A 242479-nucleotide genomic window follows, 5' to 3' on the forward strand; every position below is an offset into this window, starting at 1 on the left:
AGGAGAGGGGGAGGGGTGAACTGGAGGGGGATGGGGAGGTTAGAGGCCTTGGGCAGGGGCCAGCATGCTAGCTGGGTGAGCTAGTTAATGGAAGTGAAGTGGGGGGCATCAAGAGGAAAGTGTGGGTGTATGGGGTTGGTTCTTTGTTTGGGGGTGGAGGGGAGAGGTCCCTGACGGGGAGTGATGGGTGTGATGCAGTTGGGAAGGGAGAGATGGTGGTGGACATCCGAGGGCATCCTGGAGGGGCGCGTGACGCGGGCAGGGGGCTAGTCCAATAAGGGGTATGGCTGATCGGCAGGGGGGAACGGACAGGGAGCCCCCTGACCAGGATGGTCACGTGGGGTCACTGCTGGTGAGGATGTGTAATGAGATGTGGGAAAGGGGGGAATCCTCCCTTCGTTCTCTCAGGCTTCCATCTCCCTGATTCTAAAAAAGGATAAGGACCCGGAGCAGTGTGGGACATACCACCCGATAACGTTGCTGAATGTCGGCACCAAGCTTTGCCGAAGGTGCTTGCATCGCAGATTGAGGACTATGTGCCGGGACTGATTGTGGAGGATCAGACGGGTATTGTGGAAGGAAGACAGTTGTTGGCGAATGTGCAGAGGTTACGTAAGGTAATTATGATGCTCTGGGTGGAGAGGCATGGGGGGGGGGGGGGGGGGGGGGCAGCAGGAGACTGAGGTTGTGGTGGTGATGGACGCGGAGCAGGCTTTTCATTGGGTGAAGTGGGCGTATTTGTTTGAGGTGCTGCGATGGTTTGGGTTCGGGCGGGGATTTGTGGATTGGGTTTAGCTGCTGTATAAGGTGCCGGTGGCGAGTGTGCGGACGAACCGAGTGAGTTTGCAGTACCTTGGGCTTCGCAGCGGAACGAGGCAGGGGTGCCCGCTCTCCGCGATGCTGTTCACCTTGGTGATAGAGCCGTTGGCAAAGGCGTTTAGGGCATCGAAGGATTGGAGAGGGATTGAGCTGGGCGGGGGCGCCGAACATAGGGTTTTGGTGGACGTGGATGACCTGTTATTATATATTTCAGACCCGTTGGGCAGCATTGAGGGATTATGGAGATTTTAAGGGAATCCGGCCGGTTTTTGGGATATAAATTGAAAATGGGAAAGAGTGAGGTCTTCCCAATCAATGCCAGAAGGTAGGAAAGGAGTTGAGGGGAGTTGCCGTTCAGGGTGGTGGAGGGGATGAAGGCGGAGTTTAAGAGGTGGAACATTTTGCCGCTGTCACTGGCAGGGTGGGTGCAGACAGTGAAAACAACAGTGCTGCCCAGGTTCCTGTTCGTGTTTCAGAGCCTCTCTATATTTGTCCCTAAGTCATTTTTCACTGAAGTCAATGGGCTGATCTCGGGGTTTATGTGGGCGGGGCAGGCCCTGCGGGTGCAGCAGGCTTTTTTGGAATTTTGGAACGGGGGCGTGTCCAAGATTGAGAGGGTTCTGGCAGGGATTCTCAGATGTTATGTCCGAGGTGTGAGGGTGGCCCTGGTGATATTTGGTACGTCAGAAGACCTGGGAGGTCAAGGGGGGGGAGAGAGGCTGATATATTGGCCTTTGCCTCTCTGATAGCCTGGAGGTGGATTTGTTGTGTTGGCAGCACTCAAGCTGCCAAAGGCCAGAGTGTGGGTGAGCAACCTGACAGAATTCCTGAGGGTGGAGAAGAGTACGTTCCCTCTGCGGTAGTCAGGAGAAGGCTTCACCCGGAGGTGGAAACCGTTTATTGATTTCTTCAAGGAAGATTAAGGGGTCAGGGAGGGGGAGGGGAGGGAGGTAGGGGGGTTAAAATGGGGAAGGCAGAGCGTGTCTGGGGATCGGTGTCGGATGGGGAGGGGGGGTACTGGAGGGCTGTGGTTTGTTGTGTTGAAGTGTTGTTCTTCTGATATTTTGTATATTGATATTTTTGTTGAATAGCCTTGAATAAAAATATGTTTTTAAAAACTTCTGTTGGGTTGCCACATTACTCATGCAACAAACCAAACCGTCCAACCACTTCGCGGGAAGGGAAGGACCACAATCGCAAAATTCAGCCAGTTTCCTCAAACACATTCCCAACTCGGTAACAGACACCCCTGGGATTGTCTCAGTTGTGTGAAACTGGTAACATTGCACAAAGACCAACGGCTTGGGGGCATAATGCTTTGCCACTATTACAACCAGCTCTTCAAAGGCCTTGGAGTCTGGGGCTGCGGGTACGTGAGGCTTTTTATCACGCTGAGGGAGGGGGTCCCGCAGGCAGTCAAGAGTACTGTCTGTCACCCGTTACATCGTTAACCCTGAAAAGATAGTACTGCATCCAAACCTGCATGCTAGCATCTAACACATCAAGCCTCCCAAATAGCGGCCTTTTAAAATCAGCAAACCTTATTCTGGTAGTGTGATCGGAGATGACCGCCTTCCAACCGTTAGCAGAGGCAACGGCAACTCCAATTTTACCCTCGTCGCCAATTTAATGGCCACAGAGGAGTCCAAAACGAGAAACTTAAAGAAACTTATTTTATTACAAAGTAAACTAGATAGACAGTACACTTCACGTCCCAGCTGGGACTCGACTCTCATCTGGGACAGCTTTTATGCTCGAGCCCATTTACTCCGCTGATGGACCCAGCCCCTGAGCGGGGATGCTCGTATTCTACGAGGCTCGCAGGGAGGCTAATTGGTCTTTCCCTGTAGGTCTCATGCGGGTTATAACAGATGCCATTCGACCCATCATGTGTGCACCGGCTCTTCAAATAAGCAATGCACCTGGTGCCATTCTCCCGCCTTCTCCGGTTTCCCCTCGACCTTGCACATTCTTCCTTTTCAGATAACAGTCTATAATTCCCTTTTGAATGATTTGGTTGGACCTGCCTCCATCCCACTCTGAGGCAATGCATTGTAGATGGCAACCCTGCTACTGCGTGAAGAAAAAAATTCTCTTGTTGCTTTTACTCCTTTTGCCAATTATTTTAAATTTGCGTTCTCTCATTCTCGTACCTTTAATGAGTGAAAACAGGTTCTACCTGTCTACCTCTACCAGGTCTCTTCTCCACCTTCTTTTCTCCAAGGAAAACAGACCCAACTTCTCGAGTCTATCTTTAAAACTGAAGTTCCTCATTCCGGGTCCATTCTTGTGCATTCTGTTCAATGACTCCACATCCTTCCTAAAGTGCAGTGCCCATAACTGCATGCAGTATGCCATTTGAGACATAACTGGTGTCTTGTACAGGTTAAGCATAACCTCCTGACTCTTGTACTCTATGTCCCTGTTAATGAAGCTGAGAATACTGTATGTTTTATTAATAGCTCTCTCAACCAGTCCTGCCACCTTCAATGATTTAAGCACACTTACTGCCAGGTCTCTCTGCTCCTGCACCACCTTTAGAATTGTACCTTTTATTTTATTATTGTCTTTCCGTGTTCTTCCTATCAAAATGAATCAGTTCACAATTCTCTGCTTTGAACCTCAGCTGCCACCTTCCGCACATTTCACTAACTTTTCTAAGTTGTTTTGAAGTTCTGTACGACCCTCTTCACGTTCACAATGCTTCCACGTTTCACAACCATGCACAAATTTAGAAATTGTGCTCTGTACACTCAGGTCTATGCCATGTGTATATATATCCCAAAAAACGATCCCAACACCGACTCCACTGCAAGCCTTCCACCAGCCGGAAAAATATCCATTAACCAGTATTCTCTGTTTCCTGTCATTCTGCCAATTCCGCATCCATGTTACGATTGTCCCTCTTATTCCATGAGCTATAACGTTGCTCATAAGTCTGTTGTGTGGCACTGTATCAAATGTCTTTTGGAAATCCATGTACACCACATCAACAGCATTGCCCTTATCAGCCCTCCCCATTACCTCTTCAGAAAACATCAGTAAGTTTTGTTATGGGCCAGGTTTAGAGAGCCCCAAAGTGTATCATGGAGTTCACCTGACCCAAAACTTTGAATAAATTGTGGTATGGGGAGCACACGGCCCACTCTACAGGTGTGGTACAACAGAAATGGAAAAGCATTTTTTAAAGCAAAACAATGTTTATTCTATGAACTCAAGTTAACCTTTTTAAAACATACAGTGAACATCTTAGCAACCATTAATTCAAATACAAACCCCAAAGAATACAACACTAAGTAATTCTTAAGCTGTCCTTTTAACTTCCAGAAGACTTTAAAAAAACCTTTCAGCAGAAGCACATCAGCTTAAAGTCACTACTAAGAGCAGTTATTATTTTTAAATCACTAAAGGATCGATGTACATTCTTTAGATTACATAGAGAGACACTAATACACCTTCTGGCTGTAACTGCAGCTACCCAGCTCTGAAAACAGAACTAAAACACACCCTGCAGCAAACAGCCTAAAACGAAAGCAAAAAACTGACAGACAGCCCAGCTCCACCCACTCTGACATCACTGCAGTAGTAAACACCCATTTCTTAAAGGTACTCTCACCACAGGTATTTATATACACACCCATTTATAAACACCCATTTCTTAAAGGTCCTCTCACATGACAGTTACTCAAATATTATTTTCTCTTTAGAAATCCTTTTTGGCTTTCCTTAATTAGCAGTGTCTGTCCATGTGACTATTACTTTTATTTGAGTTATTATTGTTGCTGTTTCCAGAAGTTTCCCCATCATTGAAGTTAAACTAAGTGGCATGTAATTGCTGGGTTTATCTTTCCACTAGTTTTTGAACAAGAGCATGACCTAATCCTTCTTCTCACACCCTCTTCCTTCTCAGCACACAAACTCTTCTTAATTACAGGTTGCAGATTTGTAAGAGTGCACCTCTCATTTCACACACACGACCACCCCCCTCCCCCCTCCTCTGCCTCCCTGGCTCCAACGTCACCGCATCCCGACCCTCCATCTTTCTACTGACAGATATCCAAGAACTGCAACCCGGCCTGGCAGTGGGAAAAGAGCGAGAGGGATAGGAAAAGCAGGAAGACTGAAACGAAGAATAAAAACTGTGACTTGGCCAGGGACCCAAGGAGCTTAGATACAGGATGTGGACATGGTGAGGCCTTGGGCTTGAGTGGCCTACAGCCAGAGTGGTGGTGCACATACCAACTCATTGGAGTTCTGCTGCAGAGGACTCAGATGAGCAACTTGAAGGGGCAGCTTTCAGACGAAGGCTGGTGAAAATGCATAATAAGGTACTTGGTGTCCACGTGGTGGAGGAGTCGAGAACCAACTTGACCCAGAGCTTGGAGCCCACCCTTTCCATCAGAGAAGTTGTGGAAAATTCCAGACGAGATGCCCTGGGCGGGATTCTCCCACCCGACGCCGGGTCAGAGAATCGCCGGGGGGAGGGGGCACAAACCACACGACGCTGGTACAGCGCCGTTTCGCAATTCTCTGAGGAAGCAACAACGCCGTGGTCATGAACGGCACCGCGTGGCCTGGAGAATCGCCTGAGGGGGTCCACTGAGCGATTGTCCGGGCTCCCGGTGATTCTGCGGCCCGCATGGGCCGAAGTCCCGACGGCATGACCTCGGGTCACACCAGCGCGGTTCTAACCTGTTTTTTAAAAGTCGTCAGCCAGTCGTGCCGGCTGATGATGCGGCAGCAGGAGGTGACGGGTTGGCATGGGGGGAACTAAGGCTGGTGGGACGGGCACGGCCATGGCTGGGGGGCGGGGGGAGGCCCTCCATGTTGGGGGGGGGGGGGGTGCGTGGGGAGGACAACCCCGCCGGCTGGGAACGGCTTTACATGGCAGGGCAGTGCCAAAGCCACGGGCACCATTACGGCGGCCAGGCTGATGGGCACCGATCCCGGGCACTGGCTGAGCACAAGCCCCCGGCCGTGCAGTTGGGTGCCTCAGGGGGAGGCCCTCGCTGCAGTGGCACCAACCGGCAGGTAGGTCCAGGGCTGCACCCACGTCAGCCCCCAGTGAGGGCAGTGCCATCCAATGGTGGCGCATGCAGGAGGGACGGGCTTCAGGAGTCGGGGCACCTAAGGTGCGGCAGTGGTGGGGGGCATGCATGGCTGGGACGCAAGCTGGCAACCAGGGTGGCCATGTAGCCCACGGCACCTGGTTGTGGAGGGGGTCATGCGCCATGGTTAAACCTGTAGTCTACCGCACCCCCCCCCCCCCCCCCCCCCATAATGTTTGGGCACCAGCCAGCGATGTTGGCTGCCGTGGCGGGGGCTGCTTCCCTGCACGCAGCCCTATGGCAACGTCGTCACAGGCGGCTCAGAGAGGTGACGGCAGCGGCAGCTGCAGCAGAGGGACGGGCTGCAGAGGGCCAGGTGGCACCAGCTCAGGCTGCAGGGCTGCCCACCCAACAGGCGCAGGAGAAGGACGAGGGAGAGGCACAGGATGACGTTACCGATGAGGATGAGGAGGAAGAACATAGAACATAGAACAGTGCAGCACAGAACAGGCCCTTCGGCCCTCAGTGTTGTGCCGAGCATTGTCCGAAACCAAGATCAAGCAATCCCACTCCCTGTCATTCTGTTGTGCTCCATGTGCCTATCCAATAACCGCTTGAAAGTTCCTAAAGTGTCCGACTCCACCATCACAGCAGGCGGAGGAGGAGGGTGAGGGGGAGGAGGAGGAGGTGGTGGTGGTGCCACGGCACTGGAAGCGCCCGATGAGGCATTGTGCCTACTGGCGCAACATGTCCTTCCAGGGCCCCCCGGACAGGATATACAGGACGAGACTCCGGAGGAGCCGGCAAACCATCGCCCATATCTGCCACCTGATGGCACACCTGGCACCACGTGGAACTGGGGGAGGACATGCTCTCCCGGTGGCCGTCAAGGTGATGGTGGCCTTTAACCTTTTTACCACGGGATCATTCCAGTCGCCGAGTGGGGACCTGTCCGGCATCTCCCAGCCATCGGCGCACCGGTGCATCCGTGCAGTGACAGACGCCCTGTACGTCATCACGGAGCACTGCACCCAGTTCCCTGTGGACCGGGCACACCAGAATGCCCAGGCAGCGGGCTTCACTGCCATGGCCAGGATACCCATGGTACAGGGGTGATCGATGGGGTGCACATCGCCCTGCGGCCACCAGCGGATAACAGGGCCATGTTCATGAACAGGAAGGGGACCTACTCCATGAACATTCAGGTGGTCTGTGACCACCGCATGAGGATCCTGCACGTCTGCGCCCGGTACCCGGGTAGTGTGCATGATTCATTTATCTTGGCACAATCATTCATTCCTGCCATGGTTGAGGGACAAACCCCCCCCCCGGCTGAGGGGCTGATTGCTGGGAAACAGGGGTTATCCATTGCGGTCATGGCTGATGACGCCTATACGGAGGACACAGACCGATGCAGAGAACCGCTACAATGATGCCCGCGGAGACCCGCTACAATGATGCCCGCGGAGACCCGCTACAATGATGCCCGCGGAGACCCGCTACAATGATGCCCGCGGAGACCCGCTACAATGATGCCCGCGGAGACCCGCTACAATGATGCCCATGCAGCGACCAGGGGTGTGGTCGAGAGGTGCTTTGGGGTACTGAAGATGTGCTTCAGGTGCCTGGACTGCTCTGGAGGGGTCAGTACCCGTCGGAGAGGGTCGGCCGCATCGTTGTGGTCTGCTGCGTCTTGCACAGTATAACCCAGCAGAGGGGCGATGTGCTGGAGGCAGAGGAGGAGGAGGAGGCAGAGGGGCAGGAGGAGCATGAGGAAGGGCACGCTTCTCCAGATGAGGAGGATGGGGGGGGGGGCAATCGACGGGACATGGGGGCTGGATATGGACGGGAGGCTGACGGCACCACCGGCAGGGCCAGCGGGCAGGGGAGGAGTTGATCGCCGCACGTTTCACCAACTAGGGGGTAGGAGTTCGCTGAGCAGGAGCACAGACACCACTGTACGGCACCAACTCACCACCTCACCACCCAGTACCCCCACCTCACACAACACCCATGAGACACATCTCACCCACCACCCTTAGCTCCCACACACCGCATGCACAACACTCCTCCTTACACATCCACCTGCAGCACAACGGGCTGGGCTCACACAGTTGCTTTGGAAGCGGGTGTGGAAGATGCCATGGAGGATGATGGCAACCCGCTCTGCGATGAGCTCTGAGCTCCAAATCGTTAGACAATGTCTGACTCATGGCCACAGTTACACCCTCCACAAACCCCGAGGCACCACCGACACCTGGCGCTGCATGTCCTGGAGGCCCACTGTGGTATCGACCAGGGTCTGAACGTCAGCAGTGATGGAGCTCAGGGAGTGGGCCATCCCCGTCTGGGACTGCGCCACCTCCCTCTGGGCCTGTGTGACGCCATCCAGCACCTGGGCAATGCCACCAATGCTCTCAACGATGGCCTGTTGAGACTGGGCCATCACCTGGGCAATGCCGCCGATGCTCTCAGCGATGGCCTGCTGAGACTGGGCCATCACCTGGGCAATGTTGCCAATGCTCTCAGCGATGGCCTGCTGAGACTGGGCCATCACCTGGGCAATGCCGCCGATGCTCTCAGCGATGGCCTGTGGAGACTGGGCCATCACCTGGGCAATGCCACCAATGCTCTCAGTGATGGCCTGCTTAGACTGGGCCGTCGCCTGGGCAATGCCGCCGATGCTCTCAGTGATGGCCTGCTGAGACTGGGCCATCACCTGGGCCATGCCGCCGATGCTCTCAGTGATGGCCTGCTGAGACTTGGCCAGACTGCGGAGCGCCGCTGAAATCTCCAGCTGGCTCTGGCGCATGGCTGCCTGTGAGAGGGCAGCCCTGTCCTGGGCCACGGATGACGCATACACATGAAGCGCCATGCCTTGCATGATCTGACCCATGGCTGACACCATTGCCCCCACTTGCCTCCACCGCGGACGCCATCTGTGCGGTGTCAGCCTGGGTGGTAGCCATGACCGGCATCACTCCGTGCTCCTGGATACGGATGGACTCCTCCACCTGCGTCTGCAGCTGCTGGTAGCTGGCCGTCATCCCGTTGTCTAGTCCCTGGGTTTCTGACTGTATCGGGTCTCTGGGTGGGTCTTCTAAGTCCAGGAACGCGGGAACTATCTGGATGGAAACTAGTTGCTGGGGACGGTCTGCCCTCCGACTCTCCAGCCCCTCGGATGCTCCAAATTTCACCTGCTGTATCGGAACAGCTGTGTGGTGCGCACCAGTGAGTGTCCCAGGAGCCTCATCACTAAAGTGCCCAACCGAGGTGAGAGTCTCTGGGATGGTGGAGGGTGTAGGAGATAGCAATGACAAGAAGTCAAGTTCATCATCGGAGCCAAAGTCCGTGATCTCCTCCATCGACCCGTGGCCCGATGGTCCCCGTGTCCCCCCTGATGTGTTATCTGTGTTGGTCTAACATCAACTGCAACTGGATGCAGTAAAAGGAGAAACAGGCTTCCGACACAGGAGATGGTCCAACACTGTTTTATTGAACCTGTTGATTGCTGTACATAATCTGCTGTGGGTTGACACTCTATTAACCTAACTGATAACCTCCTACTGGCTTGACCAGACTAGCTCTAACATCGAACATCGAACACAGAAAATACAGCACAGAACAGCCCCTTCGGCCCACGATGTTGTGCCGAACTTTTGTCCTAGATTAAGAACAAATCAATCTACACCCCAGCATTCTACCGTAATCCATGTACCTATCCAATAGCCGCTAGACGGTCCCTAATGTTTCCGACTCAACTACTTCCACAGGCAGTGCATTCCATGCCCCTGGCACTTTCTTCCGCTGTGCGGGCCAAGCACCAATCCCATGCCCCATCTCCCCGGACACGGAGGTCCTGGACTCTTAACTCCCCTCGCCCCCGTGCCCCAGGGCACACCGCATACAGGTGATGGGTGTGAACGAGCACACAGCAGACAGGTAGGGGTCAGACTATATTAACAGGTAGGGGTCAGACTATGCCATTGAATGAGGAGTACCAGCGCTCAGCTCTCTGCAGGTTATCATCAACCCCCCTGCCCTCGACAGTGACCCGCTGACGATGCCGACACAGTCTCAGCGCCCTGAAGAGATGTAACACATACCCTGGGAGGGAATTAGGGATGCAGGGTGGTGAAGGGGGGAGGGGGAAAGCAGAAGAATGGAGGGAGCGGGTAAGAATGAAGGTCTCACTGGCCCTCTGGGCTTACCAGACCCTCACCAGTGCAGCCTCTATTCCGTCTTCTGGCTGTTCCTGCAGGTCCTCCCCAGGCTCTTCCTCCAGCCCCTCCGATGCTTCCTCATCCTCCTCTTGAAGGTGGCCACATGTTCCTCTCCCTCCACCACATCGCCCCGCAGCTGTGCCAGGTACTGGAGGACACAGCAGACCACCACCGCATTTTGGGAAGTCCGATGCACCGCGCAATGACAGACTGGGTTGCCGCATAGACCTTGTTGTATCAGGTCTCCGCATCGGTCACCGGTCTCTGTACTGGCCTCATTAGCCAGGTCCTCAGCACGAGGTCGCCCAAAAGCCAACCGGCCACCCTGGGGTGGTCCTCGAAGAAGTCAGGGATGTCCGACTGCCGCAGGGTGTAGCTGTCATGCATACTCTCTGGGAAGCGTGCACACAGGTACAGGATCTTCACCTGGTGGGCGCACGCTAGCTGATGGGAGTGGAACCCCTTATTGTAGATATAGGGCACTCCCTGACGGCCCGGTGAGCAAAAGATGACCTGCATGACATCTATTACCTCTGGACCTGGGGCATCCCGTTGATGGTGGAGAAACCTGCTGCCCAGGCATCTGGTTGGGCCTGGTCCATATCAAAGTTTATATCATTTTCTGCCCGAGCAAACAGGGTATCCATGACGTCACTGATGCACCTGTGGGCTGCAGCTTTTGAGCTGCACCCAATTCCCTGCTCAAGCCCTGAAATTATCCTGAGGTGTCAAATTTCAGGGCTGCGGTGATCTTGACAGCTTCTGGGAGCGGGTATCCTCCTCCTCTACATGGTGCCAAGTCCTCAAGTGCATGGCACAGATGCCCTACCATCCCCATGTTGAAGCAAAGCCTCCTGTGACACATGTTGTCTGTCATCTGTTCAAAAGACCAGCGATGCCTGTACACCTTGGGCCGTCGTGGGTCTCCCCCTCTGGCCTGATGGTGTTCTAATCGGCGCCCACGTGACCACTTGCTGGGGAGACCGTTTTATCATGGTAGGCCATTGGACAGGGTGTCGTTCCCATTAATTGCTTGGAAATTGGGCTTAAGTGGTGATCATTGGTTTCTCGCCATGCTGCGGCAAGATTCTGATTTCATCAAAGCCCGTTTAGATCACAAACAGATCGGCGCCTGGCGCGGTCATCATTTCTGGCATCTTCACGATTTAATGGCCTTGTCACGCTCTTGCTAAAGTGCGACACGGCCATAAAATCATACCCTATATTCCATCTGCCATGTTCTTGCCCATTCACTTAGCCTGTCCAGGTCCTCTTGAACCTCCTTACATCCTCCTCACAACTCGCATTTCCACCCAGTTTGGTGTCATCATCAAATTTGGAAACATTGCGTTAGCCCCCCCCCCCCCCCCCCCACATACACACACAGACACACACAAAAATTATTTATCGAGATTGCAAACAGCAATGGGCCCAGCACTGATCTTTGCAGTAACCCACTAGCAATAGCCTGCCATTCGGAGAGCGGTCCATTTATTCCTTCTCTCTGCTTTCTGTCTGTTAACCAATTCTAAATCCATGATGATATGTACTCTAATTTTATTTACAAAATTATTTTTCAGACCTTATAAAAACCTTCTGAAAATCCAAATACATCATATCCACTGGTTCTCCTTTATCAACGCTACAAGAAATAACCTTAAAAATCTCCAACAAGTTTGTCAAATATGATTTCCCTTTCATAAATCCATTTTGACTGCCCAATTTTGACATTATTTTCCAAATGTCCAGCTGTCACATCTTTTACAATAGATTCTGACATTCTCCTCACTAATGGTCAAACTAACAGGTCTGCAGTTCTCCATTCTTTCTCTTTCTCCTTCTTAAATAGTGGGGTTACATTTGCTACTTTACAGTCTGCAGGGACCTTTCCACAAACTATATTATTTTGAAAAATATCCACCTATTCATCTCTAGCCAGCTCTCTCAACCCTCTGGGGTGAAGCTCACCTGGTTCAGATGATCTATCAAGTTTAGTTTTCAAGTGCTACCACTTTACTAATACTAATTTATTTTAGTTCCTCAGTTTCACGTGTCCCTTGGTTGCCTGCTATTTCTGGGAGATTTTCTGTATCTTCATACATGGGACAGACACAAAGTAACTATTTAGTTTTGTCAGCATTTCGATTTTCTCCATTATAAATTCCCCTGTCTTGCTTGTAATGGATCCACATTTATCCTTGCTAATCTTTTCCTTTTCAAATACCTAAACTGCTTTTACAGTCCACACTTCTGCTCCTCGCTAGTTTGAATCATATTCTCTTTTCCCTTTCTGAATCAGTTTCTCGGTCCTCCTTAGCTGGATTCCAAATTTCGCCCAGTCCTCAAACTTACCACTTTTTCTGACATCCTGAAAAGCCACTTCCAATGAAATAATGCAATCCTTAATTTATTTTGTCAACCACAGTTAATTTATCTTTCCCTGTGGGTGTGTGTGTCTGAATGTTGTAATATATCTTTAAATGCCAGCAATTGTCCAGCTACTGCCAAATCTTTCAGTGTATTTTCCCAATCCACCTTGGCCAACCTGTCGCTCAAACCTTCATAATGCCCTTTCTTCAGATATAAAACCCTCGCTTCAGAATGAACTACATCGCATTCAAACCCAATGCAAAAAACTCCATCATGTTATGGTCACTATTTCCCACTGGTTCCTTTACAGCAAGGTTATTAATTTGCCCTTTCTAATTAAACAACACTAAATCCAAAATAGCCTAAACCCTAGCTAGCTCAACGTACTTCTCCAGAAACCTAACACGTACACATTCCAGGAATTCCTTCGGAGCATTAATGTTGATTTGGTTACCCAGTCTATGGGTAAATTGAAGTTCCCCATTATTGCTTGCATCTCTAATTTCCTGATTTATACCATACCCAACATTATCACTACATCTTTCTGCCCCATTGCTGTTTTTTAGCTCCACTCAAACTGATTCAACATCTTGATCCTTCAATCTAACATCCCCTCCTGCCAATGTACTGATCTTGTCCCTTATTAAGAGTGCTACCCCAACTCCTTTTCCTTCTCGTCTAGCCCTCCTAAATGCAGGATATCCTTGGATATTCAGTGGCCATGTCACTGTAATGCCAATTATATCATACCTATTTACCGCAGTTTGTGCATTCAAAGCATCCAACTTTTTTGCGACTGCTACATGCATTCAGATAGAGTGCCTTTAATTCTGCTTTTCTAATATTATTCTCTACTCTGTTCATATTTTAATCCTGCCTGTGCTTCAGCTGTCTTCTATTTTTGGATTATACTTTTCCGCTTTCTTTTATCAATTTTGCTCCCCTTAAATCCGAGTTCCTTCTAGGATTTCACAGTAACTTCATTGCATGTTAATATAAGCCTACTTGTGGTATTAAAGATTTTTTAAAAAATGTTTCCAGCCGCCTGCCAATTTAATTTAAACCCTCTCCAACAGCACAGGTGAATCTCCCTGTGAAGATATTAGTCCCAGTCCTGCTAAGATGCAGCCTGACCACCGTGTTCCACCTGCCCCAGAACTGGCCCCAATGCCTCTGAAATCTGATACTCTTTTTCCCACTCCAGTTCTCCAGCCACCTGTTCAGTCAGTCAATTTTCCTATTTCTGGCATGTGGGACTGGAAGTAATCCTGACATTACTACTTCGGAGGTCCTGTTTTTCAATCTCCTTCCTATTTTCCTGCAATCTGATTTCAGGACCTCAGTCCTCTTCCTACCTAAGTCATTTTGTCAATGTCGACCATGACCACTGGCTGCTCCCCCACCCCCGGAAGGATGCCTCGCAGCCGTTCCGTAATATTCTCGACTCTGGCACCTGTGTTATGGGCCAGGGTTTAGAGAACCCCAAAGTGTATCAAAGAGTTCACCTGACCCACAACTTTTAATAGATTTGGTATGGGGAGCACACGGCTCACTCTACAGGTGTGGTACAGCAGAAAATGGGCCAGTGTTTTTTTTAAAACAAACAGTGAATATCTTAGCAACCAGTAAATCAAATACATTCCCTAAAGAATACAACACTAAGTAGCCTGTATGCTGTCCTTTTACACCCAAAAGACTTAACAAACCTTCAAACAGGAGCACATTAGGTTTACATTTAATACTGAGTCGTTTTTACAATTCTGAGTTCGCCAAATGATCCATAGATAGCCTTTTGCTGGCAGAGATCAAGAGCAGTGCAGCTCACTTTTAACTTCAGATTCAGCTCACTGAAAAACACAGACACACCCAGCTCTTTCGCAAACTGAAACTAAAAAGCAGAAGCAGAGCTCAGCTCCACCCACACTCTGACATCACTCCAGTAACATGAGCAGCTCTATTTCTTAAAGGTACATTTCTTAAACACCCATTTCTTAAAGGGTACTCTCCCGTGACACCAGGGAGGCAAGATACCATCCTGGAGTCATGTCTATGGTGACAGAAATTTCTGTCTGTTCCTCTAACTGATGAATGTTCTATCACTTTTGCTCTTCCCCTCCTCCCCCCACCCCCACCCCTCCTGTACAACTGAGCTGCCCTTGGCACCATGAACGTGGCTCTGACTGCACTCCTCTAAGGAACTAACCCCCTTACCAGTATTCACAATAGAAAACCGATTAGCCAGCAGGACCTGGGACTGCTTTGCTGCCTGCCTGGTTCTGTTGGATAGCTTGGTCCTCACCCATTCCATTTCAGCCTCCATGCTCCTGGCCTACAGTGTGACCACCTCTCTAAACATGCTGTCCATGTAACTCTCAGGCTCATGGATGCACCACCGTGACTTCAGCCACCTGAGTTCTGAAACTCGGAGCTCAGGTTCCTGCAGCTGGCGACACTTGCTGCACATATGGTTTTCCAGGCCATCGGTAGCATCCACAACTTCCCACATGCTACAGGATGCACATTCCACATGATCAAGTAGCCTTGCCATGTTTTAGCTTTACTTCACTTACATGAACTTTATTTTACTTTGGTTTACTTATATTAACTTTATTTTCCTTGACCTTAATTTAATAAACCTTCTAACTATTAAGAACATCACTAGTACTTATAAATCTGACTAATGCATAACACACTTTGCTGGTTGAAATGAACCTTATTGAAAGCATCTCTAACCCCCATGAACCGGTAATTCCCTGTTTAACAAGGTAGTCTAACTTACTTGAAGGTTGTTAGTTCTATATTATAGCTTAACTCAATCTATTTGCAAACCTGAAAAACATTCAACAAAAGTTACCAAGTGATCCCAATTCGCTACTCACTCAATCTCCATCTCACTCAGGCATAGTCTCCCTGACCATGCAGTTTACTGACCAAACTGATTGAATTTTTTGAGGAGGTAAAATAAAGAGTAGATAATCATGTGCAGGTGTAATCTACCTGGATTTGCAAAAGGCCTTCAATAAGGTGCCCCATAAAAGATTAACAAAGAAGGTCAGAGAAAGTAGAGTCAGGGGACAATTGCAGAATAGATGGGCAGCCGGCTTTAAGCCAGAAAGCAGAGAGTAGGAGCAAAGGGCAGTGACGGAAGGTGGGAAGTGATGGTCCATCAGGGCCAGTGCTGGGACTGCTGCTGATCACAATTTACATCAATGATTTGGACTTTGGAATCAAAAGCACAATTTCTAAATTTGTGGGAGACACAAAACTGGAGGAGACTCGTCAATACTGAGGAGGACCATAAGAAGTTATAGGAGGACATTGATAAAATTTCAGAACCGGAAAACAATTGGCAAATGAAGTTGAAAACAGATCAATGTGAAGCAATGCATTTTGGTCAGAGGAACAGGGAGGTCATTTATTATTTAGAAGATGTTTATTATTTGGAAGGGAGCACCCGGAGGAAACCCACGCATACACGGGGAGAACTTGCAGACTCCGCAGTGACCCAACCCGGGTCCCTGACACTGTGAAGCAACAGTGCTAACCACAATAACATCAATCAGTAAAAGTTGCACCATCGGTTACCCGGACCATAAGAAAAGTAAACAACACACTAGCTTTGGTTTTTAGAGGGATACAATCGAAGAAGGGAAGCCTTAATTAGAACACATTTAAAATATTGCAAGCAGTTCTGGTCGCCATCTTATCAAAAGAATAAAGAGGCATTGGACAAGGTGCAGGGAAGATTTACAAGAACGATACCAGAAATGTGTGGGTTATACATATCAGGAAAGAGCTGACTGACTGGATCACTTCTCTCTTGGAAAAGGAAGACTCCCTGAGTCTGGAGGCACACGAGGCAGACAAAGCTCATGCTGACAATTGTTTTCACTGTTTAATTTTCCATGAAACAGGCTGCTAGCCTGGAACCAGAGGGGCAGCACTCTGCATCCAGCTTGGCTGACCATGACCCTCTCCCATTCTTACCACCTGCCATTGGTATCTTGAAAGAATTTGCAGGTTGCCAACCAACCTGTTTGGTCTCATTCTGATCGCACCTTCTGAGGCAATCATGTCCTGGAGTGGAATCGAAGCTCCTGGTTCGAACCCACTGTGCCACAATAATAATAATCATCATTATTATTGTCACAAGAAGGCTTACATTAACACTGCAATTACGTTACTGCGGAAAGCCCTTAGCCGCCACACCCCGGCACCTGTTCGGGTACACTGAGGGAGAATTCAGAATGTCCAATTCACCTAACAGCACGTCTTTCGGGACTTGTGGGAGGAAAGCGGAGCACCCGGAGGAAACCCACCAGCGCCGGCCCTAGGATTGCTGGCGCCCCGGGCAAGCTGAACTTCGGCGCCCTTGGGGGGGGCGGGGCCTGGGGGGGCCTGGGGGGGGGGGGGGGGGGGGGCCTGGGGGGGCCGGGGCGGGCGGACCCACGGGGGGGGGCGGACCCGAGGGGAGGGCGGGGGGGGGGGGACCCGAGGGGAGGGCGGGGGGGGGGGGCGGACCCGAGGGGAGGGCGGGGGGGTTGGACCCGAGGGGAGGGCGGGGGGGGGCGGACCCGAGGGGGAGCGGACCGAGGGGGGGGGGGGGCGCTCTGGGGGAGGGCGGCCACCGCGGGGGAGGGCGGCCACCGCGCATGCGCTGGTTGGCACCGGCCCAACTGCGCATGCGCGGGACCCGAGTCTGGCGCCCCCTAGCACATGGCGCCCCGGGCGACTGCCCGAGTTGCCGGTGCCTTGAGCCGGCCCTGAAACCCACGCAGACACGGGGAGAACATGCAGACTCCGCACAGACGGTGATCCAAGCCGGGAATCGAACCTGGGACCCTGGCGCTGTGAAGCAACAGTGCTAACCACTGTGCAGACTTCCCATTGACTGAATATTAATCTTTAAAATTATCAAAGATTTGATGATGGCATGGCTACAGAGGGAATGTTTCCTCTTTTGAAGAAAACATGTACTAGAAGCTATCAAAGTAAGATAACCACCAAGAAATCCAGTAAGGAATTCAGAAGAACCCTCTTCACTCAAAGTGTTGTGAAACTGTGAAAGTGGCCAGAAAAAGGAATGGTTGATGCAAATCACATCAATGCTTGTCAAATTAGACAAGCGCATGAGGTACAGGTAATAGAGGATTATGATGGTAGATTTAGATACAAAACGATTGGAATAATCTCGAGTTGAGCATAAACAAGACTGTTTCCGTCAAATGATCTGTTTCTCTGCTGTATATCTCATGCATGTAATTCTATATATATAATCCAAATTTTGCACCCGAATCAAGACCCCTCCACAAACACAAACCTGTCCATCTCATAGAACTGAAGTGATGTGCTTTTTCATCTTTGGTGATCTCTGACAGAGATACAATCAAAGATTCCATTGAACACCGGTGCCAGTCCTCAGGGACAACGCATCAAGAGTGAATAATGTATGTTGGCAATACCATATAATGAGGTTTTGTTCAATAGGTCAGTGAAACATTTCACAGCCTTGTGTTGTTAAAATTTTAGATGGTGATAATTTATCTTTCAAGTGAAGTGAATAGGTTGTGGCGAACCCAACAGAAATTGATCTATAGCGGGATTAGGGGCAGTAGGTGTAAGGTATTGTGGAATTGGAAGAGCTTCCATTAGGCGTTGGATTGTAGGCAGTGTAATGAGTGTCCCTGTCTTAACTATCGATTTAATAATCTAGATCTTGGTGTCTGTCCATCACCTGAAAACAATGCTTGATATTGTCAACAAACGTTATTTAACAATGAGTACTGTTCTTGATATAATTAATGGATAGTCTGAGAAACAGAAGTTCAAAGAAAGATCACTGTGGAACTTAATCATTTGTACCAGATTAGAGTTTTATCCATTCACTGTCACTTTCTGCTCCCTATTCCTTTGTGAGTTTTTAAGGCAATTCTAATGAATATGGCAATCTGCTCTATAAATCTCAACGCAAAAAGTTTGATGCTTTTAAACCCTACACTGTGACATTTGGAAAGGTACTAGTTGACCAGGCTCAGTGTGGCCTTTCACTGAAGGTAGTGCCAAAAGAACAGTCAAATGATATCAGCTTTCTAGATCTAAAGTCTGTGTGCAATGTCTAATCCAGTGGCTGGAATTTTCCAGCCACACCACAATGGGACCCATCGCAGGGGATGAGGCAACTCAGCTAAAAGTGCAGCGACTTTCGGCGGGGCCGAACGGTCCCAGTGGTGGGCAAGGCCAGAACATCCCAGGCAATGTACTTTACAACGGGCAGAAACTTGAATCCACCAAGAGATATGAAGGTCCTTGAAAGGATGCAGATATTTATCAGAACGGTTCCAGCAATGAAGGATTTAAGCTACAAGATGGAGCAAAGAAGATTGAGGGAGATTCGATTGAATCATAGAATTTACAGTGCAGAAGGAGGCCATTGGGCCCATCGAGTCTGCACCGGAACTTGGAAAGAGCACCTTACTTAAGCCCATACCTCCACCCTTTTCCGTAACTCAGTAACCCCACTGTACCTTTTTGGACACTAAGGGCAATTTAGGCCAATCCACCTAACCTGCACATCTTTGGATTGTGTGAGGAAACCTGAGCACCCGGAGGAAACCCACGCAGACACGGGGAGAACGTGCAGACTCTGCACAGGCAGTGACCCAAGGCCGGAATTGAACCGAGGACCCTGGAGCTGTGAGGCAGCAAGGCTAACCACTGTGCCCCCGTGCCGTGAGATGTACAAGATTATGACAGGTTTGGATAAGGTAGACAAGGAAAAACCTTTCCCCAATAGCTGGTGGCACAAAGGCAAGGGGACACAGATTTTAGATTTTCGGTAAGAGGTGGAGGGGGGATATGCAGAAGAACCTTTCTATAGAGTGAGTCATCATGAGCTGGGACCCACTGCCAACCAGGATGGTGGAAGCTGAGACAATCTATGATTTCAAAAAGAAATTGGATGAAACAAACCTGCAGAGTTCAGGGAATGGAAGAGAGGAATGATTGCTCTACCCAGAGCCAGCATGGAATTGATGGGCTGAATGGCCTCCTTCTAGGCTGTATATGGTTCTAAGAGTGGGATTTTATTTCCCCCAGCCAGTGGGTTTGAAGGCGGGGAGTTCATAAAATGCAACGGGTGCTCTGTCTGCTGTTTACCCCCCTGCGGTCTGTCTCCCATTTTACAGGGGGGGGGGGGGTCAGATGGCCCTTAAGCACCTCATCCCATCACCGCCTCTATTTTACCCCTGACAGGGGGGGTTCCATACCAGGCGGGCAGCCCAGCTTCTTCAGTGCTGTGCAGGCTGTGTTAGGCAAGAAGAAGGTCCCTCTTCTGAGGAGGGGTTCCCATCTGAGGCACCACCCCAAACCTATACCCCTGCTTTAACCTTCCTCTCGGGCCTCTCAAACCCAGCCTCCCAGCCCCCTCTCAACTCGCCTGGGTCTTTTAGCCAGTGCCTGCCAATACCGCAGATTTATGTTCAGTCCGGTCTCCATGAACTCCTCTTCATCAAAGACTGACTGCAGTCCCAGCAGTGGCCACCGTTCAAACCTGGCACTGCTGGAAGCTCAAGAGCTCTACCGGTCATCTGATTGGCCAGCAGCTCTCGAAGGGGGCAGAAGTCCCACCCTTGGCCAATTAACATCCATTCAATCACAAAATGGCTGCAGGACAGCCAGTATCAGCAGGGTTACATTCCCCACTGGTCGAGTGGCAGGGTGGTAAACCCCATTGAAACCTGCCCTATGACCAGCCATGTGGAAAGGTTTGCATCTCTTTATGTTACGAATTGTGATCTTGTCAAGACATGCTCATGGGCGAGTTAGGCAACATTTTGAAAACAACTTGTTCTGTTTGCTAAATGATTCCTTTATTTGGAGACTTGTTGGCCTCGAATAAAGTTTCTTCCTTTTTCTTGTCTCTTTTTTTTTTGCAGATGCAATAACTTTTTATTGAAATATTTGTAAAATTTTATAACAAAAACAGAAAAAGAACAACAGGTGTCAAACATTAACATAGTGCAAAAATAGATATTTTCCTGAATGGCCCTGTCTTCACAGACCACCGAAAATAACAAAAAACAAACAAACACTAACCCCCCCCTCCCCCTCCCCCCCCCCCCCCCCCCCCCCCCCACCCCCCTCGGAAAGCTACTACTGCCGACATTTTTATTAAATTTCCCCAAGAACGTCGACGAACAACCGCTACCTCCGGGAGAACCCTAACATTGATCCTCTTAAGGTGAACTTTATTTTCTCGAGGCTGAGAAACCCAGCCATGTCACTAACCCAGGTATCTACACCCGGGGGCTTCGAGTCCCTCCACATTAATAAGATCCGTCTCCGGGCTACCAGGGAGGCAAAGGCCAGAACGTTGGCCTCTTTCACTCTCTGAACTCTCGGGTCTTCCGACACTCCAAAGATTGCCACCTCTGGACTCGGCACCACCGTGTTCCTCGCACCTTGGACATTGCCCTGGCAAACCCCTGAGGTTTGCTGGGCTCCCCGCACACCTCACACATCTGTCTTCTACCCCGAAAAACCTGCTCATCCTCGCCGCCGTCATGTGTGCCCGGTGAACCACTTTAAACTGTACGAGACTGAGCCTGGCACATGATGAGGAGGAATTGACCCTACTTAGGGCTTCTGTCCATAGTCCCGGCTCTAACTCCCCATCTAACTCCTCCTCCCACTTGCCTTTAAGCTCCTCGGTTTCTTCCGCCTCCAACAGCTCCTGGTAGATATCCGAAACCTCCCCCCCCCCCCCCAGGTACCTGACACTACTCTCTCCTGTATCCACCGTGGCGGTAGCAGCAGGAAGCCACCAACTGCTTCCTCAGGAAGGTTCGCACTTGTTGTAAATACCTAAAGCGGTTCCCTGGCGGTAATTTAAACTTGTCCTCTAGCGCCTACAGGCTGGGAATGTTCCCATCTATAAACAGGTCACCCAGTCTTCTAATACCCACCCTCTGCCAGCTCTGGAACCCGCCGTACATCCTACCCGGCAGTAACCTGTGGATATTACATACCGAGGTCCAGACCGACACTCCTTCCACCCTCTTGTGTCTCCTCCACTGTCCCCAGTGTGGTGATATGCATCCCTGTAAATACACAAGGGGTTAATGTATATACACTACACCTAGCCAGCCACTAGAGGGAGCACCAGAGACATGACACACAGACATTCAACCAATAGGTCAGTAAGATAGGACACGACCAATGGGCAGTAACGACAACACACAGAGGTGACATTATCACAGGAGGGCATTACACCAACCCATATAAAAGGACACAGCACACATGCTCAGTCTCTTTCCAGTGGAGACTCTCAGTGAGTACACAGGGTTTATTTGAAACACATCACACCCACCACATGGATTGTAGCAGACTGGTTCATCAACCTGAGTAGCTATAGCAGGATTAACAGGAGAGTCGAATCCAAGTAGGAGAATTGTTTACAGTTTAATAAATGTGCTAAAGCTATCTCCAAGTCTGAACCTTCCTTTGTCAGAGTGCACATCAAGGAAGCAGCTTATGCTACATCAAGAGCAAAACAAAACACCCAGATCTTCAGTATTGCCACCACCAGCGGACTATTGGAGTTGTGGGCTGGCGAGAAAGGCAGAGATGCCGTTACCAGCGCTCCCAAACTGGTGCCTTTGCATGACGCCGCCTCCAACCGTTCCCATGCCGACCCCTCCCCCAATATCCACTTCCTAATCATGGCAATGCGGCCGCCCAGTAGTAGTTGCAAAAGTTCGGCAGCGCCAGCCCACTCTCCGCCCGACTGCGTTCCAGCAGCACCCTCTTCACTCGCGGGGTCTTGTTTGCCCACACAAATCCTGAGATGATCTTATTAACCCGCTTGAAAAAGGCCTTAGGGATGAAGATGAGAAGGCACTGGAATATAAATAAGAAGCTGGGGAGGACCGTCATTTTCATGGTCTGTATCCACCCCGCCAGAGACAGCGGGAGCATGTCCCATCTTTTAAAGTCCCCTTCCACTTGTTCCCCCAGCCGGATCAGATTGAGTTTATGCAACAAATTCCACTTCCGGGCCACCGGTATACCCAGGAAACGAAAGCTCTTCTTTACCCTCCTCAGCGGCAGCTCCCTCAGTCTCTTCTCCTGTCCTTTAGCCTGGATCACAGCTCTCTCTTCCCCACGTTCAATTTATACCCCGTGAAACTGCCAAATTCTCTTAAGGTCCGCATGACCTCCCCCATCCCCTCCAGTGGGTCCGAAATATACAGGAGGAGATCATCCGCGTAGAGCGAGACCCGATGCTCCACCCCACCCCCACCCCCACCCCAGGACCAGCCCCTTTTCTTGTGTCTTGACGGTGATGACTCCCTGTGATGTTCCATTCCAAGGCTGGCTGCAGCCGTACTGCCTAATCAATGAGGATGGTTCTCCTGCATGAATAAAACAATGAATGTCAGTGGATTTTCTGACTGTCAGGAGGTTGTGACGAGAGCAAATGCAGTATTTTCAATTCCCAAGGTCCTTGACACATTCTTTTTTCCAACAGGGGTCACTAGGCCCGGAACACTGAAGCATATTGTAGTGTTTCTAATGCGACCCCTGGCTTGGATCAGCAAACTCAATACAGAAACAGCAGCAGAATTTCCATGGGCTGTATCCTCAATTTCCACACTGAGGTAACAGTTACTCATTGAATCACTGACTGAACTTAACATGGTATTAACATGGTATTAACATGGTATTTCTCAGCGCCTAGTCCATGATAGAAACCAATAATGCAAAATGAGAAACAAAAGATGCTTCACAGGGGTTATTGGACTTTTTAATTGCTCTTTAAAAGGATCCATAACTCATTTAAACAATTGAGCTTTTTAAATTGCATTCTGGCAAACACAAACCATTAAACCCCTTATGGCCATTTGTAATTGATCTCGACGTGTGACACGTTTAACAGTCCTTTTAAGATTTCAGCAAACTGTCAAGTGTCAACTTTACTGGTTGAGAATCTGTTCCCATTGGCTGCATTTTCTGACTTTCAACAATACAAAGAGCAAGTATGCCCATCTCTGAATTCTGCTGGCTGCAACAAAGTCTATTTTTCCTGAGGCTGTGGGCAACATTGGCACAGCTGTACCATTGTTCACCCCCACATGTGCCAGTGTCCGGGACTGGAGCCGCAATGAGCTAAACCAGGTAAACTTTACAAGTATATTCTATGTATTTTAAAAAGCTAGATTTTGTGAATCAATAAATTCCCTTTGCCTCCCCTTTTCTTTTTTTAAAAATTTAGAGTACCCAATTCATTTTTTCCAATTAAGGGGCAATTTAGCGTGTTCAATCTAACTAACCTGCACATCTTTGGGTTGTGGGGGTGAAACCCACGCAAACACAGGGAGAATGTGCAAACTCCACACGGACAGTGACCCAGAGCCAGGATCGAACCTGGGACCTCGGCGCCGTGAGGCAGCAGTGCTAACCACTGCGCCACCGTGCTTCCCATTGCCTTCCCTTTTCAACATTTTGGTGCACTAGATCGAACATTTCAGAGCTGCAAGCTCCCTAGCTTACCGAAAGCAAATCTGAATGAGCACCAAGAAAGTTAGAATACAGATCCTGCTGAACAATCAGAAAATCCAGCTTCTTGCCAGACCCACTCCCAACATCAGGTAAGTAAGGATTCTGCCAATAGACTTTGATTTTAATGATTTGTTTGTTTTTTAAGCACCTGGAGGAACAGTAGTTCTCTCCACCAGCATCAGATGGAAATCATTGATGGGTACAGTCTAATTTCTCCCCCAGATGCCCTGTAAGGCATTGGCAACATTGCGATTCCTGGTTTAAAAATGAACAACTTTCCTTTCAGTTTGGGTTTCTGGATAGTCAGAGTCCGGTTGTAGCCCAGATGATGGGCTATGTGACCCTTTGAAGTCCCAATACAGGGTCTCTGTAGAAATTACCAAGGCCCCATTCCCACTATTCTCCGAAAAAGTCTCCAACTCTGAGTTAGACTCAGACTTCAGATAGTTCCGACTTACTTACTGACCTGGATAGTTAGCCAGGAAATGTTAGACTGAAAAGAAACCTAGATTAAACCTGGGCAACTAGACCTCCCGGCTGCACCATTGAGCCCTAATAATCCTCCCTGACCCTCACCCCATGAACTCCCAACTCCCCTTAAAGAAAGATATATATTTTGTTTAAACTTTGGTTTTTCATGAGGCCGTTAATTACATTAAAGGGACTCTCATGGATAGAGTGGGTTTGGAGTGTTTGCAATAAACATCAACTAAAGTACATTTCGATTTTGCAATCTGTATTGTTTAACAGTCTCTCTGATGCAATGTTGATCATTACAAGTCTCAGTGATTACTTTAAATGTTTGATGAACGTTCAATGCCTTAGTTGGAGTATGCAAGCCCCCTGTAAGCTAATGTGAACTATCTCTCTGACAGGTATTTTATTTTTTCTTGCTGGCTTTATTGTCCATCGCTGAGGGCATTTAAGAGTTAATCACATTGCTGTGGATCTGGAGTCACACGTAGGCCAGAGCAGGTAAGAATGACAGATTTCCTTCCCTAAAGGGCATTAATGAACCAGTTGAGTTTTTACGACAACGGTTTCATGGTCACCTTGAGACATTTAGTTCCATTTTTTTATTGAAATCAAATGTCACCATTTACTGTGGTGGGATTCGAACCCTTGTCCCAATGATTCAGGGTCCCTGGATTACCAATCCAGCGACAGTACCACAATACCACTGCCTCTGCCTTGCAGAACCCAGTGCAGATTCAAAATCTGGAGTCATGTTCCTCCACCATTGGTGCATCTTTTAGATTGGCTCCTTAAAATCATTGAAGTTCTTTTGAAGCTTTGACATAGGTGCAGCGATCCTGAGAGAAGTCAGACAGAATCTCCACCTGGCGAGGAAGCGAATCAATTACCCAGCCCTAAGAGTGTACAGGCAAAGGGCATGATATGAAATGATGTCAGAAGATCTGTGCCAGGAGACTGCACTACAGTAAGGAAGCAATGGGACATCTTTGTGAAATGTTGAAGGAAGACTGAAGCTCACTAACTGCCTTAACCGTGGAAATGAAACTCAGGACAGCGCTGAATTTTTTCGAGACTGGTTCTTTTCAACATGGCATTAGTGACCTTTGTAACATTTCACAGAATGCTGCGAGGACCTACATTCACCAGGTAAATAATGCAATTGTTTGGAAGGCTCCGGAACTTATTCAGCGGGATTCTCCGCAATCAGCGCGATGGCCCGACACCGCCGTCAAAAACGGGGCGAACCACTCTGATGTCGGGCCGACCGGAAGTGGCGGAATTCTCCGCACTTTCGGGGGCTAGGTGTACGGCTGAGGGTTTGGCACCGCGTCAGCCGGCACCGAAGGGACTGCGCGAGTCCGCGCATGCGGCAAAGGGCCGGCGTGATCCTGCTCATGCGGGAAACGCTGGCGTATTCTGGCACATGCGCAGCGGGGTGTCTTCTCCTTGCCAGCCATGTCGGAGCCCGGCAGGGGCCGGCGCGGAAGGAAGAAGTGCCCCACAGCACAGGCCCACCCACAGATCAGTGGTCCTCAATCGGGGGCCAGGCCACCGTGGTGGGCCCCCCTCCTCCCCGGGGTCGGATTCCCCCGCGCCCTCCCGAGGACTGCCTGGTCCCGCTGTGTGGAACCATATCTAACCCACGCCGGTGGGACTGGCCAGAAATCGACAGCCGTTTGGCCCATCGGGCCCCAGAGAATTGCCGGGGGCCACCGCCCCAGCCCGAAAACCGGCGCCGGAGAATACGGCACACGGCGTTGGGCCGAGATTCGTGCTGCCCCCTCTCCCCCGGGGATTCTCCAACCCGGCGGGGGGGTCGGAGAATCCAACCAATTATTTTTGACGCATCCCTCCTGAAGATAAAGGAGTGATCCATCACATTCTACAGGATAGCGCAGCACGGTAGCATTGTGGTTCGCACTATGGCTTCAAAGCACCAGGGTCTCAGGTTCGATTCCAGCTTTGGTCACTGTCTGTGTGGAGTCTTCACGTTCTCCCCGTGTCTGCGTGGGTTTCCTCCGGATGCTCCGGTTTCCTCCCACAAGTCCTGAAAGATGTGCTACTAGGTAATTTGGACATTCTGAATTTTCCCTCCGTGTACCCAAACAGGTGCCGGAATGTGGCGACTAGGGGCTTTTCACAGTAACTTCATTGCAGTGTTAATGTAAGCCTACTTGTGATAATAAAGGTTATTATTATATTATTATGCTGGTTTCCCAAAAGTAATCAGGGCTGCCGATTGAACAAAATTGCATTGAAGTCGCCAAGAAATGACAGTCTTTCATAGAATCATAGAATTTACAGTGCAGAAGGAGACCATTCAGCCCATCGAGTCTGTACCGGCCCTTGGAAAGAGCACCCCACTTAAGGCCATGCCTACCCTCTCCCCATAACCCAGTAACCCCACCTAACCTTTTGGACACTAAGGGACAATTTAGCATGGCCAACCCACCTAACCTGCGCATCTTTGGACTGTGGGAGGAAACCGGAGCACCCGGAGGAACCCCACGCAGACACGGGGAGAACGTGCAGAATTGACCCTGGGAACCTGGAGCTGTGATGCAGCAGTACTAACAACTGTGCCACCTGTACTTTCGTTTGTCAACAAGAAGGCGTTCCATCCATTAAATGCAATGATAGTGTGTGATGCACAAATGTGAAAATGCAGTCGTGGAAGTGCCCATGACTCATTCAAGCATGAAAACCCAATGTTACACCTGGCCATGCCAACACCACCAGGAATTACAGGATGGTTACTGGGTGATAAGGGATACGCACTGAGAACATGGCTTATGACACCATTCCCGTGGACCATCAATGAAGCTCAGGAACGATACAGTCGTGCGCATGTAGCAACAAGTCAGATAGTGGAGAGGACAATTGATGTTTTGAAATCACGTTTTCAATGTCTGGACAGGTCAGAGGGCACAGTTGTGCATGCACCAGAGATAGTCACAAAGATTGTTACAGGGTGTTGTGCCTTGCACAACTTTACCCTTCAGCATGGACTGAGCATTCACCTTGAAGATGACTTTCCACCAGAAATGGAGGAGCTGGGGGAGGCCAATATGGAGGCTGATGCAGACATCCCTCCTGGTGTAGGCGTGCAAGCCCCAGGCCAGACTTCAGGTGACACAAGGACAGCTCGGGTTCGCCAAGCAGCTGCTGCTTATGGACACTGAACCCCCCCTCTTCCCCCCCGCCCCCCCTTCTTACAGAAAGACAACAGAACCATTGTGTTTGCATTAAAAAATATCTATTTTATTGATTGTTGTGTTAAAGTGAAACAATTTGGAAAGGCTAAGGTAGTTATTAAACATTCTCCGTTCCACACTCTAACTCTTGGCATTAACGGAAAATCGGGACATTTTCACGTTGCTGCGAGGAACGCCAGTGATTCATGGTGTGGTAATGGGCCAGTCCACTGCTCACGTGCCGCCCACCCAAGGCCCATTCCCCAGGCGTGTGATTCGCTGGGAATCCCATTGTTCACCTGACATTTTGGAGCAGCTTTTAAACGCTCCACTCTCATTCCAGATTCTCATTCCAGCTGAGAGGATGGCTGCGAAAGGACCTGCTCCCGGGTATCTGGATGCGGATACCCACAGGATGCTGCACTCCGTCGAGATGAGGAGGAACACCCTTTTCCCCAGGGTGGGGTGAAGACAGCAGCCTGCGATCATGAACAAATGGCTGGGATGAGGTGGCAGAGGCAGTGAGGGCTGGCAGCTTTTCCAAGAGAACTGGCATGCAAAGCGGGAAAAAAATGAAGGTCCTCCTTCGAGCATCTTGGGTGAGTAACCACCTGCGTGACCCTGACATCACTTCCATCTTTGACCCTTGGCATCTGCCCCAAAACCCTTGTATGTCAGTAACACTCCACCTACCAGCATGTCCCCCAGAACCCACCCTCCAGGAACCCCAAACATGTGTATTCCCTCTATGGTCAGACCCTTGCCAACATATGCCACCAGCTAGAACACCCCCCCCCCCCCCCAATAAAACAGGCGTTTTGCCGTCTCATTGTACCATTACTGTGTCCCCAAGGATACAACTGACCATAATCTGAGGGAGAACAAAGAACAAAGAAAAAGTACAGCACAGGAACAGGCCCTTCGGCCCTCCAAGCCTGCGCCGACCATACTGCCCGTCTAAACTAAAATCTGCTACACTTCCGGGGTCCGTATCCCTCTATTCCCATCCTATTCATATATTTGTCAAGATGCCCCTTAAACGTCACTATCGTCCCTGCTCCACCACCTCCTCCGGCAGCGAGTTCCAGGCACCCACTACCCTCTGTGTAAAAAACTTGCCTTGTACATCTCCTCTAAACCTTAGAACATAGAACATAGAACACTACAGCGCAGTACGGGCCCTTCGGCCCTCGATGTTGCGCCGACCTGTGAAACCATCTGAAGCCTATCTGACCTACACTATTCCATTTTCATCCATATGTCTATCCAGTGACCACTTAAATGCCCTTAAAGTTGGCGAGTCTACTACTGTTGCAGGCAGGGCGTTCCACACCCCTACTACTCTCCGAGTAAAGAAACTGCCTCTGACATCTGTCCTATATCTCTCACTCCTCAATTTAAAGCTATGTCCCCTCGTGTTGGTCATCACCATCCGAGGAAAAAGACTCTCACTGTCCACCCTATCTAACCCACTGACTATCTTATATGTCTCTATTAAGTCACCTCTCAGCCTTCTCCTCTCTAACGAAAACAACCTCAATTCCCTGAGCCTTTCCTCGTAAGACCTTCCCTCCATACCAGGCAACATCCTAGTAAATCTCCTCTGAACCCTTTCCAAAGCTTCCGCATCCTTCCTATAATGTGGTGACCAGAACTGCACGCAGTACTCCAGGTGCGGCCGCACCAGAGTTATGTACAGCTGCAGCATGACCTTGTGGTTCCGAAACTCAATCCCCCTGCTTATAAAGGCTAGCACACCATATGCCTTCTTAACAGCCCTATTAACCTGGGTGGCAACTTTCAGGGATTTATGTATCTGTATGCCGAGATCTCTCTGTTCATCTACACTACCAAGAATCTTGCCATTAGCCCAGTACTCTGCATTCCTGTTACTCCTTCCAAAGTGAACCACCTCACACTTTTCCGCGTTAAACTCCATCTGCCACTTCTCAGCCCAGCTCTGCAGCTTACCTATGTCCCTCTGTATCCTATAACATCCTTCAGCACTATCCACAACTCCACCGACCTTCGTGTCATCTGCAAATTTACTAACCCATCCTTCTACACCCTCTTCCAGGTCATTTATAAAAAAATGACAAACAGCAGTGGCCCCAAAACAGATCCTTGCGGTACACCACTAGTAACTGAACTCCAGGATGAACATTTGCCATCAACCACCACCCTCTGTCTTCTTTCAGCTAGCCAATTACTGAACCAAACCGCTAAATCACCTTCAATTCCATACTTCCTTATTTTCTGCAATAGCCTACCGTGGGGAACCTTATCAAACGCCTTACTGAAATCCATATACACATCAACAGCTTTACCCTGATCCACCTGTTTGGTCACCTTCTCAAAAAACTCAATAAGGTTTGTGAGGCATGACCTACCCTTCACAAAACCGTGTTGACTATCGCTAATCAACTTGTTCTTTTCAAGATGATTATAAACCCTATCTCTTATAACCTTTTCCAACATTTTACCCACAACCGAAGTAAGGCTCACAGGTCTATAATTACCAGGGTTGTCTCTACTCCCCTTCTTGAACAAGGGGACAACATTTGCTATCCTCCAGTCTTCCGGCACTATTCCTGTCGACAAAGATGACATAAAGATCAAGGACAAAGGCTCTGCAATCTCCTCCCTGGCTTCCCAGAGAATCCTAGGATAAATCCCATCTGGCCCAGGGGACTTATCTATTTTGACATTTTCCAAAATTGCTAACACCTCCTCCTTTTGAACCTCAATTCCATCTAGCCTGGTCGACTGAACCTGAGTGTTCTCCTCGACAACATTGTCTTTCTCCAGTGTAAACACTGACGAAAAATATCCATTTAACGCTTCCCCTATCTCCTCTGATTCCACACACAACTTTCCACTACTATCCTTGATTGGCCCTAATCTTACTCTAGTCATTCTTTTGTTCCTGATATACCTATAGAAAGCCTTAGGGTTTTCCTTGATCCTATCCGCCGACTTTTCGTGTCCTCTCCTCGCTCTTCTTAACTCTCCTTTTAGGTCCTTCCTGGCTAACTTGTAACTCTCAAGTGCCCTAACTGAGCCTTCATGTCTCATCCTAACATAAGCCTTCTTCTTCCTCTTGACAAGTGCTTCAACTTCCTTAGTAAACCACGGTCCCCTTGCTCGACAACTTCCTCCCTGCCTGACAGGTACATACTTATCAAGGACACGCAGTAGCTGTTCCTTGAAAAAGCTCCACATTTCGATTGTACCCATCCCCTGCAGTTTCCTTCCCCATCCTATACATCCTAAATCTTGCCGAATAGCATCATAATTGCCTTTCCCCCAGCTATAATTCTTGCCTTGCGGTATATACCTATCCCTGCCCATTGCTAAAGTAAACATAACCGAATTGTGATCACTATCACCGAAGTGCTCACCTACATCTAAATCTAACACCTGGCCGGGTTCATTACCCAGTACCAAATCTAATGTGGCCTCGCCCCTTGTTGGCCTGTCTACATACTGTGTCAGAAAACCCTCCTGCACACACTGCACATAAACTGACCCATCTATAGTACTCGAACTATAGTATTTCCAGTCAATATTTGGAAAGTTGAAGTCCCCCATAACAACTTCCCTGTTACTCTCGCTCCTGTCGAGAATCATCTTTGCAATCCTTTCCTCTACATCTCTGGAACTATTCGGAGGTCTATAGACAACTCCCAACAGGGTGACCTCTCCTCTACTGTTCCTAACCTCGGCCCATACTACCTCAGTAGACGAGTCCTCAAGCGTCCTTTCTACCGCCGTAATACTTTCCTTGATTAACAATGCCACACCCCCCCTCTTTTACCATCTCTGCTCTTACAGAAACATCTAAATCCTGGAACCTGCAACAACCATTCCTGTCCCTGCTCTATCCATGTCTCCGAAATCGGCACAACATCGAGATCCCAGGTACCAACCTATGCTGCAAGCTCACCCACCTTATTCCGGATGCTCCTGGCGTTGAAGTAGACACACTTCAAACCAGCGTCCTGCTTGCCGGTGCCCTCTTTCGAACTTTTAACCCTATCCCTGACCTCACTACTCTCAACATCCTGTACACTGGGACTACAATTTAGGTTCCCATCCCCCTGCTGAATTAGTTTAAACCCCCCCGAAGAGCACTAGCAAATCTTCCCCCCAGGATATTGGTACCCCTCTGGTTCAGGTAAAGACCATCCTGTTTGTATCCTGCCCCTCGCACCTTAAACCTCTGCCCCCTAGTAATTGACCCCTCTACCCTGGGAAAAAGTCTCTGACTATCCACTCTGTCTATGCCCCTCACAATTTTATAGATCTCTATCAGGTCGCCCCTCAACCTCCATCGTTCCAGTGAGAACAAACCAAGTTTATTCAACCTCTCCTCATATCTAATGCCCTCCATACCAGGGAACATCCTGGTAAATCTCTTCTGCAACCTCTCTAAAGCCTCCGCATCCTTCTGGTAGTGTGGCGACCAGAATTGAACACTATACTCCAAGTGTAGCCTAACTAAGGTTCTATACAGCTGCAACATGACTTGCCAATTTTTATACTCAGTGCCCCGGCCAATAAAGGCAAGCATGCCATGTGCCTTCTTGACTACCTTCTCCACCTGTGTTGCCCCTTTCAGTGACCTGTGGAGCATCAGAAGATGACAGGGGCAATGGCAGAGGCGGTATTTCCCCCATTTGTGGGGGCCCCACATCACAATCCACCCCCAGTGATGTGGTGGCCCACTTCCAATGATGTCTAGCCCCACCCCAAACAATGTCAATGCCCTCCTGACCCTACCCACCCATGACAACTGCATGTGCTCATGGCTGCTGCTGCTGGATATCTGGCCTGGCCTCTGCTCTCTCTCTCACCCTCACTGCCCACTCCAGTTGCTGCCCACTCCAGCCCTCTCACTCTCAGCCCTGTCTGGGTGGCCCCTGACTGAGTCTCCCCGCTCCCACTGGCCAATGCTCGCCAATTCCCCAGGGCACAACCCTGGCACTTACCTGCCCTTCTTCGCAATTCCCGACTGCCGCTCTGCTCACCTCTCGGCTCTTACTAGGGTGGCCAGGCCTTGAGCCTCAACGACCACGTGCGCTCCTGGCTACCTGCCTGCCTATCGGGCCTAGCCTCTGTTCTTGTTGGTTGCCCGCATCAACATCCAGGCCAGGGCTGTCACCCCAGTGCTCCCTTCGACAGCCACTAGCTAGCGTCTCCTCCTCACCTCACTGAATGTTTTGCAGGCTCACATGCCTCTGTTAGATCGGCCACCTCACTTTTACCTCAGGCTACTCGACAGAGCGAATGGCAGAAACATGGCTGCTGCTTTTCACCTTTACTTGCTGAAAGTTCAGAAACTTCACACCAATTCAGGAGGGACGTATTTGAACTGCTGGAAGCCTCCACCACTTCTCAACGTTTGGCAAACCGTTTCCCCGCTCTGAAGGGGAGTTAGCCAATCAGAGCCTGATGTTGTTTTGTATTGCCTGCTGATATTTGAATGAGCCTATCAGCCAATTTAGAGCTGCCAAGGCTCTGATTGATGTTCCCGTGCCATTCCCACCACAAGTCATCTCATGGTATGGGACCCCAGATACTCTGTGCAGATGTCCCTGTCTCAAGTAATGTTTTTGTCTCCCAGGAACTGACCCCATGTCCTTTGTCTTCCAAGACCTCCAACAGACGAGGCCGGGCTGTCCCGGGTCACAGCCCCCATCCAAACCCTCAGAACAACCCAAAGCACCACTTCGGGAAAGACACTCATACCTCGCCACTACTTTCACCTGAACCATCCACCCTCACCTCCGAGGCAAATGTTGGTGATCAGGCTACTAGGTAACCTTCTGGTGAGCACCCCACATATGCTGCAGCACATCAGGTGGAGGCAGGGACTCCCAGGGGAGCGCTTCAGGGCACATCAGATACATGACTGTCCCACGAGAAGCACCAGAGCTCACCCCACAGCGAGTCGTCATCATCCTCCGTCCTGCAGGTAAGATCCACTGATACTGCGAACCCAGGCCTAACACCCTGTTGTGATGCAGCGATGACCCTTGGAGGGGGAGCTGTGCTGTGGGAAAGGTGGGTGAAATGCTAAACATCAGTATGGGTGAAAGGCTGAGGGGAAATATTGGTGGAAGGCTGAGGGGTTGGTGGGGTAAATAATAACAATCTTTATCATTGTCACAGGGGGATGTGGCTTCATTCAAACTGCCCCGCACTGGGGCCTGCGCAGAACGTCCCGTCACAAGCCCGAGGTTGCTGCTAGAGTCGGAAAGTTCGCCACCATCTTTGATATCTGGTAAGTGCGCACTTTTCCCGCTCAGTATCGGTGGGCTAAGACTTCCCGCCAAGTGTTTAAAATGAAGCCATTTTGTAAATAATTTTGCCAGGTGTACAGAGTTGCTGCTGTTGAGCTGGTGCACAATACCCTACCAGTTATTCTATTTTTTTTTTATTGTATTTTTTTTACTATTTACTATTTTCTTTTCTTTGGTATGTTTGGGTATGTCCTTCTCTTCTATATATGTGTATATATATATATGTTTCTTATCCTGTGTACATAACGGTAAATATACTTTGTTCAAAACCCAATAAAAAACATTTATAAAAAAAATTGAAGTCATTAATGTATAACCATTCAGACATCCCCTTGCAACTCTCTAATTTAATATGCCATCACTCTTATGCAGTGAGTGAAAACAATTTGCAAGTAAAAAGCACCACAATGATGTACATAGAACATACAGTGCAGAAGGAGGCCATTTAAGCCCTCACTTCCACCCTATCCCCGTAACCCAAGATCCCCTCCTAACCTTTTGGACACTAAGGGCAATTTAACCTGCACATCTTTGGACTGTGGGAGGAAACCGGAGCACCTGGAGGAAACCCACTCAGACACGTGGAGAACGTGCAGACTCCGCACAGTGACCCAGCGGGGAATCGAACCTCGGACCATGGCGCTGTGAAGCCACAGTGCTGGCCACTTGTGCTACCATTAGAACCATTCTAGAAGCTGAATACTGTGCGTGGCCCATAGTTGTCTGCCTATGCAATAAATACCCAATGATCAGACAAGCTAATTGTTATGAAAGGTTGTTTATTGAATGTACATTGAAACATTTCACCTTCAGCAACACAATGTTAATGGTATTACTATACAGTATTAGTGATTAGAATAACACAGAATTGTACCCATTTAATTGACATGTACTACATGGGACCAGCCCAATCTAAAAAATAACACATATTTTAATTGAAAATGCATTAAAATAGTTACACTTGGCTGACAGAATACCCAAATTGGTGCCAACGAGTCTGATCATGAAAAGCCCTGTGATTATGATGGAGCAGTTACACAAGTCCTTCAACTTGTGTACTAATAGATTTCTTCGGAACTGCAGCCAAGTTTCCCTTTCGACAGCCAACGTCATTCCAAAAAAAACAACACATTTGTGCAACTTTTCCATAATTCCGATTGAACCAAAAACAAAATCTAGTTGGGATGTCGTTACACAGCAAGTTACAACAAAGAATCAAAAGGTGCGATTATTCAGCAATTCTGCACAATCGACGATCGCAGGGCTATTAACCTGAAATAATTAAAGATAATAATGGCAGCAGATGCTCAATTATTCTGAAACAAAGCAGTCCAATAATTGTATAAGTTGTTGGTTCATATCAATAATCTGGATTCCACAAACCGGTGAACCGCTCTCGTTTCCACATCTTGGTGGAATACAGAGCTCTCGTTATTTTGCCGCATTGTGGAGGGAGGAAATGTTTGTGCCAAGTCCACCTGTATGACCAGTTGTCAATCTGAGCCAGCTTTCACAGGAAGGTGCTGAGCAGGAGCCACGTGATTCTCCACAAAGACTTGAAGAGTGGCAATGAAGGTACAGTTCTTCCTGTGCTACCTTTGTATTCTCCCTAATGGCCAACAACAGAAGGCTTTCACAGAAACCTAGAAGTATGGTACTCACCTGCCTCTTGTGCAGGGTGGCGCATCGCCCATTGGATTAAAATAAATGCGAGCAAGAGACCAAAAACCTAAATGTCATACAAAATATGACAAAGCCTTTGATTTGTATCATGCGTTCATTTGAATACTGCACTGGAATAAAACCAATTTACTATTCCAGGTTGTACCCTTCTCAAGGATGGGTAATAAAGGCTGGCCTTGTCTGCAATGCTCACACCCCAGGGGATGATTTTTTAAAAATCAATTTAGTGATGCATTGTTACAGAAAGTTTTACTGTTGCAAACCGATTACCGATCAGGACAGCATGGTGGCGCGGCAGTTAGCACTGCTGCCTCACAGCGCCAGGTTCGATTCCGGCTCTGGGTCACTATCCGTGTGGAGTTTGCACATTCTCCCCGTGGGTTTCGCCCCCACAGCCCAAAAGATGTGCAGGGTAGGTGGGTGGGACACGCTAAGTTGCCCCTTAATTGGAAAAAATGAATTGGGTACTCTAAAAAATTTTTTTTAAAGATTACCAATCAATTAATTCAATTGATTTCTGATAAACCTTTGTGACCCTGGAACTAAATCTGTGCAACATGAAGCAAAATAATTCACGCAGCACTGGAATGTCATGATTGTCTCTGCATCCCTGCTCATGTAATGGAACCAAACTCTTTTTAAAAATTTGGAAATGTCTCTGCTACTGGCAACTTACAATTATTCTGCATGTTTCCACTTGAAAATAGTTTAAAGAAGTATTGAGGGGTCGGCGCCATTGATATCGAGCACCAAATGATGCTGCAGGCATTTTAAACATTGGAAACACACCAAGAGCTACATTAATACAGTACCCATCCCCTTCATAGCAATGTGCTAGAAGCAAGAAACACAGTTGGAATGAATTTATATTTTAAAAAATGGAGCCCTGTACTAAATTCCGGCCCATAATGGTTAAAAGTAAATGGTCGGAGCTTGGAATAAAACAATTTGTTGTCAACACCAAGGACTAAACAAGAACAACGGGTGGAATTTTATGATCCTACCGAAGTCGATGGGCTTTTGAACAGCTCGCCACATTTTACAGCCAATGGGGTGTAAAATTCTGCTCAGTGGGGGAAATCCCTCCACAGAGCCCCAAGCACTGCTGAGTTACCATTGAGCGTCACACCATTGCTTCATTATGCTAACGTGATCGCTTCTCAAATACTGTCAACCCAATATAAGATTTTGCTACTATCAAAAAAAGAAAATGGGCTGCTGGAAGTGGATGGTACGTTATCTCATTGCCATGCCAACTGATGGGATAAAGTCCTTTCTAATAGAGACGGGGAGAAATAAACCTGCCCTCCCACATTAACAACTCTTCAACATGATTGGCTAAGGAGATACACAGTTATTTGCCCTATTCGCACAGATCCCAGATTCCCTGTCGATCCCAGATTCCCTGTACAATCTTCCACTTGCAGCAACTTGCCATGCAAAGGTTCCGCTCCTGTACCTCCCAGTGGGAGTCACTGGTTAGTGTGCAGAAATGAGAATCTTGACTGATATTCTCCTCCTGATTCCAAAGCTGATGGAAGCCAGCTGCGTCTCCCCCCTCCCCCTCACGGAGACCAGCTAACAGTGCAGGTCAAGGGTCAATCAGGGATCTTCTGGCTCTTCAGAGCCCACTGGCACACAAGGCAATTCATTTTCCCAGCAAGCTCATATGATTATCCAAGCAGTAATTTTCATCTTTGGATGGCCATCTGTATTCACACTTTTAAACATGGGGCGTGGAGGAAGCAGCAAAGAGTTGTTAGCCAGAATTTAATTTTGACCGTGCTTCACAGCCATTTTGTCAGGTTTTGTTTTGTTATTATTAATCAGCTCGGAATAAATAAAGAGACCATTTAGTCATGTGCAACGGGGACGACCCGAGGGCTGCGCACATAAATTAGTTTTTCCCCTGAGGAGGTTCAATTAGCTTCTGGCCGCTTACAAATGAGAGTGGGCACAAAAAGCGGAACGGACCTCAGTCACCTGGCTCGGAAAGGCAAGAGGAGGGGGCCAGGAAAAAAAGTCAGAAGGAAGGAGAACAACAAAAAGAACAACTGGCATTTCAACATTTTCATTCATAGTGCAGGTATCCCCTCTGAAAATTCTTACAGTAACGTCATGAAATCAGGACAACAGTGTGTCGGAATGAAAGCATCAGCAGCCCCAAGCACCGATAAATAACCTCAAGACTGCTAAATAATTCAAACAATAACACACAAATAAATGTTTCTTTTCTCGGTTTTCCCCCCCCCTGTACGGCTGCTTCGTTATGACGATGTTGACTCAACGTTACTTGGGGTTTGCTCGCCCAACACAGTCGGCTGCTCAGCAGCAACGCTTGGTCGGTCGTACCTGGTGTCTTCCAACTTTGAAAGCTCCATTGCTATTAATCTGTGAAGGATCCAAAGGCGGGATTTGTTCACCTGAAAAAGAACAATAGGAACATTCATGATCACTGGGATTGTCCATGGGGACAATCAGTTTTGAAAATTCCCAGATTTTGGGTTCACTGAAATGACACGAGTGTCCCCACAGATGGCATGCAATTAACGTTATAAATGTGGTGTTCTTTGTGTTGCTAAATTCAGGATGGTTGGCGTAGTGTTCACAAAGACCACAAAATAGCTTGAACTTGAACAAATCTATAAATTTCTTAACACTACTAATTTGGATTCGACACTTACCGCTTCCTATATAATACAGTTGATAATTAACATATAATCTACACTCATTTATTACAAATGGCTACACTATAATAAACTATGATCTGCTCTCACTCACACTGTCTTCTCTTCAGTCTGTACTCCAGCTATGTCCTTCACTTCTCTCCCCACATGGCTTAGCATCAATGTCTTATATACTTGTAACTCTAGCTCCCTCTAGTGGCTGATCTAGACATTTCCTTAACCCTTGCAGTTCTTACATTTATGATAATACCACAATAAACTTGTCGTTCCCCCCCCCCCTCCCCCCCCCCCCCCCCCCCCGCCCCCCCCCTATCTCTTCACAAGTGTTTCAGGTGCAACTAAACTGGGCCTTAGTTTAACATCTGAAAGACACCAATGCGCTCAAATTTTCCTCCACGTGGTCTGGAATTCACAGCAAGGCCAGAGCTCTGCCACTGAGCTAAACCGACACGCGGGTTAGCTAACCTCATCTGGCTCTGCAGTTGGTATTCTGAACCATGTCACCCTCTCCTCCTCATCACCTCATCCAAGAACTCTGCAGAAGAAAATGGGCTCAATTTTTTTTTTTAATTTAGAGTACCCGATTCATCTTTTCCAATTAAGGGGCAATTTAGTGTGGCCAATCCACCTACCCTGCACATCTCCCCGAACAGGAGCCAGAATGGGACTTTGCACAGTAACTTCATTTGAAGCCTACTTGTGACAATGAGCGATTTCCATTTCATCTTTGGGTTGTTGGGGTGAAACCACGCAAACACGGGGAGAATGTGCAAACTCCACACGGCCAGTGACCCAGAGCTGAGGCAGCAGTGCTAACCACTGCGCCGCCGTGCTGCCAAAATGGGCTCAAAATTGACGTTGAGTCAGAATGGTTTAGCTCACTCAGCTAAATCGCTGGCTTTTAAAGCAGACCAAGCAGGCCAGCAGCACGGTTCGATTCCAGTACCAGCCTCCCTGGACAGGCGCCAGAATGTGGCAACTAGGGGCTTTTCACAGTAGGCGTGACAATAAGCGATTTTCATTTCATTTCATTTTCAATAACATTGGGCGTGGCCTGATCTGCCTGATCAAACAGCTTGCTGAAAATGACCCGATTCCTCACATTACAGCGTCTTGGGATCTTGGCCAGGAGAGTCCCCAGCAGCACAATGCCGAACTGCGACCTCAGTATTTAATTGTCTCTTGAGAGAAATAAACTCTCCATTATGTGCAAGCTTATACTCCATGGAGTGAAAATACGCAGCTGGCCTGCAATGCAGAGAAGTCTGCAGCATGTTACACTGCCAGGTGATTTCCCCGCGACTGCATCTATTCTCTTCGCAATTCAGCAAACAGCTAGAGGTTTCCAGGAATGAGAGAGCAATTTAAAACAGAGCTAAAGAGCAGACTGACAAACACTTTGCTGCGATGATTTGGTACCTGCCCCAGAAGGAAAACAAATGTTTTGTGTTCAAAAACATCTCACAAGAAAGACAAGATGCCATTGCTTCCCTTATTACTGAAATCATGACGTTCAAAAAAACTGAAAGACATCTTTTCAATCAAATTCCAGCCGGTGGCAGGGGGGGGGGGGGGGGGTGTTGATTTTCTGCATAATATATGATGCAGACTTGTTCTGTTTGGTTTCCACATCTGCATTCATTTCTGAGGCACAAGCAATAGCTTTGATTAATCACCGGAGTCATGAACGGACATCAACGATCATCGGCCATTCTTAAAACATGTTCCCATATTTAAAAAAATAAAGCATTCAAACAAATGCTCATGATTCCCCAGTTAAACTTTAAAAAAAAAAATAATGAACAAGCGGATATAATTACTGGGAACAAGCCAGCCAGCCAATCTCACCTCGGATTAAAAGCACAGTTTTATTATGAGCGAAGATTGGCTTACCCTGCCATATTATACAGAATCGGAAATATCTGACCAGTTATTCCACAGAACATATTAAATTGAAATAAGATGGGTGGCGCAGTGGTTAGCAGTGCTGTCTCACGGTGCCGAGGACACAGGTTCGACCCGGCCCCAGACCAGTGTCCGTATGAAGTTTGCACATTCTCCCCGTGTTTGTGTGGGTCTCGCCCCCACAACCCAAAGATTTAAAAAAATCTTTTTTACATAAATTTAGTGTACCCAATTCATTTTTTCAAATTAAGGGGCAATTTAGTGTGCCCAATCCACCTAGCCTGCACATTTTTGGGTTGTGGGGGCGAAACCCACAGAAACACGGGGAGAATGTGCAAACTTCATACGGACAGTGGCCCAGAGCCGGGATTGAACCTGGGACCTCGGCGCCGTGAGGCTGCAGGGCTAACCCACTGCGCCACTGTGCTGCCCTTCCCACAATCCAAAGATGTGCAGGGTGGGTGGATTGGCCACGCTAAATTGCCCCTTAATTGGAAATTTTAAAACATTTGAAATAAGATGCATTTATCCCATTGACCTCAAGTTTGGGATTCCTGAGAGACCGGGTTCTGTTCCTCTTCATGAGGCATGTTTGTACCCTATTTTCTGGTGCATAAGACAAGATTTTCTTTCCCCCAGATCAGGCCTCATCTTCAATCCCACTTTATCTACCGTTTAAGTTAATCTTTATTGTCACAAGTAGGCTTGCATTAACACTGCTATGAAGTTACTGTGAAAATCCCCTAGTCACCACACCCCGGCACCTGTTCGGGTACACAGAGGGAGAATTCAGAAAATTCACCTAACAAGCACGTCTTTCGGGATTTGATGGAGGAAACAGAAGCAGCCAGACAAAACCCACGCAGACACGGAGAGAACGTGCAGACTCCACACAGTGACCCAAGCCGGGAATCGAACCTGGGACTCTGGCGCTGTGAAGCCACAGTGCTAACCACTGTGCCACCGTGCTGCCCATTGTATGTACCGGCGCCTGATTAAGAAGTCCAGGCAAACCCCCATGCCTCATACCAAAATGCCTCCTGACAGTTCATGGCAATCTTGTACGATAATATTCAAGCTAGAAGTCGTGAAATATGCTGAATAAAATGGCGGGAACATGGTTGCGCACCATCAATACGGAGTGAGCGATGAAAAATGTTCGGTGCAAGGTGAAGGTTGTGTTGCTGATCAAAAAAACAAACGGTGGATCTAAAACCAGGTGGACTAACATCAAACAGAAATTGGAAGAATACGTATTAACAAAACGAGCTGCCTGCTGTGGGTTAAATACAGTTCAGCTCCGTTTGAAGGCCGGACAGGTTGCTGCAGACTTTGGAATTACAGTTTGTGGTGGCCACCTGTCGTGGTGTTTCCACTTTATGGAACATATGGGACAATATGCATGAAGAGGTGATTATGAACTGATTAATCAAAGCTGGGATTATCAACAGAGCAGAGAAAATTGAGGCTCAGCCAGAGGGAGGCTATGACATGGTGGTGAAAGAGAACATTACACCTTCCCTCAGTCCCGATCGAGGGGCAAATCTTCACTCAGAAATAAGTCAAAGAATTCAAAGGCTGCACAGTAAAGTGTGAAAGTATTTCTAGTCAGTGATTCATGTGCTCATATACAGTTTCGCAATTGTCTTGGGAGCCACAACTGATATAAATTTATCATTGACCTAGCAGTGTCAGGTGAGATTTGGTGTGTGTGTATGTTTGCGTGGGGTGTGTGTGCATGGGGTGTGTGTGTATGGGGTGTGTGTGCATGGGGTGTGTGTGTATGGGGTGTGTGTGTATGGGGTGTGTGTGCATGGGGTGTGTGTGCATGGGGTGTGTGTGTATGGGGTGTGTGTGCATGGGGTGTGTGTGTATGGGGTGTGTGTGCATGGGGTGTGTGTGTATGTTTGCGTGGGGTGTGTGTGCATGGGGTGTGTGTGTATGTTTGCGTGGGGTGTGTGTGCATGGGGTGTGTGTGTGTATGTATGTGTGGGGTGTGTGTGGGGTGTGTGTATGTGTGGAGTGTGTATATGTGTGTGGGGTGTGTGTATGTGTGGAGTGTGTATATGTGTGTGAGGTGTGTGTGTGGAGTGTGTGTATGTGTGTGGGGTGTGTGTGTGTGTGTGGGGGGTGTGTGGGGTGTGTGTGTGTGTGTGTGGGGGGTGTGTGTGTGTGGAGTGTGTATATGTGTGTGGGGTATGTGTGTATGAAGGGTGTGTGGTTGTGGGGTGTGGGGCTGGTGTGCGTGTGCATTCCCTCCCGAAGGAGGTATTCCCCTTCCTTCCTATCTTTTCATTAACTTTGGTGAAAAAACAGCATTCGGTCTCTTGCCCACTTTCCAATGTCAGGGTAGTATGACGGTGAGGTGGATTGATGCCCTTAACTGCTGCTTATTTGAGGATAGGCCTAGGGGTGCACATCCCTCTGGGCTCCTTACTCACTGCCTGTATTGTTGGGAATGGGGAGAGTTGGGTAGGAACTTTGGGCGAATCCGACATCTATTATAACCCACCCCTCCCCATCCCAACCAAAAACACACCGGCTGGGAGGGGCAGGAGGGGGAATCATAAAGTCCACCCCAGGATTGTGGCCCAGCAACAGAACAGCAAAGTACTTCCAAGTCAGGTTAGTGTGTGGCTCGGCAAAAAACTTGCAGGTGATGGTTTACCCATTCATGTATCTGGTGCCCCAGTCCTCGGTAGGGTCACAGGTTTGCAAGGTGCAGTTGGAGGTGCCTTGCTAAGTTGCTGCAGTGCATCCTGCTGATGGTTCACACTGTTGTCACTGTGCATCGATGGTGAGGGGAGATAAGGGGCTGAATTCTACGTTTCTGAGACAAAGTGTTGATGCCAACACAGAATTCCAGGACTTTTATGACAGAACAACTGGTGCCACACTGGGACCGATTCCGCTACCTTTGAGGGGCTAGCATTGGTGCCGCGTGGAACACAGTCGATTCCAAAGAATAACGGTGTGGGATTCGCCAGGTCCGTGATTGACACTCGGGAGGCTGACAAGCTGCAGGCGCACATACAGATTACAATCCCCATACACTTATCCCAGCCAAAAAGATGGAACTGGTTGCGCTGGAGGGTGCCCATTCAGCTGATGGGTTATCTGGGGCTACAGGGCACTCAGGGGTTGGCACTCGGTTCAAAGTGGGCTGTTAACAGTGTGCGCAGCTGCATATCTGCCTTTCCTCACCGCAGAATTCCCAGCCTCTGACCTGCTCTTGGTACCATAGTATTTAGGTGGCCGATCCAGCTCAGTTTGTGGTCAACGGTAAATCCCAGAAAGTTGATAGTGGAGGATTCAGCACAGGCAATGTCAAAGGCAATTTTCTCCATTGCCAAGTCAGCATGGCTTTATAAAGGGGAAATCATGTTTGACAAATTTACTGGAATTCTTTGAGGATGTAACTGGGAGAGTTGCTGAAGGAGAGCCAATGGCTGTTGTTTATTTGGACTCCCATTTTCGACAAAGTCCCAAATAAGAGATTAGCATGTAAATTCTCCGCTGCCCACGACGGGTCAGAGAATAGCGGGAGGGCCTTCCCGACAATTTTCACGCCCTCCCGCTATTCTCCCCCCCCCCCCCCCCCCCCCCCCACGACACGAATCGCTGCTCGCCGTTTGTTACGGCGAACAGCAATTCTCCTCAGGCCGATAGGCCGAGTTCCCAGGCCTTTACGGCCGTTTTCACGAACGCGATCACACCTGCTCTCACCATTCGTGAAAACGGCCGCAAAGTGCCCGTCCCAGACATCCATGGCACCGATTGGCACGGCCGCACCACGGCCGTGCCAAGGGTGGCACGGGCCTGCGATCGGTGGGCACCGATCGCGGGCAGCGGTTCCGATACCCACGCACTATTTGTTCTTCCGCCGCCCCGCAGGATCAGTCCGCGGGGCGGCTGAGGGGCATGACGGCCCGCGCATGATATGTCTGCGTGATGATGTCATCCGCGCATGCGCGGGTTGGAGCAGTCCAACCCGTGCATGCGTGGCTGACGTCATCGTGCGCGTCAGCTGGCGTGACGCTTGCCGCGCGGACTTAGCGACGGTCACTAAGCCCACGATGCCGTGCTTCATGGGGCCCCGCTGCTAGCCGCGCCCGGGGGGGGGAGAATCGGGTCCTGGGAGGGGGCGCGGAGGCTGCCGCGAAACACGGCCAGTTTCACGGCAGCCTTTACGACTCGCCGCATTTGCGGAGAATCGCGTCCAAAGTGCATGGGATTAGGGGGGGGTGTATTGAGGTGGACAGAACTAGTTGGCAGACAGGAAACAAAGAGGAGGAATAAATGGGTCTTTTTCCAAATAGCAGGCTGTGACTAGTGGGGTAACCACAGGGATCTGCGCTATTCACAATATATTCATGATTTAGATGAGGGAACTAAATGTAATAACTCCACATTTGCTGATGACACAATGCTGGGTGGGATGGTGAGCTATGAGGAGGATGCAATAAAGAAGACAAATGGGATGTTGGCCTTCACATTGAGAGGATTTGAGTACAGGAGCTGGGATGTCTTGCTTTAATTATACAGGGCCTTGGTGAGGCCACGCCTGGAATACTGTGTGCAGTATTAGTCTCCTTGGAAGGATGTTCTAGCTATAGAGGGAGTGCAGCAAAGGTTTACCAGACTGATTCCTGGGAAGGCAGGACTGATGTAGAAGGAGAGATTGAGTCAGTTAGGATTGCATTTGCGGGAGATCACACAGCAACCTATAAAATTCTAACAGGACTGGACAGGGTGGATGCAAGAAGGATGTTCCCGATGGCAGCAAGGTAGCACAGTGGTTAGCACTGTTGCTTCACAGCTCCAGGGTCCCAGGTTCGATTCCCGGCTTGGGCCACTCTCTGTGAGGAGTGTCTGCATGTTCTCCCCGCGTCTGCGTGGGTTTCCTCCGGATCTCCGGTTTCCGCACACAGTCCAAGGATGTGCAGGTTAGATGGATTGGCCATGCTAAATTGCCCTTAGTGTCCAAAAGGGTTGGGTTGGGTGGGGTTATTGGGATAGGGTGGAGGTGTGGGCTTGGGTAAGGTGCTCTTTCCAAGGGCCAGTGTAGACTTGATGAGCCGAATGGCCTCCTTCTGCACTGTAAATTATATGATGCTATGATGGTGGGGAGTTCAGAACCAGGGAGTCACAGTCTGAGGATACAAGGTGGACCATTTAGGACAGAGATGAGGAGAAATGTCTTCACCCAGAGAGTGGTGAGCCCATGGAGTTCGCTACCCTATGTTTTCAAGAAGCAGTTAGATATAGCACTTGGGGCTAAGGGGATCAAAGGATATAGGAGGGCGGGTGGGATCAGGCTATTGAGTTGAATGATCAGCCTTGATCATAATGAATGGCGGAGCAGGCTCGAAGGGCCCAATGGCCTCCATCTGCACCTATTTTCTATGTTTTTAGATGTCACTGTTGTAACTGTACTGGAACAGCTCGACTGGGAGCACGAGACTTCTGGATTGCTGCCAGAATGTTGTCAGGACCCATAGCCTTTGCAGCATCCAGTGCTATTTGTGGAGACTCCTCCTCCAGTTTGTTGTTTAATTGCCCACCACCAGATAGTAATGTAGCAATTATTTCACTGGAAAAATAATCCAAAGACCCAGGTTAACAAGGTTAACTGTAACATCCTTTCATGCTGTGTGGATGGGATTAGCTCCCTTAGCAGATACAGTGGTGCACAGTCGTCCAATGTACAGTCCTCTCATTCTACTCTAAGCTGCAGATAATGGGACCAAATATTTAACTCCTCTCAGAAGTCCCAAAAAAATCAGCCTCTGATTATACCAATAATTTGAAGTGTACGATGTTTGGGATATCCTGGGACAGTCAAGGCTATTTCTGTGTATTTGAATTATTCCACCTATGCCATACCTGTATCTATGACAGGCCAACATAATGACATCGTCTTCAGTGATATCATTTGACAGACCATTTTAAGGTGATCTTTATTCATACTTAGGACTAAATCAATTTGTAACTAAATAAACACAGACAACATGGAGTAAAGCTGGCAGGATAACTGCCATACAATCTCATCCACCGGCAGCACGTATCGGATAGTTGCAAACAACGTATATCAACTTTCCGATGTGTGTAGTTGGTAAGATTGCGGTCAGCAAAGTTTAAACGAAGGTCAAAAGGTGCAAACTCACACAAACAATCTTCACCAAGCTGATAACAGCAAGGCAAATTCAACAATAACGGTGAAATTATGATGTCACCACTGAACAAATATTAAAATCATTAAAACAGGTCAAAATACCAGGCAAGACGACAATGACACAACAGGCTTTTCAATCCTATCTGAATTTCTCAGGGGATTACCTCCTTCAAGATCAATTCCCATGAGTCTATGTTCCACTAGATGTCTGAATCAACACAGAGTTCGTTATATTGCCTTATTGTGGTCACTGATGATGAACATACTGTTATTTTGTCTGCTTCAGTGCTATTTCCATTTAATAACAATATTGTCACAAGTAGGCTTCAATGAAGTTACTGTGAAAAGCCCCAAGTTGCCACATTCCGCCGCCTGTTCGGGGAGGCTGGTACGGGGAAGCTGGCATTGTTCTGCACTGCAAGCCAGCTATTTAGCCCACTGTGCTAAACCAGCCCCTAGTCACCCCCTCCATTGGCAGTTGCTTATAGCCAGAGATGTACAAGGTGTGCGGGATAGCAGGCCATACTGGAATCACACTGTAACCATCAAAAACAAACTCTGACAGACTCCAATAAACAGGAACTTTGTTCATTCATGACCAGAAATGTTGTGGCACTTGGAACTGTATCATGCCAAGGTAAGATAATGTAAATAATGCATTTAAAGTGCATTGGGCTTGCATTTCCAGAGGGTTTTGGGACCCTGATGGGGAACGAATGGGGGTCCCGAGCCCACGCTTGTGCATTGACAAGACCTGCAGTACAATCATCGGAGGTGTCACTGCCTCCGAGTCTGCCGCCTCTGCGTTTGCCATCCTAATAAGATGGGTGGGCTCCCAATGCTGTAGGCCCATTCAAAAGACCAGCAGCTCCACCAGGAGGGGGTGCCGCTGAGGGAGGTCATGACTGCGAGGGGACTTCAGCACGGAGGTGCCATTGCAGGCATGGATCCAACTGAAGAATAATTGGGCCAAAGCCCGTAAAAGCCCCTTTGGACTGGAGTGATTTGGACCACTGATGTGACCTTTCCTACCCATTCCCCTATCATTAGATAAATTGGGTCCACTGACCTGATGCAGAGAGACCAACTCAATTGAATTAGAAACATACATAGAAAATAGATACTGGACGAGGCCATTCAGCCCTTCGAGCCTGCTCCACCTTTCATAACGAGCATGGTTGATCATCAAGTTCAATACCCTGATCCTGCCTTCTCTTCATATCCCTTGATCCCTTCAGCCCCAAGAGCTATATCGAACTCCTTCTTTAAATTACACAAAGTTTTCATCTCAACTGCTTTCTGTGGTAGTGAATTCCACAGGTTCACCACCTCTGGGTGAAGAAACGTCTCCTTGGGGTACGGGCCTCTGGCACGGAGTCTGTCCCTGTTGCTCAGAAGGGAAGGGGGGAAAGGAGTAGAACATTAGTAATTGGGAACTCAATAGTCAGGGGCACAGATAGGAGATTTTGTGGGAGCGAGAGAGACTCACGTTTGGTATGTTGCCTCCCAGGTGCAAGGGTACGTGATGTCTCGGATCGTGTTTTCCGGGTCCTTAAGTGGGAGGGGGAGCAGCCCCAAGTCGTAGTCCACATTGGCACTAATGACATAGGTAGGAAAGGGGACAAGGATGTCAGGCAGGCCTTTAGGGAGCTAGGATGGAAGCTCAGAGCGAGAACAAACAGAGTTGTTATCTCTGGGTTGTTGCCCGTGCCACGTGATAGTGAGTTGAGGAATAGGGAGAGAGAGCAATTAAACACGTGGCTACAGGGATGGTGCAGGCGGGAGGGATTCAGATTTCTGGATAACTGGGACTCTTTCTGGGGAAGGTGGGACCTCTATGGACAGGATTGTCTACATCTGAACCTGAGGGGCACCAATATCCTGGGGGGGAGATTTGTTAGTGCTCTTTGGGGGGGTTTAAACTAATTCAGCAGGGGCATGGGAACCTGGATTGTAGTTTTGGGGTACGGGAGATTGAGAGTACAGAGGTCAGGAGCACAGATTTGACTTCGCAGGAGGGAGCCAGTGTTCAGGTAGGTGGTTTGAAGTGTGTCTACTTCAATGCCAGGAGTATACGAAATAAGGTAGGGGAACTGGCAGCATGGGTTGGTACCTGGGACTTCGATGTTGTGGCCATTTCAAAGACATGGATAGAGCAGGGACAGGAATGTTTGTTGCAGGTTCCGGAGTTTAGGTGTTTTAGTAAGCTCAGAAAAGGGGGCAAAAGAGGGGGAGGTGTGGCGCTGCTAGTCAAGGACAGTATTACGGTGGCGGAAAGGATGCTAGATGGGGACTCTTCTTCCAAGGTAGTATGGGCTGAGGTTAGAAACAGGAAAGGAGAGGTCACCCTGTTGGGAATTTTCTATAGGCCACCTAATAGTTCGAGGGATGCAGAGGAAAGGATGGCGAAGATGATTCTGGAAAAGAGCGAAAGTAACAGGGTAGTTGTTATGGGAGACTTTAACTTTCCAAATATTGACTGGAAAAGATATAGTTCGAGTACATTAGATGGGTCGTTCTTTGTACAATGTGTGCAGGAGGGTTTCCTGACACAATATGTTGACAGGCCAACAAGAGGCGAGGCCACATTGGATTTGGTTTTGGGTAATGAACCAGGTCAGGTGTTAGATCTGGAGGTAGGTGAGCACTTTGGAAACAGTGACCACAATTCGGTGACCTTTATGTTAGTGATGGAACGGGATAAGTATACCCCGCAGGGCAAGAGTTATAGCTGGGGGAAGGGCAATTATGATGCCATTAGACATGACTTAGGATGTGTTGGTTGGAGAAGTAGGCTGCAAGGGTTGGGCACACTGGATATGTGGAGCTTGTTCAAGGAACAGCTATTGCATGTTCTTGATAAGTACGTACCAGTCAGGCAGGGAGGAAGGGGTCGAGCGAGGGAACCGTGGTTTACCAAAGAAGTGGAATCTCTTGTTAAGAGGAAGAAGGAGGCCTATGTGAAGATGAGGCGTGAAGTTTCAGTTGGGGCGCTTGATAGTTACAAAGAAGCGAGGAAGGATCTAAAGAGAGAGCTAAGACGAGCAAGGAGGGGACATGATAAGTCTTTGGCAGGTAGGATCAAGGAAAACCCAAAAGCTTTCTATAGGTATGTCAGGAATAAAAGAATGACTAGGGTAAGAGTAGGGCCAGTCAAGGACAGTGGTGGGAAGTTGTGTGTGGAGGCTGAGGAGATAAGCGAGATACTAAATGAATACTTTTCGTCAGTATTCACTCAAGAAAAAGATAATATTGTGGAGGAGAATGCTGAGACCCAGGCTATTAGAATAGATGGCATTGAGGTGCGTAGGGAAGAAGTGTTGGCAATTCTGGACAAGGTGAAAATAGATAAGTCCCCGGGGCCTGATGGGATTTATCCTAGGATTCTCTGGGAAGCCAGGGAAGAGATTGCTGAGCCTTTGGCTTTGATTTTTAGGTCATCATTGGCTACAGGAATAGTGCCAGAGGACTGGAGGATAGCAAATGTGGTCCCTTTGTTCAAGAAGGGGAGTAGAGATAACCCGGGTAACTGTAGGCCGGTGAGCCTAACGTCTGTGGTGGGTAAAGTCTTGGAGAGGATTATAAAAGATACGATTTATAATCATCTAGATAGGAATAATATGATTAGGGATAGTCAGCATGGTTTTGTGAAGGGTAGGTCATGCCTCACAAACCTTATCGAGTTCTTTGAGAAGGTGACTGAACAGGTAGATGAGGGTAGAGCAGTTGATGTGGTGTATATGGATTTCAGTAAAGCGTTTGATAAGGTTCCCCAAGGTCGGCTATTGCAGAAAATACGGAGGCTGGGGATTGAGGGTGATTTAGAGATGTGGATCAGAAATTGGCTAGTTGAAAGAAGACAGAGGGTGGTAGTTGATGGGAAATGTTCAGAATGGAGTTCAGTTACGAGTGGCGTACCACAAGGATCTGTTCTGGGGCCGTTGCGGTTTGTCATTTTTATAAATGACCTAGAGGAGGGCGCAGAAGGATGGGTGAGTAAATTTGCAGACGACACTAAAGTCGGTGGAGTTGTAGACAGTGCGGAAGGATGTTGCAGGTTACAGAGGGACATAGATAAGCTGCAGAGCTGGGCTGAGAGGTGGCAAATGGAGTTTAATGTGGAGAAGTGTGAGGTGATTCACTTTGGAAAGAATAACAGGAATGCGGAATATTTGGCTAATGGTAAAATTCTTGGTAGTGTGGATGAGCAGAGGGATCTCGGTGTCCATGTACATAGATCCCTGAAAGTTACCACCCAGGTTGATAGGGTTGTGAAGAAGCCCTATGGTGTGTTGGCCTTTATTGGTAGAGGGATTGAGTTCCGGAGCCATGAGGTCATGTTGCAGTTGTACAAAACTCTAGTAAGGCCGCATTTGGAGTATTGCGTACAGTTCTGGTCACCTCATTATAGGAAGGACGTGGAAGCTTTGGAACGGGTGCAGAGGAGATTTACCAGGATGTTGCCTGGTATGGAGGGAAAATCTTATGAGGAAAGGCTGATGGACTTGAGGTTGTTTTCGTTAGAGAGAAGGTTAAGAGGTGACTTAATAGAGGCATACAAAATGATCAGAGGGTTAGATAGGGCGGACAGCGAGAGCCTTCTCCCGCGGATGGAGGTGGCTAGCACGAGGGGACATAGCCTTAAATTGAGGGGTAATAGATATAGGACAGAGGTCAGAGGTAGGTTTTTTACGCAAAGAGTGGTGAGGCCGTGGAATGCCCTACCTGCAACAGTAGTGAATTCGCCAACATTAAGGGCATTTAAAAGTTTATTGGATAAGCATATGGATGATAAGGGCATAGTGTAGGTTAGATGGCCTTTAGTTTTTTTCCATGTCGGTGCAACATCGAGGGCCGAACGGCCTGTACTGCGGTGTATCATTCTATGTTCTATGTTACCTTAGTCCTAAAAGGTTTACCCCTTATCCTCAATCTATGACCCCTAGTTCTGGACTCCGCCAACATTGGGAACATTCTTCCTGAATCTACCCAGTCTAATCCTGTTAGAATTTTGTAAGTTTCTATGAGATTCCCTCTCACTCTTCTAAACTCCAATGAATATAATCCTGACCACAGGGGCTTCTTCAGCACAGTGGGCTAAACAGCTGGCTTGTAATGCAGAATAAGGCCAGCAGCGCGGGTTCAATTCACATACCGGCCTCCCCGAACAGGCGCCGGAATGTGGCGACTAGGGGCTTTTCACAATAACTTCATTGAAGCCTACTCGTGACAAAAGGGCAGTACGGTAGCCTTGTGGATAGCACAATTGCTTCACAGCTCCAGGGTCCCAGGTTCGATTCCGGCTTGGGTCACTGTCTGTGCGGAGTCTGCACATCCTCCCCGTGTGTGCATGGGTTTCCTCCGGGTGCTCCGGTTTCCTCCCACAGTCCAAAGATGTGCAGGCTAGGTGGATTGGCCATGATAAATTGCCCTTAGTGTCCAAAATTGCCCTTAGTGTTGGGTGGGGTTACTGGGTTATGGGGATAAGGTGGAGGTGATGACCTTGGGTAGGGTGCTCTTTCCAAGAGCCGGTGCAGACTCGATGGGCCGAATGGCCTCCTTCTACACTGTAAATTCTATGATATCAATGATAATAAGCGATTATTATTAACCAACTTAGTTTCTCCTTATGTGTCACTCCCTCCATCGTAAGAACATCCTTCCTCAGATAAGGACACTAAAACTGTACACAATACTTCAAGCGTGGCCTCGCCAATGCCTTATACAATTTACAATTGCAGTAAAATATATTTATTCCTCTACTCAAATCCTCTCGCTATGAAGGCCAACATACCATTTGCCTTTTTTACTGCTTGCTGCACCTGCTCACTTACCTTCAGCGACTGATGCACAAAGGCACCAAGGTCTCACTGAGTATCCACCTCTCTCAATTTACACCCATTCAAATAATAATTTACCATCCTATTTTTGCTACTGAAGCAGATAACCTCACATTTATCCACATTATACTGCATCTACTTTGCACATACCTACTCACTCAGCCTGTCCAAATGTTCCCCTATTTTCTCAGCATTCCACCCACCACCATCTCCTAGCCTGCCACCAGGCACCAGGAACAGTCTGCACACTGAACTGGATCTTGAAAACCACACAATAATTAATGAAAATACCATTCATTTTTTTCCACATGTTACAGTAACCTCAATAATCTATCACTGCCATGCACCCACTGAACTAATATCAACACAGATCCAGATGAACAGTGCAACATCTTAAATCCTTATCCCTTTCAAAAATAAATCTTCCATTTTTCACATGCAAAACAGAAACTGGCTGCCAACAACAAAGGTCAGCTGACATCTGCATATCAGTTGCCCTTTACAATCCTGAACAACAACTGGTATATATACTCAATCGAGCACGGAACATGGCTCATTTACACTTACTTGGTGCAACATAAACTCATACGCAAGCAAACAAAAGGAATAAGTTCAAGCTTTATGCCTTTTTTGGACTAGCCAGGTCATGAGTCTATAGCTCCCCATTGCTTTCTCCATAGCAACATCTCGGCCAATCAGTGGGAGGCGGGGGTAATGTCAATCCAGACACCCAGGCTTGTGCTCTGGGAACGTGGGTTCAAATCCTACCACGGCAGTGGTGGAATTTGAATTTGATTGACCAAACTAAAATTGCAATTGAAAGAAGATCTGGTCTTGGTAAAAGTGACTGTGAATCCGTTGTCGATTGTGGTAAAAGCCCATCTGGTTCACTTTCGCAAAGGAAATTTATTATCCTCACCTGGTCTGGCCTGCATGTGACTCCAGATCCACAGCAACATGCTTGACTCTTAACTGCTTTCTGAAATGGCCGAGCAAACCATTCAGCTCAAGGGAAATTAAGGATGGGCAACAAATACTGCCTTGCCAGCAATTCCCACATCTCATGAAAGAATTTGTTAAAAAGTCGAATTACCAACCAATCAGCACCCTCTGTAGTCTAAATTATTGAGATAGAAATTTGGCATTCTTGTGTTTGTCCTGACGAGTGCAATATGAAAAGCTTCAGCAATATGTCCCTCTTTTCGGAAAAATCCTGAACCGCTTGGATTGATTTTTAAGTCCCTGCTTTCTCAGGAAAATGACTATTTTTGTATTCCAATGTCACTAATATACATATTCTTGGTTAGTTGATCAATTTGCAAACTCCCTGCCTTGTCACCTTCAATGTAGAATTAGAAATTCTAATAGTCATGTAACATTGACGCAGAAATTCAAACCTTCGTCCCTTGTTCCCATTCATTATATATGTCGCACACTAAAGGCAAGCTTGCAATGCACTAAGATTGTTTACTTAAAAACTAGCATTCGGGAGATGATAAAGCCCCAGAATAATTTGGGTCTTGATTCTATTTAGATTTTAAGACGATCTGCATCAATCATATTTTCCGCTCCAATGTGATGGGCTGAGAGTTTCCAGCGACCAGTTGCCATGACCACAGCAAAAGGTAAAATACAATTTTGGCTCACTGCTCATGGATGATTACGTTCCTAGCCGAAGCAAATTAGGGATTATTTTTGCACATTGAGCTTTGCGATCTGGAGTGTGCTGCCTCGAAAAGGGGGGTGGAAGCAGATTCACTGCTAACTTTACGAAGGGGAATTGGATAGAGAGTTGAAGGGGAAGGATTTTCAGGGCCACGGGGAAAGAGCAGGGGGAAGAGTGGAACTAATTAGTTCGCTCCTTCAAAGGGCAGGGTCAAATGGCCACCTTCTGTGCTGTATGATTCTATGATACAAGGCCACAATTATACATACATTATGACAAAATATTCAATGGCTCTGTGCCAATTTTTCCCATTGGAACTTACTCCCAAATTTCTCACTGAACTATGGGTGGCATGGTGGCACAGTGGTTAGCACTCCTGCCTCACGACGCCGAGGACCTCAGTTTGCTCCCGGCCCCGGGTCACTGTCCATGTGGAGTTTGCACATTCTCCCCGTGTCCGCCTGGGCCTCACCCCCACAATCCAAAAGATGTAGGGTAGCATGGTAGCATGGTGGTTAGCATAAATGCTTCACAGCTCCAGGGTCCCAGGTTCGATTCCCAGCTGGGTCACTGTCTGTGTGGAGTCTGCACGTCCTCCCCCTGTGTGCGTGGGTTTCCTCCGGGTGCTCCGGTTTCCTCCCACAGTCCAAAGATGTGCGGGTTAGGTGGATTGGCCATGCTAAATTGCCCGTAGTGTCCTAATAAAAGTAAGGTTAAGGGGGGGGTTGTTGGGTTACGGGTATAGGGTGGATATGTGGGTTTGAGTAGGGTGATCATGGCTCGGCACAACATTGAGGGCCGAAGGGCCTGTTCTGTGCTGTACTGTTCTATGTTCTATGTTCTATGTGCAGAGTAGCTTGATTGGCCACACTAAACTGCCCCTTAATTGGGAAAAAGAAATTGGGTATTCTAAATTTATTTTTTTTAAATGTTTTCAATTTCCCACCGAGCTGCCTAGAACATAAAAACCAGAATTAAGCAAGTGCAAATTCAATGATAATATCGGACATTCTAATTTTGATATTTTAATTCATTCCTGGATGCCAGCACTGCTCGCTAAGCCACTGTTTGTTGCCCTCCACAAATGCCCTGAGAAGGTGGCATTGAGCTGCCTTCTTGAACCACCGCAGTCCATGTGGTGTAGGTTCACCCACCGTGCTGTTAGGCAGGGAGTTCCAACATTTTGACCCAGCGACAGTGCAGGAACTGTGATATATTTCCAAGTCAGGATGGTGAGTGACTAGAAGGGAAAATTGCAGGTGGTGGTGTTCCCAGGCACCTGCTGCCCTTGTCCTTCCCGGTGGTAGAGGTCGTGCCTTTGGAAGGGTCAGTCGAAGGAGCCCTGGCGAGTTCCTGTGGTGCATCTTGCAGAAGGTACAGACTGCTAAACGTGGTGCACCGGTCATGCAGAGAGTGATGTTTATTGTGGTTGATGGAATGCCAATGAATGCCTGAATGGTGTTGAGCTACTTGAGTACTGTTGGCACTGCCGTTGTCTAGGCAAGTGAACAATATTCCACCACACTCCTGACCTGTGCCTTGTAGATGGTGGACAGGCTTTGGGAGTCAGAAGGCAGTTACTCACTGCAGAATTCTCAAACTTTGACCGGCTCCTGCAGCCGCAGTATTTATAGGGTTGGTCCAGTTAAATTACCGATCAATGATAACCCCCAAGATATAATGGCTGGCCAGAGCCCTAAATTATAGAATCATAGAATCCTGACAGTGCAGGAGAAGACCATTTGGCCCATCGAGTCTGCATTGACCCTTCGAAAGAGGACTGTACACATGTCCACTCACCCATCCACCCCGCCCTAGCCCCAGAACCTAATAACCTAACCGGCACTGGACTCTAAGGGGCAATGTATCATGGCCATTCCACCTAACCCGCATGTCTTTGGACTGTGGGAGGAAACCGGAGCACCCGGAGGAAACCCACGCAGACATGGAGAGAATGTGCAGACCACGCGCAGACAGTGACCCAAGCCGGGAATTGAACCTGGGCCCCTGGCACTCTGCGGCAACAATACTAACCACTGTGCCACCTGAACAGCCGCAATTACTATTATTTTAGTCATTTTCTAATAATAAGGGCTGTTCACGCCAGTGGGATCTTCCAGCCCTGCCCATGGCACAGCCCCGCTGGGGGTTTCCCAATGGCATGGGGTGGATTTGATGCAAAATCTCATGGACAGCAGTGGGATCAGAATAGCCCACCGGCCGCCAACAACAAACTGCCTCCCGCCACAGAGAAGCCAGAGGATCTCGCCCAAAATATGTTTTTTTTTAATGTCCTTGGTAATTTTGGCAGGTTGCTGTATTAAAATGTGCAACAATAGTTGCTAAGCTTGCAACAACTATTATACCTTAAAAAGGTATTTCATTGGTTGAAAAGCTCTTCGCTACATTCTGAAAGTGCTTTACAAGTGAAAGGTTTTAAATGATTTTCTTTTTCCGTAATTCCCAGTCACCAAATCCAATTGTAAAGTCCAGCTGCCACCTCATCTAAGTCAGCATGGGACCTGGATTAGACGCAAGACTCCCTCCTCATCAATTCTAAAACAGGTAATTCACTTAGTGAGGAAACCATCAAGGGAGCAGCTCATCTACATCTTACAAATGATAAACAAATGGCAAATCTCTGGTTCGCTCATTAAGTATTTTTGGTCAAGAAAAAGTCACATGCTCGGATGCAGGCTAACACCTGACTTGATTTAAATCCTGATTAATCAATGCTGTATTCAAATTGTGACTTATTGTCAGTGCCCCCAGCCTCAACAGATCTGTCTAATTATTTTCATGAAAGAAAGGATAAGTAGAGGCACTAATCATCAGGGATGGGATTGGGTTCGTGAAGGTAGGGAGGAGGGTTGAGAAACAGTGGCAGATTAACACGTGGGCCTATCAAATCACGCCAGGGACCTTCAGTAAAACTAGTAACCTCTGGCTCAAAATGTCTTGGCATTTGGATTTTTAAAAACTCATTCATTGGATGCAAAGCCAACATTTTTATTGTCCATCCCTAATTATCCTCAAGAAGGTGAGCTGCTTTCTTGAAACACTGCAGTCTTTGTGGTAAAGCTACTCCTTACCTCAGAATTTGAGCATAACAATCTAGGCAGCGGTGTACTGTTGAATGAACGTTGCACGCTTCAAGGTGCTCTTTTTCAGATGAAGTGTTAAGTCAATCCCTGTCTGTCTTCTTATGTGGATGCAAAAAATCTCACGGCACTATTTTAAATCGCAGCCCCCAAATTTATGTGTTTGCAGGTAGCCGGCGTATAAATCGATCCTCCTGTTCAGCAATGATATACTATATAGCCTCAATGTCTCATTCTCCAAATGCATGTTTTGATAATCAGTACCTTATAACCAGGCACAATTGGAATCAAGCAGGCAATACAGGTTGCGTTGCTAAGATGTATGGGAGTTTAAGAAACTGCTTGTGTTGGACGGTGGTGACGTTTCAAAATGGCGACCATCCAGGCCAACAGTTCACTTTTATACTCGACATAGAAATACATCCCTGTTCTTGGAGAGATTTTGAGGCTTCGAAAGTCGCCTTTTGCAGCAACATCGTTGCACCAAAGATGGCGCTGGTGCGAGGCGACTCTCTGCAAGCTCTCCCCAACAGATCCACTTTTAACTTAACTTATACTCGTTCTAACCTTTTAAAAATTAATTCTAAAGCTCTCATGTATATCTCATGTATTTTCTTGAATTTTGTTTAATTCCCTTTTCTTCCATGTACTGAATGATCTGTTGAGCTGCTTGCAGAAAAATACTTTTCACTGTACCTCGGTACACATGACAATAAACAAATCCAATCCAATCCAAGCGGCACCGCGTAAATTACGCAGCCGGCGCCACGTAAATGACGTCACCCGCGCATGCGCAGTTGCCATCCTCCCCGCGGGCGCCCCGCAAGAAATGGAGGAGTGATCTTGCGGGGCAGCGGAGGAAAGGAGTGCATCTCTCAGAGAGGCCGGCCCGCCGATCGGTGGCCACCGATCGTGGGCCAGACCTCTTTTGAGCGCCCCCCCCGGTGCTCGATCCTCCCCCCCCCCCCCCCCACAGGCCGCCCTGCAGCGTTCGCGCGCTGTTCACGCTGGCAGCGATCAGGTGTGGTTGGCGCCGGTGGGAACACGTCGTATTGGGCAGGTCGCTTGGCCCATCCGGGCTGGAGAATCACCGCTCGCCTGTTGCAAACGGCGAGCGACGATTCTCCGAGCGGTCTGCCGTAAATCTCGCCGCGCCGTTTCGGGGGGGTGGGAGAATCGCGCGCGGGTGCTGGTGCGGCATGGCGGGACTCGCCCGGCGCCCCCACGATTCTCCCACCCGGCGTTGGGGGGGGGGGGGGGGGGAGAGAATTGCGCCCATGGTCTCTACACTTGCCATGTCTCGTCCTGGAGGATTTCAAAAGTACTTAATTGGCTGTGAAACACTTTGGGACATACTAAGGGCATGAAAGGTGCTCTGGAAGTGCAAATCTTTCTTTCACACAGTTATTTGAGGATGTTTACTCAGCGCTGATGAAGGACTTGCTTTACATTTCCAAGTCACAATCATGTATGACTCAAAGGGAACTTGCAGGTGGTGGTGTTCTGTGCTCAGAATCTTAGAATCCCATAGAATCTTAGAATCCCTAGGGTGCAGAAGAAGGCCATTCAGCCCATCGAGTCTGCACCAGCCCTTGGAAAGAACACCCTACTTAAGCCCACGCTTCCACCCTATCCCTATAATCCAGTAATCCTAGCTAACCTTTTTGGACACTAGGGGGTAATTTAGCACAGCCAATCCACCTAACCCGCACATCTTTGGAGTGTGAGAGGAAACCGGAGCACCTGGAGGAAACCCACGCAGACATGGGGGAGAACATGCAGACTCCACACATCCAAGGTCAAAATCGAACCCAGGTCCCTGGCGCTGCGAGGCAGCAGTGCTAACCACTGTGCAATCGTGCTGACAGTAAAGATACTGCTCGAAACTCAGTTTTAACATCAGGTTTATCATTCCTGTCATTTTATGTCAGCTTCCTACAAACTTCTCCGTGCTTTTAGAAACAAAATCTAGAAAACCCTGTGCCTGGCAGAGGATAAACTTGGCTGATTGTAGGGCAGCACGGTGGCCTAGTGGTTAGCATAACCGCCTCACGGCGCTGAGGTCCCAGGTTCGATCCCGGCTCTGGGTCACTGTCCGTGTGGAGTTTGCACTTTCTCCCCGTGTCTGCGTGGGTTTCGCCCCCACAACCCAAAAATGTGCAGAGTAGGTGGATTGGCCAGGCTAAATTGCCCCTTAATTAGAAAAAATAATTGGCTAATCTAAATTTATAAAAAAAAAAAAACTTGGCTGATTGTAATACACTTCAGCAGCTCGTCATTCACCATTTTCTTGGCCCACCTAACCAGTGGAAATAAAAACGATGAAAGACTGGATGCCTGAGAGCATCCTCAATTTATATTCCAACCGTTCCAGAGAGCTAACCAAACTGGCTGCCAGCTTGGCCAGCATCCCAGGATTCATTTGCAGATGTGACTGGACGGAACATTACTCCATTGCTCTGCTTCATCCCAATCTTTTTGTTTGCAAACCCATCCATCTTTCCTGTAGGTCACCATCTCCAGTCCTTCAATAGAATGTTTAACGGCATTTTGATCTGTTGAAAGTAATGCAGTCTTTCTCTTGTCGGACTGTAGCTCTAGTTACATCAATCACCTGCTGGGTGCACAATCCGTGTCAGGAAAATGAGTGCTCCGTCAACTTACCCAATAAAACCAGGCAAATCCAGTCCAGCCATCCCAAAAGGGCAAGCGGATAAATACCACATGCATATATCTGCATCCGGGCATTTGTCACGTTTGCTGCATGTTTACTAAGTAGACAGTGCCCACGATGCACCATATGGACTGCCAGGAAACTCAACAAACTGCACAAGGCAGGGATGCCCGCTCTCCCCTCTCCTATTTGCACGAGCAGTCAAACGCTTGGCAGGATGCGAAACTCTGCTGGGGCATCCAAAGAGTTGACAGAGAACAATGGGCGAGATTCTCCGCAAATGCGGAGAGTCGTAAAGGCTGCCGTGAAACTGGCCGTGTTTCACGGCAGCCTTCACGCCCGTTCCCGGGAGCCGATTCCCCCCCCCCATCGGGGCTAGGAGCGGGACCCCGGGAATCACGGTGTCGCGGCCTTAACGACCGTTGTTAAGGCCGCGCGCCAAGATGACGCGCGGCTGGCGTCTGTATGACATCAGCCACGCATGCGTAGGTTGGAGCCGGCTTCAACCCGCGCATGCGCGGGTAACATCATCACGCCATTGACGGAACCCGAGCATGCGCAGTTCCGCATTTCTCCACCGCCGCCCGACAAGATGTGGCGGCTTGATCCTGTCGGGCGGCGGAGGGGAAATAGTGCATCCCTTTTGGACGCAGGCCTGACGATCGATCGCGGGCCTGTCCCCTCCCGAGCACAACGGTGGTGCTTCCGGCCCTAACGGGCCTCTGGATGCCCCAAACGGGCACCCAGCGCCCGTTTTTATGACAGCAGCAAGCAGGTGTGTTTGCTGCCGTGAAAAAATGTGCGTAAAGGCCAGGCCGCTCGGCCCATCGGCCGCGGAGAATCGCCGCTCGTCGTAAAAAACGGCGAGCAGCTATCGTGACGTGGGTCGGGCGAGAGGGGGCGAGAATAGCAGGAGGGCGCAAAAAATGTCGGGAGGCCCTCCCGCTATTCTCTCAACTGGCGTGGGCAGCGGAGAATCGTGCCCATAGAGTCTCACTCTATGCGGATGACCTGCTCCTGTACATCTCAAAGCCACAGGAAGGACTGAAAGCAATCATGCAGATCCTGAAAGAGTTCAGAACCTTCTCGGGTTACAAACGCAACCTCGGCAAGAGTGAGGCTTTCCCAGTGAACCCAAACAAGGAGAGGGACAGAGCTGGAGGGGCCAAAATAAATTCCAATACCTGGGGATCCAAATAGCCAGAGACTGGACACAGATCCACAAATGGAACCTGACCAGCCTGGTGGAGGAAGTCAAAAAGGACCGACAGAGGTATGGCTCACTCCCATTCTCCATGGCGGGGAGAGTGCCGACGATCAACATGAATGTGCTGCCAAGGTTCCATTTCTATTCAGATCCACACCGATCTTCATCCCAAAGGTTTTCTTCCAAAACGTAGGCAGCTTAATTATGCCGTTTATGTGTGTGTGTGTGTGCAGGGTGGGGGGGGGGGGGCTGAAATGAAGGGAGGCCTGACACTGCCAATACTACCACTGGGCAGCAACGGCAGAAAGAGTGAGAGGATGGGTATACGAATCCAACTCGGAGGGGTGCGAATGAGCAGGTTCTTCCCGGAGGTGGAGGATAAATGTGAGTGATGCCAGAGGGGCCCGGCCAACCACCCACATTTCCTGGGCTTGTCCCAAACTTGCCGGGTTCTGGACAGCCTTCTCTGAGGCAATGTCCAGGATTGTGGGGGTGAGGGTGAAGCCATGTCCAAAATGTGGCAACCGTTGGGGTATCAGAGGAGCCAGAGCTACACATGGGGAAGCCCTAGCTTTCGCAGCACGGTAGCACAGTGGTCAGCACAATTGCTTCACAGCTCCAGGGTCCCAGGTTCGATTCCCGGCTGGGTCACTGTCTGTGTGGAGTCTGCACGTCCTCCCCGTGTGTGCGTGGGTTTCCTCCGGGTGCTCCGGTTTCCTCCCACAGTCCAAAGATGTGCAGGTTAGGTGGATTGGCCATGATAAATTGCCCTCAGTGTCCAAAATTGCCCTTAGTGTTGGGTTTGGTTACTGGCTAATGGGAATAAGGTGGAGGTGTGGGCTTGGGTAAATTCTACGAAATTCCCTAATCGCACGCCGGAGAATCCTGCTCGGCTGGCGATCGGCAGCACCACCCACAGCTGAAGACTGGCTCGCTGACCTTTCGGAATTTCTCCACCTGGAGAAGATAAAATACACCATCCGGGGGTCGAAGGAAGGTTCCTTACTGCATGGGGGCCATTTGTCAGCCTGTTCCAAAACCTGTTTGTGGCCAGCAACAGCCAGTCGAGAGGGAAACTGGAAAGTTTTAAAAAAAGACTAGGAGGAACGTCAGGGACCAACCCCGTTTGGGGGGGGGGGGGGGGGGGGGGGGTGGAGAAAAGAGAGAGCCTGAGAGGGACAAAAGAAACAACGAGGAGGGAGGGGGGAGGCGGCAAACAACCCTCATCCACAAGATGGACGTGGCCAAAACCAATGGGGGAAAATAGACATGGGGGGGGGGGGGTAAAGGGGGGAAACAAGGAGATCCTCCAGATCAAGCAGGGAGGGCATCAGGGGACGGGACGAGGGAGAGGGTGGGTAAGGAAATCGGAGGCCGTGTGTGTGTGGGGGGAGGGGGGGAGGATTGTACACCGAGTCAGACAGCAACAGACTGTAAACTTAAGGAAAAGCCTTTTGTACTGTAAATGGACAGCAATGTATATAATATTGAAACTGACAACACAAAGGTTTTTTAAAAAAAGGAAACACAACAAACTGTCAACCAGACTTCACCCACATTGTTCTGCAATGTGCTGGAACTGATACAACTAAAACTTAAAATTAACAATCAGCTCCAGAATATGTTTGCTGTTAAATTGGCACCGATTGAAGTTTAACCGTGTCTAGTCAACGATGTTCTGGCCATCCTGAGGTGGTTTACAGTTGTTTGGAGCAGCCAGCCTTTTCCTGCTCATCCTTCACGTAAATCTAGAAACCTATCAAAGGGAATGTCGCTGCTCCTTTACGGCATTGTTACCACCTTGGAAAGATCTTGCACATTCACTAACTGTCGGGTGGCCTGATCTTCGGCTGTAACTTCAGGTGGAAGATCAGTAGAAACCTCAATGAAGTGGCATGTAGCCATTAACACCATTTCTCTAAGGCTTCTCCCAAACCTCCCCGTCAAAGTTACAATGGGAGATCCATGGGATCATCTCTGTGGGAATTACAAGCAAATTGATTAAGATGGAACATAAATGTAACATCTAGTTATCAGTACATTACTGAAGTTTTGCACGGAATGACACACTTGCTGCCCATAAAACTTACTTCCCTTTTTCATGAATTTTGATCGCATTTTTGAATCTATATTTATCAATTTTAAATTGCTATGTTAATATTTCCCATTCAATCTTGCTTTGTCATCCCATGTAATTGCAGACTTTGCCACTAGATGTCTCCAGGCAAAAAGCTTCTGAAGTCTGTGAACAATGTTGCCATCTTATACATGTTAGGATCCCAGACAAGAACCTGACTATTTGTAATTTGTAAAACTATGAAGAAATGTTACTGCATCACAGGATTTATAACACTGACCCATAGGTATCTTTTATGTTAAAACAAACTTTAAACATAGAACCACATTAACAACAGAGAACTAACTTTGCGGTTAACAGTTCCAACAGTTAAGGAGAAACTTTAGCTTACTTCCTAAACCTGCCTCTGTATTCCAATTAAGCAAACCAATATAGTCCAAATACCACTCATGAACAAAGTTAACCACCAGGTTTCTACTTGCTTTTCTCTGTGCAGAATCTTTGGGGAAGACCAAAACTGAAACACCCATGTTCAGATTAAAATCCTAGGAAGAACTAACTTTTCAGACAGATCTGGCTCCTCTCCTTAATTATATAATCTGTACCCAAAGCATAAGATATTCTTCTGTCTCCTCCCACAAGATGTCCCATGACCTGTTTAGCTAGGACTAAACACAATACCCTTCATAAATCATCTACACTCTAGTTGTCCTTTAAACGTACATAATATTCTATTAGAGCACCTCACCTGCAAAATCAATGATTACCTTAATTTTATGACCCCTTAATCACAGCTTTAGCAGACATACTGTCTGTATGCATCTTAAACCCAGGTTTTAATAACATTATGGCAAATAAATATAAACTCTGACAATTTCTTACATTTATCACAAATATTTGGGCGTCACGGTGGCACAGTGGTTAGCACTCCTGTCTCACAACAGCAAGTAGCCGGGTTCAATTCCGGCCTTGCATGACTGTGTGGAGTTTGTATGTTCTCCCCGTGTCTATCCTTCCTCCCACAGTCCAAAGATGTGCAGGTTAGGTGGATTGGCCACGCTAAATTGCCCCTTATTGTCCAAGGATGTGCAGGTTTGGCTACGGGGTTTGGGCGGGATGGGTGAATGGGGAGTGAACCTAGGCGGGATGGCCCTTTGGAGGGACTGTGCAGACTCGATAGTCTGGGTAGCCTCCTTCTGCACTGTAGGGATTCTATGATATGATTTTAATTAATGTATTTTCATCAACTAACTGTGGATAGTGAGGCCGACACGGTGGCGCAGTGGTTAACACTGCTACCTACGTCGCTGAGGACTTGGGTTCGATCCTGCTCCCGGATCAGTGTCTGTGTGGAGTTTGCACATTCTCCCCGTATCTGCGTGGGTTTCACCCCCACAACTCAAAGGTGTGCAGGTTAGGTGGATTGGCCACGTTAAATTGCCCCTTAATTGGAAAAAAATAATTGGATACTCCAAATTAATTTTTTTGAAACTATAGATAGTACCACAGGCACTAGTGAATCGTTAGATCTTTCCAGGACATTTTACGGCCACTATTGTTGTTTAATAAAATAGCTTTGCAGTTTCAGTGCTCCCAAATCAATGGCCATATTACATTTTGCTTTGTAAAACAATGGTAACCCTGGTGAGACCACACGGCATACGGCATGCCATTCTGGTCACCAGATTATTAAAATAATATAGAGGCCCTGGAGAGGGTGCAGAGAATAATAATAAGGTTGCATGAGTATATATATATCAGGAAGAGATTATCAAAATGGGTCTCTTTTCTCTTGAGAAATAAAATGCTTAACAATGCATCAGAGCAAAAGATCAATCAATATCTGTAAGGTTCTTGAAAACAAATTAAAATCAACCAGGGAATATTGTTCCCCGTTAAGAGTGGGGACAGGCGTGTGTGATCGGAGAAGCTAATGCACTGCAGCAGTGTGGAGATCATCAAGTGGAAGGAAGATGGAACAGTGGATCTGTGGCATGCCGCGCCCCACATCAATGTTTTGTGCAAAAGTGAAGCTGCGCTATTGATGTGCGCGGGTCTCCAAGTGCCAACACTTATTTAAACAGCGTAATTATTTAAGCGTGATCCCTTGTGGGACTTGTTGCATAGTTCTTACATCAGCTGGATAGGGCAGAGTTCAGTAGAGGTGTTACAGATAACAATCTATGGAGGCATCAGCACAGGTTTACAGCACAGAAAGAGGCCCTTTGACCCACCATGTCTGTGCTGGCCATCAAGCACCTATCTATTCTAATCCCATTTTCTAACACTTGGTCCGTAGCTTTGTATGCTTGGCATTTCAAATACTCGTCTAAATGCCTTTTAAATGTTGTAACGGTTCCCACCTCTACCACCCTTTCAGACAGAGTTCCAGATTCCCAGCACCCTCTGGGAGAAGAAGCTTTTCCTTACGTCACCTTAAATCTATGCTCACCCGACACTCACCCCACCCCACCCACCCTGCCCCACTAAGGGGAAATGTTTCTTCCTATCTGAAATGAAATGAAAATGAAAATCGCTTATTGTCACAAGTAGGCTTCAAATGAAGTTACTGTGAAAAGCCCCTAGTCGCCACATTCCGGCGCCTGTTCGGGGAGGCTGTTACGGGAATCAAACCGTGCTGCTGGCTTGCTTTGGTCTGCTTTCAAAGCCAGCGATTAGCCCTGTGAGCTAAACAGCCCCTGGTACTTCCTACTTCATTGCCAACATGCAAATGAAAGTCCTATACTGAACTAAATGGTAGCTGGACACTGAAATACTGTGCATAATATTCTGATCAGTCAGCAGCCATGATGCCATGAGTAAGGGCACGGTAGCACGGTAGCAGAAAGGGCAGCACTGTGGCTTCACAGCGCCAGGGTCCCGGGTTGGATTCCCCGCTGGGTCACTGTCTGTGCGGAGTCTGCACGTTCTCCCCGTGTCTGTGTGGGTTTCCTCCGAGTGCTCCGGTTTCCTCCCACAGTCCAAAGACTTGTAGGTTAGGTGGATTGGCCATGATAAATTGCCCTCAGTGACCACAAATGGTAGGAGGGGTTATTGGGTTATGAGGATAAGGTGGAAGTACCAGCCTCCCCGGACAGGCGCCGGAATGTGGCGACTAGGGGCTTTTCACAGTAACTTCATTGAAGCCTACTCGTGACAATAAGCGATTTTCATTTCATTTTCATTTCAAGTGAGGGCTTCGATGGGCCGAATGGCCTCCTTCTGCACTGTATGTTCTAAGTGAGTGGCAGTCCACAGTGGTTGCAATTCTACGAGGAAACATTGGATGGGAGCAGTAGCGCTTTGGGGGCTATTGGTAATGTTTGCACCCATGATTGTCTCCATTGAGAAACATCCGAACAGCAAAGTTGTGTGTTGACTGGAAGCTGGAACATTCGCCACCTCTTTCTGCGCGATAGGTGTCTTCCAACCTTGGCAAAATGGGTACGTTGTTCAGCAAAGGAAACATCATTTACTCGGTCTGTCTGACATATAACTCTTTCCCTGCACCAACATGGTTGACTTTTAACAACCTGGAGTATCACCACTCAGTTTTATCAATGAATGACAAGAGCAAACTCGGATTGACCAATCAGCTGCAACCTAGCTTCAAGACATGATGAAGGCATGCTGATGAAATAGACCGTGTCTTGTGGCGCTACCACTGTGCTAACTGGGATAGATCACAACCAGAACTAGCAGCTCAAATCTATACGTATACGAAATGCTGTTAGCCAACAGAAGCATCAGAATTGCAGAATAAAAGGGCAGCACGGTGGCACAGTGGTTAGTATTGCTGCCCACGGCGCTGAGGACCTGGGTTCGAATCCCGGCCCTGGGTCACTGACCGTGTGTAGTTTGCACGTTGTCCCCGTGTCTGCGTGGGTTTCACCCCCACAACCCAAAGATGTGCAGGATAGGTGGATTGGCCACTCTAAATTGCCCCTTAATTGGAAAAAATAATTGGGTACTCTAAATTAAAAAAAAAAAGAATTGCAGAATAACAAACTTTAACCTCGTGGCCTTACGTATTTCTCACTCCTCAACCCACAACAAGCCGGATGAGGAGCATAAGTAGCTCGTCAGAAGTAGTATCAGATGTATGGTACGTGTAAGTGAGATGCCAATTTGGTGAAGTTACAATACAGAATTACATTGTGCTAAACAGCGAGAGAAGCACCTTGTAGACAAGCTAGGCAATCGTACAACCAATGGATTGGGTCAAGGGCACGATTGATCGGCCCAGTCGCGACCAACTCCCTGAGCGCTGAGGGCAGTAAATCCTGCGGGATTTGCAATGCTCGGAATGCCTTGTGAGATCTCACGAGATCTCGCAATATGGCGCAATCTTTATCTTGGCCTCGCTATTTAAATGAGCCAATAGGCTGCACCAGATTATCCCAGCGCCCAGGAACTAATGGCCTCCCCAGTGAGGCCTCGACTGAGCGTCTTTCCGCACTGGTCCACTGGCCTATCGCAGTCTGCGGAAGTTTCATTGACAACACCTCCAAAGGCAGGGACAGCTTTTGCGTGGGAATGCTATTAGTTCCACGTTCCCATCCTCCTTCGGAACTACAATGGGCAATAATGTCTGCTCTGACAGCGGCGACTCACCTCGGAGAACAATTTTAAAAATACATAAGCCTGTTTTGTCAGCAACCTCCCTCAGTGCAGCTTACACCTCGAATTGTAATGGCAGAATGAGGCCACCTTACCATAAAGAACCTCCTGCCTGAAAGGCAGCAGTGTCACACATCCCTGTCACTGTGACCAAAACTACATTGTTCTGTGCTGACCACTATAAGGGCTGCTGTCTCACTGCATTTTTCCATTCTTCAGTCAAGTCTGTAATTGGTCAAGCTTTTGCTGCATCCCCAGTTTATGCAAATTAGGAGAGGGGGAGGGGGAATCCAAAAAGATGAATCCAATGCCTGGAGTGCTGAAGGCGTCGATCGATAAGCCTGCACATTAGGCCAACTCCATCCCATCAACAGAAAATTGGTGACAATGAGTCAGTTCAGGAACAACACAGGCAGATTGGCCTGAACCTCACAGGTTCATTGAATCCTGAAGAGGAGCAAACGAAATAAATGAGAAGAAATTTGAAATAAAAAGGAGATCGAAGATGATTTTCATTGACCTTTACCTGGGTGCAAGAATGCTTGGTTCAGCGGGATCACAGACATAACAAACACATCAGGCAGATTCAAAATATAGACGGTGAGACCGTGCATGACCAATAGATGGCGGTGTAGCATAGTTCTAGCTCACACACATGACCAGCAGCAACAATCTGGCTTTAAAGATAAACAACGATAGCAAAATAAGGATATTTCTCCGATCCAAGAATATCAGGCTTTGGGAAGCGCAACCACACATGGTGAACAGCCGCTCAAGATGAGTTTCACCCCCTGTCTTTCATGTCAAGATTGCTCACTCAAGATTTTGGAGCCAGACAGAAGCACCGAACTCCCAGCGAGGTAAGCAGCAGTTGAGTTGACACCCCACCCGAGTGAGCTCGTGCAAGGGCAGTGCGTAAAATGGGTGAATGACCTGATCCCATCAAGTTCCAGGTGGGATAGGTTGGTTAAAATGAGCATGTAATGAACTCCAATTGGCTTTATTGGTTGGCCAATTGGAGTATAAGCTCCCTCAATGATAGCTCATTGAAGGGGCCCATATAATCACCTGTGTAGGCTTGTGAGCCAGTCTTAAGTTGACTGGACTGCTAGCAGCACTGTTTGTAGCTGCTCCTGTAATATCGTTATTGTAAATAAATATTGGTGTGGTGACGGAACTCCTGCCTCACGTGGATTACTACAGTGGCGACGAGGTAAACTACGAATTTTGCGGAGACCAGCTGCCGCACTCGGAGGGTAAGCCTTGCCATTTTAAAAATGCCGTTTTTTGGGAGGTTAGAGGCATTCGACCCGGCTATTGAGGACTGGTCCCAGTATGTGGAGAGAATGTGTTCCTTCTTCCGGGCAAATGATATACTGACGGACGAAAGGAGACGGCTTATCCTGCTGTCGGCGTGCGTACCCTCCGCTTTCGCCATTATACGTAGTCTGACTTATCCCGATGCGCCGGACACGAAAACTTTCCAAGAAGTAACGGAATTGGTGAAAGACCACTATGACCCAAATCCACCCCTCATTTTGCATAGGTACAGATTCTACACAGCGAAGCGGGAAGACAGGGAGTCAGTCACAAATTTCTTGACCCGCCTGAGAAGGCTGGCGGAAAAATGTGAGTTCGGCCCGACGCTAAATGAAATGCTTCGGGACCGGTTAGTGTGTGGTATAAACGACCTCAATACAGAAGCGCCTGTTGGCGGAAACGCAGCTAGACTGCAGGCAGGCGTTACAGCTCGCACTGTCCCTAGAAAAGGCAGCAAGTGGGGGGCAGGAACTACAGGGCATGCCAATGGAGGTAGATACCTGTGAGAGGGACTACCACAACGGGTCCTGCTACCAGATAGCCGCTCTCAGGAAAAACCTGAGGAATAGAGGGAAAAAGGAAAACTCCAGAACTGCCCCCAAGTCTGCCAGGACTAATTGGAGACAGAGGGAAGTATCGGCTGAGGCTCCCCCAACAGAGAAGGACTGTTTCTGGCACCAGACAGAGTGGGGTAACAACGACAGAAACCCTAGAAGGAGGTGGCAAAAGAGGAATAGCAGATGGGGACGCAGGGAAGTACACAACCTAGACGCCCCATCCTCCTCCGAAGGGGGACATTTATATAATATTACAACGAAGAAAGCAGAACCCATTAGGATTACCCCACGGGTGAACGGGCGGCCGACAATAATGGAAATAGACACGGGTGCGGCCGTATCAGTAATGGGAGTGGCAGCATTTAGAAAAATCAAAGATGGACTCCAGCCACTAACCCTAACAAAAACATTGCGAAACTTAAAACCTACACGGGGGAACCCATGGAAGTTCTAGGCGCGACTCATGTACCTGTGGAATATGAGAAACAATTGCTCAGATTACCGTTGACGATAGTAGAGGGCTCCGGACCGAGCTTAATTGGACGGAACTGGCTGAAAGACCTAAAATTAGATTGGATGAAAATTTTCCAGAGTGGAAGCGGACAGTTGAGTGGAGTTCTCCAAAAATACCCGGAGGTCTTCCAGGAAGGTTTGGGGGAAATCATAGGCGCCAAAGCAACTTTGCACGTGGACCGAGAAGCCCTTCCGAAATTTTGTAAGGCCAGGCCGGTACCTTTTGCATTAAGGAAGAAAGTAGATGACAAAATAGAAAGGTTACGGCGCGACGGCATTATCAGACCAGTACAATTCTCGGAATGGGCAGCGCCGGTGGTACCAATTTTGAAGCCAGACGGCTCGATACGTCTCTGTGGAGATTTCAACAGACAGTAAACAAATACGCACTGCTGGACAAATACCCAATCCCAAAAATAGACGACCTATATGCCAAATTGGCAGGTGGGCTTTTGTTCACGAAACTAGACATGAGCCACGCCTACCTGCAGTTAAAACTGGACAAGAGCTCCCAGAAGTTCGCTACGATCAACACCCTGAAGGGCCTTTTTCGTTATACTAGGCTACCTTTTGGAGTGTCATCAGCCTGCGCTATATTCCAGCGGACGATGGAAAATATTCTGCAGGGACTACCGCAGGTGGCGATTTATTTGGACGATGTCTTAATCGCGGGTAGGACAAACAGGGAACACTTAAGGAACCTGGAGGAAGTGCTCAGGCGTTTCGCAAAGGCAGGTGTACGGCTAAAATGGGAAAAATGTGTTTTTCTGGCCCCACAAGTGACGTACCTGGGATATAAAGTAGACGAGTCAGGCTTACATCCATTAGAAGACAGGGTAAGGGCAATAAAAGAAGCCCCAGCTCCCACCACAGTCCAGGAGTTACGATCATTTCTAGGGTTGGTAACCTATTATGGAAAATTTATTGAAAATAGGGCGTCCATCCTAGAACCCCTCCACCAGCTACTAAAAAAGGGGTAAGAATGGAAATGGTCCACCCGCCAAAACCGAGCATTTAGGGACATTAAGGAACAGCTGTCATCCGAAAATGTCCTAGAGCATTATGATCCAAGGAAGGAGTTGGTGGTCGCTTGTGATGCATCCCCCTATGGGGTAGGAGCCGTCTTAGCCCATAGAGGAAGGAATGGGGTAGAACGGCCAATAGCCTATGCTTTGAGGACCTTGGCGATGGCTGAGAGGAAGTACGCCCAAATCGAGAAGGAAGGACTGGCAGTGATATTCGCAGTAAAAATAATTTCACCAGTATCTGTACGGGCGGAAAGTCACCATAGTGACGGACCATAAGCCGTTATTAGGGTTATTAAAAGAAGACAAGTCAATACCCCCGATTGCATCAGCTAGAATCCAACGCTGGGCGTTGCTACTGGCGGCATATAGATGCGTTCTGGAGCACAGACCGGGAACGCGAGTAGCACATGCAGATGCTTTGAGCAGACTTCCCCTCCCGGAATCCTAAGATTCTCTGGGAAGCCAGGGAAGAGATTGCTGAGCCTTTGGCTTTGATTTTTATGTCATCATTGGCTACAGGAATAGTGCCAGAGGACTGGTGGATAGCAAATGTGGTCCCTTTGTTCAAGAAGGGGAATAGAGATAACCCCAGTAACTATAGGCCGGTGAGCCTCACGTCTGTTGTGGGTAAAGTCTTGGAGAGGATTATAAGAGATACGATTTATAATCATCTAGATAGGAATAATATGATTAGGGACAGTCAGCATGGTTTTGTGAAGGGTAGGTCATGCCTCACAAACCTTATCGAGTTCTTTGAGAAGGTGACTGAACAGGTAGACGAGGGTAGAGCAGTTGATGTGGTATATATGGATTTCAGTAAAGCGTTTGATAAGGTTCCCCACGGTCGGCTATTGCAGAAAATATGGAGGCTGGGGATTGAGGGTGATTTAGAGATGTGGATCAGAAATTGGCTAGTTGAAAGAAGACAGAGAGTGGTAGTTGATGGGAAATGTTCAGAATGGAGTTCAGTTACGAGTGGCGTAAAACAAGGATCTGTTCTGGGGCCGTTGCTGTTTGTCATTTTTATAAATGACCTAGAGGAGGGCACAGAAGCTTGGGTGAGTAAATTTGCAGACGACACTAAAGTCGGTGGAGTTGTAGACAGTGCGGAAGGATGTTGCAGGTTACAGTGGGACATAGATAAGCTGCAGAGCTGGGCTGAGAGGTGGCAAATGGAGTTTAATGTGGAGAAGTGTGAGGTGATTCACTTTGGAAAGAATAACAGGAATGCGGAATATTTGGCTAATGGTAAAATTCTTGGTAGTGTGGATGAGCAGAGGGATCTCGGTGTCCATGTACATAGATCCTGAAAGTTGTCACCCAGGTTGATAGGGTTGTGAAGAAGGCCTATGGTGTGTTGGCCTTTATTGGTAGAGGGATTGAGTTCCAGAGCCATGAGGTCATGTTGCCAGCTGTACAAAACTCTGGTACGGCCGCATTTGGAGTATTGCGTACAGTTCTGGTCGCCTCATTATAGGAAGGACGTGGAAGCTTTGGAACGGGTGCAGAGGAGATTTACCAGGATGTTGCCTGGTATGGAAGGAAAATCTTATGAGGAAAGGCTGATGGACTTGAGGTTGTTTTCGTTAGAGAGAAGAAGGTTAAGAGGTGACTTAATAGAGGCATACAAAATGATCAGAGGGTTAGATAGGGTGGACAGTGAGAGCCTTCTCCCGCGGATGGAGGTGGCTAGCACGAGGGGACATAGCCTTAAATTGAGGGGAGATAGATATAGGTCAGAGGTGGGTTTTTTACGCAAAGAGTGGTGAGGCCGTGGAATGCCCTACCTGCAACAGTAGTGAACTCGCCAACATTGAGGGCATTTAAAAGTTTATTGGATAAGTATATGGATGATAATGGCATAGTGTAGGTTAGATGGCCTTTAGTTTTTGACTTCCTATGTCGGTGCAACATCGTGGGCCGAAGGGCCTGTACTGCGCTGTATCGTTCTAAGACCCATGGGGATGACCCGATGAATCACCCCGTGAGCCTCATGGATAACAAGCTCCCCCTCTGTGGGGCGGAGGCCGAGCTGCGGGATAGTTTTTTTTTAAAATTCCAATTAAGGGGCAATTTAGCATGGCCCATCCAGCTACCCTGCACATGGGTTTGGGTTGTGGGGGTGAGACTCACACAGACATGGGGAAAATGTGAAAATGCCACACAGACAGTGACCCAGATCCAGAATCGAACCTGGGACATGGTGCCATAAGACAGCAGTGCTAACCACTGCGCCACCATGCCACCCTATGGGGATAGTTGACTCAGGACATCAAAAGCTGGCCCAGGTAGGAACTGAGTTGCAGAGTAATCCCAACTGGGACTGGGACAGTTACTTAGAAATATTTTACTTTTGGTAATAAACCATTTGTTTTAACTCTCGTTTCCAGACCCCCCCTGTGACTACTAAAGATAGCAATCCCAGTGTTTATTTTGCGATACTGCTACCCTGTGTAAATATGTTCACATAGAACCCTTCACCTTTTAGTACATTCATGCTCCAAAACTCAGGAGAACCCACAGTGCTCACTATTGTTGGAATCCATTATTAAGGAAGTAGTGGTAACAGGACATTTGGAAAGTCAAAACACAATCCATCAGAGTCAGCATGGTTTTATGAAGGGTAAATCGTGTTTGACGCATTGGTAGAATTCTTTGAAGGTGTAGCAAGCAAACAGATAATGGGGATGCTGTAGATATAATATACCTGAACTTCCAGAGAGCATTTGATAAAGCGCCACTCAAAAGGTTAATACACAAAGTCACGATCACGTGGGGTTGGGGGTAATATATTAGCTTGAGCAGAGGATTGGCTAGCCAACAGAAAGCAAAGTGTGGGGATAAATGGGTCTTTTTCTGGTTGCCAGGATGTAGCTAGTTGTGTGTCAGGGTTTGGTCCTCAGGCTCCAACTATTTACAATATATATTAATGACTTGGATGCAGGGTTAAAAGTAGCCAAATTTACAGCTGACATGAAAATAGGTGCGGTACTAAATTACAATGAGAACATAAGAAATTTACAAATGGATGTAGATAGGTTAGGTGATTGTATGAAAGTTGGGAAGTGCTGTTGCAGCTGTATAGGGCATTGGTGAGACCACAAGTGGAGTACTGTGCACAGTTTTGATCCCCTTACTTGGGGAAGGATGTAAACACATTAGAGGCGGTTCAGAGAATGGTCACTAGATTGAGTCCAGGGATGAAGTACTTGTCTAATGAAGAAAGATTGAGCCGTTTAAACTTCTACTCACTAGAGTTGAGAAGAGTGAGGGGAGAACTAATTGAGGTAAATAAGATGCTAAAGGGGATTGACAGGATAGATGTAGAGCGGATGTTTCCCCTTTTGGACATTCAAACTGATGTGTTATATATGTTGGATTAACACGGACTGCAACTCGAAGCAGTATCACTTAAAAACAGGCTTCCAATGCTGTAGATGGTTCAACATTGCTTTATTGAACTTGCCGAGTAATGTACACAGTTGGCTGTGGGTCGACACTCTATTCATCTAAACTTGCTAACCTTGGTCTGGCTTGCCCAGACTTGCTCTGTGCCATGTGTAGTAGGTGCTGACTGTACATTGCACCCTGACTGTTGCTACAGCAATCACCAGTACGAAGAGGCCGAGCCTTCCTGCTTTGTGTGTTTTATATTGGTAATGTACCCTGCAGTGTCCTGCCTGGTGATTGGTTGATCTGTATTCTGTGTGGTGATTGGTTCCTGTGTGTGTCCATCACTGCCTGTCTGTATCTCATTACGAACATGAGTGCATATTATGACATGCACGGCCGTAGTTTTAGGCTTAGGGGTGGCAGATTTAAAACAGAAATGAGGAGGAATTACTTCACTCAAAGGGTTGTGAATCTGTGGAATTCTCCACCCCAGATTGCAGTGGATGGCGGAACACTAAACAAATCTAAGGAGATCGATCGTTTTTTAATTAGTAGTGGGGTGAAGGGTTATGGGGAACAGGCAGGAAGGTGGAGAGGAGGCTGAGATGAGATCAGCTATGATCGTATTGAATGGTGGAGCAGGCTCGAAGGGCTGAATTGCAACTCCCGCTCCTCGTTCTTATGTTCTTATGTATCCAGGTCCACTGTAATCCTGTCAGTGCAATGGAGCACTGTATAAAAAGAAACGTGATCCTCAGGAGCAGAAACAGTCAATTTAACTGAAACATACTCCTCGCTCAAGGATTTTAAGAAAACATTTCTTCAACAAAATTGAATAATCTTCATAGCTTTCCTGGTCTGAATTGCAAACTTATTGAAGTGAGGAATGTTTGTAGTGGGGAACGGAGTACTTTTCACTTCAGGTAACCAAGTATCAGCACTATTCACTTCCAAATGAGGGGAAAGTATGCTAAAGCTCCCTCAGCTAACAATATATTCCTGCTCCATTCACAGCAAAGAAAGAAACCAGATCTCAGCCAAACCAAATTTAAAATATCCCTGGCCCAATGCATCGGATCTGATCTCTTTCTCTCTGTTTGATCTAAAAACTTGATTTTGTGACAACCTTCACAACTTTCAACCCCCCTGAAACACTAGGATTGTGTGTTCTCCCTTCAAATCACTTCTGGTGTTCGTGCAGGATGGCTCCCGACATGAAAACGTGCTGCAGCCGAAGAAAGAATTCATTGTGTGAAACTCTTTTGAGATAGATGAGTCATATTAAAGTAGTCCATAAATGCAGGCATTCAGTACTGATCTCCAAACCCTGGCACCAACAGTGCATTAACAACCTATTCATCCAATTTGACGGTCGAAGACCCATCCATAGGAGCTGCAGTAGAACTGCTCAGGGAAATTGTGGCACTGTGACCTGGATTTTCAGGATCGCAAGTGCTCGGTGCCCGTCATCTGGAGGGTCGTCGAGGAACGCCTCCCCGACGACTCCAAGAGGCCCACTGCCATTTCACACTCAAATGAGAGCTGATTGGCAGCAGGCGGACTTCAGTCTGCACTTGGGGCAAAAGTCCCACCTTGGAAAGCTGTTGTCCAATCAGATTGGCCGACAGCTCACTCACCCACTCCAGGCATTGTGCTGCAGTGGTCAGAAGAGGTACTGTAGCGGTATGCTGGAGTCCCAGGAACCACGGGCGGCTTCGCCGATCATCCGTGCTGGAATCGCGGCCGTCGCGGGACGGAGAATAGCCGTTCACGTCAGAAATCCGGCGAGCCGGCACTTCCGCGATTCTGTGCGGATCCGCCCGTCGGCCCCCGCGGAAATTCTCCGCGCTCGACGGGCCGAGTGCCCACCGAGTCCCGCCGGCGTGATTCACATGTGGTCCCACACGACTCCTATTCTATGGAATTTTGCTCGAAAAATAATCGCAAAAGAAGGAATCAAAAGTTGGTTGGAAGCGAGGATCTGAGCTTGTTGGCTGCAATGGCAGAGAAGCGAGGTCCAGCCCCACAGGCCCAATGGGCGATGGATCAGTTGGTTACATACCTGGATGAGAAGTTCGCCCGGCACCGTAAGGAGTGTGCGGAGGACATGACCAAGGTGGTAGCCTCGATTAAGGAGGCTGTCGACCGGATGGAGATGACAGTGAAGGCCCAGGGACAGTCGATCCAAAAGCTACTGGAGCAAGCGACGGAACAAGAGGAGCAGTCCACTGGGATGGCACTGCAAATTGGTATTTTACAGGATTGACAAAAGCAGCTGCTGGAAAAGGTGGAGGACCTGGAGAATCATTCCCACAGGCAGAACGTTCGGATCGTTGGTCTCCCAGAGGGAAAGGAAGGATCGGATGCCTGTGCGTATGTTGTGAAGATGTTTGAGAAAATGATGGGGGCAGAGGCGATCGACAAGCCGTTGGAGGTGGACCAGGCTCACAGGGCACTTATGCACAAGTCCCAGGGTCGTGAGCCCCCGAAGGCGATGGTGGTGAGGCGATTCCTGGACAAGGAACGCATCATGAGATGGGCTAGGGAGACAAAACGGTTCGTATGGGAAGAAACTAAGATCTGGGTTTACCAAGACTTGGGAGCGGAACTTGCTCAGAGGAGGGCAAATTTTAATAAAGTTAAAGCGGCTCTGTATGCAAAGGGAATAAAATTTGGACTACTCTACCGGCTCGTCTTTGGGTAACCTACGAGGAATGGGAACTATATTTTGGCTCGCTGGAAGAAGTGGCGGGCTTTATGAAAGACAACAATCTGGGGGACCCGTAAGGACTTAATTAAAAAAAGAAAACTGGTCGGTAACGATTTAAATCAAAATGTTCTGTGGTGCACTGTAACCTGAGTTGCGATGACTGGGAAGAGACGGGTTTTTTTTAGTTATCTAACTTTGACCTTTCAGTGTATGTACTAGGGTACAGTTTCTTACTTTTTGTTTGTGATTGTAAAAAAAGGGAAAATAAAAAAAAGAATGGAGGGGGTTGAAGAAAAGCTTTCAAATTAAGATGGTCTAGGAGGGAAAGACATCTGTTTGAGTTTTTACATGCATAATTTTTTCTGTTTCTCCATTTATCTTGTTTGTTTACACTTCCATTGTTTGGGGCTCTGTTTGAAGGTGATGGGATTGATGAAATGTTGCAAAGGGGGAGGGGTGGGCCGTTGAGCGCTTGGACCTTAAGTGGATGGTGTGTTTGCTTTTTGCGCTTGGTGCTATTGTTTTGAAAACTCATGTTAAGAGCTGGGGTGTAAAGATCCAGCAGCCAGTAGACATTTAGGCATCAGGGGTGGAGCTGCTGGGCTAGCTGGTAAGGCTGGCTCATAGAAGCAAAGTGGGGGGTGAGCTGAAAAGTGGCGAGGTGGGGGGCGGGGGTAACCAGACTGGGGGTGGCCATCCTGATTAACAAAACGGTGGCGTTTGAGGTGGGGAAAATGGAGACAGACCCAGGAGGCAGATTTATCATGGCGAGTGGGAAACTGGAGGGAATGGCAGTGGTGCTGGTGAATATATATGCCCTAAACTGGGACAACATCACGTTTGTTAGGAAGATGCTGGGAAAATTCAGGACCTCGACTCGCACTGGTTGATCATGGGGGGTGATTTTAACGCAGTCTTGGATCCTCGGATGGACCGGTCGAGTTCTAAGTCGGGAAAGGTAACAGCAATGGCGAAAGAGCTGCGGAGTTCATGGAGCACATGGGAGGTGTTGATCCGTGAAGATTTGAGAAGCCAAGGAGCAAGGAATATTCATTCTACTTTCATGTACACAAGGTGCACTCCAGGATCGATTTTTTTTTAAATGGACAAAACATTGTTAGCGAGGGTGGTGGACACAGAGTATTCAGTAATTGTAATGTCGGACCTTGCGCCACATTGGCTAGACCTACAGGTGAACACAGGAAACTCTCAGCGCCCACAGTGGAGGCTAGATGCAGGGCTGTTAGCAGACGATAAGATATGTGAGTGAGTGGGGGAGGCCATTCGGGGGTATATTAAAACCAACGATACTGGAGAGACCGCGACTGGGGTTGTGTGGGAGGCACTGAAAGCGCAGGGGAATATATTTTGATTCGGGCCCATAGGGAGAGGGCTGAATGGGCGGGCTAGGAGGAGAAATCTTGCATGTGGATAGGAGATATGCGGATGAGTGTCCGAATGAGGAGCTCCTGAAGTAGCATCAGAGACTTCAAATGGAAGTTGGGCTCCTTTCCATAGATAAGGCGGAGGGACAGCTGAGGAGCATAAAAGTGGCACTGTACGAATATGGGGAGAAAGCTAGCAGGATGTTCGTGCATCAGCTGAGGATGCAGGAGGCGACGAGAGAGATAGGGAAAATTAAGGATGTGAGGGGGAAAGTAGTGAGGGACCCGGGGGCGGTTAATTACGTGTTCCGTGAATTTTAAAGCTGTTAATACGAGTCGGAACCCCCTGCAGGGAGGAGGGAATGAACCAATTCCTGGAGAGGCTAGAGTTTCAGAAGGTAAATGAGGAGCTGATGGAAGTTTTGGGGGCCCAATTGGGCTCCGTGAAGTGATAGACGGATTGGGGACGGTGCAATCAGGTAAGGACCGGGACCTGACGGATTCCCAGTGGAATTTAATAAAAAGTTTTCGGGGCTAGTGGGACCGCTGTTAGTCAAGGCTTTCAATGAATCCAAGGAGTTGGGAGTGCTTTCCCCAACGCTATCATAGCCATCAATCTCTCTCATCCTGAAGTGAGACAAGGACCCGGAGAGCTGTGGAACCGTACAGACCTATTTCCCTTTTAAATGTAGATGCTAAATTACTGGCAAAGGTCTTGGCCACCAGAATAGAGGATTGGGTCCCGGAGGTAATAGGTGAGGATCAGACGGGGTTTGTGAAGGGCAGGCACCTGATGTCTAATATTAGGCGGCTTCTCAATGTTATAATGATGCCAGCCGAAGGGAGTGAGGCTGAGGTGGAAGTAGCCATGAACGCGGAGAAGGCTTTCGACCGGGTGGAGTGGAAGTACCTATGGGATATCTTAGGCAGGTTTGGGGTTGGGCAGGGATTTATGGACTGGGTCCGGCTGTTGTACGAGGCCCCGGTGGCAAATGTGAGAACCAACCAAATCCAATGGGAATATTTTAATCTCGGGAGAGGGACAAGGTAGGGACACCCGCTCTCCCCATTATTGTTTACCCTGGCCATAGAGCCTTTAACAATGGCCCTTAGAGCATCGAGTGTGTGGCGGGGAATAGTGAGGGGAAAGGGGGGGTTGGAGCACAGGGTTTCTCTTTATGCGGATGAATTGCTGCTTTATGTTACAGACCCGGTTGGGGGTGGGTGGGTGGAGGGGGGTTCCCCCAAGACTGCTTTACTTTTTTCAATGCCTTCCAATTTTTATCCCAAAGGCTTTTTTAAGAAAAATAAATGTGGCGATTACAGGTTTTGTGCAGAGGACTCGCTGCCCATTGGCCCAGGTATGTCATGTGCCTCTCAGCCGATTGGCCGAGAGGTAGGTAGCTCTGCCTACGAGGCGGGGTATAAGAACCCGTGTTCTCCGGCAGTCTGCTATTCTTCTGTACGTCTGCTTCCGGGTCCACTTCTTGTGTATTAAAGCCTACGTTTAGTGTCCATTGATGGTGCATCAATTTAATACACAATATTTTAAAGGATGGAGCTTCGTATCAAGCCGGAGTGTCTTCGACTCAGCCCGCACGCAGTGAATGCAACAGCAGCATTTAAACACTGGCTGGCTTGCTTCAATAGCTACCCGAGTACAGCCGAAAACGTCCCGACGAGGGAACAGAAATTGTACATCCTGCACTCGTGCGTTGGCACCACCGTGTACACGCTCATAGAGGACACGCCAGACTACAACGCGGTCATGGACTTACTTAAAGGACATTTCATACGGCCGGTGAACCAAGTCTACGCTCAGCACTTACTGGCCATGAGGCAGTAACTACCTGGTGAGTCTCTGGACGAATTTTACCGGGCCCTCCTCATGCTGGGGAGGAACTGCGGCTGCCCACAGGTTTCTGCTGCCAAGCATATCGAACTTCTGATCAGAGACGCCTTCGTTGCAGGTATGCAGTCCTCGCAGATCCGCCAAAGACTTTTAGAGAGAGAGACTTTAAGCCTCACGGAGGCACGGGCCCTCACCTCTTCCCTAGACATTGCTAATCGGAATGCCCGTGTACACCCCCGATCGCGCAGCGGCCCCCTGGGCAGCGTGGAACGCAACCTCCCTCACCCACACGGCCTGCACCGCAGGGCGCCCCGATAAACCCACAGGGCCCCGCTGCTACTTCTGCGGCCAGGCAAAGCACCCCCGCCAACGCTGCTCGGCCCGCACCACAACCTGCAAGGGCTGCGGCATAAAGGGCCACTTTGTGGCCATTTGCCAATCCAAAGCGGTCGCTGCGGTCCCAAGCAGCGGGTCCTCCGCCCCGCTCTCTTCAGGGGCCCCGTGTGGCCCGCGGACCTCGCTGCCTCAACCTCCCACCGCCACGTGCGATCCCCGGGTGCCACCATTTTGGTGGGGGTGCGGGGAACGGGCGCTGCCATTTTGTCCACCCCCCACCATGTGCGACCGACGGGCGCCGCCATCGTGGACCGGCACCGAGGACCCCGCAGGTGACTACTCTCTGCCTGATGATGACTCAGAGTTTCTGCCACGACTCGCCTCAGTCACATTGGACCAGTCGCGGCCTCGCACTCTATCCACAGCAACCACGAAGATCCTCCTCAACGGCCACAAGACAAGCTGCCTGCTGGACTCCAGGAGCATAGAGAGTTTTGTCCACCCCGCCACGGTAAGACGCTGCGCACTTCCCGTTTACCCAGTCAAACAAAAAATCGCTCTGGCCTCCGGTTTGCACTCGGTCCAGATCACAGGGTGCTGCATAGCAGACTTCATGCTCCAGGGGAGGGAGTTTAAAAATTACAAGCTCTTCGTCCTTCCCCACCTCTGCGCGGCAGCACTCCTGGGGTTAGATTTCCAGTGCAACCTCCAGAGCTTAACATTCAAATTCAGCGGCCCTATGCCCCCCCTTACTGTCTGCAGCCTAGTGTCCCTCAAGGTCGATCCCCCATCCTTGTTTGGAAACCTCACCCTGGATTGCAAACCAGTCGCCACCAGGAGCAGACGGTACAGTGCCCAGGACCGGACCTTCATCAGGTCCGAAGTCCAAAGGCTTCTGAAGGAAGGGGTTATTGAGGCTAGCAACAGCCCCTGGCGAGCACAAGTGCTGGTGGTCAAGACCAGGGAGAAAAATACGATGATCATAGACTACAGTCAGATCATCAACAGGTTTACGCAGCTGGACGCATATCCTCTCCCATGTATCTCCGACCTGGTCAACAGGATCGCGCAGTACAAGGTCTTCTCCATGGTGGACCTCAGGTCCGCCTACCATCAGCTCCCCATCCGCACGAGTGACCTAAAGTACACTGCGTTCGAAGCGGACGGGCGACTCTATCACTTTTTAAGGGTTCCCTTCGGTGTCACAAACGGGGTCTCGGTCTTCCAAAGGGAGATGGGCCGAATGGTCGACCAATACGGTTTACGGGCAACCTTCCCGTGTCTCGATGACGTCACCATCTGCGGCCACGATCAGCAGGACCATGACACCAACCTCCAAAAATTCCTCTGAACCGCAAAACTCCTGAATCTGCCCTACAACAAGGACAAATGCATGTTTAGCACCGACCGTCTAGCCATCCTCGGCTACGTAGTGCGTAACGGAGTACTGGGCCCCGGCCCTGAACGCATGCGCCCCCTGATGGAGTTCCCCCTCCCACACTCCCTGAAAGCCCTCAAGTGCTATTTGGACTTCTTTTCATATTACACCCAGTGGGTCCCCAACTACGCCGACAAAGCCCGTCCCCTCATCCAGTCAGCCACTTTTCCCCTGTCGGTGGAGGCCCGCCAGGCCTTTAGCCGCATCAAAGCAGACATTGCAAAGGCCACGATGCGCGCTATCGACTAGTCCCTCCCCTTCCAGGTCGAGAGTGACGCGTCCGATGTAGCTCTGGCAGCCACCCTCAATCAAGCGGGCAAACCCGTGGTCTTCTTCTCCCGTACCCTCTACGCTTCCGTAATCTGCCACTCCTCGGTCGAGAAGGAAGCACAGGCCATAGTCGAAGCTGTGCAACATTGGAGGCACTATCTGGCCGGCAGGAGATTCACCCCCCTCACAGACCAATGGTCAGTGGCCTTCACGTTCAACAACACAGAGGGGCAAGATAAAGAACGACAAGATCTTGCGGTGGAGGATCGAACTGTCCACCTACAGCTACGACATCTTGTATCGTCCTGGGAAGCTAAATGAGCCTCCCGATGCCCTGTCCCGCGGCACCTGTGCCAACGTACAAGTGGACCGCCTCCGAACCCTCCACGCGGACCTCTGCCACCCAGGGGTCACCCGCATTTTCCACTTTATAAAGACCCGCAACCTGCTCTACTCCATCGAGGAGGTCAGGACAGTGACTAGGGAATGCCACATCTGCGCGGAGTGCAAACCGCACTTCTACCGCCCTGAACGAGCGCATATGAAGGCTTCCCGCCCCTTCGAACATCTCAGCATGGACTTCGCCTCCAGCAGGACGACCAGTTACAACCCCTGGGGTAACGGACAGGATCATCGCTCCCGGAGTTCACGGACAACCACCGCTCCAACGTTGCCGGCACAGCTACGCAGGTCACACAGGACATCCAAGGCACCTGATTGGCTGATCGAATCCATGTGAACTGCTGATGGACTCTTGTTTTTGCTTTGTTTTTTTTCTCTCCCCATTTTTCCCAAACTGTACATAGTTACTGTTCTGTATTTTGTAAATAGTTGCGGGCCAGTGGGCAGCCATCAATGCAATGGTACGATCTAACATCTCTAGTCATACTACCAGTCTCTCACGTACTCACGGGACACGCACCCCCCCCCCCCCCTCCCCACCTCCATGTTCCCCGTACCCCCCCCCCCCCGGTTCCTTTCTCAACAGGGGGTGAATGTGGTAGTATGACTAGGGGTATTACGGTACCTGGGAGTGTGAGCTGCCATTGGTGCAGAGGACTCGCTGTCCATTGGCCCAGGTATGTCATGTGCCTCCGCCTACGAGGCGGGGTATAAGAACCCGTGTTCCCCGGCAGTCTGTCATTCTTCGGTACGTCTGCTGCTGGGTCCACTTCTTGTGTATTAAAGCCTATCGTTCGGACTTTATCTACGTTTCGTGTCCATTGATTGTGCATCACAAACCCTGTGGTGGTGGCAGCCCTAAGGGTGTGGGGGCAATGGAGGCAGCACATGGGATTGGAGGTATCATCAGTGTGGTCTCCGATCTGTAACAATCACCGGTTTATCCCGGGGAGACTGGATGGGGGCTTCAGGAGGTGGCAGTAGGCAGGGATCAAGAGATTTGGGGATTTATTTATCCAGGAGGGCTTTCCGACCTTGAAGGCACCAGAGAAGGAGTTTGAGCTACCGGGCAGGAAGGGGTTTCGATATCTTCAGGTCCGGGACTTTGTCAGGAGGCAGATTCCAAGCTTCCCTCGTCTCCCCCTGAGGGGGCTACAGGATAAGGTTATGTCAAAAACGGGGCTTGGAGAGGGGAGGATTTCAGGAGATATACAAAGGAATTGATGGAGTGGGAGCGGGCCCCGATTAGGGAAGTGAAGCAGAAGTGGAAAGAGGAGCTGGGAAGAAAGCTGGAAATGGAAAAGTGGGAAAAAGTCTTGAAAGAGTTAATTCATCTTTGTCCTGTGTCAGCTTAGACTGAGCCAGTTCAAAGTGGTCCACAGGGCCCACATGATGGTAGCCCGAATGAGCAGGTTCTTTGAGGAGGTGGAGGATAGATGTGGGCGGTGTGAGGATAGCCCGGCTAACCATGTGCATATGTTCTGGGTACGTCCGAAGTTGAGGGGATTCTGGCAGGGATTTGCGGATGTTATGGAGTCCTGGAAGGGAGGGTAACCCCAAGTCCAGAACTGGCAATATTTGGGTTATCGGATGATCCGGGGGCCGAGGGAGGGAAGGGAGCTGATAGAACATAGAACATAGAACGATACAGCGCAGTACAGGCCCTTCGGCCCTCGATGTTGCACCGACATGGAAAAAAACTAAAGGCCATCTAACCTACACTATGCCCTTATCATCCATATGCTTATCCAATAAACTTTTAAATGCCCTCAATGTTGGCGAGTTCACTACTGTTGCAGGTAGGGCATTCCACGGCCTCACCACTCTTTGCGTAAAAAACCCACCTCTGACCTCTGTCCTATATCTATTACCCCTCAGTTTAAGGCTATGTCCCCTCGTGCTAGCCACCTCCATCCGCGGGAGAAGGCTCTCGCTGTCCACTCTATCTAACCCTCTGATCATTTTGTATGCCTCTATTAAGTCACCTCTTAACCTTCTTCTCTCTAACGAAAACAACCTCAAGTCCATCAGCCTTTCTTCATAAGATTTTCCCTCCAGACCAGGCAACATCCTGGTAAATCTCCTCTGCACCCGTTCCAAAGCTTCCACGTCCTTCCAATAATGAGGCGACCAGAACTGTACGCAATACTCCAAATGTGGCCGTACTAGAGTTTTGTACAACTGCAACATGACCTCATGGCTCCGGAACTCAATCCCTCTACCAATAAAGGCCAACACACCATAGGCCTTCTTCACAACCCTATCAACCTGGGTGGCAACTTTCAGGGATCTATGTACATGGACACCGAGATCCCTCTGCTCATCCACACTACCAAGAATTTTACCATTAGCCAAATATTCCTTATTCCTGTTATTCTTTCCAAAGTGAATCACCTCACACTTCTCCACATTAAACTCAATTTGCCACCTCTCAGCCCAGCTCTGCAGCTTATCTATGTCCTTCTGTAACCTGCAACATCCTTCCGCACTGTCTACAACTCCACCGACTTTAGTGTCGTCTGCAAATTTACTCACCCATCCTTCTGCGCCCTCCTCTAGGTCATTTATAAAAATGACAAACAGCAACGGCCCCAGAACAGATCCTTGTGGTACGCCACTCGTAACTGAACTCCATTCTGAACATTTCCCATCAACTACCACTCTCTGTCTTCTTTCAACTAGCCAATTTCTGATCCACATCTCTAAATCACCCTCAATTCCCAGCCTCCGTATTTTCTGCAATAGCCGACCGTGGGGAACCTTATCAAACGCTTTACTGAAATCCATATACACCACATCAACTGCTCTACCCTCGTCTACCTGTTCAGTCACCTTCTCAAAGAACTCGATAAGGTTTGTGAGGCATGACCTACCCTTCACAAAACCATGCTGACTATCCCTAATCATATTATTCCTATCTAGATCCTCTCCAAGACTTTACCCACCACAGACGTTAGGCTCACCGGCCTATAGTTACCGGGGTTATCTCTACTCCCCTTCTTGAACAAAGGGACCACATTTGCTATCCTCCAGTCCTCTGGCACTATTCCTGTAGCCAATGATGACCTAAAAATCAAAGCCAAAGGCTCAGCAATCTCTTCCCTGGCTTCCCAGAGAATCCTAGGATAAATCCCATCAGGCCCCGGGGACTTATCTATTTTCACCTTGTCCAGAATTGCCAACACTTCTTCCCTACGCACCTCAATGCCATCTATTCTATAGATGTCCTGGCCTTCGCCGCCTTGGTGGCCCGGAGACGGATTTTGCTGGGATGGAGGGACTCGGAGCCCCCGAAGTCGGGTATGTGGGTCAGCGACATGGCAGGGTTTCTCAGTCTGGCTGGGATGGAGGGACGCGGAGCCCCCGGAGTCGGGTGTGTGGGTCAGCGACATGGCAGGGTTTCTCAGTCTGGCTGGGATGGAGGGACGCGGAGCCCCCGAAGTCGGGTGTGTGGGTCAGCGACATGGCAGGGTTTCTCAGTCTGGCTGGGATGGAGGGACTCGGAGCCCCCGGAGTCGGGTGTGTGGGTCAGCGACATGGCAGGGTTTCTCAGTCTGGCTGGGATGGAGGGACTCGGAGCCCCCGGAGTCGGGTATGTGGGTCAGCGACATGGCAGGGTTTCTCAGTCTGGCTGGGATGGAGGGACGCGGAGCCCCCGAAGTCGGGTGTGTGGGTCAGCGACATGGCAGGGTTTCTCAGTCTGGCTGGGATGGAGGGACTCGGAGCCCCCGGAGTCGGGTATGTGGGTCAGCGACATGGCAGGGTTTCTCAGTCTGGCTGGGATGGAGGGACTCGGAGCCCCCGAAGTCGGGTGTGTGGGTCAGCGACATGGCAGGGTTTCTCAGTCTGGCTGGGATGGAGGGACTCGGAGCCCCCGGAGTCGGGTGTGTGGGTCAGCGACATGGCAGGGTTTCTCAGTCTGGCTGGGATGGAGGGGCTCGGAGCCCCCGAAGTCGGGTATGTGGGTCAGCGACATGGCAGGGTTTCTCAGTCTGGCTGGGATGGAGGGGCTCGGAGCCCCCGAAGTCGGGTATGTGGGTCAGCGACATGGCAGGGTTTCTCAGTCTGGCTGGGATGGAGGGGCTCGGAGCCCCCGGAGTCGGGTATGTGGGTCAGCGACATGGCAGGGTTTCTCAGTCTGGCTGGGATGGAGGGACGCGGAGCCCCCGAAGTCGGGTGTGTGGGTCAGCGACATGGCAGGGTTTCTCAGTCTGGCTGGGATGGAGGGACTCGGAGCCCCCGAAGTCGGGTGTGTGGGTCAGCGACATGGCAGGGTTTCTCAGTCTGGCTGGGATGGAGGGGCTCGGAGCCCCCGGAGTCGGGTGTGTGGGTCAGCGACATGGCAGGGTTTCTCAGTCTGGAAAAAAATCAAGTTTGCCTTGAGAGGATCAACTCAGGGGCTCGCCTGGAGATAGCAGCCGTTCATCGACTTCTTCAAAGAAAATTTGGCTGACTTTGCTCCGCACTCAAAAACATATGGCAATCTGGAATAGGGACCCTCTTCCCTTTCCTAACGCATAAAGATCAGAACCATTTTAGTGCCCCTTACAGCCATCTCAGTTCAGAACAGATAACTTAGTACGGGGTCGATCGTGTGTGCGTTTTGTTGTTAAAGGAATTGCCAAGAATCAAGGCAACTCTTTTTCAGCAGGTGTTTGAAATAATCAGTAAATTCATTGCGTTTTTTTCTTCAACAACATAGGAGCCCGAGCAGATCTGCCCCAGAGGACACCTGCTGTTACATATTGTCTGCAATACATATTTCTTTCTCTACCTGCATTTTCCTATGTGTCTAGTTGAGAGATTTCAAGGTTGCAGTATTAACCAACTGATTTGTATTTCCTTTGCCCTCGAGTGACCATACTCAGCATGGGCAAGCTCAGTAGGCAGGTTGGTGCAACCAATGACCCTAGCCTCCAAGAGCACCCTCATTCTAAAAACGTGCGACTTTTCCATTTCCTGCATCATCTGGATTACTGAGCTCAGCGAAAGTTTATCATTTTCTGACCCGCCGGGAATCTGCATTGAGAAAGTATTGCAATACCAAATTCCACAGCACACAATCATTACAAGTTAACGGGAAAATTTGCTGAAGACAGTGACACGTTTCACAGTTTGCCCAGCCGCTGTTGAAATGGCAAAGCAAGTTCTCTGTTCTGGTGTAGCTTTCTGCCAAATTCCCCCACCAGCTGACTACATATAAGTGAATGTGGCTGGGAATGTAGGAGGGCACAGAAAGAGAGAGCCCTCTCCTTCAGACAGATCAGTCACAATTTACATCTCCATGGTCTCCTGAACCTGCGTACTTTGCAGTGAACCCGTGTCCAAAGTGAGGGAAATTAATGCAAGGAACAGAACAGGTTCCTATCTCTTATACCCCAGTAGCAGCATGACAAGGCAGGTAATACCACTGCACAAAAACACCTGCCACATTGTTCTGCATCTTCCCGTCGCTCATACCAGCCACTGCTATGGCTTTCCAAGATTTCTGTCCAGGGATTTGGCAATACTCCCAGTTACCAGGTTGTTTTGTGTCTCCTGCCAGCCCGCCACTTCTGACAGCCACTGAATTCAGGAGCTGTCAGCCCCGTGCTGCTTTCTACCGTCACTGCCCTGATCTCAAATCAGTTGTGATCTTGCTTCACCAAAACAGAGCAGAGGCTCAAAAGGAAGCACAGGGGAGTTGCTGTAAACTTACTATTGACCTGATTACCGAGTCGGTGACTGCCCTGGCTCAATACAAGTGCAAGTCCAGATCATTAACACTGAGAAATGGCAACTGCCACACATACAGAATTAGGGAATGTTTCAAAGAAGCTCCCTTGGCTTACATCAATTCATTTAAAATATACTTGTGTCTGCATTTAATTCTGTTATTAACACAGCACTAATCTAACGATAGCTCTTGTGTTCAGCATTGTTTTAATGTTGAGGCAGATGCCTGGTAGCTTCTGTACCCTTGATAAACTTTTTGTTCTGGTCCTCCTTCACACTGGACCTCCCAAAAGTTTGAATAATAAATGGCCTCCATTTCCCCAGGCAAGCTATTCAACCTCAAGAGCTTTTCACATTGTTCATATCACAAAGGCTGCCTGCTTCCAGCTCTGTATTACTCATCTCCGGTCCAACTTCAACCCATTTACTGTTCAAACCCTCAACTAGAATCATGATGATGGCATCCATCCATCTCATATAGAAGGAGGCCCCTCAGTCTGTCTTGTCTGTGCTGACTCATTCCAAGAGCAATTCACCACGTCTCACTCCCCCACCTCTTCCCTGTAACCTTGCAAATTCTTTTCTCTTCAAATAATTATCTAATTCTTTGATGAAAGGAATGATTGTATCTGCTTCCACCGCATCACAGGAAATGCATTCCAGATCCTAACCACTACAAGAGAAAGGTTCCCCTCATGTTGCTGTTTTTTATTTTGTCAATCACCCCAAAGCCTGTAATTTTTAGCTCTTCTACCAATGAGAACAGTCTCTCCCTATCCACCCTGCCTAGACACCTCATCATCTTGAGCATCTATATTAAATCCCCTCACAACTCTTCTTCAAGAAGAACAGCCCCTGCTTCGCACAACAACAGCCGACTATGGTCACTTCCAGGCTTGACATTTCCCAACTTTCGTCAACTCCAGGTTAACTAAAATTCCGTTAGTCCCGTTCATCCATCGTGTCTTTGTTTGCCAACATACATTGATTCCCAGGTCACCAATGGCTAATTTTTAAAAAATCTAACTTTTGTCTTTAAATTCCTTCATGTCCTCGTCTTTTCCTGCCTCTGTAACCTCCTCCAATTATGCAACTGACCCAAGCTCTCCATTCCTCTAACTCTGACCCATTTTGCAAACCCATCCCCCTTCTGCCTGACCATTAAAGGATGTGCCTTCATCGCTATGCTGCTGAACTCTATCACTAAACCCAGCCCTGCCACTTCAGACCCCTCTTCCTTTGGGACCCTCCTTAACCAAGCCCTTGATCTCTTTTCCCAATATCACTTCCTTCAGCTCGTCATCCATTTTTGTCCAATGCCACTTCTGTACCTGAAAAGGTGCTTGATAAACTGGACGTGATGTCACTGGACAGAAATAGTCCCGTTTGGGTATGTTTAGTGGGGTGTTTGGCCCTGAGAATGACACCGCTATTTAATGGCACTTTGCCGATTTTGGCCTTAGTGAGGAATGCCAAGGCCACATTTACATTCATTTCCTGCACTGACAAGCTCAGAAGAGTATTGTGGTGCCCCAATATTTTGACCCCCCTCAGCCATCTCACCGCAGACTCCAGACTCCCCACTGCACCCAATCTACCTCTTATGGGGGCCTTCAGCCCCCCACCCGCACCATGACCCCAGCTCAAAAGGACAAAGCCACCCCAGACCCAATCCGTGGCATAGGAAACCTGGCACTTGGGCATCTCGGCACTGCCATCCTGGTACCATGGCAGTGCTTCTGCCATCCTGGCAGTGTGCGTCGGCTGGGAATTTGCCTGGGTGGCAATGTCAAGGTGCCCAGGTGGCAGAGCCAAGGTTCCCAGATGCTAGCGGAAGTGCCAGGGTACCAACATGTCCAGAGCCTGACCACCCGGGGAACTCCAATGGATTGGAGACCCTCCCGGGTATTCTTCCGACTAGTCCACATTGGTGTGGACTTGTACCAAACAGCACCTTGGCCAGGTCTCCCAGGTGAAGCCACTAGTCCACGGGCCCCAGGATAATATGGTGCAGACATATTTAAATGTATTTCTGGATCTTTCCCAGCAAGGAAGCCCATACATCAGTCATTCCGCAATTGCAGAATTGTTACAGTGCATAAGAAAGCCACTCAGCCGATCGTGTCTATAACAGCTCTCCGAATGAGCCTTATAACTTAGTGCCATTTACTTGCCTTTTCCCCCTCCCCTGCACATAATCATCTAATGCCCTCTTGAATGCTTTGATTAAACCTGCCTCTGCCACACTTCCACGCAGTGCATTCCAGACCCAAACCATTCGCTGTGTGGAAAGGTTTTTATTCTAACGTTACATTTACTTTTTTTGCAAATCGTTTTAAATCTGTGCCTTGGGGTTTCTCCCTATGCACTCTGTCCAGCCTTTCAGAATTGTGAACACCCCAGCCCAGTCTCCTCTTAGCCTCCAATGTCTCTTCCTAACTGAAGTTTCTCATGCCTGGAACTCACTTGTAAACCTCTTCTGCACCCTCGCCGATGTGTTCACATCCTTCCTAGTACACAGTATTCAGCGGAGATCTAACTAGTGTCTTAAGAACACATAACATAGAACAGTACAGCACAGAACAGGCCCTTCAGCCCTCGATGTTGTGCCGAGCATTGTCCAAAACCAAGATCAAGCTATCCCACTCCCTGTCATTCTGGTGTGCTCCATGTGCCTATCCAATAACTATCCAATAAGTGTCCGACTCCACTATCACAGCAGGCAGTCCATTCCACACCCTAACCACTCTCTGAGTAAAGAACCTACCTTGGACATCCCTGCTATATCTCCCACCCTGAACTTTATAGTTATGCCCCCTTGTAACAGCTACATCCACTCGAGGAACCTTCCACCTTCCAGCTCACACTCATGCCGTCTTGTATAAGTTCAGCGTAACCTCCTTGCTCTTGTACTCTGTGTTCCTATTAATAAAGCCCAGAATACTATCTGCTTTATTAACTGCTCTCTCCACCTGTCCTGCCTCCTTCAAAGACTTATGCACATATACACCCAGGTCCCTCTGCTCTTGCATGGATTTTAGAGTTATATCTTTTATTTTGTAAGTCCAGGGACACCACATCAACAGCATTACCCTCATCAACCCTCTCGGTTTCCAACTTAGTGAAACATGACTTTCCCTTAAGAAATCAGTGCTGCTCTTCCTAATTAACAGGCGTTTTTTTCATCTGACTATTAATTCTATCCCGAATGATTATTTCTAGAAACTTCCCCACCACCAAAGTCAAACTGACTGGTCTATAATGACCGGGCGTATCGTATAACGTTTTTTGAACAAGAGCGTAACATTTTCAATTCTCCAGTCCTCTGGCACCTTCCCTGAGTCGAGGGAAGACCGGAAGATGATGGCCAGTGCCCCTGAAATTTCAACTCTCACTTCCTTCACTAACCACGAAGTTAGTACAGGCAAATAAACGAGCGCCACCTCTGCATAAAAGCAAATTACTGCAGAAGCTGGAATCTGAAACCTAAAAAGAGAAAATGCTGGAAAATCTCAGCAGGTCTGGCAGCATCAGTAGGAAGAGAAAAGAGCGAACGTTTCGAGTCCAGATGAGCTTTACACAGAACATACAGTGCAGAAGGAGGCCATTCGGCCCATCGAGTCTGCACCGACCCATTTAAGCCCCCACCTCCACCCTATCCCCGTAACCCAATAACCCCACATAACCTTTTTTGGTCACTAAGAGCAATTTTTCATGGCCAATCCACCTAATCTGCACGTCTTTGGACTGTGGGAGGAAACCGGAGCACCCGGAGGAAACCCACGCAGACACGGGGAGAAAGTGCAGACTCCATCCAGACAGTGACCCAGCGGTGAATCGAACCTGGGACCCTGGCACTGTGAAGCCACGGTGCTATCCACTTGTGCTACCGTGCTGACAAAGGGTGATCTGGACTCGAAACGTTAGCTCTTTTCTCTCCCTACAGATGCTGCCTGACCTGCTGAGATTTTCCAGCGTTTTCTCTTTTGGCCGCCTTTGCATAGATCGGAGATATAAAATATACAACCTCAGCAATTCCAGAATTTCATCCACCTTTTCTGTGAGATGGCACCTCTCAAACTGTGCGGAGTCTGCACATCCTCCCCGTGTGTGCGTGGGTTTCCTCCGGGTGCTCCGGTTTCCTCCCACAGTCCAAAGATGTGCAGGTTAGGTGGATTGGCCATAATAAATTTCCCTTAGTGTCCAAAATTGCCCTTAGTGTTGGGTGGGGTTACTGGGTTATGGGGAAAGGGTGGAGGTGTTGACCTTGGGTAGGGTGCTCTTTCCAAGAGCCGGTGCAGACTCGATGGGCTGAATGGCCTCCTTCTGCACTGTAAATTCTATGAAAAATGGTCTCTATTTTATATTTGTTCTCAATTGCTACGATTAACTTTCCTAAATTCCTCTTTCTAAACCTCAAAGATGTTTTTCTGTGAGCTCCCGACAACCCCACTGCGTTGGAAGTTAGAAATCAAATTAATTCCTTCCAAGGACCTCAAAACTCCTTAACTCCTTCAATATTCCCATGCTCCCACATTTCTGAAACTTTTATAACGCCAGGTTGGCATCACCTGATCACTATCATGATTCACCTTGTATTATATTATTTTTAAGAAGAGGAAGTGCCCCCCTTGGATTCTCAACAGTTTAATGTACAAAGTTTGGTGCTCGGGCAGCATTCCCGGTCATTAATTTTCGAAGGCGCAGCATTACTTACTGATTCTCTCAAAGAGCTCTCCGACGTTAGTGGCATTTTTTGCACTTGTTTCAACAAAGATGGCATTGATGAACTTCACATATTCCTGGGCATCCTTCACTGTAACCTCTCTGGAACAGCAAAAAAAGGTTGATTAACTAAAGCTGAGTCAATCAGGGATAGAGAGATTATCGAAAACATCTTCAGCTTTTAAGGTTTGTGTATGTGTAAGTGGCTCATCCAATTAGCAGTGGGGCATCAGTAAAATTAGAATCTTTTCTAATGAGCTATTATTCATTCACATGTACTGCCCCCCCCCCCCAACCCCCAACCCACCCTGAGATTGTCCAATCTCGCGAAAATCAAAGGATTTCTGCCTGGGTCGCTGGATCTCCCACGGTGGGTGGGTCCCGCTACGACCGTTCGTCTTTTTAAAAACAAATTGTGAGCAATAAATGATGTTGCATTTACCTTATGTCAACCGGTAAAACTTTTTTTTTCCAATTTGAATCACCCAATTTGTTTTTCCAATTAAGGGGTAATTTAGCGTGGCCAATCCACCTACCCTGCACATCTTTGGGATGAGGCGGTGTGACCCACACAGCCACGGGGAGAATATGCAAACTCCACACGGACAGCGACCCGATTAAATGATAATATTTAACAATGTAAGCTGTTTATGAGCCAAACTCATCAGATCAGTAATCAAATGAAATGGATTGAATTTTGTGCGAAAACGATGAAGATACTTTGCAGCGCAACACAGTAGTTAGTGACGGTAGGCACGGTGGGTGGCATGGTGGCACAGTGATTGGCACTGTTGTCTCACAGCGCAAGGAACCCGGGTTCAATTCCGGCCTCGGGTGACGGTCTGTGTGTAGTTTGTACTTCCTCCCCGTGTGTGCATGGGTTTCCTCCCACAGTCCAAAGATGTGCAGGTTGGGTGGATTGGCCATGCTAAATTTCCTCTTCATGTTCCCCTCAGTGACCCTCTTTTGGAGGGTCAGTGTAGACCCGACGGGCCGAATGGCCTCCTTCTGCACTGTCGGGATTCTATGAACACGGTTTTGAGGGAAGTGGCAAAAACCTTTAATATAGATGCAATCCTGAATTGCTGAAAGGGCAGAGACGACTTGCTGCTTCTGCACAAACCAAGATAGATTGTGCTGTGTAAATACCAACCTCATATCAGAAAGGTCACATTTGTTGCCAGCAATTGCGACCACAATATTTTCAGGCCCATGCTCTTTCAATTCCTTTACCCATTTCTTCAAAGTGTAGAAGGATTCCTGAGGGGAAACGCACAGTAAACATGATCACAGCACAAAATAAAACAGGCGTTGTTTTCTCGCAGTTCAAAAGTTTAGCCTTCATGGTAAATCTGTTTAGATAAGTGCCTATTTAGTTATTTTATTTTCTCTTTCAGTTTTCATTTACCCTGCGTCATCGCATCGTGAGGCAGTGCTGTTGATAGTTCCAGCGTTGAATGCTCACTGTGCAACCTTTCATCCTCCAGATCACTGTAAACAACATTTTTTTTTCTTTAAATCCTGGAACTTGTATAAGTGATGTGTTTCCAAAACTCCTTCAGTCAGCTTATTATCGGTGATCCTCCACAATTGCTGAACATTTGGTTTTCATGCACCAGAGTGAATCACCTCTTTAGTTCCCAACATTTCCTCTCTGTTGAAACCTCCCAACATAGCTGCCTCAGATCTGGAGTTGACACATTACCAAACAGCGACACACAGCCCTTTCATGTCATGGTGGCCATGGGACTGGAAGAGATCTGATGATATGTTTTGAGTGCCTGGAGCCGTGCTTCTGGATCATCTCAACCTCAGGAATGTCGCATGCAAAAACTTGGGCAAATAAATGTTTTCTTTGACCTGTGGAAAGTGCAGCCAGTAATGGAAACTGAAAAGATTGCTGTTGAGACGTTTTAGTTTAGCTTGTTCCTGCAAATACTATCACGGGATGCTGACTAATATTTCTTCATCAGACATGTCTGAGGATTATCTGGGGACTTGTTTGTTTTCAAAGTCAGGTTTTGCTGCTAGTCTAATGGAACCAACCTTTGACTGTGTTCAAGAAACACATCCCAAAACACTCTTTCGAAACCCTTCTTTTCAAGAATGTCTTTCAACCCTAAACCTCTCCAGTTTCCCTTTTCACCTCCTGTTAAATGCCCATTTGGGGGGGGGGTTACTGGTATAGGGTGGATACGTTGGCTTGAGTAGGGGAGTGGGGTGTTCATTGCTCGGCACAACATCGAGGGCCAAAGGGCCTGTTCTGTGCTGTACTGTTCTATGTTCTATGTTCTATTTTGTTTAATGGTATCGTACTTTATGACTATCATCGAAGCTGGGTTTCCTGCAACTCTGATACAGCACAGAAGGAGGCCATTCAGCCCATAGTGATTGACTCAGCTTTCCGAATGAACCTTGATGCGACCATCAATTCACACGAGACAGAGAATAAATGTCAACAGTGGCTTTAATCAACTAGAACAGTGCCTGCCTGCGACTGCTCTGCAATGAGAGACGCCTACAGGGCTACTGCTCTTTTTACCTCCCCTCAAGGGGACGGAGCCAGGGGCGGAGCCCACAACGGCACCAACATGATACAATCAGTGTAGTACAGTACAATGGTCCATAGGTGGAGCCCACATGGGCAACAGTGTGGTACAATGTAGTACAGTGGTGAATGGTTACCATAATACGTTCACCACAAACCTCACCTCTCTTTTCAGGAGACTTATAGCTATATAAGTTAGGGCATAGGAAGATAGTAAGAATCGGCCATTCAGCCCCCCCCGAGCCTGTCCTGCCATTTAATTAGATCATGGATGATTTGTGACCTAACCTGCCTTTAGCCCAGATTCCGTAATCTAGAATCACTACAGTGCGGGATACACCCAAGACCCGCGAGGCATTGGGATTGGAACTCTGCCCAAAAGGGGCGGGACCAAACAATGCTCACTAAAGTAGGTCCTAAACCTACCTAAGACCTACCTACCCAGGATTTACCGGCCTCCTTCGAGCTACCAGCATCCCCAGGGAGATTGCAGCCAGGCGCCTATCAGTCTGATCCACGAGGACCCGAGGGGAGGTCTCTTGGAGGCCCCTGGGTGGCCAGGGATAGTGCAGGGTGGCCCCCTGGCCCTCCCCCTGGAACATGGGCACCTTGACATTACCCAGATGGCACGGTCATAAAAGCCCAGTGGCAGTGCTAAAGATGGCAGGAACACTGCCTGGGTGCCAGGGTGGCACTGTCAAACGTCAGGGCCCGAGGGAGGCCATGTCGATAAAAGGAGGGTGGAGGGATGGGTTTGAAAGGTGGGGATGTGCAGGGCAGGTAAGTAGGGTCCCTCTTAGAGGGGGGGGGGGGGGGGGGGGGGCTTGAGGGCCTAAAGAGGGCGGGGGCTATCCAAAGACACGTAGTCACTTTTTGGGCCTGGGCAGTTTCTCTGGGGTCTAGCCCACACTTAGAATTTTTTTTCAACTCTTGAGAACTGAACTCTGAGATTGGGCCGCCATTTTGAAAGAGTCCCCCACACCCCACACTCATGGGCAATGTCACCCCCCACACATATGGGCACTACCCCCAAGTGGGGAGATCTGGGATAGAGGGGGAGATAATGATGTAGTCGTAATGTCACCTGATTTTTTAATTCGAAGCTTGGGCCCGAGGGAAACAGGTTCAACTCCCACCATGGAAGCTGATGTCATTCACATTTAATCGATTAATATTTTAAAAATCAAGAATTAAAAACTAGTCTCTGTAATGCCGTCTGTGAAACTATCATCGATGATCATAAAAGCCCTTGTGGTGGGGCAGCATGATGGCTCAGTGGTTAGCACTACTGCCTCACGCGCTGATGACCCGGGTTTGAAACCCAGCTCTCGGTTACTGTCTGTGTGGAGTTTGCACCTTCTCCTGGTGTCTGCGTGGGTCTCACCCCCACCACCCAAAGATGTGCAGGGTAGGTGGATTGGTCACAATAAATTGCCCCTTAATTAAGTAAATAAATAAAAAATAAAACCCCTCATGGTTCACTAATGTCCTTTAGGGAAGGTAAATCTGCCATCCGTATCTGGTCTGGACCATATGTGACTCCAGACCCACAGCAATGTGGATAACTCTCAACTGCTCTCATCTCAAGGACAATTAGGAATGGGCAACATAAGGCCCTGTTCTCATTGCAGCTTTGGTCCAAATATGGACAGAAGGGCTGGAACTCAAAAAGGGAGGCGAGAGTCACTGCCCTTGATATCAAGGCAGCACCTGGGCCAAGTGTGACAAGAAGCAGCCCTAGCAAACCTGGAGTCAAGGGAATCAAGTTGGTGTCATTCCTGGCACAAAGGAAGATGGTTATGGTTGTTGGAGATCAATCACCTCAGTATTTGGACATCACTGCAGCAGTTCCTCAGGGCAGAGATCTAGGCTCAACGATTTTCAATTTGTTGATCAATGACCTTCCCTCCACCATTAGGGGAGAAGTGGGGATGTTTGCTGATGATTGCACAATGTTCAGCATGATTTGTGACTCCCCAGATATCGAAGCACCCATATGCACCAAGACTTGGATAACATTCAGGCTTCGGCTAAGTAGGAAGTAATGTTTGTGCTACACAAATGCCAGGCAATGACCATCTCCAACAGGAGAAAATCCAACCATCTCCCTGGATATTCAATAGCATTATCATTACTGAATCCTAATCCTGAAGATTACCATTGACCAGAAACTGAACTGGACCAGCCATATTAATACTGTGGCTACAAGAGCTGATCGGAGACTGGGAATTCTATCCCACTGACTCTGAAGCCATTTTCAGTGCCATCCCTATCCCAACTTAATCAATATCAAATAGATCAGGGAGACCACTCAGCCCTTCTACTTCCCCCATTCATAGTCTTTTTGAAGGCAAATACATTGCAACTCTCCTTCCTGTTCTCATATGACAGATTCTGGAGAACAAATGGTTTGATGGAGCCTGGCAGTCCACTGCACTGAGCATTAATACTACCACCTGCAGTTGTGTGAGTTTGATAGGTAAGTGCAATAGCAGAAAAGGAAGCAGATAGATAGGGCAAGGCTGCAGTAGTTGCTATAAGAAAAGAAACACTATTGATATGGTGCCTTCCACACTTCAATACATCCCAAAGTACCTCCCAGCCTATAATAATCCCCATTCGGACTACAGGGAAATCGCTGATTGATCACTCCATGGGCTTTGTAGAATAGATGTTTCCATAGTGAGCGGGCTGAGGCCCATCCAGCTGTGGTTCATTAGCAGGATCTTTAAATGTAGCTCCCAGACCGGCAGTTCCCGACAGTCCTGGGCTGGCACGTTGGTTTTGTGTGCCGCGATTGCAGCTTTATTTTCATTTTAAAAGAAACCAGTTTGGCCTTTGATGCAACCATCAATTCACTCGAGACATGAGTAGAAGTAAACCGTGGCTTTAATCAACTTAGAACAGTGCCTGCCTGCGACTGAACCAATACTGAGAACCGCCTACAGGTCGACTGCTATACCTCCCTTCAAGGGGAGGAGCCATGGGCGGAGCCCATACATGCCCCAACATGTTCCCCTATGGATAATGCCATACAATAGCCCACAGGAGAAGCCCACAAGGGCAACAGCACAGATACAAATACACTGGTGGATTATTGGTATAATACATTCACTGCAGCCTTTTCATTCCGAGCTTCCTGAAATTATTACATAGCCGTTGAAGTTTTTATTGTGTTCATTCTTAAGATGTGACCACCACTGGTAAGGCCAGGATTTATTGCTCATCCCGAATTGCATTGAAACTGCAGTGGTGAGCTGCCTTTAGGAACTGAGTGACTGACTAGGACATTTCTGAGGGCAGTTAAGAGTGAACTACGGCAGCACGGTGGCGCAGTGGGTTAGCCCTGCTGCCTCAGGACGCCAAGGTCACAAGTTCGATCCCGGCTCTAGGTCACTGTCCGTGTGGAGTTTGGACATTCTCCCCGTGTTTGTGTGGGTTTCACCCCCACAACGCAAAGATGTGCAGGCTAGGTGGATTGGCCATGCTAAATTGCCCCTTAATAGGAAAAAAGGAATTGGGTACTCTAAATTTATATTGAAAAAAAAGAGTGAACTACATTTTTGTGGGTCTGGCTGGATCATGCAAGGACAACAGATTTAAAAACAAAAAAATGCTGTAAATGCCCAGCAGGTCTGGTTGCATCTGGGGAGAGAAACATTTATGGTCAAGGGCTCTGAAGAAGTGTCCAAACACAGATTCGGCGGCCATTTTGCGAACAGTTGCACTCAGTCCAGAAGCATGACTCCGCCCTTCCGGTTGTTTACTACATAATATTGTTCTCATGTTTTCTGTCCTCAGCTTGCAGCAGGGGAGCCGAGCACAAACGTGAGGAACAGCACCTCACTTCCAGTTCGGCACTTCATAGCCTTCTGGACACAGTTCAGACCGTGAACTCGGTCCTCCATTTTGATTCTTTTGTTTTTTTGCTCCGTGCAAGTCAGTATCGTGTTTTTGCTTCCAGAGCTTTACTCTGCCACGAACGCTGACTCTGGACCAACGGTTCATTACTTTACTCCTCCCATTAACACTCGCTTTGCCATTTATTTCATGACATCTTTGTAATTTAATCTCTCCTGCCCTCTAACCTATCCTTGACCTTCCCTATTTGGATCAGCCAGAATCGATACAAGACGAACCAACCCAGTTCAGTTCCTGGATCGAACTGGCAAACCTCCGTGGGCTGTATGGCTCAAACTCTCTGCCGAACTGTGCACTTAGTAACTTGAGTATTCCGGGAGCTTTGGGATTACTCACTACATCTTGGGAGACACATCTGCAATTCATGAAAATCTTGTGTCTCTCGCACTCCATTAGGAGTACCGGAGACAGCAGATAGCCTGAAATATGGTACAAGTCGCCACGAACCAATCAATGCAAATGGATGAATATTGACTGCTGGATGCTGGAAATTTTCCAGTGCAGGTTTGTGTTATATGAGAATCATATCCCATCCATTTGCATTTACTAATGACTTGCGGCCTGTAATCCAATCGTTTCAAGAAGGTCCTGTATGTGTTTCCAAAATTTTATTTGCTGTGAATTGATTGGGCATGATCAATGGCTCTAAAGTTACCCCACAGAAACATCCAACCCGCGTCTGGGACTACCCGAGGCTCCGAATATTCTGCCACTGATAGGTAAAATTTTAAAATAGAAAAATACTGTTAAACGTCTTCACTCTGCTGACACTATTTAAAAATAAAAGTTACAACATTTGCCTCATCATCCTGCACAGCAACAGAATGGAGACAGTGGCAGAACAGCGGCAAATGGAGCTCAACCATGAAAAGTGGGAGGTAGTGCATTTTGGGAGGACTAACAAGGCAAGGGAATATACAATGAACGGTCGGACGCGAGGATCACAGAGGACCAGAGGCACCTTGGGGTGCATGTCCCGAGATCCCAGAAGGCAGCCGGACAGGTAGATATAGTGGTTCAGAAGGCATATGGGATTCTTGCCTTTATTAGCTGAGACAGAGAATATAAGAGCATGGAGGCTATGATAGAGGTTAGGCCACAGCTGGGGAACTGTGTGCAGTTTTGGCCACCACACTATAGGCAGGATGGGCGGCATGGTAGCACAATGGTTAGTACTGTTGCTTCACAGTGCCAGGGTCCCCGGTTCAATTCCAGCTTGGGTCACCATCTGTGCGGAGTCTACACATTCTTCCCGTGCCTGCGTGGGTTTCCTCCGGGCGTTCCGGTTTCCTCCCACAAAGTCCCAAAAGGCGTGCTGGTTACGTGAATTGAACATTCTGAATTCTCCCTCAGTGTACCTGAACAGGCGCCAAAGTGTGGCGACTAGGGGATTGCCACAGGAACTTCATTGCTGTGTTAATGTAAGCCTACTTGTGACAATAATAAAGACTATTATTATGTGACTACACTAGAAAGGGTGCACAGGAGATTCACCAGGATGTTGTCTGGGATGGAGCGTTTCAGCTATGAAGAGAGGCTGGTTAGACTGGGGTTGTTTTCCGTACAGCAGAGAAGGCTCAGGGGAGACCTGATTGAGGTGTATAAGATTATGATGGACAAAGATAAGGTAGATAGGAAGGAACTTTTCCCTTTATTAGAGGAGGCAATAACCAGGGGGCATAGGTGTAAGGCACGTGGCAGGAGTTTTAGTGGGAATTTGAAGAAAAACCTTTCACCCAGAGGGTGGCAAGAATCTGGAACTCACTGTCTGAAAGCGGGGTAGAGGAAAGAACCCTCAACAGTTAAGAAACATTTAGAGGAGCACTTGAAGCAGCCACAGCACACAGTCTACGGACCAAGTGCTGGGAAATGGGATTAGAATAGATAGGTGATTGATGGCCACACAGACATAATGGGCTGTAAAACTCTGTGACATTATTTAAGCTATGTTTCAGACACACACACTGTTGTTGCAGGATTACTAGCTGCTCTATTACATTGTTGGTGAAACAGGTGCATCAGGTGATGGTAGTATCATGACAATGTCCAGGGTCCGATCGCCCCGCGCCCCCCCCCCCCAGGGTCCGATCGCCCCGCGCCCACCCCCCCCCCACCCCCCACCCCGGGGGCCCGCTCGTGCCGCCAATCCCGCTGCCAACAGAGGTGGTTGAAACCACGTCGGTGGGATTGGCCTCTCATCGCGGGCCGGAGAATCGCCGCGGGGGGACTTGCCGATCAGCGCGGTGCGATTCCCGCACCCACCAATTCCCGGGAGGCGGAGAATTCCGGCCACGGCGGGGGCGGGATTTACGCCGGCCCCAGGCGATTCTCCAACCCTGCAGGGGGTCGGAGAATTCCACCCCAGGTATCCGATTCGATGGACACCAGGCTGGTAAAACTTTTATTCTCATAATACAGGACCACTCCGCACACATTAATCAGGGTGGCCGCCGCTGAGATGTTAGTGGGTCACAGGCTTCGTACATAACGAGTTTGAATATCCCGGACATCAGCGCACAGGTGCACCATAACCAAGACGTGCAAAGGCGTTGCCCAGTTCAGCGTCGACTTCTTCGACATTTTGCACCTGACGATGTGGTGTTCGTTTGTAGCTTTAAAGACAGTGCCCGCAGACTCTCTGGTATTACTGTCCGCCAAACAGGACCAGTTTCTTTTCAAATTCAAGTCCCGGGGGGGGAGTTTGGCGCTACTGATGCAATTGCATTTGGATCACATTTGCTCCTGGAGATTCCTCCCTTGTGAGGTTCCACGAAAGATCCTCCAGCGCCATTGCCGAACCCGATTACTGTGATGCCTCCAGTCTATCTCAACACCGACATGCCCAATGTTGTATTTTCCAACTGTGAAATGGAGACACAGACCTCAGATCTCGGAGGGCGATGAGCCGCCTCACGCTGATTGTCCACCACAGCATTCTTGCCACAGACGCCTTTCACCAAAAAAGGTATACACCGCCCGATTCGGTGCATCAACTACAAGACGATTTGCTGGAGCTGAAATGAATCAGACGTCCTTCGCCTGCTCCTCCTTCTCCATCACATCGGTTGTCGAGGGTGCCTTTGGACATTGGGTGGGGGGAGGGGATGTGTAATAGCGTGCATGGGACCGGCGGGGTGGGAATGATCATCATTGAGGGGGGGGGGGGTATGAGTTCTCCCTCTGTATAAAAGGATGGCCAGTGAGGCACAGCTCAGGACAGGAACCCAGTAGGGATATACCGGGCAGTGTGGACAGGAACCCGGTAGGGATATACCGGGCAGTGTGGACAGGAACCCGGTAGGGATATACCGGGCAGTGTGGACAGGAACCCAGTAGGGATATACCGGGCAGTGTGGACAGGAACCCAGTAGGGATATACCGGGCAGTGTGGACAGGAACCCAGTAGGGATATACCGGGCAGTGCGGACAGGAACCCAGTAGGGATATATCGGGCAGTGCGGACAGGAACCCAGTAGGGATATACCGGGCAGTGTGGACAGGAACCCAGTAGGGATATACCGGGCAGTGTGGGCAGGAACCCAGTAGGGATATACCGGGCAGTGTGGACAGGAACCCAGTAGGGATATACCGGGCAGTGTGGACAGGAACCCAGTAGGGATATACCGGGCAGTGTGGGCAGGAACCCAGTAGGGATATACCGGGCAGTGTGGACAGGAACCCAGTAGGGATATACCGGGCAGTGTGGGCAGGAACCCAGTAGGGATATACCGGGCAGTGTGGACAGGAACCCAGTAGGGATATACCGGGCAGTGTGGACAGGAACCCAGTAGGGATATACCGGGCAGTGTGGGCAGGAACCCAGTAGGGATATACCGGGCAGTGTGGACAGGAACCCAGTAGGGATATACCGGGCAGTGTGGACAGGAACCCAGTAGGGATATACCGGGCAGTGTGGGCAGGAACCCAGTAGGGATATACCGGGCAGTGTGGACAGGAACCCAGTAGGGATATACCGGGCAGTGTGGGCAGGAGCCCAGTAGGAATATACCGGGCAGTGTGGACAGGAACCCAGTAGGGATATACCGGGCAGTGTGGGCAGGAACCCAGTAGGGATATACCGGGCAGTGTGGGCAGGAACCCAGTAGGGATATACCGGGCAGTGTGGACAGGAACCCAGTAGGGATATACCGGGCAGTGTGGACAGGAACCCAGTAGGGATATACCGGGCAGTGTGGGCAGGAACCCAGTAGGGATATACCGGGCAGTGTGGGCAGAAACCCAGTAGGGATATACCGGGCAGTGTGGACAGGAACCCAGTAGGGATATACCGGGCAGTGTGGACAGGAACCCAGTAGGGATATACCGGGCAGTGTGGACAGGAACCCAGTAGGGATATACCGGGCAGTGTGGACAGGAACCCAGTAGGGATATACCGGGCAGTGTGGGCAGGAGCCCAGTAGGGATATACCGGGCAGTGTGGGCAGGAACCCAGTAGGGATATACCGGGCAGTGTGGACAGGAACCCAGTAGGGATATACCGGGCAGTGTGGGCAGGAACCCAGTAGGGATATACCGGGCAGTGTGGGCAGGAACCCAGTAGGGATATACCGGGCAGTGTGGACAGGAACCCAGTAGGGATATACCGGGCAGTGTGGACAGGAACCCAGTAGGGATATACCGGGCAGTGTGGACAGGAACCCAGTAGGGATATACCGGGCAGTGTGGACAGGAACCCAGTAGGGATGTACCGGGCAGTGTGGACAGGAACCCAGTAGGGATATACCGGGCAGTGTGGGCAGGAACCCAGTAGGGATATACCGGGCAGTGTGGGCAGGAACCCAGTAGGGATATACCGGGCAGTGTGGACAGGAACCCAGTAGGGATATACCGGGCAGTGTGGACAGGAACCCAGTAGGGATATACCGGGCAGTGTGGACAGGAACCCAGTAGGGATATACCGGGCAGTGTGGACAGGAACCCAGTAGGGATATACCGGGCAGTGTGGGCAGGAACCCAGTAGGGATATACCGGGCAGTGTGGGCAGGAACCCAGTAGGGATATACCGGGCAGTGTGGGCAGGAACCCAGTAGGGATATACCGGGCAGTGTGGGCAGGAACCCAGTAGGGATATACCGGGCAGTGTGGACAGGAACCCAGTAGGGATATACCGGGCAGTGTGGACAGGAACCCAGTAGGGATATACCGGGCAGTGTGGACAGGAACCCAGTAGGGATATACCGGGCAGTGTGGACAGGAACCCAGTAGGGATATACCGGGCAGTGTGGGCAGGAACCCAGTAGGGATATACCGGGCAGTGTGGGCAGGAACCCAGTAGGGATATACCGGGCAGTGTGGGCAGGAACCCAGTAGGGATATACCGGGCAGTGTGGACAGGAACCCAGTAGGGATATACCGGGCAGTGTGGGCAGGAACCCAGTAGGGATATACCGGGCAGTGTGGGCAGGAACCCAGTAGGGATATACCGGGCAGTGTGGACAGGAACCCAGTAGGGATATACCGGGCAGTGTGGGCAGGAACCCAGTAGGGATATACCGGGCAGTGTGGACAGGAACCCAGTAGGGATATACCGGGCAGTGTGGGCAGGAACCCAGTAGGGATATACCGGGCAGTGTGGACAGGAACCCAGTAGGGATATACCGGGCATTGTGGACAGGAACCCAGTCGGGATATACCGGGCAGTGTGGACAGGAACCCAGTAGGGATATACCGGGCAGTGTGGACAGGAACCCAGTAGGGATATACCGGGCAGTGTGGACAGGAACCCAGTAGGGATATACCGGGCAGTGTGGACAGGAACCCAGTAGGGATATACCGGGCAGTGTGGACAGGAACCCAGTAGGGATACCGGGCAGTGTGGACAGAACCCAGTAGGGATATACCGGGCAGTGTGGACAGGAACGCAGTAGGGATATACCGGGCAGTGTGGACAGGAACCCAGTAGGGATATACCGGGCAGTGTGGACAGGAACCCAGTAGGGATATACCGGGCAGTGTGGGCAGGAACCCAGTAGGGATATACCGGGCAGTGTGGACAGGACCCCAGTAGGGATATACCGGGCAGTGTGGACAGGAACCCAGTAGGGATATACCGGGCAGTGTGGGCAGGAACCCAGTAGGGATATACCGGGCAGTGTGGACAGGATCCCAGTAGGGATATACCGGGCAGTGTGGACAGGAGGCCAGTAGGGATATACCGGGCAGTGTGGACAGGAACCCAGTAGGGATATACCGGGCAGTGTGGACAAGAACCCAGTAGGGATATACCGGGCAGTGTGTACAGGAACCCAGTAGGGATATACCGGGCAGTGTGGACAGGAACCCAGTAGGGATATACCGGGCAGTGTGGACAGGAACCCAGTAGGGATATACCGGGCAGTGTGGACAGGAACCCAGTAGGGATATACCGGGCAGTGTGGGCAGGAACCCAGTAGGGATATACCGGGCAGTGTGGACAGGAACCCAGTAGGGATATACCGGGCAGTGTGGGCAGGAACCCAGTAGGGATATACCGGGCAGTGTGGGCAGGAACCCAGTAGGGATATACCGGGCAGTGTGGGCAGGAACACAGTAGGGATATACCGGGCAGTGTGGACAGGAACCCAGTAGGGATATACCGGGCAGTGTGGACAGGAACCCAGTAGGGATATACCGGGCAGTGTGGACAGGAACCCAGTAGGGATATACCGGGCAGTGTGGACAGGAACCCAGTAGGGATATACCGGGCAGTGTGGACAAGAACCCAGTAGGGATATACCGGGCAGTGTGGGCAGGAACCCAGTAGGGATATACCGGGCAGTGTGGACAGGAACCCAGTAGGGATATACCGGGCAGTGTGGGCAGGAACCCAGTAGGGATATACCGGGCAGTGTGGACAGGAACCCAGTAGGGATATACCGGGCAGTGTGGGCAGGAACCCAGTAGGGATATACCGGGCAGTGTGGACAGGAACCCAGTAGGGATATACCGGGCAGTGTGGGCGGGAACCCAGTAGGGATATACCGGGCAGTGTGGGCAGGAACCCAGTAGGGATATACCGGGCAGTGTGGGCAGGAACCCAGTAGGGATATACCGGGCAGTGTGGACAGGAACCCAGTAGGGATATACCGGGCAGTGTGGGCAGGAACCCAGTAGGGATATACCGGGCAGTGTGTACAGGAACCCAGTAGGGATATACCGGGCAGTGTGTACAGGAACCCAGTAGGGATATACCGGGCAGTGTGGACAGGAACCCAGTAGGGATATACCGGGCAGTGTGGACAGGAACCCAGTAGGGATATACCGGGCAGTGTGGGCAGGAACCCAGTAGGGATATACCGGGCAGTGTGGGCAGGAACCCAGTAGGGATATACCGGGCAGTGTGGGCAGGAACCCAGTAGGGATATACCGGGCAGTGTGGACAGGAACCCAGTAGGGATATACCGGGCAGTGTGGGCAGGAACCCAGTAGGGATATACCGGGCAGTGTGGACAGGACCCCAGTAGGGATATACCGGGCAGTGTGGACAGGAACCCAGTAGGGATATACCGGGCAGTGTGGACAGGAGCCCAGTAGGGATATACCGGGCAGTGTGGACAGGAACCCAGTAGGGATATACCGGGCAGTGTGGACAGGAACCCAGTAGGGATATACCGGGCAGTGTGGACAGGAACGCAGTAGGGATATACCGGGCAGTGTGGACAGGAACCCAGTAGGGATATACCGGGCAGTGTGGACAGGAACCCAGTAGGGATATACCGGGCAGTGTGGGCAGGAACCCAGTAGGGATATACCGGGCAGTGTGGACAGGAACCCAGTAGGGATATACCGGGCAGTGTGGGCAGGAACCCAGTAGGGATATACCGGGCAGTGTGGACAGGACCCCAGTAGGGATATACCGGGCAGTGTGGACAGGAACCCAGTAGGGATATACCGGGCAGTGTGGGCAGGAACCCAGTAGGGATATACCGGGCAGTGTGGACAGGATCCCAGTAGGGATATACCGGGCAGTGTGGACAGGAGGCCAGTAGGGATATACCGGGCAGTGTGGACAGGAACCCAGTAGGGATATACCGGGCAGTGTGGGCAGGAACCCAGCAGGGATATACCGGGCAGCGTGGACAGGAACCCAGTAGGGATATACCGGGCACTGTGGGCAGGAACCCAGTAGGGATATACCGGGCAGTGTGGACAGGAACCCAGTAGGGATATACCGGGCAGTGTGGACAAGAACCCAGTAGGGATATACCGGGCAGTGTGTACAGGAACCCAGTAGGGATATACCGGGCAGTGTGGACAGGAACCCAGTAGGGATATACCGGGCAGTGTGGACAGGAACCCAGTAGGGATATACCGGGCAGTGTGGACAGGAACCCAGTAGGGATATACCGGGCAGTGTGGGCAGGAACCCAGTAGGGATATACCGGGCAGTGTGGACAGGAACCCAGTAGGGATATACCGGGCAGTGTGGGCAGGAACCCAGTAGGGATATACCGGGCAGTGTGGGCAGGAACCCAGTAGGGATATACCGGGCAGTGTGGGCAGGAACACAGTAGGGATATACCGGGCTGTGTGGACAGGAACCCAGTAGGGATATACCGGGCAGTGTGGACAGGAACCCAGTAGGGATATACCGGGCAGTGTGGACAGGAACCCAGTAGGGATATACCGGGCAGTGTGGACAGGAACCCAGTAGGGATATACCGGGCAGTGTGGACAAGAACCCAGTAGGGATATACCGGGCAGTGTGGGCAGGAACCCAGTAGGGATATACCGGGCAGTGTGGACAGGAACCCAGTAGGGATATACCGGGCAGTGTGGGCAGGAACCCAGTAGGGATATACCGGGCAGTGTGGACAGGAACCCAGTAGGGATATACCGGGCAGTGTGGGCAGGAACCCAGTAGGGATATACCGGGCAGTGTGGACAGGAACCCAGTAGGGATATACCGGGCAGTGTGGGCGGGAACCCAGTAGGGATATACCGGGCAGTGTGGGCAGGAACCCAGTAGGGATATACCGGGCAGTGTGGGCAGGAACCCAGTAGGGATATACCGGGCAGTGTGGACAGGAACCCAGTAGGGATATACCGGGCAGTGTGGGCAGGAACCCAGTAGGGATATACCAGGCAGTGTGTACAGGAACCCAGTAGGGATATACCGGGCAGTGTGTACAGGAACCCAGTAGGGATATACCGGGCAGTGTGGACAGGAACCCAGTAGGGATATACCGGGCAGTGTGGACAGGAACCCAGTAGGGATATACCGGGCAGTGTGGGCAGGAACCCAGTAGGGATATACCGGGCAGTGTGGGCAGGAACCCAGTAGGGATATACCGGGCAGTGTGGGCAGGAACCCAGTAGGGATATACCGGGCAGTGTGGACAGGAACCCAGTAGGGATATACCGGGCAGTGTGGGCAGGAACCCAGTAGGGATATACCGGGCAGTGTGGACAGGACCCCAGTAGGGATATACCGGGCAGTGTGGACAGGAACCCAGTAGGGATATACCGGGCAGTGTGGACAGGAGCCCAGTAGGGATATACCGGGCAGTGTGGACAGGAACCCAGTAGGGATATACCGGGCAGTGTGGACAGGAACCCAGTAGGGATATACCGGGCAGTGTGGACAGGAACCCAGTAGGGATATACCGGGCAGTGTGGACAGGAACCCAGTAGGGATATACCGGGCAATGTGGACAGGAGCCCAGTAGGGATATACCGGGCAGTGTGGGCAGGAACCCAGTAGGGATATACCGGGCAGTGTGGGCAGGAACCCAGTAGGGATATACCGGGCAGTGTGGACAGGAACCCAGTAGGGATATACCGGGCAGTGTGGACAGGAACCCAGTAGGGATATACCGGGCAGTGTGGACAGGAACCCAGTAGGGATATACCGGGCAGTGTGGGCAGGAACCCAGTAGGAATATACCGGGCAGTGTGGACAGGAGCCCAGTAGGGATATACCGGGCAGTGTGGGCAGGAACCCAGTAGGGATATACCGGGCAGTGTGGGCAGGAACCCAGTAGGGATATACCGGGCAGTGTGGACAGGAACCCAGTAGGGATATACCGGGCAGTGTGGACAGGAACCCAGTAGGGATATACCGGGCAGTGTGGGCAGGAACCCAGTAGGGATATACCGGGCAGTGTGGGCAGGAACCCAGTAGGGATATACCGGGCAGTGTGGACAGGAACCCAGTAGGGATATACCGGGCAGTGTGGGCAGGAACCCAGTAGGGATATACCGGGCAGTGTGGACAGGAACCCAGTAGGGATATACCGGGCAGTGTGGGCGGGAACCCAGTAGGGATATACCGGGCAGTGTGGGCAGGAACCCAGTAGGGATATACCGGGCAGTGTGGGCAGGAACCCAGTAGGGATATACCGGGCAGTGTGGACAGGAACCCAGTAGGGATATACCGGGCAGTGTGGGCAGGAACCCAGTAGGGATATACCAGGCAGTGTGTACAGGAACCCAGTAGGGATATACCGGGCAGTGTGTACAGGAACCCAGTAGGGATATACCGGGCAGTGTGGACAGGAACCCAGTAGGGATATACCGGGCAGTGTGGACAGGAACCCAGTAGGGATATACCGGGCAGTGTGGGCAGGAACCCAGTAGGGATATACCGGGCAGTGTGGGCAGGAACCCAGTAGGGATATACCGGGCAGTGTGGGCAGGAACCCAGTAGGGATATACCGGGCAGTGTGGACAGGAACCCAGTAGGGATATACCGGGCAGTGTGGGCAGGAACCCAGTAGGGATATACCGGGCAGTGTGGACAGGACCCCAGTAGGGATATACCGGGCAGTGTGGACAGGAACCCAGTAGGGATATACCGGGCAGTGTGGACAGGAGCCCAGTAGGGATATACCGGGCAGTGTGGACAGGAACCCAGTAGGGATATACCGGGCAGTGTGGACAGGAACCCAGTAGGGATATACCGGGCAGTGTGGACAGGAACCCAGTAGGGATATACCGGGCAGTGTGGACAGGAACCCAGTAGGGATATACCGGGCAATGTGGACAGGAGCCCAGTAGGGATATACCGGGCAGTGTGGGCAGGAACCCAGTAGGGATATACCGGGCAGTGTGGGCAGGAACCCAGTAGGGATATACCGGGCAGTGTGGACAGGAACCCAGTAGGGATATACCGGGCAGTGTGGACAGGAACCCAGTAGGGATATACCGGGCAGTGTGGACAGGAACCCAGTAGGGATATACCGGGCAGTGTGGGCAGGAACCCAGTAGGAATATACCGGGCAGTGTGGACAGGAGCCCAGTAGGGATATACCGGGCAGTGTGGGCAGGAACCCAGTAGGGATATACCGGGCAGTGTGGGCAGGAACCCAGTAGGGATATACCGGGCAGTGTGGACAGGAACCCAGTAGGGATATACCGGGCAGTGTGGACAGGAACCCAGTAGGGATATACCGGGCAGTGTGGGCAGGAACCCAGTAGGGATATACCGGGCAGTGTGGGCAGGAACCCAGTAGGGATATACCGGGCAGTGTGGGCAGGAACCCAGTAGGGATATACCGGGCAGTGTGGACAGGAACCCAGTAGGGATATACCGGGCAGTGTGGACAGGAACCCAGTAGGGATATACCGGGCAGTGTGGACAGGAACCCAGTAGGGATATACCGGGCAGTGTGGACAGGAACCCAGGAGGGATATACCGGGCAGTGTGGACTGGAGCCCAGTAGGGATATACCGGGCAGTGTGGACAGGAACCCAGTAGGGATATACCGGGCAGTGTGGGCAGGAACCCAGTAGGGATATACCGTGCAGTGTGGACAGGAACCCAGTAGGGATATACCGGGCAGTGTGGACAGGAACCCAGTAGGGATATACCGGGCAGTGTGGACAGGAACCCAGGAGGGATATACCGGGCAGTGTGGACTGGAGCCCAGTAGGGATATACCGGGCAGTGTGGACAGGAACCCAGTAGGGATATACCGGGCAGTGTGGGCAGGAACCCAGTAGGGATATACCGGGCAGTGTGGACAGGAACCCAGTAGGGATATACCGGGCAGTGTGGACAGGAACCCAGTAGGGATATACCGGGCAGTGTGGACAGGAACCCAGTAGGGATATACCGGGCAGTGTGGGCAGGAACCCAGTAGGAATATACCGGGCAGTGTGGACAGGAGCCCAGTAGGGATATACCGGGCAGTGTGGGCAGGAACCCAGTAGGGATATACCGGGCAGTGTGGGCAGGAACCCAGTAGGGATATACCGGGCAGTGTGGACAGGAACCCAGTAGGGATATACCGGGCAGTGTGGACAGGAACCCAGTAGGGATATACCGGGCAGTGTGGGCAGGAACCCAGTAGGGATATACCGGGCAGTGTGGGCAGGAACCCAGTAGGGATATACCGGGCAGTGTGGGCAGGAACCCAGTAGGGATATACCGGGCAGTGTGGACAGGAACCCAGTAGGGATATACCGGGCAGTGTGGACAGGAACCCAGTAGGGATATACCGGGCAGTGTGGACAGGAACCCAGTAGGGATATACCGGGCAGTGTGGACAGGAACCCAGGAGGGATATACCGGGCAGTGTGGACTGGAGCCCAGTAGGGATATACCGGGCAGTGTGGACAGGAACCCAGTAGGGATATACCGGGCAGTGTGGGCAGGAACCCAGTAGGGATATACCGTGCAGTGTGGACAGGAACCCAGTAGGGATATACCGGGCAGTGTGGACAGGAACCCAGTAGGGATATACCGGGCAGTGTGGACAGGAACCCAGTAGGGATATACCGGGCAGTGTGGACAGGAACCCAGTAGGGATATACCGGGCAGTGTGGGCAGGAACCCAGTAGGGATATCCCGGGCAGTGTGGACAGGGACCCAGTAGGGATATACCGGGCAGTGTGGGCAGGAACCCAGTAGGGATATACCGGGCAGTGTGGACAGGAACCCAGTAGGGATATACCGGGCAGTGTGGACAGGAACCCAGTAGGGATATACCGGGCAGTGTGGGCAGGAACCCAGTAGGGATATACCGGGCAGTGTGGACAGGAACCCAGTAGGGATATACCGGGCAGTGTGGGCAGGAACCCAGTAGGGATATACCGGGCAGTGTGGACAGGAACCCAGTAGGGATATACCGTGCAGTGTGGACAGGAACCCAGTAGGGATATACCGGGCAGTGTGGACAGGAACCCAGTAGGGATATACCGGGCAGTGTGGACAGGAACCCAGTAGGGATATACCGGGCAGTGTGGGCAGGAACCCAGTAGGGATATACCGGGCAGTGTGGACAGGAGCCCAGTAGGGATATACCGGGCAGTGTGGGCAGGAACCCAGTAGGGATATACCGGGCAGTGTGGGCAGGAACCCAGTCGGGATATACCGGGCAGTGTGGACAGGAACCCAGTAGGGATATACCGGGCAGTGTGGGCAGGAACCCAGTAGGGATATACCGGGCAGTGTGGGCAGGAGCCCAGTAGGGATATACCGGGCAGTGTGGGCAGGAACCCAGTAGGGATATACCGGGCAGTGTGGGCAGGAACCCAGTAGGGATATACTGGGCAGTGTGGGCAGGAACCCAGTAGGGATATACCGGGCAGTGTGGACAGGAACCCAGTAGGGATATACCGGGCAGTGTGGACAGGAACCCAGTAGAGATATACCGGGCAGTGTGGGCAGGAGCCCAGTAGGGATATACCGGGCAGTGTGGGCAGGAACCCAGTAGGGATATACCGGGCAGGGTGGACAGGAACCCAGTAGGGATATACCGGGCAGTGTGGACAGGAACCCAGTAGGGATATACCGGGCAGTGTGGACAGGAACCCAGTAGGGATATACCGGGCAGCGTGGGCAGGAACCCAGTAGGGATATACCGGGCAGTGTGGACAGAAACCCAGTAGGGATATACCGGGCAGTGTGGACAGGAACCCAGTAGGGATATACCGGGCAGTGTGGACAGGAACCCAGTAGGGATATACCGGGCAGTGTGGGCAGGAACCCAGTAGGGATATACCGGGCAGTGTGGGCAGGAACCCAGTAGGGATATACCGGGCAGGGTGGACAGGAACCCAGTAGGGATATACCGGGCAGTGTGGACAGGAACCCAGTAGGGATATACCGGGCAGTGTGGACAGGAACCCAGTAGGGATATACCGGGCAGCGTGGGCAGGAACCCAGTAGGGATATACCGGGCAGTGTGGACAGAAACCCAGTAGGGATATACCGGGCAGTGTGGACAGGAACCCAGTAGGGATATACCGGGCAGTGTGGACAGGAACCCAGTAGGGATATACCGGGCAGTGTGGGCAGGAACCCAGTAGGGATATACCGGGCAGTGTGGACAGGAACCCAGTAGGGATATACCGGGCAGTGTGGACAGGAACCCAGTAGGGATATACCGGGCAGTGTGGGCAGGAACCCAGTAGGGATATACCGGGAAGTGTATATATCGTAATGTAAATAAAAGAATGTTTCTTTACTTTACCCGGGTGTGGACTCCCCATGTCCTTATTAAAGGCATCACTGGCAGTAAGACAGCATTTACTGCCCTTGCTTATTCTTTCCCCAAAAATATATTTTAATGAAATTTATGAAAGTAAGTTACAAAACATTTAGACTTGGAAATTACAGAAAGTGCAATAAAATTCAACTCATCTCCATACATCACGACCTACATTGCAGTCTGTATACAATTGTAATATTGTTGCTATTAATAATATACATTCCCATGTCAGACAAACAGCCCGTCATCAAAAAAGTGAAGATTACAGAAAATGCTTTTCAGCTTGCTTCCATACAGAACATAGAACATAGAACAGTACAGCACAGAACATGCCCTTTGGCCCTCGATTTTGTGCCGAGCAATGATCACCCTACTCAAACCCACGTATCCACCCTATACCCGTAACCCAACAACCCCCCCCCTTAACCTTACTTTTTAGGACACTACGGGCAATTTATCATGGCCAATCCACCTAACCCGCACATCTTTGGACTGTGGGAGGAAACCGGAGCACCCGGAAGAAACCCAGGCACACACGGGGAGGACGTGCAGACTCCGCACAGACAGTTACCCAGCCGGGAATCGAACCTGGGACCCTGGAGCTATGAAGCATTTATGCTAACCGGCATGCTACCGTGCTGCCCCAGAACTTGAGGATGCCTCAACAGTTTCAACATACTTGATATTTACAAAGCCAAGTTTACAGCCTGAGGGGCTGTACAGTTTCCAGCCCCCCCCCCCCCCCCCCCGGTGAACTACTGCTGATAAAGACCTTTTCCCCATTGCACATCTGGGAGCGGCCGCCCCAAGCTGACCTTTATCCCTCAGCAGATAGTCTTGAACTTTGAATATGCCAGTCTGGAGGACAACTCTTTGCTCTCGAAAACCAGCTGGTTTCGGGCAGATCAAAGAGCGCCTTTCACTGAGTGGATGGTCCTTGAGCTGCGGTTGATGTTTATCTCAGTATGCGTCCCTGGGAGCAGCTCACAGAGCACAGTGCAGAGGCCAGCAGTGCAGAGCTGCTTGGGATGAACCTAAACAAAAACCACGACATCTAAGTCCACAGGTAGACATCACAAAATCTTTCCAGTGCCAAAGGAGACCATGCGGCCCATCAGTTCTGCACTGACTCTCTGGAAGAGCATTCTACTGAGTCCCACCCCCTTGCCTTATCCCTGTAACATTCTTCCATTTCAAATAACAACTCCCTGTTGAATACCGCAATCAAACCTGCCTTCTCCACTTTCTGGGAAGAGAATGCATCAGAATCGAAGAGTTGGAGTCAAATCTTGGCAGCAAAGATGGTGGCTGAACAATGGGGTTTGTTCCACACGCTAACCACACTTTATAGAGTAAAAACATTTTTCCTCACATCACTTTCTCTTGCCAACTATTTTGAACCTGTGTCCTATAGTTCTTGATGCTGTCTTGAAAGGGAGCAGTTTCTCAATATTTACCCTGATCTTGAACACCTCTTTCAAGTCCCGTTTCCAATCTATCCTCATCTCTGGAATCATCCCTGTGAATGTCCTCTGTTCTCTCTCCAATGCCTTCACATCCTTCCTTAAGTATGGTGCCCAAAACAGGACGCCGTACTCCAGATGAGGCCTAACAAGTTTCTTCTCCAAGTTCAACATGACCACCATACTCTTGTACTCAATGCCCCTGTTAAGAAAACCTAAGATACGATCTGCCTCAGTAACTGCTCTCTCAACATGCCCTGCCATCTACAATGACTTCTTTACCTCAGGGGAACTCCGCTATAAACTTTCCGCCAATCTGACAAACAATTGTTCAGCACTACTCTCCCTTTCCTGTCACTCAGCCAGTTTCTTATCCAAGTCCCTTTTGATTCCATGAGCTAGAGGCTTGCTCATAAGTCTGTTGTGTGGCACTGTGTCAAACGTCTTTTGAAAATCCATATTCGCCACATCGATAGCATCGCGCGACCGTTTCTGTTACCTCTTCAAAAATCTCCAACAAGTGAATTGAAGATGAATTTTCCTCAATTAATCCACGCTGGCTTTCCCTTATTATCCAAGGAGAATCTTGTCTAAGTGACGATAATTTCCAGAAGTTTCCCTACCACTGAAGTCGAACAGACTGGTCTGCAGTTGCCGGCTTAATCCTTGCATTCCTTTGTGAACAAGGGTGTAACATTCACAATTACCCAGTCCTCTGACATCACCCCTGTGTCTATGGAAGATTGGGAAATTATCACTAGGGCCTCTGCAATTCCCACTCTCACTTCCCAGGAATGAATATGATCTGGTGCTGGTCCTTTATCAATTTTAAGTAATGGAGGCCTTTCTGACACCTCTTCCTTCTCAATTATAAATTGTATGTTCGCTGCCAGTTTATTTTCATGCACTCCCTTCGTTTATTCACTTTTCCTCTGGTATTTACACCAGTATTTTCTATCTGACACCCATCATACGTACATTTTTCACCTTAACCCCTTTCCCTCTCGTCATCTGGGATGCTCTGGATTTATTTGTCTGATCTTTTCCCATAAAGGGAAATCTACCTTTATGGGCGGCAGGGTAGCACAGTGGTTAGCACTGTTGCTTCACAGCGCCAGGGTCCCAGGTTCGATTCCCCGCTGGGTCACTGTCTGTGCAGAGTCTGGATGTTCTCCCTGTGTCTGCGTGGGTTTCCTCCGGGGGCTCCGGTTTCCTCCCACAGTCCAAAGACGTGCTTTTAGGTTAATTGGACATCCTGAATTCTCCCGGAGTGTAGCGACTAGGGGATTTATTATTATTACCGTAACATTTCCTGCAATATTTTTTCTTCAAAGGTGGCCCATTGTTCAGCCACATTTGATTCCAACTCCTTGGGCGGGGTTCTCTGACCCCCCTGCCGGGTCGGAGAATCGCCGCCGGGGGGGGGGGGGGGCGGCGTGAATCCCGGCCCTGCCGTCCGCTGCATTCTCCGGCACTGGAGATTCGGCAAGGGCGGGAATCACGCTGCGCCGGTCGGCGGCCACTCGCAGTTGCCCCCCGGCGATTCTCCGGCAGTCCCGCTGGTTTTTTGCCGGTCCCACCAGCGTGGCTCAGACTAGGTCCCTTACCGGCGGGACCTGGCGGCATGGGCGGGCTCCAGGGTCCTGGGGGGGGGGAAACGGGGCGATCTGGCCACGGGGCGTGCCCCCATGGTGGCCTAGCCCGCGATCGGGGCCCACCTATCCGCGGGTGGGCCTGTGCCGTGGGGGCACTCTTTTCCTACGCGCGGCCGTGTCAGCCTCCACGACAGATGATGCTCCCGCGCATGCGCGGACTATCGCCGGCCAGCGGAGTCCAAAGGCCTTTCACACCAGCAAACCACTCCGGCGCCGGCCTAGCCCCTGAAGGTGCGGAGGGTTCAGCACCTTTGGGGCGGGACAACGCCGGAGTGGTTCACGCCCCCCACCCCAACTCTGATGCATTCTCATCCCATAGAAGTTGGCTTTCCCCCAATTAATTATCCCTGCTCTAGATTGTTCATTGTCCTTTTCCATGGTCAACCTAAACCTTCAGTACAATGGTCACTGCCCCCTTATTGCTCTCCCACTGCTATTTGATCCATTTCGGCCAACTCATTCCCCAGAACCAGGTCTATCAGTGCCTGCCCTCGAGTGGGACTGGAATTATCTCAAATACTTTACAGGAACTCTCGCCCCTCTTCTCCCTTTGCATTATTCTATCCAGTCTATATTTGGATAAATTAAGTCCCCCACAATTACTCTTGAACCTCTCTGTAATTTCTTTGCAAATTTGTTTCTCTATATCTCTTTCACTAATTGGTGGTCTGTATATTACACCAATCAATTCTATCAAACTCCACTCTATCTACCTTGGTACTACTCTCTGGTGTATCTTCCTCGTCAGTTAACACTTCTCTACTTCCCACTGCCAATTTTTTTCCTCTCCTCTGAATTTCCCTGCAAGTTCCCATCCCCCTGCCAATGCAGTTTAAACCCTCCCCAATAGTACTAGCAAACCTCCCCTCAAGGACATTAGTTCCAGCATTCTGAAGTAGATAGACAACAGTCTCTTCCTCACCACTGCCAACTCAATGGCAAAATCAAAGGGGGTGAAGACATCGACTGTGATAGGAAGTTACATTCGGCCACACAAGTGCCAGGCAATGTCCATTCCTTACCAGAGAGGATCTAACCATTGCCTCTTGACATTCAATGGCGCTACCATCACTGAATCTCCCACAATCAACACCCAGGGGCTACCATTGACCAGACCTAAATTGGACTAGCCATATTAATACTGTGGCTACCATGGCAGGTCAAAGGCTGTAGCCATCTGGGATGGCCACGTCCTGATTACAAAATGGACACTTTGCAAAGAATGCAGAGAAAATGGACAATACTGAGAAAGCAAGCAGGTGCAAGGTTTGTCTGTTGATTGGTGTTTGCAGCTCCCAGACAAGACCGATACTGCAAAGCCATTAGCATACTAATCAGCCATCTCCGGGGACAAAAAGGGTAACATTTAAGTAAACGATACCAAGGCAGACACCCCGTAGCCAGAGGAGACTAGAACAAAGCAGGCCAACGGCCATTTAGGGCCCGCCCAGCAATCAGGGCACCCACCCCTTTATTGGAGGAAATCGATAGGAACGATCGAGAAACGGCCCAATTAATTGGAGCCAAGTTCAAGGCCCTCCCAAAAGCGCGCAAAGCCCCTTTGGGTGTAAGAAGAAGCCCCCAAGACAGACTTGCTCTCTTGGCCTTGGCTGTCAGCGAGGAGAGACCTGCCTAGCAGCTGCACCAGAACAAGTAAGTCCAAAGTCAACGCACGCTACGAGATAGACAATCTTAGCTGCTATTCCGTACCAGCTCAACCCTAGAAGCCTCAGAACCGGACAATGGCCATTGTTCCTCTGACTGAGTGGGCGCCCGAAGCTAAGTATAGGCTTTAGTAGTAGTGATAGTTTAGTTGGTAGAGTTTTGTGCATGAGTATATTTGACTGCGTGTGTAAATAAATGAGCATTGATTTCAAACTTACTAACTGGTGTCTCGAGTCTTTGATCAGTATTCGGTTTTGAACCTTGTGGCGGTATCGAAAGATACCTGCCGACTCTTGAGCTAACGTAATTAGAATTAAGGAAGGTGACCATATTAACCGCCATAAACAGAGCCAATTAAAGAGAAAACACAATTAGCAACAGAGTAATTCATCGCCTAAGATCCCCAAAGCCTGTCCACCATCTACAAGGCACAAATTAGGAGTGTAATGGAATACTCTCCACTTGCCTGGATGAGTGCAGCTCCTCTAGAGCGGTTTGGAATTGGACCCAGATTTGTGGACAGGGTAAAGCTAGTATATAAGGAGCTGAGGGCCAGCGTCCGCACAAATGACATCAGCTCGAGATACTTTTCTCTCCACCGTGGGCCTAGGCAGGGATGTCCTATGTCCCCCCTGCTGTTTGCACTCGCGATTGAGCCATTGGCCATCGCATTAAGAAGTTCGGAGGTATGGAAAGGGATAGTGCGGGGGGGGGGGGGGGGGGGGGGGGGGGGGGGGGTAGAGCATAGGGTGTCCTTATATGCCGGCGACTTGTTATTATACGTGTCGGAACCAAATGTGTCAATAGGGGGAATACTGGAGCTGCTTCGGGTGTTTGGGTCTTTCTCAAGGTACAAATTAAATCGAGACAAGAGTGAATATTTTGTGGTGTCTCGGCTGGGGGTGGGGGGGCTGCCATTCCGTAGGCAGGGTCTCACTTTAGATACCTGGGGGTGCAGGTTGCCCGGGATGGGGGGGTGGGGGGGCTCTGTAGGTACAACATTTTTAGTTTGGTGGAGAGAGTAAAAGCAGACCTGGCAAGGTGGGATGGTCTCCCTCGGTCACTGGCTGGTCGGTACAGACGGTTAAAATGAATGTGCTGCCGCAATTCCTGTTTATTTTCCAATGCCTGCCGATTTTCCTGCCAAAGGCATTTTTTGGAGAGATTGAAGGGATGATTACTTCATTCATATGGGGAGGGAAGGTGGCCGAATTAAAAAGGTGCTGCTACAGAGGGGAAGGCAGGCAGGAGGTTTGGGTCTTCTGAACCTGATGTATTACTACTGGGCGGTGAAGGTGGAGAAGGTACGGAGCTGGGCCAGAGGGGTTGACTCCCAGTGGGTCAGAATGGAGAAGAGTTTGGGTAGGGGGTCGGGATTGAAGGCGCTAGCAACAGTGCCGCTCCCAACAATAGCCGGGGAGATACGCAGGGAGTTCGGTAGTAATAGCTTTGTTGAGAATTTGGAGGCAGTTTTGACAGCACCTCGGGTTGGGGGCAGGGTCAAGGGAAATGCCGATTTGGGGGAGCCACAGATTTGAGCCAGGGAGGTGGGATGGAAATTTTGGGAGATGGGAGAAAAGAATTAGGACACTAAAAGATTTGTTTCTTGGGGGTCGTTTTGCGGGATTGAAGAAGCTGGGAGCGAAGTATGGGCTGGAGCAGGGGGAAATATTTAGATATGTACAGGTTCGAGATTTTGCCAGGAAGGAGATACAGAGCTTCCCGGTGGAGCCGGCTTCCACATTGCTGGAGGAGGTGCTGACGACAGGGGGACTGGAGAAGGGGTAGTGTCAGCGGTTTATGGCACTATTTTGGAGAAGGAGAAAGTGCCACGAGAAGGGATCAAGGCAAAGTGGGAGGAAGAGTTCGGAGAGGATATGGAGGAGGGGTTTTGGTGTGAGGTGTTCCGGAGGATGAACGCCTCCACCTCATGTGCGAGGTTGGGGCTGATACAGCTGAAGGTGGTGTATAGAGCACACCTCACAAGGGTGAGGATGAGCCGGCTCTTTGAGGGGGTAGAAGATGTGTGTGAACGTTGCAAACCACTTTCATATGTTTCAGTCCTGTCCAAAGCTGGAGGATTACTGGAAGGAGGTTTTTAGGGTAATCTCTAAAGTGATGCACATGAAACTGGCCCCGGCCCTCGGGAGGCCATATTCAGGGTGTTGGACCAGCCGAGGTTGGAAACAAGCGCGGAGGCAGATGTTGTAGCCTTTGCCTCGTTGATCGCCTGAAGGCGGATCCTGTTAGGTGGAGATCAACCTCTCCACCCTGTGCCCTGGCGTGGTGGGGGGACCTGCTGGAATTCTTAACCCTTCAAAAGGTAAAATTTGAACTGAGGGGAAGGATGGAGGGGTTCTACAATTCATGGATGTTATTCATTGTGTACTTTCAAGAATTGGATCACAACGAACATTAGGTGGGTTGGGGGACTGTATGTGTTAATGGTGACTCTGGGCGATTCCTGATTCCTCTTTGCTAATGTTAATATGCGGGCCAATGTCTGGGGTTTGGTGGGAGGATGGGATGGTTGTTATTGATATGGGGATTGACATTACATTCATTACGGATTATTGTTTATTGTTGGGTGTAAATTTGGGAGAAAATGTGAAAAAGGAGAATTAAAAATATTTTTTTAAATGAGTGCAGCTCCAACAACACTCAAGAAGCTCAACACCACCCTGGACAAAGCAGCCCGCTTGATTATTACCCGTTCCACCAACATTCACTCCCTCCACCATCGATGAGCAGTGGCAGCCGTATGCACCATCTACAAGATGCACTGCAGTAACTCACCAAGATTCCTTAGACAGCTAATGACCAAACTCATGACCGCTACCATCTAGACGGACAAGAGCAGCAGATAACTGGGAACCCCACCAGCTGGTGGTTTCCCTCCAAGTCACTCACCACACTGACTTGGAAATATATCACCATCCCTTCCTGTAGCTGGATGTGGTTGGGAGGCTCAATCATCTCATTCCCAGGACATCACTCCAGCAATTCCTCAGATTAGTGCCCTAGGCCCATCCATCTTCAGCTGCTTCATTAACGACCAGGCGTCTATCTTTAGGTCAGAAGTGGGGATGTTGGCTGATGATCAGCCATATAAATCCTATTGCTACAAGATCAGGTCAGAGGTTGGGAAGTCTGCAGCGAGTAAATCACCTGACTCCCCAAAGCCTGTCCACCATCTACAAGGCACAAGTCAGGGGTGTAATGGAATACCCTCCGTGTGATGGAATACTCTCCATTTGCCTGGATGAGTGCAGCTCCAACAGCACTCAAGCTGGATACCATCCAGGACAAAGATTGATTGGCACCCCGTCCACCACCTTCAACATCCACTCCCTCCACCACCGACAGACAGTGGCAGCATTGTGTGCCATCTACAAGATGCACTGCAGCAACTCACCATGGCTCTTTCGACAGCACCTTCCAAACCTGCAACCTCTACTGACTAGTAGGACAAGGGCAGCAGATGCATGGGAAATTCACCCTGCTTCAACTTCTCCTCAAAGTCACACACCATCCCAATTTGGAAATATATCACCGTCCCTTCGTTGTCGGGTCAAATTCCTGGAACTCCCTCCTCAGCAGCACAGTAGGTGCATAAGACCATAAGACATAGGAGCAGGATTAACCATTCGGCCCATCGAGTCTGCTCCGCCATTCAATCATGGCTGATATTTTTCTCATCCCCATTCTCCTGCCTTCACCCCATAACCCCTGATCCCCTTATTAATCAAAAACCCATCTCTCTCTACCTTAAAGACACTTAGTGATTTGGTCTCCATAGCCTTCTGTGGCAAAGAGTTCCATAGATTCACCACCCTTTGGCTGAAGAAATTCCTCCTCATCTCTGTTTTAAAGGATCATCCCTTTAGTTTGAGATTATGTACTCTGGTTCTAGTTTTTCCTACTAGTGGAAACATCCCCTCCACATCCACTCCATCCAGGCCTCGCAGTATCCTGTAAGTTTCAATAAGATCCCCCCGAATCCTTCTACACTCGAGAGTACAGACCCAGAATCCTCAACCGTTCCTCATACGACAAGCTGTTTGTTCCAAGGACCATTCTTGTGAACCTCCTCTGGACCCTTTCCAAGGCCAGCACATCCTTCCTTAGATATGGGGCCCAAAACTGCTCACAATACTGCAAATAGGGTCTGACCAGAGCCTTATTCAGCCTCAGAAGTACATCCCTGGTTTTGTATTCTAGCCCTCTCAACATGAATGCGAACATTGCATTTGCCTTCCTAACTGCCCACTGAACCTGCACGTTAACCTTTTTAAAATAAATTTAGAGTACCCAATTCATTTTTTCCAATTAAGGGCAATTTAGTGAGGCCAATCCACCTACCCTGCACATCTTTCGGTTGTGGGGGCGAAACCCATGCAAACATGGGGAGAATGTGCAAACTCCACACGGACAGTGACCCAGAGCCGGGATCGAACCTGGGACCTCGGCACCGTTGGCAGTAGTGCTAACCACTGAGCCACCGTGCTGCCCCTGCACGTTAACCTTAAGAGAATTGTGAACATGGATCTTCCTCCAATCACCTTAAAATTATGTCCCCTCGTGACAGCCATTTCCATCCTGGGGAAAAGTCTCTGGCTATCCACTCCATCCATGCCTCTCATTACCTTGTGCACCTCTATCAAGTCAGCTCTCTGCCTTCTTCGTTCCAGTGAGAAAAGCCCTAGCTCCCTCAACCTTTCTTCATAAGTCATGCCCTCCAGTCCAGGCAGCATCCTGGTAAATCTCCTCTGTACCCTTTCTAAAGCATCCACATCCTTCCTATAATGAGGCGACCAGAACTGGACACAATATTCCAAGTGTCGTCCACCTAGGGTTTTATAAAGCTGCAGAAAAACCTCGTGGCTCTTAAACTCAGTCCCCTTGTTAATGAAAGCCAACACACCATACGCCTTCTTAACAACCCTATCAACCTGGGTGGCAACTTTGTCCTCCAGTTGAGCACCAGTTATACTCAAATTATAGTGTCCCTGTTTACTCTGCACCAGATTTGCAAGCCGCATCGATCTCGTCAATTCTGTGTATAAACAAACTTAAAACTGCCAGCAAATGTTGGCAAAAACAGAACTCATTTCAACGCACACCCTGTCAGCCAAATATTCCATCTCACATAGATGTTGAAGGAGAGACTCGGGAATATGTTGGGCACTTCCCATACCTCGGCAGTCAACTTTCTCAAAAGGCTGTCAACAGGGATATCCAACATTGGAAAGGCTGCGTCAGCTCCTTCGACAAACCACTGCAGCAAGTGTTTGGCAACAAAGACCTTCGCAAGTCAATGTAAGTCCAAGTGTGCTGAGCAGTTGCTGTTGACCACGCTCCTGAACAGCAGTGAGAGCTGGACTGTGTTTAATGGATACATTCAAGTTCTGGAGAAATACTTACGTCACGTCCTTCGGAATCAATGGCAATACATGTTAAATAAACCTTATTACTGTTCTTGGGGTTAATTCCACCAACATTCAGGCAAGGCTCCTATAAAATCAACCTCAACAGACTGGACACCATGTCAGGATGGCCAAAAGTGCCGCCCCCGCTAGGTCCTGTTTTCTCAACTCTCAATTGCAGGAGAAGGCAAAGAAAATGCTTCAAAGACACTCTGAAGTTCTCTTTGGAGTGCAGCAGCATTGACACAATGACTGGAGGGCAGCATAGTGGTGCAATGGTTAGCATTGCAGTCTCACGGCACTGAGGTCCCAGGTTCAATCCCGGCTCTGGATCACTGTCCGTGTGGAGTTTGCACATTCTCCCCGTGTTTGCGTGGGTTTCACCCCCACAACCCAAAGATGTGCAGGGGAGGTGGGTTGAACACGCTAAATAGCCTCTTAATTGGAAAAAATGAATTGGGTATTCTAAATTTATTTTTTTATATGACTGGGAAGGGCAATCGTCTCGCATGGTGACAACATGTCCATTGAGCTGCATCTCACTTTGATTCACAACACCTTACTGATGAGACAGAGCGTGGCAGCGGACAAAAATAAAGGAAACCAATCCTGTACTCCAGGTCCCACTACCTCATGGGACATCATGCCCTATGTCATGAAAGATTCGTGGGTCAAGAATCGGCCTATTCCGGATAAGGCTGGGAAGGTGATGCGGAGGGGAGTAGATGTTAATGGGGTCTTCAGAGACTTCTATGGGGAACTGTACCGGTCGGAGCCCCCCATGGAGGGGGTGGGATGGGGCGCTTCTTGGACAAGCTGCGATTCCCGAGGGTGGAGGAGGAGCAGGTGGAGGGACTAGGGGCGCCGATCGAGCTGGAGGAGGTGGTCAAGGGGATAGGGAACATGCAGTCGGGGAAGGCGCCGGGGCCAGACGGGTTTCCGGCGGAATTTTATAAAAGGTATTTGGACCTGTTGGGCCCCCTGTTGGTCCGGACCTTTAACGAGACAAGGGAGGGGGGGGGGGGGGGCTTTGCCCCCAACTATGTCACGGGCGCTGATTTCCTTGATCCTGAAGCGGGACAAGGACCCTCTGCAGTGCGGATCATATAGGCCGATTTCGCTACTGAACGCCGATGCTAAGCTGCTGGCAAAGATCCTGGCCACTAGAATAGAGGATTGCGTACCCGGGGTCATTCATGAGGACCAGACGGGGTTTGTGAGGGGAAGGCAGCTGAACACAAACGTACGAAGGCTCCTCAACGTTATTATGATGCCGGCTGTGGAAGGGGAGGCGGCGATAGTGGTGGCATTGGATGCGGAGAAGGCCTTTGATAGGGTTGAGTGGGAGTATTTGTGGGAGGTGTTGGAGAGGTTTGGGGAGGGGTTTATCCGGTGGGTGAGGCTGCTTTACGAGGCCCCGATGGCGAGTGTGGCCACAAATAGGAGGAGGTCGGAGTACTTTCAGCTGTACCGGGGGATGAGACAGGGGTGGCCCCTATCCCCCTTGCTCTTCGCGTTGGCAATTGAGCCCCTGGCCATGGCATTGAGGGAGTCAGGGAACTGGAGGGGCTTGGTGCGGGGTGGGGAGGAGCATCGAGTGTCGCTGTATGTGGACGACCTGTTGCTGTATGTGGCGGACCCGGTGGGGGGGATGCCGGAGGTAATGGGGATTCTTAGTGAATTTGGGGGTTTCTCGGGGTATAAGTTGAACTTGGGCAAGAGTGAGGTGTTTGTGGTACATCCGGGGGATCAAGAGGAGGGGATTGGTAGGCTCCCATTGAAGCAGGCAGGGAAGAGCTTCAGGTACCTAGGGGTCCAGGTGGCTGGGAGCTGGGGGGCCCTGCACAAGCTCAACCTCACAAGGTTGGTGGAGCAGATGGAGGAGGAGTTTAAGAGGTGGGATATGTTACCGCTGTCCCTGGCGGGGAGGGTGCAGTCCGTTAAGATGACGGTGCTCCCGAGGTATTTGTTCCTGTTCCAGTGCCTTCCCATCCTTATCCCGAAGGCCTTTTTTAGGTGGGTCAACAGGAGTACCACGGGATTTGTGTGGGCGCATGGGACTCCGAGGGTTAGAAGAGTGTTCCTGGAACGAGGCAGGGATAGTGGGGGGCTGGCGTTGCCCAACCTCTGTGGGTACTATTGGGCTGCCAACGCAGCGATGGTGCGTAAGTGGGTAATGGACGAGGAGGGGGCAGCATGGAAGAGGATGGAGGCGGCGTCTTATGTGGGCACGAGCTTGGAGGCACTAGTAACGGCGCCGTTGCCGCTCCCTCCAACGAGGTATACCACGAGCCCGGTGGTGGCGGCTACCCTCAAAATTTGGGGGCAATGGAGACAGCACAGGGGAGAAATGGGGGGCTCGATGGAGGCCCCGATACGGGGGAACCATCGGTTTGTCCCAGGGAGCATTGATGGCGGATTTCTGGGCTGGCACAGGGCAGGGGTTAGGAGGCTGAGGGACCTGTTTGTGGAGGGGAGGTTTGCGAGCTTGGGGGAGTTAGAGGGGAAGTTTGGGCTCCCCCCGGGGAACATGTTTCGGTACATGCAGGGTAGGGCGTTTGCCAGACGGCAGATGGAGGGGTTCCCCCTGTTGCCCCCACGTGGGGTACGGGACAGGGTGCTCTCGGGGGTGTGGGTTGGAGGAGGGAGGATTTCGGACATATACCAGGTAATGCAGGAGGTAGACGAGGCCTCGGTGGAGGAACTGAAGGGTAAATGGGAAGAGGAGCTGGGTGAGGAGATTGAGGAGGGGACGTGGGCGGATGCCCTGGAGAGAGTGAATTCCTCCTCTTCCTGTGCGAGGCTCAGCCTCATACAGTTCAAGGTGCTGCATAGAGCCCACATGACTGGGACGAGGATGAGTAGGTTTTTCGGGGCCGAGGACAGGTGTGCTAGGTGCTCGGGGAGCCCAGCGAACCACGCCCATATGTTTTGAGCGTGCCCAGCGTTGGGGTAGTTTTGGAAGGGGGTAGCAAGGATTGTGTCGAGGGTGGTGGGATCCAGGGTCGAGCCAGGCTGGGGACTCGCAATTTTTGGGGTTGCAGTGGAGCCGGGAGTGCAGGAGGCGATAGAGGCCAGAGGGAGGGAGGGGGGGGGGGGTTTGGATTGGGGGGAGGGAGAACTGTGTACATGGGTCTGTGGGATGTGGCGGGTGCTATCTCTTTCCCTTTTGTTGTTTGGGTGCTCTTTTGTTTTTTTTCTTTTTCCTTTTGTTTGAAGTTGGGGGGGGGTATTGTTCTTGGGGTGTTACCGCGGTTGTTTGTTAATAGAGTTAAGGTGTTTATATTTTGTAAAAAATTCAATAACAATTATTTTTTAAAAAAAGAATCGGCCTATTCTATCACACAAAAACCCATGGAGAAACCCGGAGCCGTAAATAAACATCATCCTTTAATCAGAGGAGAGCTGATGATGGCTACACGTTACACTACACCTACTCTAACAAGAAGCACACGCAGTAATATGATGCTTCTCCATGTATCTGCCATGAACGAGGGAAACCTATAACTCAATTGAACGCACGCTTCAATAATAACTCGGAAGAGTGAAGGTTTTAGGTCTCATGTATAAAAGATCATATGCGACAGATGGGAATTCCAACCATATCTCACACAAACAGCGACTGACATCAATGTGTAACAAAGAACCGGACTCTCGAGCATGTTTACCTCATTCGTAATGTCGTAAACGATAACGGCTGCGGCAGACCCGCGGTAATACATCGGAGCCAGTGAGTGGAACTAATAGGAACAAAAGACAAAACAAAATGAGCAAGATCAATGCATCCATTTTCAAAATTAGCCACTTAGTTATTTAATAACAGGTCCTTCAGGCCACCAGTTTGCCTGCAACATAATATAACTAAAAATCGCATTCGGAACTTTTAACTGCTCGTACAGAGTTAAAGCAAGACTTGCATTTGTATAGTGCCTTTCTCGACAATTGGACATCAAAAGGTGGTTTACCAATAACCAAGCACTTTTTAAAGTGTAGTTACTGTTTTAATGTCGGAAACACAGCAGCTCTCACAAACAGATCTTGTGATGTTGATCGAGATACAAACATTGGCTAGGACGCTGGGAATAACTTTCCTGCTCTTCTTAGAGCGCCATGGGATCTTGTGTATCCATCTGAGCGGGTGGGTCAATATATCAAGTGTAAGCCTTTATTTGTGTGCTCAAGCCCCTTAATGGGACTTGAACCCTCAACCTTGACCCTCAAAGGCAAGAGTGCGGCCAGCAGCTTCAAGGTATATCTGCCAGTTTCGGCTGGTACTGTCCACAGCCATGGCTCATTTTTAAGGAATCTAACATACTGAGAAGTTCAGCACACTCACACCATTTAGATTTATTGGAAGTCGTTAGCTACAGAATTATCAGAACGATCGTCAGGGTCAGGTCAGAGGTCGAAAAGCCAGAAGAAAGGGGTTCCACCTCAGAATCCAGCTCGGAAAATGGCACGCCCATTGAACTAGCCCACAGAATTACCAGTAAAAACAACTATTCTTGGAGTGATTGACTTTGCCTGGAGGCAAAGTAGATTGCGAGATCTCCCTGTTTCCTTCCCTAAAATCTGCTGAATTGACAATAAGGCTGCAGAGTGTTGAGTTTATCATGGCACTCAGTAAGTTATTCAACAAAAAATATCTGTTCCAAGTGGCTGAAGTCATAAAACAGCAACTCCAGCCAAATAGCTGATAGACAGTGAGAGGATTTTAAAAATGGAGTTATCTGTGTTCCCTTGTTCACTGCTAAGCCAGATTTGAACATTTCTCCTTTTGGCAGAGAGCCAAATGCTTCTAATACCTGAAAATCTACCATGTTATGAAGGACCTTAAATCTGGCATTACTGAGATACATCATTCCATTAATTATGATTAAAAAAAAACAGAACTCATAGAAAATATAATCACCACAAGATGACTGTGAAGGCTGTGTTATTGCACATGTTTGACTTAAGGCTAAAAGTATAACAAAACTATTCATATAACTGACAGCGGCTGATTTGAAGTTGACAGGGCTCTGGTTTCTGTTAAATACACTCACAACCTTACAACTCAGAGACTGACACTATTCTAGAAGTGAACATATGTCTTGAATCCTTCATCGTACAAATCCAATCACAAGCACAAGCTTGCCGTTTAAAATATTAGCATTGTAAAATGTCCACAGAGGCAATACAAATCGAGATAATGGCAAAAAGGGTATAGGAACATAGGAATGGTATATTAACCCCTCTGAATTTGGTTATCAATGTGTTTTTTGCATGTTACATTGATTCAATATTCTTCTTCATTTGTTTTTTTAAATGAATCTGGAAATAAATTCAACCGCATGATTTAACCATATACACTCTGACCTGCCTTCCTGTTAGCCAATCCGTTGGAAAGATAGTGAGGTCACCATCTTATTTGCCAGTGAATAATGGCGCCTGATTAAGTTTCAGTCATTAAAGTTGGGCAAACAAATATATACATAATGCTCTGATGAAAGAGACTCAAAACGTTAGCTCCCTTCTCTCTCCACAGTTGCTGTCAGACCTGCTGCGATTTTCCAGCATTTTCTGTTCCTGTTTCAGATTCCAGCATCCGCAGTAATTTGCTTTTTTTTGTATTTGTTCATGGGAGGTGGGCATCGCTGGCTGGGCCAGCATTTACTGCCCAACCCCGAGGGCATTTAAGAATCACATGTAGGCCACACTCGGTTAGAACAACAGATTTCCTTCCCTAAAGGAGAGAGAACCAGGTGGAATTTTTTTTAATATAAACGACAACCGACAGTGGTTTCATGGTCAGCTTTAAATAATTCCAGATGTTTTTTTCATCGAATTCAAATTTCGCCATCTGCCATGATGGGTGGGATTCAACCCCGGGCCCCCGGAGCATTATCCTGGGTCTCTGGATTACTAGTCCAGCAACAATACCACTACGCCACTGCCTCCCCAGTTCCCTCTCTGGGGAATTCCCCCCACCCCCCAACAGATATTTACCCAGTTCCTGTTTAATGGGTTGCTACTGAATCTGGATCCATCACGGTATCAGGAAGCACATTCCAAATCCTAACCACTCATTGCATTAATAAATTAGTGCTTATCTTGCCTCGTGTTCTTTTGTTAATGTGTGTCCTCTGGTTGCGACACAAAACAAGTTGGGAATGTAAGTTGTCAGCAGGATGCAAGAAGGCTCCAAGGGGACTTGGACAGGCTAAATAAGTGAATGAGCAAGAACATGACAGATGGAATATAATGTCAATCAACGTGAAGTTATCCACTTTGGTCGAAAAAAAACCCAGAAGGCAGAATATTTCTTAAATGGTGAGAGGTTGGGAAGTGTTTTGTTTTTAAAATAATTTTTATTGAAGAGGTTGGGAAGTGTTGATGTCCAAAGGGACCTTGGTGTCCTTGTTCATGAGTCATTAAAAGCTAGCATGCAGGTGAAGAAGACAAATGGTCTTCATGGCTTGAGGATTTGAGTACAGGAATCTTGCTGCAATTATATGGATAATTGTGAGACCGCACCTGGAGTATTGTGCACAGTTTTGGAACACGATATATCGGCATCATCGCGCCCGACTCGGGGCGTGGCAAGCCTGTTACATCTCACAATAGGCCTCGTGCAATTTACGATGCTCATTATGCTTCACCGAGGCCCAAAATAAGAAGCAGAGCCCTGTTTAATAGCGGGGTCATTCACGGCACTGCAAGCTAAACGCACCCAAAACAGGACTGTTTCTTTCCTATTAAATCCCGTGCACAGTCTCCTTATCGGAGGAAGAATGTATTTGCTTTAGTGGGCGTGCAATGGAGGTTCACCAGACTAAATTCTGTCTTACGAGGAGAGACAGAGGATACTGCGCCAGTATTCCCTGGAGTTTTGAACAATAAGAAGTGATTTCCCCCCACCCCCTTGCAGTTTTTCCACAGTGGCAGAGGTAGCCCGCCACTGGCTGACTGCGGGATCTTCTGACCCACTGCTGTTAGCGGGTCTTCCCGTTCTATACAACCCTGGCCGCTGGGGAACCCACAGTGGGGCTTCACTATTGATGGGGCTGGAAGATTCCAACAGCAAGAACAGCCTTAAACTTCTAGCCACGGGGTCCAATGGACACGTTAAAAATCAGAATTTCAATACTTATGAATACAGAGAAGTACCTTATCCATTGGATAAAATGCAATGCTGCCCTATCTAATGTCCACTCACCTTTTTAAACAAAGTCCTGTCGTTAACCGCTACTAAAAACATATTTAACTTCTCATTCATCATTACATTATGACATAGAATCATAGAATTTATAGTGCAGAAGGACATGATAGGACATGCAAGTCCTATCAGCTCCTTCTGACCTGGTCTATCAGTTCCCTCCTCAAGGCTTCTCCCATGTATCATGGCTTCTTGGAGCTGTCGTGAACACCTCCTGCCAAAATGGCACCAACGTTATAGAAATAGTGTCAGGTCTAAAATGCCCAATCTCGCAGGATCAGGATTGCTGAATGCAGGGTCACTGCCTGCCCCCTCACCCCAGGGCCATTGAAATTCCGCACAATGGGATCCTTCCTGACGTTTTGAAATCCGTTCCAGCACAGAAGGAAATGTGAAAATCTGGCCCCATGACTCTGTTTATAAAGTCCAGGAGCATATATGCTTTACGCACTGCTTTATTAACACATCCAGCTATTCAAAGATATGTGTGCAGAAGACTCTCAGATTGCTCAATTCTTGCAAGTTATTGTGACTGGCAAGAGGAGTGCAAGCTGAATGACAGGAAGGAACAGTACACACAGGGACGGGACAAGGAATTCTTCTACCGCTGAACAACCACAAGCAGCGTGACCTCACAAGCACGACAGCCAAAAGTTAACAGTTTGCTGAAACTGGACTCCGTGCTATGTTAGAGACTTGGTGTTTCTTAATAACTTCGGAAATTAAATGTACAGCCTGTTCTTGGTTTAAAGCACAGATGGTGGAAATTCCTGGATTTTAAATATTTTCATTCCTTCAAATCCCGTATCCTGGGTCTATAAATCTGCCGCTCGCACGGACTGCAAAACATCAAGACGGTCCATGGATCGGGTCGGAGGACGTGGGCTGTCCGTTTTTGAAACTCTTTCAACCCTTCCCTCTCCCTGGTCTCCTTGTCAGCCCCACATCCAGCATACAGATACCATTGTCAGGTTATTACACGGGAAAGGGACAGGTCATTCCTGAGTTGCCCGAGGCACCACAGGCAGGCAGTGTTGAGCAATGACTCACTTTCCTGTTGAGAAATCCACATTTATTTTTGTGACTGGTTGTGAAATCAAGTGGCCAGAGTGGTTGATCAAGGTTTGCCGACTGGACCTTTTCCTGCCTTTTCTGATGCACTGCCAAATCTGGAAGACTCCCCAGCACAAAAACAAAAAACTCGGAATGCTGGGAATCTGAGGGAATAACAAAGAAGAAAACGCTGCAAAACCTCAGCAGGTCTGGCAGCATCTGTGGAGAGAGAAGGGAGTAAACAAGCTGAATTGTTTTCGTACACGGTTAAGTCCTGTCACAGGGGGTGAAAGTGGGAGGTGACCCCGCTCTCATGGGCAGTAGCCTGAAGCATCATTTTGCCAACCATGGACATTTAAGGACAGCAGCCGGGCCATTGGAGCTGCCAACCCATTCAGAAAGTGAGCAGTTCTACGCGCCATTCCCAGTGGTGGCCATTGCTGAGGGAGGTTAGTTTTGAAAAACTGAGGCCAGATCACCGATGACAATTGGGGGAGGTGGGGGTGGAGTATTTAGCTTTCTCATTCATCAGCTTGAACTCTTCGTGCCAGTAACAATAACCAGCGGTGAGTTAGGCCTGGTAGCAACCATTCCGATTGAGGGGAAACAACTCCATCAGTCTTGGAAGGCCCATTAAGGAAGGCCCCCTCCCAGAACACACTGGGAGGCCAGCAGGGCTTTTCTGATGGTCTCCCCAGGTAGCAGCGGGTCTTTTGGATGTGGGGAAAAATACTCGCCAGGGTGGGCAACGGCCCTCAAGTGGCCTTTTCAACCAATTGACAGCCCTATCACAAAGGCTCCTGACATAGGCACTGTGCCATGGAGGCAGAGTGACTTAGACCCGCTTCCCAATGCCTTTGCACAGCTTCCGCCTCCGATTCTACCTCCAAAGTTGCTGGGAAATACAGCCTATTGTTTCAGGTTGATGATCTGCAAGTTCTTATGAAGGCTCAATGACCTGAAACATTAGGCCCGGTTTCCCAAAAGGTAACAAAGTTCCCGAGTGAGCGTGTTTAGCCGCCTGTTTCCTGGCACTTGCAGTGCCGAGAAACACATGGCTCGTCAACACGACTCGCTTTGAATAAGAGACATGAAATGAAATGAAATGAAATTCGCTTATTGTCACGAGTAGGCTTCAATGAAGTCACCACGTTCCGGCGCCTGTTCGGGAAGGCTGGTACGGGAATCGAACCGTCCTGGTGGCCTGCTTGGTCAGCTTTCAAAGCCAGCGATCTAGCCCTGTGCTAAACAGCCGCTGAATGGGAACGCATAGCCGAGGCCGCACACAGCCACGTTTTTTTTACAACGGGGAGCAAGAGATCGGGACACCGTCTCAATATGGCGTCACGATCTCCAAGGCCCCAAAAGAATCCCCGTCCTTCCCCCCCAGCCAATATGGGAGGTTTCCCTGGCCCCTCCCCACGTACCCCAACACCCTCGCCAAGCAACCCCGGCCCGATCGCATTTGCAATAAATGCCAGCTTGGCACCTTGGCAGTGCCTTTGTCAGCTGGCAGTGCTACCTGGGTACTTAGTGCCAGGCTGTCGCTATCAGGGTACACAGGGCATGCAGTTGCTAGCCTCCAATCCCGTTGGAGTTCCCCACGACTGCCATTCTGTCTGTTCCCCATTTGTGGGGACCAGTACCAAACAGTGCTCGCCCGAGTTCCCCAAGGCAAAGGGATTGAATCCCAAGCCTCAGGTACCCCGGGAATCTGCTCACTGCCTCGCTCTGATATGCAAATTTGCCAAAAAGTGATCGCATCCATTGTGGGCGGGATTCACCTTGCAACGTCGCACGAGGTTGTGTTGAATCTGGCGAGGCGTTGCGAGGCGGGTAGATCCCCGGAGCGGGGTCTCCTAGCTTTCCGTATCCATGCTGTGTCGTGCCGAGTTGCTTTTCCGGAGCAGTGTGGCTGGAGGATCACATCCATTAACTCCCATTTCTATCTCCACAGATGCTGTCTGACTTGCTGAATATTACCTGCATTTATTTCCAGTCTGTTTGATATACCACTTTTCTTTCATTAATCAAGCCAAATAAGTGACATTCTGTATTGTGCATTCCTCTGTCTGACCCACTGTTAAGGAGGGATACACAGAATCACATAAAATACAGTGCAGAACAGGCCCTTTGGCCCATCTAGTGTACACTGACATATGAAAAAACCCTGACCTATCTACCTAATCCCATTTCCCAGCACTTGGCCCACAGCCTTGAATGTTCAGACGCGTCAAGTGCCAAGATAGGGTGGGATATGGATCAGCGCAGACTCGATGGGCCGAATGGCCTCCTTACGCACTGTAGCGATTCTATGATTCTGAGCGCTCAACCAGGTACTTTCTTAAAGAAGGCAACCCACCTCTACCACCCTCCCAGGCAGCGCGTTCCAGACCGTCACTACCCTCCCAGGCAGCGCATTCCAGACCGTCACCACCCTCCCAGACAGCGCGTTCCAGCCCGTCACCACCCTCCCAGGCAGAGCGTTCCAGCCCGTCACCACCCTCCCAGGCAGCGCGTTCCAGACCGTCACCACCCTCCCAGGCAGCACATTCCAGCCCGTCACCACTCTCCCAGGCAGCGCGTTCCAGCCCGTCACCACCCTCCCAGGCAGCGCGTTCCAGACCGTCACCACCCTCCCAGGCAGCACGTTCCAGCCCGTCACCACTCTCCCAGGCAGCGCGTTCCAGCCCGTCACCACCCTCCCAGGCAGCGCGTTCCAGACCGTCACCACCCTCCCAGGCAGCGCATTCCAGCCCGTCACCACCCTCCCAGGCAGAGCGTTCCAGCCCATCACCACCCTCCCAGACAGCGCGTTCCAGACCGTCACCACCCTCCCAGGCAGCGCGTTCCAGGCCGTCACCACCCTCCCAGACAGCACGTTCCAAACCATCACCACCCTCCCAGACAGCACGTTCCAGACCGTCACCACCCTCCCAGGCAGCGCGTTCCAGCCCGTCACCACCCTCCCAGGCAGCGCGTTCCAGCCCGTCACCACCCTCCCAGACAGTGCGTTCCAGCCAGTCACCACCCTCCCAGGCAGCGCGTTCCAGCCCGTCACCACCCTCCCAGACAGCGCGTTCCAGCCCGTCACCACCCTCCCAGACAGTGCGATCCAGCCCATCACCACCCTCCCAGGCAGCGCGTTCCAGCCCGTCACCACCCTCCCAGACAGCGCATGCCAGACCGTCACCACCCTCCCAGACAGTGCGTTCCAGACCATCACCACCCTCCCAGACAGCACGTTCCAGACCGTCACCACCCTCCCAGGCAGCGCGTTCCAGCCCGTCACCACCCTCCCAGACAGTGCGATCCAGCCCATCACCACCCTCCCAGGCAGCGCGTTCCAGCCCGTCACCACCCTCCCAGACAGCGCATGCCAGACCGTCACCACCCTCCCAGACAGTGCGATCCAGCCCATCACCACCCTCCCAGGCAGCGCGTTCCAGCCCGTCACCACCCTCCCAGACAGCGCATGCCAGACCGTCACCACCCTCCCAGACAGTGCGATCCAGCCCATCACCACCCTCCCAGGCAGCGCGTTCCAGACCGTCACCACCATCCCAGACAGCGCGTTCCAGACCGTCACCACCCTCCCAGGCAGCGCGTTCCAGCCCGTCACCACCCTCCCAGACAGCGCATGCCAGACCGTCACCACCCTCCCAGGCAGCGCGTTCCAGCCCGTCACCACCCTCCCAGGCAGCGCGTCCCAGCCCGTCACCACCCTCCCAGGCAGCGCGTTCCAGCCCGTCACCACCCCCCCTGGCAGCGCATTCCAGCCCGTCGCCACCCTCCCAGACAGTGCGTTCCAGACCGTCACCACCCTCCCAGACAGCGCGTTCCAGCCCGTCACCACCCTCCCAGACAGTGCGTTCCAGCCCGTCACCACCCTCCCAGACAGTGCGTTCCAGCCCGTCACCACCCTCCCAGACAGCGCGTTCCAGCCCATCACCACCCTCCCAGACAGTGCGTTCCAGCCCGTCACCACCCTCCCAGACAGTGCGTTCCAGCCCGTCACCACCCTCCCAGGCAGTGCGTTCCAGCCCATCACAACCCTCCCAGGCAGCGCGTTCCAGGCCGTCACCACCCTCCCAGGCAGCACGTTCCAGCCCGTCACCACTCTCCCAGGCAGCGCATTCCAGACCGTCACCACCCTCCCAGACAGCGCATTCCAGACCGTCACCACCCTCCCAGACAGTGCGTTCCAGACCGTCACCACCCTCCCAGACAGCGCATTCCAGACCGTCACCACCCTCCCAGACAGCGCATTCCAGACCGTCACCACCCTCCCAGACAGTGCGTTCCAGACCGTCACCACCCTCCCAGACAGTGCGTTCCAGACCGTCACCACCCTCCCAGGCAGCGCGTTCCAGACCGTCACCACCCTCCCAGACAGTGCGTTCCAGACCGTCACCACCCTCCCAGACAGCACGTTCCAGACTGCACCACCCTCCCAGACAGCGCATTCCAGACCATCACCACCCTCCCAGGCAGTGCGTTCCAGCCCATCACCACCCTCCCAGGCAGTGCGTTCCAGCCCATCACCACCCTCCCAGACAGTGCGTTCCAGCCCATCACCACCCTCCCAGACAGTGCATTCCAGCCCATCACCACCCTCCCAGACAGTGCATTCCAGCCCGTCACCACCCTCCCAGACAGTGCGTTCCAGCCCGTCACCACCCTCCCAGGCAGTGCGTTCCAGCCCATCACCACCCTCCCAGACAGTGCGTTCCAGACCGTCACCACCCTCCCAGGCAGCACGTTCCAGCCCGTCACCACCCTCCCAGGCAGCGCGTTCCAGCCCGTCACCACCCTCCCAGGCAGCGCGTTCCAGCCCGTCACCACCCTCCCAGGCAGCGCGTTCCAGCCCGTCACCACCCTCCCAGGCAGCGCGTTCCAGCCCGTCACCACTCTCCCAGGCAGCGCGTTCCAGACCGTCACTACCCTCCCAGACAGTGCGTTCCAGCCCGTCACCACCCCCCCAGGCAGCACATTCCAGACCGTCACCACCCTCCCAGGCAGCTCGTTCCAGCCCGTCACTACCCTCCCAGACAGTGCGTTCCAGCCCGTCACCATCCCCCCAGGCAGCACGATCCAGACCGTCACCACCCTCCCAGACAGTGCGTTCCAGACTGCACCACCCTCCCAGGCAGCGCGTTCCAGCCCGTCACCACCCTCCCAGACAGTGCGTTCCATACTGCACCATCCCCCCAGGCAGCACGATCCAGACCGTCCAGTTTACCTTTCACCACTGTGTTCGCTGACCTGTTGGGTTTCCAGTCCAGAATGGCTCAAATTGAAAATTCTTATCCTCGTGCTCAAACCCTTCATCCGACCGTGTAACCACCTCCAACCCTCTGAAATCTCTACCCTTCTGCACCACAGATTTTCTTTGCCGCTCAATTCCCGCTCATGTCTTCAGTTGGCCAACCCTTCAGCCGTGGAATTTCCTCCCTGAACATAGCCGCCTTGACCAAGCTTTTGGTCACCTGCTCATGGCTTCAAATGTTATTTGAGAGTATTCCAGCGAAGCACCTTGGGATATTTTGCTATACTGATGCTAAATAGGAGTTCTGTTCAGTTTCAATCTTGTCCCTTAGCTGATTCATTCTTCAGATCTGTTTTCGATTCTGCAAAAAAATTCAGGAAGGGGCCATTTTACCAACGCAGCATACAGGAAGTGGGTGCTATAGAATACTGCTGTCCAACAGTTTGCCACTGAGTGCTGTGTCATTGCAGACCACAGAGGGATTAATAGGCATGGTGGGTTAGCACAGAGATAAAGTCCCCTTTCTCCAGGTGGAAGGGTCCAAACATAAAACAAGTCTGAACAGAGTTAACGCAGATTATTAACTGCAACATTTAACAGCCCACACTTTGGCAAAATCTGTCAATCTTCCCTGGTGGGTGCAATTGGAGAGTGTGGCTCAGTTACGCTGCCATGGTAAAATAGATGGAGGTTCATTCTTGACATCGCCCATGTACTACCAGAGGGGTGTTCAAGCTCCATGCCTTTAGGAAACATTTCGAGATTTGCATCCTGCGAAAATAACTTAAATCAATGCTCCTGTGAATTTCAATTTTTCTTTAGTAGTATCAGCCGATTTAGGACTTATAACCAAGGAGGTTACAGCCCTTTCAAAACCTAAAGGCTTCTGAAAAAAGGATCAGCCATAGAATTTACATTGTAGAGCATAGGACATACAGTGGAGAAGGATGCCATTCGGCCCATTGAGTCTGCACCGACCCACTTAAGCCCTCACTTCCACCCTATCCCCATAACTCAAAAACCCCTCCTAACCTTTTTGGACATGAAGAGAAATTTACTGTGGCCAATCCACCTAACCTGCGCGTCTTTGGACCGTGGGAGGAAACCAGAGCACCCGGAGGAAACCCACGCATAACGGGGAGAACGTGCAGACTCCACACAGACAGTGACCCAGCAGGGAATCAAACCTGCAACCCTGGCACTATGAAGCCACAGTGCTAGCCATGCTTGCTACCGTGTTGCCCTGAGAATGAGGCCGTTCGGCCCATCGAGTCTGCACTGGCCCTTAGAAAAAGGACCCCACCCAAGCCCACGCCTCCACCCTATGCCCGTAACCCAGTATAAGCAAGCTGGATGGAATAGCAGTCATGGACGGTACAATCAATGTTTGCAGGCTTGATATGGCACAAAGTTCATCAATCAACTATCTCTATCATTCCTTTTTTGTTTTATAAATTTAGAGTACCCAATTCATTTTTTATTCCAATTAAGGGGCAATTTAGCATGGCCAATCACCTGCCCTGCACATAGAACATAGAACATAGAACAGTACAGCACAGAACAGGCCCTTCGGCCCTCGATGTTGTGCCGAACAATGATCACCCCACTTAAACCCACGTAATCTGTATACCCGTAACCCAACAATCCCCCCATTATCCTTACACTACGGGCAATTTAGCATGGCCAATCCACCTAACCCGCACATCTTTGGACTGTGGGAGGAAACCGGAGCACCCGGAGGAAACCCACGCACACACGGGGAGGACGTGCAGACTCCACACAGACAGTGACCCAGCCGGGAATCGAACCTGGGACCCTGGAGCTGTGAAGCATTGATGCTAACCACCATGCTACCGTGAGGCATCTTTGGGTTATGGGGGCAAAACCCACGCAAACACAGGGAGAATGTGCAAACTTCACACGAACGGTGATCCAAAGCCGGGATCGAACCTGGGACCTCGGCGCCGTGAGGCAGCAGGGCTAACCCACTGCGCCAACCGTGCTGCCCATCTCTATCATTCCTGCCATCAATAACAATAAGTAGATGTAAAATTGGAAGGGCTGTCAGTTCGCTAAGAGCACAGACAATGCCTATTTGTCAAGCGTGAACTGGGTGGGATGTTTGCATGCTACCACTCTGCTCCACCCGCCCCCTCGCCCCCTCGCCCCCACCCCCTCCACCCCCCACCCACTGCTTCCATCTTCCCCTTTGCAATGCTTTACAAAGATAACATTTCTCTAAAGGATTACAGTTTGTAAATTGAGTTACGGAGTAGTTGAAAGTGTGTTTGTAATTGCAGCCCTGTCATGTCACAGTAAGTTCCCCAACCAGAAACAAGTCAATTCGAAAGAAAGCGGCTCAAGGTGCTTTGCATTCTTCTCTTCTGCACCGCCTCTCACCACCACCCCCTCGCCTCATTCCAAAGCCCCGCTGCACCCCCCCCGCTGTAAACCCGCTTCCCCCCCCGCTGTAAACCCGCTTCCCCCCCCCCCCCCCCGCTGTAAACCCGCTCCCCCCCCCCCGCTGTAAACCCGCTCCCCCCCCCCATCCTCAGGATAAATCAAGTTAGAGTGAGATTATAGAACATAGAACATAGAACGATACAGCGCAGTACAGGCCCTTCGGCCCTCAATGTTGCACCGACATGGAAAAAAAACGAAAGGCCATCTAACCTACACTATGCCCTTATCATCCATATGCTTATCCAATAAACTTTTAAATGCCCTCAATGTTGGCGAGTTCACTACTGTTGCAGGTAGGGCATTCCACGGCCTCACCACTCTTTGCGTAAAAAACCCACCTCTGACCTCTGTCCTATATCTATTACCCCTCAGTTTAAGGCTATGTCCCCTCGTGCTAGCCATCTCCATCCGCGGGAGAAGGCTCTCGCTGTCCACCCTATCTAACCCTCTGATCATTTTGTATGCCTCTATTAGGTCACCTCTTAACCTTCTTCTCTCTAACGAAAACAACCTCAAGTCCATCAGCCTTTCCTCATAAGATTTTCCCTCCATACCAGGCAACATCCTGGTAAATCTCCTCTGTACCTGTTCCAAAGCATCCACGTCCTTCCTATAATGAGGCGACCAGAACTGTACGCAATACTCCAAATGCGGCCGTACTAGAGTTTTGTACAACTGCAACATGACCTCATGGCTCCGGAACTCAATCCCTCTACCAATAAAGGCCATGACACCATAGGCCTTCTTCACAACCCTATCAACCTGGGTGGCAACTTTCAGGGATCTATGTACATGGACACCGAGATCCCTCTGCTCATCCACACTACCAAGAATTTTACCATTAGCCAAATATTCCGCATTCCTGTTATTCTTTCCAAAGTGAATCACCTCACACTTCTCCACATTAAACTCCATTTGCCACCTCTCAGCCCAGCTTTGCAGCTTATCTATGTCCCTCTGTAACCTGCAACATCCTTCCGCACTGTCTACAACTCCACCGACTTTAGTGTCGTCTGCAAATTTACTTACCCATCCTTCTGCGCCCTCCTCTAGGTCATTTATAAAAATGACAAACAGCAACGGCCCCAGAACAGATCCTTGTGGTACGCCACTCGTAACTGAACTCCATTCTGAACATTTCCCATCAACCACCACTCTCTGTCTTCTTTCAACTAGCCAATTTCTGATCCACATCTCTAAATCACCCTCAATCCCCAGCCTCCGTATTTTCTGCAATAGCCGACCGTGGGGAACCTTATCAAACGCTTTACTGAAATCCATATACACCACATCAACTGCTTTACCCTCGTCCACCTGTTCAGTCACCTTCTCAAAGAACTCGATAAGGTTTGTGAGGCATGACCTACCCTTCACAAAACCATGCTGACTATCCCTAATCATATTATTCCTATCTAGATGATTATAAATCGTATCTTTTATAATCCTCTCCAAGACTTTACCCACCACAGACGTTAGGCTCACCGGCCTATAGTTACCAGGGTTATCTCTACTCCCCTTCTTGAACAAAGGGACCACATTGCTATCCTCCAGTCCTCTGGCACTATTCCTGTAGCCAATGATGACCTAAAAATCAAAGCCAAAGGCTCAGCAATCTCTTCCCTGGCTTCCCAGAGAATCCTAGGATAAATCCCATCAGGCCCCGGGGACTTATCTATTTTCACCTTGTCCAGAATTGCCAACACTTCTTCCCTACGCACCTCAATGCCATCTATTCTAATAGCCTGGGTCTCAGCATTCTCCTCCACAATATTATCTTTTTCCTGAGTGAATACTGACAAAAAGTATTCATTTAGTATCTTGCTTATCTCCTCAGCCTCCACACACAACTTCCCACCACTGTCCTTGACTGGCCCTACTCTTACCCTAGTCATTCTTTTATTCCTGACATACCTATAGAAAGCTTTTGGGTTTTCCTTGATCCTACCTGCCAAAGACTTCTCGTGTCCCCTCCTTGCTCGTCTTAGCTCTCTCTTTAGATCCTTCCTCGCTTCCCTGTAACTATTAAGCGCCCCAACTGAAACTTCACGCCTCATCTTCACATAGGCCTCCTTTTTCCTCTTAACAAGAGATTCCACTTCTTTGGTAAACCACGGTTCCCTCGCTCTACCCTTTCCTCCCTGTCTGACTGGTACGTACTGATCAAGAACACGCAATAGCTGTTCCTTGAACAAGCTCCACATATCCAGTGTGCCCAACCCTTGCAGCCTACTTCTCCAACCTACACATCCTAATTCATGTCTAATGGCATCATAATTGCCCTTCCCCCAGCTATAACTCTTGCCCTGCGGGGTATACTTATCCCTTTCCATCACTAATGTAAAGGTCACCGAATTGTGGTCACTGTCTCCAAAGTGTTCACCTACCTCCAGATCTAACACCTGGCCTGGTTCATTACCCAAAACCAAATCCAAAGTGGCCTCACCTCTTGTTGGCCTGTCAACATATTGTGTCAGAAAACCCTCCTGCACACATTGTACAAAGAACGACCCATCCAATGTACTCGAACTATATCTTTTCCAGTCAATATTAGGAAAGTTAAAGTCTCCCATAACAACTACCCTGTTACTTTCGCTCTTTTCCAGAATCATCTTCGCCATCCTTTCCTCTACATCTCTAGAACTATTAGGTGGCCTATAGAAAACTCCCAGCAGGGTGACCTCTCCTTTCCTGTTTCTAACCTCAGCCCATACTACCTCGGAAGAAGAGTCCCCATCTTGCATCCTTTCTGCCACCGTAATACTGTCCTTGACTAGCAGCGCCACACCTCCCCCTCTTTTGCCCCCTTCTCTGACTTTACTAAAACACCTAAACCCCGGAACCTGCAACAACCATTCCTGTCCCTCCTCTATCCATGTCTCTGAAATGGCCACAACATCGAAGTCCCAGGTACCAACCCATGCTGCCAATTCCCCTACCTTATTTCGTATACTCCTGGCATTGAAATAGACACACTTCAAACCACTGACCTGAACACTGGCACCCTCCTGCGAAGTCAAATCTGTGCTCCTGACCTCTCTACTCTCAATCTCTCGCACCCCAAAACTACAATCCAGGTTCCCATGCCCCTGCTGAATTAGTTTAAACCCCCCCAAAGAGTACTAACAAATCTCCCCCCCAGGATATTGGTGCCCCTTAGGTTCAGATGTAGACCATCCTGTCTATAGAGGTCCCACCTTCCCCAGAAAGAGCCCCAGTTATCCAGAAATCTGAATCCCTCCCGCCTGCACCATCCCTGTAGCCACGTGTTTAATTGCTCTCTCTCCCTATTCCTTGTCTCACTATCACGTGGCACGGGCAACAACCCAGAGATAACAACTCTGTTTGTTCTCGCTCTGAGCTTCCATCCTAGCTCCCTAAAGGCCTGCCTGACATCCTTGTCCCCTTTCCTACCTATGTCGTTAGTGCCAATGTGGACTACGACTTGGGGCTGCTCCCCCTCCCCCTTAAGGACCCGAAAAACACGATCCGAGACATCACTTACCCTTGCACCTGGGAGGCAACATACCAAACGTGAGTCTCTCTCGCTCCCACAAAATCTCCTATCTGTGCCCCTGACTATTGAGTCCCCAATTACTAATGCTCTGCTCCTCTCCCCCCTTCCCTTCTGAGCAACAGGGACAGGCTCCGTGCTAGAGACCTGCACCCCATGGCTTACCCCTGGTAAGTCGTCCCCCCCACAAGTATCCAAAACGGTATACTTGTTACTCAGGGGAACGACCGCAGGGGGTCCCTGCACTGACTGCTTCTTCCCAGTCCCTCTTACAGTTACCCATCTATCTCCAGTCTTTGGTGTAACTAAAAACTAAAATAACTGAAATTACTTCAGGAAACTTGCGCATCTGCTGACAAGTGGTGTCTGAGCAACAACTGCAGTGGCCGGGTAGCATGGTGGCACACAATGGTTAGCACTGCTGCCTCACGGCTCCGAGCACCCGGGTTCGAACCCGGCCCAGAGTCACTCTCCGGGTAGAGTTTGCCCATTCTCCCCACACAACCCAAAGATGTGCAGGGTCGGTGGATTGGCCACAGTAAACTGGCCCCGAATTGGAAAAAGAGAATTGGGTACTCTAAATTTATTGTTTAAAAAAGAAGAATTTAAAAAAACAATTGCAGAGGCCTAAATGCTGGTCGACACCCCTCCCTATCAATCAGGAAATGGTTCATGGAAATCCTTGAAAAGGGAAGTGAGAAGAATACCAAAATAAATCACCTTTCAAATCCTCTTCACAAAACAAGTGGTGAGTGCACAATTTATTAACTGTAAGTTACAAATGCACTGTACCAATGCACCAAGACAACATAGCTCAAGGTTCAAAACCAATTAGCACTTTCATAAAACGCAAGCATGAAAATTACTTTGCCAAAAAGAACTGTACTTTAAATGGTGTAACCTTCAAAATGTCACATTTTTCTTCCATCATCGTTCATTTGCACTTGAATTTCTCACTCGCTAGTTTGTTCTGTTTGCATTTCTTAGCCTTCATGTTTGAAAAGTTCTGTTCTGAATGTTGCTTCGTCATAAGTCAGAAATCAGAACACTAACACAAGGTAGAGTCCCCATTCAGTTACCGTATTCCTTTTGACATAATTCCCCCAAAATCGACGCAACCCACGCAAAGAGTTGCAAAATTTTCAAGCGTAGATTATAATCAGAGTAAATGAAGCTTCCACCAGTTGTGCCAGTTTATTTAAAAATCGCGAGAGAACCAGGCCCTGCCCAGGGTTCTTTCATCACCACTGGAGATTTCTACTAATTAGGCCAATTTTCCGATCTTTGAGGAGGCTTGGAAAACTAAGCTGCTTCTTTGGGGATGAGGAATAGACATGTTGCAAAATCTCTTGAACAATTTCATCGGAAACTGACTCCTGCACCACAATATAACTAGAAAATGGCTCAATTTATTTTTGCAGGTCTTTTTCAATAATTCAAAATTGGGTTATTCACAGGCGCTGTTTAAAAATGCTTCTTCTTTGTGATAACCCCAATTTTAACTGCATTAAGCAGCCTACACCAAGTTCGATCATAGAATCCCTACAGTGCAGAAGGAGGCCATTCAGCCCATCGAATCTGCACCATCCCTTGGAAAGAGCAACCTACTTAAGCCCACACCCTAGCCCCGTAACACTACCTAACCTTTTTGGACACTAAAGGGGCAATTTAGCATGCCCAATCCACCTAACCTGCACATCTTTGGACTGTAGGAGGAAACCGGAGCACCCGGAAGAAACTCACGCAGACATAGGGAGAACGTGCAGACTCCGCACAGTGACCAAGCCGGGAATTGAACCCAGGTCCCTGGAGCTGTGTCATTCTTAAATATATTGCCAAGTCAGGTAATGGCATATCAAGTTCAGAAGTCTTTTGTAGTCAAGTACAAAATATTTTGTAACAGATTTTTCTAAATGATGGACTGCCAAAAGGTGGCCGAGGGTCACCTGTTACCATCCCAATTGATGTTATAGCTGGATGGGAAGATCCCAGAATGGGACCCGGGTTCAGAAAACTGTGACGCTTCTTTTTTTAAGAAACCGTGAAGGAACAGAGTCACAGGCCACTAATTAGTTTTAACAAGAAAAAAAAGTAAATTATACATGAAAAAATTGGATTATGATACAATACTCCTGTATTGTTCTCTTCTCCCTCCCCCCCCCCCCCCCCCCCCCCCCCCCCCCCACACACACACACACACAAATATACACAGATTTTAAGGTCAACACAGAATGCAAAATATATCTCAAGCGACAACAGTTTCAGTAAAGCAAAGTCCCTATAAACACAAAGAGTTGGCTGTGGTCATACAACACTCCACTCTGAACCCAAGTGATTGTTTGTGGATTTCTCCTTCATATTCCACCAGATGATTATCACATGAAAGTTTCCAAATTTTACTCCCAAAAAAACACACTTTAAAATCTTCTTCACAACACTGCTATCCATCAGCTGTTTGTGTTGCTAAATCCAGTCCAGGTTTTCCAAATAGCTATTTTAAACAAAGCTTCTGCTCCATTTTTAACAACATAACCAATACCCAGGATTTTCAACACCCCCCCCCCCCCCCCCCCCCTCCCTGATCCACTGCAATTTGCATACCTCCACAATCGGTCCACAGCAGATGCTATCTCCCTCGCCCTACACTCATCCCTGGAGCATCTCAACAACAAGGACCCCTGGGTCAGACTCCTGCTCATTGACTACAGCTCCACCTTCAACACCATAATCCCAACCAAGCTCATATCCAAACTCCAAAACCAAGGACTTGACTTCTCTCTCTGCAACTGGATCCTCGACTTCCTGACCCATACACCATAATCAGTAAGGATAAGCAACAACACCCTTTCCACTACATTCCTGAATACCGGGGCCCCACAAATCTGCGTGCTTAGCCCCCTACTATACTCCCCATACACACACGACTGTGCAGCAAAATTTGGCTCCAACTCCATCTACAAGTTTGCTGATGACATGACCGTATTGGGTCAGATCTCAGACAACAATGAGTCAAAGTACAGGAGGGGCTTAGGCAACCTAGTGGAGTGGTATAACAACAACTATCTCTCCCTCAACATCAGCAAAATTAAAGAGCCGGTCATTGACTTCAGGAAGCGAAGTATTGCACACCCCCCTGTCTGCATCAATGGGGCCGAGGTGGAGATGGTTGACAGCTTCAAATTTCTAGGTGTGCACATCGCCAACAACCTGTCCTGGTCCACCCACATCAATGCTCCAATGAAGAAAGCCCAACAGCGCCTATACTTCCTCAAGAAACTAAGGAAATTTGGCATGTCCACATTGACTCTTACCAATTTTTACAGATGCACCAGAATGCATCCTATCTGGCTGCATCACAGCCTGGTATGGCAACTGTTCGGCCCAAGACCGTAAGAAACTACAGAGAGTTGTGAACACAGCCCAGTCCATGATATGAACCCACCTCCCATCCATTGGCTCTGTCTACACCTCCTGCTGCCTTGGGAAAGCGGGCAGCATAATCAAAGACCCCTCCCTCCCCAGTTATTCTCTCTTCCAACCTCTTCCATCAGGCATAGATACAAAAGTCCGAGAACACACACGAACAGATTCAAAAACAGCTTCTTCCACACTGTTACCAGGTTCCTGAATGACCCTCTTATGGACTGAACTGATCACTCCATGCATCTTCTCTACTGAGCAGCACTACACTCCGTAAGCTTCAACGATGTCTACATATTTACTTTGTGTATTTATCATATGTCTTAAGGTTCTCATGTATGGAACGATCTATCTGGACTATGCGCCGAACCATACTGTTGGTAGATGTGACAATAAATCCAAATCCAATTTCTCTGTCTTGACTATTGTACAAACCTTTCCCAATTGCTTTAACTGTCAATTCCCAGACTAAAAAGCATCAAACTTTTGATTTAACTCTGAAGTCTACTTTTCCACTTTAGCTCTGGTTACTGCAGCTGTCTCTTTCGCTCCCAATACTTTGTTTGATTCTCCCTTGAATACACCTCTGAACAATACCTAGGTCTCTGTTCTCTGAACTTCAGTCTTATTAAGACATTCTTTCTGTCCCAATTCCCTAGTTTTCTGAACTGTATTGGGTTCTTTGGGAAGTCTGCCTGTTGGCAGCTCCCTCGTCCTGTCCAGCTTTCCTGGCAGGGTTGACACTTCCTGGTGTCCTTCAACTGCCAACAAATTCAGCTAAAAATTAAATTCAAAAGCCTTTCTACCTGACAAGGACTTCAGTTGCTAAGCAACCACTGCCAGCCTCTATTTACTCTTCGCACCATTACCCTCTCAAAGCACAACAGAAGCACAGTTGGAATTGAAACCGATACCCACACATACAAACACCTTTGTCCAGCATCAATCTAACTGTAGGTTTTATCCTTCCTTCCACAGAAACATTAACTTAAACCCACTTAAACTATACCTTATTTCTAATTTCTTATTTCTAAGGGTGGCACGGTAGCACAGTGGTTAGCATTATTGCTTCCCAGCACCAGGGACCCAGATCAATTCCCAGCTTGGGTCACTGTCTGTGCGGAGTCTGCACATTCTCCCAGATATCCAAGGTAGGTTCTTTACTCAGAGTGTGGTCAGGGTGTGGAATGGACTGCCTGCTGTGATAGTGGAGTCGGACACTTTAGGAACTTTCAAGCGGTTATTGGATAGGCACATGGAGCACACCAGAATGACAGGGAGTGGGATAACTTGATCTTGTTTTCGGGCAATGCTCGGCACAACATCGAGGGCCAAAGGGCCTATTCTGTGCTGTACTGTTCTATGTTCTATGTGTCTGCGTGGGTTTCCTCTGGGTGCTCCGGTTTCCTCCCACAAATCCCGAAAGATGTGCTATTAGGTAATTTGGACATTCTGAATTCTCCCTCTGTGTACTCAAACAGGTGCCAGAGTGTGGCAATTAGGGGCTTTTCACAGTAACTTCATTGCAGTGTCAATCTAAGCCTACTTGTGACAAAAATAAAGATTATTATTAAACGCATCATGGGTAAATTTGACTTAGTCGGAGTTGAAAATGGATGTTAACAAATCAAGAGCCACTCTTCCATCTCTCCCAGCTTTCACTTTCAATAACTTCAGTATAGATTACATAATGGGCTCTAAAGCTAAGCCGAGCAGTATCTCCAGCAGCAGCGCACCCCTCCCCGATGAACTCAATGCATTCTATGCTCGGTTTGAGCAGGTAACCAACAATCCGCTGTAGAGTGCCCCAGCCGTCCAAAACACACCCATACCCACCATCACAGCTTCCGAAGTCAGATCGGCTTTCCTGAAAGTGAACCCTCGGAAGGCGACGGGCCCGGACGGGGTCCCTGGTCGTGCACTCAGAGCCTGCGTGGACCAGCTGGCAGATGTGTTCGCAGACATCTTTAACCTGTCCCTACTCCTCTCCAAGGTCCGTACCTGCTTCAAGAAGACCACCATCATACCGATGTCAAATGAGAACCAGGCAAAGTGCCTCACCGGTGGCCCTGGCATCAATTGTAATGAAGTGCTTCGAGAGGTTGGTAATGGAGCACATCAACTCCATACTCCCAGAATGCCTAGCTCCACTGCAATTCGCATTCCGCTGCAACTGGTCCACAGCAGATGCCATCTCCCTGGCCCTACATTCATCCCTAGAGAATCTCGACAACAAGAACTCCTACATCAGACTCCTATTTATTGACTACAGCTCCGCCTTCAACACGATAATCCCAGCCAAGCTCATATCAACATTCCAAAACCTAGGACTTGGTTCCTCACTCTGCAACTGGATCCTTGACTTTCTGACCAACAGACCACAATCAGTAAGAATAAACAACAACACCTCCTCCACGATAGTACTCAATACCGGAGCCCTGCAAGGCTGCGTACTTAGCCCCCTACTATACTCCCTGTACACACACAACTGCTTGGAAAAATTTGGTTCCAACTCCATCTACAAGTTTGCTGACGCTACGACCACAGGGGGCCAGATCTCGAAAACGATGAGTCAGAATACAGGAGGGAGATAGAGAACCTAGTGGAGTGGTGCAGCGAAACCAGCAAAACTAAAGAACTGGTCATTGACATCAGGAAGCAACGTACTGTACACACCCCTGTTAGCATCAACGGGGCCGAGGTGGAGATATTTAACAGCTTCAAATTCCTGGGGGTGCACATCACCAAATATCTGTCCTGGTCCATCCACGTCAATGCTACCACCAATAAAGCACAACAGCTCCTTATTTCCTCAGGATGCACCATAAAAAGTATCCTGACTGCATCACAGCTTGGTATGGCAACTCCTTGGCCCAAGACCACAAGAAACTTCAGAGAGTCGTGAACACAGCCCTGTCCATCACACGAACCTGCCTCCCATCCATGGACTCCATCTACATCTCCTGCTGCCTTGGGAAAGTGGGCAGCATAATCAAAGACTCCTCCGACATGGCTTACTCACTCTTGCAACTTCTTCCATCGGGCAGGAGATACAAAAGTCTGAGAACACGCATGAACAGACTCAAAAACAGCTTCTTCCCTGCTGTTACCACACTCCTAAGTGACCCTCTTAAATGAATAAAAATAAATAATCTTTATTGTCACAAGTAGATTTACATTAATGCTACAATGAAGTTACTGTCAAAAGCTAAGGACTGACCTGATTAATTGTACACTCCTGTATGCTTCACCTGATGCCTGTATCTATGTATTTACATTGTGTACCTTCTGTTGCCCTATTATGTATTTTCATGTACTAAATGATCTGTTTGAGCTGCTCGGAGAACAATACGTTTCACTGTACATCGGTACACATGACGATAAACAAATCCAAATTGTTACGATCCCAGATCCCAGATCAGACCCCAACAGTGTCCAGGATACTGGACCAAAACCCCAAGATTTTAGTTTATTTTGTAAGACTGTGCGGAAAGAATTATTTGCTCCAGGAGCGATTACAAGAAATAAAAGGGATTTGGTCTTTTAAAACAAAGCCCTATTAACACAATATTAAACTCTTTAACCTCACACCCAAAAATAACCTACAATTACCCCTAAAACAATACTACCAAATACAGTCAATAAAGTACCCTTAATTACTATCTCTATTCCCAATTAAAATATGAGATAGGAAAAACATACAGCTCTCAATCCACCCTACATTCCAGTGGCACAGAGGAATACTTGCTTCCCAGAACAGATTTGGCTCCAGTTAGAACCCCTGGAGACTTTGGATGTCCTCAAAAGGCCGGTTCAACTGGTTTCTTCCTAGTCCTCAGATAAGTCTGCATTGCTTTAAATACTTTTTCTTTCTTCCCACTGTCCTACCGTGAGAGTAAAAGACTTTACTTGTGGTCAGATCAGAACACAACTTAAACCTTTCTCAAAATGTCTGACTACCTTAGCTCCACCCAGCAATGACATCATCTCTCCAAACTGAAAACAAATCAACTCTCCGGACTGAAACCACATTAACTCCACAGGGACTTCCCCCTCGTCAAACAACAGTACATTAGCCCAGGCTTTTACGATGGTCAATTTCACCTCTGGCTAAGCTTTTTGGTCTTGCAAAACAAAATGATTTTAAAAACATGACTACTGCAGCCAAACACACATTAATCCAGGCTTTTAACCCTTAAAATTGCCAAATGTTTATAATCCAATATACATCTAAAATCTTGCATTCGACACAAAATAAACACAATGGGGAGCTACTAAACTGCCAGTTGGTGTTCTATCACCCATTTTACACTACTGCCTTGGGTCAAAATTACTGCCAAGAAGGGCAGCACGGTGGCCTAGTGGTTAGCACAACCGCCTCACGGCGCTGAGGTCCCAGGTTCGATCCCGGCTCTGGGTCACTGTCCGTGTGGAGTTTGCACATTCTCCCCGTGTCTGCGTGGGTTTCGCCCCAACAACCCAAAAATGTGCAGAGTAGGTGGATTGGCCCTTAATTGGAAAAAATAATTGGGTAATCTAAATTTATTAAAAAAAAAAAAAATTACTGCCAAGAGATACAGGTAGTGGCAGAACCTTGTTAAAACCTTGTGAGACAGTTGGGCCATAAGAGACGGAGAGTAGGTCAAACCTCGGGAGAGTCAGAAATCATCTTAGTTAATAAAGTAAGATAGCCTACTGATATCGAACAACATGAATTTTGATACTATTGCTCAAAGGTATTACAGATCGAAATAAGATCATAACAGTTCTTCTTACACAATCAATGGAAATCCAGTGATAAAACTATAAAAAGCAATAAAGGGGTCCTAAGAAGTCCAAAAATGGAAATATGATTATTAAGAGAGAGAGAGAAAAAGAGAGAGAAAGAGAGAAAGAGAGAAAGAAAGAGAGAGAGAGAGAGAGAGAGAGAGAGAGAGAGAGAGAGAGAGAAAGAGAGAAATAGAGAAAGGAGGACATGCACTCATTAAAGACAGGCACAGATATGATGATAAAAGGAGATTAAAGAATTAACAGATTTGTTAAATGAGTTCTTTGCATCTGTTTTCACAGCAAAGAAAAGAAGTGAAAGTTATAGCAAGAGAATCTAAAAAAACAAGCGAGGGAGAAGAATCTAATAACTTTTTAAAATGGTAATGGAGAAAATAATGGAGCTGGGGTTCAAGATAAAACCCATCGCTCCGCCATCTCAAGCCAACTACCAACAAATGCCCGCCTTGGCAAGGATGCCCACATTCCAAGGTCTTTGGCTGCCCAAGTATTGACTGGAAGAGAATATGGCCTCGGAAAAGGTGTGGGAAATTATGTTGTGCTGTTGAAAACATAACGTCAGGTGTAAAACAGAACAAAATATAACGCACCAATGAAAACACAAATAAAATAATGTAGCAACTATAGCTGAAACATGGAGCAGGCTAGGCCATCCAGAGTGCATAGCGCTGGTTTCATATGATCGAGCAGCATAAAGGACAATCTGGGCCTCTCCTGAATTGTGCGAGCAATTAGGTTGCGGCAATAAACTCACACAAAAAAAATATGCATTTTTCTGGTTGCTCAATCTGCACCACCATGAATTGGCAACATGAAAGTCTCAGCTTGACTGTGAGATCCACATGCTCTCTCTGGTGAATATACACCAGGAGCAAAGCCACAATGTATTGTCCCTTTGCAACCCACGTTAAAGACAGACAGAGCCGTTCATTTATAAAGCTTCCCATGCCCCTGGGAGGAAAGAAACAAACCGAAAATATTGTGCAGCAAAATTAACTCTCTGGCTTTAATGCCAAGGGATGTCTAAATGTGAAGATGAAGTCCTAATCTGAAGCATAACTATGTTTCTGCTTCAACCACTTTTCCCTCTGATCCCAAGATCTGACCTACTAATCCACAGTCAGATTTCCCGGGACCACTGTGAAAATATCACAATATATAGATTTATTTTTTCCAACCGCAAACTGAAAACATGCAATGTTACGTACCCGTTCTTGGCCAGCTGTATCCCAAATCAGAAACTTATGGAGCTCGTTTCCACAGCTCACAGTCTTGGTCATGAATGAGGCACTGAAAACCAGATTAGACACGGAGTTAGCTTCACAATAATGCAAGGTTAAATGGCTAGGAACAAAATAAACCTGTGAGTACTCACCCAATAGTGGGCAGAGTATTGAGATCGAAGGTATCTTGAACAAATCGGCATACTATACTTGACTTCCCAACCCCTGTATCCTAAAATCATTAAAACACAGAAACACAGCATTGTAATCATAGAATTATTCAGAAAATCTGATGGATTTATTTTTCAACCGCTCGAGTAAAGTGTACTTATGGTTAAGTCAATCAGAGCAAGCATGGGAATATCCAATCCCAGTCAACGCTAAGTGAACGGGTTTCAGCTGGGTGAAAGTGGTTATGAGATACTGGATCATATTTTAAAAATAGATTTAGAGTATCCAATTAAGGGGCAATTTAGCGTGGCCAATCCACCTACTCGGCACATCTTTGGGTTGTGGGGGTGAGACCCAAGCAGACATGGGGACAATGTGCAAATGCCACACAGCCAGTGACCCAAGGCCGAGATTCAAACCCAGGTCCTCAATGCCGTAGGCAGCAGTGCTAACCACTGTGCCACCATGCTGCCCCTTTATACACTGGATAATTTAGGGCTTTTTGTCGCTTTTGCTCCTCACTCTTTATTCTCCTCCACTCCACTGAGGATGTGTGTGACACACCTGTCGAGGTGAACTAACTGGAGATCTGCAGTTCCATCTGGCTTTGTACTCAAATCCATCTCCACTTGCAAGGTAGAAGAGACTCTGCACAGCACAACGTATTGTTATTGAGGAGTGAACACAATAAATAGCAACAGTCTTAACTACCCAGTCTATGGATTATAGATTATGATTCATTTGAATATTGTTCCATTGAATTATATAGAATTTTATACCCCAGAAGCAGGGCAATCAGCCTATCCAACCAATCGGATGTTTCGGCTGGTATAGCGCCCTCCCACATGGCATCACATTGGTCGATCTGTCTATCCTTCTATTCCTTTTTCCCTCAGGCAATTATCTAGCTCCCCGTTAGAGGCACCTACGTTATTCATGTCAAATACCCCATGTGGTAGCAAGTTCCACCTCCTCCCCCACCCAATATCCTTATTGTATTTATCACCATCTATCTTATATTTATGGCCCCTAGCTTTGGATGTTTCCACAGGGGGGGGGGGGGAGATCATCTCAACTACACGGGTTACATTTTTCTTTACTTTTTAAAGTTTAATAATAATAACAATCTTTATTGTCACAAGTAGGCTTACATTAACACTGCAATGACGTTACTGTGAAAAGCCCCTAGTCGCCACATTCTGGTACCTGTTCAGGTACACTGAGGGAGAATTCAGAATGTCCAATTCACCAACAGCACGTCTTGGGACTTGTGGGAGGAAACCAGGGCGCCCAGAGGAAACCCACGCAGACACAGGGACAATGTGCAGACTCCGCACAGACAGTGACCCAAGTCAGGAATCGAACCTGGGACCCTGGCACTTTGAAGCAACAGTGCTAATCGCTGTGCTACCATGCTGCCCAAGCAGCGAAGATGAACAGTACAGTCCCAGTGAAGTCCAGGGCAGACAAGATTATTTCAGGAGAAAATCAGCTTTGCTAGAAATGTAGTTTATTTAGTTTAGAACTGCTAGTATAATCCCAGAAGGGGTGAACTGTTGTGTGAGTAAATGAAAGATTATCCAATGTTCTAATGGAACTGCCAAAGTGTCAGTCATGAAGGTGGATTGGGTCAAAAAGTGCCTAATCGAAAGAGGAGATGCTGTCTCTCAAGCTTACATTGATCTTCAATGTAATAGTTCAACAGGCCAAGGCCCAAGATGTCTGTATGACAACAAGGTGGAGAATTAAAATTGACAAACCACCGAAAACTTGGGGACATGCTTGCGGACTGTTCTGCAAAGCAGTCACCCGATCGGAGGAGACAACATTGTGAGCAGCAATACCCATAAATTGCTGCTTCACCTGGAAGGAGCGTCTGTGGCTTTAGGCAGTTAGGAGTGAAGATCTAAAAAGAGCAGCCAACACATGTGTGTTTGTATGGAAAGGTGCAGCGGGAAGGGGATGGGATATTGGGAGCTGACTGAGGAGTGGACCAGAGTGTCACAGAGGGAATAGTCCCCTTGGAATGTTGAAAGAGGAGGGAAGAGTGGTGCTTGGAGCTGGCATCATTCTGAAGAGAGCGGAAGGTGATCTTTTGAATGTGGAAGCTGATGGGGTGGAAGGGGAGGATAGGGGTGAGAGATGATAGTGGGAAATGTGCTGAATACTGTTAACCACGGTGGGGAAAGAGTGGGCTGGGGATCGCTCAGTGGAGGAAAAATACATCTCAAATCGCTCATGTGGAAGGTTGCATCATCCGAGCAGGTGCAATGAATTCAAAGGAACTGGGAGAATGGGATGGAGTCTATACAGGGTATAGGGTGGGAGAATGTGTAGCTGAGGTAGCTATGGGAGTCAGAGAGTTTATAATGAATATTAGTTGCCTATCATCAGAAATGGAGACAGAAATCAAGGAAGGAGGTGGACCATGTAAAATTGAGAGAAGGGTGGAAATTGGAAGCAAGATTTTCCAATTCAGGGTGAAGACACAAAATCGATACAATCCTCAATGGACTTAAAAAGGTGGGGTGCCGAGTAAGACATCAAACCAGGTTTCTCCAGCATTTCTCCAGGCTGTCTCCAGGCTTCTCCAGCATTTCTCCAGGCTTTCTCCAAAAAATCCAACAGGAATTGAATTCAATTACCAAGTTTAAAACCTATTCCCAGTCAGAATGTAAACAACATACTGAGGGATAGGATCTATTCACACCTGGAAGAAAATAGACTTATCAGTGATAGGCAGCATGGTTTTGTGCAGGGAAGGTCATGTCTTACAAACCTAATAGAATTCTTTGAGGAAGTGACAAAGTTAATTGATGAGGGAAGGGCTGTAGATGTCATATACATGGACTTTAGTAAGGCGTTTGATAAGGTTTCCCATGGCAGGTTGATGGAAAAAGTGAAGTCGTATGGGGTTCAGGGTGTGCTAGCTAGATGGATAAAGAACTGGCTGGGCAACAGGAGACAGAGAGTAGTGGTGGAAGGGAGTGTCTCAAAATGGAGAAAGGTGACTAGTGGTGTTCCACAGGGATCCGTGCTCGGACCACTGCTGTTTGTGATCTACATAAATGACCTGGAGGAAGGTATAGGTGGTCTGATTAGCAAGTTTGCAGATGATACTAAGATTGGTGGAGTTGCAGATAGTGAGGAGGACTGTCAGAGAATACAACAAAATATAGATAGATTGGAGAGTTGGGCAGAGAAATGGCAGATGGAGTTCAATCCAGGCAAATGCGAGGTGATGCATTTTGGAAGATCAAATTCAAGAGCGGACTATATGGTCAATGGAAGGGTCTTGGGGAAATTTGATGTACAGAGAGATCTGGGAGTTCAGGTCCATTGTACCCTGAAGGTGGCAACGCAGGTCGATAGAGTGGTCAAGAAGGCATACAGCATGCTTGCCTTCATCGGACGGGGTATTGAGTACAAGAGTTGGCAGGTCATGTTACAGTTGTATAGGACTTTGGTTCGGCCACATTTGGAATACTGCGTGCAGTTCTGGTCGCCACATTACCAGAAGGATGTGGATGCTTTGGAGAGGGTGCAGAGGAGGTTCACCAGGATGTTGCCTGGTATGGAGGGTGCTAGCTATGAAGAAAGGTTGAGTAGATTAGGATTGTTTTCATTGGAAAGATGGAGGTTGAGGGGAGACCTGATTGAGGTCTACAAAATTATGAGAGGTATGGACAGGGTGGATAGCAACAAGCTTTTCCCAAGAGTGGGGGTGTCAGTTACAAGGGGTCACGATTTCAAGGTGAGAGAGGGAAAGTTTAAGGGAGATGTGCGTGGAAAGTTTTTTACGCAGAGGGTGGTGGGTGCCTGGAACGCTTTACCAGCGGAGGTGGTAGAGGCGGGCACGATAGCATCATTTAAGAGGCATCTAGACAGGTATATGAACGGGCGGGAACAGAGGGAAGTAGACCTTGGAAAATAGGAGACAGGTCTAGATAAAGGATCTGGATCGGCGCAGGCTGGGAGGGCCGAAGGGCCTGTTCCTGTGCTGTAATTTTCTTTGTTCTTTGACATGCACCACATTCAAGAGTCCTAAAAAAGGAGGTTTTATACATATGGGTGTCACTGACTAAACCAGCATTTATTGCCCTTCTGTAATTGCTCTGAAAATGAGTGGCTAAGTAGCTCACGTCAGAAAGCAGCTAAGAATCAACCATTGTACTGTGGACCATGAGGCCGGTTAACCTCCTTCTCAAGGACATGGACAAGCAGCAGGTTGGATTTTACGGCAATCGATAATAGGTCATGCTCACCACTATTGAAACTAGCTTTATATTCCAGATGTTTTGACTGAATTTAAATTCCACCAATTGCCTGTGCCTCTGGATTACTAGCCCAATGACACCACCCCTTTGTCAATATCTTCCCCTTCGTTAATCAGCATTGGAGCAGCAGAGCCTCTGTTCAGCAGAGGTCGATCAACAGTGTTCAGAAAGATGTGTCCATTTGAGTTGTCCCCTCTCTCAGGGGCAAGTGGTACAACAAGGGATCGGTAACTCTACTGTGTTCCTACTAAGGTCAGCCAGTATAGACCTGGAATCAAACCCAAAATGTATCAATGTATTCAATCTCTCTGTCACCAGGATACATCTGATTCATGTACTGACATTGGCTGTGAAATATGTTGGGATGTCCTACGGTTCAGAAATGTTTTGCAGAAAAACAAGTTCTTCTCTTCGCTCTTGAAAACAATTTTAAACTTTGCAGAGAAACTTGTTACGTATGCAAAATTTCAACATGTAAGTTGCTAAACATAACCCTCTTCCAGCACCTTAAAAACTGACGCAGACTGTGAAATCGAAATTTCATTCACCATTCGAGTAAATGAACTGTCTAAGTGATGCAATATCAATGACCAGAACATATGACACACACTTTCTCAATCTGGCCCAAATACAGGGCTGGATGTGTATTAAGAAGCTGTCATCAGCAGAGCCTGCCACACCTATGCAGGTAAGCAGCAGGCCTTCAGTGAAATATCAGAAGGCAAGACACATGGGAGGATGAGAGGCGGTGATTTTAACATTGGATGAAAATAGGTGATATCATTTCTGCCATCTGTCTGTTACACATTTCCTGGGATTTTTCATTTCTACTCCTCCGACAGTTTATGTCCCTGGGCAGGATATACCGGCTGTTCACACCGGCGGGTATACTGGTCCCATGCTGCTGCACGGATTTCCCAGCAATAAGGGGTACCGTCAATAATCCCACTGACAATGGTGGGACCAGTAAATCCCGCTGTCTGACCGACTCCGTCACTGAAAAACACACAGCGGGTTGGTTGGTAAATCCCGCCCCTGATCTATTTTTAGGCAGTCCCCTGGGATCGAGGGTGACTTTGCTGCCACACCACTTTGATGGGTTCCGAGATGGTTGATAGGTCTAATGCATGGTCTGCAAACTCTGCTACATGCGGGGCAGGTGGTTCTCGGGAGGTTGGGTAGGTGGGTTGTTTGGGGCTTTGCCTCTGTATATTCCCCGTGAAGTCTTTCAACGTGTTCGGTATCTTCTCAAATGAGTCTTCTCCATTTTGGTCGGTCACAAGGCAGGGTCACCATTGAGTCAGTGAGGATGTATGACCTCTTCTGGAATGCTCGGAGGACATTCGAAAGCATTTTGGCCATTCTCCTTGGTGCCTCCTGCTGACCCGAGTCCCGGGTACAGCAGTTGCTTCAGGAGTCTGGTGTAAGGCACACAAATGACATGTCCTGCCCAACAAGATCTAGATTTGAGTGATTAGTGCCTTGGTGTCGGGCAAGTTGGCTTGGAGCGAGGACGCTGCCATTATAGTGCCTTGTCACCGCATTTGGAGGATCTTGTGAAGGTGCTGTTGGTGGGTGTTTTTCCAGTGTTTTGAGGTGTTGCTGTAGGTGGTCTAAGTCTCTGAAGCATGTTGGAGTGCGGTGATCACTGCTGCCTTGTATCATGTGAGAGTACCTTTAAGAAATGGGTGTTTACTACTGCAGTGATGTCAGAGAGTGGGTGGAGCTGGGCTGTCTGTCAGCTTTTTACTGTTGTTTTTGAGCAGGCTGCAGGGTGTGTTTTAGTTTTGTTTTCAGTGTTGGAGCTGAAGCCAGACCAAGCAGGTGTACTGCTGTTCTCTCTGCCATCAAAAGACTATCTCTTGATCATTTGGTGAATTCAGAATTATAAATGTTTTCAGTCGTGACTTTAACCTGATGTGCTTCTGATAAGGGTTTTGTTTTTAAGTCGTATGGATGTTAAAAAGGAAAGCTTAAAGGTTTACTTAGTGTTGTAGTCTTTGGGGGTTGCATTTGATGGTTGCTAAAATGTTCACTGTATGTTTTAAAAAGGTTAACTTGAGTTCATAGAAGAAACATTGTTTAAAAATACTTTTCCATTTCTGCGGTACCACACCTGTAGAGTGGGCCGTGTGCTCCCCATACCACAATCTATTAAAAGTTGTGGGTCAGGTGAACTCCCATGATGCACTTTGGGGTTCTCTCAACCCTGGGCCATAACACTTGTAAACCATGACCTAGTATCAGTTTTGAGGTCCTGGTTCTCAAATAATCTTTCCCTCAGTCAGCCAAATGGGAAGTGATGATGAATTTTCTTGTTGTTGTCAATCTTTCTAGAGGAGGCCCCTAAGGTACAGAAAGTAACCCACATTTTCCAGGATATTGATTTTGCTCTTAATCCTTGTCCAATCTAGTTACAATTGAGCAAAAGGCGCTTGCAAAAATAGACCTCCCTTCTTCCTTCCCCACCTCCTGATTTGGATTTTCAGTTCCTTATGAGCAAGCACTTTGCTTCCTTTCAGCATCAATGCACAGGGATTTCGCTAAGATTGGAATCAATGGTGTTGAAAAATGATATCCTGTGGTTATAAATCATATTCCGTGTTTCCTCAGCATAGCTGCTTTATTTAAGCAACATCAGAATTGTTTGCAAAATATACAAACTATTTTGTGTTCATTATCATTTTTCAAAAAAAAAAAATGGCGAGGAAGAACTCTGACAAAATGAAGCAGTGGAACAGCTCCCCGTTCCAATAACAGCGAGAGTGACAGACCGACTGTCGCAGACAGACATTAGGTGAGGAGAATGCAGCTGAAAAAATAAAGAATGCAAGTTACAGGAAATATCCTGAATTTGGCTCACGACCAACTTTGCCGTCTCATCGTCATTTTGAAACTGCCGGCTGGTTTCTATAAAGTTTGTGTCCGAAGGAAATGTGTGTATTTTTCTATACGTTCCAATGAGTGGCTCACAAGAACGGCATCACACCTGTGGCTTTTCGTTCCGCTTTGTTTTCTACAGATACACATAATGCAGCACAGGCCTAAAGTCCAAACGGGGAGAGGTTGAACTCAGCCAACCAGTGCCCCAGGCCGAAAAGCCAGTCGCAGAAGGGAGTCAGGGCATTGATGAGGTCTATACATCATAGCCCCAATTCTGCAATCTGAAACCAATCCGAATGAGAGTATCTTAGAATATTTACATCACGCCAAGCCTGAGCCAGCTCTCAGCAACCCACCTAGTCTCACCCCTACCACCCCACCCCACCCCAGCCCCACCTCCCTCCCACTATTCTTTCCCCGCAGCCTTGCCATTTAATTTTTCCTTCAGGTAATTATCTAACTCTTATTTTGACGGCCTCAATTGAATCGGTCTCCTCCAGGCTTGCAGGAAGTACATTCCAGGGCCTTCCCACTCATTGTGTAAAAATGTTTTTCCTCTCGTCACCGTTGCTTCTTTCACCTTACAATCAGTGTCCTCTGCTTCCTGATCCTTCAGCCAACAGAAACAATTTCTTTTTTAACCTCCTATCTGTTCTAGGCCTCACGATTTTGAATGTCTCTATTAAATCTCCTCTTAAATCTTCTCCTCCGTAAGAAGAGTAGCCCCAAATTGTCCAATTTCTCCAGGTAACTGACGTTCTTCATCCCAAAACCATTCTCACCAAATCATTTCTGTGCCCTCTCCAATTCTTCACATCCTCCCTCAAGAGCCAAAAAACCAGAATTGGAAAATACTCCGTTTGAGGTTGAAGTAGTGCTTAATATGTAGAACAAAGAAAATTACAGCACAGGAACAGGCCCTTCGGCCCTCCCAGCCTGCGCCGATCCAGATCCTTTATCTAAACCTCTCGCCTATTTTCCAAGGATCTACTTCCCTCTGTTCCCCGCCCTTTCATATATCTGTCTAGATGCATCTTAAATGATGCTATCGTGCCCGCCTCTACCACCTCCGCTGGCAAAGCGTTCCAGGCACCCACCACCCTCTGCGCAAAAACCTTTCCACGCACATCTCCTAGGGGATGTTTAGCTCACTGGGCTAAAATCGCTGGCTTTGAAAGCAGACCAAGGCAAGCCAGCAGCATGGTTCAATTCCCGTAACAGCCTCCCCGAACAGGCGCCGGAATGTGGCGACTAGGGGCTTTTCACAGTAACTTCATTTGAAGCCTACTCGTGACAATAAGCGATTTTCATTTCATTTCATTTCCCTTAAACTTTCCCCCTCTCACCTTGAAATCGTGACCCCTTGTAATTGACACCCCGACTCTTGGAAAAAGCTTGTTGCTATCCACCCTGTCCATACCTCTCATAATTTTGTAGACCTCAATCAGGTCCCCCCCAATCTCCATCTTTCCAACAAAAACAATCCTAATCTACTCAACCTTTCTTCGTAGCTAGCCCCCTCCATACCAGGCAACATCCTGGTGAACCTCCTCTGCACCCTCTCTAAAGCATCCACATCCTTCTGGTAATGTGGCGACCAGAACTGCACACAGTTCTTGTAGGTTCATCAAAGATGCTCCCTTCATATTCATGAAACCCAGGATGCTTTATTAACCACTTTCTCAACCTGCTCTACCACCCTCAATGATTTGTACTCATACAATCCCAGGTCCCTCTGTGCGTGCGCCCCCTCCCCTTTAGAACTGTACCCTTAGTTTTAGGCTGCCTCACTTCATTCTTTCTGCTGCCTTTGACTGGAGATTTTCTTTTCGAGCACGAGGAATATGAGATTAATTACAAACTGGACACAAGACAACCCCAACTGCTTAACACATAGGAATAAGGAAAAACTCAGGCAGATCGGGATCCTGAGATCGTGGGAAATAATCAATTTGAAACAATGCAACAATAATAATAATCTTTATTATTGGCACAAGTAGGCTTACATTAACACTGCAATGAAGTTACTGTGAAAATCCCGTAGTCGCTACATTCCGGCGCCTGTTCGGGTACACGGAGGGAGAATTCAGAATGTCCAATTCACCTAACAAGCACGTCTTTCGGGACTTGTGGGAGGAAACTGGAGCACCCGGAGGAAACCCACGCAGACACGAGGAGAACGTGCAGACTCCGCACAGACAGTGACCCAAGCTGGGAATCGAACCTGGGTCCCTGGCGCTGTGAAGCAACAGTGCTAACCACTGTGCTACCATGCCACCCTACATGCAATAAGTCTTCATACAACACTAAAAATGCACGGAGGGCAAAAGGTACAAGAAACAGAAGCAATTGACAAAATATTTATCCTGACTCAGAACGGACATGCCTTGGGAAGCAGAATAAATGTTTGATTTTCAGTCTTTTAAAATTAAACTTGCGGAGCTGTGGCACGGCAGTGAAACTGAAATAGCGGAAATGAACTACTGCAGAGATACTGCAGGCAAAAATGAGATACTGCAGGCAAAAAAGAGACATAGATATTTGGGTAGACCTTGGAGACTGTCCAAATTAGATTAGTTGGGGCCAAGTGTTCTAAGCAAGTTCTACAAACATCTTTATCCAGAAGGCTGACTCCAAGAGGTATCAGACAATGGAAATTTACTGAAGGAAAGGTGGCGCACCTTCAGTGCAGGTTCAAACCCTATGGTCTAGACAAAGAGTTCGGAATACAATTTGAAGAGAGGTTTCACAGGATGGTGTGGCTAGTCAATCCCAGGTCCATCCCCTTAAAAATCGGGGCACAGAAGGTTGGACACACCAAAGACCCTTTACTGCACTCAACAGGTGGGAACCTGACCGGGCATCGAAAGGAGAATCAGCAAATGCAGGGAACCGGTCAGTTAAGTTTGTTGTACAATTCGAAGATTACAGGAAATGTATTTGCGTATTATGATGTCAGATACTGTTAAAAGTTTTTAATAGCCGTACATACACTAACAATGATGTGCACATTCTCCCCATGTTTGAGTGGGTCTCGCCCCCACAACCCAAAAGTTGTGCAAGCTAGGTGGATTGGCCACGCTAAATTGCCCCTTAATTGGAAAAGAAAATGAATTGGGTACACTAAATTTTTTTAAAAGAAAAGAAAATGATGTGGAGATGCCAGCGCTGGACTGGGGTGGGCACAGTAAGAAGTCTTACAACATGAGGTTAAAGTCTGACAGGTTTGTTTTGAATCACTAGCTTTGAGTCACCTGATGAAGGCGCTCCATTCTGAAAGCTAGTGATTCCAAATAAACCCTAACCCAAACCCTAACCCCTAAACCCTAACCCAAACCCAAACCCAAACCCTAACCCTATTCCTCTTTAAACTTTAAACTGGGGTTGTAAGACTTCTTACTGTACAATAACGAAGCAGTTTGTTTTTTGTTATTATTTCCTTTTCTTCTTTCTCAACCCATTGAATCTAAAATCATTTTAAATCAGTGCACATTTTAAATCTTGACTGTGAATACAAATAAACCATAATCCCATTACGTATAACAACCATTTGAGTCGGTCATTAATTTGCTCACTTTTCATTTGTGGGTCAAAATGAACAAGAAGCTGGACTGGGTGTTTTAAGACAAAAAAGGCGTAAGCACTCCTCTCTGAATCGTAATCACAGGAACTCCGCATAATGTAGCTTCAGCGATAACGTGTTCAAAATCCTATCACCTTGGTGTCACCTTTGACCCGGAAGGGAACCGCTGGACTCTAATCCATCACTAAAGGATGTATTTTTCCAACTCAGCAACATCACGCGGCATCCACTCCTGCCTCAGCTCAGCTGATGCTGAAATCCTCATCCATATCTTAGTTACCTTTAGATTTGACTATTTAACCACACTCCTGCCTGGCTTCCCACATTCTACCCTCTGTAAATCAAGGTCGTCCAACCTTGGCTGCCGTTAACGCACAGAACATAGAATTTACAGTGCAAGTCCCATTCCCCTATCACCCCTGTGCTCACTGGCATTTATCGACTCTCAGTCAAGCGCCGTCTTGGGAGTTGAAAATTCTCATCCTTGTTATCTGCAAGCTCCTCCAACCTCACAACCGTCCAAGATATCTATTTAATGGTGGCCTCTTGTGCATTCCCAATTATATTTGCTCCACCGTTGGCGGTCATGTTTTCAATTGCCTCGGTCCCAAGCTCTGGAAACCCTCCCTTGCAGTGGTTAGCACTGCTGCTTCACAGCGCCAGGGACCCGGGTTCGATTCCTGCCTTGGGTGACTGTCTGTGTGGAGTCTGTACGTTCTCCCCCTGTCTGCGTGGACATCTTTCGGGTGCTCCGGGTATCTGAAGAATTGCACAAGGTGCTGAACATTATGCAGCATCAACAAACATCTTTGCTTCTAATCTGGTTATGGAAGGAAGGTCAATGATGATGCAGCAGAGGAAGATTGGGCCTAGGACGCTACCCTAAGGAACTCCTGCAGAGATGTCCCAAGACTGGGATAATTGATATCCAACAACCATCTTCCTTCGTACTAGGTATGACTCCAAGCAGTGAAGAGTTTTCACCACAATTTCCATTTGACTCCAGTTTTGTTAGGGTTCCTTGATGCCATACTCGTTCAAATGCAACCTTGATGTCAAGGGCAGTCACTCTCACTTCACCCCTGGAATTCAGCTCATATGTCCATGGTTGAACCAAAGTTCAAATGAGGTCAGGAGCCGAGTGGCCCTGTTAGATCCCAAACTGAGCATCAATGAGTAGGTTATTGCTGAGCAAGTACCACTTGATAGCAATGTTGATGACACTTTCCATCATTTGGCTGACGAGGGGTAACTCACCTCCTGATTCCCCAAAGCCTGTCTGCCATCTACATGGCAGAAGTCAGGAATGTGATGGAATACTTTCCACTTACACAGATAAATGGACCTCCAACAACATTCAAGAAACTCAACACTGTCCAGGACCAGCAGCTCTGCTTAACTGGAACCCCATCCACAACCTTCGCTTTCTCCACCATTGATGCACAGTGGCAGCAGTGTGTAGCATCTATAAAATACACTGCAGTAACTCACCTTCAACAGCACCTTCCAAATCTGCAACCCCGACCACCGAAAAGAACAAATGCAGCAGGCACATGGCTCACCACCTCTTGCAAGTTCCCCTCCAAGGTCACTCAGCATCCTGACTTGCAAATGTATTGCATTTCCTTCAATGTCGTTAGGTCAAAACCTTCCCTAACAGCACGGTGGGTGTACTTACACCACATGGACTGCGGCGGTTCAAGAAGGCAGCTCACCACCACCTTCTCAAATGCAATTGGGGATGGGCAATCAACACTGGCCGAGCCAGCAATGCCCAAATCCTGTGGGGAAAAAAAAGAGAATGGCCCTCTCCTCACGGCACAGAAACTGGTACCTTCCAAAAAGAAGGGGTGAAAACGGGAATAAAGAGCAAAAATAATTTATGGAAAATTGAATTTTTTTCCCCCACGCACAAAATTATTAATCTCTAAAGAGTGGCAAAGAACTGAACCTCACTGCCTACCAGGATGGTGGAAGCAGAGACAATCAATGGTTTCAAAATGAAATTTGATGGAAAAGAAATTTGCGGGGCTAATGGGAGAAGGGAGGGGGGGGGGGGACTAACTGGATTGCTATACAGAGAGCTGGCATAGACTCGATGGGCCAAATGGCCTCCTTCTGTGATTCGATGATTCGAACTGACCTCTCCATAAACTTGTCAATAACAAGACAGTTGCCTGGATAATGTATCTATAGTGACAACCATCGCCAACACGACAGAAAACAAAGCCAAACGGAATAATTTCTCAAATAAAATTAAACCAGCATGTTTTTGTTTTGGAAAATAAAGTAAGAGAAATTAGACAGCGAGTTCAGGGTGTCAATGGGACCTGGGAATTCAGGTGACCGATCAGAAAGTCCTCATGGTTGCTGATGTCCCCAAAACGCCCACCGCCTGGAGAGGAATGTTGTCCTGAAATGACTCCAAAAAGGTACTCAAATTTGTGTCGATCCCCTCTGCCACCATCAGGATTTGCAAGACCTCCCCCCCCCGCCCCCAAATCAGGATTTGCAGGACCCCCAACTGTACCACAGCAGAAGTGACATCCAAAAAGCCCAAGTGACCACATTTCTGGGCATGGCAAAAGAGGAAGTGTGCCTGCATTAAAAAAAAGTTTTCCCCAGAATTCTACTAACTTAAATAAAAGTATTTTTTTCACGGAAATATTTTTGTTGGGGGGGGGGGGGGGGGAGAGACAAGAAACTAACTGTTTTCAGCCTTCAGAAACTGACAGTGTGGAATGTCTCCTGGGAGACTCTCAACATTCCGAGAAATTGACCTGAAACAGACGCTCCAATCGCAGGGGAGGGGGAGCCAGTCAACTCCCAGCAACTTTTTCCCTGTTAGAAACTTTGGGAAGAGCCCCAAGACTCAGACAGGGATGGACCCGGATCAGTTCAAAGTCGACTGCAGGAATGGCAAGAGGCAACAACACGAAGCAGCAACACATCTGGGGGGGGGGGGGGGGGGAGATGAACCCGCGTCCCAGCAGCCAGGGATCACCAGGAGGAACAAAAGTCAGTCAAGCAAAACTTAAATTAAGTACTCCAAAATAAAAAAGGTGGGGGTAAACAATTCTGTCCATCTTACTCACCCCAAGGAGACAGACTTTCAATTCCCGAATAGCCATCATCAATTCATAAGGTTTGGATCATGCTAACTGCAGCCTGGCGTTATCCAGATCATCTGTTAAAGAGCTGTTTACGCTTTTAACCTTCGCTAACCCTCGCAAGCAGCCAGTTCCCTCTCAACCAACGGAAACTGTTCTGCAAGAACTCTCGACTCCCAATCATCACGTGATACTCAGAGCTCCTTCACAGTCCCCCTCCCTTCTCCCAGCATTTCAGTCAAGTTAACCAGCACCTTCTTTTCACTCCACTTTGCCAAGTGGGTCCGAGAGAGATGTCAGCCTGCCCTGGAAGATAAATCTGCACGCCGACCTTTCCAAACAACGCTTTAAAATCCAAGTTGGAAGTGTGGTCACAGATGTAAGAGATGAGCTGCAAGGCTGCATTTTAACCTTAAAGGAGTTCTCCATCTTCAGCCGGCACCCCACACAACCACTTTGAGGCTCTTTCTGTTAATTCTGGTTATTAGTAAATGCAGCAATTGTTTCCAATTAGGAGTCTCTGCTGAGTTTTTTCCAGTTAGGTTATTTTGGATGAACGGAAACACAATCAGCGGCAGTGGATAGGAACAGATGTATTTGGATAGAGAAAATTATGTGTTGCTGCACAGTGCTCAAATAATTGTTTTTATTCATTCATTGGATTAGGGCTTCGCTGGCTGGTCCAGCGACCATTGCCCTTGGAAGGTGGTGGTGAGTTGCATTCTTGAACCCCTGCAGTCCATGTGGTGTAGGTACATCCACAGTGCTGTTGCAGGGTTTGGGGATGTTCTGGGATTTTGACCCAGCGACAGTGAAGGAACGGCAATATATTTCCAAGTCAGGATGGTGTATGGCTTGGAGGGAAACCTCCAGGTTCTGGTGTTCCCATGTGTCTGCTGCCCTTGTCCTTCTAGATGGTAGAGGTTGTAGGCTTTGAAGATAGTGTTGAAGGAGCCTTGGTGAATTCTTGCAGTGCATCTTGTAGATGGTACACATGGCTGCTACTGTGTGTCGGCGTTGGAGTGAGTGAATGTTTGTGGAAGGGATGCCAATCAAGTGGGCTGCTTTGTCCTGGATGATGCTGAGCTTCTTGTGTTGTTGGAGCTGTACTCATCCAGGCAAGTGGAGAGTATTCCAGCACACTCCTGACTTGTGCCTTGTAGATGGTGGATAGATTTTGGAAAATCAGTTGGTAAATTACTTCCTGCAGGATTCCTAGCCTTTGACCTGCCCTGGTAGCCACAGTATTAATGTATTCAGTTCAGTTTCTGGTCAATGGGATATTGATCGTGGGGTATTCAGTGATGATAATACCGCTTAATGTCAAGGGATGGTGGTTAGATCCGCTCTTATTGGAGATGGTCATTGCCTGGCATTTGTGTGGCATGAATGTAACTTGCCACTGTCAGCCTAAACCTGAATATTGTCCAGCTCTTGCTGCATTTGGACATGGACTGCTCCATTATCTGTTATGCTGTTCCTGATGAAGGGTCATCAACCTGAAACGTTAACTTACTTTACCTTACTTGAGAAAGGACGTACTGGCGCTGGAGGGTGTGCAGAGGAGATTCACTAGGTTAATCCCAGAGCTGAAGGGGTTGGATTATGAGGAGAGGTTGAGTAGACTGGGACTGTACTCGTTGGAATTTAGAAGGATGAGGGGGGATCTTATAGAAACATTTAAAATTATGAAGGGAATATATAGGATAGATGCGGGCAGGTTGTTTCCACTGGCGGGTGACAGCAGAACTAGGGGGCATAGCCTCAAAATAAGGGGAAGTAGATTTAGAACTGAGTTTAGGAGGAACTTCTTCACCCAAAGGGTTGTGAATCTATGGAATTCCTTGCCCAGTGAAGCAGTTGAGGCTCCTTCATTACATGTTTTTAAGGTAAAGATAGATAGTTTTTTGAAGAATAAAGGGATTAAGGGTTATGGTGTTCGGGCCGGAAAGTGGAGCTGAGTCCACAAAAGATCAGCCATGATCTCATTGAATGGCGGAGCAGGCTCGAGGGGCCAGATGGCCTACTCCTGCTCCTAGTTCTTATGTTCTTATGTTAACTCTTTTTCTCTTGCCACTGGTTCTGCCAAACCCGCTGACTTTTTAAAAATTCCCTCACATTTTGCTTCCAGGAATGGCCGTTAGGATTTACCTGATCCACCTTTATTGCATTCCATTCTCTTCTCTTGTTTGGTCAGGTGCCATCAAAACCCTCTTTCATAGACACATCTCCCCAATATTGTCCAGCCCCCTTCACCCATAAAAATGCTAAATCCCACCCCCCACCACCCATCACTCTCCGACACTGCCTGTATGGCTCAGGGACTGGAGTGGTGGTGAACACTGTCCGGGAAGGGATGGGGTGAACACTTTCCAAAAGGGCGAGAGTGGCAAACATTGACAGGATGAGGAAATGATCAATGCCTGCAGGGTAGGGTCAACATGGGCAGGGGAGGGGGTGGGGGTGGGGGTGGGGGTGGGGGTGGGGGTGGCTGACTGAACATTGGCAGGAGGTTGGCAGTTCTCATCGCCAGGAGAGCGGGGTGATCATTGTCAAGAGGGAGGGGGGGAATATTGTCAAGAGGGAGGGGGGGTGAATATTGTCAAGAGGGAGGGGGGTGAATATTGTCAAGAGGGAGTGGGGGTGAACATTGTCAAGAGGGAGGGGGGGTGAATATTGTCAAGAGGGAGGGGGGGTGAATATTGTCAAGAGGGAGGGGGGGGGAATATTGTCAAGAGGGAGGGGGGGGGGGAATATTGTCAAGAGGGAGGGGGGTAAATATTGCCAAGAGGGAGGGGGGGGAATATTGTCAAGACGGAATGGGGGTGAACATTGTCAAGAGGGAGGGGGGTGAATATTGTGAAGAGGGAATGGGGGTGAATATTGTCAAGAGGGAGGGGGGGGTGAATATTGTCAAGAGGGAGGGGGGGGAATATTGTCAAGAGGGAGTGGGGGTGAATATTGTCAAGAGGGAGGTGGGTGAATATTGTCAAGAGGGAACAGGGGTGAATGTTGTCAAGAGGGAGGGGGGGGTGAACATTGTCAAGACGGAGTGGGGGTGAACATTGTCAAGAGGGAGGGGGGGTGAATATTCTCGAGGGAACAGGGGTGAACATTGGCAAGAGGGAGAGGGGTGAATATTGTCAAGAGGGAGGGGGGTGAATATTGTCAAGACGGAGTGGGGGTTAACATTGTCAAGAGGGAATGGGGGTGAATATTGTCAAGACGGAGTGGGGGTGAACATTGTCAAGAGGGAGGGGGGGTGAATATTGTCCAGAGGGAGTGGGGGTGAACATTGTCAAGAGGGAGGGGGGTGAAACTTGTCAAGAGGGAGGGGGGGTGAACATTGTCAAGAGGGAGGGGGTGAATATTGTCAAGACGGAGTGGGGGTGAACTTTGTCAAGAGGGAGTGGAGGTGAATATTGTCAAGGGGGACTGGGGGTAAACTTTGTCAACAGGGAGGGGGTGAATATTGTCAAGACGGAGTGGGGGTGAATATTGTCAAGAGGGAGGGGGTGAATATTGTCAAGAGGGAGGGGGTGAATATTGTCAAGGGGGAGTGGGGGTGAATATTGTCAAGGGGGAGTGGGGGTGAATATTGTCAAGAGGGAGTGGGGGTAAAGTTTGTCAAGAGGGAGGGGGTGAATATTGTCAAGAGGGAGGGGGATGAATATTGTCAAGACGGAGTGGGGGTGAACATTGTCAAGAGGGAGGGGGATGAATATTGTCAAGACGGAGTGGGGGTGAACATTGTCAAGAGGGAGGGGGTGAATATTGTCAAGACGGAGTGGGGGTGAACATTGTCAAGAGGGAGGGGGATGAATATTGTCAAGACGGAGTGGGGATGAACATTGTCAAGAGGGAAGGGGTGAATATTGTCCAGAGGGAGCGGGGTGAATATTGTCAAGAGGGAGTGGGGGTGAACATTGTCAAGAGGGAGGGGGTGAATATTGTCAAGAGGGAGTGAGTGGGGGTGAACATTTTCAAGAGGGAGGGGCTGAATATTGTCCAGAGGGAATGGGGGTGAATATTGTCAAGAGGGAGTGAGTGGGGGTGAACATTGTCAAGAGGGAGGGGGGCGAACATTGTCAAGAGAGAGTGAGTGGGGGTGAACATTGTCAAGGGGGGGGTGAATATTGTCAAGAGGGAGGGGGGTGAACATTGTCAAGAGAGAGGGGAGTGAGTATTGTCAAGAGGGAGGGGGGGGTGAACATTGTCAAGAGAGAGTGGGGGTGAACATTGTCAAGAGAGAGGGAGGGGGGTGAACATTGTCAAGAGGGAGTGGGGGTGAACATTGTCAAGAGAGAGTGAGTGGGGGTGAACATTGTCAAGAGGGAGGGGGGTGAATATTGTCCAGAGGGAGGGGGGTGAATATTGTCAAGACGGAGTGGGGGTAAACTTTGTCAAGAGGGAGGGGGGTGAATATTGTCAAGAAGAAGTGGGGGTGAACATTGTCAAGAGGGAGGGGGGTGAATATTGTCAAGACGGAGTGGGGATGAACATTGTCAAGAGGGAGGGGGATGAATATTGTCAAGAGGGAGAGGGGTGAATATTGTCAAGACGGAGTGGAGGTGAATATTGTCCAGATAGAGTGGGGGTGAACATTGTCAAGAGGGAGGGGGTGAATATTGTCAAGAGGGAGTGAGTGGGGGTGAACATTGTCAAGAGGGAGGGACTGAATATTGTCCAGAGGGAATGGGGGTGAATATTGTCAAGAGGGAATGGGGGTGAATATTGTCAAGAGGAAGTGGGGGTGAACATTGTCAAGAGGGAGTGGGGGTAAACTTTGTCAAGAGGGAGGGGGGTGAATATTGTCAAGACGGAGTGGGGGTGAACATTGTCAAGAGGGAGGGGGATGAATATTGTCAAGACTGAGTGGGGGTGAACATTGTCAAGAGGGAGGGGGTGAATATTGTCAAGACGGAGTGGGGGTGAACATTGTCAAGAGGGAGGGGGATGAATATTGTCAAGACGGAGTGGGGATGAACATTGTCAAGAGGGAAGGGGTGAATATTGTCCAGAGGGAGCGGGGTGAATATTGTCAAGAGGGAGTGGGGGTGAACATTGTCAAGAGGGAGGGGGTGAATATTGTCAAGAGGGAGTGAGTGGGGGTGAACATTTTCAAGAGGGAGGGGCTGAATATTGTCCAGAGGGAATGGGGGTGAATATTGTCAAGAGGGAGTGAGTGGGGGTGAACATTGTCAAGAGGGAGGGGGGCGAACATTGTCAAGAGAGAGTGAGTGGGGGTGAACATTGTCAAGGGGGGGTGAATATTGTCAAGAGGGAGGGGGGTGAACATTGTCAAGAGAGAGGGGAGTGAGTATTGTCAAGAGGGAGGGGGGGTGAACATTGTCAAGAGAGAGTGGGGGTGAACATTGTCAAGAGAGAGGAAGGGGGGGGTGAACATTGTCAAGAGGGAGTGGGGGTGAACATTGTCAAGAGAGAGTGAGTGGGGGTGAACATTGTCAAGAGGGAGGGGGGTGAATATTGTCCAGAGGGAGGGGGGTGAATATTGTCAAGACGGAGTGGGGGTAAACTTTGTCAAGAGGGAGGGGGGTGAATATTGTCAAGAAGAAGTGGGGGTGAACATTGTCAAGAGGGAGGGGGGGTGAATATTGTCAAGACGGAGTGGGGATGAACATTGTCAAGAGGGAGGGGGATGAATATTGTCAAGAGGGAGAGGGGTGAATATTGTCAAGACGGAGTGGAGGTGAATATTGTCCAGATAGAGTGGGGGTGAACATTGTCAAGAGGGAGGGGGTGAATATTGTCAAGAGGGAGTGAGTGGGGGTGAACATTGTCAAGAGGGAGGGACTGAATATTGTCCAGAGGGAATGGGGGTGAATATTGTCAAGAGGGAATGGGGGTGAATATTGTCAAGAGGAAGTGGGGGTGAACATTGTCAAGAGGGAGGAGGGTGAATATTGTCAAGACGGAGTGGGGGTGAACATTGTCAAGAGGGAGGGGGTGAATATTGTCAAGAGGGAGGGGGGTGAATATTGTCAAGAGGGAGTGGGGGTGAACATTGTCAAGAGGGAGGGGGTGAATATTGTCAAGAGGGAGGGGGTGAATATTGTCAAGAGGGAGTGGGGGTGAACTTTGTCAAGAGGGAGTGGGGGTGAACTTTGTCAAGAGGGAGTGGGGGTGAACTTTGTCAAGAGGGAGGGGGGGTGAACATTGTCAAGAGAGAGTGAGTGGGGGTGAACATTGTCAAGAGGGAGGGGGGGTGAATATTGTCAAGAGGGAGGGGGGATGAATATTGTCAAGAGGGAGGGGGGGTGAATATTGTCAAGAAGGAGGGGGGTGAATATTGTCCAGAGAGAGTGGGGGTGAACATTGTCAAGTGGGAGGGGGGTGAATATTGTCCAGAGGGAGGGGGGTGAATATTGTCCCGAGGGAGGGGGGTGAATATTGTCCCGAGGGAGGGGGGTGAATATTGTCCAGAGAGAGTGGGGGTGAACATTGTCAAGCGGGAGGGGGGTGAATATTGTCCCGAGGGAGGGGGGTGAATATTGTCCCGAGGGAGGGGGGTGAATATTGTCCCGAGGGAGGGGGGTGAATATTGTCCAGAGAGAGTGGGGGTGAACATTGTCCAGAGAGAGTGGGGGTGAACATTGTCAAGAGGGAGGGGGGTGAATATTGTCAAGAGGGAACTGGGGTGAATATTGTCAAGAGGGAATGGGGGTGAATATTGTCAAGAGGGAACTGGGGTGAATATTGTCAAGAGGGAACAGGGGTGGGAGGTGAATATTGCTGTGGCTGGGGGATGAATATTTCTGGGGGTGGGGGGGTGAATATTGCTGGGGCGGGGGGGGTGAATATTGCCAGGGGTGGGGGGATGAATATTGTCAGGGGTGGGTGGTGAATATTGCTGGGGGTGGGGGGTGAATATTGCTGGGGGTGAATATTGTCTGGGGTGGGTGGTGAATATGGCTGGGATTGGGGGGTGAATATTGCCTGGGGTGGGTGGTGAATATAGCTGGGGGTGGGGGTGAATATTGCTGGGGGTGGGGGTGAATATTGCTGGGGGTGAATATTGCCTGGGGTGGTGGTGAATATTGCTGGGGGTGGGGGGTGAATATTGCTGGGGATGGGGGTGTGAATATTGCTGGGGATGGGGGGGTGAATATTGCTGGGGGTGGGTGGTGAATATTGCCTGGGGTGGTGGTGAATATTGCTGGGGGTGGGGGGTGAATATTGCTGGGGATGGGGGTGTGAATATTGCTGGGGATGGGGGGGGGGTGAATATTGCTGGGGGTGGGTGGTGAATATTGCTGGGGGTGGGGGTGAATATTGCTGGGGGTGGGGGGTGAATATTGCTGGGGGTGTGGGGGGTGAAAATTTCTCAGGGTGGGGGGGGGGGAATGAACATTGCTGGAGATGGGGGGGTTGCTGTGAACATTGCTTGGGGTGGGAGTAGCCTACCTAGATCCTTTCCCTCACCCTATTCTAGTAACCCCACCTCACCTGGACACTGAGGGGCAATTTTATCATGACCATTCCACATCTTGGCACCTCTTTGGAATGAAACCGGAGCACCCGAAGGAAACCCATGCAGACACGTGCAAACTCCCCAGTCACCCAAGGCCGGGATTGAACCCGGGTCCCTGGTGTGCGAAGCAGCAGTGCTAACCACTGTGCCACTTTGCACTTGAGAGTTTCGCTGGTCAATAGCTGCTATGAAAAGCTCTAAGTTAATCCATGTGAAAACCTGGGTGAATATGGAAAAATCATGCCAGTTCTCTCTGCTTCTGGTCATTTAACCTCACTGCCATTGGAATCGGAGAGCAAGTCGAGCAGTATAAATCCAGCAATCGGGAGTTTAAACTTCCCAGGTAAGAACCACAGACATTCTCAGGTTGGGTCATCCTCTGGGTCCCGGCCTACATCAGCAGTGTAAGGTGAAGCAGAGGCCTCTCTCCATCTGGGAACAATCTCAAATACAAAACAGATCATTGAATCATAGAAAATGAAATGAAATGAAAATCGCTTATTGTCACGAGTATGCTTCAATGAAGTTACTGTGAAAAGCCCCTAGTCGCCACATTCCGGCGCCTGTCCGGGGAGGCTGGTACGGGAATCGAACCGTGCTGCTGGCCTGCTTGGTCTGCTTTAAAGGCCAGCGATTTAGCTTGGTGAGCTAAACCAGCCCCTAGAATCCCTACAGTGCAGAAGGAGGCCATTCAGCCCATCGAGGCTAACTGACCCTCCGAAAGAGCACCCTACCTAGGCCCAATCCCCCGTCCTATCCCCGTAACCCCATAATACCGCCTTACCTTTGGGCACTAAAGGACAATTAACCGGCACGTCTTTGATTTGTGGAGGGAAACTGGAGCACCTGGAAGAAACCCACGCAAACACAGGGAGAAAGTCAAACTCCACACAGACAGTCACTGGAGGTCAGAATTGAGCCGAGGTTTTAGGATTAATGCAGATTACAAAATACATCTTAATCTACGTGGCCTCCGTAGAATCCTTATAATGCAGAAGGAGACCATTCGGCCCATCAAATCTGCATCAACCCTCTGAAAGAGCACCCTATCCAGGTCTACTCCCCCACCGTGGCCCCATAACCCCACCTAACCTGCACATCTTTGGACTATGGGAGGAAACCAGAGCACCTGGAGGAAACCCACGCAGACAGGGAGAACGTGCAAACTCTACACAAGGCTGGAATCGAATCCGGGACCCTGGTGCTGTGAAGCAGCAGTGCTAACCACTGTGCCACCAGGCCACCCAGATCCCAGAGCACGATTTTAAAGAGGAGTAATGGAGGTATCCCAGTGTGCAGGCCAATGTTTGTCCTTAATTAACACCACTATCTAATCATGATCACATTGCTGTTTATGGGAATTTGTAGTGTCGGAGCCGTGGAAGATAATCGAAGCGTTCAGGGAATATTATGAGGAATTTTATAGGGCGGACCCAGGGGGGGTGCAGATGGGCAGATTATGGTTTTTAGACGAGCTGGAAGTTCTGCGGCTGGATGAGGAGAGGAGGCAGGAATTTCTGCGGCTGGTTGAGGAGAGGAGGCAGGAATTTCTGCGGCTGGATGAGGAGAGGAGGCAGGAATTTCTGCGGCTGGATGAGGAGAGGAGGCAGGAATTTCTGCGGCTGGATGAGGAGAGGAGGCAGGAATTTCTGCGGCTGGATGAGGAGAGGAGGCAGGAATTTCTGCGGCTGGATGAGGAGAGGAGGCAGGAATTTCTGCGGCTGGATGAGGAGAGGAGGCAGGAATTTCTGCGGCTGGATGAGGAGAGGAGGCAGGCACTAGAGATGCCTTTAGGGCTGAGGGAGAGCATAAGGGAAATGAAGATTCCGGGACCGGACAGGTATCTGGAGGAATTTTATAAGGAGTTTACGGCGGAATTGGCACCAAACGTACTGGGGGCATTTAGCGAGGCGCTGGAGAAGGGGGAGCTGCCGGAGACAATGACACAGGCGACAATTACGCTGATACGAAATAAAGGAAGGACCCGTTAGAATGTGGGTCATACAGGCCCATATCGCTGTTAAATACGGATGTGAAAGTGGGTTAGTGGTGGGGAGGATGGAAGGACGCGTTCTGGGGGTGGTTGCAGAAGACCAAATGGGCTTTGTAAAGGGCAGACAACTCTCGAGCAATATAAGGTGATTACTAAATGTGATCATGATCACGTTGAGAGGACGGGTACCGGAGGTGGTCGTGTCTATGAACACAGAGAAGGCATTTGATCGGGTAAAGTGGTGGCACGCGTTCAAGGTCCTGGGCAGGTTTGGGTTCTAGCCAAAGTTTGTGGCACGGATGTATCTGTTGTACATGGTGGCGAGCATACGGACCAATGAGAAGAGCTCATGGAGTTTTGGGTTGGATAGGGAAATGAGGCAGGGGTGTCCTCTATCGGCGCTACTGTTTGCATTGGCGCTAGAGCCTGAGGCGATGGCACTTATGGGTCCAGCAGGCAGGCTTCACCAATAATCTTACAGTATCAGGTACCTCCAACACCAATGATCTTACAGCAAGAGGTACCTCCAACCTAGGTACCGTAATACCCCTAATACCGACTACCACATTCACCCCCTGTTACAAAGAAGAGTCCGGCGGGGGTGGTGGTCTCGCGTTATACAGTGGTGGAGGTTATGGTGGTACCCGTCGGTGGTACAGTGTTTTACCTTTTACATGTCACACAAATTATTTACAGGTATTTATTTACAGGTACATTTCATAATGAAGCTATTAGTCGATCGGGGGCCCTGGTCGTCCTCTGTGAACGTCGCAGTTTCGGCGGTGATTCAGGCGCCGGCTCGGGCTTCCGTGACTCCGGGAGCATGGCGTCTTCAGCTTCATCACCCCTGGGTGGGACCAGTGGAAGGACCGATCCTCCTGGCAAGGGGGCAGCCATGGGGTACGCCGGTGGGAGGGAGGGTGGGGTTGGTGGGGGGGGGGGGGGGGGGGGGGTGGGGATCCTGCGGGCACCAGGTCCCGGAGGGAGATCGTATCCTGCCAGCCGTCGGGGTACGCCACATAGGCATACTGAGGGTTAGCATGAAGGAGGTGTACCCTCTCGACCAGCGGGTCCGACTTGTGCACCCGCACGTGTTTGTGGAGCAGAATGGGTCCAGGAGCTGCCAGCCAGGTTGGGAGCAAGGTCCCGGAGGAAGACTTCCTAGGGAAGACAAGGAGACATTCATGAGGTGTTTCATTGGTTGTGGGACACAGTAATGATCGAATGGAGTGGAGTGCATCGGGGAGGACCTCCTACCAGTGGAAGACTGGGAGATTCCTGGACCGTAGGACCAGTAGGACGGTCTTCCAGACCGTTCCGTTCTCCCTCTCCACCTGTCTGTCACCCCGGGGGTTATAACTGGTCGTCCTGCTCGAGGCAATGCCCTTGCTTAGCAAGAATTGACGCAGTTCCTCGCTCATGAAGGAGGAGTCCCTATCGCTGTGAACGTAGGCAGGGAAACCAAACAGGGTAAAGATACTGTGGAGGGCTTTAATGACAGTGGCAGCGGTCATGTCGGGACAGGGGATAGCGAAAGGGAACCTGGAGTACTTGTCAATCACGTTCAGGAAGTACGTCTTGCGGTCGGTGGAGGGGAGAGGCCCTTTGAAGTCCATGCTGAGGCGTTCAAAGGGGCGGTAAGCCTTCACCAGGTGCGCTTTCTCTGGCCGGTAGAAGTGCGGCTTGCACTCCGCGCAGATTTGGCAGTTCCTTGTGATGGTCCTGACCTCCTCGATGGAGTAGGGCACGTTGCTGGTTTTGATAAAATGGAAGAAACGAGTGACCCCCAGGTGGCAGAGGTCATCGTGGAGGGTCTGGAGTCGGTCCACTTGTGCGTTGGCACATGTGCCGCGGGATAGGGCATCAGGAGGCTCGTTTATCTTCCCGGGACGATACAAGATCTCATAGTTGTAGGTGGAGAACTCAATCCTCCACCGTAAGATCTTATCGTTCTTTATCTTGCCCCGCTGTGCATTATCGAACATAAAGGCGACCAACCGTTGGTCAGTGAGGATCGTGAATCTCCTGACGGCCAGGTAATGCCTCCAATGCCGCACAGCTTCTACTATGGCCTGGGTCTCCTTTTCAACAGAGGAATGGCGGATTCCGGAGGCGTGGAGGGTGCGCGAGAAGAAGGCCACAGGCCTGCCCGCTTGGTTGAGGGTGGCCGCCAGAGCTACGTCGGACGCGTCACTCTCGACTTGGAAGGAAAATGATTCATCGATTGCGTGCATCGTGGCCTTCACGATGTCTGCCTTTATGCGGCTGAAGGCCTGGCGGGCCCCTGCTGACAGGGGGAAGACCATGGATTGGATTAGTGGGCGGGCCTTGTCTGCATAATTGGGGACCCACTGGGTGTAATATGAAAAAAAACCCAGGCAACGTTTCAGGGCCTTGGAGTGTGGGAGGGGGAACTCCATGAGGGGGTGCATGCATTCAGGGCCGGGGCCAATGACTCCATCGTGCACTACGTAGCCGAAGATGGCGAGACGATCGATGCTGAATACGCATTTGTCGTTATTGTAGGTTAAGTTAAGGAGTTTTGCGGTATGGAGGAATTTTCGGAGGTTGTTGTCGTGGTCCTGCTGGTCGTGGCCGCAGATGGTGACATTGTCGAGGTATGGAAGTGTGGCCTGCAAACCGTACCGGTCAACCATTCCATCCATCTCCCGTTGGAAGACCGAGACTCCATTTGTGACACTGAAGGGAACCCTCAGGAAGTGGTAGAGCCGCCCATCTGCTTCGAATGCAGTGTATTTGCAGTCGTCCGGGCGGATGGGGAGCTGGTGGTAGGTGGATTTGAGGTCCACCGTGGAAAAAACCTTGTATTGTGCAATCTGATTGATCAAATCAGATATGCGGGGGAGAGGGTACGTGTCAAGCTGCGTATACCTGTTGATGGTCTGAATATAATCGATGACCATCCTGTGCTTCTCCCCGGTCTCTACAACCACTACTTGAGCTCTCCAGGGGCTGTTGCTAGCCTAGATAATACCTTCTTTCAGTAACCGCTGGACTTCCGACCTAATGAAGGTCCGGTCCTGGGCACTGTACCGTCTACTCCTGGTGGCGACGGGTTTGCAATCCGGGGTGAGGTTCGCAAAAGGGAAGGTGGGTCGACCTTGAGGGTCAGGAGACTGCAGACAGTGAAGGGGGGGGGGGGGGGGGGGGGGGGGGGGGTGTATAGGGCCACCGAATTTAAAACATAAGCTCTGGAGGTTACATTGGAAGTCCAATGCCAGGAGTGTGGCAGCGCAGAGGTGAGGGAGGACGTAGGAAATTCTTAAACTCTCTTCCCTGGACCGTGAGGTTAGCTATGCAGTACCCCTTGATCTCTACAGAGTGAGACCCGGAGGCCAGGGAGATTCTCTGGTTAACAGGGTGTATAGGGAGGGAGCAGCGCCTTACCGTGTTGGGGTGTATATAGGTCTCTGTGCTGCCGGAGTCGATCAGGCAGGATGTCTTGTGTCCGTTGATGAGTACAGTCGTTGTAGTTCGGGGCCGATACTGGTCCAGAGTCATCGAGGCGAGTCGTGGCAGAAGCTAATTGGATTCCTCGGGCGGTGTGCAGTCATCCGAATCGGGGTCTTGATGGCGAGATGGCGGCACCCACGGGTCGCACATAGCCGGGGGTGGGCAAGATGGCGGCACCCTTGAATTGCACGTGGTCTCTGGGGAACAAGATGGCGGCGCCCGGGTTCAACACGTGGCTCGCGGGATTGAAGATGGCGGTGCCCACGAGCTGCATGTGGCCTGCAATGAGAGGAATGGCGACCGCCCGGGCCTGGCATACCGCCCCAAAATGCCCCTTTTTTCCACAGCCCTTGCAAGTTGCGGAGCGGGCCAGGCAGCGTCGCCGGGGGTGCTTGGCTTGCCCGCAAAAATAACATCGGGGCCCTCCGGGGTTGCCTGGCAGCCGCACGGCACATGCTTGTGGGTGATGCATCGGAATCGGCTGCGGGTGGGGTCCACGCTGCCCATGGGGGTGCCACGCAGTCGGGGACGTACGTGCGGGCATTGCAGGAGGCTACGTCTCAGGAGCTTGCGAGGGCCCGTGCCTCCTTGAGACTTAGCGTCTCTTTTTCCAGCAGCCGCTGATGGATCTGAGAGGACAGCATACCTGCAACGAAGGTGCCCCGGATTAAACGTTCGGTGTCGTCGTTGGCTGAAACTTGCGGACAGTCACAGTTCCTGCCTAGTACCAGCAGTACGCGATAGAATTCGTCTAGCGATTCCCCCGGAATTTGTCGTCTGGTAGCTGGAAGATGTCGGGCGTAAACCTGATTTACTGGGCGGATGTATTGTCCTTTCAACAGGGTCATCACGGCCTCAAAATCGTCCGCATCATCACCCTTGAGTGGAGAACTTGCATTTCTGGTCCTCGTGGGTGTAGTTGTGGCCATCCTGAGGTACCCGTTGAAGCACGCCAGCCATCATTTGAAGTTCGTCGCTGAGTTTGTCGCGTGGGGGCTAAGTTGCAGACATTCCGGCTTGATGCGGAGCCCAATTCTTCAAAATCTAGTTCAATAAATTGATGCACTCTAATACCGACTACCACATAGACTACCCAATTTTTCCAATTAAGGGGCAATTTAGCGTGGCCAATCCACCTACCCTGCACATCTTTGGGTTGTGGGGGTGAAACCCACGTAAACACGGGGAGAATGTGCAAACTCCACATGGAGAGTGACCCAGAGCCGGGATCGGACCTGGGACCTCGGTGCAGTGAGGCTGCTGTGCTAACCACTGCACCATTGTGCTGCCCCAAAATGACTGCACTTTAAAACAACTTCACCGGCTGTAAAACACTGGGCCCTGTGGTCACATACTGTCTGGATGTTCATGGAGCGATAATCTTCCCTATTCATAAAGGTGCCCGGCTGACCCGTGAGCACCTTAATGTCCACATGGGTGCAGTCAATAGCGTCCTGGATATGAGGGAACCCTGTATAAGCTGGGAACTTCTGGCTCTCTTCGCCTGGCTGGTTTGGTTCGGTTGGTAGTGGGTGAATGTGTACGCCCATCTGAACAGAGTATCAGTGACGAGCTTGACCCAACTATGGGCAGCTGATTGGGGCACTCCACTCAGATCCCCACTGACCCCTGGAACGATCCGGATCCAAACAAATTGAGGGTAACTGTGGCCTTCAGAACCCCTGCCATTGGGTCCCCACCCACACAGTTGGAGGCCATCTCCACCATGTGGCTACGTCATTGTTTCCATACAGAGGCGGAGCCTCCTGTGACACTGGACTTCGGACATGTTGAGGTAGCTGGATCACTGCTGGCAACAGGGTAGTGGTGTCCTCTGTGGGTCCGTCCTCCTTGCTCTGCCTACTGCCCCTCACTCCCTGTTCCTGCACCTCTCCTCACAGAGGTCTCTTGCTGCAATACTGCCTACGGACACCTGGCTTTCTCTCCCTTCTGCCGCTCTCTTCCTCCTCACAAGAGGCTCCCCAATGGAGTACACAATCCCCATCTGTAGAAATGCAGATGGCAATGCTCCATGTACTAAAGGTATGAAATCTTAATGGTAATGCTGCAGAAAACTTTCACATGAACTCTCACTTCACAAACACCAGTGCTCCTGCCTACCAACCGAGTGTGCAATTACGTCAGTTCTCGGACAAACGTCTCCTCGCACGGTTTCACGTTCTTCCGCATCGGGACCACGCCCTCCAAGCAAGATAAAATTCTGCCCAAACAGTTGTTGGAATATGGGATTTTTTACTGCCACTACTTCCCAGTTGATTTTACGACCAGACAGGAAAATCCCTGAATGAAACCCTGGCTCAAAAGATTGTGGGCGGAATGCTCCACTCCTGAGACTAAGTGTTGACATCGGGGCAGGATTCGTGAACCTCCATAACGGCAAAGCTGGCGCTGCATCGCGACCGGTTCAGCGACTGTGGAGGGGCTAGCACCGGCGCCAGGTGAAACACAATCGATTCCAATGAGAAACAGTGCGGGATTCACCTGGTCCGTGATTGACACTCGGGAGGCTGACAAGCTGCAGCCATATATCCCCATTACAATCCCCACATACACTCACCCCAGCCAATAAGAAATGAAAATGAAAATCGCTTATTGCCACGAGTAGGCTTCAATGAAGTTACTGTGAAAAGCCCCTAGTCGCCATATTCCGGCGCCTGTTCGGGGAGGCTGTTACAGGTTGCGCTGGGGTTTGTCCATCCCATTGATTGGTCAGCTGGGTCCAGAGTGCACTTCGGGGCGTGGCCTGGGCAGACACCCAAATGACTTGTGGTCCTACATTTGAAGTGGGCAGGCAGCGGCGTTCGCAGCTGATTGGCTGCCTTGCTGGCTGAGGCAACGGTGTTCCGTGCCCGTCCACCCCAATCCCATGCCCCACCTCCTCAAACTGGCACCCGCCATGATTTTGACGTCAAAACCGATTCTCCACGCAATCGCGTTTCCCGATGCTGGCTGCAGCCCAAGGAGAATCCCACACCATAACTTTTACTTTTTTAGAAAACGCGGATGATCAGAGTCGGAGGATTACCAAACAGCATCACATTGTCACAGGTCCCTGTGTCAGAGGATTACCAAACAGCATCACATTGTCACAGGTCCCTGTGTCAGAGGATTACCAAACAGCATCACATTGTCACAGGTCTCCGTGTCAGAGGATTACCAATCAGCATCACATTGTCACAGGTCTCCGTGTCAGAGGATTACCAATCAGCATCACATTGTCACAGGTCTCTGTGACAGGATTACCAATCAGCATCACATTGTCACAGGTCTCTGTGTCAGAGGATTACCAATCAGCATCACATTGTCACAGGTCCCGGTGTCAGAGGATTACCAATCAGCATCACATTGACACAGGTCTCCGTGTCAGAGGATTACCAATCAGCATCACATTGTCACAGGTCCCTGTGTCAGAGGATTACCAATCAGCATCACATTGTCACAGGTCCCTGTGTCAGAGGATTACCAATCAGCATCACATTGTCACAGGTCTCTGTGTCAGAGGATTACCAATCAGCATCACATTGTCACAGGTCCCTGTGTCAGAGGATTACCAATCAGCATCACATTGTCACAGGTCTCTGTGTCAGAGGATTACCAATCAGCATCACATTGTCACAGGTCTCCGTGTCAGAGGATTACCAATCAGCATCACATTGTCACAGGTCTCTGTGTCAGAGGATTACCAATCAGCATCACATTGTCACAGGTCCCTGTGTCAGAGGATTACCAATCAGCATCACATTGTCACAGGTCTCCGTGTCAGAGGATTACCAATCAGCATCACATTGTCACAGGTCTCTGTGACAGAGGATTACCAATCAGCATCACATTGTCACAGGTCCCTGTGTCAGAGGATTACCAATCAGCATCACATTGTCACATGTCCCTGTGTCAGAGGATTACCAATCAGCATCACATTGTCACAGGTCCCGGTGTCAGAGGATTGCCAATCAGCATCACATTGTCACAGGTCTCCGTGTCAGAGGATTACCAATCAGCATCACATTGTCACAGGTCTCTGTGTCAGAGGATTACCAATCAGCATCACATTGTCACAGGTCCCTGTGTCAGAGGATTACCAATCAGCATCACATTGTCACAGGTCTCTGTGTCAGAGGATTACCAAACAGCATCACATTGTCACAGGTCTCCGTGTCAGAGGATTACCAATCAGCATCACATTGTCACAGGTCTCTGTGACAGGATTACCAATCAGCATCACATTGACACAGGTCTCTGTGACAGGATTACCAATCAGCATCACATTGTCACAGGTCTCTGTGTCAGAGGATTACCAATCAGCATCACATTGTCACAGGTCTCTGTGTCAGAGGATTACCAAACAGCATCACATTGTCACAGGTCTCTGTGTCAGAGGATTACCAATCAGCATCACATTGTCACAGGTCTCCGTGTCAGAGGATTACCAAACAGCATCACATTGTCACAGGTCTCCGTGTCAGAGGATTACCAATCAGCATCACATTGTCACATGTCCCTGTGTCAGAGGATTACCAATCAGCATCACATTGTCACAGGTCCCGGTGTCAGAGGATTGCCAATCAGCATCACATTGTCACAGGTCTCCGTGTCAGAGGATTACCAATCAGCATCACATTGTCACAGGTCTCTGTGTCAGAGGATTACCAATCAGCATCACATTGTCACAGGTCTCCGTGTCAGAGGATTACCAATCAGCATCACATTGTCACAGGTCTCTGTGTCAGAGGATTACCAATCAGCATCACATTGTCACAGGTCCCTGTGTCAGAGGATTACCAATCAGCATCACATTGTCACAGGTCTCTGTGTCAGAGGATTACCAATCAGCATCACATTGTCACAGGTCTCTGTGTCAAAGGATTACCAATCAGCATCACATTGTCACAGGTCTCTGTGTCAGAGGATTACCAATCAGCATCACATTGTCACAGGTCTCTGTGTCAAAGGATTACCAATCAGCATCACATTGTCACAGGTCTCCGTGTCAGAGGATTACCAATCAGCATCACATTGTCACAGGTCTCCGTGTCAGAGGATTACCAATCAGCATCACATTGTCACAGGTCTCTGTGACACAGGATTACCAATCAGCATCACATTGACACAGGTCTCTGTGTCAGAGGATTACCAATCAGCATCACATTGTCACAGGTCCCGGTGTCAGAGGATTACCAATCAGCATCACATTGTCACAGGTCCCGGTGTCAGAGGATTACCAATCAGCATCACATTGTCACAGGTCTCCGTGTCAGAGGATTACCAATCAGCATCACATTGTCACAGGTCTCCGTGTCAGAGGATTACCAATCAGCATCACATTGTCACAGGTCCCTGTGTCAGAGGATTACCAATCAGCATCACATTGTCACAGGTCCCGGTGTCAGAGGATTACCAATCAGCATCACATTGTCACAGGTCCCTGTGTCAGAGGATTACCAATCAGCATCACATTGTCACAGGTCTCTGTATCAGAGGATTACCAATCAGCATCACATTGTCACAGGTCTCTGTGACAGGATTACCAATCAGCATCACATTGTCACAGGTCTCTGTGTCAGAGGATTACCAATCAGCATCACATTGTCACAGGTCTCCGTGTCAGAGGATTACCAAACAGCATCACATTGTCACAGGTCTCCGTGTCAGAGGATTACCAATCAGCATCACATTGTCACATGTCCCTGTGTCAGAGGATTACCAATCAGCATCACATTGTCACAGGTCCCGGTGTCAGAGGATTGCCAATCAGCATCACATTGTCACAGGTCTCCGTGTCAGAGGATTACCAATCAGCATCACATTGTCACAGGTCTCTGTGTCAGAGGATTACCAATCAGCATCACATTGTCACAGGTCTCTGTGACAGAGGATTACCAATCAGCATCACATTGTCACAGGTCTCTGTGTCAGAGGATTACCAATCAGCATCACATTGTCACAGGTCTCTGTGTCAGAGGATTACCAATCAGCATCACATTGTCACAGGTCTCCGTGTCAGAGGATTACCAATCAGCATCACATTGTCACAGGTCCGTCAGAGGATTACCAATCAGCATCACATTGTCACAGGTCCCTGTGTCAGAGGATTGCCAATCAGCATCACATTGTCACAGGTCCGTCAGAGGATTACCAATCAGCATCACATTGTCACAGGTCTCCGTGTCAGAGGATTACCAATCAGCATCACATTGTCACAGGTCTCTGTGTCAGAGGATTACCAATCAGCATCACATTGTCACAGGTCCCTGTGTCAGAGGATTACCAATCAGCATCACATTGTCACAGGTCTCTGTGTCAGAGGATTACCAATCAGCATCACATTGTCACAGGTCTCTGTGTCAGAGGATTACCAATCAGCATCACATTGTCACAGGTCTCTGTGACAGAGGATTACCAATCAGCATCACATTGACACAGGTCCCTGTGTCAGAGGATTACCAATCAGCATCACATTGTCACAGGTCTCTGTGTCAGAGGATTACCAATCAGCATCACATTGTCACAGGTCCCTGTGTCAGAGGATTACCAATCAGCATCACATTGTCACAGGTCTCTGTGTCAGAGGATTACCAATCAGCATCACATTGTCACAGGTCCCAGTGTCAGAGGATTACCAATCAGCATCACATTGTCACAGGTCTCTGTGTCAGAGGATTACCAATCAGCATCACATTGTCACAGGTCCCTGTGTCAGAGGATTACCAATCAGCATCACATTGTCACAGGTCTCCGTGTCAGAGGATTACCAATCAGCATCACATTGTCACAGGTCTCTGTGACACAGGATTACCAATCAGCATCACATTGACACAGGTCTCTGTGTCAGAGGATTACCAATCAGCATCACATTGTCACAGGTCCCGGTGTCAGAGGATTACCAATCAGCATCACATTGTCACAGGTCCCGGTGTCAGAGGATTACCAATCAGCATCACATTGTCACAGGTCTCCGTGTCAGAGGATTACCAATCAGCATCACATTGTCACAGGTCTCCGTGTCAGAGGATTACCAATCAGCATCACATTGTCACAGGTCCCTGTGTCAGAGGATTACCAATCAGCATCACATTGTCACAGGTCCCGGTGTCAGAGGATTACCAATCAGCATCACATTGTCACAGGTCCCTGTGTCAGAGGATTACCAATCAGCATCACATTGTCACAGGTCTCTGTATCAGAGGATTACCAATCAGCATCACATTGTCACAGGTCTCTGTGACAGGATTACCAATCAGCATCACATTGTCACAGGTCTCTGTGTCAGAGGATTACCAATCAGCATCACATTGTCACAGGTCTCCGTGTCAGAGGATTACCAAACAGCATCACATTGTCACAGGTCTCCGTGTCAGAGGATTACCAATCAGCATCACATTGTCACATGTCCCTGTGTCAGAGGATTACCAATCAGCATCACATTGTCACAGGTCCCGGTGTCAGAGGATTGCCAATCAGCATCACATTGTCACAGGTCTCCGTGTCAGAGGATTACCAATCAGCATCACATTGTCACAGGTCTCTGTGTCAGAGGATTACCAATCAGCATCACATTGTCACAGGTCTCTGTGACAGAGGATTACCAATCAGCATCACATTGTCACAGGTCTCTGTGTCAGAGGATTACCAATCAGCATCACATTGTCACAGGTCTCTGTGTCAGAGGATTACCAATCAGCATCACATTGTCACAGGTCTCCGTGTCAGAGGATTACCAATCAGCATCACATTGTCACAGGTCCGTCAGAGGATTACCAATCAGCATCACATTGTCACAGGTCCCTGTGTCAGAGGATTGCCAATCAGCATCACATTGTCACAGGTCCGTCAGAGGATTACCAATCAGCATCACATTGTCACAGGTCTCCGTGTCAGAGGATTACCAATCAGCATCACATTGTCACAGGTCTCTGTGTCAGAGGATTACCAATCAGCATCACATTGTCACAGGTCCCTGTGTCAGAGGATTACCAATCAGCATCACATTGTCACAGGTCTCTGTGTCAGAGGATTACCAATCAGCATCACATTGTCACAGGTCTCTGTGTCAGAGGATTACCAATCAGCATCACATTGTCACAGGTCTCTGTGACAGAGGATTACCAATCAGCATCACATTGACACAGGTCCCTGTGTCAGAGGATTACCAATCAGCATCACATTGTCACAGGTCCCTGTGTCAGAGGATTACCAATCAGCATCACATTGTCACAGGTCTCTGTGTCAGAGGATTACCAATCAGCATCACATTGTCACAGGTCCCAGTGTCAGAGGATTACCAATCAGCATCACATTGTCACAGGTCTCTGTGTCAGAGGATTACCAATCAGCATCACATTGTCACAGGTCCCTGTGTCAGAGGATTACCAATCAGCATCACATTGTCACAGGTCTCCGTGTCAGAGGATTACCAATCAGCATCACATTGTCACAGGTCTCTGTGACAGGATTACCAATCAGCATCACATTGTCACAGGTCTCCGTGTCAGAGGATTACCAATCAGCATCACATTGTCACAGGTCTCTGTGTCAAAGGATTACCAATCAGCATCACATTGTCACAGGTCCCTGTGTCAGAAGATTACCAATCAGCATCACATTGTCACAGGTCTCCGTGTCAGAGGATTACCAATCAGCATCACATTGTCACAGGTCTCTGTGTCAGAGGATTACCAATCAGCATCACATTGTCACAGGTCCCCGTGTCAGAGGATTACCAATCAGCATCAAATTGTCACAGGTCTCCGTGTCAGAGGATTACCAATCAGCATCACATTGTCACAGGTCTCTGTGTCAGAGGATTACCAATCAGCATCACATTGTCACAGGTCCCGGTGTCAGAGGATTACCAATCAGCATCACATTGTCACAGGTCTCCGTGTCAGAGGATTACCAATCAGCATCACATTGTCACAGGTCCCCGTGTCAGAGGATTACCAATCAGCATCACATTGTCACAGGTCTCCGTGTCAGAGGATTACCAATCAGCATCACATTGTCACAGGTCTCCGTGTCAGAGGATTACCAAACAGCATCACATTGTCACAGGTCCCTGTGTCAGAGGATTACCAATCAGCATCACATTGTCACAGGTCTCTGTGACAGGATTACCAATCAGCATCACATTGTCACAGGTCTCTGTGTCAGAGGATTACCAATCAGCATCACATTGTCACAGGTCCCGGTGTCAGAGGATTACCAATCAGCATCACATTGTCACAGGTCTCCGTGTCAGAGGATTACCAATCAGCATCACATTGTCACAGGTCTCTGTGACAGGATTACCAATCAGCATCACATTGTCACAGGTCTCTGTGTCAGAGGATTACCAATCAGCATCACATTGTCACAGGTCCCGGTGTCAGAGGATTACCAATCAGCATCACATTGTCACAGGTCCGTCAGAGGATTACCAATCAGCATCACATTGTCACAGGTCTCTGTGTCAGAGGATTACCAATCAGCATCACATTGTCACAGGTCTCCGTGTCGGACACAGGCCTCCAGACCGACATCATCAACCAGAACCTTAGTAGGTATTCATTGTCCCCCATGAGCCAAGCAGTCATACTGGGGTGGTCCTTGAAGACACCGGGAATCTCTGAGTGCCCCAGGATGTAGCTGCCATGCATGATGTGAACATTCAGGGTGTGGACAGGGCCGGCCCAAGGCACCGGCAACTCGGGCAGTCGCCCGGGGCGCCATGTGCTAGGGGGCGCCAGAGACTCGGGTCCCGCGCATGCGCAGTTGGGCCGGTGCCAACCAGCGCATGCGCGGTGGCCGCCCTCCCCCAGGGCGGCCCCCCTCCCCCCCCCTCCCCCCGCCCCCCCCCCGTCCGCCCCCCCCCCTCCCTCCGCCCCGCCCCTCGGCCCCACCTCTCGGCCCCGACCCGCGCACCCCCCCCCCCCCCGCCTCGGGCCCGCCCCCCCCCCCCACCCACCCCCGAAGGACGCCGAAGTTCAGCTTGCCCGGGGCGCCAGCAACCCTAGGGCCGGCGCTGGGTGTGGAACCCCTTTCTGTTAATTTAGGGCATTCACTGAACCCCGGAGCTCACAGGGCAACATGCGTGGAATCGATTGCCCACTGCATCTGGGGAATCCCAGCGATAGCAGCAAATCCTGCCGCCCAGGCATGTTGGTTGTCCTGGTCCAGCTCGAAGGTGAGATAGTCTGATGCCCGGGTATACAGAGCATCCGTCACCTCCTGGATGCACATGTCGGCTGATGACTGCAATATGCCACACAGGTCTCTGCTTGCATCCTAGAATAACCCGGCGGCTTTGAAATTTAGTGCTGCAGTGACCTTCACGGTCACTGAGAGAGGGTGTTCTCCTCCTCCATGGGGTGCCATGTTCATGAGGACGTGGTACAGGGGCCGCACTGTCGCTCTGCAGTCTTCTGCGGCATATGTTGTCCGTCTCGCATGGAATGACCAACGATCCTTCACATCTTGGGCCATTGCTGGCCTCCTCTTCTGGGTCCCTCCTCAGCCTGATGGGTGACCCCCTGCATTGTCATTGTTGTCGTCTCTGGCATCTGTCCGCCTCGGCTGCTACAAGCACAGCGGAGAGCAGCCTCCATGGGATCTACACCAGCAAACATCGTTTTAACTGGGAGGAATTAGAGAAGGAGAGAGACCGACAATCAGTTAAGGCCTCCATCCCGGGACTCTCAAATCCCACAAGCCGCCCCAACCCTTGCCATGACTGACCCGCCTTCTCTCAGAATGCCCCCCAGTGAGCCAGTTGTGTTGGAAAACCTCGCTCTGCACACTTGCCCCATCCAAATCCCCTAATCCCCAGACCTCTGCCAGGAACATTAGGAAGGCTGTGGTCGCCTGCCCTCCGCTTGCCACACACTTACCCTTTGGCCGTGACAGGATCCTCAGCGGTGAAGCCCTGCTCTTTACTGTTTGATTGTTGGCAGCTGCCTCTATGGTGCTGACACTCCTAGAGTACAGGCACACTGTTCAGGCATCAAAAGGTTGCTGGATATGCAGTGCACTAATCTCCTCTGAGACATGGCACCTGTGCCTTCGAGGAAGCACTTGAGAGTTCAGGACTGAGAAGTGTTCCATCAGCTGACAAGGCTAATTCCTCTCCAGAGAGCTGTGAAGCTAGAGGCGTAAATTAAATTCCAGGAGAGATGCTACAGCAGGGCTGTGCTGGTAGTTTGCTAGGACAGACAGGCTGCAGCTGTGGTTCGCTCTGTTATGGTCTCCACAAAATTGAAAGATGGTTTGAAGGCCTCACAGATGCAAAGCCCCTGGCCCAGGGGCGACCCCTGACCTGGAATTTTCAGGCCCCCCCCCCCCCGCCCCCCGAACAAGCACAGCCCCCCTGAAGGATAGCGCCCCACCCCTCAAACACTGGGGCAGCAGCTCCAGTTCCCTTGAGCTGGATGCTGGAAATGGCTCCTCACCTCCTCACTTCCCCTGAGAAGCCATTCCGTCAGCTTCACGGTTTTGGAGTACTAAACGACATCCGGTTTGCCCGGATCTCCACTGGGTCCAAAGGAGTTGCTGAATCACGCCTCATACCCTAGGTCTTAAAACCACAACTTTGTGACTCAGTGTGAATTAAGCAATAGTGACGATTAATAAAATAGCATTTGGCACATTGAAGAAAGTAGGAAACCAAGTTAGAGAAAGAACTTAATGACTTGTAATGTTTTTTTAAACGGCCTAAACATTTTTGCAATGCTGCCTTTAATGTAAACAACAATATCCGGTGATCTCAACCGTTCCTCTGATGCATATTATTTAAGTAAATAGTGTGGAGAAAGCCAGCTGAATAGTGAATTTGCTCACTTCTGTTTGCTCCATATTTATACAACTTTTGTGAGTTTGGTTCTGTGTTGTAGCGTGCAAAAATTATTTTTGTTGAGTTATTTTGCAAAGCATAAATTTCAAGCAGCTTTTAACCAGTGTGGCTTCCTTTCACTGCGCTTAGATGCCTGCTCGTTGCCAATGGCATATCACTGATCAGATGTTTCCTCAACCATTCCGCTTCTTTTTTTAATCAACTCTTCCCTGATGGCGAGCTGAAACTGTGGGTTCGATAGAAAGTGTACAACCTTGCAGTGCAATTGAAATTGTAGCATTTTCTATTGGTATTGTAATTACTCAAAGCTGCAAATTAAAAAGCCGCTTCTTGTGAAGTCAACCATGTCATTACCAGTCTAAACTGAGCATGAATATCCCACCATAAAGTATAATCCTCACTTAGAACTGAACCAGGAAATACTTGAGTAATGGTTACATTCTGAACACAAACAGGATCAACACAGAGAATTGGATCAGACAAGGAATTACTCATGTAACTGAGAACATAAGAGGTTATTAAAACTGTAATTTGACCCTCAAAGCTGTGTCCCCAATTGACATTCACACTAATCTGCTTTTCAGAGAAGCTCATTTAACACAATCTTAGGTCCAAACCACCTTGTCCATTTATCCATAACATCATCGGAAGCTGCTCCAGGTTAAGACTGCACACATCAGTGGAAAATATCATCCCTCCTGCCAAAACAGAGATTCAACTGGGCAGAAATATTTCAGTATTCTAATTTCAGCAAGACATCTTTCTGAATCTTGAGATGCTGGGAACTGAAACACTTTTGGCAGGATTCTCCCTTTCTGAGACTAAGTGTTGACGCCGGTGCAGGATATGTGGAGTTCCACGATAGCAAAACTGGTGCCGTGCCTGTACCGATTCAGCGACTGTTGAGGGGCTCGCACCGGCGCCACGTGGAACACGATCCATTCCAAGGAGAAATGTTGCAGAATTCACCGGATTTGCGATTGACACTCAGGAAGTTGACAAGCTGCAGACACATATACACACTTCACTCCCCACACACACCATCCCAGCCAATAAAATGGCAGCAAGGAGAGTGGTATCCCGTTTCACAGACCTTCCTGGATGCGGAGTAGGAGAGGCGGTTGACCCTGTATCCTGGCCCGGGAAGGAGGCTGCCAGCCGCCGCCATTCGCTGTGCCTGGGCGTGGGTGGCAGAGGTGGTCAGTGCCATTGGCAGCATTGTCTGGACCAGCCAGCAGTGCCAGAAAACACTGCACAACCTCCTCAGGGCGGCCAGTATGAGTATCCAGCACTGTGCCCCTGACCCACACACCCGCAAGCCTAACGCCACTTCCACCCCCAATCCCAGGGCCAAGTGGCCCTGGCCACTGAGGCCACCAGCTACCCACCCCCTGGGCTGCATGCGTCGGACTGTCTAACACTGTTGTTTTCTTCTTCCAGCAGAAGGCTGCTGGGAGTGGGAGGAAACTGGAGGGGGACAACCATGTGACCTGCGGCCCCTCACCGTGGCAGAGCAGAGGGCTCGAGACATGTTGGCTGCCCAGAGGAAAGGGACGTCACCAGGGTGGACTTGGGCCGCGGACGAGGAAGTGAGACCCTGCTGAGTTGCGGTTGCCCGTGACACATGTGTCAATCCCTCCCGGAACACCACCCTCACCCCCACCCTGCCCCACCCTCACCCCACACCACCCTCACTCCTCTGTCCCGCGGTCTAACCATGCACCTTGTCTTGTGTCTTGCAGCAACTGCTGGTGATGGGACGGGTCCTTCTGGTGTCCCCCGAGCACCCCCCCCCCCCCCCCCCGCCTCCCCCGTGAGCTGAGCACTGGCAACAGGGGCAACTCCAACACCAGCCCTCCACCTGAGACACAGGAGACCTCGGAACTCGAGTCTGAGGATGACACTGACTTCCCATCACATCCATCTCCAACACCCCCCACCATCCCACAGACTCTCACCTTGGTTGGGCACTTTAATGAAAAGGCTCCTGGGACACTCTCTAGTGTGCACCACACAGCTGCTCGGGACAGCAGGTGGAGGTAGAAACACCCGAGGGGTGGACAGTTGGAGTGCAGGCCGACCCCAGAGACAAGCTACCGTCCAGACGGGTTTCTAGAACGGACAGTCCCATCTATAGTGGAGATGCAGTCACAGAGCCAGGGACTACATGAGGGTTATCGACGAGCATCTGGCAGGCAACCGCCTGCAGGAGCAGGAGGCGGTGCCAACCATGCGTGCCACCCGGGCCAACATGGGTGGGGTCCACAGTGGAGACATTGGGGGGGGGGGGGGGCGACGGTTTCGGCTATGGATCAGCATGTCCAAGGCCTGGGGCATTCTGTGCAGGGGCTGCTGCAGCCCAGGACAGGGTTGCCATCTCACAGGCAGCCATGTGCCAGAGCCATCTGGACATCGCAGCGGCACTCCTGTGTGTGACCCAATCACAGCAGGCCATGGCCGGCAACATTGGCGGCATTGCCCAGGCGCTGGCCGACATGGTGCAGTCACAGAGGAAGCTGGCTCAGCCCCAGAGGAAGATGACACAGTCACTGGTTGATGTGATGCAGACACAGAAGATGATGGCACAGTCAATGGGTGATGTGGCACAGTTCCAGGTGGAGATGGTCCACTCCTTGTGCTCCATTGCCATGAGCATGCGGACCCTGGTTGAGACTGGAGTGGGCCCCCAGGACTGGTAGTGCCAGGTGGCAGGGAAGCCTCAGAGGATAGCTCCACTCGCAACCCCCTCCCATGGAGTAGCTTGGGGCCGTTGGGCATCCCGAGGGAGGAGGGAGTGATGGGGCCCATGCCGGTGACTCCCACAGGGAAGATGCCGTAACACCGCATCACCTCAGACCACCACCAGCAGCCGCCCTCCCCCAAACCCTCCCCACCTCCTGTCCCTGGCACATCATCTGGGCAGCAGGCAAAACAGGACAGCACCATGCCACGCGGGACACCCGAGTAGCAGCTGGGCCCATCCAGGCCCCAGAAGATGACCAGCAATGAGGAACCCCTGATGCCAGGTGTACCATCGGCTGGCACTGCCCTTTCTAGCGGCACACTCCATGGCCCCCACCTGGCGCCCCCGTAGAGGCTATCGTGGGCTTTGTCCTGGGTGGGCCGCCTGATGCTCCACTGGCGGGTGGTTGCTGGGTGGGGAGTTGTATGACGGAGGGTGGGGTTTGGGGGTGGCGTGGTGGGGGCACCCATATAGCCTGTGTCACTCTGCAGATCCAGGGGCCAAACTGGGTGGTCAATGAGGTGCGCAGCAAGAAGATTGCTTTGCAGAATGCAGCAATGGCACTCCGTACATGGACCCCCTTCCTGTCCCCCATCCCATCCCATGTTGGGGAGGGGTCACCCCGGCCATTCGGCCTGTTCCCCCGACACCCACCCCTCCCCTTCAGCACTTGTGCATTTTTTTGGAATAACCAGTAAGTTTTGGGAGCCTGTAGTTCCTCATTGTTTTTTGTTTGGCAATATCTCAGCCTATCAGATTTGACTAGCCAACCAATCAGCATCCTTTTATTGTAAATCATTGGAAATTTGGTATTCTTGCATTAATCCTGATGAGTGTAAGATGACAAGCTTCAGCAACATGGGCGGGATCCTCCCCTACCCGGCGGGGGGTCACGGCGTAGCGGAGTGGCGCCAACCACTCCGGCGTTGGGCCTCCCCAAAGGTGCAGACTTCCCCACGCCTTTAGGGGCTAGGCCCGCGCCGGAGTGGTGGGCGACACGCCGACTGGCGCCAAAACCGGCGCCAGTGGCCTTTGACGCCCGCCGCCGGGGCTGGCCGAATGGCCTTCGCCGGTTCGCGCATGCTGCTGATGTCACCACCGGCGCATGCACGCTGGGTGATTCTCTTCCGCCTCCGCCATGGTGGAGGCCGTGGCGGTGGCGGAAGAAAAAGAGTGCCCCCAGGGCACTGGCCCGCCCACCGATCGGTGGGCCCCGATCGCGGGCCTGGCCACCGTGGGGGCACCCCCCAGGGTCCGATCGCCCCGCGCTCCCCCCAGGACCCCGGGGGCCCACTCGCGCTGCCGATCCCGCCGCCACCAGAGGTGGTTCAAACCACAGCGGTGGGAGAGGCCTCTCAGCGGCGGGACTTCGGCCCATCGCGGGCCGGAGAATCGCCGCAGGGGGCTTGCCGATCAGCGCGGAGGGCACGCCGATCAGTGGGCCGTGATTCCCGCCCCCACCAATTCCCGGGTGGCGGAGAATTCCGGCCACAGCGGGGGCGGGAGTTTTGCCAGTCCCGGGCGATTCTCGGACCCTGCGGGGTTTCGGAGAATTTCGCCCCATGGCTCTTTTCAACAAAATGATAATGGTTTTTACAACGATTATGAAGGAGATAAGGATAGTTCAAACTTTAAATGAGGGGACACAAGTGTAGCAAACTGAGAATGTGGAGTTAATGCACATTGCTTCTGCTAAACATGTCCCCTTTAAAAAACAGTTCCATTCTTTCCCCCCGCCCCCTCTAAAGAGCCGGTCAGAAATGTTAGATTGAGAAATGTTAGACTGAGTCTCACATGATTGGAACATGTTGGGTTGAGTTGGATTACAAATAGTTAGGTTAGAATGAAGCAGGGTGTCGCAGCAAAAATGTCCCCTTTGGAATGTTGAAATGGGAAGAAGGGGGATGTATTTGATGGTGGCAGCATGCTGGCAGTAATGGCCAACAATGATACCTTGATTGTAGAGACTGGTGGGGTGGAAAGTGAGATAAAGGAAATTCTGTAATGGCTTGGGGTGGGGGGGGGGGGGTGAGGACACAGGTGAGAAATGGGATGGATATGGTCACGTCCCATGTCAACGCTGGAGGGGAATCCACAGCTGAGGAAAAAGGGTGACATATTAGGAACAGTGGCGTGAGACAGGACAGAACACATGTGACAGAGAAATTGAGATAGTGGGACAGTAGAACAGATCGAGGTCAACAGGGATACAAAATGGAAAAAAGCGAAATCCAGATAGGAAGTAGGAAGAGGTCGGTGACATAGGAACATGCCTACACACCCACTATCTACAATGGGCAGACCTCAGGAGTTTGGCTTTCCTGGTAGTCCAGTGGTTAGGACTTGGCATTTTCAGTTCTGTGGCCCAAGTTCAATTCCTGGCCCGGGAATAACTCCATCTAAAGAATAGAAAAGCAGAATATTATTTAAATAGAGAGAGATTGCAGAGGGATGTGGGTGTCCTGCTACAGGAATCACAAAATGTTAGTGTGCAGGTACAGCGAGTAATTAGGAAGGCAAATGACTTGTTTATTGTAAGGGGAATGGAATCTATATGTGAGCACAGTAGCACAAGTGGCTAGCACTGTAGCTTCACAGCGCCAGGGTCCCAGGTTCGATTCCCCACTGGGTCACTGTCTGTGCAGAGTCTGCACGTTCTCCCCCATGTCTCTGTGGGTTTCCTTCGGGTGCTCCGGTTTCCTCCCACAGTCCAAAGACATGCGGGTTAGGTGGATTGGACATGCTAAATTGCCTTTAGTGTCCAAAAAGGTTAGGAGTGGTTATTGGGGATAGGGTGGAAGTGAGGGCTTAAGTGGGGAGGTGCAGACTCGATGGGCCAAATGGCCTCCTTCTGCACTGAATGTTCAATGTTCTATGTTTGTGAGACCATATCTGGAGCACTGTATACAATTCTAGTCCTCTTATTGAAGAAAGAATATAATTGCATTCGAAGCAGCGCAGAGAAGGTTCCCTCGACCGATTCTTGGGATTGGTGGTGGGAATGTTAACTTACAAGGAAAGGTTGTTCAGGCTGGGCCTGTGTCCATTGGAGTTTAGAAGGATGAGAGGTGATCTTATTGAAATATATAGGATCCTGTGGGGACTTGACAGTGTGGATGCTGAGCGGATGTTTCCCCTTGTTGTCTAGACTAGAATGAGGGGCCAGTTTCAAAGTAATCATTTATGATAGAGATGAGGAGACATTATTTTATTTCAGTGGATCTGGAGTCTTTGGAACTCTCTTCCCCAGAGAACAGCGAGCATGGTCATTGAATATTTTTAAGGCAGAGGTGGATACATTCTTGGTTAACAAGGGAGTCAAAGGTTATCGGCGGAGGGGGGTTGGGGGGGAGGCATGATTGAAAGGGAGAGCAGGCTCAAGGGGCCAAATGGCCTACTCCTGCTCAAAAGCACGTTACAGCCATTTGCTAGTTCTTTCCTCAGGGCATTGCCTTGACCAATCAGAGTCAAATTGCCTGGTTTAATTTCAAACAACACTTGGCAGTCAACTGTCAGTCACCAGCTGCATTTTCCATGGCAATGCCTCCACCAATCAGAGTCCACTTGCCAGCCAATCAGTACTCTTTACAGTATAAATTTGTTTATTTCCCTTAAATCATTGGGATGGATTCTCCATTGCTGGATGCCAGTACGAAGATTCCTGATCAGGCGGAGAGTGGAGCGTTGAGCGAAAAGCAGGCCACGCCTATTGCGATAGTCCGATCCCCAGCCGCTGGCCCCAGCACACTACCCACCCCATACCGCCAGGAGGAAGCCATTTTCATTTAATTAATAGGCTGAAAGCCCGGCCATTGTATTTCTCTGAATGTCCTGATGAGTGCAACATAAAAAACTTTGACAAAAATGTCTCTTTTTTCAACAATGGGCAACAAATGCCTTGCCAGCCGATGCTTGCATCCCATTTCAGAACTGTGCTTCACTCTAGAATTGACTGTTCCTCCCTCTCCTGTCCGGCCTCCCCATCTTCCAGCCGACATAAACTGAAATCATTCAAATGGCTGTTGCCAGGATCATCACTCACAAATCCCACTCGCCCATCACCCCCTGTGCTCACTGACCTCCACGGGTTCCCACTCGGCCAATTCCCTGATTGCTAATTCCCATTGTCCAAGGCCTTGCCCCCTCCCTATCTCTGTCATCTCCTCCAAACTCACAACCCTCTGAAATGTCTGCACTTTTCTAATTCTGGTCAATCTTAATCATTCCACTGACTGGCCGCGATCTTTGAGGCCGGGATCCAGATTTGAATATTCAAGTGTGCAGTCAGGCTCGCTTCAATATTCTCCCGCTGGAGTTACCCAAGGCGCGGGATCGAACCCCCGCACCTCAGAGACCCTGAGTAAGCGCCGTTTAACACTAGTCTCCATCAACATGGGCCAGGCCTACCAGCACTTGGGGAGTCTCCCAGCCAATCACAGGCCCCTGGTTGGGGAATCTCCCAGGTGATCGGGTGCTTCTAGGTGGTCAGGCTCTGGGCAGGGTGATACCCTGGCACCCTCGATGCCACCTGGGCTCTCTGCCACTGTCAGCCTGGAACTGCCACCTTGGCAGTGACAAGATGCTCATGTGAAAGTTTTCCCCTGCTGGGAATCAGGCCTGCGGGTGCCCTGCCCTTATGAGATGGGATGTGGGGGGGCTCGAGGACCCCCACAGTGGTGCATTGGGGGTGGCAGGAGGCCGCAAAGGGGATTCAGAGATCAGGGCGCCATTTAAAAATGGCGAGCCTATCTCTTCCTACACTGGCGAGCGAATCTCGCTAATGTAGGAAATGGAACATGAGTAAGGTTTCAAGGTTGCAGGAGTGTACCGGCAGGCAGGAAGGTGGTTTAATGTGTGTCTACTTCAACGCCAGGAGCATCCGGAATAAGGTGGGTGAACTTGCGGAATGGGTTGGTACCTGGGACTTCGATGTTGTGGCCATTTCGGAGACATGGATAGAGCAGGGACAGGAATGGTTGTTGCAGGTTCCGTGGTTTAGATACTTCAGTAAGCTCAGGGAAGGTGGTAAAAGAGTGGGAGGGGTGGCATTGTTAGTCAAGGACAGTATTACGGTGGCAGAAAGGACGTTTGATGAAGACTCGTCTACTGAGGTAGTATGGGCTGAGGTTAGAAACAGGAAAGGAGAGGTCACCCTGTTGGGAGTTTTTGATAGGCCTCCGAAAAGTTCCAGAGATGTAGAGGAAAGGATTGCAAAGATGATTCTGGATAGGAGCGAAAGTAACAGGATAGTTGTTATGGGGGACTTTAACTTTCCAAATATTGACTGAAAACACTTAGATCAAGTACTTTAGATGGGTCTGTTTTTGTCCAATGTGTGCAGGAGGGTTTCCTGACACAGTATGTAGATAGGCCAATGAAAGGCGAGGCCGTATTGGATTTGGTACTGGGTAATGAACCAGGACAGGTGTTAGATTTGGAGGTAGGTGAGCACTTTGGTTATAGTGACCACAATTCAGTTACATTTACTTTAGTGATGGAAAGGGATAGGTATATACCGCAGGGCAAGAGTTATAGCTGGGGGAAAGGCAATTATGATGCGATGAGGCAGGACGTAGGATGCATCGGATGGGGAAGGAAACTGCAGGGGATGGACACAATTGAAATGTGGAACTCGTTCCAGGAACAGCTACTGTGTGTCCTCGATAAGTATGTACCTGTCAGGCAGGGAGGAAGAGGTCGAGCTAGGGAACCGTGGTTTACTAAAGTAGTTGAATCACTTGTCAAGAGGAAGAAGGAGGCTTATGTAAAGATGAGACGTGAAGGTTTAGTTAGGGCGCTCGAGAGTTACAAGTTAGCTAGGAAGGACCTAAAGAGAGAGCTAAGAAGAGCCAGGAGGGGACATGAGAAGTCTTTGGGTAGGATCAAGGATAGCCCTAAAACTTTCTATAGGTATGTCAGGAATAAAAGAATGACAAGGGAAAGAGGGCCAGTCAAGGACAGTAGTGGGAAGTTGTGCATGGAGTCCGAGGAGATAGGAGAGGTGCTAAATGAATATTTTCCGTCAGTATTCACACAGGAAAAAGACAATGTTGTCGAGGAGAATACTGAGATACAGGCTACTAGACTAGAAGGGCTTGAGGTTTATAAGGAGGAGGTGTTAGCAATTCTAGAAAGTGTGAAAATAGATAAGTTCCCTGGGCCGGATGGGATTTATCCTAGGATTCTCTGGGAAGCTAGGGAGGAGATTGCTGAGCCTTTGGCTTTGATCTTTATGTCGTCATTGTCTACAGGAATAGTGCCAGAGGACTGGAGGATAGCAAATGTTGTCCCCTTGTTCAAGGAGGGGAGTAGAGGCAAGCCCGGTAACTGTAGACCAGTGAGCCTTACTTCTGTTGTGGGCAAAGTCTTGGAAATGTTTATAAGAGATAGGATTTATAATCATCTAGAAAGAAATAATTTGATGGGGGGGTAGTCAACACGGTTTTGTGAAGGGTAGGTCATGCCTCACAAACCTTATTGAGTTCTTTGAGAAGGTGACCAAACAGGTGGACGAGGGTAAAGCAGTTGATGTGGTGTATATGGATTTCAGTAAAGCGTTTGATAAGGTTCCCACGGTAGGCTATTGCAGAAAATACGGAGGCATGGGATTCAGGTGATTTAGCAGTTTGGATCAGAAATTGGGTTGCTGTAAGAAGACAGAAGGTGGTGGTTGATGGGAAATGTTCAGCCTGGAGTTCAGTTACTAGTGGTGTACCACAAGGATCTGTTTTGGGGCCACTGCTGTTTGTCATTTTTATAAATGGCCTGGAGGAGGGCGTAGAAGGATGGGTGAGTAAATTTGCAGATGACACTAAAGTCGATGGAGTTGTGGACAGTGCGGAAGTCTTGGAAAGGTTTATAAGAGATAGGATGCATAATCATCTGGAAAGGAATACTTTGATTAGAGATAGTCAACACGGTTTTGTGAAGGGTAGGTCGTGCCTCACAAACCTTATTGAGTTCTTTGAGAAGGTGACCAAACAGGTGGATGAGGGTAAAGCAGTTGATGTGGTGTATATGGATTTCAGTAAAGCGTTTGATAAGGTTCCCCATGGTAGGCTATTGCAGAAAATACAGAGGCATGGGATTCAGGGTGATTTAGCAGTTTGGATCAGAAATTGGCTAGCTGGAAGAAGACAAAGGGTGGTGGTTGATGGGAAATGTTCAGACTGGAGTCCAGTTACTAGTGGTGTACCGCTAGGATCTGTTTTGGGGCCACTGCTGTTTGTCATTTTTATAAATGACCTGGAGGGGGGCGTAGAAGGATGGGTGAGTAAATTTGCAGATGACACGAAAGTCGGTGGAGTTGTGGACAGTGCGGAAGGATGTTACAAGTTACAGAGGGACATAGATAAGCTGCAGAGCTGGGCTGAGAGGTGGCAAATGGAGTTTAATGCAGAAAAGTGTGAGGTGATTCATTTTGGAATGAGTAACAGGAAGGCAGAGTACTGTGCTAATGGTAAGATTCTTACCATTAGTGTGGATGAGCAGAGAGATCTCGGTGTCCATGGACATAGATTCCTGAAAGTTGCCACCCAAGTTGATAGGGTTGTTAAGAAGGCGTACGGTGTGTTAGCTTTTATTGGTAGAGGGATTGAGTTTCGGAGCCATGAGGTCATGTTGCAGCTGTACAAAACTCTGGTGCGGCCACATTTGGAGTATTGCGTGCAGTTCTGGTTGCCGCATTATAGGAAGGATGTGGAAGCATTGGAAAGGGTGCAGAGGAGATTTACCAGGATGGTGCCTGGTATGGAGGGAAGGTCTTATGATGGACTTAAGGCTGTTTTCGTTAGGGAGAAGAAGGTTAAGAGGTGACTTAATTGAGGCATACAAGATGATCAGAGGATTAGATAGGGTGGACAGTGAGAGCCTTTTTTCTCGGGTGGTGATGGCTAGCACGAGGGGACAAAGCTTTAAATTGAGGGGAGATAGAGATAGGACAGATGTCAGAGGTAGGTTCTTTACTCAGAGAGTAGGGCGTGGAATGCCCTGACTGCAACAGTAGTGGACTCGCCAACACTAAGGGCATTTAAATGGTCATTGGATAAACATATGGATGATAAGGGAATAGTGTAGATGGGCTTTAGAGTGGTTTCACAGGTCGGCGCAACATCGAGGGCTGAAGGGCCTGTACTGCGCTGTAATGTTCTATGTTCTAACTAAGTGCGGCTTGGGGACATTCCTCACCGAGGCCCAGAAATGAAGCAGATGCCTTTTTAATAACCGGGTCATTCTCAGCGCTGTCAGCGCCGGGAAACACACGGCTAAATGTGCCCAACATGGCACAACATCGAGGGCCGAAGGGCCTGTTCTGTGCTGTACTGTTCTATGTTCTATGTTCTATTTCTGATGAATTAGAACAGGCCATTTTTGAAAAGGACAACTGCCAAAAGTTGGTACAAAAGTGACATACTTGCCTGAAGGGTCTAGTCAATGGAAGGATGCAACTGTTATTAGTAGAGCAGGGAAGGCCACTGGAAAGTATAAACATTGGTTGAATGTACAGCATTCAGGGGGAGGAGGCAAGATGATGGAGTGGGAACACAAAGTTCAAAAACGGAGGGCACAGAAACGCAGTGCCAGTTCAGATAGTACATTGGATAGTGAACAGGAAAAGGTCGAGAACTATTGAAAGGACATCCCACAGCAGAAGGGAAAGGTCAAGCAGTAGCAGTACAGAACGAGAAACCAGATGGTAGAAGGGACGTAGTTTATCAAGGTTTCAGAACATGAGTAAGACTACGAATACAAATAGAAGTAGAAGCCCACATGCACGTGAGATTTTGGTGGCTTCCAATAAATTAGATGAAAAAGTTATCAAAGATGCCAAACAGCAAGAACTGCATAGTTGGAGTGAATTTGGGATATACACGGAAGTACCGGATAGGGGACAAAAAACTTTTCCCACAGATGGATTTGCACAGAAAAGGTTCTTCCGGATGGAACTTATGAGGCAAAGGCCAGGCTTGTGGGAAGGGGATTTGAAGAAAACTTAGAAGATCAGGATTTAAGGGTAGATTCACCTGCAACAGGAAAGCTTATTTTAAAGATCTTCTTGGCTCTATTAGCCACAAAGGCATGGGAATGCAAATCCATAGATATGAAAGCTACCTTTTTGCAGGGGCATCAGCTCCAGAGAGACATTTTTCTCTGTCCTCCTAAAGAGGCAGCTAACACAGAAGGGGTACTCTGGAAGTTGAACAAATGTGTATATGGATTAAATGATGCATCTAGAGTCTGGTATTTTTCGGTAAGGTCAGTTTTGTTAAAGTTAGGCTGTTACCATTTGAAAGCAGATCCAGCAAAGTTTTACTGGCACTATGAAGGAAATCTTTCTGGCATCTTTATGATGCATGTCGATGATTTTTTGTGGGGTGGGACTAGTGATTTCGAAGCTATTGTAATCTCTGGTTTGAGGAAAGAATTCAGGGTTGGAAATCAGGTACATTTAAATATATTGGACTGGAAATCGAACAGACTACGTTAGGTGCAACTTTACGTCAACAATCTTATTTGGAAAGCATCAGCCCAATAGCAATTAGTCATGGCCGGGTTTCACAAAAAGATGCAATGGTTTCAAAGATGGAAAAAGAGCAACTGCGAAGGATAATTGGGCACCTGAACTGGTTTGGACTAGACCGGATGTGAGTTTTGATGTCTTAGAGTTGAGTACAAAAATGAATGATCCCAAAGTGGAAGACATAATAAGAGCAAATAAAGCGTTAGTCAAACTAAAAATGAAAATGAAAAATGAAATGAAAATCGCTTATTGTCACGAGTAGGCTTCAATGAAGTTACTGTGAAAAGCCCCTAGTCGCCACATTCCGGCGCCTGTCCGGGGAGGCTGGTACGGGAATCGAACTGTGCTGCTGGCCTGCTTGGTCTGCTTTAAAAGCCAGCGATTTAGTCTGGTGAGCTAAACCAGCCCCTTGCAGGAGTGTGTTTTGAGGTTCCCGGTTTTAGGTGACATTACACACTTGAAACTTATAGTTTATAGTGATGCATCCTGTGCAAATTTAAGTGATAATGTTTCAAGTGCAGGAGGTTTTATAATTTTCCTTTTGGGGAACAATGGTAAATGTTGCCCTCTTGTGTGGGAAACAAAGAAAATAAGAAGAGTGGTCAAAAGCACGTTGGCTGCTGAGACGTTAAGCCTTGTAGAGGCAGAGGATATGGCCTTTTATATATCTCAGATATTAACAGAAAGTTGGGGATTAGAAGATTTGGGTAATATACGTATTGAATGTGACAATAAATCCCTATGGAAAAATGTGCACTCTACAAAAAGTGCCACTGATAAAAGGTTAAGGATAGACATCGCAAGTTTGAAGCAGATGTTGGACAGAGGGGCGATAGCAAAAATTAAATGGGTCGACAGTAGCTATCAATTGTCAGACTGTTTTACAAAAAGAGGGGCTAGTTCACAGAAACTTTTGGATATTGTTGATGAATGGCGCCTGTTTCTGTGACTGTTTTGTTTCTTCCAAAAAAAAATGAAAAAAAAGAGAAGGGGGAAATTGCGTGTGTGTTTTTGAGTTTCTTGTAATTATTTTTTACTCCAAGGAAGGGGAGACTGTTAAATAATGGGTTCAGAGACATTCCAATTAGTTGCCTCATTTATGTTAAGTATCCAATAATTGACACTGATATGTAAAGAGGCTGCAGGCGGTCTTTGTGTTAGGTGATGTGAAGATAGAGTTTTGTGCAGAATCTGTTAAAGTGAAATAAAGGTGTTTGTAAAAAGAAGCAGTACCTTTGACTCTTTGCACAACAGCACCTAAACGTCTAACAGTGGGTGATGAATGGCAGACGGTCACATTGTTATCTGCCATTAGCGGTTACAATCTAAGGTTTAATTAAAAGCCTCGTCTACCTGGACACACTGCTGTTCACAACACTGTTGACGTTGTCGAAAGATCCCACAGCCCCAATCATGGTCCAGAGGTACCATTTCCACATGGGCTCACAGGCCCCAACCAACTCCAGCGGGGAGTTTTTGGTTTGCCTGCAGATGTTCGCCGCCCCCTGTGAAATTGGGGGCCACCTTCGTCGAATTCCGGGGGGGCTTTTTTGTCTTTGGGCTACTGGACCAAGAGATGCAACTCAAATTACTGATGGAGCCACCTCTCACCCTCCAGAAAGCATTAGACATTCCACTCGCCAGGGAGTGTGCCAAGCACAGCCTCCAGGGCCCAGAAGTCCTTACAGGACCATTTGCCGGCCGCAACCATAAGTGATCAGCTGGGATTTTCTGAGGAGGGACCCACTGCAAATTCCGTCACCACTGTGGTGATTGTAGATCTGACTAGATGAAATACAACTGAGCAAGCACTAGAGGGAGCACGGGAGAGCTATATATACACAGGGACAGGAAGTGATGACACACTTCACGGAAGCAGAACTGGTAGCAGGACACAGACACACAAGCAGGCAGCATTTGAGGTAGCCGTAAGTTAAGCTCTGAAGAGAGAACAAATTCACAATAAAGCATCTTCTCCAACTTTGAGACTACGAGCTTTATTAAGACATGAGGAACAACACATGGTACCAAGAGTGGCTTCAGACGCTTACTACAGGACAACTCAGTGGCAGACACAGAAAGAACAAAATGGCATGGAAATCTACTACTGGACATTGGACTTGGGAAGACATCGCTTATTCGAGGATGTGGCATGGAACCCCACCTCAGCTGGACATGACCGGCAATGTAAGAAATGTCTGGAAAATGTTTAAACAAATGTTCGATTTATATATCATAGCTAATGATGTAGCAGCAGCCTCAGACGAAATTAAAATAGCAATGCTCATCGCAGGACATGAAGCTAGGAAAGTTTATAATGGATTTAAATACTCAAAAGATGAAGACAGCAACAACTTACAAACAATACTAAACAAATTTGAAGAGTACTGTAAGGAATTTGAACAGCAAGGCATGCTCAGAGGCCAAACTGCACAGAGACTGAGTGATGCAAAACTCAGACAATCACTATCAAAAAAAGAAATCGCGAGTGAAAAGTACAGATCAAAAAGAAGAAATAACTTGAATTTTTCACAAAGTCAAAACGCTGAAATCCAGTCCAGATCGAAAGGAAAAGGTAACTTACAACTCTCAGAAAGAAGAAACGCTGAAATCCGCGATAAAATGGCGTCTGACCACATTTTACAGTCTCGGGCAGACAAAGAACTAAAATCTGCGTCTGCGCATGCGCAGGAAACAGAAGCCGCACATGCGCAGTTACAAACACCCGTTTATCGTTCTTAAAAGTTTGTGTTGCTGATTGTTATGCACATGTGCAAGCCGCGCATGCGCAGTCTCACAACGTTTTGGTTGCGGATCGTTATGCGCATGTGCAAGCAGCGCATGCGCATTGGACACAAAACCGCACAGTAAAGGAAGGCCGATTTGCGCATGCGCAATTGATTCCTACGCATGACGTCACGAGCGTCATGACGTCTGAGCATCCGGACCACGCCTACTTAAAGGGGAAATGCCCGATAATTGAAAACAAGATACTTAAAGCGGTAAAACCAAACTTTCTTGCCTCAGAAGACAAAAAAACGCCTGAACTTAAACCAGCAGTTGAAAACAACTCGCACAACACCCTGGAACAAGCAGTCTGCACCACCCAAAGTGAAGAGAACAAAAAGAAATCCGAAACAAAAAAAGATGATTTGTTTTTCGAAGAATACTACTCAGACATGGCTGAGTTATTCAGATATGCTGATCACAGCATCAGCGACACGGTCGCAAAGCTCAACACGAATCTACTCGTGGTAGATGAATCCATCCAAGATGATTTGGTTTTCGAAGAATGCTACTCAGACATGGCTGAGTTATTCAGATATGCTGATCACAGCATCAGCGACACGGTCACAAAGCTCAACACGAATCTACTCATGGTAGATGAATCCAACACCATGGTGCCATGGCAGATCGTCGATACATTGGATGACAGCAATACCCAAGACGAAGACGACGCCACACAGAGAGCACAGAAAGACTCCACAGAGAGAGCGATGACAGGCTCCACAGTGAGAGTGATGACACTCGACATACAGGAGGTACAGGATCACAGCGAGACTGACAGTTCTCAGTTTGTCTGTACAGAAGCACAGAGTAGGGCCACCCAAGAGTCCAATGAGACCACGCCAATAGAAACCATGCAGATTTTGACTCCAGAAGAGGAGCGACAAGGGTCCAGAGAGACCACGTCAATTGTAATCATGAAGATTTTGACTCTGGAAGAGGAGCACCAAGAAAGCAAAGACGAGGACTCAAATCCACCACAAATGACTGATGTCACCAGCATCAATGCAACATCAGATCAGTCTCACCATTCTCGAGACGAAACGTTCAATGCAACAGATTCCACAAAGGACCCTCGCACCGATAACTGTGACAATGACTCAAATTATCCACACGGGACACTTATTGAGCACAGCAAGAACAAAAGCAACATGAAGCGTGACAAGAACAACAAAAATCGCAAGAAGCACTGCAGAAACAAGAACAACAACAGCACCAACAAAAACTACAAGCACAACGACAAAAACTACAAGAAGAACAACAAAACCAACAAGAAGAATAACAAAGATAGCGAGAACAACAAAGACAGAAACAACAAAAACAGCAACAAGAACGGCAACGAAAACAACAAAGACAGGAACAACAGAAACAACAGCAATGAAACAACGACTTGTACAAAATGGTACAACTCTGCACATGAAGGACAATGCCACAGCACACTACAAAACAATGACAAGACTACAAACACGCCATGGAATACAACGAATTGCACAAACTCACATCTGCTCCAGAACAAGCAAGCACACCAGCTTTCAAGGCAGATGACATAATAAATCGACACCACAAGCACAGAAAAAAGTCCATGTCAGTCAACATCAGTGGTTCGACCATGCAAATACCTCGGGATGACGCATTGGTTACTTAAAATAACAAGAACACCGACAACATTCACCACGTCAACAACAACAAAAGAAAAAACTCAGTGAACAAATTCAACAGGTTTGGACTCATAAATGTTTTTATTAAGAGTGGACTCATAAATATAAATTGGCTTTGTGAAATATGCAACAGCACCATCTCTTGTATAGATACACATACCATAAGTAACTGTTTTGTACAATTTTCTATAATGATGTACAGAAAATATGTGAAGAAAAAAGGGGGGATGTGGTGATTGTAGATCTGACTAGATGCAATACAAGAGAGAACAAATTCACAATAAAGCATCTTCTCCAACTTTGAGACTACGAGCTTTATTAAGACACGAGGAACAACACAACCACTATTTACCCCGGAGCGACCGCGGAGTTTCCCCCGACCCAACGTTCCAGGCTGGCAGATACTGAAATCGAGCGGGACACCGCGACCAGGAGCGAGGCTCTTGGAAATCACTATGGAGACGCAATTCCCCAGCAACAGGCCAGTTGTCATCACCCCCCCGAGAGGCCGGACGTACTACATGGATGGCCCAGAAGCAGAAGACTCTCCCCTTCCGCTGCACTGTTATGGGCCCCAGGACCGCACCTATCCGGTTCACGCTACAGATAAATGGCCACCCCACTGAGATGCAACTTAACACCGGGGTAGCGGTTTCAGTGATCAGCCATCTGACGGTTACCGCAATCCAGACCGACCTCCAGACTCTGGAATGTCAGGATACAGGAGCCAGGTTGGCCACTTACACCGAGAAGCTCTTGGTCATCAGGAACACTGCCTACGTACCCCTAGTATACGGGAACCAATCAGCGTGCTTGCCATTGGTGGTCCGCGGCGAAGGACCCAGCTTGCTGGACCGCGATTGGTTACGCCACTTGCGGTTGGATTGGCAGTGCGTATGTCAGGTGTAACTCTGTGGGCCGGAAGGAACTGGCCAAGTACGCGGGAGCCTTCACTGAGGGCCTCGGTACCATATAGGGAGCAATGGCCACAATAAGCGTAGACCAGGATGCTCAAACGCGGCATTTTCGCACCCACCCAGTACCTTACGCACTGCACCCCAAAGTCAATCATGAGATGGATCGGTTAGAGCATTTGGGCATCATCCACCCCATCCAGTGATCCTGGTATTGAAGCCCAACGGATCCATATGACTCTGTGGCAACTACAAAATGACCATGAACCGGATATCCCACTTTGACCGTTACCCATTCTCACGTATTGAAGACCTATGCGCTAGGCCCAGCAGGGGCAAGACGTTCATGAAGCTCAATATGAGCCATGCATACATGCAGCTGGTGTTGGATCCGGGGTCCCGAAAATTCTAACGATTAACATCCGTGGGGGGCTATATCAATATAATCTATTGCCATTCGGTGTTTCCTCAGCTTGCCCAATTTTCCAACGCGTCATAAGAGCATATGAACTAGGAGCAGGAGTAGGCCATCTGGCCCCTCGAGCCTACTCCGCCAGTCAATGAGATCATGGCTGATCTTTTGTGGACTCAGCTCCACTTTCCGGCCCGAACACCATAACCCTTAATCCCTTTATTCTTCAAAAAACTGACTATCTTTAACTTGAAAACATGTAATGAACTGCTTCACTGGGCAAGGAATTCCATAGATTCAGTTCCCTTTGGTGAAGAAGTTCCTCCTAAGCTCAGTCCTAAATCTACTTCCCCTTATCTTGAGGCTATACCCCCTAGTTCTGCTTTCACCCGCCCAGTGGAAACAATCTCCCCACACTATCCTATCTAGTCATGGAAAACATCTTACAGGGTTTGCCAAGGGTGGCCGTATACCTCAATGATGTCCTAATTACCCCCGAAAAGGAAAATTGGAGAATCTTGCCAAAGCCCCCAAGAGGTGAAACAGGCCCGTGTCTGCCTCCGAAGGGAGAAATGTGTGTTTCATGCTCCTGAGGTCACTTACTTGCATTACTGGGTGGGCAAGGGGCTTCCACCAGTTGATGCGGGTAATCTGACGGGCCCCCGTCCCTCGTGACCCGACGGAGTTCCGCTCCTTTCTCTGACTGGTCACCTATAACGGATAATTTATACCCAGAATGATCCCGTTACTCAACCCGCTCCACCAGCCCTTAAAGGAAGGGCAACGATGGGACTGAGGCCCGTCACACCACGAGGCCTTCCAGGAGGTTCCTATCATCAAACAAACAGCTGATACACTTCGACCCGTCAAAGCTGGTGCTCCTCACATGCGACGCCTCGCCTTATGTCATCGGAGTGGTCCTGGCGGAGCAAATGCCCAATGGCTCAGAACGGTCAATGGCCTTCGCTTCCCGCACGCTCGCCAACGCCGAGTGAAATTACGGGCAAGTTGAGAAGGAAGGCTGCAATATTTGCAGTCTGGAAATTCCAACAGTGCGTTTTCGGGCTCGTCTTCACGATTTATTCAGACTACAAGCCCCTGCTGGGATTGTTTAAAGAGGAAAGGGTGATCCTGCTGATCACATCCGCCTGGGACCAATGGTGGGCTTTTCTACTTGTTGCCGATGAATACATCCTGGAGCATCGCCCGGGCACAAAAATACCACACAGCGACACGTTGAGCTGCCTGACCCTCCCCACGAAACCGCCAGCCCCCGCTTTGGCCACGGAGGTAATCGCCGCACTCCACTTCATGGACACCTTGCCGGTCACGACGACTCATATCAAGGAGTGGGCCCAGGCAGACACACAATTGTCACAAGTCCGGTTCATGGTTTAATACGAGGCCCAGCATAGAGCACTACTGGACAATCTGAGGGCCTACAACACAAAGCCACCGGAGCTGAGCATAGAAGACGGCACCGTTTTGTGTGGGATGTGAGGGGTCATCCTTGAGCAGAGTCGCTGGGTGCTTGTTGAAGGACCTCCATAATGGACACACAGGGGTGACCATAATGAAGATGCTGGCTCGCCGCTACGTTTGGTGGCCCGGGATGGACTCACAGTTTGAGAGAGTGACCCAACACTGCGGCCCTTGCCAGGAGCAGCAGAAAGCCCCACCGGCAACCCCGATGCACCCAAGGGAAAGGCAGTGAAAACCATGGCCCACATCCACATGGACTTTGCCTGCCTGTTCCAGGGGTTGTGTTCCTTAACCTGGTAGATGCCCATTCGAAATGGTTTGAGGTCCATCGGGTACAACCTGCGACTATACGGACGACCGTAGACAGACAACGACACGTTTTTAGCATACACAGAGTATGTAACGTTCTGGTGACCAATAATGGGATGGCGTTCACCAGCCAAGACTTTGCATCATTCTTGGCTGCGAATGGAATCCGGCATGTGTGGACCTCTCCATGCCACCTGGCCTCCAACAGATTTGCCGAGTGGATCATGAAGAAGATGAGTGGCGGACCTTGGGAGACACGGCTATCTTGCTTTCTCTTCAGCGACTGTACGACACTGCATGCCACCAGCAGTGTTCCACCCGTAGACTTGCTCATGGGATGACGGCTCAGAATTAGTCTCAGCCTCGTATTCCCCAACGTCGGCGCATAGATTCGCCAACGGCAAGATCGCTCCAGGGCGGATGGTCTATGTGTGAAATTTCAGTGCAGGATCCACATGTATCCCTGGGGTGGTCCTCCGAACGACAGGCCCGATCTCCTACATGAAGTAAACCTTACCTTGACCACATTCAACGAGACACACTGGAACCACTAGAGCTAAGTCAGGATGCCCTACCGGGGTCTGGGCAAAATCTCCTTTACAGCCTAGGAAGACCCCTTTAGCACTGCCGGGGCCAGAGCACCGCTCACCATCGCCGCCGCCTGTCAGACATCAGGATGCCAAGGGAGTCGATGCACCCACGGGACCGTCGAATGACGTCGATGATGACAACGCGATGGCTCCAACATGGGCACTGGCCCGCCTGACGACAGCGTGCCAGCGCCGTTTACACTGACACCTTTGCCGGCAGAGCCACTCCCACCTCGGTGCTCTTCACGAAAGCAAAGGTCGCTAGTGCGCTACACGCCTCGCGGACCGGCCGTACCACCACTGGATCACCGTCCGTTTCCCAAGTGGCCCAGGGAACCACTGCCTGAAGCAATAGACGTTTCTCCAGACTTGCCGGGGTGGGGGGGGGTTACGACACCCTCAAAGGCTAAACCCTATATTGTGTATGGTTCTCCTCCTGCACCTTGGAGTACAAACACCCCAGGTGATTGGTGGGCGTGGCGGAGAGAGGAACATCACAGGATATGAACTCCGACCTGGAGCAGGTCAGGGAAGGTGGCCCTACAGGGTGAGGAGTGCTATAATTGTAGTATTGTGAGTAGAGTTATTAAACCTAGCTGTTATCCTACCTACCTAGGGTCATGTGAAGTCCTTCCCTTTTGGCTAGATGTTGTCTGTCTCTCTTAGTCCTCTGTGTACCTTGCGTTTCCTTGCTAATATTGAATCCTTGTGCCCATCACCCTGTCTCTTTGTAGCAGGGACGATCTGGTGGTATTTATAGTAAAGTCATAAAAATTTCATAAAGACTCCAAACAATTCATCGTTGTATAATTACATGAAATGAGAATCTATTGTTACATTTTTGAACATTGAATACCGACACAGATTGTTCCAAAAATACACAAAATCCTGATCCCCTTTAATAAGCAAACGCTGAAGTGATAGCTCAATGCTAGTTCGTAGGTCTGTGGGTGTTACCCTATGAAACATAGTTGAAGTGTATCAGGCTGCGGCCTAGCACATCATTAATCTCCTATATTGTGCTGCAATGTTCTAACTGACAAGTTGCCAATCTTGGAAATGAGACAAGGGAGGAGTTCAACCTCGAACATGAACTTCCTTAGAGCTTTGGAAAATTGGCTAATTCAGGGCTTGTTTTTTGGCAGAAAAGCTTTCCGCTTAGGAATAGAGTGTGGTTCATCGAGATCTAAACAGGAGGAAGGAAAATGACAAAATAAAAGTATCTACCGATACATTCTATTTGGTTTTCAACACATCTCTGTCTTGCCTCATTTTCCTCTTCCATCCTGAAGGCAGAGACCTCAAAATGGGATTTGGTTTAATGAGCACCCCCAGGGCTTCCCAACATGTGAATAAGGAGTAGGAGGAGGCCATTCGGCCCCTCGGGCCTGCTCCACCATTTAATAAGATCATGGCTGATCTGATAGTAATCTCAAATCTGCATCCCGCCTGCCCCTCAATGACCAATCACCCCCTTACTTCGCAAGAATCCATCCACCTCTGCCTTAAAAATATTCAAAGACTCTGCTTCTGCCACCCTCTCGGGAAAAGAGTTCCGAAGTCTCATGGCCCTCAGAGAGAAAAAAGTTGCCTCATCGCCATTTTAAATGGGTGGCCCCTTATTCATCAACAATGACCCCTAGTTGTAGATTCTCCCACAAGAGGAAACATTCTCTCCACATCCACCCTGTCAATACCCCTCAGGATCTTGGACTTCTGGTGGCGGCCATGGCGTGATTGTTGCTCCAGAAGGTGGAGAAGACGGTGGGTGAGCAGAAGGACCGGTGGGCCTCATTGGAGGCAGAGATGGTGCTCATGGTGGAGAGCCAGAAGAGGTAGCGAGAGTAGGTGGAGGACCTTGAGAATCGTTCCAGGAGGCAGAATCCCTGGAGGTAGGCGGCGGTCTCGAGTGGGGGCCACCATGCTAGCTGGTTGGCTATTTAACAGGAGTGAAGTGGGGGCTCAATCTGTCGTGGGAGTAGGGGAGAGTGCGTGGTTGGGTTTTCTTTTTGTTTGTTCATGAGGAAGAGGGGAGATGCTGCTGGGGGTGGGGTTGGTGTGGCACAGTTGGTTAAGACAAGATGGCGGCGGACATCTTGGGGAGGACCCGAGGATGAGCGAGGCGTGGACCTGGGGAGCTGGTTAAAGAGGGCTATGGCTGATCAGCGAGGCGGGGGGCGCCCTCCAACTCGGTTGGTTACGTGGAAAGTTCGGGGTTTGAATGGCCCGGTTAAAAGGTAACGCGTTTTTGCGCTTTTAAGGGGCTTGAAGGCGGAAGTTGTGTTTCTTCAGGCGATGCACCTGAAGTTGGGTATCAGGCAAGGTTGAGGAAGGGCTGGGTGAGGCAGGTGTTCCATTCGGGGTTGAATATGAAGATGAGGGGGGTGGTGGTGCTGACCAATGGGAGTGGCTTTTGTGGTGGGGAGTATTGTAAATGGCCTTGGGGTTAGATTTGTGATGGTGAGTGGGAAGGTGGACGGGCTGCCGGTGGTGCTAGTGAATGTATATGCCCCAAATTGGGACAATGTGGATTTCCTGAGACGGGTTTTAGCAAAGATTTCAGACCTGGACACTCACCGGCTGATTATGGGGGATGGATTTTAATCTGGTGGATTTCAGGTTAGACTGGTTGTGCCCGAGGTCCCTGAAGGTTTTGGCCTTGGCAAAGGAGCTGCGGGGGTTCATGGAACATATGGGTGGGGTGGGGGCAGACCTGTGGGGGTTAGAGAGGCTGAGGGCAGAGGAGTATTCCTAAATCTCGCATGTTATCCGGGTGTACTCCCGGATTGATTTATTTGTCTTAGATATGACGTTGTTGGCAGGGGTGGTTGGATCAGAGTATTCGCCGATTGTCATCGCTGACCCTGCACCCCATTGGGTGAACCTGTGGGTGGTGAAGGGTAAGGCTCAGGGGCCGCAGTGGAGGTTGGATGAGGGATTGTTGGCGGATAAGGGGGTCTGTGAAAGGGGGAAGGTGGCCATCCGGAACTATGTGGACCAGAATACGATGGGGGAGGTTTCCCACCACGGCAACGTGGGAGGCGCTGAAGGCGGTGGTAAGAGGGAATTCCATATCAATTTGGGCGCACAGGGAGAGGGAGGTGCGAGCTGAGAGGTTGAGGTTGGTGGAGGACATTCTGAGGGGAATCGGAGATATTTGGTGGTGCCTGAGGAAGTATTGCTAAAGGATAGGCAGAGGCTCCAGATGGAATTTGGGCTGGTGTCAACAGGAAAGGCAGTGGGGCAATTGTGTGGAGCCAGAGGGCCGGTATATGAGTATGGGGGGAAAGCGTGCAGGATGCTTGCGCATCAGTTTAAAAAATATATATTTCTATTCAATATTTTTATATTTTTACAAGAAAATAAACAACTTCAACACAAACAGCCGCACACCCTTGAACAAGCTCCCACCCCTTCCCCCACCCCTTGACGACAACCAACCAGACCCCCATCTCTTGTGGAACCCCTCATCTGCCCCCCTCAAAGCAAATTTCACCTTCTCCAAATACAGGAGAAGGGGAGGGTGAGTTGGCGCTGCCGAACATCTGCAATTACTACTGGGCGGCTAATATAGCCATGATTAGGAAGCGGGTAGTGGGGGAGGGGATGGTGTGGGAGCAGATGGAGGCGGCGTCATGCAAAGACACAAGTTTGCGAGCACTGATAACGGCACCTCATCCGTTCTCGCCGGTCCGATACTCCACAAGCCCGGTGGTGATAGCAGCTCTGAGAATCTGGGGGCAACTGAGGAGATTTAAGAGAGTGGACGGAGTATCGATTTGGACCCCGATTTATAATAACCATCGGTTTGTACTGGGTAGGCTGGACGGTGGGTTCCGGAGATGGCAAAGGGCAGGAATTAGAAGGATGGGGGATCTATTTACAGACAGGAGCAGCTTTCCCAGCTTGAAAGCCTCGGAGGATAAATTTAAATTGCCAGCAGGGAACGGGTTTAGGTATTTGCAGGTCCAAGACTTCCTGAGAAAACAGGTGCCGGCCTTTCCGCTGCTGCCCCCACGGGGGATACAGGATAGAGTAGTTATCAGTATCTGGGTGGGAGAGGAGAAGGTATCGGATATTTACCAGGAGCTTTCGGAGGCGGAGGAAACTCCAGTGGAGGAGCTTAAGGGCAAGTGGGAGGACGAGCTAGGAGGAGAGATAGAGGGGGGTCTATGGGCGGATGCCCTAAGCAGGGTTAATACATCCTCATCATGTGCCAGGCTTAACCTGATACAATTTAAGGTAGTCCATTGGGCACACATGATAGTGGCGAGGATGACTGAGTTTTTCAGGGTAGAGGACAGGTGTGCGAGGTACGCGGGAAGCCCAGCAAATCATGTCCAAGTGTTTTGGGCATGCCCGAAGCTTAGAGAGTTTTGGCAGGGTTTCGCTAAGGCAATGTCCACGGTGCTAAATACATGGGTGATGCCAAGTCCGGAGGTAGCGATCTCTGGAGTGTTGGAAGAGCCGGGAGTTCAGGGGGCGAAAGAGGCTGACGTCGTGGCCTTTGCCTCCCTGGTAGCCCAGAGACGGATCTTGTTAATGTGGAGGGACTCGAAGCCCCCCGAGTGTAGAGACCTGGGTTACTGACATGGCTGGGTTTCTCAGTCTCGAGAAGATCAAGTTCGCCTTAAGAGGGTCAATGGTTGGGTTCACCCGTAGGTGGCAGCCGTTTGTCGACTTTCTCGGGGAAAATTAAAATGTCAGCAGATACAGTATTCCAAGTGGGGGGTGGGGGAGAGAGGACCGGATTGTTGTTTTATGGTTGGGGTGTGTGAAGATTGGGATGGGGTGGAAATGTTTATTATACCATGTTTATGTCATTGTTATTGTTATGATTATAAAAACTTTCAAATACCTTAATAAAAATCTTTAAAATAAATAAATGAATAAATTTAGAGCACCCAATTATTTTTTCCAATTAAGGGGCAATTTAGTGTGGCCAATCCACGTAACCTGCACATCTTGTGTTGTGGGGGTTAAACCCACGCAGACACAGGGAGAATGTGCAATCTCCACACAGACAGTGACCCAGAGCCGGGATCGAACCCACTGAAGCCCTCCTCACACTGGAGCCCAAACTGCACCCCCAACTCCTCCAAGCTTGTGAACTACCCCATCAAAAACACATCCTTCATTTCCTTTACCCCTCTCTCCTCCCATCCCTGGAACCTCGTGTCCATCCTTCCTGGCCCAAACCCTGGTGTAACGTTCTTGTTGGATGGCCTGATTTATATTACAAGAACACTTGTAGGTAAAGCTATAAATGATTTTCTAAAATTAACTGTGGGTCAACTATATAAAAACAACAGATGAATAACAGGTTTTTTTTAAATTTAGAGTATCCAATTATTTTTTTTCTATTAAGGGGCAATTTAGCATGGCCAATCCACCTAACCTGCACACCTTTTGGGTTGTGGGAGTGAAACCCATGCAGACATAGGGAAAATGTGCAAACTCCACACGAACAGTGACTCAGGGCCGGGATTCGAACCCGGGTCCTCAGCGCCATAGTCCTAGTGCTAAGCACTGCGCCACATGTCGCCCTGATCAATAGCAGTATTAACATGCACAAGCAACCTCTCTCTTTTAGCTATCCGGTCAGTCTGAGGTCACCTGACTCTCACATTCACTTATTAACTAGTGAGACTCATAGTGGTCAGTCGATGAATTACAACACAACCATGATATCACCACATCCCCTTTCCTTTGAAGGAATAAATCAATATATTATCATCAGTATATTTACATGTGATATCATGAGTCTGTGTCTAACAGTATTACTTTTTTTTATTCCTTACAACTGGTTTAACAAATATATATATATGTATATATACAAGAACAGCAAGCACAGACTGTAGAAATAGTCCAAATCTACAAATTGATTGATCAGGTTTTCTTCTGACTCCAGTTGGTCTTCTGAAAGTTTGACCTTGCTACTCAGAACTTTTTGATTCCATGTTCTCCATGAACTATCTGACACTGCAGCTGATGTTGATTCTGATGTAGATTCATCATCCATCACGTTGTTGTGAAAACCTTCTCTGATTTTCTACAGTGTGTGACGATTTCTTCTTAAAACACACTTATCCTCTGTCTGTACATTGTATGAACAAGGTGAGTCTGTGGAGGATTTCTGGCGTGCCCTGCGACTCCTAGTGAGAGACTGCGATTGCCAGGCCGTTTCAGCCACTGACAATTCAGACTTGCTACTTAGAGATGCGTTCGTTACAGGCTTAGAGTTGGCCTACATCCACCAGCGACTCTTAGGAGGGGCTACCTCGACCTCGCGGTGACCAAGAAACTAGCGCTCTCACTCACGGTCACCTCACACAATATTCAAGTGTATGCCCCCGACCACACGGCCCACCCCTCCTGGACATCATGGACCCCGCCAGCGAACGCCCTACCGTGCACCCCATTAGCGACCGCCCCCAGCCAACCCCAGGTCTGCACCGCGTGGCAACCACACAACCCCGGGGGACCCAAGTGCTACTTCTGCGGACAGTCAAAGCACCCCCGACAATGCTGCCCGGCATGGAGCGCACTCTGCAAGGCCTGAGGTAAGAAAGGACATTTTGCTGCTGTGTTCCAGGCCCGCTCGATCGCTGCCGTTGCCCCGGTGCCCCCCATGTGTGACCCGCGGGCGCTACCATCTTCCTTGCCCTAGACCACGTGTGGCCCGTGGGCGCCGCCATCTTGCTCCCCTCACAACACGTGCGGCCCATGGGCACTGCCATCTTACTCGCCATCTTGCTCGCCTCACACGTGCGGCCCGTGGACGCCACCATCTTGCCCGTCCCAGGACACCTGCGACCCTTGGACACCGCCATCTTCCCTGCCTCAGGATCTCAGCTCGTCGGACACCTCATCAGGCTGCTCATTGCCTGCAACCGCCGCCAACCAGCCAGGGGCCTTCCAACACCAGCCGCGTCTCGCCTCCGTCACGATCGACCAGACACCACCACACAACCTCGCGACCGCGTCGACGACGGTGAAGATCGACGGGCACAAGGGTTCCTGCCTTCTGGACTCCGGGAGCACTGAGAGCTTCATCCACCCCAATACGGTGAGGCGCTGCTCCCTCACGGTCCACGCCACCAACCAGAGAATTCCCCCTGGCCTCCGGATCCCACTCCGTGGCGATCCGGGGGTACTGCACTGCCACCCTCACCACCCAGGGCGTAGAGTTCAGTGGCTTCCGCCTCTACATCCTCCCCAACCTCTGCGCTGCCTTGCTACTCGACCTGGACTTCCAGTGCAACCACAGAGCCTAACCTTGAAATTCCGCAGGCCCCTGCAGCCCCATACTGTATGCGGCCTCACATCCCTTAAGGTTGACCCACCTTCCCTGTTTGCGAACCTCACCCCGTATTGCAAACCCTTCGCCACCAGGAGCAGACGGTACAGAGCCCAGGACAGGATCTTCATCAGGTCTGAGGCCCAGCGGCTGCTTCGGGAAGGCATTATCGAGGCCAGCAACAACCCCTGGAGAGCCCAAGTGGTAGTGGTTAAAACTGGGGAGAAAAACTGGATGGTCGCTGACTACAATCAGACCATCAATCGGTAAACCCAGCTCGACGCGTGCCCCCTCCCTCGCATATCTGATATGGTCAATCAGATTGCACAGTACTGGGTCTTCTTGACAGTAGACCTGAAATCTGCCTACCACCAGCTCCCCATTCGCAAGGCGGACGGCCAGTACACCAGCTTTGAAGCGGACGGCCGCCTTTACCATTTCCTTAGGGTTCCCTTTGGCGTCACTAACAGGGTCGCGGTTTTCCAACGGGAGATGGACCGAATGGTTGACCGGTACGGACTGCGGGCCACTTTCCCGTACCTGGACAATGTCACCATCTGCGGCCACGACCAGCAGGACCACGACGCTAACCTTTCCAAATTCCTCCACACCGCCAAACTCCTTAATCTAACCGACAACAAGGAGAAGTGTGTGTTCAGCACGAACCGATTAGCCATCCCCGGCTATGTGGTGCAAAATGGAGTTCGAGGGCCTGACCCCGATCGCATGCGTCCCCTCATGGAACTCCCCCTCCCCCACTGCCCCAAGGCCCTCAAACGATGCCTGGGGTTCTTTTCATACTACGCCCAGTGGGTCCCTAAGTATGCGGACAAGGCCCGCCCACTCATCCACTCCACCGCTTTCCCCCTGACGGCCAAGGCTCCCCAGGCCTTCGACCGTATCAAGGCTGACATCACCACGACTGCGATGCACGCGGTCGATGAGGCGTTACCATTCCAAGTCGAGAGCAATGCATCAGACGTTGCTCTGGCTGCCATCCTCAAACAGGCAGGCAGGCCTGTTGCATTCTTTTCCCACACCCTCCATGCCTCCGAAGTTCGGCACTCCTCTGTCGAAAAGGAGGCCCACGCCATCCTAGAAGTGTGCGACATTGGAGGCATTACCTTTCCGGCAGGAGATTCACTCTCCTCACTAACCAACGGTCGGTTGCCTTCATGTTTTTAAAAAATAATTTTTATTGAAATTTTTACAAAATACAAAATATAAACATCTTAACTCTATTAACATACAACCGCGGTAACACCCCATGAACAATACCCCCCCAGCTTCAAGAGCAACTTCAAACAAAAGGAAAGAACAAAAACAAAGAAAAAGGAAAAAGAAAAAAACAAAAGAGAGATAGCACCCTCCACAAACCCATGTGCACAGTTCTCCCTCCCCCCAATCCTCCCCCCCCCCCCCCCCCCCCCAGGTTGCTGCTGCTATCGGCCTATTTCCCTACCTTTCTGCCAGGAAGTCCAGAAAAGGCTGCCACCGCCTGAAAAACCCTTGTACTGATCCCCTCAGGGCAAATTTCACCCTCTCCAATTTAATGAACCCCGGCATATCATTGATCCAGGCCTCCACGCTTGGGGGCCTCGTATCTTTCCACTGTAGAAGAATCCTGCGCCGGGCTACTAGTGACGCAAAGGCCAGAACACCGGCCTCTTTCGCCTCCTGCACTCCCGGCTCCACTGCAACCCCAAAAAACTGTGAGCCCCCAGCCCGGCCTGACCCTGGATCCCACCACCCTCAACACCGTCCTTGCTACCCCCTTCCAAAACTCCCCCAGCGCTGGGCACGCCCAAAACATATGGGCGTGGTTCACTGGGCTCCCCGAGCACCCAGCACACCTGTCCTCTCCCCGAAAACCCTGCTCATCCTCGACCCAGTCATGTGGGCCCTATGCAGCACCTTGAACTGTATGAGGCTAAGCCTCGCACAGGAAGAGGAGGAATTCACTCTCTCCAGGGCATCCGCCCACGTCCCCTCCTCAATCTCCTCACCCAGCTCCTCTTCCCATTTACCCTTCAGTTCCTCCACCGAGGCCTCGTCTACCTCCTGCATTACCCGGTATATGTCCAAAATCCTCCCTCCTCCGACCCACACCCCCGAGAGCACCCTGTCCCGTACCCCACATGGGGGCAACAAGGGGATCCCCTCCATCTGCCGCCTGGCAAACGCCCTAACCTGCATGTACCGAAACATGTTCCCCGGAGGGAGCCCAAACTTCCCCTCTAACTCCCCCAAGCTCGCGAACCTTCCCTCCACAAACAGGTCCCTCAACCTCCTAACCCCTGCCCTGTGCCAGCCCAGAAATCCACCATCAATGCTCCCTGGGACGAACCGATGGTTCCCCCGTATCGGGGCCTCCATCGAGCCCCCCATTTCTCCCCTGTGCCGTCTTCATTGCCCCCACATTTTGAGGGTAGCCGCCACCACCGGGCTCGTGGTATACCTCGTTGGAGGGAGCGGCAACGGCGCCGTTACTAGCGCCTCCAGGCTCGTGCCCACACAAGACGCCGCCTCCATCCTCTTCCACGCTGCCCCTTCCTCGTCCATTACCCACTTACACACCATCGCTGCGTTGGCAGCCCAATAGTACCCACAGAGCTTGGGCAACGCCAGCCCCCCCCCCCCTATCCCTGCCTCGTTCCAGGAACACTCTTCGAACCCTCGGAGTCCCATGCTCCCACACAAATCCCGTGATACTCCTGTTGACTCTTCTAAAAAAGGCCTTCGGGATAAGGATGGGAAGGCACTGGAACAGGAACAAAAACCTGGGGAGCACCGTCATCTTAACGGACTGCACCCTCCCCGCCAGGGACAGCGGTAACATATCCCATCTCTTAAACTCCTCCTCCATCTGCTCCACCAATCTTGTGAGGTTGAGCTTGTGCAGGGCCCCCCAGCTCCCCGCCACCTGGACCCCTAGGTACCTGAAGCTCTTCCCTGCCTGCTTCAATGGGAGCCTACCAATCCCCTCCTCTTGATCCCCCGGATGTACCACAAACACCTCACTCTTGCCCAGGTTCAACTTGTACCCCGAGAAACCCCCGAATTCCCTAAGAATCCTCATCACCTCCGACATCCCCCCCACCGGGTCCGCCACATACAGCAACAGGTCGTCCGCGTACAGCGACACTCGATGCTTCTCCCCACCCCGCACCAGGCCCCTCCAGTTCCCTGACTCCCTCAGTGCCATGGCCAGGGGCTCAATCGCCAACGCGAAGAGCAAGGGGGACAGGGGGCACCCATGTCTCGTCCCCCGGTACAGCCAAAAGTACTCCGACCTCCTCCTATTTGTGGCTACACTTGCCATCGGGGCCTCGTAGAGCAGCCTCACCCACCGGATAAACCCCTCCCCAAACCCAAACCTCTCCAACACCTCCCACAAGTACTCCCACTCAACCCTATCGAAGGCCTTCTCCGCGTCTAATGCCACCACTATCTCCGCCTCCCCTTCCACAGCCGGCATCATATTGACGTTGAGGAGCCTTCGTAGGTTTGTGTTCAGCTGCCTTCCCTTCACAAACCCCGTCTGGTCCTCATGTATGACCCCAGGCACACAATCCTCTATTCTAGTGGCCAGGATCTTTGCCAGCAGCTTAGCGTCGGTGTTCAGCAGCGAAATCGGCCTATATGATCCGCACTGCAGAGGGTCCTTGTCCCGCTTCAGGATCAAGGAAATCAGCGCCCGTGACATAGTTGGGGGCAGAGCCCCCCCCCCTCCCTTGCCTCGTTAAAGGTCCGGACCAACAGGGGGCCCAACAGGTCCAAATACCTTTTATAGAATTCAGCCGGAAACCCGTCCGGCCCGGCGCCTTCCCCGACTGCATGCTCCCTATCCCTTTGACCACCTCCTCCAGCTCGATCGGCGCCCCTAGTCCCTCCACCTGCTCCTCTTCCACCCTCGGGAATCGCAACTTGTCCAGGAAGCGCCCCATTCCACCCCCCTCCACCGGGGGTTCAGACCGGTACAATTCCCCATAGAAGTCCCTGAAGACCCCATTGACATCTACCCCCCTCCGCACCACCTTCCCAGCTCTATCCATCACTCCCCCAATCTCCCTGGCCGCATCTCGCTTCCGGAGCTGGTACGCCAGCATCCTGCTCGCCTTCTCCCCGTATTCATACACCGCCCCCTGTGCTTTCCTCCACTGAGCTTCCGCCTTTCTGGTAGTCAATAGGTCAAATCTGGCCTGAAGGCTACGCCTCTCCCCCAGCAATCCCTCCTCTGGGGCCTCCGCATATCTCCTATCCACCTGCACCATCTCCCCTATCAGTCTTTCCCTTTCCCTCTGATCCCCCCTCTCCCTATGGGTTCAGATGGAGATCAATTCCCCCCTCATCACCGCCTTCAATGCCTCCCAGACCGTCCCCACTCGGACCACCCCGTTATCATTGGCCTCAAGGTACCTCTCGATACACCCCCGAACCCTCTCGGCCACCTCCTCATCTACCAGCAGCCCCACCTCCATGCGCCAGAGCGAACGTTGGTCCCTCTCTTCCCCCAGCCCGAGGTCCATCCAGTGCGGGGCATGATCCGAAATGGCAATGGCGGAGTATTCCACATCCTCCACCCTCGAAACCAACCCCCTGCTCAGGACAAAAAAATCAATCCTCGAGTAAGCCTTATGTACGTGGGAGAAAACGAGTATTCCCTGGCCCTTGGCCTCGCAAACCTCCAAGGGTCCACCCCTCCCCATCTGGTCCATAAATCCCCTCAACACCTTAGCCGCCGCCGACCTCCTACCCGTCCGGGACTTGGATCGATCCAATGGGGGATCCAGTACCGTGTTAAAGTCCCCCCCCATGATCAGGCCCCCCGCCTCCAGATCCGGAATGCGGCCCAACATACGCCGCATAAACCCCACATCATCCCAATTTGGGGCATAAACATTCACCAACACCACCCGCTCCCCCTGCAGCTTGCCACTCACCATCACATATCTCCCTCCACTGTCAGCCACCACATTTAACGCCTCAAACGACACCTTCTTCCCCACCAGGATCGCCACCCCCTTATTCTTCTCATCCAGCCCTGAGTGGAATACTTGCCCACCCATCCCTTCCTCAGCCGAACCTGGTCCACCACTCTCAGGTGTGTCTCCTGGAGCATGGCCACCTCCGCCTTCAGCCCCTTCAGGTGCGCAAATACTCGGGCCCTTTTGACCGGCCCATTCAGCCCCCTCACATTCCAGGTTATCAGCCGGATCCGAGGGCTCCCTGCCCCCCTTCCCCTGCCGATTAGCCATACCCCATCCCTTGCCCACCCCCGGCCAGCGTCCCACGCTCTGCCAGTTTCCCACGTCGGCAACTCCCCCCCTCCAGCACCCCCTGCATCCTCCCGCTCCTTCCTGACCGTTTCAGCAGCAACTCGGTAAACCCTCCCCCCCTCCCCCCCCCCCCCCCAGGCTAGGACCCCTCCTAGCCGCGCCCCCCCCCTACAGCACTCCCGTGAGCCAGCTAACTTCTGCTGACCCCGGCGGCTCCCGCCCTACTTTCGGCTCCTCCCAACGTGGGACTGCCCCTCCTCCATTGTGCCCGTCAACGAGTCCACCCTCCCCCGCTCCTGCGCGGGAAAAGAAAACACGCCCCCTCCCTCTCCCAGCACGGGGACCCTGCAGAAAGCCCGTGCTTTCGCCCTGCCGGGCCCCGCCTCCTCCAGGGCCACTCCCATTGTCAGTCCCCCCAACCAGCTCCCCGAACACCCCGTTTACCTCTCTGCCCGAACCCATCCACCCAACCCCTGCTTGAAAACCCATAAAGAAAAAACCCGTACGACATCACCCCACCCCCCCCCCCTAAAGCCACCCCACATCTTACCCTAAACCCAGCAAATACAAATACAGTATAAATAAATACAATATTATACAGCATCCCCCATCCGGGGGACCCTCAGTTTGTGTCCAGTTTCTCGGCTTGCACGAAGGCCCACGCCTCCTCCGGGGACTCAAAATAGTGGTGTCGATCCTTATAGGTTACCCACAGACGCGCCGGCTGCAGCATTCCAAACTTCACCTTCCGTCTGTGGAGCACCGCCTTCGTCCGGTTAAACCCGGCCCTCCGCCTCGCCACTTCCGCACTCCAGTCCTGGAAGATCCGCACCTCCGTGTTCTCCCACTTGCTGCTCCGCTCCTTCTTGGCCCACCGGAGCACACACTCACGATCCACGAACCGGTGGAACCTCACCAACACCGCCCGCGGCAGTTCGTTCGGCTTGGGCCTCCTAGCCAGAATTCTGTGGGCCCCCTCCAACTCCAGGGGCCCCTGGAAGGAACCGCCCCCATCAGCGAGTTTAGCATCATCACCACATAGGCCGCTAGGTCCGACCCCTCCAGCCCCTCCGTGAGGCCCAGGATCCGTAAATTCTTCCTCCTTGTCCGGTTGTCCAGCTCCTCGAACCGCTCCTGCCATCTTTTATGGAGCGCCTCGTGCATCTCCACCTTCCCCACCACGGCCACGACCTCATCCTCCCTTTCAGCGGCCTGCTGCTGCAGCTCCCGGATCGCAGCCCCCTGGGCTGTCTGGGTCTCCATCAGTTCCCTGTTGGTTACCTTCAGGGACTCCAGCAGCTCCAACTTCAGCTCCGGGAAGCAGCGCAGCAGAATCGTCTGCTGCTCCTGGACCCACTTCCTCAGCTCCTCAAAGCTTTCGCCGGCCGCCATTTTGTTTTCCTGCCCCCGATTTTTCCTGGGTGTTTTCGTCGATCTTCTCTCTGCCCCACTCCTGGTCCGGACCATGGGACCACTGGGGCGATTCCTGGCCTCTTCCCCCGTCGGGATTTGCCTCCTCAGCTCCGTTGGGGGCCCTGAAAAAAGCCCCGAAGTCCGTTAATCGCGGGAGCCGCTGAGTGTGCGGCTCAACTGCACATTGCCGCCACCGGAAGTCCGGTTGCCTTTATGTTTAACAACACACAGCGGGGTAAGATCAAAAATGATAAAATCTTGAGGTGGAGGATCGAGCTCTCCACCTACAATTACGGGATTTTGTATCGCCCCGGTAAGCTCAACAAGGCCCCTGATGCCCTATCCCGAGGTACATGTGCCAGTGCACAACTGGACCAACTCCGCACCCTGCACGACGATCACTGACACCCAGGGGTCACCCGCTTTTATCACTTCATTAAGGCCCACAATCTGCCCTACTCCGTCGAGGAAGTCAGGGCTATCACCAGAGACTGCCAGGTCTGCGTGGAGTGTAAACCGCACTTCTACCGGCCAGACCGTGCACGCCTGGTGAAGGCCTCCCACCCCTTTGAATGCCTCAGCATGGACTTCTAAGGGCTCCTCCTCTCCACCGACCGCAACACGTACTTCCTCAATGTGGTTGATGAGTACTCGACATTCCCCTTCGCCATCTCATGCCCCGACATGACGTCTGCCACCGTCATTAAAGCCCTGAACACCATTTTCGCTCTGTTCGGTTTCCCCGCCTACGTCCACAGCGACCGGGGATCCGCATTTATGAGCGATGAGCTGCGCCAGTACCTGCTCAACAGGGGCATTGCCTCGAGCAGGACGGCCAGCTACAACCCCCAGGGAAACGGGCAGGTGGAGCGGGAGAATGGGACAGTCTAGAGGGCCGTCCAGCTGGCCCTATGGTCCAGAAATCTCCCAGCCTCCTGCTGGCAGGAAGTCCTCCCCGATGCCCATTGCGATGAACGAAACTCCCCATGAACGTCTCTTTGCCTTCCCTAGGAAGTCGGGTTTCGCTCCCGACATGGCTGGCAGCTCCAGGACCCGTTCTGTAGCACGTGCGGCTACACAAGGCGGACCCGTTGGTTCAGAGGGGACAGCTACTCCACGCGAACCCGCAGTACACCTACGTAGCGAACCCCGACAGTGGACAGGTGGGATCGCTGCCAGATCGGTGGCCTTGTGGTGCAAGACGTCCGGAGGAGGCAAGATGACATGCGGGGAAGTGCGGTCGGGTGATGGGCAGGGAACTTTACGCCTGTTGCGCCGTAAAATGGAGCCATCAGCCATTTGGACAATGAAAGACCTGGGAGCAGCATGTCTGACGACAACAGCTGGGGCTGACCAACCTCCCTCAGGCAGCTGAACGTGAAAAACATTGTCTGGAGCCAGTGCAGGCAGATCCGTGGCACGAGCATCATGTGTGATCTTTTGCTGGTCCCTGGATCTCTGCACCTTCTGCAGCACTGTGAGGTGGTCAAGGTCTGGAACATGGATGGCTGGAACAGTTGTCCTCAGGTTGCGGTTCATGAGTAACTACGCCGGAGACAAACCAGTCGACAGTGGGGTTGCCCTGTATGCCAATAGCACCAGATTGAAATCTGAGGCTGAGTCTGCAGCCTTGCACAGAAACCGTTTGACAATGTGGACCCCTTTCTCGGCCTTCCCGTTTGATTGCGGGGAATGGGGACTGGATGTGATGTGACTAAAGTGGTAGGATCGTGCAAAGTCAGACCACTCTTGGCTGTAGAAACATGGACCGTTGTCACTCATCACCGTGAGTGGTATCCCATGCCTGGCAAACATCTCTTTGCAGGCTTTGAGGATGGACTTTGGCGTGAGGTCCGATAGTTTCACCACTTCCGGGTAGCTGGAGAAGTAGTCGACCAGGAGCACGTAATCACGCCCATTGGCGCGAAAGAGGTCTATCCCCACCTTGGACCACGGAGAGGTCACAATCTCGTGCTGTTGCAGCGTTTCCTTGGGCTGAGCTGGTTGAAACTTCTGGCATGTTGTGCAGTTGAGGACTGTGTTGGCAATGTCCTGGCTGATGCCAGGCCAGTAAACTGCCTGCGTCGACATTTCTTGACCCCCCAGGTGACCCTCGTGGATCTGTCTGAGCACCATGTTTTGCATGCTTTGGGGAATGACGATTCTATCTAGTTTAAGAAGGATCCCCATAACAACCGTCAGCTCGTCCTTAACGTTGAAGAACTGGGGGCACTGCCCCTTTTGCCAGCCATGGGCGAGGTGCTTCACCACGCGCTGCAGTAGGGGATCTTTGGCAGTTTCTTCGCGTATTTGTATAACTCGTTTATCAGTGGCAGGGAGATTGCTGGCACACAGCTGCACCTGTGCTTCAATGTGGTGAATGAAGTCGCCCTGTTCACACGGCGTGGTGACGGATCGGGATAGGCATCCATGACGATCAGCTCCTTACCCGGTGTGTAGACGAGTTCGAAGTCATATCGGCGGAGACGAAGACAAATTTGCTGTAGCCGAGGTGTCATGTCATTTAAATCTTTTTGGATTATGTGGACTAAAGGTCTGTGGTCTGTTTCCACCGTGAACTTTGGCAGGCCGTATACGTAGCCATGAAACTTGACTATTCCTGTCAGGAGACCCAAGCACTCCTTTTCGATCTGGGCATGCCGTTGTTTGGTCGGAGTCATGGCCCTGGAGGCATATGCCACTGGAGCCCAGGACGAGGGGTCGTCTCGCTGGAGGAGCACCGCCCCAATGCCGTCCTGGCTTTCGTCTGTGGATATCTTGGTGTCCTTGGTTGGGTCAAAGAATGCCAGTACTGTGGCTGTGGTGAGCTTCGCCTTCAGCTCAAGCCACTCCGCTTGATGTGCGGGAAGCCACTGGAACACTGTCGAATTTTTTACGAGATGCCATAGGGCCGTGGTGTGGGTTGCCATGTTGGGAATGAATTTCCCGAGAAAATTCACCATCCCAAGGAAACGGAGGACCGCCTTTTTGTCCTCTGGGGTCTTCATGGCGTTGATTGCCAGCACCTTGTCGGCGTCAGGTTGCACATCCTGCTGTGAAATGTTGTCACCCAGAAACTTGATAGCAGACCTACCAAATGAGCATTTGGCCCTGTTGAGCTGGAGGCCATTTTCATGTATCCTCTGGAAAACTTGTTTGAGGCGAGCAATGTGATCCTCGGGCATCGTGGACCAGATGATCACGTCATCCACATAGACTCGCACCCCCTCGATGCCCTCCATCATTTGCACCATTATGCGATGAAATACTTTGGAAGCTGATATGATACCAAAAGGCATGCAGTTGTAGCAGTACCTGCCGAACGGAGTGTTGAACGTGCACAGCTTCTGACTGGACTCGTCCAGCTGTATCTGCCAGAACCCACGGGAGGCGTCCAGCTTGGTAAAGAATTTGGCATGAGCCATCTCACAGGTTAACTCTTCAGGCTTTGGGATCGGGTAGTGATCGCGCATGATGTTGCAATTCAGGTCTTTGGGATCAATGCAAATGCAGAGTTCACCAGAGGGCTTCTTGACGCAGACCATGGCGCTGACCCAGCCTGTTGGTTCCGTGACCTTTGAGATGATACCCTGGTCTTGGAGCTCTCGAAGCTGCGTTTTCAGACGATCCTTGAGAGGGGCCGGCACTCGGCATAGTGCATGGATGACTGGGATGGCATTCGGTTTGAACAATATCTTGTAACGATATGGGAGCGTGTCCATCCCATCAAACACATTGTGGTATTGCGTGAGAATGTCGTCTATCTCAGCCTGGAGATTTACATTGGGCGAGGCAGTCGCCGGTGTCGAGGGCATAGCATGGACGCGCTGGACCAGATTTAGGAGTTTGCATGCGCGAGCACCGAGCAGGGATGCCTTGTCAGGCCGGACGATCGCGAATCGTAACGTCACTTTGATTGCCTTGTGAGATACACCTAACCGACACGATCCACTGGCAGCTATGGCATTGCCATTGTAGTCAAGGAGCTGGCAGGCTGGTGGAAGAATGCTTGGTTGGTCTCGGATGCTGTCGAGGTCCGACTGTGATATGAGGTTTGCAGATGCGCCAGTGTTCAATTCAAATCGGATGCGAGACTGGATAACCATGACGACAGCACATCACTCGTCGTCAGGATCCACAGTGAGGATTGAAAGGCAGTTTGCAGGCACGGTGGAGGCCAGCTCGCGCGTGGTGATGAAAATGAAATGAAATGAAAATCGCTTATTGTCACGAGTAGGCTTCAATGAAGTTACTTCATTGCACAGCTCCTCATATCCTCCGATCTTTCACACTCTTTTAGGCGGTTTCAGGTAGGGGTCCGATGGATCGAAAGGATTTCAATCCCCTAATCGCATCTGGCCAATTAGGGGTGGGTACTTTGATAGCTGGGTGGGTCCTAGTTATTGTCCAATGCATTCCCAAATAAGGTGCATAGGCGCCCGGCCTGAGGCTGCTACTAATGTTATGTTTCAATCTGAAGCCCATTATCCTGGGGAGATCTGGGAGTGACCACTAGCAGCTGCGAGTTTCTGTACAGGTCTGGGTTGCTGTTTGCCAATACACACAAGCGGTTTCTTGTCTGTGTCCCAAGCTGACCACAATTCCCATCATCCTTTGCAGTGGCCATTTTAGATGGCCACAACACTCCAACCCCCAGAAAAAATCCCTCATATCTGACTCGTCCCCTGGGGGCAACCTTTTATAAAACCTCAAATGCCTTGCTCCAGCACCACAACCCCTGCCCCATCCTGGACCTGAACAATCTCTTGCGTGATTGCCTGCCGACGGAACTGGCCCACCAGCAAGCGACTGGTCTTCTCCCCACATTCAGATACTACCCCCTTTGCCCGCCTTTACTGCCGAACCACTTTTCCTGTGGACAGAAGGTCAAACCATGCCTGCAATGTTGGGCAGAGAAATGGCAGATGGAGTTCAATCCAGGCAAATGCGAGGTGATGCATTTTGGAAGATCCAATTCAAGAGCAGACTATATGGTCAATAGAAGAGTCCTGGGTAAAATTGATGTACAGAGAGATCTGGGAGTTCAGGTCCATTGTACCCTGAAGGTGGCAACGCAGGTCGATAGAGTGGTCAAGAAGGCATACAGCATGCTTGCCTTCATCGGACGGGGTATTGAGTACAAGAGTTGGCAGGTCATGTTACAGTTGTATAGGACATTGGTTGGGCCACATTTGGAATACTGCGTGCAGTTCTGGTCGCCACATTACCAGAAGGATGTGGATGCTTTGGAGAGGGTGCAGAGGAGGTTCACCAGGATGTTGCCTGGTATGGAGGGTGCTAGCTATGAAGAAAGGTTGAGTAGATTAGGATTGTTTTCATTGGAAAGACGGAGGTTGAGGGGGGACCTGATTGAGGTCTACAAAATTATGAGAGGTATGGACAGGGTGGATAGCAACAAGCTTTTTCCAAGATTGAGGGTGTCAATTACAAGGGGTCACAATTTCAAGGTGAGAGGGGGAAAGTTTAAGGGAGATGTGCGTGGAAAGTTTTTTACACAGAGGGTGGTGGGTGCCTGGAACGCTTTGCCAGCGGATGTTCCAGAGTGGGATCCTCCGCATACTTCCTGATCACAGTGAGGCAGAGAGAGCAAGTGAATAGTAAGCTTTATGAGTCATGAACTTGCCTAGCCAGAGTCAGTAGTACAGATGAATGCCACCCACAAGAGGCCAGCCTATATATGCCCCGGTGTGGGCGGAGCCAGAGGCGGAGCCATACCGGGGTTACAGTACAATACCTGGAAGCACTTCATATCACCACTTCCAGGTCATAGGTCACATTCACCACACTTCCCATCCACTTTCAGGATTTCCTCTACCAGCCGCTGCTGCTCTTCACTTGTCTCCCTGTCCACCTGAGCCTTAAACAAGATGATCTCGCCCCTTACCACCATCTTCAACACCTCCCAGACCAATGAACCTATTGAACCCCACATAGTCATCAATCACCTTTCCCATCTTTACATAAAAATTCAGATCCAGGAGCAGCTCCACACCCAACCTCCACGCCAGCCTCTGTGCCGGCTCCTTCTCCAGAACCATGTTGGCTTATACTGATCCACCCTCGGATTCAGCACTGTATTCAAATCCCCACCCAGAATTAACTGATGCATATCCAAATTTAATATTGCAGCCACCATGCTCTTCATAAACCCTACATCATCCCAATACAGAGCATACATGCTGACCAACACCACTAACCTCCCCTCCAAAGCACCCGTTTCTATAACGTGCCTGCCCCCCCTGGTCTGCCACCACCTTCTCCATCTGAATCACTCTCTTACCCACCAATATCGCTACCTCCCGAGTCCTGCTATCAAAGCCCGGGTGGAACACCTGACTCACCCAACCCTTCCGAAGCCTCACCTGGTCTTTCACCCCCAAGTGGGTCTCCTGCAACAGCACCACATCACTGCTCTCGGCCCCACCCAGCGAGCTGGACCCAACCCCACCCCTACTCACCATCAGCCAGCCACCCTCCCCCTTCACAGAAGCCCCCGCCCACTTCCTCTCGACACCTCTTCTCTCTGCATACTCCCATCCCCCCACCATTCCCACCTCCCAGGCCCATCAAAACCTGTCCACACAGGTTCTGATGGCTGTGGCCCCTCCTCCCACCTCGCTCCCGTTCACTCGCCAACTTACGTTTGCCAGCGAGGTTGCCCCTGCCAGAATCCCCAATACCGAAAAACCACATAAAGCCCCCCCCCCCGACACCCAGTCCTTCCAAACAACCCAACAAAATAGACCCCCAAGCAAACATATTACTCCAATGTGCCAAAACCATCCCCTCCCAGCCACAACATGAAGAAAAGCAAAGTCTAAACTCAGTTCAGTCCCAGTCCTTCAGCCTTTACAAACGGCTCCGCCTCCTCCGCCGTCTCAAAGTAATAGTCCCTGGAGTTGTGTGTAACTCTTAACTTCTTCAGATAGACCACCCCAAACCGCACATTGCTCTTGTACAACGATGCCGTTGCCCTACCTAAGGCAGTCCACCGCCATCTTGTCAGCTCCACCGCCATCTTGTCAGCTCCACTGCCATCTTGTCAGCTCCACCGTGAGATCTTGGGAGATGTGAATACCACTGCCCTCCCACCTCACCTCTCGATTCTGCTTTGCCCACCTCAAAACTTTCCCCTTCACCTGGTAGCAGAATATCAGACCCCTCGTTGCTTCATTCGTCTTTGGCTTCCATCAGAGCGACCGGTGATTCCTATCCAACTCAGAGGGAGGGGTCCTTCTCCTCCCCCAACAAGCTGGAGTACTGTGTGCAGTTCTGGTCACCACATATAGGAAAGATGTGATTGCACTGGAGTGAGTGCAGAGGTGATTCAACAGGATGTTGCCAGACTTGGAACATTTAAGTTATGAAGAGAGGTTGGATAGGCTTGGTTGTTTTCGGAGCAGAGTACACCTGATCGAGGTGTACAAGATTATGAGCAGCATGGACAAGGTGGATAGGGACCCTTTAGTTGAAGGGTCGGTTATGAAGGGCACAAGTTCAAGGTGACGGCCGGGAGATTCAAGGGAGAATTGAGGAAAAACCTTTTCACACAGAGGGTGGTGACGGTCTGGAACACACTGCCTGGGAGGGTGGTAGAGGCGGGTTGCCTCACATTATTTAAAAAGTACCTGGATGAGCAGTTGGCATGTCTTACCATTCATGGCTATGGGCCATGTGCTGGCAAATGGGATTAGGATTGGCAGATCAGGTGCCTTTCATGCGGCGGTGCAGACTCGATGGGCCGAAGGGCCTTTTCTCCACTGTATTTTCTGTGAACTTGGTGAACATTTCCACAAAGTACTCCATCAGCCTATGGCCCTCCAGTCCCACAATCCTCAGATTCTGCCGCCGTGACCTGTTCTCTGGATCCTCCGCTTTGACCCTCAGCCCTTTCTTACTTTCCTCCAACTTCTGCAGCTCCTCTCCCAACGAGGTGAACTGGTCACTGTGCTGTGACCAGGCCTCCTCCACCACCTTCAACACATCTCCTTGCTCGCTGTCTTTCCCAGAGCCTCCTTTATCGAGGCCAGCGTATCATCCACCAACTCCTTGAGCGAGACCATCATCTACTTCAAATGCCTATTAAAATGCTTGGCGAACTGCTGCTCAAACTCCACCACCAGCACCTCAGCCAGCTTGTCCACAGTATTGGGCACAGTCCCACCTGGTAAACTTCAGCACACCACCTTTCTCTCACAGAACCCGAGCGCTCAGGTGGACTATCGCTCGCATCTTTTCGACCTGTATTTTTCTTCTGGTTTTTCGACATCCTTTAGTTGCCACAACTTTCCTGGAGATTAATCGTATAAACTTTCCCCTCAAATCTGGGTGAAAAGGGCTAAAAAACAAAAGCTCTAGCAGGAGCCGCCCAACGTGCGACCTCCACCTACATGTCACCACCTGAAGTCCTCACATTCATCCACAATGTTCTGCATCTACTATACATTTGCTCACTCACTCAACTCATCCAAATCAAACTGATGGATCTCTGCATCCTCCTCACAGCTCATACTCCAATCCAGCTTTGTGCCATCTGCAAATTTAGAGATATTGCAGTTAATTTCCTCATCTAAATCATTGACACATATTGTGAATAGCTGGGGTCCTAACGCCGATCCCTGCGGTACCCCACTAGTCACTGCCTGCCATTTGGAAAAAGACCAGTTTATTCCTCCTCTTTGCTTCCTGTCTGCCAGCCAGTATTCTACCCGCCTCAATAAACTAACGCCAATCCCACGTGCTTTAATTTTACACACTAATCTCTTATGTGGAACTTTGCCAAATGTCTTCTGGAAGCCCAAATAAACCACATCTACTTTCTCCCTCTCGTCAACTCTACTGGTTACATCCTCGAAGAATGCCAGTAGATTTGCCAAACATGATTTCCCTTTGGTAAATCCGTGCTGACTCTGTCCGATCCTGCCACTGTTTTGTCGGTGCTCTGCGGGTGCCTTTACATTTGTGGTGGATGAAATAGAAAAGGCAAGGATGAGTAACTCATAATTGGCAAGGTATCAAGGTAATTCAAATCTCTTTGTTGCCTAATTAATTATTTCTGGCAGATTAAGCACACTGTAATGTAAACCTCATTCACCAAGGCAAATCCATTTCTAAAGGTTAATTAACTGTTTAACCCTTTGAGAGATTAGCAGTTTGAAATATTCCGCTTATTGTGCTGCACATGATGCTTGTAACAATTTTGTACTGAGTGGTTCCATTTGGAAGTAGTTTCTTCTGCTCCTAGAACCCTTTACATTCCAGATTAGATTCCAGAGTACCTGCAAAAACGTTTTTTTTTTAAACTGTAAGGTCGAAAGGAAACTGAAAGTTGGAGTTTGACTTGGTAACAGAACATGTCAGATGAGAACCAATGCTCACTTCAGAATAAAAAGCAGACTGGTGGAGTCAGGTTGATCTATTCCACGTTACATGGATGTAAAAATCTAAAAATCCAGTGCCTGCTTCCTCTCCTGCCAGGAAAGTGGAGTTGAGGCCGTGATGAGATCAGCCATGATCGTATGAAATGGTGGAGCAGGCTCAATGGGCAGAATAAGAACTAGGAGCAGGAGTAGGCCATCTGGCCCCTTGAGCCTGCTCCACCATTCAATTAGATCATGGCTGATCTTTTGTGGACTCAGCTCCACTTTCCGGCCCGAACACCATAAACCTTAATCCCTTTATTCTTCAAAATACTATCTATCTTTATCTTAAAAACATTAATGAAGGAGCCTCAACTGCTTCACTGGGCAAGGAATTCCATAGATTCACAACCCTTTGGGTGAAGACGTTCCTCCAAAGGTCAATCCTAAATCTACCTCTCCTTATTTTGAGGCCATGCCCCCTAATTCTGCTTTCACCCGCCAGTGGAAACAACCTGCCCGCATCTATCCTATTTATTCCCTTCATAATTTTATATGTTTCTATAAGATCCCCCCCCCTGCATCCTTCTAAATTCCAACGAGTACAGTCCCAGTCTACGCAACCTCTCCTCATAATCCAACTTCCTCAACTCTGGGATTAACCTAGTGAATCTCCTCTGCACACCCTCCAGTGCCAGTACGTCCTTTCTCAGGTAAGGAGACCAAAACTGAACACAATACTCCAGGTGTGGCCTCACTAACACCTTAAACAATTGCAGCATATCCTCCCTAGTCTTAAACTCCATCCCTCTAGCAATGAAGGACAAAACTCCATTTGCCTTCTTAATCACCTGTTGCACCTGTAAACCAACTTTTTGCGACTCGTGCACTAGCACACCCAGGTCTCTCTGCACAGCAGCATGTTTTATCATTTAAATAATAATCCTTTTTGCTGTTATTCCTACCAAAATGGATACCCTCACATTTGTCAACATTGTATTCCATTTGCCAGACCCTAGCCCATTCACTTAGCCTATCCAAATCCTTCTGCAGACTTCCGGTATCCTCTGCACTTTTTGCTTTACCACTCTGTGGTAGTCTGTGTAGAGGTACGACGGTACCTAGTAATGCTGGAACACCATTGGTAGATAATGTATACTTTCCATTGGTTGAACCTGTATGGTAGCTCCGCCCTGCAAAGCAGGGTATAAGAGCCCGTGCCGCCCCAGCAGCTTCCTTTCTGTACCTGAGCTGCTGGGGAAACATCTAGTTTATTAAAGCCTTCAGTTGGACTACAACCTCGCCTTAGTAGTCATTGATCGTGCATCAATTTAATAAGCTAGATTTAAAGAATGGAGCTCCGAATCAAGCCGGAGTGTCTGCAACTCAGCCCCCACGCAGTAAACTCGGTGGCAACTTTCAAACACTGGCTAACGTGCTTCAACGGCTACCTTGGAACGGCAGAAAACACACCCACAAGAGAACAGAAACTGCAGATCCTGCACTCGAGGGTGAGCCCAGAAGTCTACACCCTCATCAAGGACGCGGACGACTTCGATGCCGCGATAGAGTTGCTGAAAGGACATTACATTCGCCCTGTAAATCAGGTCTACACCCGGCATCTACTAGCAACGAGGCAACAAATTCCTGGTGAGTAACTGGATGAATTCTACCGTGCGCTCCTAGTGTTGGGGAGAAACTGCAGCTGCTCGCAAGTTTCAGCAAACGGCCACACTGAACTGTTGATTCGGGACGCTTTCGTTGCGGGGATGCTGTCCTCTCAAATCCACCAGCGTTTGCTGGAGAAAGAAACTCTAGGCCTCAAAGAGGCACGGGCCCTTGCTGGCTCCCTGGATGTGGCCTCCCAAAACGCCTGCGCCTACACCCCTGATCGCGCGGCAGCCCCCTGGGCAGCTGGGCACCTCTGCGGCCGACTCCAAGGCGATGCCCCACATCCCCCCACAAGCTTGCGCTGCAAGACAGCCCAGCAACCCCGGGGGGTCCCGCTGCTATTTTTGCGGGCAAGCCAAACACCCTCGACAGCGCTGCCCAGCCCGTTCGTCCACCTGTAAAGGTTGCGGCAAAAAGGGCCATTTCGTGGCGGTACACTAGGCCCAGGCAATCGCTGCGGTCTCCGGAAGCGAATGTGGACCGCCACTACAACCCTCTCCACTGGCCCCTTGCGGCCAGCGAGCGCCGCCATGTTCCTCCTCCAGGGCCACGCGTGGCCTCTTGGCGCCGCCATCTTGTTCCACTGACGCCGCGTGTGATGGATGGGCGCCGCCATTTTGTGCACCCACAGTCACGTGCGACCAGTGGGCGCCGCCATCTTGGATGGTCTCCCAGGACCTCAGTGCAGATGACCACACACCGCCCGACGAGAACACCCAGCTGCTGCCACGATTAGCCTCGGTGACCCTGGACCAATCTCGGCCTCGAACACTCTCAACTGCTACAACAACAGCGCTGATCAACGGACACGAGACATCCTGCTTAATCGACTCTGGGAGCACGGAGAGCTTCATGCACCCCGACACGGTAAGGCGCTGTTCTCTCCCCGTCCATCCTGTTAATCAAAAAATCTCCCTGGCCTCCGGTTCCCACTCAGTAGAGATAAAGGGGTTCTGTGTAGCAAACCTCACGGTCTAGGGAAGGGAGTTCAAAAATTACCGGCTCTACATCCTTCCCCACCTCTGCGCGGCCACACTCCTAGGGTTAGACTTCCAGTGCAACCTCCAAAGTCTAACTTTCAAATTTGGCGGCCCTATACCCCCTCTCACTGTCTGCAGCCTCGCGACCCTCAAGGTTGATCCACCTTCCCTGTTTGCGAACCTCACCCCGGATTGCAAACATGTCGCCACCAGGAGCAGACGGTACAGTGCCCAGGACCGGATCTTTATTAGGTCAGAGGTCCAACGGCTACTGAGGGAAGGAGTCATTGAAGCTAGCAACAGTCCCTGGCGAGCACAAGTTCTGGTGGTTAAGACCGGAGAGAAGCAGAGGATGGTCATCGACTACAGTCAGACCATCAACAGGTTTACACAGCTGGACGCGTACCCTCTCCCACGTATCTCCGACCTGGTAAACAGGATCGCGCAATACAAGGTCTTCTCCATGGTAGACCGTAAGTCCGCCTACCACCAGCTCCCCATCCGCACGAGTGACCGCAAGTACACTGCCTTCAAGGCAGATGGGCGGCTCTACCACTTTTTAAGGGTTCCCTTTGGTGTCACTAACGGGGTCTCGGTCTTCCAACGAGAGATGGACTGAATAGTTGACCGATATGGTTTACGGGCAACATTCCCGTATCTCGATAATGTCACCATCTGCGGCCATGACCAGCAGGACCATGACACCAACCTCCGAAAATTCCTCCAGACCGCAAAAATCATTAACCTTACGTACAACAAGGATAAATGCGTGTTTAGCACCGACCGCCTAGCCATCCTCGGTTACGTAGCGCGAAATGGAGTGATAGGCCCCGACCCCGAACGCATGCGCCCCCTGATGGAGTTCTCCCTCCCTCACTGCTCCAAGGCCCTGAAGCACTGCCTAGGTTTTTTTTCTTACTACGCCCAGTGGGTCCCCAAATATGCGGACAAGGCCCGTGCCCTGATCCAATCCACAGTTTTACCCCTGTCGATAGAGGCCCGCCAGGCCTTCATCCGCATCAAAGCAGATATTGCAAAGGCCACGATGCACGCCATCGATGAGTCCCTCCCTTTCCAGGTCGAGAGCGACACGTCCGATGTAGCTCTGGTGGCCACCCTCAACCAAGTGGGCAAACCCGTGGCCTTCTTCTCACGTACCCTCCATGCTTCCGAAATCTGCCACTCCTCAGTCGAAAAGGAGGCCCAGGCCATAGTAGAAGCTGTGCGACATTGGAGGCATTACCTGGCCGGCAGGAGATTCACTCTCCTCACTGACCAACGGTCGGTCGCCTTCATGTTCGATAATGCACAGCGGGGCAAGATGAAAAACGATAAGATCTTGCGGTGGAGGATCGAACTCTCCACCTATAACTACGAGATTGTGTATCGTCCCGGGAAGCTAAATGAGCCTCCTGATGACCTATCCCGTGGCTTGCCAACGCATAGTGGACCGCCTCCGAGCCCTCCACGTGGACCTCTGCCACCCGGGGGTCACTCGCTTCTTCCATTTTATCAAGACCCGCAACCTGCCCAACTCCATCGAGGAGGTCAGAACAGCCACCAGGAACTGCCAAATCTGCACGGAGTGCAAGCTGCACTTCTACAGGCCAGAGAAAGCGCACCTGATAAAGGCTTCCCGTCCCTTTGAATGCCTCAGCATCCTCTCCCCTCCACCGACCGCAACACGTACTTCCTGAACGTGATTGACGAGTACTCCCGCTTCCCGTTTGCCATCCCCTGCCCCGACATGACCGCAGCCACTGTCATCAAAGTGCTCCATAGCATCTTTACACTGTTCGGGTTCCCCGCTTACTTACATAGTGATAGGGGGTCCTCCTTTACGAGCGACGAACTGCGTCAATTCCTGCTCAGCAAGGGCATTGCCTCGAGCAGGACGACCAGTTACAACCCCCGGGGAAACGGGCAGGTAGAGAGGGAGAACGGAACGGTCTGGAAGACCGTCCTACTGGTCCTACGGTCCAGAAATCTCCCAGTCTTCCGCTGGCAGGAAGTCCTCCCGGATGCCCTCCACTCCACCCGGTCCCTGCTCTGCTCATGACCAACCAAGCACCTCACGAACATCTCCTTGTTTTCCCCAGGAAGTCCTCCACTGGGACCTCGCTCCCGACCTGGCTGGCAGCCCCCTGACCCATCCTGCTCCGAAAACACGTGCAAGCGCACAAGTCGGACCCGTTGGTCGAGAGGGTCCATCTTCTCCACGCTAACCCCCAGTACGCCTACGTGGCGTACCCCGGCGGCCGACAAGACACGGTCTCCCTACGGGACCTGGCGCCCGCCGGATCGCCATGCGCACCCCCGCCACCAATCCGACCCTCCATCCCACCGGTGCACCCTACAGCTGCCCCCTTCCCAGGAGGATCAGTTCTTCCACCAGCCCTGTCTAGGCCCCCCGCCCACCGATGCACCCCACAGACGCTCCCTTCCCAGGTCAATCAGCTTCCCGAACCAGCTCCGTCTCGGGGTGTTGAAGCTGTCACAGAGATCGAAACCACGCTCCCGGAGTCACAGACGCCCGAACCTCCACCGGCGTCACCACCAAAGCTTTGACGAGCACAGAGGACGACCAGGGCCCCCGATCGACTGATTGCTTCATTTTAACGTGTACATAATTTGTTGTAAAATTGTAAATAGTTACGATAATAAGGAAAAACGCTGTACGGAGGCATTACGGTACCTCCATAACCATAACTTCTACCACATTACCATGTTGTAATACCAAGCTACCACCCCCGCTGGACTTTTTTTTAACAGGGCGTGAATGTGGTAGCCTGTGTAGAGGTATTACGGTATCTAGTAATGCTGGAACACCATTGTTAGATAATGTGCGCTTTCCATTGGTCGAGCCTATATGGTAGCTCTGCCCTGCAATGCGGGGTATAAGAGCCCGTGCCACCCCAACAGCTTCCTTTCTGTACCTGAGCTGCTGTAGGAAACAACTAGCTTATTCAAGTCTTCAGTTGGACTCCAACCTTGCATTAGTAGTCATTGATCGTGCATCACACTCATCTTAATGTCGTCTGCAGACTTGAACACATTGCACTTGATCCCCAATTGCAAATCATCTGTGTAAATTGTGAACAATTGTGGGGCCAACACTGAACCCTGAGGGACACCACTAGCTACTGATTGCCAGCTAGAGAAACACCCATTAATCCCCACTCTTTGCTGTCTACTAATTAATTTTAGCATGAGCATCTGCTGAATGGGAAGTTTCTGTCCTCCCTGAGCTTACCTGAGGGCATGAGAATTAGACACTGTCGAGGGAAATGGGCACCTATCCATGCCTTCCAACATTTTCTTTCATTCATTTGTAAAATGTGAGCACTTATTCCCTGATTGCCCTTAAGAAGGTGATTCTGATCCAATGGCAGAGAAGGAATATTGACATAGTTCTAGGTCAAAATGGGGTGTGGGTTGGCAGGAACTTGCAGGTGGTGAGGTCCCATGCTTCTGTGGCCCTCATTCTAGGTGGTAGAGGTTGTGGGTTTGAAGTGAATTTGCACACACTCTGCTGCCATTGGGCACTGATTGTAGAAGCAGTGCATGGTTTATTTTTTAAAAAATGAGAGAAGCCAATTCACTTTTTCCAGTTAAGGGGCAATTTAGCATGGCCAATTCACCTACCCTACACATCTTTTGGTTTGTGAGGGCGAAACCCACGCAAACACGGGAAGAATGTGCAAACTCGATACGGACAGTGACCCAGAGCCTGGATTGAACCTGGGACCTCGATGTCGTGAGGCAGCAGTGCTAACCACTGTGCCACTGTGCTGCCAGAAACAGTGCATGGTTAAGGTGGTAATTTCCTCCCACTCAAGTCGGCTGCATTGTCCCAGTGTCAAGCGTATTGAATATTGCTGCAACTGCACTCATCCAGGCAAGT

At 49.8% G+C, this 242479-nt stretch overlaps 1 protein-coding gene across 2 annotated transcripts; it reads right to left on the minus strand.

Moving 5' to 3' along the window:
* Positions 1-34757: 34757 nt before the first annotated feature.
* rab31 (RAB31, member RAS oncogene family) lies at positions 34758-167651 on the minus strand. Of its 2 annotated transcripts, none has more exons than XM_038808675.1 (7): positions 167322-167643; positions 153465-153544; positions 153298-153379; positions 128056-128127; positions 94428-94534; positions 93267-93376; positions 34758-38101 (listed from the first exon to the last, which is right to left on the minus strand). In XM_038808675.1, exons 1-7 carry the CDS (start codon positions 167358-167360, stop codon positions 38004-38006), a joined length of 588 nt encoding a protein of 195 aa, XP_038664603.1. In that variant the 5' UTR covers positions 167361-167643; the 3' UTR covers positions 34758-38003. The 2 variants fall into 2 exon arrangements, with proteins under 2 accessions (XP_038664603.1, XP_038664604.1); XM_038808676.1 differs by lacking the exon at positions 34758-38101 and adding an exon at positions 62416-62910 and having other exon boundaries at positions 167322-167651.
* Positions 167652-242479: the final 74828 nt, after the last annotated feature.

Source organism: Scyliorhinus canicula, chromosome 10 (assembly GCF_902713615.1).
Source record: "Scyliorhinus canicula chromosome 10, sScyCan1.1, whole genome shotgun sequence".
Lineage (NCBI taxonomy): Eukaryota > Metazoa > Chordata > Chondrichthyes > Carcharhiniformes > Scyliorhinidae > Scyliorhinus > Scyliorhinus canicula.

Coding starts and splice junctions, on each gene's coding strand:
- rab31 (XM_038808675.1), bottom strand. CDS start 167,360: ATGATGGCTATTCGGGAATTGAAAGTCTGTCTCCTTGGG. Junction 153,545..167,321: donor TGAAAGTCTGTCTCCTTGGG/GTGAGTAAGATG, acceptor TAATGATTTTAG/GATACAGGGGTTGGGAAGTC. Junction 38,102..93,266: donor AGAGCTCTTTGAGAGAATCA/GTAAGTAATGCT, acceptor GTTCTTTTTCAG/GTGAACAAATCCCGCCTTTG.